At 38.0% G+C, this 210,255-nt stretch overlaps 6 protein-coding genes and 1 long non-coding RNA gene across 10 annotated transcripts; 4 read left to right on the plus strand and 3 right to left on the minus strand.

Annotated features, from left to right (window-relative positions):
* Positions 1-34,293: 34,293 nt before the first annotated feature.
* Positions 34,294-111,664, minus strand: sfmbt2 (Scm like with four mbt domains 2). 2 transcript variants are annotated; one of them, XM_023278459.3, is made up of 21 exons: positions 111,506-111,664; positions 100,773-100,936; positions 97,270-97,358; positions 86,333-86,573; positions 80,957-80,977; positions 63,802-63,890; positions 60,549-60,798; positions 58,301-58,398; positions 57,037-57,138; positions 55,271-55,501; positions 53,264-53,390; positions 53,059-53,172; positions 52,934-52,976; positions 49,977-50,044; positions 44,599-44,738; positions 44,061-44,170; positions 40,443-40,618; positions 40,111-40,280; positions 36,425-36,694; positions 36,052-36,174; positions 34,294-35,245 (listed from the first exon to the last, which is right to left on the minus strand). In XM_023278459.3, exons 2-21 carry the CDS (start codon positions 100,861-100,863, stop codon positions 35,105-35,107), a joined length of 2,694 nt encoding a protein of 897 aa, XP_023134227.2. In that variant the 5' UTR covers positions 100,864-100,936; positions 111,506-111,664; the 3' UTR covers positions 34,294-35,104. The 2 variants fall into 2 exon arrangements, with proteins under 2 accessions (XP_023134227.2, XP_023134228.2); XM_023278460.3 differs by lacking the exon at positions 80,957-80,977.
* Positions 80,625-96,097, plus strand: LOC129347901 (uncharacterized). The gene is made up of 3 exons (XR_008600239.1): positions 80,625-80,868; positions 84,191-84,447; positions 95,279-96,097. It is a non-coding gene; the product is annotated as an uncharacterized LOC129347901 (long non-coding RNA).
* Positions 111,665-119,383: 7,719 nt separating the features above from the next.
* tmem110l (transmembrane protein 110, like) lies at positions 119,384-137,698 on the plus strand. The gene is made up of 8 exons (XM_023278464.3): positions 119,384-119,787; positions 124,751-124,799; positions 125,104-125,199; positions 125,296-125,417; positions 129,726-129,838; positions 133,521-133,604; positions 133,693-133,824; positions 137,398-137,698. Exons 1-8 carry the CDS (start codon positions 119,598-119,600, stop codon positions 137,524-137,526), a joined length of 915 nt encoding a protein of 304 aa, XP_023134232.1. The 5' UTR covers positions 119,384-119,597; the 3' UTR covers positions 137,527-137,698.
* A 2,609-nt stretch (positions 137,699-140,307) lies between these two features.
* itih5 (inter-alpha-trypsin inhibitor heavy chain 5) lies at positions 140,308-163,802 on the minus strand. The gene is made up of 14 exons (XM_023278469.3): positions 163,580-163,802; positions 163,460-163,504; positions 162,587-162,750; positions 160,976-161,077; positions 159,184-159,455; positions 158,474-158,643; positions 158,083-158,199; positions 153,290-153,461; positions 152,619-152,928; positions 147,142-147,824; positions 144,375-144,428; positions 142,367-142,483; positions 141,907-142,284; positions 140,308-140,807 (listed from the first exon to the last, which is right to left on the minus strand). Exons 1-14 carry the CDS (start codon positions 163,709-163,711, stop codon positions 140,548-140,550), a joined length of 2,976 nt encoding a protein of 991 aa, XP_023134237.2. The 5' UTR covers positions 163,712-163,802; the 3' UTR covers positions 140,308-140,547.
* A 1,941-nt stretch (positions 163,803-165,743) lies between these two features.
* On the plus strand, positions 165,744-182,355 carry itih2 (inter-alpha-trypsin inhibitor heavy chain 2). The gene is made up of 21 exons (XM_023278449.3): positions 165,744-165,984; positions 167,306-167,338; positions 167,615-167,653; positions 168,732-168,904; positions 168,978-169,082; positions 170,128-170,290; positions 170,370-170,477; positions 170,772-170,900; positions 171,012-171,128; positions 171,224-171,392; positions 171,485-171,610; positions 173,361-173,542; positions 173,925-174,110; positions 176,198-176,337; positions 176,582-176,754; positions 177,503-177,658; positions 177,750-177,863; positions 179,016-179,208; positions 179,293-179,465; positions 180,371-180,488; positions 181,959-182,355. Exons 1-21 carry the CDS (start codon positions 165,892-165,894, stop codon positions 182,104-182,106), a joined length of 2,838 nt encoding a protein of 945 aa, XP_023134217.2. The 5' UTR covers positions 165,744-165,891; the 3' UTR covers positions 182,107-182,355.
* On the minus strand, positions 181,180-191,401 carry kin (Kin17 DNA and RNA binding protein). The gene is made up of 12 exons (XM_023278450.3): positions 191,149-191,401; positions 190,966-191,060; positions 190,825-190,868; positions 188,808-188,930; positions 184,763-184,947; positions 184,598-184,646; positions 184,465-184,516; positions 184,268-184,385; positions 184,061-184,180; positions 183,237-183,336; positions 183,039-183,139; positions 181,180-182,556 (listed from the first exon to the last, which is right to left on the minus strand). Exons 1-12 carry the CDS (start codon positions 191,260-191,262, stop codon positions 182,497-182,499), a joined length of 1,161 nt encoding a protein of 386 aa, XP_023134218.1. The 5' UTR covers positions 191,263-191,401; the 3' UTR covers positions 181,180-182,496.
* A 1,368-nt stretch (positions 191,402-192,769) lies between these two features.
* On the plus strand, positions 192,770-199,925 carry atp5f1c (ATP synthase F1 subunit gamma). Of its 3 annotated transcripts, none has more exons than XM_023278462.3 (9): positions 192,770-192,896; positions 193,422-193,456; positions 195,593-195,724; positions 195,800-196,007; positions 196,896-197,039; positions 197,139-197,203; positions 197,280-197,435; positions 199,098-199,194; positions 199,726-199,925. In XM_023278462.3, exons 1-9 carry the CDS (start codon positions 192,856-192,858, stop codon positions 199,727-199,729), a joined length of 882 nt encoding a protein of 293 aa, XP_023134230.1. In that variant the 5' UTR covers positions 192,770-192,855; the 3' UTR covers positions 199,730-199,925. The 3 variants fall into 3 exon arrangements, with proteins under 3 accessions (XP_023134230.1, XP_054862833.1, XP_023134231.1); XM_055006858.1 differs by lacking the exon at positions 199,726-199,925 and adding an exon at positions 199,494-199,515; XM_023278463.3 differs by lacking the exon at positions 199,726-199,925 and having other exon boundaries at positions 199,098-199,198.
* The last annotated feature ends 10,330 nt before the right edge of the window (positions 199,926-210,255 follow it).

Consider the following 210,255-nt stretch of genomic DNA (forward strand, 5'->3'; position numbering starts at 1 on the left):
GCAGTTGATGATACACAGAGGAGAATATGGCAGGAAATGAGTCAGATACTTAAAAGCACAAAGATTACCGCAGCATTTAAATGCAGATAAAATCAAAGTGTAGAATTGGATTCAAAGGATGCGGGCAGCAAAAATTGTTATTAATTTTTAACTGACTAGTACACATGTGCACACAAATGGAGCATGATAAATGCATCGCCTTGTGTTAAACATCTGGCACAGTCCTCAATGTGTGCAGTATAGCACTATTCAAGAGAAACCGGTGGAAAAAAGCAACTAAATATGAAATAGATGTCTTGTACACAATATTTTACCAAGGAAAAGTACATCATTTTTATACCTGTCAAAAATATGTGTAAAAAAAACATACACAGCATATTAAATACAATCTTACCTTTGGAATATTACTATTAATAATGAATAAACTGTTGCTGCTGTTGCTGAAATGTATCTAATTTTTAACTATTTTATGGCAGAAATTGCAAAAAATATGTTGTATTAACATAATTTTCATCTGCTAAGTAACTACTGTAACAACTGCAGCTTATAAATAACTAATAATCTTAAAGGTCTCTTAAAGTAAAGTAACATAAAAAGTAAAAACCCAGGTAAAATACTTATTTACAGTGTTGTGTAAATGTACTTTATGCCACTTTCTGTCAAAGTTTACCTTATATTTTGTGTAGGATTAAAAAAATTGTCAAGATAAAGAAAGAAAAATCTGTATTACATTAATCCTCATATAATGATTTTTCTATTTAAACCTATAGTTTAACTTCTGTATATTTTAATGAGAATAACTGAGTAGATAAAATATTTGTATATGAAACAATGTTAAATAATTAGCAATTTTCCTTTAATTTTATTCTGTAAGGTGAAAAATACCCATAGTTACTACAAATGTATGTATTTAGTACAGTATGTCTACTTGATTTACCTTTTCATGCTCTATAGTATCTTTACTAGATGCTCATAATATATAAAATGATCTGGCAGAGCTGAAATAATGAATTAAATGTCAGAAAATTACACCTCGGTTCATTTGATTGATGAATCAATTATGCTATTCATTGTAAAATGTTCAGCAGCTGCAGATTCTCAACTGTGAGGGTTTTTAGTTCATTGCAAATTCAATATCTTTTATCTTTTTTCACTACATTTTATAGATTTTATGATGAACAGATTATTCAAGAATGAAAATAATCACTACTTTTTAGCTTATTCATCTGTATGAGTTTCAGGAACAAACCCAGGGATAGCTAAATCAATCTCTTTTTAAGTTAAAGAAGGTCTGAGCGATATTGCGTCAACATGAAATCTGAAGTCACTGAGAAAATGTGGTGCAAAAAAGGAAAATATCTGCAGACTTTATCGCCTGTTTTACTGCAGTTTTGTGCAGAAAGGAAGTTGCCCTGAAAACACCGACGGTCCCGATATATAATCAGTCCAGCCTCAGTTTGCTATGCATGCTAACGTGTGGTCTGGTGAGGTTTTCAATTTCCCTGATGCAGTGAGAAAGAGGAGAGCTGTATTCCATCGACCTGCCGGAGACGGACCCCTGATCACCCTCACAGGTCTGAGCTCACGTTACTGACGGAGTCTCAAGGCCGAGCTCAGACCCTCCATGGTGCACTTTACTCCGACACAACATCCGGGATAAATCTCCTTTTTCTTTACAAACCGGCAAAGTTCACCTCAGATTCTGTATTGTGTAAAGTGAGTTGAAGTTGTTGGACTTAAAAGCTTCAGGTGGTTTATTTCACCCCAAAATTGTCAGTTTGGGAGGCTGATAAACTCCATCTCTGGCTGCTGTAGCTACCGCTTGTAAAAAAAAAAAAAAAAAGATGCAGTGCACTGTTATCTAAGGAATAGAAGTGGAAAGCAACAGAGGACATTTACTGTATTTATCTGTTGCTTAGTCTAGTATGATTGCACCTAGCTCCTAGAAAATACACATTGTTGACGATTGAACTAATATTTTCAACATTTTTGGCCTGTTACCCTTTACAAAAATATCACATTTGTCGTATTTAAGATGTTTCACAGTGCTGTTAGCAGTTCCTCCAATGGCAATTTCCACTTTTTTAGATTAGGTCGACTGATATGTAATTTTTTTTCAGGGAAAATACCAATTATTATTGATTAGGAAGACCGATAACCAATTTTGGGAACTGATCTTGGTGTCATATTTTAGTATAAGACAAACTTATAGTTGAACTGCCTTTATTTTTGTTTTGCCCATTACATTATTTATCTCAAAATAACTTTTAAACATTTATCTTTGCATATTGCCAGTCTCATCTTCGAGACATGATTTCTTCTGTTGCAAAATAATTTTCTAATATAGGTGTATTTCAACACCCATAAAATGGAAAATTTGAGATTCTATTTACTAAAAGAATTACAACAATAATCCCCACATGATCATTTTCCTGATTCACAAGTGTTAAAACAAAGATTACATGTCATCACCATTGTTTACAATCTGATGATGGAAAGAACTGAACACTATCAGAATAGATAATTAACTCTCAAACAAGCACTGAATGCTGCAAACTGGTTTGATTAATGTGATTTGTCCAAACTACTGTATAAAACATGTGAACATCAACGTTGCTTCTCCATTTCACAGCTACAAGCTACATTTGCAAGTGTTAAAATATCATGATATTAGAAAATTATTTCGATACCAGTCAACTCATTACTAAAAGATGAGCCTGTGGTATCAAAATGTTGGTAAATGCTGGACTTATCATTTGCTGTAACTTGTGTTGACCAGCTACCAGCTATCCCACATGGTGATACGTGCACCTTTTTGTTTTTTTCCCCCTATTGAATTATAAAAAGTAGACATTTTTCTATCAGTTTATATCACTGACGTTAAACGAGTACTGATAGATAGATAGATAGACTATAGATAGATAGATAGATAGATAGATAGATAGACTATAGATAGATAGACTATAGATAGATAGACTATAGATAGATAGATAGATAGATAGAAAGATAGAAAGATAGATAGATAGATAGATAGATAGACTATAGATAGATAGATAGATAGACTATACATAGATAGATAGATAGACTATAGATAGATAGATAGATAGATAGACTATAGATAGATAGATAGATAGACTAGATAGATAGACTATAGATAGAAAGATAGAAAGATAGATAGATAGATAGATAGATAGATAGATAGATACTTTATTAATCCTGAGGGAAATTCAAGAAAATTCAGTTTCACTATTAAAACTGAAGTATGCCATGAAATTGATGCTCAAATTTGGTTATAAAAAAAATTGTGATCAACAGAATTTGATTTGTGAAATAATGAGGGATCAACAATATGAGAATAAATAACACAAAATTGTACCTTAGGGGCGTTTACATCAGTAAGATTTTCATTAAATATACCAACGTTAATGTACAAAAAGCTCAGCTGATTCCGAGGAGGTCAGGAAGGAAGCACTGATTAATTTTTCATGGAATGACCCGGGCAACTGTATCTAGAATTAACTGGGTGTTTGGTTAAAATTGGGTGTCGGTCCATCAATATTATCCGTGTCTAATACGACAGATATGAGACAGATTGATTGATTATATACTCGGTGTATCGTTTAGATCAATATTACACTGGAGCACTAAGGGAAATCTTAACCTACAGGCAAGTCCTGTTAGAAATATCAGTTCAGTTTCCCCATTGTATGCATACATCAGTGTGGGCCTAAGGTGAGATATGCAGATTTTAGATAAAGCAAATACATGTTGGTTTAAAAAGGGCAAATTGAATGTTGGTTAATATGCTTGATCCTCTATAAATGAACAAATCTACAAACAAATATAGGTTCATACAATAGCTCCTCCACTATCTCCATCTCCTGAGTCTTTGGTCTAAAATGTAGTCTTTTTACACACAATATCTGCTCAGAAATGCAGTGAAGTCACAAGAATATGTATCAGCAAAATAGATTTTATAATGTCAGAAGATGATCAGAAGGTCTGTAGTTGAAATTGCATTTACATCCTTAGTAATTTCATACCCAAACTTCCTGTTTAAAGAGGCAAGTCGATCCACGGCGGATTAAGATTTAAATTTTCCCTGAAACTTCCTCTACTCACACTTAAATTTCAGCCATGAAAGCAAAGTGGATTAGTAGCAGAAGTGAGCCAAGAAAAGGGAAATGACAACAAACCAGCTCTTGTTATAATCTGTATTTATATCAGCGTTTGTAAGCCAAAGATGAATCCTACTGTGGCTTCATCTTAACCTTCCATTTTACAGTCCACAGAGGAAGCTTTATTTAATCTTACAGGTTCTATCTCCATCTACTACATATCAGAACTGTAAGAGAGCAAAACGTAGATAATACAGACTATTTAAATGAGGAAAATAAATAATGTGGTGCTGGAAAAGGGTCCTTACAGTGTCATTATCCTCTTTGTTTTCTTTGTCAGGGGTGTGGAAGTCCTCAAAGGATTGTAAAAAACTGACAAAGGGATTTTAATCCATGTAATGTTTATGGCCCCTCTGATTGTGTATTAATTTATCCGTTTTAGGAAGTATAGGTGTCTTTGATTCATCTTGTGAAGCAAAATGGAGAATGCTTGAACCAAGAGAGTTTCATCTTTAACCCTCAAATATCCAAAACTTGGTTGAAGATTAAAAAACATGCAGTCTTTAAAAAATAGCACCATTTATCACAACCAGAAACCATAAATAAGGAAGAATTATTGGGTTTTCTACTTTCCGATGGGCCTTGAATGATCTATGTTTGTCATCTAGTTCTGCTGTTTAAAGCTGTAATATTTCATCCAATTCACTTTGACCTACATATCTCATTTAAAGATTTGCCAAAAGTCAAGCATTCGTACCAGATTTCATTAAAGCAGAAAATTTGCACTGCTTTATGTAACTAAAAAAAACAGTGACTCAAGTTGGACTAAAAGTCGTGACAAAAATTGAGGAATTTTTTCATCTGAACTGCAGGCTGCGTATACACTGATAGTAGACAAGTATGGAAGAAAATGAAAAATTTAAATAGTAAAACATGTAGTCACCATCATTTGTCAGTATTTGTACCTCCTCTGGATGCGTGAAAAAATGTTGTACATGTTTTTACAACTTTTGTAAACTAAATAATCAAAGAAATTGAACTTTCATCATTTCTTTTTTTTTTTTTACAATTTATGACAATATAATATTGTTATACTGCACAAAAAACTGTTTAAGCTCTCTATACTAACAGCCATGGTTGAGCTGTTTCCATTGAGGAAAATTGAGCCAACAGGAGCACAAAAGTGCCCAGAAACTGCTTGTGGTTGAGAGGGTTAAAGGGACAGTGTTCTGGTGTAACTCTTCAGACAACCTTCAGCTGTTTCAGGCCATGTTGAGCACAAAGAGAGGGGATATGACTCCCTGCAGTCATCACTTCCTCCTCGCTCAGGTCATTTCTGACCTCTTATTTATGGTATCAGAGGTTACATCAACCACTCAAGTCACAGCTCTTCGTCAGCATGAAGATTTCTTGTTAATTTGGCACAAACTCTGCAATAGCACTGATGCTCAATGACTGGATTTCTATTTTTTGCATGAATAAATTCACAGCACAACGATGTAGCTGTTCTTTCATTGTTCCATTTTATGTCTTCAGTCTGTTTCTTCCTGAGTAAACTTACATAAGGCTGTTAATAAATGATAAAACCAATGTTGAAACAGCAAAACGAGAAGACTTCTCTCAGTCTTTTTTTAGCATTTCCTGTGTCAAATTATTCAATGTGATTTTCCATGTAGGCAGACTGCTCGGCCAACTCTTAATTATACAGTTCTTTCTTTGCAAATTCCCTCCCACCCACGACACTCCAACACACTTCTTTCTTCCCACACCAGTCCTGTTGTAGCCCAACACTCTGTTTTCTCTGTTCAAAGTGGCAATTTATTTTACATTTTTATCATTTCATCAGTCGCCCCTCAATGATAACATCAGTGAATGCATTACCTTTTGAAAGAGAGATGAAGGGAGCAAAAAGAGCTGAATTTATACCCTCCCTCTGCTCCCTCTTTCCATATCCTTCTCGCTCGGTCGAGCCTCGCGTATGGAAATGGAGCTGTAGCAGATGGGAGGGAGTCCCACAGGCAGTCCAGATGACTAATGAATAATGAACAATAGAGAGGAAACCGTTCTGTCGTATAAGCAGAGGTGTGATGTTCAAGATAGGCCACCGTTCAGTCCCCGCTAAACACTAATCAATATTGAATCGTGTCTCTCCGTCTGAATCACATGAGCGTGGCATCAATTTGCTTCCACTCAGGCATCTATTAGCTTATCAAAAGCTCAGGGAGCGCATAATTTATGAGACATGCCTTGCTGGATTCCGATCTGTTGATGCAGGGAATACATGCATCTCTCGGTGCAATTCATTAGAAGAAGAAGACAGATTATTCCCAGAGGCAGGAATGTGCGCAAGTTTGGATCTTGTCTGCAGTAGTTCGGCTGCTGCTGACGTACTTTAAAATTCTGGGAACATTTTTAAAGCCTGATGTGTTTTTATTTTTTTTCGTATCCTTGTGGATGCTGGCCAAAGTTAGAGGATCATATGAAGAGATTTCCATTTGCAGCTACTGAATTATGCAGCTGTTCACAGTCGACTTTAAAACAAGCAGTAAATGTGAGGTTTTACTGTCAGTCCTCCGGCACGGCAAGAAAACAGCCAGAGATTCCTGCTCAAGCTGCGATTTTGGACGGCGATTTTCAACACATTATGAAAAATGAGGAGAGATTTTAACACTGTGTGGTAATATTACAACTGACCTTCACTGACTTCCGCCACCCACGAAGTCAGAACAGAACACAAAATACCAAAGTGGTACCCAGAATAAAAACTTCTCAGGAAAATGATCAAAAATCAATCTGTTACATTCAGCTCTATTTTCATACATTTGAAATACATTTTAAAAGTTTTGGGACTATCACTAGAGCTGTCTAAGACCAACACACGGCATTGCATCATCTGCTGGCCTTTAAAAAAGTTTAGTTTTACTGCTTATTGCTTCATTTTCAAAGATGGTAATTAGGTTTGAAGAGGCAGAAGGAAAAAGACCACACAAAAATCCCACTGGATGCAGGTTTTTTGGGAAAAACAAATACTAGACTGTAAAGCTAAGAGAAAGATGCCAAACAAAGTGTATAAAACACCGACTGTAACCTCTAAATGTCATTTGACCTGAAGTTCGTAATATTATTGTTGTATTGAAACGACAAGATGTGGCTGAAAACTCTAAAAAACTTAAAAAAAAAAAAAAAAGCAGAAATCTTTGAGATTATTTTATTATTTTGCTATCTCCCATACTCTAAAAAAATTACAAGCTTTAAGCTCTTGTCAACATTTTCTCTTTCTGCAAATCACTTTATGCAAACATATTAAATATAATTTAAATTAATAAATTATATATGTAATAATCTATGTATTAAGAGGGAACTAAGGGCCAGCAGGACAATCCTCCAGATGTAATAATAATGTTTTTTTATCATGCTTAATTGCATCTCTTTTTTTATATATAACTGCTTTTCCACCTCAAATGGACATAAAATCTTTGTTTGCAATATTTTTATTTAGGTTTTGTTTAAACCTGTGGCTTTTTCACTTATTTTTGTTCATGCATGAGCTGAAAATGCACAAAAAAGCAAGCACATTTTGCAAGCATTTTATATTTCCCAATATCTATCTATAGAGGCAATATCAAAGCCAAACTCCAGGAATATGTAGGCTGAGGAAACTGCCATTGAGGGGCCTCTCAACAAGCAAACTAAGAAAGTCTTGTGTTAATTTTTTGTTGTCATAGTAACACTGTCTCATATTTGTACTACTTCTATGTTTGCGCTCTATAAAAAGACTCTATACTGTTTCTATTACTTCTATTTCTGCAACTAAATTTTCACAGATAGTCTTACTTTTAGTGGAAAAATGGAACCTATAGAAATAAGAGGACACCTACTGGTATTCATGTATGTATATTAATGTATTGCACTGAACTGATCAGGGGAGGTTTTCATTTGCAGACACAAACTAAAAGAGGTGACTGCCTTTTTCTCAGTTGGAAAAACTTGCTCACACTTCTAACCCACAGCTCACTGCAACAAGTTCACACATTTTCTCTCTCGTGTTTCAAACCATCACGTCGCACCACAGACAAGGCAGGTTGAGAAAAAGTGGCTACAACAGAGTAGAAGAAGAAAAAAAAACACCTCATCAAGAAACAGCTTCTGAGAGCCTGCGAGCGACGAAACGCTGATGAAATCTAACAGCGTTTTTCTTTTTGGGGAGGGCAGATTTAGCGAGTGGTCTGAAGTCGCTCTGTGGTGAGCTGACAGATCGGGCATCGTCTTCATCACATCTGATTGTTCTGTCTCTCTGCTTTAAACTGTATGTGTGAGTGTGTTCTTGTGTGTGTGTGTGTGTCTGTTAGTGTGACCTAGATTTCAAGTCTGCAGTGCAATGCAAGTGATGGTTTGTGTGTGAAGGAGTGTGTGAAAGAGACAAAGCGCTCAGTCTATGGTTAACCATGCACCTCTCCTTCCCCCACATCCACTCATACCTACACAAACGCAGAATGAAATTACCTTCATGCAACAGTGTCCTCTCACACTCCTTTCAGTGTGTTTTGTGTTTTGTCTCGTCGTGTCCTCGATAGCTTTTAGCTCTAAGTTGTTGTTCACAAACCTTCAATGTTTTTTCTTCTTTACTGTCAGTCATAATTAATTACAGCTTAAACTTCCAAATTTGTTTGCTGACTAATGTAACGATGATTGATAGTTAATTAATTAATCATTTGTGGATTAACGGCGGATCATGACCTGATGTTTTTGTTCTGAAAACCAGAGAGAGTTGACAGTTTGCCAACAAGTCCTTCAACCTAAGTGACTATAGAGGTCATTAGGGGTGTTTCCTGAGTTAACAGCCCTACCGGCAGCAGGCAGTATAACACAGATGTTTAATGTTAACCTCTCTGGTTTAACAGTTTGGTTCGGTTTGGATAAGATTTATGGCACCTCTGTCGTCATAGTTACAGAATTAACCCTCTACACTCCAAGCAGCTTCTGTGCATTTCGTTTTCCTGGCACATTTGATTCACTGTGGGCTCATTTTCCATTACAATATAAAGTCTTGCATTTTGAACCACAACAGGTTTGAAAGGAGAAAGAACTCAGAAATGTGTTTTGTGCAGTGTACCACAGATATGACATCAATCATAAAAGATTTAAAAAAATGAAAATTGCATTTCTTTATGTGCTTTACAAAAACATTTTGAAATTCCTAGAGGTGTTTCCAAAACTGAAAAAAGCCTCTAAATGTGTAGAGGGTTTCTTTGACTTGGCCTTGTTACATTTTTACAAGTTAAATTGGTAGAAATCATTGATACAAGTTGAAATTCTGTGATTATTTACTATATAGAAATGTAAAAAAGAAAAGAAAATGTCAATAACAATCAATATGTACAACATTTATTTTCCAAGTGCCCACAGATGTTACAATATTTGAGGAAAAATGGGAAATCCACATGCCATAAATAAATGATTAGACTCTGTTTACAGCAAACTTGGCTGAAAATTCCCAATACTTTGCACATCAACTCTAGAAAGATTTTTCACCATGCTGATTGTGTCTTTCATTGACTTGCTGACAACTCACCCCTCTGTTTGCTATTTTTGAGTCATGCTGCATGTATTTTATAGCTCTAACAGCCTGCAGTTTAGAGGAAAATTCTCTGGATTTTGGTCATTTCACTGTTGCTCACAGAGTTTTTTTTCTGCAATTGATTCATTTTTGGCAAGTTTTTAAATAAGGCATACAGAATAAATTGATTTTGATAAAATATCACAAGCTGCTTAAACATCTAATACACTCTCAGAGGGTTAAACACACAGTTATGAAGCTGTCACAGTAGAAAGTATTTAGACTATTAGAGCCCATTGTTTTGTTGAGCCATCCATCCACCCCAACCTCCTCCCTCCGTGACCTTCGTAGCTTTGTAAGCTGCTTGCAAATGGTTTTTGTCATATACATATAGATCTAGAGACACAGTTGTCTCATTTGGTGGATGATTCATGTTAAATTATGATGGTGTAGTAATCCGACAGGCATTAAATACTATGTTTTGTATGGTGTATGACTTCATTAACTGAGATTTGCATTGCCAGTGTGTCGATGCTTGAAGTTGTTTAGACTTTAATGACTGTGACAAGTGTTTTGACACGTTTTACTCAGTATGACAAGTTTTTGCTAAACTCTGAAAGGCTCTGGTGGCGTTTAACTGGTTTTATGGAAGCGACAATGCATGATTAGAAAAAAATGGATTATAGGTAATGAAAATGACTACTTTTTCCATTTTTTAAACCTTATTAAACAGTTTTTTTAATTAACTGACCAATTTTAAAGATAAATGTCAGATAAAAGCAAACAGAAAAAAATCGCAGAACTCAGTCTGACACTTTCAGATGTTGGTTTGTTTGACCAAAACTCCCAAACCCAAAGATATTAAAATTTACAATGTTAGAGAAAAAACCCCACATCTGTGAAGCTGGAACTAGACTGTTGAAAGTGTGGATGTGTTTTGGTGTCTTCCGGGATCCATATGATGTTAAAGCTGGTATTGTTTGCATCTTGTCAGTCTATATGTGTGTTTCTGGCATCAAATGTGGTCTTAGATGCAGCTACTGCAACAGGATCTGCCACAAAGGTTGTTTTGAGTAGTTTGGCAGGTGTCTATATGTCTTTCATAACACACAGCGCTATGTCAGAGTGCAGCAAAACATTGAGCCAGAGCTACCTGATATAATTCCATTTCTGTGAGGAGGATAGCAGTAGAATATTCAACAATGCAATGTTTGATATGCTACCCTCTATGAGAGAGAATACTGATACTCCACTAGACCTTCAAGAGGGCAGAAATAAAGTGATGCTCACTAATTTTTCCAAGGTAAACTAGTCAGTGTCAAGTCCTACCTAGTGTGCAGTTTATTTATTATTATTATTCTGCTATAGAGGGAAAAAACGCTCTGGCTTGTTTGTATTTCTTTAAACCAATCACAGTTGCATTGAGCACAGCTCAGTTTAGGATGCAGAGGGAATTGTTTTAGTGGAACATTTGCACACAGAGAGGCGAAAACTGTGATTAAAAAAGTTAATTTACTAACAACAACAACAACAACAAAAACCTAGCAGGGCTGCACAATCTAAATTCTCAGCAAAACTTGAAAATTTTAGTCTGCTAGATTACTAGCTTGGATGTTGTTGTTTTGCGAGTGCAACATGCAAACAGCAGGAGTGATCTACTGAGATTTACTAGGTAAAATATGCGGCCAAGACTTTTACCTGCAACCTAAATTTAACAGAAAGAGGTTCTGCTGGGGCAACTCATGTGGTGGAAACACACAAAAAGGTTTGGACCACACTAAAATGAACCACAAGTTCCTGCAGTAGAAAATGACTCAAAGTGTTGGTGGACATTGCAGCTGTCCTGAACCCATCACAACATGTTTACAATATGTCTGCCTAATTCTTCTGTTTCTCTAAAGTGTCATTTTAACATCTTAATTTCTATCTACTCTGTGTGCATTTAATCTATTGCACTTCTCTCAGTGCTGTATTTCTTTACCCTGTGGTTTCTTCCCTTTTTATTCCTGTCATTTTGTTCCATGTTTACAGATTATGAAGCCAATTAATGTGTGATTTTAGGCGACAGAAATGAGACTGATTTGGTTCAGCTCACTACCTCCATATTGTTGTTGAAATACAGCCACATACATATAGGATAGAAGTAGGTCGGTGTTGTCTGTTGTGACGGTTGTTGTGTGAGGCATAAACATATTGCTGCTATGGTAACCCACAGTTTGATATACCATGCAGGCTGATTCAGAGCCGAGATAAACTGTTGTTCAGGATGTTTGAGGTGTCCTGATACACCTGTATCACTCACTGCTTTCTGTGGCTGCGGTTTAACTGGACTTTTAACACATTTAAGTGGAATTATGATGTTAGAGCAGATAAGTGGTGATTAAAATGTGTCTCAGTATGTGTCATCTCTGCAGTCACAGTTACATTTTAATGTTGATTAATATGCACTGTTCCTAACAAATCGAATAAATAGAAGTGTAGTGTAAATTTATGTTCCCAACGTTTATATATAATTGCCACTGAGCTGTATTAAATGATATAGCAGCATATTTTTCACCTCAACTCTGTCTAGATCTCCGTCTGTATTGATTATCAGATGAAGGCTAGTGACATCATGTCCTGAGTAAACGGTGATGTCGTGGACGTAATAATCTAAGAAATGGAAAATTTATCCTAACAAAACTGAAACCGAAGGGCACTGAAACTGAAAGCTAAGATGGTGATGATAACAGTCATGATTACTTCTCTGGAATCTCTCCAACACTCTGAGTTTTTGATCAGTTCTGCAAAACAACTTCAATCAAAATACTTGATGTGCATCGTATCACAGATGGACACAACTGGAGTGAAATGCAAATGAGCAGCGATGTGCAAAAACAATTTCGGCTTAAGAGCTACTTTGCAAAAAAAGTCTGGTAGTCTTCAGCATTTTTCAGACATCTAGCTTTTCTTCATCTGTCTGTTACATGATCCATGGCTTTTTGTCATTTAGATGCCATGACCGATCTTTATGTTATTGTTTCTTATTTCTATAACTCTTATTTTCTTCTATATAAAATGCATTCATGAAACGATCCCCAGTGCTTCTGGGGGCTTCTGGATGTTTTTCACTCCACCAAGGGATGCAATGGAGTTGTGTGACGATTGGTGTACATTTGTCTGTCTGTTTGTCTGTGTGCAACATTTCTGAAAAACGGAATAGCGGATTTGGATGAAATTTTCAGGGAAGGTCAGAAATGACACAAGGACCAAGTGATTAGATTTTGGCAGTGATGCAGCTTATAGACTGGATCCACGGATTTGTTAAGGATTTCTGTATCATTGCTAGATAGCAGCATGGCGTTACTGTAACCATGACAACAAGTGAACACTACATGATCACATGATTGTGATCCTACAACAAATCCACCGCTGAGGACTTATCAGGACTTATCTGTTGGAAATCATACAAAGACTGAGCATTCTTGGCGGAGTGCTGCGCCCTCTGACTGCTTTTCTTGTTACTTCCGTCACAAAGTTCTGCACCTCTATGTAAACAGCACAAGCATGGCTAGAAGTAGAGATAACTTCAAATGTTGTTTGTGCAGTATAGCAAAGTTCTAATAAATAATAATAAAAAAAGAGTGTTTGTCTTACGAAAGTTGAAAGAACCTGGAGACAACACATATAACATTTTTCAAAATGCCCACAGGTGTAGCCAACACTGGAAATTAAAGGGGACTCTTTATACTATAGATAATTTACTATTTAAATTTTTAATTTGTTTCCATACTTGTCTCTTATCTGCAGTTCATCCCAGTTTAGCTGAAAAGTCCCTGAATTATTTTCACATTATTGTTTTTTGCAGGACCTGAAGGAAGCAATTTATTTAAGACATGTAGAATAATTCAATAAATTCAAAAACAAAATGTCACATTTTCAGTGTAGATTTGCTTTATTTTCCCAGTAACACATGATGAGATCTACTGTATGAAGTCCCGCCTCTCTCTTCTCAAACCTCTCACCATTCACTACAACTCGAGCACACCAGAACTATAAAACTATACTACGCTCCACAAGGCTGTGTTGTAATATTGGAGTAATTTAGCCTCACACATTTTCAAACCAGAAACTGATTGTGAAGAAGAATAATGATACAGAAAGCTCCACACTGCAAGTTGACAGAATTGGTTCTTTAGGTCTGAAATGAAACCTGGGAAGTCTGAATTTGTGTTTTTGAGAATGACATTGACTGGTTTGTGTCTTCTGGCATTTAACGAGAATGTTTGATATGCTTATGTGTTTTTTTTTTTTTTAAGTTCGATTTTTGGCCTTTATTGTGTAGGACAGTGGAGAGAGACGGGAAACATGGGCAGAAGAGTGGTGGAATGATACGCAGTAAATGTCCATGTGCTGGACTCAAACCCAGGACTATAGCTCCTGTTTATGGGTCGCCCACTCAGCCAGCTGAGCTGTCTGGACGACCATGTTTGATAAGTTAACAAGGTAAAAACATTAAGGAGTTGTCTTTCAGTTAGTAGAGCGCGAATTCTGCCACCCGTCTGTAAACTGTTTGGTAGATTGTTGTGTCTTCACCATGCAGCAGGCATGAATAGAAATTCATGATACACAGAGAGAGAGTCAGGTTTTTACTGTAGTTGTGTAAGGGTTGGTAAACCTTTTCTACTGTTGGCACCATGAAGAGAAAATACTTTTTACTAACTCATCTGATGTGAGAAGAATCTCTTCAACAGCCCTTTCTTTCCACCTAAAAAGATAGTGTGATATGTACTACGAGTTGTACATTTCTCTCTTTCTTTATATATTTACCTTAAATTTGGTTAAGTAAAAGTGCCCTGACAATAAAAACAACAAAAAGGCAACCTAATGACACTAATTTAAGAGTCATTTATAAAAGAAATCTTTATAGTCGATCATATTAATTTCGTACAAGAATGTGTGCAAAATAGCAGATATATTTATAATATGGGAATGGTTTCCATGTAAGATTTTTACTTGACTGCGTCATATAAAGCAGAAATCATTAATTAAATATGTTTTCCAGAGTTTGTTTTCAACTGAAAAACAGCATTAATGTTGTGTACAGTGTCTACAAACTGATACCAGTGCAAACATTTTCTGTATCGTTCTCCTTTCCAACCACCAGCCCTCAGCTCGCTCGTCTTCCCTCCCCCTCATTCGTTCTTCTTGAACCTCGGTCTCCCACCTTTTTCCTCTCAGACTCACCCACAGCAGAGTCCTTGAAGCCCTTCACTGAACCGCTCTGGGATAATTACCCAATGGCAGCTCTGCTATGTAGCGTGATGTGGAAAAAGAAGCGGTAAATGCAGATTCACTGAGTGTTTGTGACGTGACAGCACATGACAATACTGAAAGAAAGTTTTGACCCAAGTAAATGTAGAATAAATGGTTGTTTGTGTAGCTTCTCTACAGTGTTTTCGATACAGTTTGTGATTTCCTACATTACCCAGAATGACTCCAGCCCACAGAGAGAGGGGGCCTGAGTTCGTTCCATTCAGCTGTGGGTTTAACATGTAGGAGGAGGGAGCGATGCAAACATTTTTCCAGTGAAGACCAAGAACATTATGTGACATAGACCACATTGCAGACTAAACTGCACTCTGGTCATTCAGCAGACTTAGAGACATTTGTGTATCTGTACGATAAAGGTCCTAGATTAACACTGTGTCATTTTGCTTAATGATTTATTCTTTATTTAAGATTTAATACATTTTTACACTTTTATGAGGGACTGTAAGGCAGAATTAGTATAGAGCTATCAAATAAATGTGCAAGAATGAAAGTGAGTTCCTGTTTAATGAAAGTTCTTAGTGAGGCAAATAACTGAAAAGTTGCTCAAATTGTCATTTAAGCTTCAAATTTGGCAGGCACAATATTTAAATGCACCCAATACCACGTTAGCCACGTGATGTATATATATATTTTTAACCCAGTTGTCCAATTTTAAAGTATATTAACATTGTTTGATACATTTTTGGCACCTTAGAAGTCAATTCTGGAGACAGAAAGCACCCTTGAACCTTCTAAATAGAGTAAAATCTTAATAAATATTAATTAATTATCAGAGTGGAAGAGCAAGTGTCTTTGAATTCATGACATTAGAATGAACAAGAGTTATTTCAAGCTTTTTGATACTGCTGCAACCATAGAAACACTTTGAACTAAGTGGGTACTTATCAGAGTTTAAATGAATAATATTTTACTGTTGTCGGAAACGTACGTATTAACACTGACTGACACATGCTCATTTTTGAAAATTTCATTCTAACTGCATTACATGTTAGGATCAGATTAGAGAATACAGAACATGTTAATGTATGAGGATCTACTTCAAGATTGCGCCCTTGACCAAAAGTTAGCCACATTTCCTGAAGTTTAAGTTCTTGAAGTTGTGAGAAAAGCGATAACCAGAACATCCATGTCTTTGGCTCTGACATGAAGGAAGACTCATGTATCAAAATATGTTGTTAAGGTGTCGTGTTAGAACATGCAAATTGTTGGATTTTACACACTAAATTCCATGGATTTTGACACCAAAAGCAAGAAAATTGCTCTACAAGATCATGTGGTGTGAAAACATTGCATATCAGAAATGGCTGAAAAAGGGCTACAACTTTGAAAATTAGTGTCGCAAATGTTATTTTAGGAAAAATGACCTTATGGAGGTCACACTGGAGTACATTGGTGCTTATAACAAAATGACTGACTCTTCTGATATCCACCGCCCTACTGTTTGCTTCTTCATTGTTACCAAGTGCCTGCGAAATGACAATCATTGGGTTTCTCTCTTTAATATTATAAAGTTTTGACCTTAACATTTAAATCAGGTGCATCTGGAAGGCTAATCTTACATCTCAAATGAAAAGTGATTTAGTAGGATCATTGTTGATGGAACACCTAATTTCACAACAATTCACACCTGGAGGCTGTGAGTCCTGCTCGTTAATGGTCCATTAGCCATGTGACCTGGAGTGACTATATATTCCGGAACTCCCCATTGGTCAGTTAGAACTGAAGTCTCTTTGATGAAGGTGAAACATCTTGAAGAGCCTACAAGAGAAGTCCAGATGACTTCTACTGAAGCTCCTACGTTTAGTATGTGACTTCTCTTTTATTAATTGTGCTATATAAAAAAACACTGACTTGACTTGACTCTTAAAGAGCAAATCCAAACCATAGAAAACAAGAACAGACACAAGGAGGAAAATAATTACTGCTGCTTTAGTAGACATGTATCCACATTTAACAGCTCCTAAGCAGCTGGAAACAGTTCAAATACACTGCCTGTCCAAAAAAAAAAAGTTGCCACCTTGATTCAACTAAGCAAATAGATAAGAGCCTTCCATTGGATAATTACTGCAATGATGAATACGTTTCAACAACTTATTTAAGGAGCTTCTCATTTCTAAACAACCATGGTGGAAGACCTATCCTGTGGTCATGGAAAGGATGTTAATGTGTCTCAGAAGGGTCAAATTATTGGCCTGCATCAAGCAAAGAAAACAACTAAGGAGATTTCTGAAACTACTAAAATCTTATCAAGAACCATCCAACGCATTATTAAAATTTAGTGTTGAACCGTCTTCGAAGAAGAAGAAATGTGGTCGGTCATGTGGTCTGATGAGTCCAGATTCACCCTGTTCCAGAGTGATGGGGGCATCAGGATAAGAGGAGGGGAGGATGAAGTGATGTCCTCATCATGTCTAGTGTCTACCAGCCTGTGGGGGTTAGGGTTATGATCTGGGGTTGGTCAGGTTCACCAACGTTATGCTCCCAAAAAATGAGGTCAGCTGATACCTGAAGATACTGAAGGACCAGGTCTTTCCATCAGTGGAGGTTTTCTTCCCTGATGGCACGGACATGTTCTAAGATGACAATGCCAGGATTCATGGGCTAACATTGAGAATGAGTGGATCAGGGAGCATCAGACGTTATCTTCACACATGGATCGTCCTCCACAGAGTCCAGACCTCAGCAGCATTGAGAATCTTTGGGATGTTCTGGAGAAGACTTTGCCCAGCGGTCTGACTCTCCCATCATCAGTGTAAAATCTTGGCAGAAAATTCATGCAACTCTGGACAGAAATAAATGCTTTGAGTTTACAGAAGCTTATCAAAACAACGCCACTGCCAATACGTGCCTTCTCAAAGCTAAAGGTGGTCCATTAGAATGTGCCCAATTTGCTCAAATATACTCAATTTATTGTATACTATTAAATACTATTTTTAAAAAGTTGCAAAACCTCTCAAATGAAAAGCTGGAACCAGTAATTGTTTGACTTTTGCTGAAAGAAAACGGCAGAGGAAATTAACTAACAATTATGTTGAATTTGAATTATTTTAAATTTCTTTTTGACTGGCACAGTTTTCTTATACTTCTCTGTCATTTCACAGTATTCCCCAGATAATGTTCAGGGACTTTTTGACTTTTTTTTTTTTTGGACAGGCAGTGTATTAACCGGGTTATGATTTCCCCACATATGCAACAATGAGGTCTCAAGTCAAGATTCAAGATTCTCATAGCACAGTTTTTGCCTATTTATCTGTTTACCACTCGTAAACACATGTGTATGTTGTTTATATTGCTTTATAATTTCCCTTATTTATATATATTTATTTCTTGACTTTCAACTGGGTCCCGGGTACTAATTTCGTGCCACCTCATGTGAATATGTGTGCTGGTATGGCAATAAAGAACCTCGAATGCTTGAAGATTCAAGAGTTTTTATTTGTCACATGCTCATACAGACTGTGCAGTGAAAGGCAAAGTGACTGTTCTGCAGGCTGTGTAATAACAATAAAATATTATAAAAGGACAAATTCAGACAAGTTCAGAGACCGTGACTAAAATTTGGCTGCCATCCTCACTGAAGTAGTCGTCTTGTGCAACCATCTACAGCTTCTAGTGGTCCTGCAATGCTTGTAATGCTCTCTGGACAACCATTATTTGAGTGTGTAAGTCAAAATTTCCCATAGCTGTGATTTTGGAAGTGTGGGATGATCGTTAGGCTGTTTAGGAGACACTGTGGTCGACACTTGTAGCTACTGTGTTGTGCTGTTGTGGTTGAAAATAGTACATTTTCTTCATTACTGGCTCACTCAGCTTCTCCCTGTCTGACTTGTGAAACGACCCATTTAGCTGTGACTGTGCTCCATAACGAAGTGTCTGTAGCTTATTATTTTGGCTTACCACAGTTAAATGAACATGATCGACTGCTGTATTGATGTTTAAAATCCACTCTGCTCATAGAAAAAACTTGGAAACTCCATACACAGAAAAATGTCACTTGGTTTCTACTTGGGCAAATCTGACATTGGAGCTCCTTACTGAATTCTTATTGAGTTGTTTTTGGTCACACACCTGTCTGAGTGAGCCACAGCAACCTAGCAGTGTAGACATTAGCCTGCATGTGAGGCGTTTAGGGAACATCGGTAAATTGTAGAGGCTATTGATAGGGGGGAGTTTATAGGACTGATATCAGACAACCTAAAGGAAAAGACTGTCAATCTTTACATTAATGCATAAATAGAGTCTGCATTCATCTGCATGCAGAGTGGAGCAATAGTTGATGAAAAGCATCCGTGTCCTGGTTTGACCAACTAAGAAAATAGTGGAAACATTAGTCTGGAGCTCTGCACAGACTCACCTCTCATCACCAGCAATGATCCTTCAATGAGAGTTGGATCATTCTGCTGCTGACTAACAGAATGTGATTTTTTTCCTTTCTGCTCCAGTTTGAGGTCTGTGGAGAAATTATAAATATGTCCCCAACAGTTTTTACAAAAACGTGTCGACTCTTTTCAATTACTGCTCAGAACTTTTTGATCGCACCTTGTTTATGGATATGTAGTGATATAATTAGGATTTCCTACAGTCTTTAATCTGCTGCTACCTGTCAGCACAGACTTCTTTTTGCTGTATAACATCATAAAGCTGTGAGATAGTAAATACTTAAACATGATGTCAAGCTGTCTCATTGACCACAGGAATAATAGTAATAATAAAATATCAAAGATGGATCCTGTATTATCTGTTGAACTGTGTTTCAGTGATAGGTTGCCTCAAAGATAAAGATGAGCTTTAATCAGTTATTCCGACAACGAGACTGACAAGATATTTGATCTCCTGTCGACACTGTTGAACCGTTACATCTGTCACCAGCTTCGACAGAAACTATTAAAACCGCAGCAGCTCAATATGAAACACAGACTCCCTGTCTGCTCTCATTCAGGGCTTCCCTTTAACTCAAACGTCTGTGGACGCCGCCGCTTAGTTTGTATTCACGTATGACGGGGGGAAAAATCATGCAAAGCGGACGTTTGATATGAGGTTGCCAGGCAACAGTGTAAGGTAGCGGCTGTTTTTTTCAGAGTGACTCAATACAAAGTGTCAGAGTTGGGGAAGCGCTGCGTGTGAAAGAGAAAACCTATTAAATTAATTCAGCTGCAGCCGTTACAGAGAGCTGCTGAATGTGAATCACTGCTTTTCTGAATTTCTATTGGTTGACGTTACGCTGAGAAACGATGCAAATGAATCCGCGTCAGGCCGTGTGCCGCATGCACGACTAACACGGCGTTACCTCCAATTATGTGGCTCCATGAAACAGCCATCATTACCACACAGGGACGATTTGCTTGATTTTGCCGCCACAAACTGTTCTGCCAATAAGTCACTCTGCTAATGCCTCCATCGTCTCACATATAGCTTTAATGCTGCTGTTTCTGATAAACTACAACCACTTTGCCCCATCAAAAAGGATCATTGCAGTAATAACACGTTGTCCTCTATGTTTGAATGAATCTTATGAATTAAATTATCATAATTCATAATTAATGTTCCTTTTAGACTTAGACTGACTTCATTAATCCCTGGAGGGAAATTCAGTGACTTTTCCAGTTTCTGTTGACACTGATTTATAATCATATACCAGATCTCTTTTTCAAAACTAAGTTGTAAGTAGACAATGACTGGATAAATGTAACTGAAAACCAAAACACACAAATTTAGCATGACGTTGATGAAGAAACTGGATTTAATGGTTTGTTTATTAAGGTCAGTATTAGGATTTTACCACAACAAATTCAAATTTTTTTATGACTTCTGATATTTTTGCACTTTTTACACATTTTTTCTAATCTTAGTTTGTCCTCTAATCTCAGTTTAAAGACAGAATATCCTTCTCTTTCTCTTCATAAGATGTCACGTAAACACAGGTATGATTTCTACATATGTAGACACACTCACATGTATGCTAAAGCACATACAACCGCATTACTTCATTTTTGTTGTTGTTAATCCTGCAGTTGCTTCTTTGCTTATTCTTCTAGACTAATGGATTTTATCTTTGCTTTTTAGTCATTCATTTTCCCTGCATTGTAAGTCCTGCATCTCTATGGAAACAGCTCAACACTGGGAAGAAGAACTCAGAAATTTCTTCCATGCAGTTTAATAAAGTTAGAATAATAAATTTGTAATTAGACTTATAGAATGAAGTGATTTTGATGAAGTATCTTTTTTTTTTTTTAGCTGCATTTGATTTCACAATTAATTCAAGAACTGTTGGAAAGTTAAAAATCTGGCAGTTCTTTCTGTTTTTATAGTTTCTTGTTATGATTAATGGTGTCATTCTGTCAATATTAAAAACAATATGCCTCTCAAATCCACCTTGAATTTCCCACGGGATTAATAAAGTATCTGTCTGTCTGTCTGTCTGTCTGTCTGTCTGTCTGTCTGTCTGTCTGTCTGTCTGTCTGTCTGTCTGTCTGTCTGTCTGTCTGTCTGTCTGTCTGTCTGTCTATCTATCTATCTATCTATCTGTAGCTTTGGAAAGGCAAAGTCACTTGCACAGTTGGCTTTTGTTGATGCTGCATTGTTTTATTGCACCAACTTAAAACAAAAAAACAGCAACTTTTAGCTAACTTTTCCAGCCGTCTAACTATTCATTTTAGCATTGTAGTTGAGATGATTACAGCCGATGGGGACAAGCAGCATATTGTGTGGGTTCCAGTCACAGTGTGTTAATTGATCAGCAGATTATTTTGATCATCAAAAAAGCTAACAGTCCCCAATTCCATTGCCTTGATAATAAGGATTTTTTGCTTTTCTTTGTTGAATTTTAGAGAGAGAGAAGCCTTTATTTGTCATTAATGCTTTTTCACAGCACTGTGAAATGTTGTTTTTTGCATATCCCAATTGGGGTCAGAGCGCAGGGTCAGCCACGGTACAGCGCCCCCTGGAGCAGGAAGGGTTAAGGGCACTGTTCCCTCTAAGCTGCACACGCGCACTGCTGACACGGTCTCGGCGCACAGAAAGTATTACAGTATTACAAGTTGTAGTAGCAGTGCCAGTATCAGCAGCAGTGTACTATCACTACTACTAGTAGTTGTCACATTGTTATTACTACCACCAATACTACCAATAGTAATTACTGTATAAAGCCTAACTCATGTATATCCAGATTACCATCTATGTTCCTCCTCCAAACCTATTTTATGATTGGGATTACAGGCAGTTCTTTCGGACTGCTCTCAAATAATTGAAATGTTACTAAACAAAGTTATACTTATCAAATTAAATAGCTCTGGTCTCCAGTATATTGGCGAATTTGGTTCTTTGTACTTAATTTATTAGCATGATTTCTTTTTAATATGTTGTGTACAGACTTAATTACTTCTTTGTCTACTTTTCTTACTCCATGTAGGTTTCCCAGAGACTATGGGTTGAGGAGGAAGTGGAAGTTTGTCGGCTTAGACCTGGTGTCATTCCATCAGTGTTAAACTTCCCGGCTCATCTTGGAAGAGTACGTGCCAGAAAGACCACGACCAAGCAGCCTTGAGATCTTAGACAGCATCTCCCTGAGGTGGGTGTCGACGGTGTTCACGGTCAGGTCTGTGGTAATCCTGTCAAAAAACAAAACAGAAAAAAATCTAGATTATAAATCAACATGTAACCAAAGCACTCTGTGTATAACGTCATAGTATAGGATGTAGTTCAGAAAATGTCAAAGTATAGTATGCTTTACTCAAGAATAACATAGTATGGCCTGTAGTTCATAGTACAGCATGTTGGCAAGAAAAAAAAATAAAACATAGATTATTATGTGGTTCAAAAATTGCAAAGTGATAGGATGTTGCCTAAAATTGTCATGTATGATGTGTGGTTCAAAAAATGTCATAGTGCAGTATATTGTCAAAATAGTATGTAATTCAAGAAAACATCAGAGTGTAATATGTCATCTAAAAAATGCCATAGAATAATATTTCATTGCACAAGTAAAAGTATAGTAAGTTTTAAAACTGTTCAATTTCTTATATGTTGCTAAAAAACAACAAAAAAACTAAAACAAAAAAAAGTTACAGTAATATATCAATTAAAAAAGCCTATAGTATAGCGTGTCGCCCAACAAACATCATAGTATAGCATGTCGCTCTAAAAACGTCACAGTATAGCCTTTAGTCCACAGCTGTCAGTAGGTGAGGAGCAACACAAAAACAGTCCAAACGCTGGTTTCCAGAGGGTTAGACGAGTATTTATTTGAAAGAGGAAGTTTACAACAACACAACATGTGAGGGGGTTAAAAACAAATGGGTGTTAGTAAAATAAAAATAAATAAACAGAACTAAAAGTGAACTTCATGTTGACATTGATGGGCATTCCAACCAGGAACAAAGTAAAAGATAATCAGTACGAAAAAAAACTCTTCCTGTTCACCTCTTAAAACCCAAAAACACACCACAGTAGCAGCCTAAACTAAAACTACCAATGAGTTCCCTGTTTTCCTTTGTGAACAATTCAAAGGTCCCTCTCTATCTCCCCACACATCCACCAACCACTGGAACACATCTCCAAAGTTCTGCTGGACCAGCTCAGCTTCCCCTCAGAAGAAGTGCTGCCACCTGCCAGATGAAGGAGCCTTTTGAGAGGCAGCTGGCATCGTGATTGGACTGTACTTTGGTCTGTTCCAATCCAGCTTCAGCTCCAGAGACGGCAGGCGGGACGAGTCAACGGAGGCCGGATGGACGACAGGCATGCAGCTGAGTACAATCCAGAAAACAACAGAGGGAGGAGTGGCAGCAGCCCAGAGCCAGAACAACCAGAGTAGCATCGTATGTCTCTTAGAAAACATCATAGTATAAGCCTTTGGTATGAAAAAACACCATCATATACATCGTATGTTGTACAAATTACAAGTAAAAGGACAGAGACATACATTGTAGAATTGTAGTAATTGTGGGCTGACTGATTTACTGATTATCAGTATTTTATTTTTTACCTGATTTACGGTAATAAAATACATTTAAAAATGGTGCTACTTTGGCTCTGAACCTTTATCTACCTGTGGTCGCTCTGTCTTCTGGAGTGATTTGATTGGTTATACGTCACGAATAAAACTCCTTTAACTTAACATCTGTAAACAAAACAAAAACGTATCAACAAAGTTTTCTGTTAGAGTTTGTGTTCTTCTAAGTTTAACTCCAAGATTTTAAATACTTTCATTTACTGCAAATGAATATCTACTCCAAATGTCTCACTAATAATCATTATCAGCCTTAAAAACCCACAAAACACCCCTCTATACTCGACCACACTTAGTACAGTCCGGTTCCCCCTTCTATAAATCTGCTTGGAATCTTCCACTTCCTGTTTGTCAAAGTGGCCTTCTACCTGGACAGGTTTTGTTGGAGCTCATGCAACAAACATTTTGGGTAACTGCACTTTAATATGGATGGATGACACTGAATTAGAGTCTGTTTTAATGAGACTGAGTTAAGATGTGTAGCTCTGTCATTAAATAGGAAATTATTTCTCAGAATTCACAGAGAAAAGTCTGAAATGTTTGCTAGGTTAGCGTCCCACATGTTCTTTGGCTCAGCTAAAGCTAACTCTCTCCAACTTCTGGATCTCTTGAGTTGCTTGTTGTTAAAATGTCTTGCTAGAGGTGCTGAAGCTCAGAAAGTCTGAGATGTTTGTTCAAAATAAGCTCATTCTCAAGTCTGATCTGAACTGTCCTCTTTTATTTGAACTTTCCCTAAACTTAGGAGTTAATGACAGAGCAGCACATCCAGACTCAGTCTCATTTATGTAGAGATTAAACTTCAGTGTCATTCATTGATGTTAAAGTGCAGTTTTTCAAATGTTTGTTGCACATGCTCCCGACCAAACCAGTCCAGGTGGAAGACGATGTGAAGAGAAAGCTGCAGAGGATGAATATCACACATTTACATTGGAAATAAATGTCCTTTAATTAGACATTGTCATGCAAAAGTTGGATTTCCCTTCAATGATGTTCAAATCTTTGTTGAGTGTTTTGTTGATGTTGGTTTCTAAATGTTTTTTGACACTCGGCCCCAAAGATTAAAACCTTTTACGGCTCACAAGCTGCAACAATTCACACATTATCAACTATCTTTCTGACTAAACTAAGATAAAAAGTGAAAAACTGCCTGATTCCTGCATCATGAATGTAAATCTTTTTGGTTTTTATGACAGTAAACTGAATATATTTGGGCTTGACATTTTATAAACCAAAACAAGAAATGAATTAATGGAGAAAACAATCAACAGATTAATGGACAAAGAAAATGTGTTTTCCAACATATATGGCTGAATTACTCCAACATTACAAGATACATACAATTTGAATTCAATTTTATTTATATAATGCCAAATACAGGTCCAATTGTCTCAAGACGCTTTATTTTTATATTTTTTGTCATATTTAAAATATGACAAAGTAAGAAATTTAAAGCTCTTGACTAATCCAATTTATATTTGGTTTTTAAGAGAGTAATGGACAACTAAAATAACTTTCTCCACTAAAACCAGTAAACATGAGGTCAAATAGAAGGAACAGTTTTAAATACTGCTGTCCCACGATGACAAGAATAAAGTTTGTCAACAAAAACTAAATCTGCTGGTGAATTCCATGAAAGTCCTAATAAATGATAATAAAGTGTGATACTAAAGGTTTGTGGTGCTAAAAATGTCAAAGTAAAGATATCAAGTTGAACATGTGGATGGAGGTTGATAAAAGTTGACCTTCTTTCATTTCTCTGGAGCGACTCCATGGATTTTATGGATGGTGGTTAAAGACCTGCTCTTCTAGTGGTCTTCCTTCTAGTCTCTGTAAAAAGTCAGTCCATCCTGGCTGACTTCAACACCTCTTCATGACAACTTGTTCTGCCTCTGACCTGGTGGAAACTCCAGAAACTCGGGAAAACCTGTGGAGACTCGAAGAACTCGTGGAGACTCGAAGAACTCGTCGGGCGGGGGAAGGTGTGGTGGGTGGTGGGGGGAGGTGGGGGAGTAGAGGTGGGAGGCCGCCACCCACCTCCCCGCCTACTCTCCGCCCTGACTCCACCCAGACTCCGCCTTGGCTCCGCCCATGTGGTCACTTGAGGAACTACGATGCCAAAGGGACGACGAATTTATTTCTTTGTATCTGATCTGTAGCTCAGTGAGTTAAGGATTTGCATATGGAGCTGCAGGTCGCTGGTTCAAGACCAGACACTTCTTAAATTTTCTCAAAATCCTGACAAAGACAAAGAAAGAAAACTGCCACTGGCGGGTCTCGAACCTGCGACCTTCCACTCTGTAGTCACTCCTCTTATCCCCCTGAGCTACTCGCTCAGATACTAATTCTTCTTTTTTTTGCGCATTTATCATCTATTTTTTGTCGTTTTCGAGTTTTTTTTTTAACTTGAGTCTCGACTCGACCGTTTTTCTCAGGAGGCTGGACTTCAGCCTTTGTGCTGGAGGGTGGAACCCTCAGTTCCAAGACTTTCCAAAGCCTCCACACCTCCCGAGTCCTCAGGACCTGAGCTTTCACACAGTCTGAGGGCTGAAATTTTCTAAGTCCCACAGTAGTTCTCTGTTAGTTTGAACCTTCAGACAGTCTGAGGACTGATATCTTCTAAGTTCCTGAGTAGTTCTCTGTTAGTTTGAACCTTCAGACACTCTGAGGACTGAAATCTTCGAAGTCCCACAGTAGTTCTCTGTTAGTTTGAACCTTCAGACAGTCTGAGGACTGAAATCTTAAAAGTTTCTCAGTACTTCTCTGTTAGTTTGAACTTTGTGGTTAACAGAAGCCTTAAAACTTGTGACCATGAGTCTTGATTTCGCATTTAGATCATCCATCTGAGTTCTTCTCAGACCTTCACCTGTGGGTTTTTTAGAAATCCTCAACAAACTGTGATTCTCTTCACTGAACAGTAAAGTTTGTGGAGATCAGAAGGTAACATTAGTTTGATCCATGCCTTCAACTACTAGTAGACTTTATCTGGAAAGCAGTTTTCTGAAATGAGTTCTTAGTAAATCTGTCCACAATCAAATCAAGAACATAGAAAGAGGAAATGTTTGAAGAAACAACTTGATGTTTTCGTTTCAGACTAGAAAATGCTTTAAGACTTTTATCTGTTTTTGCTCTTTTTGATCGTTTTGTTGTCTCTTCTGTTTAATTTGATCTTCTAAAGTCTAACTGGTGTCTTTTCAAATGTTTTGTCTTTAGTTTGATTCTTCTTCAACGTTTAGTTTTGCTCTTTTCTCACCGTTTATTCTTTTCTAATGTCTGATTTGATTTCCAAATGTTTTGTCTTTTTAATGTTTAATTGTTTTTTCAAATGTTTTATCGGCTTGTTTGAGTTTTTTTTCCTTTCCCAATATTTAATGTTTCGATTAAATCTTTAAGGTTTTTCTTTTTAAATGTTTTACCACCTTTTAATATTTAATTTTCTTTTTAAATGCTTCATTGTATTTTCTGTTTAATTCCTATTTGAAGTTTTATTGTCTTTAAGATGTAAATTTCTAATTAAACATTTAATTTTTTAATTAAATGTTTTGTCTTTTTAAAGGTTTAATAATCTAATTAAATGTTTTGCATTTTTTAAAATGTTTACTATTCTTCTTGTTTAATTGTATTTTTTAAAAATGTTTAATTATGGAAAATATTTTATCTGTAATTTTTAATATTTGTATTTTAAACATTTTGTTTAATTTCATAATGACATGTATTGTATCTTGTATTAAATTTTTTTCCTTTGATTTAATTGCGTTTTGTTATGTAATTTCTTTAATCTTTTTTTTCAGTCAAGATTTTAACCCCAACCTTAAAAATGAAATAAACCCTTAAATCACAATGAAAATACTTCTGTTGTCATAATCATGAGTTAGTCAATTATTCACTTTATCAATCCAACTTTATTTGTTTAGCACCTTTCACACAGATGACAAAACTAAACAAGCAAAGAGAAAAAACTATGCTAAAACTATGATTAAAACTCAAAAACATTTTTAAAAAAGATTTAACATGGTAATAAAAATGTGTTGTGTCCAGGGGATGGAGGGAGTTTATTGAAGTCTTCTTGGGCTCACATGGGGAATCATTTAAAATATAAACTTGATATTCAATCTAAGGAAACTGGAAACTGCAGAGCGACAGAAGAACCAACATCTCCTGTTTTCTCCTTTAATGAGACGACTCTTCTTGTGCTTTCAGACCAAAGAACTACAGACTCTTCACAACCTACTCAAACTCTCGGTACAGGACCTCACCACACGGGTCAAGAAGGTTTCTGTCTCATTTCTACTCTGAAGCTCACCTTCTCCTGCTCAAACTGCTGACAAATGTTTCTGCTGCTCTAAAGTCTGGTCTCCAGAACTTCCTAAAAACTCTCAAACTCTCTTCTGCTGCAGGTTGCTTTGTAGAACTGCTGCAGAAAACCTCACTAAACCACATGGAGGGGCCTCAAGATAGTCGTCCAAATGAAACCGTACAAAAACCAAACTAGCACAACCCAAACGCTAAAGTCTCCTGCAGCCTACCAGAGAACCTCTGAGAACAGAGAATCAGGACAGGAACTCTTACCTTCTGGACAACCAACGTTGGTTCTCAAACAAGAATACAGAATGTGTCTGACCAGAAACCTCTGAAGACTCACTACAGCCAAGATACAGACACAACTCAGCTGCAACAAATCCACTAATCACTGCACACATCAGCACCATGTGCTAACTGTGGCTAAAGAACCACATTTACCAAGACAACTATCCAGTACAAAGCCCTAAAACACACCAAGAAACACATTAAAGATGATTTTACTGCTGGAAGCTGCAAGCCAACGCCTAAAGAACAAACTCAAGCAATGGAACCAAACCCGGTTCACTGGTGAAGAGAAGCAGAGGAAATGTTTGTCTGCAGCTAAATAAAGCAGGAAGACACTGAGCTGCTCAGGTGTTCCTGATAACACCAAGCAGCCACCTGGACAGCCAATAGGAACACAGCTTCCTGGAAGTCCAGAGGGCTGGGTTAGTGAAGGAAATTTAGTTTAAAGTTGAAGCAGAAAGTTAACAAAGAAAGTTGAAAACCACCTTCTGATCACTGAAATCTCTGAGTTTTCACACAAAGAACACCTGAACATGTCAAACTGGTTCCATAGTAGAACCCTCATTGTAAAAACGTCATAGTATGGTGTGTTGCTCAAAAAACATTAGGACCCGGCTGTCAGGGGACAAACATGTAAGAAACATGAGAACAGAGAGAACCCAACCAGTAGGTCACAGTTTATCATCATCTAATCATCTCCTGAAGTCCATATGGTGAGAGACATCAGTATCTGGTTGTTAATTTACCAGAGGATGCTTATAATCATGTTGATGTGGTCTGTACTCTACAGTATTTTAGTGACTCAATAAATGCCTAAGTTGTTTTTTTTTTATGCTTTTTAGTTTTTAATAAACATTTAACAGCCTATATGTAATCAATAAATGGCCTTTGCCTATCTTAAGAAAAATTCACTCAGAACTGTGATATGTTAACAGTACTAAATAAATCAATAAATACATGCATACACACAAAAATAAGTTAATACATTAACTGTGTTTAGATAAGATTTAGATTTTTTAAAAAAGTTGTTTATGTTTTTGCAGAATCCAGTATTGCTCACTGGTTGGTCATTACATTTTGTTAGTTTGATTTCACTGTTTAAAATGATGCCACCTCTTTTCAGACAGAACCTGTGATAATAAAACAATACAAATTTTTTAGTTCTGTGTTAATAAAGCACTTAAAGCTTTAAGTATGGCTAAATGCTTTTTTCAAAATTAAATATATCACTCCTTAGGTGGTAGTGGCCCCAAGTTCAGTAAAGTTGGAAAGATATTCACAGATTGGGACTTCCAGCATCAATAACTCATTAGATATAGGTTGTCAAAACATAAACGGTGCCTCTTTCCCATTGTTGCAAGGCAGACAATGTGCTACAAGCCCAGTTTTATCAAAAGTAGCTGTCTTTCAAGCTACAGGAATAACATTGGTGTCTATGGAGTGAACAGGGTCCGTCTGCAATTTGCAAAACCACTGCAACAGTAAAGAGAGACAAATATTCAATAACTTCACTCTTATACATTGTAGTGTCACTAAAATCACTGCACCCTTCAACTGGCTCCTGTTGACAAAGTGTTTTAACAGAAATGTAAATGCTGTAATTTGATTCTTTTAATGAACCATGTAACTTGAATGGATGTGATGCTGGTGTGACCACAGTGCACACGTCTGATGTTGCTCACAGTGGTCCAAGGAACTACTCAGGGAGTTTGTGTGTTTGCTCAGACTCAGGAAAAATTACAGGGAACATTGGTTAAGGGCCTTCCTCAAGGGCCCGACAGTGGCCACATCGGGGTTTGAACCTCTGACCTTCTGATCAGTAGTTCAGAGACTTGGGCCTTGTTTTTCAGGTGAAGATGAATATTATGGCTTAGACTTTAACAAACTGTGATTTCTGATTTGATTGATCGAAACAAGCCATACCTGAGTTATAAACCCAACAATCATTCAAAGTTTGTAAACAAATAGAGTTGGCTACAACCCAGAAAGTCAACCATCAGCATAGACTGTATGTAAAAGATGGATGTAACCACTGTGATGTCACCCACTGCTCTGTGGATTAGCACCTGAAGTCTTAAGTTTGGAATTTTGATTGTCGTCATCTTGGTCTTTTCAAACCAGACACAACAGATGAAGGGTGAATCTGACTGAGAATTCCCGCACAGAACGCACAACACAACCTGCTTTATCATCTATTTTATTCTAAATGGAGCAATAATTGCCTAAATAAACACCATGCTACATTAAAGACGACTTCAAAATAGCAATTAAGATCATAAAGTGATTAAGAAAATGTTAGCTAAGGTAACAAAGGTAGGGAAAAGAAAGTTCATTTTCTCATAGACTTCTATACAGTTGGACTTCTGTGTGCAGTCAGAGGAGCCGCCTCCTGCTGGCTGTTAGGAATAATGCAGGTTTTAGGCACTCGTTCATTTGCTTTACATTTTAGACGATCTTTCAGTAACGGTCTAGTCTTCAGTGTCCTGTAGCTGTAATGTCCCAAGTTTGGTTTGATCTAAAGCCCTAACTAGTGATCTTACTCTGAACTCACTCTAGTGATGAATGATGCTTAGTACTGTACCCTCAAATTAAGTTCTTTTTGTTTAACTGTTTGAAATGAGTAGAAAGTAGTCTTCACCATTTGATTACTTTTCTATTAGCTTTTTAGTAAGTATACCTTCAAATAAGTTCATTAAATTCATTTTTAAATAGCCTATTATTATTAAAAAAGCTCCCACAGTATTGACTTAAGCCTCTAACTTAAAGATCATTGTCAGTAATGTGCTGTACCTGAATCACCTGTTTTTATCTCGTTCTGTTTGTGCCTGGTCTTGTTGCTTTTATTTATTTAACAGGGTGTTGCAGTAACAGCACGTCTGCTCAGGCAGCCTGCCCTGTTCAAATAAAGCTCAGATAAATGGAGCTCGCTGCAGTTTTTAGACTTTAAAGTGGCTTTTGGATGAAGGATTGTAACTTCATGTCAGGAATGGACAATGTATGAAAACACGTTTTATTTCATGGAAAAGAGATAAATTGCAGCTTTTGCTTAAACACTTCAGTCTTAATTAAAGTCTCTGTCTCATTTCATGTGTAATTGCACCGTCGGGTTTATGTGGAATACATTAGCGCCTGTCAGTGTTTTCTTTTTCCTCTTTTTTTCACCCACAGAATGAGTTACATCAGCTGTTTTGTGTGTAATTTACATTATTTCACATCTTAGTTTTACTCTTGTGGTGTATTCAAATAGAATCCCTTTTTTTGCCTCAGAAGCTTTGATCATGTCATGACTTAGTTTCACCTTCATCGGTCTATAATTTCCAAATATGTTCTTATTAAACCAATAAGGAACGAGTTATATACTGTAGTTTCCTGGGGGTTTTTTTGCACAGCACAAAGATCACGTTGCAAATGTGTTCATTTCAATTGATTGTGAAACGTTTTTGTTTTTTTAACTGCAATCTTTCACCACTTTATATATTACTTTCAGCTGAGTATTTGAACCGTCATCCACTACTTTTGCCTTCTGACCATTTATCCATTACTTGAAGCTAACTTTTATAACCTTTTATTCATCACGTTTCATTTTTGCCTCCATTTATCTAACGTTTCCTGCTGTTTATTCATTACTTTTAGCTAAATAATTGAACCGATATCCATTATTTTAGATTACTCCTTTAACCTTTTGTTCATTACTTTTTGTTCACTGATCTAGACCTTTATTTGTTACTTTTAGCTAAATATTTGAAAATATTTCCATTGCTTTAGATCACTTTTCCTGCCTTTATCCATTACATTCAGCTAAGTATGTGAACTGTTTTCTATTATTATAGAAACTACCATAGTGGCCTTTTATAGATTGCTTCTAGTTGAATATTTCAACTATTTTGCATTACTTTGAGCAAACATTTGCTGCCATTTATTCATTACTTTATGCTAAATATTTAATAACTCTTCCAGCCTTTTGTTTATTACTTTTGCTAATTTTTCTAACCCTTTTTTTGTTACTTTAAACCAAAATATGTCAAATATGTTCCATTATTAGAGATCAATTTTCCTGCATTACTTTCCTTTCATGCATTACTTTTGGCTGAATATTTCAACATTTTTCCATTTTTTTTAGCTAACTTTTGTACCATTTCTTTTAGTTGAATTTTTAAACCATTTTCAGTTATTTTAAATAACTCTTTGTTAATTTCACCTAAATAATGTAACATAATATTTCAGTTAACTTTTCACGTCTTTTATCCATTACATGAGTATTTGAAATGTTTTCCATTGTTAACTTGTATAGACATTTATATTTTACTTTTAGCTGAATATTTAAACCATTTTCCTTTTTTAGTTTATGTTTATAGCCTTTTATCCAATACTTTTAGCTAAATTTTTTTTTTAATATATATATATATATATATATATATATATATATATATATATATATATATATATATATATATATATATATATAAAAAAAATAATTTTAGATAACTCAGCTAACTTTTTCCTTCCGCTACCTACATATTTGAAGCATTTTACTTTATTTTAGATAACTTTTCCTGTCTACTATTCATTATTTTTAGCTAAATATTTTTATCCAATTTCAACTACGTTTAGCTCACATGTGAAACCATTTATTCATTAGTTTTAGTTAAATATTTAAACCATTTTCCATCACTTTCAGCTGACTATTGTAGCCTTTTATTTGAAAGTTTTCCATAATTTTTTTTCGTAATTTAGACTTCTCTGCATATGTCACACACTCATCACAAATTATAGCTTTCAGATGATGCAGCTATCTTTGCAAATGTCTATTTTTTTTTATCTAATCATAATTTGTAATTTTTCCAATCAGTCAAGCTACTCCAGTCTTTGAAGGTCACATTTACACCTGATTCAACGATATGCTGAACTGTTGTTACCTTATTCTATGCACTAGCTGTTTTCTTTATTTACTATACAGTTACTTACAATTCTGTCACTAGATTATTCACACTCCCTCTTATCAGTTAATAGGTAATCAGTAAATAATTCAGTTGGAGGAGGTGTTTCGACAGAGCTGCAGAGAGGACTGTAGTTCCTCTTTAAACTGTGACTTTTTTCTGTTAACCACAGAATAGTCTGACTTCCTTTATCTCGCCATGCATGAAGGAGCGTCTGTTAACCCTTAAACCTCCCTGCAACGACGACAGCTTCATATAGAAAGATCTCTCAAACGTTTTCCTACCAATGTAGGAGTGTTGACCAAAAAAAGAAAATAAAATCATGAATGCTAATAGTGTAAATAATACAAATACTGTTGTTAAATATGAGTGCATTGCTCATTACATATCATTTTAGCAAGTATAGTTAAGGGGTTGCAAAAAGTACTTATAGAAAATGTGAACAACACAAATTTTCTCTGAACTATGAATAAATGAATAAACTTTAAATTTTGACAAATCACTTAAAATTTGTTTTGTTGGTCCAATACGGAATTCAGCTCTACCCATTTCTATTTTAATAATTTGTACCTCATAGTTGATTGTGAGCCACAGTTGGACACAAAAGTTTGATATCATTTTTACAGTTACTTCACCATAAAAGATGTTAAGGGACTCTTACAGCAAAGTTATCCAGAAAATGCTGAAATCCACGTGACTTTTTCTCGAACTACAGCTGGTACTGGCCTTCAGCTGAACCTTAACAGGGAAAAATGTTCCATTAAAATATAGGAGAAAACATACAAATCAATAGAAATTTATTTATTTTTTACTTATCAAAAATATCTGCAACACAATTGCATAGATGGACACAAAATAGCTTACATGATTGTTTCATGTTACTGTAATAATGAGAAGAGAGTGGGATGCTTTTTTAAAAACCTGTAAATCTAAATAAATGTACATCCTGGTTCCTCTTTCGTTTCTGTGGAAAAGGATGCTGACATTGTGATATAACTCTCCAATTCTTTCTCTGCTTCCAAATAAGATTACTCCTTATAAATAAGGACAACAATAAATATTCCAAATATATTAGTTCTTGGTTTGTTAAATAATTTTCAGATATATTTTTCAGAACCAATTATGTCACACAAATAAGGGGAAAACTCTAATGGTTAATAATGTTTATAACTTAAATGCTATGATGCTCCTCTATCACAAAAAAAAATGGAAATGAAAAGTAAGAAATCAACAAGTTTCTTCACAAACGAGTCTGTAGCTTCTCAAAATAACTTCTTCACAGTTCAGTAATGCACACGGATCCACTCCGTGTGTTTTGTTCTGCCGGAGTCGGCAGCGGGGAAGTTTTTTTGTGGTTACTGCATAACATTTTCACAGAAGAGGCATCCCAGAAATGAATCCTTTTCGTAGGGGAACATCCACTCAGTTTGTGCTTCTCCAATGCAACCAAGCCAAAAAAATATTGACTCTTCTTGCAATTTGGAAAAGTTTCCACACGAGGAAGCAGCTAATCCAACAGACATGCACCATCACGACATTCCTCCGGACCGAGTGGGTGTTTAGTGGGCATTTTACTGGTGCTGCTCCTGGATCAGTTGGCGTATTGTCTGTAAAAGGCAACCTTGACGCGCTCGATCTGGTGACACAGTTTGATGGCAGGACCGAGCTTCAGGTCCATACACTCCTGGACTGTAGGCAGCGTCAGCAGCAGCAGAGCCTGGCCGTCGATGTCCTGCACAGGAGGACACACGAACACTTAAACAGACAAAGACAGGAGCTCCGAAGATTCTGGGTTTTTTTTTTTTTAGCTTAAATCTCTGAACCCCAAGCAGTTTCTAGGCATTTTATTTGCTCCTGTTTCATTTTTCCTGCACCTCTCTGGAAACAGCACAACCATGACTAGAAGTAGAGAGAAGTCAGAAATCTATTTTGTGCAGTATAGCACAGTTGTAATGTCAGAAGCTGAATTTATTTGATTATTCATTTTACAAAAATTAAAGAAAAAAAAGGAATGGGTGAATGAGAAACACATTGTAAAGCGCTCTGAGTACCACTAAGGTAGAAAAGTGCTATATAAGTGCAGAGCTTTTATTACCGCAGTTGACTGGTCATTAGTGAAGCCAGATAAGGAAACAAATGTGGGACTTGCTTCATAGTACAGGCCCCTGGTGTGCATTTTATTTTTGTCATATAGTCAGAATATTGTTGTCTTTCGTCCAACAAACAGCTGGTTTTCTGTAGTTTTTTTCATAAAGGTCAGTCTAGGAAAGTAATGAGAACAAGGGGAAAATGCAAATGAGCTTCTTCTAAGTAGGCAAAAAATAATAATGGAAATGCCTTTTTAAAGTGAGTGGGTTATAATAGCATTTCAGAGTCTTTTGTAACAAACCTGAAAATAATGTCTAAGGAAGATGGTCATTACCTGGATGGATATCTAATCAAACCGTGAGGGGCATCTGTCTAATAAGAATCCTTTGCAGTTTTGTGTTTGTATGCACAAATATAAAAGCTCAGATGTGTGTGATGGTGTTTGTGTACCTGCTCCTGGAAGATGTTGGCCAGAGATGCACAGTCAGTGGAGTTAATGAACTGGACCACTTCATCTATGCTCCACTCCAGAGGGTTTCTGTCTAAAACCAGCTGACTTTCCTCCTCCTCCACCTCAACACATAGAATAAAACACACTGTAAATTCACAAACACTGGCTTCATTTGTTCACTTCTATCAAACGTACAAAGTTTATGTGGTGAAAACATCTGTCTTCACTTTGTTTTGAGAAGCTGCTAATGCAAACCGACTTTAAAATGTCCAGTGAAGGTTCAAAATGTTAAATGTGTATCAGGATTATCAGTTCATTAATTTAACAGTACCAGTAAACAGGACACATGATGACTGGATCTCTGTGTTTCACCTGCATGTCCTGTCCTTTGGGTGGCTGGTATTTGTTCTGGTTGTAGGCTGACAGCGATCTAGTCGACCTCCTGCGGCCTCCAGAAGCCTCCTGGCTGCCGGCAGCGTTCCCCATGCTGACCGCCCTGCGCAGCGTCGCGGCCCGGCGAGGTCGACTGCTGGTCACCTCCACTGACGAGGCGTCGGTGTGGTCCTCGCGAGGCTCCGAACTGGTGCCTTCACTGCCCGACTGCAAGGCCATCTCTTCATCCTCCTCTCCCTCATCGCTGTCCTGAAGGAAGCAGAAAGACGGGAGTCAGAGAGGTGAGGTGAGCTTGTTTTGTTTTGGCTACAGCCTGAGAGTTTTACTAAACAGTCAGCCTTTCTTTGTAGAAGATGGCTATATCAAACCTAAAACCTCAAGTAGATGTAATGGATATCATGACGGTGGTTATCAACTTTCTTTGCTGACCAGGTTTTCTTCTGTATGCTCACATAAAAGGGGGTGTTTAACAGTCATATGACTCTTTTTTTTCACACAAAATGACCATGGCATCACGCCTACTTCAGCCAAGAGGTAACTGTTGTTATAATGGAGAGCTATGAGGAATATAAGAATTTATTAAGGTCAAAAGTGCTGCTGCTGCAAACTATACAGAAGAGGAATGCTGGTAGAAAACAGTTAATGATTTAAGTTCAGATTTAAATGCAATGCAGCTGCTTCTTTGTAACATGCCAGCTGCACATTGAAGCTGTTAAACTTTACACTTCCAATACTTACACGACCTTCAAAACGTGCATTTAGATCTAACGCTGTTGAGTTTTTGGAAAGAATAAGAACTAGAATTTCTGTTATTCATGACTGCCAACACATTAGTCAGTTTTCTGCAGCACCAGCAACGTGAAAGGGACTGGACCGAACATACACCCATATGTGTGGATTTTTTTTACTGTGATTGCACAACTTTGTTTAGCAGCATTAGTAACATATAGTTCAACAGATATATCTATAACATTTTCCCTCAGCTGAGAATCTGTATCACTCACAGAGAACTGGTGAAAGGGAGACGCTTCTTACAGCAGATTTAAATTACAAACTTTAAACAGAAGCTCCTCTGGTGCAGGATAGCTGTGCAGCATCAGTTACCATGGTGACCAGGCAGGTTAAAAGACAACCACCTTCATGAAACTGATCACTAATCAGCCACTAATCTCACCTTGTAGCACAACCATCTGGTGTCGTCTACACCTCGACATCAAACACAACCAACTTTTATTTTATTGTTATAAAACGTTTTTTTGGATCTTTTATGAAGTAAAAGCAACTTTCACACACTTTGGTGGGCACTAGACAGGAGTTTTATCAGGGTACTTGTGTCGCCTGGAAGTACTAACAATGGTATCAATATGTAAAATATGTGGCTTTAAACAGTATTTGTCCCACAGCTTATACAGTGTCCCTCAACAGTTCATCCACCAAGTATTTATTTCATATTTTGAAATTACTGTCTTTATTAAATGCTCGAAGTTGCACCTCTACTTAGGGCAAAACACCCAGGTACTACAGGAAGAAAAACTGGGAAAAAAATCCTGCTGATTGTTCAAAGATGCTCCAATATTGACTTTCTTTTCTGACAAGGCTGTTGTTCATACAGGCTCTTAGTGACATTTAGCAAAACCCCTGCAAGTGAGTCAGAGTCGCTCTGAGCAGCTGTGAAAAGCCCCTGAGCACAAACTTTTATTAACACTACAGAGAACTCCTGGTAGTGAGATAACATACTGCATGCATAACACCCCAAGGCCTTTTTTTTAAACCAGACTTCTAGGAAGTACACTCCAAAGCGCTCTTAAGAGGCAACTTTGGATAAAAAAAAATGCCTTGCTAAAAGTCAATAAAAAGAACGACTCCTACTTGTAGCGTAGTGTCCTTTAAGAGCGCCTCTCAAGTGGTCAAATAAATAAATAAATCATTAAACAATCAGAAAAAAGAAGCCAGACACCAAAGCAAAGATGAGAAGGAATGAAAACCAAAGGAAAATCGGTGAAAGAAAGAAATTCTGCTGCTGGTAGATGAGAGAAAACTGATGCTAAGACCATTTATTTCAGTTACAGGTCGAAAGGCTCAGAGGGAAATGATGGACACTAAATGTAATTCTGTAGAATTAAAGCTCGAGTCAGCAGGCAAGAAAATAGAGAATCAGGAGTAAACTTTTGGACTCGTGATGCATTTCATGAAATGTAGCTCAGAAATGTGATACAGAAAGTCTAACGCAGATTTTAAATATCCAGACTGGTAGCTGCTAATGCTCTCCTAATGACAACTGAGCTGCAGACAGAAGAAAAGAAAAGTCCTCCTCATTATTCACCAGATTCAGTAGATTCTACTGTTTACATCTGGACTGTCAGCCAGCTCCTCAGTCTGTAAAGCAGAACATGCTGTACAAATTAAGTTTGAAAATATTAACCCCTAAATATTCGCTGAATTTTTCAGGACTTCTATTTTTTTTAGTAGTCAGTGAAATGTTTGGTTTATGTGACCACAGCAGCTACGATAAGGACAACTTTTACCTTAAACCTAGTTTTAGCTTTTATTTTACATAGCCTATTTGATTAAAGGTTTTAAAATGTACTGATGACTTTTTTTAAAAAGAGCAAAGAATAGAGCCATGAGATGAAAGTGAAATAGAAAGGAAAATGTAACATAGTGAGCAAGAAAAATACCGACATGTGTGATTTTAACTCCTCAAATGTGAAGATTTACTGTTTTTCTCGGTTTTGTAAGATTAGAAATGTAAGTATTTTTATTTTTATTCAATTTTGGATTGTTAGATGAACAAAACAATCAACAGAGATGACCAGAAAAACTGAGATTGCCATTTTTTTGATGTCACATTAATTATTTGAGAAAAGAATCTCCAAATTAACAAATTTAGAAAGCTACAGACCTAGTAGAAACATCTAAACAGATCTGAGCTGATCTGTTTGATGTTAAAAGCACTTATTTATCAGTTTATTCTGAAACTATACTATATATTATATTCAAAATGCTCTCTACCTGCAGAGAGACTCTGAATATAAATTCTTGCCTTTCTTCTTGTTTTCTCACCACAGCTGCTCATTATGATCATGGTGTCTAATGTTGTGTGTGCTTCTGGAGATTCACCTTTAATTAGCTGGCAGCAGTTGCTGGTATAAGCAGTGCATTTTTTCTTGTTGACAAAGCTTAAAAGTGCGCTCGTATGCTGGCTTCATATTTATACGTATTTCTGTGAGCTCTGAAGCTGATGGGTTATGGCATGGTAAGGTAGAGGACATTGGTTTCCTGAGGCTACATTTCTCCCTGCAGTTAAAACAACCTCCTTACGTTGCCTGCCTGGGAAAATGCTCATCCTGAAAGGTTAAACTCAGGGAACTAGTATTTATGCGCAGTAAACACTACAGATTACATGAAACACTGTAATGTGATTGACTGCAACTGAACTGTGCAGGAGTAAGTTTCTATTTTTAGGTAAGTGTACAGTAAATCTCTGCCCAGAGGTTGTATATCTGCTAATACAGTCTGCACTACTACACCCAGCATGTCTTAACTGAGCTCCTCTTCTTCCCTCCTTTGTTATATTTACGGTTGAGTTTGTTTGTATTTATATGTTGATTTTGCTAGAAGAGAGGAAGGCGAGGACAAAACGGAGCAGAGAATTGTTTTCCAACCTGTGGAGAACCAGCAGGAGTGTAGTCTACGGCGGACGAGCGTCTTTTCTTCTGCACAAAGATAGCTTTCCTCTTCTTCCTGCGGCGTGTCGGCTTGGCCAGCTCTCCCTCGGCTGTCTCCTCTCCTCCCATGGGCTTGGACAGCTTCCTCTTCTTCCCATAGTAGTAGGCTGCGGACGCAGAGCAGATGTCGAAAACAATGCGACCAAAACAAAACTCAGCTACTCATCAAAGGCAGTTATACACTTGTGCAGCGTCACATGGCTTTGATTTGGGAATTTTTTTCCATAGCTGTGGCATAAGAAGTGATGCGTGTAATTACAGAGACTCACTGTATTTGGTTTTTGTTTGCAAGGAGCAGTTCTTTGGGCACTTGTCAGCGACGAGGACGGGGCTGAAGAGGTTCGGGCAGCACTGCAGCTTCACGCACACCTTACGGCAGAAATCTGAGATCTGGTCGGCGAGGCGGACGATCCGGATGGTGGAGCGATAGGTTTTCCCTTTATATCTGTGAGGGGAATAAAAAAGAGGGAGCAAGGGAGGGATGTCGTGACATTGTCAGCCAGCGATTACACTTTTATTTATGAGAACAATGGATAATTAAAGGATGCGTAATCCATCAAAGCGCTCCACAAAGAATGATGATTGCCTGCGCAGTAATGATGTGAAAGTGGGCTGTTTTAGGAGGGCAGGCGTGAACTCAGACTGTCTGGTTGATGAGGGCGATTCAGGAGAGAGGAGCTGGATGCACGGTCAATTTTGCAATATCCCACCTAATGGCTAAGATCAGAGAAGGTGAGCTCATCTGTTGGCAACACTGGAGGAAAAGTCTGGCTTGTTTCACTGAACTAAAGTGACCTCTTACAGACGCAAACAGGCACTAATTAAAGCTTTGATTGTATCTTTTAGGGAGCTCATTGTTTCAGGTTTTCGAACACACTGATGAATAAAGAGGACAAAGAATAAAGCAAGAAAATGGAAATGAAATGAATAAGAAAAGGTGTCCCCTAATGTAATGGGCATATTTTTGGTTGTTTTAAGCAAAAATATCACATTTTAACTACCTTTTTTCCCTGTTTTATATCTTCCTGAGATCTGACCCATTCATTCATGTCCTCTGTAGCAGGCTTTTGTTTTTTTATCTATATCTTTTGACTCATCTGAGCTACCCTACTACACCCTGATGTGCTCAGTAGAGGACATCCTGGCCTGCCCAATGATATCTCATGTGATTGGCTAGGATGAGGGGAACTTTGTTTTCAAGTCTTCATGTTTTTTACTAAAGCTCTAAGGATTCCCATGACAAAGATGACAGAATCTACAGCCAATTTGACAGTTATTTCTGAAGAAAAAGCAAAATTGGCATCCATCCATTATCTATACATCACTTGATCCTCATTAGGGTGACGGAGGGCTGGAGTCTATTCCAGCTGACTGAGGGTGAAGACAGGAGACACCTGGACAGGTAACAGTCTGTCACAGGACGACACATAGAGACAAACAATCACACTCACATTCACACCTATGGCCACTTTAGAATCACCAGTTAACCTCAGCATGTTACTGGACTGTGGGAGGAAGCTGGAGAACCTGGAGAAAACCCACACATGTATAGGAGAACATGGAGACTCCATGCAGGAAGATCCCAGGAAGGCCGGGACGCAAACCGGGGATCTTCTAAGATTAGCATTTTCTTCACAAATTAAATAATTAATCGATTATTTTACTAAGAGATTCCCTAAATTAACCAGTTTTGAAAATAACCACAGTTGCAGCCCTGGTAGAAAATAAATTATATGAATTAATTAAATCTGACATTTTAGCACACTAATGAAGAAATGCAGCGTGACTGAGCTAATACTGACATTTTCAAACATCTGAATGAAGCTTTCTTGATCTGTCTGTATAATGAGGAGTATTTACTTAACAGTTTCTTTTGAAGTTGTTAAATGGACGCAGATATGTGTATTAAGAACAACCATGTCCAAAGCTCATTGCTAGCTGTAGGAGAAAATATAGAGGAGGTGTTTAAGGGTCCAAAAAGCTAAAACCAGCGTGATTTAATTAGGAAGCCTCATCCACAAGGGGTCCAAGGACAGCCAAATAAATAAGAAGAAAAGCACTCGGAGAGCGCAGTACTGCACCAAGGCTGCTCGGTTGTTGTATCGTTTCAAACGGATAAAATCTTGAATAACAACATGACTTTGCGCTGAGTACAGGTGTGTGTTCTGCATGTGTACGTTAAGTACGGATACTGAATCATGTGACCTAAATATGTAGCAGGTGGCAGGAATTGATGGGACTCAGAAACACCCCCACAATTTAATCAGTTGTTCCTTGGATCATTTCTGATGGATAAGTTCTGATAAGTCCTCAGTGGTGGATTTGTAGTAGGATCACAATCATGTGATCATCAGCAGGCAGCTGACGTAGTGTTCACTTGTTGTCATGGTTACAGTGATGCCGTGCTGCTATCTGGCAATGATACAGAAATCTTAACTAATTCATGGATCCAGACTATAAGCCGCATCACTGCCACAATCTAATCACTTGGTCCTTGTGACATTTCTGACCTTCCCTGTAAACTTCATCCAAATCTGTTCATCTGTTTATGAGTAACGTTGCTGACAGACAGACAGACAGACAGACAGACAGACAGACAGACAGACAGACAGACAGACAGACAGACAGACAGACAGAGACAGACAGAGACAGACAGACAGACGCTGATCATCACTTAACTCTGCCATGTTCCTTGGCGGAGGATTAAACATGACAAAAGGTCAGAAAATTGTGAAAACTTCACATCTCGAGTCAAAGTTAACAACTTGAAATGTCTTGTTTTTAACTTTACAATGATTTAAATTGGAAAAGTAGTAAATCATCATATTTAACAGCTGAAAACTGCAAATATTAGAGCAGGGAATATTTTAAGGTGGGGCTACTTTGTTATTGAGAAGCATCTGAGCATGTATTGAGTTCTTGAGTCAGTTCCAACGTTTCGCTTACATTCGGTTTCCAAAAATTAAGGTTTCAAAACTGAAGTCCACAAACAAATGGACTGTCCATCTTTTACATACAGTTTATGTTTAAGATTCATGTCTGTTTTTTTCTCCTATGACAATTAAGATGCACAGTGTGAGTTCATTTGCACCCATGTGGTTATTAGCCATGTGAATCTAATGACCAGAGACGGACCCCAACAGGACCCGTACAAACTCAATTTTAAATAAGAATATGAAGAAAATTACAGCCCGTCATAATAAAACCATGAATTAATGGAAAGTGTGCTCTCTATCGACTCGTCTTGCTGTGGCGATACTGACAAATACATTTGTCAGGTTTTTCCCGTTGATTAATTGAACTGTGTACTGAACCTTCTACGCATCACAGTCAGAAATAAATTGGCTCTCTGGGCGGTAGATGCCCCAGAAAATTAAAAGTAGCTCCACTGGCGAGTTGTCAAAACACTCGTGCATGAATGTGATCACTGTGCTCTGCAGGCCATCGGAGGTACTGGAACCTATGACTGGCTGATTCTTCCTGGTTTCAGGCAGGAGAACGGAAGCAGTTTTTGATTAGAAAACACAGAACGCTGCCCGGAGCTGTGGAATAATTTGGTTCCGTGTGGCCAGCAGTGGATGAAAATGCAGACCTGACACAAACCACTGCAATGAAAAAATAACCTAAAAAATTCAGTGGAGGGTCAAAAGTGGACTCGTAGGAACAGAGAGAGGGTGAAAAAACATGGGGTTGTTCTCTGTAGTGATGTCTACCCTTTGAAACGTGATAGAAGATGATTAATTATGATTTAAACATGAAGTCAAATTATTTTTTTTTTGATTTCAGAATTGAATATCTTCTTGAAAATGACCAGAAACAGGAGTGAAATGAGAAAACGTTGTGTTCCTGTGCATGTTCTCCTGCACTTCTTTCTATTTTCTCCTCACTTGGCTTTGAGGGTCTCCTCTTGGCAGTCCCAGCTCTGATCCTCCAGCTCCTGCAGCTCCTTCAGGACTCGTCCAGGCTTGTAGGCGGCGTTGATCAGCATGCTCAGCAGCTGGAGGCGAGAGCAGAGCAAAAGAAATAAACTCCCGGTTCAAGAGAACAGTTCTCAAGAAGTGAGCGTGCAAGCATGATCCAAAACCACAAAGATAAACACTGATCACAAATCGTGGACAAAACTGCATTCTCAGACACACACAGAGAGAAAGTGCATGTACGTGTGCACAGACGGTCTCTGGAGAAATTAAGCGGCTGTTTTGCTGAGCGGCAGTGACGGTGTAAAAGTGTAAACACACTTGACTGACAGCTCCTCACATTAAAATGAAGGCACTGCTGGGAAACTGCAGGTGGTTAACAAGACATCGCTGTCTGGCCCTCCATCTTTCACCTCCTCCCTCCTTCAGTCTCTGTCAGCCCTCCCCTCCCCTGCAAAGTGTGGCTCTTTGATTAAACCTGCTCCCACTGCTCCTGACATCAGCCCACCTCTCTGAGGACCAGCGTGCATTTTCCGGGTCCGACAGCCTGGGGCAGCTCCGCGATGCGCCCCTTGTTGAGGTAGGGTCCTGAGAAACAGCGGTGGTTGACAAAAATCTTGGAGCAGCAGTATCTCCCATTGGCTGAGCCTTGGATAGAAGGAATACCATAAACCACAACATCAGTTATATGCTACATAGAAACTCAGAATAGGTCAATAATCCACTCTGGTAAAAACAGACACATAAAATACTGTAAATATTTCCTTTTTTTTCCTTTATCTATATATCATATACAAAAAATATCTACACTACCGTTCAAAAGTTTGGGGTCACTTTGAAATGTCCTTATATTTGAAAGAAAAGCAGTTTTTTTCAATGAAGATAGCATTAAATGAATGATAAATCCAGTGTAGACATTGTTAATGTGGTAAATGACTATTCTAGCTGGAAACAGCTGATTTTTAATGGAATATCTCCATAGCGGTACAGAGGAACATTTCCAGCAACCATCACTCCTGTGTTCTAATGCTACATTGTGTTAGCTAATGGTGTTGAAAGGCTCACTGATGATTAGAAAACCCTTGTGCAGTTATGTTAGCACATGGATAAAAGCTGGAGTTTTCATGGAGAACATGAAATTGTCTGGGTGACTCCAAACTTTTGAATGGTGGTGTACATGGGATAGCTTGAGATCTATGATCAAGATTTTGTGTTTGAGGCTCTCTTCGATTAAGATTTCGTCTCATCTGTTACAGAAACACAAGACGACTACACCAGCTGAAAAGTAAAGAAGAAAAAGCGTTACTGCTCTATATTAACATCCACAAAGTTTTAAACAGAGTAGTCTTAGTACAGAGTCGGTGTTTAAACTCTAAAACCCGCTGGTTGGTTTTTATTGTACGTTTGCTCTCTTTTTTTCTTTTTTTAATAGGTGCCAAAATGACAAAAGTTGTAAGAACAAGAAACTGATTATCTACTTTCCTATGGGCTGTGAATGCATCATGTGTTGTGTGTGGTTCCATCAGGAAAAAGAAAATGTATATATTCAACCAATATCATTTTATTCTACTTGTCACATTTAAAAATTATTTAAAAATAAACCAAATCCTGTGAAAAACAGAAGGTTTTGTGCTCCCCAGTGTACCTGAGAAGCCATAAGAGACTCAGTGACCTGATAAAACAGACTTTTAGGATGAACTTTAGGCTGTATTTATACAGAGCAGAGAATAAAGTAAATCGTGCTGGATAAATTAAAAACGTGAAACAGAATACAGAGAAGCAAGTTGTCTGTAAGTTGATGGAGGAGACATTCCACATGGTGAAACATCTTTCTAGAGTTGTTGGCTCTTGAAAAAATGCTTCCGTTTAAAAGCTTCTCTCTTTTTTGATACACAAAAAGACATTTGAGTTCTGTCTGCGTCTAGTCATGGTTGTGCTGTTTCCACAGAAGTGCAGGACTTTAGATTGCAGTGAAAAATAAGCTCTGTAAATGTGATAAGATGCTACAAAACACATTTCACAACACACTAAGGACTGCGAACAGTGGATTCAATTCAATTTAAATAATGTGGTGTTTTTAATTAGTGTTTTCTAAAGTTTGGTTGTATATTTAGTGTGTAATTTCTCTGTTCCACAGCACTGCAAAGCATCCCTTTCTCTTCTAAAAGTCTTATTTAAAAAACAACATCCATTATGTAAAATATCTCTGAAAACATGACTCAACATTGTAAATATTTCTGTAACAGTAAAATTATATTACTATTGTAGATATACAACTTTGAAAGTTTGGATCAACCTATTTAGTTATTGCTTACTGACAGTTTAACTGTCAAACACAGAGCTAATCTACTTCAGGTCTTCACTGGTGGTGTCTGTATTTTAAGCATGTAACTCAGAAACTTTCAACAGATATTTCTAAATATTATTAGTACAAAGACCTCCTTTTCCTGCCAGTTCAAACCAGTAAAAACAGCACAGGAAAAATGTGAAGTTGCTAAAAGTTGATGCTTTTATGGTCCAGGATTTGCTCTGCTAGTGTCTATTTTACTGCCCATATGCTTTATTCTTCTCATATTCTTCTAGTTTGTCATTAATGTGTGACTCTGATCATTTCCCCCCGATAGGTAAATATAGAGTCAAACTGGTGGCGACTACATCCTGCTCCTGTGGCTTCCAGAGATGAAGTGAGGCTGGACTGAGCGCCACCCTTCCTGCAGCCGCTGACTACCCCCAGCACCTGGAACTGCACGGCCAGGGGTGAATAGTAATTAGGTGAGTCCATGAATATGCATGAATGAGTGGGTGGTTTTTAAACAGGGGGTTTGGAAAAGAGGACCAGGGTCTCCAGGAAACAGCACACAACTACTCCCACCCCCCCCAGCTTTTCTTGTGTTTGAACATACATGTTGTTTAGAGGCAGAAACTGAACGCTGCATACGTGACGAGGTGAGAGAAGGAAGTGGTATTTTGGTGTGAGAGGCTTCTTCTCTGATGTTTGGCTGCTGAAATGCATCCAGAAATACACCTGACATCGCCTGGCATCCCACCGCTCTTTAAATAATATTTAAGCAGGTTTACCTGGCTGTGTTTTCTACATTTTTGGATCTAATCCCGCTGCCAGCGCTGGCAGTTTGCATTTACTGCAGTGTGGGGAAGCTGCAGCTTTGTAGTGGATTCCATTAGAGCAGAAGCGCTTTAAGAAAAAAATTGCTATTTTAAAGCGACAACCAAGAGAATATGCTCGCATTTATCTGTCAGTTGAGTTGAATTGTTAAATTGCACAACACCCAAAGAAAGCTGAAACTTGAAAGTCACGTTTAACATTCAAAATGTCAACATATACATTCATTTTCATCCCAGAATAAAAGGTTTACATAATATAGAACTATTTCTAGAGTTAAAGGTGAATAATTCATATATTTTCATTCATATTTTCATAAAACTGTCACCTGTTTGGCTTAAATAATACAGAATTATAACTGTAATGCAGTTGCAGATGAGTGTTTAGTGCTCCTGTCACATTTTCACTCACTGTGGGCTTTTTTTCTCTGCAATATAAAATTCTGCACCTGTATAGAAACAGAACAACCATGACTAGATGTAAAGAGAACTCAAAAAATGTCTTTTATGCAGTGAATAAAAGTTATAATGCCATAAATCACAAAAAAGAAAAAAGCAAAAGTTAAATGTTTTGGATTATTTGATTTTCAAATTTGAAAAGCTGGAGTCACCATGCACACAGGTTTGATCAATAAAACACTAAATATACTATATTATAGTGGTTTATTACATTTTTAATTTGTCTCCTTTGTGCTCTGTGTAAGCACAGCCTGCAGTTCAACCCGGTTCAGCCAAAAAGTCCCTCATTTTTTGTCATGTGATTGTTGGTTGCAGCTGAGTGACTAATGGCTTCACAGTTGTGCTAAAAATATATGTATTTTTGTTTTTTACACAATCTAGTATTAGCAAGCTGATTATTTTTGGCAAATCCTTAAATATCTAGAGTAGAAGAAAGTGATTTTAAGCTTAGATTTGTTTAGATTTTCTGACAGAACAGCATGTCACACATGAGTAGTTTAAGGACCATCGGAAAGTTGAAAATCTGATGTTTTTTTCTGTTTAAACAGTTTTACAAGCTCTGATAAATGGTGTGATTGTAGCAATTTTCTTTTATAAAGATAACAAAGTTTTCAAACCAGCTGGCAGGTTTTAAGGTCCAGAGTGGAAATAAAAGATTCAGTTTAATATTTAAAAAAAAAAAAAAAAAGAATGCTTCAATCCTGGCTACAGCTTTTCTGTTGTGGGTGTAGTTTTCTTGTTGCAGCTGATAAAAAGCCAAACAGACACAGAGTCCTGCCTGTGCAGCCACAGTGATACGTGACAGCAGGAAATTATTTAATCTCTCACATGCATCAGTGATAAACAAGTAGTTCCTGTGCAGCAACATTCACTAAGCACAGCAAGTCTTCCCATGTGTAGTAAAAAATACACCTTCACCACTGAGGAAATAAAACTCGATGAGCCACAGTGCAAATCTGGCCACGTTTTCTATCTAGTTGTAGCAGCTATTTTCATTTGTTCTTTGGAACTAAAACAGGAACACTTTCTGTGTAACTTCCCACTTTGCTGTAAGATTAGCGTAAAAACTGAAAGTTGGAATACAGACACAAAATGCTCGTCTCTCTTTATGATTGTTGTAATCAGTTATCATTCTTTCAGGGCAAATTCTGATAAAATTTCACAATTTTAACCTGTGATTTGGGTAATTTAGCCGACGAAACAGCACATCACAGATAAATAGTTCATTTAACATCAGAAAGTCGGACAATTTTTCTTGTTTTCAAAGTTTCTTTTGAAGATAAATGGTGTAATTTTGGTGTTGTTTTTTTAAAAAGATAATCATTTTAAACCCAATGGTTGTTTCTTTAGTTCAAGGGGTTAACCTGGCAGTTTTGTGTTTTCTTTTTATTATATACACTACTGTTCAAAAGTTTGGGGTCACTTACAAATGTCCTTATTTTTGAAAGAAGTAATTTTTTTTTCCCAACGAAGGTCACATTAAATGAATGATAAATCCAGTCTAGACATTGTTAATGTGGTAAATGACTATTGTAGCTGGAAACAGCTGATTTTTAATGGAATATCTCCATAGGGGTACAGAGGAACATTTCCAGCAACCATCACTCCTGTGTTCTAATGCTACATTGTGTTAGCTAATGGTGTTGAAAGGCTCATTGATGATTAGAAAACCCTTGTGCAGTTATGTTAGCACATGGATAAAAGTAGGAGTTTTCATGGAAAACATGAAATTATCTGGGTGACCCCAAACTGTCGAAGAGTAGCGTATTACACATCTGTCTATATGGTACTATAAATAAACAAGCAAAAACAACTTTATATTGACAATACATCAGCCTTCAATCACTCGGTATCGGCAATTGGAAAAACCCATTCTAGTGGAATGTAACTCTGCATACAGCTTGTGAGCAAAGAGGACTTTTTTTGGTTTTAAAAGGCCAGTATTTCATACTTGTGCATCATTACACTTCAGGAACTACGGAGGCAGTGGGGCAGAATACCTAATGAATGATGAAACACAAGAATTTACAAATAGAATTAAGCCTTCAATGGTAAAATTACAGACAACAGTCACAGCTCTGTGACTCTTTCTGTCTGAATAAAGCCGGATCAGCAAAGCCAACAATACAACACATTCCTCTTCTGAAAAGGGCTTTTTCATGTAGAATTATTATGAGGAACTTAAAACACCCAGTAAACATCACAGATTCATGATGTCTACGAGTGAAGGAGCATCTGAAGAGCAGCGTTTCCCCTCAACCCTCATCACTGCAGCTCATTAGCGTTAATTAACAGGCTTTTGATTACCTGAGTCCACGGTGACGGGCAGGCAGTGGTTGACGGGGGTCGTCTCTACCGGCTGGGATGGAGCCAACCTACAGGAAGAGGCAATCAGTCCAGTCAGGCTAATCAATGAAATTATCCGACTCATCTAATCAAACGAGAGAGCAAACAGCCCGTGGATCAATCTGCAGCATTCGGAGGCAGGTGTGCTGAGGGAAGCAGCGGGGGGGAAGGTAGCGTATTGATGAACGGATTCCCCTGAAGGTGAGAAATGGAATCAGTGGTTGGATGAGAGAGCTGACAAAGTGAAGACCTCATATTTCTGCCGGCTCTCTGACCACCGTTCCCCCCTCGTACTCCCGAGGCAAACAGTGCAACATGTCATTTGTCAACAAAATCAATCAGCGCCGCAGGAAAAGCAATTTCTGCTCTAAAAAGTCGCTGTTTCAATTAAAGGCTTTGAGTGACGGAGTGGGACAAAGACAGAAAAAGGCCTTGAAGCGTTTCTGAACAGACCTTTACTGAATTATTTTGGCTCAAGGGTAAAAGGAGAGAGAATAAATGAATGAAACTGTCCTCCCGGCTGTGTTAAAGTTAAACAGATGACAGGTGTGGTTCAGTCACGGAGATATTTCTGTTGACGGATACATGTGGCCACTATTTCAGTTTCATTTTCTGTTTAACTCGTTTAACCCTCTGAACACTGAAAGGTTCCTGGGTGTTTTTTACTCACTGTGGGCTCATTTTTAACTACGATATAAAGTCCTTCATCCCAATGGAAACAGCACAACCATGACTACAAGTAGAGAAAACTCAGAAATAGTGGAAATAAAATGGTGACTTTACGTATTACAGATATTTTACTATGTATATTTTTCATACATGTCTCTTATCTGCTCTGTATTAACACATCCTGCAGTTCAGTTCAATTCAGCCAAAGGAAGATCACAGTTTGGTTTATGTAAACAGTATTTTTTTTTTTAAATTGAGACATGGAGAATAAAGTGATTTTGATTAAATTTCACAGTTTTAAGCTTAATTCGTCACAAATATAGTTCAAGCACCGTCCGAAAGTTGAAATTCCAACTTTGATAAATAATATAATTTTAGTGACATGTCTTTTACACCCTGACAGCAGGTTTTGGGTTTTAGAAGGTTAACATTTATAATAAATGTAAGCATACGAGGAAAGAAAACGCACACTGTTCTTTAGATCAATTTAACATTCAAACTTGAATTCAGATTCTCTCTGCGTTATTTTGTCTTAAAATCTCATTTACTTTATAAACCATTTAATCTATAAAATGACAAAATCGTAAAAAAAAAAAAGACCCATGGTAGTTTGCTCCAGCCTAAGTTTCTAAGTTTATTTCTAACATGACAGCTGTACATTAGAGTCGCTAAACTTTAAACCTTATATTTTGTATGTCAGACACTGTCACATAATGAAGGATTACATGAAAGCCACTTAAGTTTTAGGCCAAATCAAAGTGAAATTATTGTTGTTTAGAGAATGTGTTCAATTTTCTAATCTGTGTTCTAGTAAGAGTAAACCAAGAAGTGTAAAACACCTCCTATTGAATGTAATGAAGTTACTGTGGCAACGCGATGCTTACGGTTTGCCTGCTAGAGCAGCTTCATTCAGTTTGATTACTAACTTACAGGTGTGCAGAAATGTCTTTCCTCAGCTGAGAATCTGTATCGATCACAGAGAATATCCATCCATCCATCCATTATCTATACACCGCTTAATCCTCACTAGGGTCATGGGGGGGCTGGAGTCTATCCCAGCTGACTCAGGTGAAGGCAGGGGACACCCTAGACAGGTCACCAGTCTGTCACAGGGCTACATACAGAGACAAACAAGCACTCACACATTCACACCTACGGGCAATTTAGAGTAATCAATTAACCTCAGCATATTTTTGGACTGTGGGAGGAAGCCGGAGTACCCGGAGAAAACCCACGCATGCACAGGGAGAACATGCAAACTCCATGCAGAAAGATCCCGGGAAAGCCGGGACGCGAACCAGGGATCTTCTAGCTGCAAAGTGAAAGTGCTAACCACTACACCACTGTGCAGCCCACAGAGAATATCATCAGGAAAATAATTAGTGATAGTGACACTCCTTATAGCTGATTTAAATCCACAACTCTGAACAGAACATCCTCTGAAGCAGGTTAGCAGCATCGGTTACCATGGTGACGTAGCTACGTTAAAAAAAGAACCAGCTTCTTGACCTTAGGCCCAGTTGCTAATTAATTAATCTCACTTCATAGAGGCCACATTATACGAACAGCAATTTAATACCATTCTATGATACCTTATGCTGTATATCGGGGTGTCCAACATGCGGCCCGTGGGCCAAGACTGGCCAGCAGGGGATCCAATCTGGCCCACGGGAGTGTAAAAATTACAGAGAAGACATTAACTACAAGTTGTAAATCTGTAAAACTGTAAATTACAAAACAAATTTTAAACCTTGACAAGTTGTTTTTTTTTGATCACAAAGTAAAATCCTGTATTGTTCGGTTCCAGATAGCTGTGACTGACTGTTTTGTGCCTTTCTAGAACTGTAATCTGGAAGTTGTAATGTGGAAATGATAAACTGAGGCAGAATTGAACTTTTTTTTCTTCAGAAATGTCAGTTTGTTCAAAATGTTTTGTAAAAAGATGGTTCCTTAAATGTGAACATTTTCAGAATGTACTTTTTTGCACTAAAACAAACGTAAATATTTATAGTTGTTATTTATTGTTATTATTCTCTGAATTTAGATCAAATTGGATCAAACTGAATGTGGCCCTGGACTAAAATGACACCTCTGCTGTATATGGAGACATCTGCCTTTCTAACGTTCGTACACCTGCTTATTTAGTTGTTTTTTCTTCTTAAAGCTAGTACAAGCAGGCGAGCTACTGAATGTTGATTTATTTCACTGGCAGCGTTTACAGGCGGTAAGCTGTAGGTAAACTCTCTTACGGTTTCTCAGGCTGGACCACCGCTATCTTCTTCTGCTTCTGGCCTGCAGAGAAGAATTAGAGAGACTTAGCGTGAAGCCGTCCCTCCCTGGGAAACATTCACCCGTGTTATTGGTGTGTACGTACAGACGGGTTTGAGTGGAGGGGTCAGAGGGTAAGCGTTGGCCTCGCACCAGCCGACAGGGAAGATGTCCATGGACTCGACGTCCACGATGCACTCTGACAGGGGCTTCGGCACACCTGGAGACAGGTAGACGGCCGAACTGTCACACTCTGAGACACAGCAGGAGTCCTCTGACACTTAATCCACAGCAAACACCGACGACTTTACCTTCCAGTCGGAGCCACAGCAGGCGTCCTCTGACCAGTGTGATCTGAGCCACACACACCTCTGCCGGCCGCCGAGGGTTCACCGCCTCCAGCCACATGTCCTTGGCAAAGCCTCTATTCTGCCATGTCTGAAAACACACACACAACACACACACACACCACACACACACCACACACACAGGCAAAGCAGGAAGCAGGTAGAGGAGAGAGAGAGCGAGAGCTGGAGTTTATTTTACATTCAGGACAGTGATCTGACCTGAGATAACCTGAAGCCAGCCTCAGATTACAAGACGCTGAAACTGATTTAACCCTCATGTTCCCCTTGGAGGCTCTTACCACCAGGTGCTGCAGCTGATTTTACAGGCTCGGTGCATGTTACACTGTCAGCTGGGTCCAAGAAACACGGTGGCGGATTAATATTAGTCTAAAACCATAAAACTTTTTGAGGACATTGAGAAAATGCACAAGATTATGTAGAATACAGTGTGTGGTAGTACTCATGTGCTGGTCAGGTAAAAAAACATTGGCAGCGGCAAACAAAACAAAGATGCATTTTTAAAACATGAATCTGTGTCGTTACTTATATATTTCCTTATTTACATCATATTTAATGTCCATTTCTTATTATCTGTTTCCTAACAGTCGATTAATTGCAGACAGAGAAAATCTGCATGTTGTCTCTTTTATAAAATCCACCTTTATCTTTGTTGTTGGTGTTTTTATCGTCCACTAACCTTAATTGACATATAGGCATTAACTGACTGACAGTAAGAAACTACAGCTGCGGTTTTATATTACTGGAGGCAACTGAAATAACAGCTAAGCAGTTAAACAGAGGAAAAAAAACATATTTCTTAACAGTGCAGTTGGTTTTTTGTGTTTTATTTTTACTTTACCATGAGAAAATTCTATTAAATTCTATCCAAGTTGACTAGCTGATTATTGGTCAGTAGGCTCTCATCAAACCAAAGTCTCTGTTAATAAGTAGAAAAGTGCTCCATCAACAGCCTTTCTGGATTTATCCATTATTTTTTGTGGCAGGAAGAACAGATTATCTGTGAAGATCCCCACATTTTTTAATCTAATAGAGACTGCTAATTCTAACTGATTTAATGTTTACAGAACATCTGCTAAACAATCTGACACCATGTCAAGAAATAGTCTGTGTGGCTGCATTTTGTTCAAATACATGGACAAAAAGTTGAGTGTAAACTTTGCAAACAGCAGCTTTAAAACAACAGCTAAAAACCCCAAATGGAAGATCATTTAAAAACAGCTTCCAACTCGGTTTAGTTTGCAAGAAGTTTCGTCTCGAATGCTTGAGGCTTTCAGTGTGACTCAGATTATCACAGAACTGGCATTTTTCAGTAGGTCTGTTTGATAAGACCACCAGGATGGGAACTGCTGAATTAAATAACAAGGTTAAAATCATTTAATATGCTGCTAATGCTAGCCATTAGCCTATCTATAATTCAGTTAGGCTAATATGGCTGGCTGGTAGATTTCACTTTACTTACTCTAGTAATAATATGCAGATACTTTGTGTGCCTGCATCCAATTAAAATAGCCATTAAGTATGATGTAAATATAAAAATATGTAAGTAGAGACGTGCTCATTGCATTGTTCAATTGCATTTTAAAAATGCAGCAAACTGTAGAACGTTCTAGCAGACACTGCATCATTCTGCACATTTTCTGATTGGTTGGTGAGAATTTCATCATTATTTTGACCATAATTTTGCCACAACTGATAAGCAAGATGTTTTTTTGGTGAACATGTCATGAGTTTGTAGATTCCTCAAGACAACTGCAGCAGAGCTTTGTACCAGTTCTTGCTTAGGTGCTGACCATCAGCACATAATGTCAAGTTACCCAGTTATATTCTGACCTACTGATCTAATTATGGACATGCCAAGCTCTCATTTTAAAGCTGACATGTGGAGCTAAAAGCTGCATGGCTCTTGTGCCTCAGCGACGTGAACAGTCCTTTTAAAGTCGGCCGTCTTACATCAGGAAAGCAGGCATCTGGAGCTGCTTCGGTGCCGCTCTGCTTCAGGTAGTCGGCCCAGTCGAAGTCCTGGCCCTCGTAGCCCGGTGGCCTCTCCAGACCCACTCCGTTCTTTAGACTCCACTGGACGGGCAGGATGCCAGACGAGTTGGTGTGACACACCACAAACCGTGGCTTAGTTTCAACAGAAAAATCATCCAGAGCCACCTGGAAGTAGACCTCATTGTAGACCTGGAGAGGAAACAGAGTGATGGTGTTGGTCATTATTCTAATCAACTTCAGCACATGCGTGTCCACCTTTTTATTGTTAATCCACTGAACTCCAGGCAGTTTATCGCTGTTTATTGCTTCTGTCACATTTTTACTCACTGTGGGTTCATTTTTCAATGCAAAGTAACTTAAACGTAACTTACGTAAACTAAACGTAAACTTAAACTTTATTTTTATTTTTATTTTTTCTGTTAAAAAATGTTTTCACCCTTGTATATATTGTAAATAAAGCTGCTGTAACAATGTAAATTTCCCCTGGAGTGGGGAGAAATAAAGAACTTTATCTTATCTTAAAGTCCTGCACTTCTACAGAAACAGGACCATCATGGCTGACAGTAGAGAAAATCTAAAGAAGTTGTAACACCATAAATCATTAAATAAGACACAAAAAAGTAGATTTGATTTCAGAATTGCATAAGTAAAATAGAGTGATTTTGATTAACTATCCCAACTTTAGGCTTGGATTTGTTTGGAGTTTCCAACTGAATTGTTGTAAAGTTGGCAATCCAACAATTCTTTCTGTTCTCAGTTTGTGACTGATGAATACAGTAATTTTTAGATAGATAACATGCCTCTCAAAGCCACCATTAAACTACAAATTTAAGAAAAATACTGTGGAGGTGCATCATGGGAAATTCACAGCCATTCTTCTTTATCTTATGCTTCATCTGTCTCCCAACAAGTGCAATCCTAAATTACTGGTTTGCCCCTTTAAGTTGGGTATGGAAGCAAACAATAGCTGTATTTTTAAGTGTTAAATCCATTAAACACATAATAGTGAGCTTTAAATATTAGCAAATATTTAATACTGAAATGTAAATATTGTTGAATTTATAGCACCGAAAAACAACAATCTGTAAATTCTTGTTCTGAAAACCTAAGTTGGTAGAACTTCATGCACAATTATTTGAAAACTGGCACAGTATACACTCTCTTCTTCCACTCATTGTTAGACAAAAAAATCCCTTTAATTTCCGCTGGTGCTTAGAAAATGAGAAAGTCACAATGTTTTGAAACATCGACAGTGATCTAAGATGAAATTTCAATATTTTTGGTCCCCATTTTCAGCTTTGAACTAGTGAAAACTGATACAAAATATTGACTTGTAGCAAATTTACTCCAAAAACAGGACCTGACTGAGTTGCAGAAAAAAACTCAAATACAACACAGAGTAGATAGTTTTATGAGTCAAAAATCAATTACAATTTACAGTATGGAACACTGTGAAAATAGTTAAGAAAAGTTTATATCCCCATGTTAAAATCAGAAGAAAAAAATCCTGAGACACATAAGATGAAGCACCAAAGAACACACTGGAAGGTCCATTTTCCAAAACTTTCCAGTCACTGGAATCCAAAACATGAGGAACGAGGCCAGCACCTTGGGAAAAGCATCTTCCAAATCTAATGCCTCTAAAGTAATGGCAGCTGGAGAATGTTCAGGAGGGAGGAGTCTGCTTCTCTTTGAAATTCTCCATGTTTTTGGGTGGGACTCACCTTGGTGACAGAAACAGGGCAGATCTGGAGCTGCTCCCACGGAGAAACCATCTCCAGCTTCATACCCGCCTTGAAGGAGTGCTTGGGCAGGTCTACGTGGTCCTGACACAGTAAAGTCCAGAGTTTCACACAAATGTGCTCCACTTTTGATAAAACACACACACATGCAGGACCATGTAGGTCATAAAAACGCTGCTGGGTGGCCACGTAATGACGGAAGGGAGTTTTTTTGCTTTTTTTTTTGTGGATGTTGTGAGATTTCCATTGGATCTGATGTTGATAAAGCTTAAATTTCTGTTATTTAATTCTTTTGTTTGTGGCTGCTTCTCAGACAAACCACCTGACTCTTTCTCATGTTAAACTGGCTGGAAACGAGAAACATAACTTCCTGCATGACGCAGATTTTTGTTTCAATTCACAAAAAAACAACTTTACCAGAGAGTGTTGACAGTTGGGTCTGTGGAGGAAGAAATTAGCTTGACGAGTTTTCTCCTGTTTTGGATTAACTGCTGTCTGTTGGGAATGAGATTGTGCCATGAGCAGCGTTTTTTATACTGGTAGCTCTGGTGTGACAAACTTTATTTTATCATTTTAGCTGCCTCTACATTTTTTGGCCACAAATAAGGCATTTTAAACTTTTTGTGAGTTCAAAGCACATTGCTAATTCCTTGACAGGAATAAAGAGGCAGATTAATGCAGTAAATTTAGTAAAAGGCAGCTCTGCTTTGGCTCTATTTTACTGGTATTATCTGTAACTCCTCCACTGTTTTGGTTTGCTGCTGCCTGGTGCTGAAACGCTGTGGGAGTTTTTTAACTTTCAGTCTGAAACATTGATGCTCTAACAGCAAAAACACTGTTATCATATCTCAGTGTTTCCCACAGAAACGTAGAAAAAGCATTCAGCTGATACGGTTCCAAATAATTGCCGCTGCGTCCTATTTTGTCTTGTAGTCGGCGCACAGTGGGTCAGCGAAAAAGTTACATTTCCGATAGTAAATGCTTTTCTGTTGAGATTAAATTGAGTTTTTCTTTCAAAGACAGGTCTTTCTGTCCTATAATTGGTACAAAGTGGCAAAGTTCTTTCCTGGAAACTTGGTGGAAAATTACCGAGCCGTACAATGGAGCGTTCCCATTTATTGTCTGGGCTTTATAGCATAAATTAGCTGCAGACAATAGAGGTAATCGCGGCTGAGGCAGGTAGTCCTGCAGTCTGGCTCGACGCCAGCAACACACACTGAGAAAATCAGAAGAGTGTGAGACTCACCTTGAACACCTCCAGAGGAAGTGGACTCTTCTGTGCGTCCAGTCGAGCGTCCTCCAGAGCATGCTGCCAGTCGGGGGCGCTTTTCAGACACCTGAGCTCTGAGAAATGGACACAGAGCTAAAGTTAGCTTTTTAGAATTCAGTTAAATCTAGTTTTTATATTTAAAATACAAAAGTTAGCATAATACATATTTCTTCCTCAACAGTTTGTGTAACATTTGCATTCAGAACCTGTATCAGTGGTTACAGATCAGAAATTATTTGAAGTTTTTCAATCATGACACTTGCTGTACTATCATTGATTTTAACCTCCTGAACCCCAACGACCTCTGATGGATTGTAACGCATGTTATGTTTTTAAAAAATTGCCAAAATGACACCATTTATCAAAGCCACAAAGTGTAAAAACAGCACGAACTTTGGATTTTTTTACTTTCTAAAGGTCAGAATTACAATGTGACATCATTTTCACAGGAGTATTAACCAAAATCTAATCTTTAAATTGTGATATTTCAGCAAAATCATGCTATTCTACATGTCTTATTTTGTTAAAAATGCTGAAAATACACACTTGCAACAGATTGCAGAAAATTTCTGTGACTATTCGGCTGAACTGTAGGCTGTGTTTACACTGAGCACAGAGAACACAAATTTGGGAACTAATTAAGAGGGACTGAGAGTAACATTAAGCAGATTTGAGTAATAGAATAAATGCAGGATGGCTTAAAGACAGTAAACAGAGGAGGAAGTTGTTTGAAGATACATACAGCACAGTGAAACATCTTTCTGGAGCTGATGTCCAGAGCAGTGTGAAAAATGCAGAGTAAGGCGTGTAAACATGTAAACGGTTTCTGACAGAACTTTCTTTTACTGCATAAAATACATTTCTGAGTTCTCTCCTCTTCAATTCATAGTTGTTCTGTTTCCACAGAGGTGCAGCACTTTATATTGGAGTGAAAAATGAGCCCACAGTGAGTCAAAATGTGGAAAAAGCAACAAACAACTCAAAACGTATTGGAGTTCAGAAGGGTAAACAACTTCCAACTTCTTAAAACTTGAGTTTGTCTTTTGGATCCTACCTAATTCTTCATCAAATTACCAAAAAAAGCAAATTGCTTGACTGTTTGAGTATCAAATACATAATCTATAACTGATCGTCTAGCCATTTCACTGCAGCAGTGTGATAACACTGTGTTCAGCTTTCAAAACAACGATGCCGTGTTGTTTTATGGTTTACCACAACATCAGGTTTAATAGAACATGATGCGTTTTTTCATTCATTCGTGTTGACCACAATCTAGCTTGGTACGTTTGTCAACTTCAAATTTCTCCATCTTATTTTTCCAAAGAAGCAACTTTTACTCATTGAAAATTTTTTTAAAGAAAAGTGCCTCTTATGTACTTGCTTTTGCTCCTCAAATGTGATTAATTGTTGGTTTTCTTCCATAACAGTAAATAAGAATTTTAGTTTGTTTTTGTATTTATCAGTCTGATGAAGAGCTTGTTGCATCGGAATTTCAGTCATAGCATGCACCAACTAGTGTATGTTCTGTTTGACAGTAAAGTGGCTGTTCTATTCTATTCTTTTCTATTCTTTTCTGTTCTGTTCTCTTCTCTTCTCTTCTCTTCTCTTCTGTTCTGTTCTGTTCTGTTCTATTCTTTTCTCTTCTCTTCTCTTCTCTTCTCTTCTGTTCTGTTCTGTTCTTTTCTCTTCTCTTCTCTTCTCTTCTCTTCTCTTCTCTTCTCTTCTCTTCTGTTCTGTTCTGTTCTGTTCTGTTCTGTTCTGTTCTGTTCTGTTCTGTTCTTTTCTGTTCTGTTCTGTTCTGTTCTGTTCTGTTCTGTTCTGTTCTGTTCTGTTCTCTTCTATTCTATTCTATTCTATTCTATTCTATTCTAGTTTTGTGCTACTGATAGGACAAACCAAGACTGATTGATGTAATTTTTCTATAGATATTTTATAAAGCAAACTATTAAATGATCAATAATGAAAAGCAGATGAAGTTATAATACTGTGATAATATTATGAGTCTCACTGAAAACTAGACTATGTTTACTTCAGTTAGATCTTCTGCCAAACAAAGCTGGAAGTCTGGGCCAAGATTTCAAACATGAAACAAAGCTCATCAAGTAGAATTATTTTTCTCAAACACGCTGTAATTAGGTTTTGGGAGAATCAAAGTGTCTGCTCGTCACCACAGCAGTTTGAGGCCGACTGTGAATGAAAAGGTGTGAACAGATCAGATTCTCACCTGTTGGTGGTTCTAAGGCGAGGCGGTTCTCCAGGGCCCAGCCGAGGGGCCGAAGCCTGACGTCCAGGTAGAACAGCCAGGTATCCTGAGCCTGGTGGTCCTCAGAGAGGCCAGAATAACGCAGCCGGAGCCTCCCGCCAACGTTCTGGACGACTCGGACGGGCCAGTAAAGGAACGGATCCGAAACATCCTGAAGCTCCAACACAGAGCCCTCGACGACCAGATCCACCGTGTTCTTCCCTCGCAGAGGCTAAAAGGCAGGAACACAGATGTGATGAAAAACTAAACGAAAACAGTGTAAAACTACAAGAGCTGCTGTACAGACAAATCATCTCAGCGACTAATTACTTAAGTTACACTTCAGTGAAAAGAGCAGCAAGAGGCAGCAGCAAAGGGAAGGTGTTGCATTAAAACCTGAGAAAAACAAGCCGTTTCTCTGCAGAGCTGATCATACCAGTATCCAGGACAGATCATTAGCCTGTTCACATGAGCTGCACGAGTTCAAAAGAAAAGGCTTTTTTGCTTTTTGAGCGCTAATTGAGACGGAAATCTCAAAAGAAGAGAAAACGCTTAAATTTATGAGCTCAGAAAAAGTATGAAAGATGGTGGCAGGTTCTTTTATTTTTGCACTCTTTTTTGTTTTTAAAGTGAGGTTTTATTTTTTATGTTTTATCAGTTCATAGCAATAGTCTGAGATTCTGGGAATTAAAGTCAAATAAGGTTAATACCAGTCCTTTATATGCCTGTTATACATACACTTATCTTGAACGCATAACCCCCCAATAAAAAGAAGCCTTTTATTTTGAAAAACCACCATCGTGTTACTAGTATACACAAAAATACCTCAGACAAAGATTGATCTTTTTTCCATGACTGGGTCTTTTTTGTTCACAAAATATGAATCATGAGCTCAAACGACGACTGAATCTGTTGTGGAAAACATAATTACATTCCTGTAGAATTCATAATACTTTGAATTGTCACCTGATGGCTAAATTTGGTGTTTTCTTAAGATGTTTCCACATGAAATAGATGCAAAAAAGCCACAAATTGGTGCATAAAGATTCATCACAATGCAAGAAATTACTATTTTGATGCTCTAAATTTTGCTTGATCCTCCATTTAATGAACTTAAAGTCACTGAGTTTTTTTAACGTTACTGTTGGTCACAGCTGAGACACTAATAGCTTCATGGTTACAGTGAGGAGCACAGAATTTTTTGTTTTCTTACAGAATCAGGTAAAAGCAAATTGTATATTTTTGGTGAATTTTTAAATGAGACACATAGAATAAAGCGATTTTAATGAAATATGACAATTTTATTCTTAGATTTGGCTAAGTTTACAGGTATCACAGGTAAATAGTTCAAAGATGAGTGGAAAATTGGACCATTCTTGTGTTTTTCTGTCTGTTAATAAGGATGTTTAAATCATAAATCAATGCAGAAAAGGCACAAATATGCCCAAGATTCTTTATAGTGCAAGAAAATAATGTTCTGATGCTCCAAAATTTCCTTAACCCTCCATTTAATCAACCCTGATGTCTCCAGTTTCACTCATCTTCTTACTGCTAGCATTTAAATAATGGCACAAAATACCCAAAATGTTTATGACAGCCATTGATTTTGATCAATAGCAGTTATCCTAATGGTCAGTTGTGTTTCTATTATAGCAAACTAAAGAAAATGTCCTCTATTTTCTTGCAACAGCTACCCCAAAACAGTCCCGTAAAGCTTCCTTTTATCTAAAATCCCTCCAGACTTCACTGATAATAAGCCTTGTTAAATTTATTCTTTGTCCTCTACTGCAGGTGTCCCCAAACTTTCAGCCTCTGACCCCCCAAAAATAATGATGCCAGAGACTCACAACCCCTGCTATCTCCAGAGGTGGTTGACACTAATAGTCTTATACAAACACAGGCATCAAATAGCAGCACAAAAGAACACAACAGCCTTGTGACCATAATATTATTTTACAGTAATTCAATCCAATAGCAGAACACTACTAGGGTAGTAACACTGATAAACATAAAGGAGCAGCAGACTCTTAACGTTTGTAACCATAGTGGCTAAAATATGCTATTTCTAAGTGTGTTTTTTCTGAAAATTATCTTACAAACGTCTGCCCTGAAGCATCGTAGTTAGCAGCTACAGTTAACTAGACTGTCATGTGTTCTTGCAGAAAACAGTTTTTTTCTTTTATTCTGTCACAAAGCGTAATTAACCAGAAGAAATCATAACATTAAACAATTAACCCTTACAGTCCAACGCCAAAATCCATATTATGTTACAAATAAATCACAAAAATTATACCATTTATCTGGCCTAGAAACTATAAAACTGGTGAAAATGATTGGATTTTGAACTTTTCTTGAACTACTCATCTATGACGTGTTGTTCATTCAAGAAAATTAACTAAATCTAGGCCTAAAATTGCAATATTTAATCAAATTCACCTTACTCTACATTTTCTCATTTAAAATTGAGCCAAAAATAAACCCTTTGCACTAATCCGATTTAGTAAAAAAAATCTAAAAGTGACCAAACTATATTATTTATCAGCAGCATAAACAGTAAAAATAGAAATAAATGTTCGATTTTCAACTTTTCATGGACTACTCATCTGTGACGTGCTGTTCTGTTAAGAAAATAATAGAAATCTACGCTTAAAATTGTGATATTTCATCACAATTGCTTTATTCTTCATGTTTCATTTTGACAAAATAAACAGTTAATATGAGCTGTTATTGACTGTAAATATAACTGTTAAAGGCCGATACCTGCTAATGGGTTTGAATGTTATCCTTTAAAAAAAAAAAATCACCAATATAACATTTTCCAGGGTAAGAAATTGTGAAAACGACCAAAAAAGGAATTTTTCTAATGGCCCTTGAAATACCCACTCACCTGTGATTGAGGCATTCGGTTGGAAAACTTAACCAAATCTGAGCTTGGTCTCCAATCACATCTAAAATTGTGATATTTCATCAAAGTCACTTTATTCTACATATCTCAGTTTAAATTTTAACCAAATTCTGTCAAATACAAAAAAAATTGCACTCTTTGGTGCAACTGAACAAAGATGGACTCGGCTGAACTGCAGGCAGTGTTTGCACAGAGCAGATTGGAGACAAGTATGGAAACAAAAACACAAGTATCAAGATGTCTTTACTATATATTTATGTATTATTTTAGTACTATAAATCTTGAGTAACTAATACTCTTCCCCTATGAAACATTTGAATGCACACTCACCCCCTCCAGCAGGTTTGCTGGCGCCGTCCTGGAGCCCGTCAGGTCCTGAATGAGGAACTCCGTCCAGTCGTTGTATTTCTCCTTGATGGCTACAAAGAGATAAAACGTGAAGAAAACTCTGAATAACATGCACAGAACCAAAGTGAGGAAAACGAGCAGACTATTGTGTTCTCCTGTTTAATTATTAAATGTGTGCCACTTCAGAGCACCGTTAAGTCCCCAGAGAACAGCATGCACGAGGAAGTGCATGCAAAAACATGCATTTTATACATCTAATGCAGGTGTTTTCAGTTGGATGCAGTTTAAAAAAAAAAAAACAGCAGATGTGCCACTATTTTAATGATAAATGTCTCTGAATTAGATTATTTTTGTGCATAAATGTCGAGTTACTTCCTGGAAAAGCCTCTAAAACGTCAATAGCTTCATTGGCGTTGCAAAAATTAATCCTCCATTCTGATTTATGATTCAGTTGAGACTGTTTGAAGCTTCCGTGTGCAAAAGAAAAGTAAGAAAAGACGTATCTGGCAGGCTTTTGCAGAAGTAAACAGCTAAATGAGCGACGCTGACTAGTGGCGCCTTCACTGGTGTCATTTCTGCATTACTGTGCAAAACAACAGCTGCAAATTTTTGTTGTGGCTTCTTTTGTGGAGCTGAAGTGACAATTTCTGTGCTGAAGTGAGGGAACAGAAACAAGTTTCGTCCAGACTTTCGGATGTCAGAGGTCACCAGGTTACTTGTAACTTCCTCTGCGAGCAAAAAATGGTGACGGAATTCTAAATGATATTTTAAAACTGATCAGAGGGAAGAAAAAAGCACAGAAACCTTGAATAATGATCGAAAAAGCTGATGGAAATGCCAACAAAAATTACAATAAATGATAAAGATGGTGTTGGCTAAACCTTCCCTAAACTGTCCATTGTTGTATTCATAGGATTGCTTTTAAGGCTTGGTTTTCATTGGTCAAACTGAAACCAGATCTGAACTCCTGTTACATTTTTGCTCACTGTGAGCTCATTTTTCACTCATTTTTTCAGGTTATAATGCCATAAACCATAAAGAAATTCAATTGTAGGTTGAATTACTCACTACAATAATTGATAACTTGAAATCTAAGTACCCACAGGCGTTACCAATACTGGGAAAAAAACAGCGGCTCTACGTACTATAGATATTTTACTACTTACATTTTTATTAATTGGTTTACATACTCATCTCCTAGCTGCTCTGTCTAAACACTGCCTACAGTTCAGCCAAAAAGTCCCTGAATTTTTGTCATGTGACTGTTGGTCACAGCTGAGTCACTAATGGCTTCAAAGTTGCGTCGCAGAAAGCAGAATTTTTCTTTTTTTACAGAATCCAGTTAAAGCAAACTGTATATTTTTGGTGATTTTTTTAAAATGAGACACATAGAACAAAGCTATTTTGATAAAATATCACAATTTTAAGCTTAGATTTGAAGAAGGTTTTGACTGAAACGGCACATTACAGTTGAGTAGTTCAAGGAAATGAGGAACATCTGACCATTTTGTCTGTTTTTACAGTTTCTGGTGTTATTAAATGATGTAATTTATCAAAAACAATGCATGTTTTAAACTTTCTGATTGATTTGGGGTTCAGAAGGTTCAACAAACATGAATACGTCAATCTGAGATAGGTGGCGAGCTCTTATTCCCCTATTTCAAAGTACAAGTAAGCTGTAAAGATAAATGCTCAGGTACACATTTCAGGTGCATCTAGCAGACACCAAGTCTGGCACTTTTACTTATAAGGAAACTATTTTAGAGAGGTGTAGATTCATTATTTTCGAGGCAGCACCACCTGAACATTATAACCTTCATGATTTTTTGCAGAGCTGTCGTATTAGACGGCATTCATTTTGACTAATTAACTGGAAACTGAGCACACCGTCCTGAAAAGACGTCAGATCAAGATAAGTGAGAACACCGGTGTAGGTTTACTGTGCTGTGAGTTCTCTGTAGTTTAATCTGCCCATATTCAGTAGTTAAAGGCTTATTTGACATTTCCACTGCATTTCCTTCCTATTTCTCTCTACACTTCTATTACTGGAAGAATTATTTTGAGCCTTCTCACCACAAGCGGCCCTTTTTCAGTAAACTGCAGAGTTTTCTTGTTTTTTCTCGCAGGGGAAAAAGCAAAAAAAAAGAGAAATTGAAGTCCTGCTGAAAGCTTAAATCAATCCCAAAAGAATGGGCCTAAAGAATTCACAAATGCAACAGTAAAATCCATATGAAATCACAGAAATTATTGATGGCAGCAGACAGACTTTAAGTCAGATGTGAGGACGCAGGATTGAACTGGATACACTGCAGAAGCTCAAAATCTTACCAAGTCTATTTGTCTTATTTTTAGTCAAAATGTCTCATCCCACTTGATTTGAGATGAATTCTCTTAACAAGAGACATTTCAGCAGATGGAGGGACTTGTTTTAAGACAATGCATCTTAAATATCTTGTTAAGTCAAACTATCTTGAAATTATCTTGTTTTGAGTTGGATTTTACAAGAAAACTCACTAAGTTTAACCTTCATGTCGTCCTGCAGGTCAAATTAACCCGTTTTAAAGTTTGAAAATGTGGGGAAAAAATATATATATTTTCACAGTGAAACTTCTGATGTCCACATTTTCAACATTCTTGGGAAATCTCTTAACATTTTTTGATGGAAAAAAAGAAATGTTAAAAATGTTTAAGAACATTCACATAAAAATCAACCAAAATCCAGCAAATTTCACTGGATCTTGGTTGATTTTTTGTGAATGTTCTTAAAGAAAATATTAGAAGTTTCACTGATAAATATGTAATCACTTTAGATATTTTTAGGATTTTTTTGGAAGATTTTTACTGATTTTCTGAAAATATTTACAAGAAATTTCTTGCCAAATTTGGGGGATTTTTTTTTATTTTTTTTAAAATAAAACTTTTAAGGGAAACTTTTACGAATTATTGGAATTTTCTTCCTGAAGGTTTTGCAAAATTTCAGAAATTTGGGAAGTTTTTTGGCTGATGTTTTGGATTCATTCAGACAAGGAAAAAATATTTTTTGGTGTCTGTAAATGAAGACAACAGGAGGGTTAATACATCTCAGATTAGGAGGTTAAATGAAAGTGAAACTCTATTTTTGAGTGAAAAACTGTTTTTTTTTTGTTTTTTTTTTAGCCTGTCTGGTTTATTTTAAGACACCCAAACCTGACAATCCTGGTAAAATAGAGCTTAAAATAAGTTTTCCCAGCTAATTTTGAGATCTTAATATTCTAAATATCATATCTTATTTCAAGAAATCTTACCAAGACATTTTTCACTTGTTCTGTTGGCAGATTTTTTCACTTATTTCAGGGTAAAAGTTCCTTGAAATAAGTTGTTTTTTCTTGTTTTGAGAGGGCATTTTTTCCAGTGTGCTGGCACGCTTTCAGGCAAATTAGAGGTGGTTGAACAGAAATTGTTGTGATTGAGATTTAATGAACCTTTTTGTGTTTCTGTGCACAATCAGTCTTCATTTAAATAATAAAAAAACAAAATAAAGACAAGCAAAAAGGCACAAAAACAGCAATAAATCAATCACATCTATGTTGAATTTGTAAGAATCTAACTGCAAAACCTGTTTTACAGTGAATGCTAACCTTATAAGCTGACAATATAAACAGACTCACATGACTTTTAGCTTTACACTCTGATACACCAGGTGGACCAGAGCTCCGTCTCAAAAGCCAAAAAGACATGTTCCAGCAAATTTGCATGGGGACCTGTGGTTTTGGTATACTTCCTGTTTCCCATGGTGCACCAGAGTTACGTAAGATCTGCTTTGCTTTTCGTTTCACTCCTGATATCAGCCTCCATCCACCCTCCTTTTTTTTCCAAAATACTGAGTGTACATTCTAGGGAATTTTGGAGGAAGATGTTTTTCCTGTCAGTGACTGGCACGAAAGAAAAACGAAAAAACAAAACTTGACAAACTGAGACACTTGTTAGAGTCGCTGAGACGTTGCCAAATGAGTCACAGTTGCAGAATGAGTCCGACTCGCCGTGAGAACTGACATTCCCTGCAGCACGGATTAGCATCAAGCCCAAGTGAAAGAGAACTGGAGTCCAGACACTGAAGCGTGCCGCCGCTGATAATGAAAATGGGTTCTGGATTTAGGTTGTTTGGCTCAGTCAAGTATTTTTTCTCAGATCAACATCTTTTTTTTTTGTTGTTGTTTTTTATCTGATTTACTGGTGACGAATGGGTTTATATCTCCAAGCTAAGAGAGAACACTAGTGTGAGCATGTGGATTGTGTTTATCAAGATCTTATCTGTTTTTTTTGGGGGTTTTTTGCATTTTTAAGTCATGAGTAAACAGTAAAATGCATCAACAACACGGGTTTTAGATTCAACAGCAGCATTAAGTGGTGCTAGATAGAAGAATCCACATCAGTGGTGTATATTTCAATAGTTTAGAGTCTGTTAAACCCAAAAAAGTTTATTTTACAGCAGCATTATTTAATAAAGCCAGGAACGCCCATGCTCTTATCTTGAAAGTTTTCTAATTTTCCACTGCAATATAAAGTCCTGCACCTCTATGGAAACAGACCAATCATGACTAGTTTTGAGGAAATAGAAATAGATTTTGAGGAAATATCACAATTTTAGGCTTAGATTTAGATCCAGAGTAGTTCAAGGAGAAGTGGAAAATCTGACCGTTTTCTCAGTTTTTACAGTTTCAGAAACATTTCATTGACTATTTATTCTACTAAACTGCAGAACTTGATATCAGCATGTGCAGTTTCTTTCCCCCCCAAGTCCCCACAGAAAAAAAAATAATCTAAGAAACTCTAAATTCTTGTCTCCTAACTGCTATATGGAAACACTGCCTGCAGTTCAGCCAAAAAGTCCCTGAATATTTAGTAGACAGAAGAAACCACATCAAAAGCTTGTATTTGAATAGTTTATAAAAGGCAACCTGTTAAAATGATTTTTCAAAAAAGTTTATTTTGCAGTAGTATTTTATATGAAAATTGATATTGGCCAGGCTGGAAATGATTTTTTAACGACATTCTCCCCCGTCGATTTGCCGTTATTGAACCGATTTCTCCTTGGTTGGACAATCGTCTGGGTAATTTTTATTAAACAAAAAGCAGCCTTCCAGGTTTAATCGATTATTTTTGGTGGCAGGAGGAACAGACTGTTATCTACCGACTACAATACACATAATTTTAGTCAACTAAGATTTTCTTTGACGCATAGTTTTGTGACTTCGGCCTAAGTCTGGCTGATGTTAGAGACGGCTACAATGGAAGTACAAGCATTCAGTTCAGTCCTTTGTCTTTTTCAGACCTTCCATGCTGAGATCTGGTTTAGTCAGTACTTTACATCTATATATTGGCATCTAACAGGTTAGATTTTGTATGTATTTTACTGTAGGACTTGTTACTGCCTTAAGTTCATTCTTTTCTTATAATCGTCCAACAAGTTTGGGATTTATTTTTCCTCATCAACTGGTTAAACAGTCGGAACGATTTCAGTCAACCAAGATTTTGTGTCTTTGTTCTGAGTCAAAGTCTCTGGTTGATGCTATATGATAAGATAAACTTCATTGATCCCACAGTGGGGAAAGTTCACCGTTACAGCAGCTCCAAAAGAAAAAGTACAAAAGCAGTACAAGAATAAATAAGAAAAAAACAGTGCAAAAGTTGCAGAGAACATTATATCCAGATGATTTTTTTAAAATTTTAATACTATATAGAGGACTAGATAAATCTTACAGTTATACACTCGCTAATGCTTTAGCCTCATTCTTTTCTTCTTATTATCTGTAAAGCTTGGTGTTTGTTGTTCTTGATCGATGACAGCAGGTAATTATCTGTTTGCTGAACCAGTTCTGAACCGCTGACACTTAATGCCGTGTGCAAACCCAGCTCGCTTACATGAGGAATGTGAGGAACACCACAATGTTGAACTGTAAATCAAACAGAAAATTATAATGATTTTAATAAAGACACAACCAGGTGCTGCAGCAAATCTACCAAACATTTTGTGATGTGTTCCTTCTTGTTGGTCAAATCTGAAATTACTAACAGCAGTTAATCGATAACAGCCTTAATCAAAACCAAACGGTAAATTATGATATTAGCAGGTTCAGTAGTGATGTAGGTGGAGTTTCAGTCCTAGTCAAAGACTACAGATTATGATTGAGGATTGGTCCCAAGAAAAAGACTTCATGATATTAAGAAAAAGTCTACATTTTTTCTGTTTAGTGAGAACACTGCATTTCCATTATAATTCTCATGTGTGTGATTAATTCCATCCAGTCCCTCGTTAGAATTCAAGCTCAGAAATGCTCAAACTAACCAATAAACAATAAGTATTAGAGAATAACTTGGTACATGTGACAGTGTTGTGTAATTCAATATGTAATTTAAAATAAATCTAACTGCAATCTGTCCATTATTGGGAAGAAAATATGTAATTTAACTGAAATATTGGTGATTACAGCAGGGTTACATGTAAATATATGCTCAGCAAAAAGCTTATATGTAGTTTAGAGCATTCTTTTTACAGTTTTGGACGCCTTCTTTTAGTATTTTTATGGACAAAGTGGGTCTGGAAAAGAGTTGTGAGTGGATTAGCATCAAGAGAAGGATGGTTTTGCTGTCTTTATTCAGCAGCATGTGTTCACATTTTGAGCTCTGTGACTCCTGTAGCCGCGTTATCGGAAAAAGTGCTGGAATTTTAACAATGTTGTTCTTCTGTAATGAGGAACGACTGCAGTAAACCACGTAGAGATTACGGTTGTCCTTTCTACATCTACATGTTTGTAATTAGTTTTAAAATCAAAAAATTTCAATCTTATTTCAAGTTATTTTGAAGAACTTTTAATGAAATCAAACCTTGTGAGGTTTATACTAGCTGCTTTAAATGTATGTTTCAGGACTTTTCAGCTTTACTGCCCAATTCAAAGCATTTGTTGGAAAAACAATCAAAGTACATTAGTTTGATAAAGCAGTTTAAATGGCTACCTTACATTTTTAACAGGGTAATTTATCAGCTAAACATTAACAGGTTTGTTCAAGTCTTTACAACAAAAAAGCCTTTCAGGGATTCAGCTGTAGCACTTTTTTGCGAGAGTTTCATGCACAAATCAGCTTTTGTTTTCTAAATTAACACATTTACATTTACAGTTTTTATTGCATGTGGGCACCTTTACATTTTATTATAACTTTTTGCTCTTTTTGCAAACAAACCACACACTTAGAAAAGCATGTACTCGAGAAGGCATGTGCTTGTACTCTTTCTTTGTTATGTTTCTGCTTTATTTTTTCAGATATTTTTCTTTGTGTGGCTTCTTACTCTCTTTGTTTCTTTGTTTTTCCGTCCTGCTAATGTTTACTGGACAGTCGTGTGGATGACTTAACCGACAGTGCGAGAAGTTGCGGCTTTTCAGACAAGAAAATAAAGGTTTTTCACACTACACATGCAGTGAAATATATACAAATCCTCTTTGCAAATCACCCACAGGAGCGTCACATTTTGACCTCTAATTGGTAAAACAAACAATGTCAAGCTGTGGAGGCTCAATCCTCCTTCACTTTCTCCTTATTGAACATCAGAAAACCCTGCGCTCCCTTTGGCCGGATTCCAAAACAGACTGCGTTTAAACAACAGCAGAAGTGACAGTTTGCTCCTCAGAGGCTCAGGATTTTAAATACATAATTGACTTATGTGACCAGAATCGATAAAATCCTCTGGTGGCTCGGGACTCCAGAGGTCCTGCCCGAATCAAATCATCAACTGTGGAAATTTTCTGGCCAATAAATCAATGTGTCGACACGGGAGGAGCCGCTTTTCCTGCAACGGTAACATGAACAGCAAACACCCAGACGCTCCAGTAATAATAGTGTTTTTTCCTGCAAGACTGTTTTCTTTCCTCGCTGCTGCTGCTGCTGGATGTTTGCAACACACACACACACACACACACACACACACACACACACACACACACACACACGGAGGCCGTACACACTCCTGCGTTGATCTCTGGTGTGCAGGAATAGATAAACTATTTTTACAGATCCTGCTCAGATTAGTCATGAGGCCGTTTAGAGCTCATCCAAAGCCGCACAAGCTCAAACTTCAACCTCCTTCTGTGCGGATTCATTACACCGAAGCTCTTTTTCTGTTGGGGTGATTCTTTATTTTCCTGACTTTCACATAACAATAAGTGCATAATTAACCTTGAGGGAGGAGATCCTTTAAAACACACTCCTCCTCCCCCCACAGCGCTACATTATTCCTCCTCAGTCCCAGAGGAGCTGCTGCATGGAGTCTCCAAGCAACATAAAGAAAAAGCACAAAGCAAACAGGAATGTGGAGGTATGAAAGCAGCCTCTCTGTAAACACACTTGGCTCTGTGCACAAGCTTTACTTTAGATAATCAATGTTGGAATTAAAGAAGAAAAATCACCTCCGCTTTTCTCCTCCTCTTTTTTTTTCAGTGCAACAGATTCTAATCAGAGTTAATGGGAGCAAATTACGCCTGATTCCCCTCCGTTCCATCCAGTCATTAGGCGCTGGCATGGAGATGAGCGAGGGGTAGGAAGCCAAGTCACTCCCAAACGCCGGCTTCCATCTTAACTGACAGGCTTTCCACATAGGCCACGAGACTGCAGCGTCCAATTTGTGTGCGTGTTTAGCAAGAGAAAAGTTATTGCTGCTGCGTTTCAGTTTCAACGTTTTCAGAGTTCATGAAAGCAGTTTGGGGGTAAAGTGTTTAAAAAAAAGACCCGCATGAACAGAACTGCACAGAAAAGAAGTGTTCTGTTTTCTTTGATCGTCCCCATTCATGAAAAACCTTGGAGTCGCTTCTCTGCTGATGAAAATGAAGCTGAGTGACACAAACAAATGCGCTTCTCTATAAGAGAGACGCACAGCCAATATGAGGAAATGCAAATCTGGAGGTTACAGCAGGGACGTTTAGTGGAAACTACAGCTGTGTGTCTGACTCAGACCACCTTCTTCTACAAGATAAGTGTGTTATTGTAGCAGGCTGCTGGAAGTTTCTGGACGGTTTTTGTTCCTGTCATTTCTACTCACTATACACTCATTTTTTTCACTGCAACATAAACTCCTGCACCTCGATGGAAACGGAGCATCCATAGCTAGAAGCAGAGAGAACTCCAAGTGTCAGAAGAGGGCAAAGATTTTTAGCAGAACTCAATAAAAAAGCACAGCTGAATTCCTTTGATTAGTTGTTTTTGCCGTTTTCAAACTGCTGCTACACTGTTTTAAACCACTGCTATATTGTTTTTTTAAAATTTATATTACATTTTATATTACAATCTATAGTGTTTCAGATTCAGAAATCTTTATTTGTCCCCGGGGGCAATTAAAAAGGCACGTACAGCAGGCAGTGCAACAATGACTGAACATTGAATATTTAAGAAATAGGGATAAATATATATATACAAATCTATAGCAAATAATATAGGAATAAAAATAAAAAAGAAATAAGACAAAAACACAGCTTGGTAACAGTGCAAATATGTCATACATAGTACAAAAGAAAAGTAGGTGCAATGTATGTTATGAATGACGATAAAGTGGCTATTCTATTCTATTCTATACTATTCTATTCTATTCTATAAAAAATTACCATAACTGGAATCAACATGTACAACTTTTTTCCCCAAGTGGCCACAGATGCTACGAACGTTGGAAAAAGATATGACAACTCTACATACCATAAATAGAATGTTTTTTTACATTTTTAATTACGTGTCCTCTCTCTGCTCTGTCAACACAAAGGCTGCATTTCATCCCAAAAGCCCAGATTACTAAAGTCAGATTACTGTTAGTTGCAGCTGAATCAGTTATTGTTTGTCAGTTGCATCAACTAACACAGAATTTTTAATTTTTTGCAGAATTTGTTTAGAGCAAATAGTTTATTTTGGCTATTTTTTAAGTTAAAACGTAGAATAAATGATGGAATATGAAAATTTTAAGCTTGGATTGGATATTTTTTCTAATGGAACGGCACATGACAGATGAGTAGTTTGAGGACCATCAGAAAGTTGAAAATCCAATGATTTTTTCTGTTTTTACAGTTTCTGTCTGATAAATGGTGTAATTTTGATGATTTCTTAAAACAAAACCTGCCTTTCAAAAAAATTTAGGCTCCAGAGTTCCAGTTTTCACATCGGAAAGGGGCAGCATGACTTCAACTATTATATTAGTGATAATTTAATAAGTCAAAGTACAATATGTCACAATATCAGAATTTAATATCAAATAATAAAACTGTCATTCAGTGCTGTGTTAGACTGTTGAGTATCAAACAAGTTTTAAAAATGGAGGATTTTTGCTCAGTTTTTGGAGGAAACTGTCTTGGAATAAGGCAGCATCAGCGCAGACGTTACGAGCTTCCTAATAATAAGTTTAACTGGCAGAGAGACAAATGAATCTTTACGATGGTTGTTCCGGCTGTTAAAAGCTCTACGTTTGCATTTATTCCGACATGAGGACCATGTCAGCTAAGTGAGGCTGTTATCTGCAGGAGTACGTCTCAGATGTGACTCTAAAGTAGTTTAAAAGTCTCTTTGTGAGTTTGTTTTTGACTGCTGATGTTTGATTCCTTGTAGGGTATCTTGAATATTTGAGGTTTGATATGCAGCGTTGTCATTCGTTGGTTAATAGCTGCTGTACATCTGTGCTTTCTTTCCCTTCTCTTCTTCTCGTGACAGCAGTTTTGTCATCTTTCTGGCTGTAATTTTGAGTGATCAAATCAAATCCTTATCTGGTGGACCTTGTACAATTGCTGTAATCTCCTGTTTAGATTTGTCAGGTAGTTGGATAATCAGGCAGCTGTTTTAAAGCAGAAATACCAGCTGCTCTCTAGTTCCAGGAGTTTTGCTGCATTGCTTTCTTTTTTTTGCACAAGTTAACTGAATATTTTCAGACTTTGGACTTTTAGTTTGGTGAAACAAGACAATTTCAAGCCATTATCTTGAGCTTTTTGTCACTGTTTGTCAGGTCAAATACTGTATATAACACTGCTAATCAATAATAGAAATGATTCCCATTTGTAGCTCTAAAACAGGATTAGTGTGTGGTTATGTAATTAAAGTGCAGCCCTTCCCCCACAGTGTGACTGCCTGCTGAACACTTTTACCCACATTGTGCTTTTTAAAGGACTCCATATCTCATAGAGACAGCTGAGCAGCCTGCACTGTTTTTACTGCTGATCACTGTTTAAAATGTTTATACTGTTCTATAATATCCATACCAGGTGGTATATCTCAAAATGTATCACAGTAAAATGTCAACTTTAGTCAATATCAATAAATATTTAGCATTTTTACACAAATATTTTTTAATAAAAACTCAGAGGTAAAGGGTTTATTCTGAATTTAACCATTTTATCCCTTTAAGTACACAAGGTCATAATTGTAATGTTCTATCTAATCTAAAAAATGAAAAACACACCTACACACACATAAATGAATCATCTCACTGTGAAAAACATTGGAAACCCACAAGCAGCTTTAAAACGCATATAGTTTTGAAATAATTACCAAAATGACACCATTTTTGGGAGCCAGAAACTATAAAAACACAAAGAGTCATTGGACTTTATAAACTTATGCTCAGAAGTTTAAATACTCTTGTAAAATCTGTGAAATACTGTCCTCATTTTTTCTTTTTTTAGAAGATATGTTTGATTATGGAAAAGCTTTTCTTTCATTTAGGGTTAGTGGTCAGAGAAAGTTATTTATTATCACTCAATAGTATTTTACAAATTCTGCAATGATATATAAACGTTTGAGCACAACTGTATGTTCCAGAGATCCTTGGATTTTTATGTTATGTCTGACTATTTGTTCAGAAGAACAACCAAATCTACACCTAAAATCTGGACATTTCATCAAACTCACTTCATTCTAAATGTTTCATTTTAAAAATTGCCACGAATATAAAGGCTTGTGCTGGATTCTGTATAAAAGAACAAAAATCCGTGCTTCTTGTTGCAATTGTGAAGCCAATAGTGACTCAGCTGTGATCAACAGTCATGCGACAAAAATTCAGACTTCTCAGCTGAACTGCAGGCAGTGTTTTCACAGAGCAGATAAAAACTAATTTAAAATGTAAGTAGTGAAATATCTGTGGTATGTAGAGACACCATTATTTATTTTTTCAATATTGGGAACACCTTGGGAAAAATGTTAGATTCTATTTTTTTTCAGTTTTTCATATAATGAATAATCAAAGAAAAGAAACTTTTGCTTTAGTCTTTTTATGTTTTATGGCATTCTAACAACATCTTCTATTTCTCTCCACTTCTAGTCATGGTTATTCTGTTTCCATAGAGGTGAAGAACTTTAAGTTGTAGTGAAAAATGAGTGTACAGTGAAGAAAAATGTGACAGAACTAAAAAGGCACAGAAACTGCTGGGAGTTCAGGAGGTTAAATAAAGAAATACAGTAAAATGCAATAAAATGTGAGACTGTGGGCTGAGATTGAGGCAATACTTGTGGTTTGTTCAAACAACTGAACTTTGCGTGTTTGTTTTGCGCTTTAATGGCTGTTAAGTGTAACTATCAATCATTTTATTCAACAATTATTCATTTTCTCTTAGGCCTCATTACTACAAGATGTCCCTAAAGTCTGGACACATTAGAAATCTCATTAACTGTAATTGTTTTGCCTCCACAGATTAAATATGACTTTGTTGAAAGCAGAAAGAGTTGAAGTGGTACTTCTCAGTAGACGTGAAGGGTGGACATATGGAAAGACAGCAGATGAATTTAATGCACGTCATCTAAGGAGGATTCCACTGAAGGTGGTTAAAAAGTTTAAAGAAACAGGCAGCGTCCTGGACAAACCCTGTTCTGGACGATCAAATGGATCAGCTGAAACTAAAGAAGTGGTCACGGCTAAAATTCATGTGAGCCCCTAAAAAATCACTTCCCTAACCTTAGCCCTGTCTTTCTGTATGTCCACCCTTCACTGAGAAGCACCAGTTCAATGCTTTCTTCTTTCAACAAAGTCATATTTAATCTGTGGAGGCAAATATATATATATATATATATATATATATATATATATATATATATATATATATATATATATATATATATATATATATATATATATATATATATATATATATATATATATATATATATATATATATATATATATATATATATATATATATATATATACTTAATGAGATTTCCTGTGTGTCCAGACTTTAGGGACTCCCTGTATATGCACTACATTGGTTCTGCTGATGAATTGGAAATCTGAGCTGTTGCACTATTCAAATTTACTGCTACATACATTTTTATCTTCTATTTTATCTCATTTATTGTTTTAAAGCTCCAAGTAAGAAAGTTAAAGCTTGATTTTTTTGTAGTTTTACAGACAATAAAGATATTTGTTCTATAAAAGGTGAACTCTGACCCCCACTGCAGAGCCAGGTGGAGAAGCATAAATCCTCCTTTAGCATCAACATGTCAAAATATTTCAGGTTTCACAGGTCTCAGCTGTCACACCCAAACCAGCGCAGGCTTTGTCTGTTTTTTCCTCACCACAATGCCACCGTCAGCCTGAACGCAGCCAGACGACAGGTCTATCTTAGAGCGTCATCTTCCAGCCGGCTCTGGCAGGAAGCAGTGTGGTGAATTCATTATGCAAATCGTCTGTCAGGATTTGTTCAGCGAGCAGCTACCTAACCACATGACCAAACTTGTGATGTAGCCTAAAAAAAGCCCTTTACATGAATGGATGGGCAACGCCGAACGCATGCGGACACATACATGCACATGAGAGGCTGAAGGAGATTCACACACAGCAGCAGCAGCAGCAGCAGCAACACAAATTTGTCTGAACAAGCCTCATTTTCTTTTAACTTCCAGAAATATAGCCCATAGTTTGAGTTGTTTTCACTAGAACTGCATTTTTTGGCTCATTTGCAGAGATTTGTTTTAAGCTTTTTCACATTAGAGGCTTAATTTTTTCAATAAATGCAAATTTTTTTCATCAAAAACCTGCACATTTGTAATTTAGCATGACGTAAAAACAACTTTCAGCTAATATTTAGACGGACGGACTAAACTGTCCCTAAACTGTCGCCTGCCATTGGCTTTCTAATTTCTCAAAAATGAGCAAATTACGCAACAGTGCCGCGGGCTCCTCACGAACGGAGACGCTGATTAATGCAGGCGGCGATCTGATGATGATCTGAACGCATCAGTTAGCAGCGTCTGAATCCTGCAAGAGCGTGTGGGTGAAGTTTAATGAGCGAGTTCCACCGGGCATTTAGGTGCGTTTGTTACCTAATTGAACCAGCCCTCCTTCTGGTCAGTCTGCATTCAGGTTCTGCACCTTCTCTGAACAAATAAACTGTTTTCAGAGGGAGTTTTAAATGGCAGCATTAGCAGACACACAGACAAGCGGGAGCCTTTTCAATAAACTCATTGTGAAACTCTGAAGATCGCAGGGCGGAAAAATCACAGGCTGCTTTTAAATCTCCTCCTAAAGCTCAGTTTTCTGTAAAAGCCTCCCACAGATCTTCTATAGTCTTCTGTAAAAATGACACTTCCAAGTCGTGCTTTCATTCAAATCATTTAGAATACTCTATAACTCATTCAGCAGTCGCCACTTCAGACTTCGGCAGTGTTTTTGCTGCTTTCCTAAAGGGTTGCTTCACCCAAAGTGTGAAAAAATGACCTTATTTTTACTCGCAGGTGAATCAAATCTGTTGTTGCACTAAAAAAAGTACGTTTAAAGGTTCATTAGGACCACGCAGTAGCTTTCAAATCTCGCCAAAATCGAAGCAGCGCACTAACAGGAGGCTTCTTGTGGACTTTTTCTTCAGCAGGAAGTTTTTCTGACATGTTCTGATACTGGTGGAGCTGATTTTCTTGTAAAATTGGTGATGTAACGCTTAAAGGAAAAGCACTGAGCCACTGCGTTGCATAAAACCACCAAAAGTGGATTTCTATTTACCAAATGCTGCAGCATATACAGTTCTGAGACGAGGTTTTTAAGTCGAGTACAGACTGGGACTGATGAAGACACAGTAGATCTGGAATGTTTGGACAATTAAATGCTGTGAATTAGTTGGAAATTTACTGAAATTTGTGAAATGCACCTGTTTGGGCTTTACTTTGTGGAAAGTTGTGCAGAAAACGATGTTTCTACAAAAAGTTTTTGACACTAGAAAGCATTAAACTTCTCTCTAGTAGCACATGGTGGACATCTGTCAGGATTTTTGCTATTTCATGTATTTTTTTAGCCATTTTACAACCCCAAAAAGCCGGCATCCATCCTGGCATCCCTGCTTTACATCCACAGAAAAGCAGAAGCAGTTACACATTACAGGGAGGGAAGCAGCACAGTAGCAGGCCTCAACTTATTCTATACATCTATTATTTTCATTTCCCAACAGTATATACACACATTTTTATCTATGTTGTCTCACTTAAGCCTTCCAAATTATGTAGAAAATGTATAAACTTCGCTAGAATTTGTTAAATAGATCGATATATATCATCAAGGAAGGATATTTGCTATTATCCAATATTTTCTGAATCATTTTAGCTGATGTGAGTATATGCACATATTTTTTTCACCTAATTGCAGAGAACATCTGGTCTCTCCTGTTGTGAAATTAATTTATTTACCCTCTGAATCCAAAAACCTGCCAGCACGTTTGAAAGGCGTGTTTTCTTTTAGAAACTGACAAATTTGCCACATTTATTGAGCCAGAAAAGCAGAAACAATTGTCACTTTCTAAACGTTTTTTTGTTCTGTCACATTTTTACTCACTGTTGGCTCATTTCCTTACTGCGTTATAAAGTCCTGCACCTCTGTGGAAACAGAACAATCATGACTGGAAGGAAACAGAACTAAAAAATTTCTTTTGTGCAGCATAACCAAGTTAAGATGTAAAAAAATCTGTTAAAAAAAGGTGAAAGTTGAATTTCTTTGTTTATTTAACAAAAATGGGGGGATCAATCTAAAGCGAAGATGCACAATATGAAAAAGTTGTTTTTCTAAAAAAAAATTCTACAAAAATGAAACAACAGGAATCAACATGTAGAAAATGGTGGCTCTGCATACTTTAGATGTTTTTACAGATGTTTTACAGTTGAATTAGTTTCCAAGCTTTTTCTTATATCTGCTCAGTCACTTAATTTTTTGCCACATTACTGTTAATAACAGCTGAGTCAGTCATGATTCCTCAGTTTTGCTGAGGAGTGCAGGATTTTTTTGTTTTTTACAGAATCTAGTTATTGTAAAATGTTTACTTTTGGCAAAATTTTAAATGAGACGTGTTGAATAAAGTGATTTTGATTAAATGTGTCATTTTTTAGCTTAGATTTGGTTGTTTTTCCCAATAAAACTTAAAGTCAAACGTGATTACGACCTTCAGAAAGGAGAAAAACACTGATCCTGTCAGTTTTACATTTTCTAAATTATGTGATTTTGGTAATTATTTAAAAATAACGTCTTTCAAAGCCACAGGCAGGTTTTTGAAGCTCAGACAGTTCATATCTCTCATTACAGACACTTTAACCGCTAAGAAACTGATGTAACATCAGCAGTCATTACATTACTGCTAATAGTTCTGGTCTAGATTGGCGACACATTGATTTTATCTGCCAGAAACATCTTACAAGCTGCTCTTCTTCAGCTTCTGATCTTTCTGAAGCTCACGTGGACGACTGACCTTCTATTTCTGACCCGGTTCTGGTTGTTGGCCGTGAGCAGAGGAGGCCTCTTTTATCAAAGCGTCGCGTTTCTCACTGAGCGGCTTCGTTTTTGAGCCGCTTATCATTGGAGCACAGCTTGGCCTTAGCAGTGTGTGTGTGTGAGTTTATGTGTGTGTTTGTGTGCGCTATCACTCCGCTAAAACACACTCAGCTAGGAAGGAGTCACAGGCAAGAAGAGGCAAAGCATGACGAGTCGTGAGGTCACTCCCCGTAGAGGAGGAAGAGGAGGAAGAGGAGGAAGAGGAGGAAGCAGCAGCAGCAGCAGCAGCAGCAGCACACTGAACATGCAGCTCTGAGGTCTAACGCTGACACACTGTTGATTTCATGTTAGCCACTAGTGAGCCGGGCAGGCGAGTTAGTCAGAGGCACTGTTAGAGCCGCTTACCTTTTCTTAGGTAAATGTTATCTGAGAGATAAAACACAAACAAAGAATAACACAGGTAACTGTAACACAGGTGTAAGCAGTCAAAAAACGCACACTCTCACACTGCTCTCATATTCCAGCTGACTAAGCAACACACACACACACACACACACTGACATGTCAACACCATGATGCAAATCCTTGAAATGAAGCAACAAAGTTATTTTTTTTCTTTTCTTTTTTTCTGGGGTTCAGATCCACAAATTGACAGCATGTTGCAGAAGCCTGTTTTCAGGAACATCAGACTGCCTCCGTCAGTTACATCAGCTACGTCTCGGCTTGCATCATTTAATGTGCAGCGATGTCAGTTATCCATCATTATTATTTCAAGAAAAAAAGTGGAATTTGAAGTAGAGGCTTTCTGAGGGAAACGGTTAACAGCAGCCAACATCAGCTGGTGGTTAAAACGGGACAGATTCTCCCCCTGAGCTCTTAGGTATATATTGGTGCATGAAAAATATGGATTTATAGTATTATGTTATTGTGAAAGCCAGAGGTATTACTGTTTTTGTAAAATAAGTATTTTCTATATTAAAGGACTCCATATTGTTGGTGCAGGAAGTGTGTCAAAGGTGTACTTCTTTTTTACCTTTTTTTTTTAAACAATTTACCAATTTAGTTAAATTTGCAGACAGCAACTAGTAAAATCATTGAAAAAAAGCATACATTTACATCTTAACTGTAGAAAAACAGGCCAGAGCTGTAAATAATGTCAACATTTGACGATAAACTTGCACCGTTTTATTAATGACACGTAAAATCTGTATCTTTTGATGAAATGTTAGCATGTGTAGCTTAAATTTGGTAAGTTTTTCCCAGCAATCAGAAAATATTACTTGTTGAATTCACAAAGCATTTGCAAGTTGAAAATTCAACTATTCTTTCTATGTTTTCCAGTTTCTGGCTCTGATAAATGGTGTATATTTGATTATTTAATTAAAAACATAACATGCCTTTCAAACAGTAGTGAATTTTGCGGTTTGGAGGTTTAACACAGCTTTAATATATTTTTTGAATGTGTAAAAAATACACCAAAGTGCAGAAAATATGCTTAAATACGTAATTTAGTTGTTTACTGGGTTTTTCAGAGTAGAGGAAATTGGAAATAATCGTGATAGCATTCTGCTTATATGTTTACTCACTGGTGGTGTTATTTTTTTACTCTTTGGAAGTAAAAAGATGTGAAAAAAAGATTTTCACAGCAGCTTTGGTGGAATTTATAACACTTTCTTAATTAACTTCAGCTGCTCCATTTATGATCCGATGCAACATGAAACACTGAATCAGTTTTCACACCTAAAAATTTCTGAAACCGAAAATACTAATTTGTTTTGGAAGAAATCTGCCTGAGTTACATTCAACATTCACTGGCAACAATTTCCCAAAGCGGTAAGTGTGATGCCTTTAAAGCAGGCTCCACAGTGAGGAACCTGCATTGCCATTTGCAGATGTTTGCATGGCTGTTTTTTTGTGAAAACTCGCCTCCTGACATGAGCTGAGTGGACCAATCAGCTCGCTTGATGCTCAGGTGTGCATCAGCCTCTGCAAGCCTGTGGTTATTCTTAACCGCCTTCTGTACAGGAACCAGAGAAATGAAGTCTATTCCAGCCTTGTGCAACACTGAAACTACAGGGAGGAGGTTGGGGTAGATGGCTTGTTGTACCAGATAAACATTCTGGCTTTGGTTTAATATTGAACGTGTGCTTTGTACCAAGAAAAGTTTTTAAATATTTAAACCAAACAATCATGTGTTGACTAAATGTAACCATAAAATGTTAATCGTGTTTTAGTTTCCGTAAGCTGGTATTTTAGAGAAAACAGTGTTCAGTGGAAACGTTTCCTGGTTATGTTTATGGAAATTGTACCTGCAGACCATTTTGTTTCTTATGACTGAGTGTAAATTTAACGTTTATGAAGGGAAATGAAGAGTTTTAGATGAACCCAGAACACTAAATTATGTAAATAAAATGGCTGTGTTTCATCTCACTGTGACAGTTTGATGATTTGCTGCACAAAAGAATTAGAGGAAAGAGAGAAAACACACAGTGAAGCCACAGCTGATGTATTTCCAACTATATTCAGGACTTTCTTTAAAGATATAGAGTGTCCGGCTAGAAGTGCAGGGATCCAGGGGCAAAAATGGCTCATTATTTTTAGATTTTCAGATTTTTCTCAGTGGGAAAATCCTACGTATATTCAAATATTTATGACAATTATTACTCCTGTCCTGCACCTCTAAGGAAACAAACATGTCTAGAAGTAGAGAGAACTACTAGATGTCTTGTGTGCAGCATGACACGGTTATAATGAAATAAGTCTTAAAAAAAAAAGAAAAAACGACCGATGGGCTCTCTGTTCTTTCTTTAAAATTCGTAAGTTCTGCACCTTACTGTGTGAAGCGCTGTGACATGACATTCATATGTCGTGAATTTGCGCTACATAATTAAAACTGAATTGAATTATTTTACTGAAACTGAAAAAAACCCACAAAATAAAAGAGGAAAAGTCCCTGAATTTTTGTCAGGTGAGTGTTGGTTGCACACGAGTCACTAACAGCTTCACAGTTCCACCAACGACCACAGAATTTTTTGTTTTTTACAGAATCTGTTTAGAGCAAAAGGTTTAATTGGGAGATTTTTTTTAATGAGACATGTAGAATAATTAGATTTTGGTGAAAATCATGATCATAAGCTTAGATCTGATCAAGTTCCCCGACCAAACTTAGTTCAAGTCCCTCAAAAAGTTCAAAATCCAACAATTGCTTCTGTTTTTACACTTTGTGCTTCTTATAAATGGTATACGGTAATTTTGGCGATTTTGTAAAATATAAATCTTTTAAATCTGCCGGTGGGCATTGGGGCTTACAGAGTTAAATGAGCCGTCAGCTGTTTGACGTTTATGCAACATATTTTTCTATTATTACTTGCACTATTGAATTCTTCAGACAAAAAGTGTTTGAAAAAGAGACTATTTTTTCATCAAAAATGATTCCGGCTTCTTAAATATTAACATTTACTTGACTTCTTTCTCCTCTATGTTTGTAAACTGCAAGTTCTGATGTTTTAGACTACTGCAGTTGGCCTTTTTTAAACCGTTTTCTGACATTAAATAGGCAAATTATTGTGCAAATCTCTTAAAACACACAAAAAGCTGTCTCACTGCAGTATAAAAACCCAAATGTTTCCTCTTTGATAGATTATCCGCTGGGATGTGAACAAAGCCGCTCGTGAATACGGCCGTTTTATGAACCGCCCGCTGCTACCGAAGACAAACGAGGAAGTTGTTGAAAAGGCCGTCGCTGAGCGAAAAGGACACACGGAGCTGGTGTGAGGGCGAGGACACCCGAGTCAGCTGGAAACGTATCCAGGTCGTCTCCACAACGACGGAGGCTCGAGCCATCCATCAGCCGGGAAGTGTCGAGAAAAATACATGGTCCGGACAAGCCTGGGAGGGTGAGTCATCTATCTGAGCTGCAGGTGGAAATACCTCCACCGCAAAGAAACGGTGGATGAAACCAGATTGGGTAAGAAGTTAAGGATGCTCCTGCAGACTAATGATGGCTGTTTTGTACAATAAGAGGCCTGTTGTGCATTCAACCGGCCGAGGCTGTGAGGGCGTGAGGGCTTCAATGAATAGGAGTTAAGTCTTCTTTAAAATCAGAGCATTTTCAGGAAAACCTGTCTTTCCACTCAGTTTATTTAAAGCCTCCTTTGAAAGGTAAAGATGGGAGGTGTTTGTTTCAGCCTATGTGTTTGTATTAAGGTCACACTGACTGACCAACCCCAAGCACAAACATCTACTGTCTCCTCTAGAGGTCATTTCAGGCCAAAGATTTTCAGAAATGTAAAAATTGGTCTCGTGAAATGGACAAAATCGAGTAAAATACAAACGTATGTGTTGAAAATCCCATGAATTTGAATGAAAACCCTGTTCACAACTCATCTTAACCACATGCATTGAGTTAGAAGACACTAGAGGTGCATCACTGTAGTTTGAAAGAGTTTTACATTGATTTTGCAGAGATTTTATGCTTTTTTTACACATCTAAAGGACACAGTTAACCAATTATTTCAAAAGCAGACAAGCACAGGTCAGGAAAATTGTCAATTTACAGAAACTGAAAAGAAAAATAAGGAAGAAATGCAAATAAGCTCCAATTTTTCTGCCATATTGCATCAGTGAGAAAGAATTTCAGCATTTTTTGCTTTTAACCCTCTGAACCCCAAAATGTTTCTATGTGTTTTTTGCTCCCATTTCATTTTTATTAACTGTGGGTTCATTTAGAAGCAAAGAGAATTTAAAAATGTATTCTGTGCTTGCAGTTATTATGTCTTACATCATACAATTTAGAATTTTTCTATATATTTTACAAAAAACATTTTAAAAAGATGGACTTAACGTCTAAAACATTACTCCAAGTGCCCAGAGGTGCCATCATTAGCAGAAAACATGGAACTCTACATCTTTAATTATTATTCTAATTATGTATTTTTAATGTTTCTATACTTCTCTGTTCAGGGATGCACCAAGGGGTGCAGAATCTGGTTAAAGCAAACCTTTTCTTCTTGCAAAATTATAATCGCGAGGTGTACATTGAAGTTTTTGTGATGAAGTATTGCGATTGTAAGTTTACATTTGGTTAGCTTTTCCAAAACAGAACAGTACGTCAGAGATGAGTGGTTCAAGGACTGTCACAAAGTTCAAAATCACTAGAATTTTTGTTTTTTGTTGTTTCTGGCTCTGATAAATGGTGTAATTTTGGTGATTTTTTGGAAAGCGGCATGTCTTTTAAGTTTATTGAGAGGTTTTGGTGTTCAGAGGGTTGAAATCAAATATTCACTCTTATTTAAGTATTGTTAATTTAAAAAAAATCTGATTTAAAGTCCAAATCCTGGATTATTTCAGTTTTTAAAAATACACAAAAAACTAAAATACATGAGAAATACCGCTAATAAATAATAACCTTTAGATTTTAAAGTGTATTTAAGTTTTCTCAAGTATTCTTCCGATTATACTGCAAAGACAGTTTAAATTAAATCAGCATTTGGTGACTTTATTCATATAAAACAGCATTATGTATCATGATAACTTGATTTCCTAATTATTTCATGACTATACTCAGATAATTAACCGTAATGTAGAATTACAGCCCAGCATGACTCATGACATCTCATTAACGATGTGTTCTAAGTCTGTTCTCTGGGCTTTTTATTTACCTTTACAGTGAACTCTGCTCTTTCTCTGAGATTTCACATGGCACACTGAAATCTAAGCAAACATCTGAACCGTGTAAGTTTACATGACTGGTGTCAGGTGCATCGAGGTGTTTCTTCTTACCTTCGGGGGGCATCAGGGTCTTGTTGTTCTGGGCACACCAGCCCACCGGGTGCAGCTCGGCCGTCATGACGTCGCACCAGAAGTCGGCCTTGCGGTCTTCGCCGTAGCCGCTGAAGCGCAGGAGCAGCAGCTGGCCACATGTGGTGATGATGGTGGCCACCCAGTAGGTGTCCGGGCTGCTCTTGTTGGCCACTTCCAGCTTCATGCCGGGCTGGAAGCTGCTCTGGAGGCTGATCTCCACCTGGGAGGGAAACCACAGGATGTTCAGGAAATAGTCGGACTTCCTTTACAACCTGCGTCTGTGTTTAGACCTCCTGCCCCAAACCCATATTTAGATTCCATCCAGATATATACTATAAAGTCTAGGCTGCAAAGAAACACATGGAATCCAATATTTGCATTCAGGCCTAAACAATTTATTAAATTATTGCATTGCAAATGTAGGATTTGTTGTTGAAAAAACAGGAATTAACATGTGCAGCATTTTGTCCACAGCTGTTACTAAAACTGGAAAAAATGTGGCTCTACATACTGCAAATATTTCACTACTTACTTACATTTTTAATTCGTTTCTATACTAGTCTCATATCTCCTGTGTAAACACTGCCTGCAGTTCAGCTGATAACTCTCTGAATTTTTGTGACATAACTGTTGGTCACAGCTGAGTCACTAACGGCTTCACAGTTCTGCAGAAAATCACAGAATTTTTTTGTTTATTACAGAATCTGGTTAGAACCAAAGAATCTTTAAGCACATTTTTAAATGAGGCATGTAGAATGCAGCAGCTTTTAAACAGTATCACCACTTTGAGTTTAGCTTTGGTTAATTTACTTAAGGGAATGGCACATTACAAATGTGTAGTTAACTGACTGTTGGGCAGCTGAAAATCAGATTCTTTACATTTTTTTACAGTTTGTTGCACTGATAAATGGTAAAAGATTACATTTTATATAATGATACAAAGCTGTGAAAAGCAGAAAAATCCTTGCATTTGATTGATTTTGCAGTAAATGTTGCATGTAAGCCACCCGTTTACTTGAGATTAGTCTTGAGAGCCAGATCTCCGAACCTGAAAATGGCTTGAAATCCATTTTGTCTTTAAAAGATCGCCACAATTACACCAATTATCAGTCAGACACGCAGTTCTGTTTGGAAAAATGAATGAAATCTAAGCAGAAAATCGTGATATTTTATCAAATGACCTCATTCTACGTGTCTAGTTTAAAAATGTGATAAAAATATTCAATGTTGGCAACAGATTTTGGAAAAAAAAAATTGCAGCAGAGAACACACAAGTAGGGAAATAATTTGATTACTGCACACAATTTATTTTGGGGAATTTTTTATGTGAGACATGTAAAATATGTAGAATATCATGATTTTAAGCTTCAATCTGGGCCAGTGCATCAGCGTGTTACAGACAAGTCCTATTAGTTATTGGAATTGTTGTTATTTTTTATTATTTTTACTTCATGTAACTTAACACAGTCATAGGTTTTGTAATACTTTTTCATGTTTGCAAGTTTTAATCCTTAGTTAAAATACTGATAATGCACTGCCACTTGCAGAGTTATGCTGCTACTAACAGAAGTCTGATAAAGACCAACAGTCCGTAGACAGATGGCGAAATGAAACGATGTCCGGATGTAAAACCCTGATCTGATCACTTGGAAATAACAGTGAAGACGGTCTGCCCTGAAGAAACAAATTAGATTTGCCTGCTGTCTGCACAAAGCCTCAGTGCTGCTCCACGTTATTATTACATTTTACTAGAAGTTACCGCTGAGATCTGGGGAGTCCAGCCAGGCAGGAACATAAAAAATCTGCAGTCACAGTTTTTAAACAAATCCAGAGACTGAAAGCGTGTTAGAAACCCTGACTGCAGGACAAACGTGGAGCAGGATTCAGTCTGAAGACTCTAATTGGCAGTTTGGAGTTAAGAAGTCTTTGTTTTCTCTTTCAAATGGTTAAACTTGAGGTTTGTTTACAGCCTGTCTGACCGCCCAAGCTGCTAACTAACTCACACCTCCGGATTAAACTCTTACCATCAAAATTTTAGGAGACGTTTTCTTTTAAGAAACCAAAACGTGCAAATAATATTAACAAAACTGTTTCCACTGTAATTCGACAGTGCAGTCGTGATGATTTTCTATATATTTACATACGTGGAAACGGAGCATTCAGGGGAACTCCACTACTGTTACACCTAAAGGTCAGTTCATGGGAAGTACTCGTTTACTAACGTCTCTGGAGGAAGTTTAATAACACCAGAGAAAAATAACTAACGGTTTTAAGCTTAAAATGTCAAACCAGTAACAGAAAATCTAACAAGAAGATTCCATCAGGTGCATCATAGAAATAGCTGTAATGCAGAATCTGGCGTTTTTGGAATTTCGCCCATTTTAGGAACTAAAGGTCAGAAGACTTCTGCAGTTTTGAGCATTTTTTTAAAAACTCTCTGAACTCCAAGAAATTTCATTTCTTGCTGACATCACATTTTTACTCACTCTGGGCTCATTTTTCACTGCAATATAAAGTCCTGCACCTCCAAGGAAACAGAACAACCATGAATAGTAGTAGAGAAAACTCAGAAATGAGAAGTTATGCCATGAATCACAAAAAAAGAGAAAAGTTTTATTTCTTTGTCTGTTTCACACACATGCAAAAGAACTGAAATCACTACGTACGACACTGAAATGTAGTTATGGCTCTACATATTATAGACATGTTAGTCTATACTCTACATTTTTCACACTGCTCCATGTTTCACCATGCTGAATGTATCTCCAGCAACTTGCTCCTCTGTTCACCGTTTTTGAGTCATGCCGGATTTAATTTATTTATCAAGATTTATTTTCCTCTCAACCTCTCTGATTTATTTCTCTACTTGTGTATTCTCTTCTGCAAGGAGCCAAAAAGTGCAGAATTTTAGGTTTTGTTTTGTTTTTTTTTAATTTTTTTTACAAAATCTGGTGCCGACATTTAATATTTTTATCATATTTTTTAAATTACATGTTTAGAATGAAGTGATTTTGATGAAATATCACAATTTTCAGCTTAGATTTGGTTCATTTTTCCAAACAGAACTGCACATCACACATGATTAGTTTAAGGATTAGTAGAAAGTGTGAAATCTTTCTGTTTTCTCAGTTTGTGATGCTGATAATTAGTGTAATTTTACCAATATTTTAAAGACAAAATACCTTTCATTGGGTTTTCAGGTTCAAAAGGTCGAATCTGTCTCTCAAGACTAATTTCAGGAAAATGGGTTGCTCACAATGCATTTGCTGCAAAAACTTGAATCTTTTTGTTTTAAGACTGAAATGACACCATTCATCCAAGCCAGAAAGTGAAAAAAAAACTTCAAGAACTGTTGGATTTTCATATTACTCTTATGTGATGTGTCGGTCCTTTGGGTAAATTAACCAAATCAATTTTTTTACTATCAAAAAATAGCTTCATTCTACATGTCTCATTTAAAAAGTAGCTTAAAAACAAACTGTTTTAACCAGAAACTGTAAAATACGAAAAATTCTGCACTATTCATTGCAACCATGAAGCCATTAGTGACTCAGCTGTGACCGACAATCATGAGACAAAAATTCTGAGACTTTTCAGCTGAACCACAGGCTGGTAGGAGACAAAAATAAAGACAGAATACAATTTAAGTAGTAAAATATGTTTATATTATGTTGGGAAACCATTTTTTTTCTTCCAATTTTGATAGCAATTGTGGACACTTGGAAAAAGTTTTACATGTTGATTCCATTTTATCATTTTTGTAAAGTAAATAATCAAAGAACATCAACTTCTATTTTAGATCTTTTATTTTCTAATTTATATTATTGGAAATTTGTTGAGTTCTCTCTACTTTTATCCATGATTGTGCTGTTTGTAGACTTTATATTGCAGTGAAAAATGAGCCCGCAGTGAGTAAAAATGTGATGAAAAAATGCCCAGAAACTGCTCAGGGTTGAGAGGATTAATTGACAAATTCTTGTGCTGACAGCAACCAGGAAGAACCTACAAATAGCAGGTGAGCTGAGTGCAGGAGAGCTTTGAATAATCAACAAGTAGAACTGATAAAACTGGTGATTTTCCAAAAAACCAATCATCTGTGCCGAGTTCAGTTTGTCCCTGTGTGCAGAAAAAGCGATAAATCTGTATATGAATGCAGCACTACATAATGCGTTTCCCCCATAGCCACAGGCTGCCATACAATTCTGGAGAACATTACAAGCCCAACAGGATGTTCGCACAAACACACACGCACTCACAAGTGAATGGAAAAGCCAACATCTTAGAAATAAACACAATACAAACGGCCCCGTGACTTCCTGCTCCAACAATGCAAACGTGCTGTATCACTCTGGCTGGCTTACATAAGAGGGCTACGGGCAGCAAACACTGACCGTCACTGTGTGTGGTTGTGTGATTTTGTGTGTGCAGGCCCAAGAGAAATCACACTTTCAATTTGTCCAAGCAGAGATAGAGAGAGAGATGAGGGCTGCACTTTACTGAATCACATTTTTCTGGGGAATTCATGGTCTGTTTCCCAGTGACTCAATCCACTTATCAACGAGGCAGTTCAGCCTCCCGAGAGGCCTCAGCCGCTCCAATCACCAGGCAGACGGTTTGTTCGACATACAACTCACATATTCTAATCCCGCCCCGATTACGCTCATCGCTGCGAGTGATGTAAGGAAATGAAACACTGGCACACTTCGGAGGATGCTGAATTACCGGCGGACTCGTCTCCAACCTCTGCAGCTCGTCCTGCCGCCGGCTCAGAGCGCTGAGGCTCATCGGGGCAGACAGCTGCTCCGTCGGTCAAACTCAGAGTCATCCGAGGTGGATAAAGACCTCACATCCAGGATCAACCGCATCCAGCCATCTGGCCCTCCGCTGTGATGTAACATGTTAATGGAGGAAAAGCCTCGGAATTGTTTGGATGCAGGCTTTTCGATGTTTGGAGGCCGTTTTTTTGGAGGTAAAATTCGTAATTAAAGAGGGAAATGCCAGAAAAGACGCTTCCTGTTGACAATGCTCAAGGACCAGAATGTAAATTTGGTCCAAAGTAACAGACAACTGTTAAAAATTAGTTTAAAACTGACTTAACATTCAGATATTTTACCCAAAATGAAGGAAACATATTAACCCTCTGAACCCCAAAACACATCACTGAGTTCAGAAGGCATGCTGGCTTCAAAATAAAAACATGTTTAAAAATCAACAAAATAACCATTTATGAGGGTAAAAAACTGTAAAATCAGAAAGAATCTGTAGACTTTCAACTTTCTGACGGCCACTGAACTCATCTCCTGTGACGTGTAGTTCTACCAGGCAGGAAAATGAACCAAATCTAAGCTTCAAATCAAAATACTTGATCAAAATCCCTTCATTCTGCGTCTCATTCATAAAATGAACCACTTACACTAGGTCCTGTAACAAAATAAAGACATTTTGAGCTCCTAAGCGTACCTGGGGTCTGCACCCCACCAGCAGGGGCGCCAGAGATCTGAGGGGGGGCGAAGCTTTGTCTGCTCTGAGGCTGTGATGTTATAAAAAATAGATTTTTACATTCTGGATAAAATCAGAGTAACAGACTCACTGTGTCATCACAAGTCTACCTATAAAACATTTTAAAACACATTTATTTGGTCTTTCTTCAGGTTGGCTCTAGTTCATCCCGATTCATTAGTTTGTGTGCAGTTAGAAAATTACTGACGGAAACGATGTCTGAAAAACGCAAAACAGGTGAAGATTCATCAGTACCTTAAAAACTCCGGCTATACTTCGAGAGTTACCTTAAATTTGGTTTTATTAAAGACAGAATTATGTTATTTGTAGTGAAATGCTTGTAAATGACAGCATGAAACCAGCGAATTACGGCGACGTCAGGAAATAAAACACAGTTTGGTAAAGTCAGAAAGATATTCACAAACTCGGACTTCCGGCATCAATAACTCATTAAATATACGTTGTCTAAACATAAACAATGCCTCTTTTCCATCGTTGTAAGGTAGACAATATGCTACAAGCCCAGTTTAATCAAAAGTAGCTGCAGAAATAACATTGGTGTCTATGAGCAGCTGGTTGTGTGACGAGTGAACAGGAACCATCTGCAAAATGCAAAACTACTGCAAACAGCGAAGAGACACAAATATTCAACACATTTACTGCAGCCAGCAAATGACTCCTGCTGGTCATACTACAACTCTTGGTTTGATATTAATTTTTTTTCATAATTTTAAGGATTTTTTTTTAGTTAAAAAAAAATTAATAACATAACTTATGCATTGTAGTGTCACCAGATTTACTGCAGCCATAAACTCTGTCTTCCTCATCATAGTACAACTCTTGGTTTGATATAAAATATAATTTTTTTCATAATTTTGGGGAATTTTCTACTAGTAATACAATTCAATAAATTCCCTCTTATGTTTTTTATTTTGTAGTGTACTTATGGGTTGTTTTTTTGGGGGGGGCAGCTGGGGCTGGGGTGCAGCTTATAGGGGGGGCTCCAAGCCACACAGGCTGGGAACCACTGATCCATGTTATCAGAGTGTGTTTTTTCACTTTGTGTGTTATTTCTGTGCCATAAAATGGAACGCAAAAGCTCAAAATGTGAAGAAATGATGTTGAAATGTACCTGAAGTGGCGTACTATTTACATGCAGTTCTATTATGCCGCATTATTGGGGCAATCCTAACTATATATATATATATATTGTTTTTATATAGTTGCCACTCAAAATCTAAAAAAACTAAAGTCTTGAAAGCTTTAAAAAGTAAACACACCTACTGAAAATGTGGTTTAAAAGCAAAACAAGATTCTGCTCTTTACAGCCAATATATGGACCAAGCTGCACTGATATAGCAACTATCAGACAGTAGAATAGTAAAAATATAGACAGTAAATAAAACCAGCAGTGGAGGCTCATGCACATAAAGGAAGAGGAAGAAGAACCTAAATACAGAAAATCACAGAGCAAAACCAAAATCTATTCCAGTTGTGGCAGAGAAACAAACAAAAAAACCCTTTCAGACCTGAGTTTAGGTACAAAAACAATACTTGGTTTCACAGCTTAGTTCACTTAGTCTAAATCTGTTTTTCTAAGTCCAATTTCTAAAATGCATCTTTCTCCTAAACCCCCATGAAGTCCAGTTTTCCTCTCAAATAGCTTTAAAATTAACTGAAATTACCACCTCGTGGTTTCATGCCTTTGCCAACCGGTTTAGTTTATTTATTTGTCAGCAACCATGAATAAAAACATTAATCTCACAGGATAAGAGAAGCACTGTACCGAATTTAGCTACAAGCTCATTTCCATCTGCAGTCCCTCAGCAGGTAGAACAGTAAATGTAAAAATACGAATTCATATTCGAGGTAGAAGATGTAAATAATAATATGATTAAAGACAACCAGCAGCACACGCACACTCCCCCATTCAATCACATCGGCACATAGATATAATATTTTAGCATCACAAGGAAAAAACATAATAAAATCTGCATGTTTTCAGACTATCAGGGAGTTTGTTCTGTTCTTTAATGGTGTTAAATGAAAAGTTTAGGAAAAACATAACGCCTCCGGCCACAGCTGTTATAATTTAACTCCTCACCATCTGACAGCATCATTTATTTTCTGTATCTTCATGTTCCAACGCTTCAGGCTTTTGTTAAACACTCGTAGCCTCCAAGCCGAAACTGATTTAACTCAAAATGATTCAGGAATGTTCCCAGCTGAAGACACACAGCAGATATTGTACAACTGATTTCATAAGATCACTATTTTATGATATATGAGCTGACTTTGACCCCAAGTGTTTTGTGGGCATTTTTTTTTTTGTTTGTTTTGCTCCTGTCACATTTTATATATAAATCTAAAAATAGAAAGTCGTGCACCTCTATGGAAACAGAACAACCATGAATAGAAGTAGAGAGAACTTAGAAATGTTTTCTATGAAGCATAATTACAGAGCCTTAATTTAAAAAATAATAATAATAAAAAAATAAAATGTTAGTTTTATCTCTTTCATCATTAATTTTATAAAAATTTAACAAACCTGGACTCAACATGTGCAGCATTTTTCCAGGTGTTATCTGTACTGAAAAAAATCATGACTAAATATTACAGATACTTTATTATTTAATGACATTTTTCAGTTTGTTTTAATACTTGTTTCCTATCTGCTCTGTGTAAACACTTCCTGTAGTTCAGCCAAAAAATCCCAGAATTTTTGTCAAGCCACTGTTTTTCGTAGCCAAGTCATGAACATATATCTGGTTGCACCGACGAGCGCAGAATTTTTAGTTTTTTACAGAATCCAGTTAGAATAAACTATTTATTTTTGACAATTTTTTAATGATACATGTAGAAAAAAGTGATTTTTTGATGAAATATCACAATTTTAAGCTTTGATTTGATTCATTTTCTCAAATGATTGGTGTGTCACAGATGGGAAGTTCAAGGACTGTTGGAAAATTGAAAATCCAGCAATTTTATATTTTTGCAGTTGGTAGCTCTGATAAATAATGTTATTTTAATGAAATAAAAAACATGTAATTACAAAAAAAAGAAGGATTTCAAACAAGAAATGTCTACTGAAAGAGGTCAAATCTGAGACTGCATCTGAAACTTGAACGGTCCGTAAAGAGAAACTGCTTCACTATGAGAAAAAACTCTAATTCCCATCTAGTTATTATGAGAACATTCAGGCATATTCAGCTTTGCCTTGGGAAGTAAATCCATCATCAATCTGCTACCACAGCGGTTCTTGTGGAGCTTTGCATTAGCCTGAAGAACATTTAGTGGGAAACTAATTAGCTGATCCAGTGCAGTTTTTGCAAGAGAAAAGAAACATAATTCAGTGAGTCTGCATGCGTACGTCTTGTTAACATCACTTCAGTCTAAAACCAAAATGTAAATGTGTTTTTTCTGCAGGTGTGTGTGAGGTGGACACGAGGCAGCGGAGATGCAGCAGGTGAGTTTGACACGTTCACCAGGCTGCACAGTTGGTGACGGCAGCGTGGAGCTTAACAGACCCCTCAGCTGACCTGGACGCTGACTGTCTGTCTGAACTAACTCCGCCAGGCTTCGCTTCGCTTCGCTCCGCTATCAGATGTGAGTTTCAGCCCAGTGAATCTCAGCAGACACACAGCTGGCCCGGAGAGCCGCTGCCAAAAAAAGCACCGTCCTCCTCCAACCCTCAACCTCCAACTTCCCTGCTCCTCAGTGAGGTGTTTCCACTTCTGGAAAATCCGTGAGTTTAACCGTCTGTGTCTCCTTAACCTTGATTAGGTGGATCTTATTTCCAAACAGGTTTCAAGAAGCGTTGCCAAACTAACCTCATGCCAAATAAGAGGAAGCTTTAAAACCCGTCCTTCATGAAAAAAAAACTGTTATATAGGTTAAAGAGGCTTTCTCTGCACACAAAACAAACTCTGAATACACGGTTTTTCCTACATTTCAATGCCAGTGTTGGTCCCTAAACATCGCACAGAGGAGAAATCACATGGTTTTTGTGTCTTTCGTTGCCAGAGGTGCACACAGTTAGTTTTTCTTTTAAAGTTTGTTAAGTGTGATCTGCAAAAATAGGGCTTATTATTAATTATAAATAAAAATTGGGGTTTTAAAAAATGTTAACCAAAGCTGAAGTTTAGTTTGTTGCTTCTAGTTTTTCCTCTGAGTTTATCAAATACCTGCAGCATCACACTGTGAAAAAAGAGAAAGTTGTGTAAATGAGTTCACATGGAGCAACAATGTTGATCACTTATTTAAAAATAGAGATTAAAATCATAATATTTCTTTGAAATCACTCCATTTTTTTTAATCTCCAAAGAGTTCAGTCAGGAAAGCTTAAAATTGAGTCACTTCTACATCTGATTTAAAAAATTGCCTAAAATAAATCGTTTGTTCTAACCAGATTTGGGGAAAAACTAAATATTCTGTGTCATTTAGCACAACTGTGGAGCCATTAGAGACTCAACTGTGACCAACAGCCGCATTAATAAAAAATGTCTTACATTTTCAGCTGACCTGCAGGCTGTGCATTAACACAAAGCAAAAACATGTAGACATGTAGGCAAATAAATTAAACTGTAAGCAGTAAAATATACATAGCATTCAGAGCCACTGTTCATTTTTTAATCCTGTCTTGGCTCTTCAGAAAATGTTGTGCAAGTTTTTTTTTCTATTTTTTTAAATAAAAATTCAACTTAAATGTTTTCTTTTTAATGATTTTTGGTGCGATTAATGGGTTTCTAACAGTGTCATACCACACAGATGACAAATTAAGTTCTTTTTACCATCTAGTCATGGTTGTTCTGTTTCCACCGACTTTATATCGCAGTGAAAAATGAACCAACAGTAAATAAAAATGAAACCGAAGCAAAAAACACCCAGAAACTGCTTGGAGTTCAGAGTGTTATAATTCGAGTAGTTGTGCTTCTCTGGTTTATAATAAAAGAAGAAAAAAACCACCAGGTAGACAAGATTTTGCTTATGTTTGTCATATTACGGTACTTGTATATATAATTATCTACGATCATTATATTAAAGCATATTTTCACCACTTCTTGAGCACAAGGAAGTAGCAAAATTTAAATATGTGCCTTAGAAAAAGTGTCTTACAGTCTTAGCGGGTTCGTTCCACTTTCACTAAATCATTTTAAATAACCCCCATGGTGATGCTTGTTTGTATCCGCTGTGCTGTTTTCTTTCACGCTTCACGAGTCGCCTACAATAGCGTGTTTAGAAAACCAACAGCGTACGCGTCACGAGGAAACAAAAGCAAACCGAGTGCGCTGGCGGCGCTAACGCGGCGCTGCCCCGGCTAACGTGTCATTAAAGGATCCCTGCATATGCTACTTATCTATGAGGCTGTGTTTAAGGGATCACCCGGGGATGGGACTCCACTGAGATCACACACTCACATGTCTGAAGGTGGTGTGAGGGGCGGCGGTGGTCCCCGTCTCCTCCATGTACTCCTCCCAGCTGAACTCCGCCTCTTCCTCCATGGAATCTGCATCACAACAAACAGGAAAAAATCAACACCAATAACACAAGATGCCTGCAGCTGGAGGCCAAAAGTGCATTTTATTCAGCTGAAAACAGAGCCTCATAAATGAGGCTGATCTCACCAAAGTGCAGAATTCAGATAAATTCTGGTTTGTGTTTGCAGCAGGCTGCAAGTCGTCTTACATAAAGTCACTGATGTTTCTCCTGGAGGTGACAATTGTTCACTTTGCCTGAGGGTGAGGGTGGGAGGCTGATGCATTTCAGGGATTACGTGTCCGTTTTTTCCTCCATCGTGTTTCTGAGTGTGTTGGTGTCTGTGTGTGTGTGTGTGTTTGTGTGTGTGTCTGTGTGTGTGTGCGTGTGTGTGTGTGTGTCTGTGTGTCTGTGTGTGTGTGTGTGTGTGTGTGTGTGTGTGTGTGTGTGTGTGTGTGTGTGTGTGTGTGTGTGTTTGTGTGTGTGTCTGTGTGTGTGTGCGTGTGTGTGTGTGTGTGTCTGTGTGTGTGTGCGCGTGTGTGTGTGTCTGTGTGTGTGTGTGTGTGTGTGTGTGTGTGTGTGTTTGTGTGTTTGTGTGTGTGTGTGTGTGTGTTGGTGTGTCTGTGTGTGTGCGTGTGTGTGTGTGTGTTTGTGTGTGTGTGTGTGTGTGTGTGTGTCTCTGTTTGTGTGTGTGTGTGTGTGTGTGTCTGTCAAAGCACTTTGTAAATGCTGTTCTTAAGGGTGCTAAATAGTTATTATTATTATTATTATTATTATTATTATTATTATTATTATTATTATTATTATTATTATTATTATTATTATTATTAATAATAATTTATTCTCTATGTGGACCATTACATCTAAAATCATCTAATTTCTGCTCAACCATCTCCAATTTGCCTGCTTTTGTTTGGATGTATATTTGTTTGGATATTTGTGAACTTTTAGCTTCAAATATGCAATAATTTGTGTATTCCATGAAAGTTTTCTATAAGTTTTGTATTATTGTAACATGCAGCTACATATAATTCAGAAAATATCACTAGTTGACTTCTGTATTATACATTTTTGTTAATATGTGCTCAAAAATGGGATTTTCCAGGATGGCTTCACTTATTTTTCATATTTTAATTCGCACATAATCAGAATTTGTTAGATTTATTTGTCCGATACTGCAGATTCTGAATCAGGGATGTGATGAGAAAGTGGGTTGACGGGCATTTTCAGACAGATACCGTTTTAAATATTCATAGTTTGTCATATAACGTTTTCAGTGAACCAGTCACTAGTGTGTGCTGCCTTTGATATTCTCCTCACAGATACCTGTTTTGAGTTCAAACATTTTCGGATATACAGGTCAGACTGTTTCCAACGGGGTGAAACATTTTCCAATAGATATACAGAATTACGGGCTGCACAGTGGCGTAGTGGTTAGCACTTTCGCCTTGCAGCGAGAAGGTCCCTGGTTCGCATCCCGGCTTTCCCGGGATCTTTCTGCATGGAGTTTGCATGTTCTCCCTGTGCATGCGTGGGTTCTCTCCGGGTACTCCGGCTTCCTCCCACAGTCCAAAAATATGCTGAGGTTAATTGATTACTCTAAATTGCCCGTAGGTGTGAATGTGTGAGTGCTTGTTTGTCTATATATGTAGCCCTGCGACAGACTGGTGATCTGTCTAGGGTGTCCCCTGCCTTCGCCTGAGTCAGCTGGGATAGGCTCCAGCACCCCCCGCGACCCTAGTGAGGATTAAGCGGTGTATAGATAATGGATGGATGGATACAGAATTACATCCAACATTGAGATATCAATGTTGAAAAACAAGGTTTTAACCCTGTGAACCCCGAGCAGTTTCCTGGTGTTTTTTTCTGCTTCTGTCACATTTTTGCTCACTGTGGGCTAATTTTTCACTACAATATAATATCCTGCACCTCTAGAATGCCATAAATCATACTCAATACTAATCAATACTAAAATAGAATTTCTTTGAGTATTTATTTCACAAAAATGTATTAAAAAAAGGATGTAACATGTACAACATTTCTTCAAATGCCCACAGGTGTTACCAACATTGGAAAAAAACTGTGTGGTGCTACATGCTGTAGATATTTTACCTTCATTCTTATTTTTATGTTTGTTTTGTGTAAACACATCCTGCAGTTCAGCTGAAAATTACCAGAATTTTTGTCATGTGACTCTTGGTCACAGCCGAGTTACAAACATCATCCCGGTTGGACTGTGGAGTGCAGAATTTTTTGTTTTGTACAGAATCTGCTTCAAAAAAATGTAAAATTTTTGGTAATTTTTTAAAAGAGACACGTAGAATAAAGGGATTTTGATAGAATATCACAATTTTCAGATAGATTTGGTGAATTATTCTGGTGGAAGAGGACGTCGCAGTAGTTCAGCCACCATCAGAGAGTTCAAAAATTTATGTTTTTACAGTGTCTTTCTATGATAAATGGTCTCATTTTGGCTATTTTTTGGAAAATATTTAAATGCCTTTCAACTTTGCCAGCAGGTTTTATAGGTTCAGACGGCAGTGTTGCCAACTCGGCGACTTTCTCGCTAAATCTGGCGACTTTCCAAATCCTCCTGGCGACTTTTTTTTTTGTCAAAAGCAACTAGCGACAAATCTAGCGACTTTTCTGGTGTTTTGGAGACTCTGACATGAAAGCTGGGATCATTCTGCAGTTACTGTCCCCAGAGAGCAGCAGGTGGCGCTGTGAGCTCCTCCCCTTCACAAAGCACAGGCGGTCAGTCTAGTGACCTGCAGCATCCCACTGTGTGATCAGAGGAGACCATAGACTGTATATAAAGGAGGAGACCCACATCACTCTGTGGCCTGATGGCAGATGAATCGCACAAAGCTGCTGCAGATTCCGTCCTGCTTACAGAGCGGGATGGAAATGAAAATGCTTCTTTACTGTCACTAAAATAAATCACTGCATTTAGGTTCTAGTTCAGAAACATATTTTCAGTGTTTTATACTCACCTTTTGTCTCTCCCACAATGTTATTCATCTCTCCTACAAAGTTGATTACAACTACATGCAAACGGATAACTATGCAAATTAGTCAATGATGTCATTTAGCGACTTGTAGGATAGCCAGTAGTGACTTTTTCTACTGAAGAGTTGGCAACACTGTCAGAGGAGTAAACCCAAGCAGAAACAGTCTAGGGAGGAAACTTTAATGCAAAAATTAACACTAAAATTAAACCTACAACAGATTGGACAGGATTAAGGCAACGTAGGATTTTCTATAACGTAAATAAAATAAAATCCAAACGTTGGTTATCCATGACCCCTCTATGATGAGTCACATAAGATTCCTCATATGCATTTTCATTCAATCTATATCTGCCATGCCGATCTGTTGATCTGATGCAGGTACCTTGATAAAAACCAGCCCGGCCACATTTAAGATAAATAGAAAAGGGTCTCACCTGTGTTCACCTCTTCTTCTTTCCCATTGGTGGGACAGTGTGACGTCACCACAGTGAGGGCCAATGGCTGCTCCAGAGTACGAGACTGCATCCTGCACCTTTAACCTTTAACCCGAGGCGTTTTTAATCCTCCTTCACTGCATCTCTGGCTTCCCTTGACAACCCTGTGGCACAAGAGACAAATCCAATCACTGCTCTACTTTATCAAATAACGTCCGAACCGAAGCCGGGCTTCCATAAAAACTCACTGATATTTCCAGGAAACGGCAGCCAGCAGCAGAACAATGATTTAAACAAGACACTTCATCAAAGCTTTGACGTTTGCTCAAATAAACACCCACTGTTGCGTAAAAAAAATTTCCTTGGAAAAATCATCTGGCTGACAGGAAATCATGCACTTTGTGTTTTCGGTTTCTTTAGAATAAACAAAAGAAGAAGTGGGCGGTTAGTCTGAACAGTCACCATGGGCAAAAAAAAATAAAATTATGCCACCTCCAGAAACCAAAACTTGATAAAACAGAAGATTCAGGGAAAAGTCAGCTGATCTTTGGGGATTTCCAGAGCATAAACTCTGCGGTGACAAACCCTCGGAGACTCAAACTGCTTCCCAGCATCATTAAAGCTGAAGGTAAAAGCTGTTCTCTGGTCTGCAGGCCGTCCGCTGCCTCTCCAGCCTGCTATATTCTACATTCATACTGTCTGCCGGCGGCCTGCATTTGCATACCACAGCAAAACTCCATCAGATAACCAATCAGAGGCAAACAAAGTAGAAAAACTGGAATGACATGAGTAAGGCAACAGGCCAACAAATTAACTCCGGCTAGAAAACATGCATCCAGGCAGCCATGGAGAGATAATAGTACAGAGCTGCAGCGTAATGACACTGCTGCTTAATATCAGGGCTGAAACCAACTATTATATTCATTGTCAATTGTTTTCTTGGTTAATCAGTTGTTTGGTTTATAAAATGTCAGAAGATGGTCACAAATGTCAATCAGTGGTTGCAAACTCAAGATGATGTCACATTTAAGAAGCTGGAATCATGATTTTGACTTTTACTCTTTAAAAAGTCAATAGATAATCAAAGTAGTTAATGATTAATCATTGCAGCTCTTCTTAATCTGGAGGACAAAAGTGAAAATAGGACTACAAATGTGTTGGCTTGAGCTTTTTTACATTAAAAACACTCAGTTTTACTATAGGTGTCATTCGTAATTATTACATAAACAGTTTCTTTGTGAGAAGAAGTCTTGAAAAGACAAACAGGTAGTAGTTTATTATTGTGGATTCAGGTATTTTATAACACTTAACCCTCTGAACTCCAAGCAGTTTCTGGGTGTTTTTGTTCCTGTCACATTTTCACTCACTGTGGGTTCATGTTTCACTGCAGTCTAAAGTCCTGCATGGAAACAGAACAACCACGAAGAAGTAAAGAGAACTCAGAAATGTATTTAGTGCAGTATGACACAGTTAGAATGCCATCAATCATACATATACAGTTTTTTAAAGTAATGTCTTTGGTTATTTATTTCACAAAAATTCAATGAAAAATGGATTTAACATGTACAACTTTTCTCCAAATGCCCACAGTTGTTACCAACAGTGGAAGGAGAAAAAACCACGGTGGCTGTACATGCTGTAGATGTTTTTACCTTCTTTCTTATTTTAGAAAGTTCAGCCGTTCAGCCATGTGACTGTTGGTCGCAGTAGAGTCATTAACAACGCAGAGTAATTAACGCAGTGCAAAATTTTTTGTTTTTTATAGAATCTGCTTCAAGCACATTTTTATTTTTCACAATTTAAAAAAAAAGAGCGATATGGAAGTGATATTGATGAAATATGACAGTTTTGAGCTGAGGTATTTTTGTTCTGACCACAGACAGAACTCAAAAATGTTGTATGTGTAGAATATCTAAAGGTGTAATACCGTAACAAATGGGGGAAAAAACACAGTTGAGTTTCTTTGATTATTTATTTAACAATAAATGAAAAAAATGAATCAGCTCATAGGTGTTAATACTAAAAAAAAATGGTGACTCTATGCTATAGATACTGTACTACTCTGCACCTTAACTCTAGAAAGATGTTTCACCATGCTGGCTGTATCCTCCAATACGTTTCAGATGGAAATATTCCACTTTCTACTCCGCTAGTTTTATCTGACAGCTTCAGTTACTGTTTAGATGAAAATCTGACACAACAAATAATATAAAAGCTATTAAAATACCAACATAGTTAAAGATTAAACCAGTGGTTTTCAAGTCTGTGTGCAGTCAGAGCCACAATTCAGATGACAGCTCCGCCGCTGAGTGATTTTATTTCCCTCTAAACTTGTCATGTGGTTTCATTTCAACAAAATGGTCCAATAAGTCACCAAAATCAAACATTAGAGACGAGCTGAAAACAGATTTGACTATCAGAACTCTGTTTCCTCTTTCCTCTCCCGTGAATAACCTGACCACACCTCACATTTATCTGCCGTTTCTTCTGTATAAACTGGATGTAAAGTGGTTCAAAGCTGCAGCAGCTTCAACAGTAACAAGCTGCTGACACACTGATGCTTCACTATAATAATATAATGAGCTCTTATATAAATAATGAATCAATCAGAGACACCAGACCAGTTTTCAGTTGCGTTTCCTCTCACAAAACTCAATCTGACTGGATTATTTGTGTTTACTTTTCCCAAACGTTCTGTTGTTTTCTTTATGTATTAACATATTAGCCACGTAGGAAATTAGCTCCAGCTAGACAACTTCCACACTTTACATCTGCTGCACTGTTTATGTCTGAATAATAATGTTAATCTGGAGGGTACACTTTTAGAAGAAAACAAACTAAGAACATCCTAACATTTCACCACCCTGCTCTTTGCAATCAGTCACTGCCAGAACTGAATGAAACAGACCTTAAAGCGTCTCAAAATCAATGTCTAACAGTTAGAAAATGATATTTTAAACAGTCGTCTCACTCATAATGTGTGACTGATTGTTTTTCTTGAAGCTTAACAAGCCACATATCATATTTTCTAAAAGGGTCGTCACTCTTTAAGACGTTAGCAGTGATACAAGTTGAGTGAGTTTCTCCTCTTCTCCGACTCTTAAATATAAATTAACTATATGCAGCATTTCTTTCTTTCCTATTCCATTAGATCTAACATTTACCTGGTAACCCCCTTTAAATACACAGATACTAATGAATCTGTCAGTATGTTTTAGACAGATACTAACAATTATTTTCATTCCTGATTAATCTGCAGACCGTTTTACAACAAACTGATTCAATATTTAAGCTATAAAATGTCTCAAGAATAGTAAGAAATGCCCACTCTGTGCCTAGAGTCCTTGTTGACGTTATTAAATGTCCTGTTTTGTCCAAGCAGCAACCAGAACACAGAAATAGTCAATTTCCAGAGACACAAAACTGAGAGAACAAGCAAATCCTCAAAACAGAGAAGCTGCACATTGTTTGAAAGCGTATAATTAAGCCTAAAAAATTGAGGATAACGCATGGAAAAAGTTTCATAAAGAACTATTTTAATCCCAAAACTTGCTGACAGGTTTGAAAGTCATGTTGTCTTGATAAAAATACTTTTTCAATCTGCACAATTACACCATTTATAAGAGCCCGGATCTGTAAAAACACTAAAAGTCACGGGCTGTTCAACTAATCTGATGTTAGGTGAGCCAAATCTAAGCATGTTATGTTTCATCAAAATCACTTAATCCTACATGTCTCGTTTAAAAATGCATCAAAAACAAACTGTCTGCAGTTGCCAAGTTCTGTAAAAAACTAAAAATTCTGCACTCCTCGGCACGACCCCGAAGCCATTAATGACTCAGCTGCAACCAACAGTCACATGACAATAATTCAGAGATTTGTTTTGTCAGAACTTCATGCTGTGTTTATTCAGAGCTGAGAGGAGACGAAGCAAAGATGTACTTGATCAATGAAACAAATGTAGTGTGGCTCAAAAACTGTAAACACAGGAGCAAGTTGGAAGATACATTCAGCACGGTGAAACATTTCTAGATTTGATGGACAGAATAGTGTGAAAAACTTGGAAAAATGTACATGTTGATTCCAGGTTTTTAAATTGTTGTAAAATAATCAAAGACATTAATTTCTTGGCATCATAACTTTGTCCCGTTGCACACAAGGACAGTTTTATCTCCTTCTTGTTGTTCTGTTTCAACAGAAGTGCAGGACTTTATAATGCAGTTAAAAATTAGCCCATAGTGAGTAAAAATGTGACAGAAGCAAAAAAGCAAGTCTCTGCTTGATAAATTTATTGATAAATAAATTTCAAGCTGCAAACACAAAAAGATGTTCAGTTCAGGGAACTTAACTAAATATGAGCTTGAAATTAGGATATTTCATCAGATTCTATGTGTCTCATTTAAAAATGTACCACAAATACATCATTTTCTCTAACCAGATTCTGTAAAAAATAATAATAATAATGTCGGCTCAGCTGCGACAAACAGTCACATGACAAAAATTCAGGGACTTTTCAGTTGAACTGCAGGTTGTGTTTACACAGAACAGTTAGGAAACAAGCATGGAAGGAAATTATAAACCTAAATAATAAAATATCTATAGTACATAGAGCCTCATTTTTATGACTGATTGAAGTTCTTCAACCCTCTGATCTCCAAAACCCCGCCGGTAAATTTAAAAAGCATGTTGTCTTAAAAAATAACAACAAAACAACACAACATGATAACATTAGTCAGAGTTATAAACTGTACAAACTGAAAGATTAGCCCACAGTGAGTAAAAATGTGACAGAAGCAAAACAAACACCATGTCTCTGCTTGGATTTCTGAAGGTTCGTGAGGAAAAAACAACTAATTTCAAGCTGCAAACACACAAAAAAACATTGGAGGGAAAAGGACAAACATGTATTCAACGCTGCCTTCAAATATTCACCACAGTAAGCTAAAAAATAAATCTACAGATCATGTTTGTCACTTGCCTGGTGGTTGTCCTCAGTCATGCAGTCACATCACCAGTGACTCACTCACCGACTTCCACCCACTTTCATCAAACCGGCAATTAACGCCGAGGCACGCTGTCGTCACACAGCGAGCCCCAATCAAGCCAGAAAACAACTCCGAGCTCAGGTTGTCAGCCTTGGAAAACGGCATCCGAAAGGAAAAAACGCTCATAATCCGTGATTGGGCGAGCCGGACATCCTCATCCACGCAGGAGGAAGAACAATCCACAGACGAAAACCCCCAAAAAAGAAAGTAAAACTGCACAGAAAACACTGGAGCTCCTGTGCTGAGAGGCTCCAGTACAAAGGCTGTGACAGTCTCCACAACATCCCCCAGCAGCCTCGCTAACACTCCCCCCCCACGTCCCACAGTGGCTCCAGCACACATCCATTGCGTAAACAACACGCTGAGCTAATTTGGCTCACATGACGCCGTTCGCTGCCCTTCTTCTCCTCCCTCGGTCGCTACCGAAGTAGCGCCGATGCATCGCTGCCGTCAGCCCTCCACAGCGCTCATTAAAACTCGTCAAAGTGCACTCCAACGCTGCTATCAAGTAGTGGGAGGAGGAGTTTGCAGCAGCTCTTCAACCTGGTTTTTCCCTTAAAGTTCCCCCTAAGTGGCAGCTTTTCCCCCTCTAACTGTACACCACCATCACTTTTACACACACTTTGAAACCTGACTAATTCCACTATTCCTTTATTGACCACAAACAATCAATAGATTAATCACACAGTTCATCAACAGCTGGTCCTTTATCAAGAAAAACAGCCAAATATTACTCAGTCCAGCTTTAAAAATGCTGCCTTTTCCATTTTATATCACCAGAAATTGAAACTTTTGGGGGGGTTTTCCACTACTCGCCACACGAGATAAGAGTATTATTCAATAAACAATTAATTCAATATAAAAACAGGAACAAATTACAGGCCTAATGGAAGTTTTCTAGTGCAGCTTTCATTCTCACTCATACATTTTTTGTGTTTTTTGGCTTTAGAATCCTGCAAATGGAAAAAAACACTATGTGGCTGATTGAAGTGCTTTAACTCTCTGAACTCCAAAAAAACAGATTTGTCTTAAAAAAAAAAAAAAAACTGCCAATATAACACGACATAACGTTTGTTAGAGCTGGAAATTGCAAAAACAGAAAGAATTGTTGGATTTTCTACTTCTCAAGGACTCTTCTCATCTAAGACGTTCAGTTTAATCAGGAAACTTAACCAAATATCAAATCTGTATCAAATCAAATTCTACACGTCTCATTTAAAAATGCATGAAAAATAAACTATTCTCTCAAACCAGATTCTGTAAAAACTAAAAAATTCTGCACTTTTCAGCACAACAGGGAAGCCAATACCGGCTCAGCTGTAACCTACAGTCACATGACAAAAATTCAGGAACTTTTCGGTTGAACTGCAGACAGTGTTTACACAGAGCAGACAGGAAACAAGTATGGAAGCCAATTATAAATGTAAATAGTAAAACATCTATAGCACAAAGAGCCTTGTTTTTTTTCTAGTACTGGTAACGCCTCTGGGTACTTGGGGAAATGTTATACATGCAGATTCCAGGTTTTCTTCCATTTTTGTAAAATAAACTTTAGTTTATTATGACTTTTTGCATCTTATCTTTCCTATACTGCACAAAAGACATGTTTGAGTTTTCCCTACTTCTAGTCATATTTTTTCTGTTTCCATAGAGGTGCATGACTTTATATTGCAGTGAAAAATGAGCCCACCGTGAGCAGAAGTTTGACAGGAGCATAAAGTCGCCCAGAAACTGCTTGGAGTTCAGAGACTTAACAAGCAGTATGTAGAAAAAAAACACCCTGAAAACCCTCAAAGCATTAAAGCTGCAAGTTGTTTTATTCAAAATCCAGTTTGCTGGAAATTGGAGCCAAAAAACAGGATATGTGTCACTGCTCAAGTACTTACAGGCTGCATTGCTCATTTCCCTAAAATTCACCCAGACATTATTTATTATCTTTGCAAACTTTTGGATATCCTCTGGAATTTAAAAGGTCACATATTGGACTGTATCAAGCTAATGCAGCTCCCTGAGGGCTCCAAAAATCTTCTCATTGGACACAAAGCCATATTTACAGCATAAATAGAGCTTTTAAATACATTTCTGCAGCTGTATAGTTCATAAATAGAAACAAGGGTATTGAAACTTTACTGCTAAACCGGCTACAATCAATCGTATCAGGTTGGTCTGAATAAACTTTTCTCCTCCTTGTAAAAGCATGTCGAGTTTTAATTTGGGCTCTCACTAGTTCAACCAGTTTTATAACCCTGAGGGACAGAAAAAACTTCCTCAGGCTTTTGTTCCCAATGTCAACTGTTTGATTTTGCACTTTTTTTTCTGTTTTTTTTGGAAGGGGGAGCAGCAGCTTGCTCTAGATGAAGCTTTACTGGCCTGCAGCGTCCTGGAGGAAACAGCCCAGATTGGGGCACCAGGGGGATTAAACTGGTTAATCTCAAACATTTGTGCCCCTGTTGTCTCAGATTTTTTATTTTTTTTAAATTGATTAGCCCGTGATGGGGAGCTGAGCATCCACGTGTTGTCCTCCTGCCTTTCTCTAAACCCATCCATGCTAAAGATTTAATGGGGGATTTAGGAGATTAACTACTACTGCATGGGCTTTGGTTTTATTGCATTACTCCCTATTAGGATCTCCTCTTTTTAGACCCATCCGAGAGTTGCTGCCTCTACAATTTGTCCTCTGTTTCCAGCTCTTGTTTTAATATAGACACTGCACTCAGTGTGGCCAATTTGAGCAGCCAGATGCTCACTGAGATCAGCTAAAGTGTACGAGTTTAAACAGAAAACTGACAAAAAAAAAAAACAGATCTGCACCCCGGAGCTTTTCTTATTCCAACACACTCACTTAACATGTCCGACAAAACCTGCAGCTCTGGTGTCTCTGATATTTGCGTGAGTCCTCCCCTTATTCAAATACAGGCTTAGAGTTAGTTTGCCAACAACAGAAAGAAAGAAAAAGAATCAATATTCCTGCACAGTGACCTTCCTTCTCTATCTTTGCCTCTTGTTAGCACAAAGCATGTGATTGCCTTTGTGAAGAAACACAAGAGCATTAACATACAATGCCTTATCCAAAAAAAACAACAAGAAAAACACAAGAAATACATGGCTGCTGGGCGGTTCTTGCAAAACAATCAACGTGCCGCTACAGTGAAGAAAAAACAGCAGATATTTGACCTTTATGCCCATTTTTTGCTTTTTTTCCTCACTTGCAGAGATTTTTAGAGCAATAAAAAGTCTAAAACCTTGATTAATTCATATTTCTCATTATGGATTTAACATGGAGAAATAATCCAGTGGAATAATGCAAAGCAGATTATCCAATTATGTACGTAATTGTGCTCCTGATTGTTCAATTGTGAGCAAAACTGCAGGAAAAATGAGGTGGAGACACAAAAGAATCAAAACATGCAGCCACAGTGAAGAAAATACATCAGATATTTTACCTTCAAACCCATTTTTTTTTTGTATTTTTTTTCCTTTAAAAATGCATTTTTCCCCCACTCAAAAAGATCTTTGTAGCTAGAAAAAGTCTAAAACCATGATTAATTCATATTCCTGGTTATGGATTTAACATAGAAGAGGAATCCTGTGGAATACCGCAAAGCAGATTACCCAATTCTATGCATAATTGTTCTCCAGATTGTGGCATTTAGCGCAAAATTATAGAAAAAAACATCTGGGAGACACAAAAGAATCAATAACGTGCAGCTACAGTGGAGAAAATGCATCAGATGTTCAACTTTTATGCCAATTTTGTGCACTTTTTACTTAAAAAGTGAGTGCATTTTTTACCCACTCAAAGAGATTTTTGGCGTAAGACTAAGTCTCAAACCATGATTAATTCATATTCCTGGTTATGGATTAAACATAGAAGAGGAATCCTGTGGAATACTGCAAAGCAGATTACCCAATTCTATCCATAATTGTGCTCCAGAAAATGCCATGTAGCGCAAAATTAAAGGCAAAATGAGAAGGAGATCCAAAGGAATCAACAATGTGCAACCAGGGTGAAGAAAAACCATCAGATATTTAACCTTTACATCAAATTTTTGCTTTTTTTTTCCTTTAAGGGGGCATTTTTCCCCACTCAAAAAGATTTTTGGTGCAAGAAAAAGTCTGAAACCATGATTAATTCATAATTCTTGTTATGGATTTAACACAGAAGAGGAATAATCCAGTGGATTACTCAATCATGTGCTTAATTGTACTGCAGATTGTACAGTTTTTCACAAAATTAAAGAAAAAACAAGCAGGAGGTGCAAAAGAATCAATAAAGTGCAGCCACTGTGAAGAAAACACATCAGATATTTACTTTCATGCCCACTTTTTCCTTAAAAAGTGCAATTTCCCCCCCCCTACTTGCAGCCTCCTTTGGAATCAGAGGAAGTCTAAAACCCTGATATATGAATATTCTTCAGAATCTTATAGAATACCGCAAAGCAGATTACCCAAGTATGCGCCTACTTGTGCGCCAGATTGTTAGAATTGTGCGCAAAATTAAAGGAAAACCAGGAGAAGACGCAAAGGAATCAATAACGTGCAGCCACGGTGACGAAAAAGCATCAGATGTTTTACCTTTACGCCCATTTTTTTTCAAGTAAAAGTCTAAAAATCTTGGTTAATTCATATTCCTCTTTATGTATTTAACGTGGAGGAGGAATCATGTGGAATAACGCAGAGCAGATAACCCAATTATGCGCGTAATTGTGCTCCAGATTGTGCCATGAGGGACATTTTACGCAAAATTAAAGGGAAAACGTGGAGCGGAATCGTGCGTAATTGGAAAAGCGGTACTAATGTGATCGAATGAGGCTCGGCGTGTGTTGATAAAAGTGAAAGAGGAAACGTTAAGTGCACATAAGGAAGATGAAGCAGTGAGGGGTGTAGCCGAGCAGCAGCAGCAGCAGCAGCAGGCTGCCACTCCGGTCATGTAGTACTTTGCACACTCAAAACTGCAGCGGAAAAAAACTCCCACGGAATCGCCAAATGCACACTTTGGATTTAATTGATTGCACCTCTCGTGTGTCCATCAAAAGAAACCGAACCGGGCGCGTTAGGTGCCGGCGTTTTATTTTTTCCTCGTTCAAAGATTTTTAAGGCGCAGTTTCCCTCAGCTTTCTTGCGAACCACCGCCATGTTGAAAGTGCTTTGACATTTTGGCAGTGTCCGGTATTTTCCCATTTTTTTTATCTGTTATTTTTTACGCACCTAAAACGAGAGACGACGGGATTTTTTTCTTTAAATCCCAACATGAGTCACGTAGCGACAAAAGGTGAATTTGACAGAAGTTCGCATCAAACAGAAACAAAAACGACGTTCGGAAACGGCGTTTAAAATCTGCGTTTTTCCCGTGAAATGCGCGTCAATATCAAACGTGACTAACGGAAAACAACAAAATAAACGTTTTCTTATTGTATTTTTATATTTTTTTTAACCGGCAGCGCCACGAGACAGCAGCGTCCCCTCCGCGAGACACACTTCTTTCTCAGCAAGTTGGAGCTCGCGAGCGTGACCGATTTTTCTCCACGGAAACCGCCTCGCGAGCACTTCGTGGGAAAAATAAATAAACTCTCCGGTTGTTTATTCCGTCGACAACAAATAACGACGCGCAGCCCGACGCGTAAAAAAACCCAACAGAAAGCTTCCTCCGGTCAGAGCTGCTCTACCGGGAACCGTCACCTGTCTTACCTGGACAAGTTTTTTTCCTCCTCCGGTGGGTCTCCGTCTCTCTCCGTCTCCAGACCCCCCTCCGGTGTCTTTCTTTCCCTCCGCCTCCTCCTCGTTCGCGTGAGCCCGAGCAGAGCAGCGCGAGCGACGTCGTTCAGCTGCTGCCCCCGTTCCAATATGGCATCTCCCGTCTGCGCATGTCCAAAAAAACATCTACAGATATTTCCAAGCCAACTCCTTCATTGACCTTTCAGCGCAGCGGCGGCAACAAATATTTCCTCAGCGCTGTTATAAATAGGGGAGGAGGGGGGAAGCGAAGTTTAGCACAGCAGAAAAAAAGCTGCACGCAGCGGCACGGCGCGTTTAAAATTAATTAAATAAACATGCAAATGTTCCAACAAAAGAGTCTTTTGTTGTCGTGTGCGGCGGTAAACAAGTTACAGGATGCGCTTCATCACTCTGACCGTACATACAAACACCGAATAGACAAAGAAGAACGCAAAAATGTGAAAAATGTATGACACAAATGGTCAATATGTGCAAAACAGCGCAATTTGGAGCGAATAATCAAGATTCAAGAGATTTTGTTTGTTGCTAAGCAAATGCAAAGTGACCAGAGATTCACAAGGCTGTGCATAAACAAGACATGATTAAAAACAATCTTTAAAACAAAGTCAGAAATAATGATGAAATAATGAAACTACTGCTGGACAAAACTGAATTTAAACAGGCAGTTATTTGATCTTGCAGCACTCAGTTTTTGGAATATGATAAGAAGAGTGCAAAAAAACTTAAACATGTGCAGTATTTATGGTGCAAAAGGTCAAAATGTGCAAAAAAATGTGCAGTTTTATGGTGCAAAAAGTCAAAATGTGCAATATTTATAACGCTAAAGGTCAAAAATGTGCAAAAACAGTTTTAATGTGTGCAAAATCTATGGCGCAAAAGCTCAAAATGTGCAAAAACAGCCCAATATAGAGCAAATAATCAAGATTCAAGAGGTTTCATTTGTTGCGAAGCAAATGTAAAATGATCAGATATCCTGTGCCATAACTACAAGACACGATAAAAAGACTGTTCTTCATAAACTACAGAAAATACAGAGGAGTTAAAGAGATACTGTGAAAATTTGTAGAACTGTTGTTCCTTGACTTGATAAAACTGAAGTAAAACTGTTGTTTCTAAAGTCTTTACAGACAGTTATTTGATCCTGCAGCTCTCCATTTTGGGATTACGCAAAGAAGAGTGCAAAAAAACTTAAGTATGTGCAATATTTACGGTGCAAAACCAGTACAAAATTGCAATACAGAACAAATAATCAAGATTCAAGATGTTTTATTTGTTGCTAAGCAAATGTAAAATGACCAGAGATCCAGATGACTGTGCAAAAACAGTAAGACATGATTTAAAGCAAAATCTGTAAAAGAAAAATAGATTTATTTTTAACAGACTGTGAAATTGCTGTGGCCAGGCTGCATAAAACTCCTAATCTTTTGAGTGTTTATATGCAGTTATTTGATCCTGCAGCTCCCAATATTTGGTATATGCTAAGAAGAGTGCAAAACAGCATAAATGTACAAATTTTATGGTGCAAAGGGTCCAAATGTGCAAAAACAGTGATCCATAAGGCTGTGCAAAAACAAGAAGACATGATCAAAAGTAAACATTTCCTAAAAGAAAGTTGTTTGATGCTGCAGCTCCCAACTTTGAAAATACAAAATGACTTTTTTTCCTCTAAAAACATCCCTTAAGCAACAGAAAAACTCATAAATAAGGAGAAGCAAAGATGTTGTGAAGCAACTGGATAAAAGTCTAGCCTACTAAAAAGCTTAAACGTGCAATATTTATGGTGCAAAAGGTCAAGATGTGCAAAAACGGCGCAAGATTTCATTGCATATTTACGTCAAAATGGTGCAATTAACCAAGATTCAGGATAATTTTTTGTCACTTTGCAAATGTAAATAACTTTTTCACAGAAAGACTGGACAAAAACATTGTCATAAATATCATAAACAACGAGGAATAAATAGACTGTGGAAACTACAGTTCATGACTTGATAAAAGTGAATCAAAACTGTTGTTTTTTTAGTGTTTGCAGACACTTATTTGACGTTGTAGCTCCCAGTTTTTTGAATATGCAAAGAAAAGTTAAAAGGTGCCCAACATTTATTGTGCAAAAGGTCAAGATGTGCAAAAACAGAGCAAGATTTCATCCCATTTTTACTTCAATATGGTGCAATAAACCAAGATTCAAGAGGTCTTATTTGTTCCATTTTACAGTATGGGCAATAAAATGCCAACTTCTACAAAAAGACATGATGAAAACCTTCCTTAAAATCAGAAAAAACATAAATATGGAGGAGTTATGAGGCTGTTAAAATCTAAAACTGGATTAAAACTCATTTTCAGGTGTTTACAGGCAGTTATTTGATGCTGCAGCTCCCAGTTTTTCTCTATTTGTAGGTACAGTTTTGTGATTTATGACCAGAAAGATAAACTATCTCTTCTTCTATCATCTATAAAAGTTTTTATAATTTCCAGGAAGGGTAAACAACAAACTGTCCCTTCTTCCTTGTTTAAATCAGCCCCATATGTGCGTAAATACGCCCAAAAGGTCAATCATTTATCACCTTTTAGGCTTTTTTTAGGCAGTTTTTTCTTATTTTTTTCTCCTCCAAACAGCTCTTGTGAAATGTTCTTTACGTGTCATTAATCCAGATTTGAACTCTTATCAAAGTCAACACTATCCTCTAGTGGTCGGAGCGCATCGCGTCGCTTTTCTCTGGCAGGCGTTCATGCGTTTAGCTCAAAGGTTGGCGCATATTTCCATAAAGTTCTCCAGACAGTCAGATATTAACACCGCAGACAAACCGAGCAGGTCAAGGTGACACAGAAAGACAGACAGACGTTAGTTTGGTGAAGGTTTTATTGCGCTGAACTTTCAGACAGGCTGTTTTTAGCGACAGAAAGCGAAAGTTGCGCAGCTCCGAGATTATAAAACGATGTTGTTTCCAAAACAGGCTTCAGTGAAATGAAAGCAGCTTCCTGTTTAAGTGTGGAGCTTCACTGTCGGCCTTTAGGAGAAGAAAAGTAGCAAACAAATAGCTGAGTGAAAGTGGCTCGATTAATTACGCAGCACATTTTGGGAATCCCCTGAAATAAAAACGATAAAAAGTCCCCTGATTTTTGTCCAAAACTTCATAAAACGAAAATACAACAAAGTTCTCACTGGGAACATGTGAATTTAACACATTTAACAGGGTGTTTGTGCAGTTTTAGCAAGAAAAAAAAACAACAAATGTGATTGTTATTAATATTTGTGCCATGTTTCTTACCTCAGACTGCTTGGACGTCAAGATTTAAAGACTCTTTAATACGGTGGCCGAGAGGTGCAAACCAAATTTACATAATGCAAAACACTTTTACAACCTCCAAGACAAATTTACAAGCGACAAAACACTTTTACAAGTCCAAAAACACTTTTACAAATCCAAATCCAAAATTTACATAATGCAAAACACTTTTACAACCTCCAAGACAAATTTACAAGCGACAAAACACTTTTACAAGTCCAAATGTAACCGGAAAGGGAATGTCCCAACTCCGGGGTTGAAGCGGAAGTGACGACGAGGAGCGGCTAATGCACTCTGTCGGTCTGATCTGCGCCATTTAAACACTCTAAAGACCGACCACACGAAAAACAAAACCGCGTCAATCGGTTCATATGTTCCCCACAAAACGGGCAAAACATCACCCGCTCGCTGTCCGTTGCATTAGCCGCTCCTCGTCGTCACTTCCGCTTCAACCCCGGAGTTGGGACATTCCCTTTCCGGTTACATTTGGACTTGTAAAAGTGTTTTCCATTATGTAAATCTGGTTTGCACCTCTCGGCCACCGTACTTAACCTTCAGTTGATATTTCTGAACTGAGTTCTTTGAAAACAGAACAGGATCTTTGATAAAGTGCATCTTTAAAATGGGAAGAGTTAAACTTCTGCAAATAATGTGATTAAAATGTGAGTAACCTAAAACTTTCCTGCTTCAACAACTAAAAACCATGAGCTGCAAAGTGTAGAAGGATGTGAGCTTTTTAGAAAGAACTTATTTCACTCAATTTTGTACATTTTTGTGTTCTTTTCATGTGATATCATACTTACTTTCACACATCTACATCTCAGAAAACCTTAAAATTAAACAATAAACTTAGGATAGATTCCTCTTCAGCTACGAGAAACTATGAGAAATGCAAAATAAATAAATCCATTTAAAAATAAAATCATAGAATGCTGAAAAACTGTAAAAACTGTGGAAATATCTGTAAAAATAATTAGTTTTTTTCTAGATTTAAATATGTAAAACTCAGTATTTTTAGTTTATTAATATTATTTTATAAGTAAATTTGTATTTTTTTATAATCAACATGTAAATTAATACTTTTTTCCTGTGATTTCACCAGATATTATCTGTAGTTAAATCAAACGGAAGAAAATCTGTCAACTAACAGTTAAATTAAAGTTCTTCACCATCTCCCAATATTTAATATGCAGCATTTTCCTTTCAAAAAACATCAAATATCTGTAAAATACTCATTTTTGTTGCTTTAAATAAAGTTAATAATGTGTAATTTTGCAGTCAAACGTTGTAAAAGAGTCCATCAGTGTTTGGGAAAATACAGACTTTTGGCATTACAGTTTTGACCTGCTTTTTAAGGGATAACATGTAAATTAATACCTTTTCATTGTGATTTGAGTGATTCTTATCTGCAATTGAACAAAACTGGGTAAAAAAAACTGTAATACGACAGTAAATTGTTTAAAAAAATGACAGTTTAAAAGTGTTAAAGTGTTTTTTTTTTCAGTACATAAAGATAAATGAGATTCTAGTAACTTCACCTACAGCTTAAATACACGTTTACAGTATACACCGGTAATGCTGAGCTCCAGTAAAAAGCAAATAAACTGCTATTTTGGGAAGATAAGTTAAAAAAAAAATCTCCCAAAAAGGAGAAGTTTTATTGCTTTTTACTGGAGCTCTTGGGATTCCAATGACCAGGATGAGTGAGAAACTCAACAAAAATCTTTAATGTGCTTAATTTTACCAAAACACAACAGAAATTTCCTTCGTGCGTTCACAGATTTCTGACAAATTTACGCATTATAACAAATAGCGACAAGATCGGGCGTAATCGTGATAACCACTTTACTCTGAAACGTGTGGCGGTGCACGTTGTGTGTGTTTACATGCGGCGGATCTGATTCATGAAGACACAAAGGACTCGTGAAGAGACGCAGGAGAGGCGGCGGCTCTCTGCTTCTGCGACTGGAGCCGCTCGTAGAACAGATGGTTGAAGCTGCGCCATTAATCTGCCACAGAAGAAGCTTTTCCAAGCGCGCGGGAGAAAGGATTATGCCTTTACACCAAAATACACACACACACGCACACACACACACACACACACACACACACACACACACACACACACACACACACACACACACACACACACACACACACACACGTATTGACACGTGCGACTCGTACATGAATCGGCAGCAGCAGACCGTTTTTGTTTCGTTTTGGCGACACTTAAAATTCTCCAAATCACCAAACGGCAATCAGGCCTTTATGTGCGGTTATTGTTTGTAAAATAAAGCTTTTATTTGCTTAATTATGCTACTATGGTTGCTTTACTATGTCTAGCCAGCCACACCTGAGAGGAATCACCTGGTGGTAGATATTTGGCAAAAAATCTACCAAAATTGATGCGTAAAACAGTCTCCGAGGAGAATGAGTGGACAAGAAGGTGCAGCAGATTTTTTACTAATTGGGTCAGTTTAGCAGTAAAAAAAAAAAAAAAAAAAAAAGATATGTAATGAACAAGTCTGTTGGTTTATTAACAATCTCATGCCGCAATATGAATAAATATAAGGATTTGCAGTGTTTAGCTCACATTCTTATAAAAAATGTTATGTTTTATGTAAATCTGTTGATATTCTTTGCGTAAAATCCACATTTTTACCTTATTATGTGCATTCTATTGACAGGGGGACTCATTCTTCACGGTTTTTGTCCACTTTGTCTGTTAACTCAATAGTCTTCTAAGCTAATTAACAGGCTGGTCTGTCTGTGTTGGTTCTGTGTCCACCTGAGGCTACAGGTAAGGATGTAAACTGGCACGCAGCTGCTGTATTTATAATCAGGAATCCCACAACCTCCCTGCCTCTCATTATTGTGATTATATGCGAATATCATCTCGCATCTTTGCTCAGAATGACTTAAATCTCTTTAAAAGTGTTTAATTCAAGATTTTCTTTGTTACAGACACAATAAACACTGATTTGCCTCTTGGGCTCGTTGCGCGTCACCTGGTGTCATTTGGCTCAAAGCGGAAAACGTCTGGAGCGGCCTCGTGCACGTTCAAGGAATTTGCTGCGGACCCGCATCCAATTAGCCGCACAACAACAGGAAGTGTACACACAACCCTCTCCAAAATAAAAGAAATGTGGCGTAAGCAAAAGCTGTAACTAAATGCGCAACCTGGCATCTTCAAAACAAAATGAGAAACTTTCAGAAAACCTCTTTCATGCTTTTATTACCTGTAGAGAGACTCACTATAATGCACTCAGTAGACATTTACAACTCATACAAAATGCTGCTGCTAGTCTGTAAGTCTGTGAATAATCTGGAACCAAAATATATCAGATTTGTTAGTGGAGCCCGGAGTTCAGAGCAGCTGAAGGTCAGAGGGCGTTCAGTCATAATGCTGCTCAGCTTGGAGCTTAGATTTGCCCCAAATACAGGACGAAGATAGGTGGTTTCTCTGCTGCTTGTAGCTGATCAGTGTTGTTATAAAGTCTGGCATAAACTGCCTGTACTTCTATTAAACTAGTTTGCAATTTGTTCACCTAATTACCTATTTTTTTATTTCATTTTGTACTGTTACATGCTTTACAAAAAATGTTTTACTGAATTACTTGCTAAAATTATGACCTTTGTTTAACTTGTCTGTACAGTTTTTAAGTAATCTAATTTTATAATATTTTATTCTGCTCTACTTTGTATTTTACCTATGTTTTTATTATTATTATTATTATTATTATTATTATTATTATTATTATTATTATTATTATTATTATTATTATTATTATTATTATTATCATTATTATTTGCATTGAACTGAAAAGCCTTTTGAATAACCTCACTGCATGATAAGGTGTTATATAAATAAACTTGCTTGCATTCAGGGATTTTTAAAAAAATCTTTTTCTATAATTTTAGTAAATCTTTTTTACTAAAATTTGCTTGCACTTTATTCTACTCTGCTTATTCTTTTGCATTTTACCTAATTTTATTTTATTTTATTCACCACTTTGTATGATCAGCTGCTGTATAAATAAACTGGTTGGCTTTCAGGTATTTTTATTTTATTTTATGCTTTATCTTTTTTTTACTGTTTTAGTAAATTATTTGATCAAATTTGCACCTTATTTAACTTTTCCTGCACAGTTTTTGATTTATCTAATTTTATAATATTTGATCCTGGTGTATTTTGGATTTTCTCTAATGTTTCACCTCTTTTTTCCTCTACATTTGCCTGTAAAGTCCTTTGAATAACCTCCTTTTATGAAAAGATCTTATATAAATAAACTTGCTGACTTACAGGGATTTGCAGAAACAAATAATGAGACACTGTGCCATCCTTTGCAAACAAAAAAAGAGTCCCAAATGTAGGGCTTAAATGACATCAAACTGTGTAATGTTTACAGGACGTGATGTGAATTAAATCGGGTCACAGGGCAGTTTGCTGAAGGTTAATCCTTCTGTAAGTCTGCCAAGCTGATCTAAACGGAAACGGAAGAAGGCTTTTATTTTGAAGCGTCACCAGAGGACGTTTTGCTGTGTGTTTGTGCGCTTCCCGTTTCTTGTTTTCGTTGTTAAAAACATGGATGTGAGTCAGAAAATCGATGCTGCTGTTTGCCTGAACACCCAGAGATGTAAAACGAGCTGCTGGAAACACTGAAGCGGAACTTTAGTCGAATATATCCGCTGGTTTTCTTTAAAAACTGCTTCTTTTTCCAGGCGGAGATCCTCCAGCTGCTTTTGTTTTTGCAGCCATGGACATGTACGGATACAGCGGCGTGTTTCTGGTGAAGAGGTTCCTGGATGACCCTCCGTTTGCGGTGATCAACATGACCGACATCAACAAGGCGAACCCTCACGGCTGTGATAACGGAGCTCTGACCGACCGGTTCGGCGTCCTGATCCAGGGGCTGCTGGCCATCGTCGCCTTCAGCACGCTGATGTGTGAGTAACGGAACAAAACACGACCCACAAACCACATTTAATACGCGTATTTTAATGTTTATTTATCAGGCAATTGAGAGAGACACCAATTTGCATTTTAAAGGGTTTCGCTAATCCACGTGGCGTTTTGTTGACGTTTGTTATCGCGGAGCTTCATTAGCATCGCACCGAACTCCGTTGAAAAATGAGCTATTTTAAGGTTAGCTTCCTTTCGGCACGAAAAAAACCATCTATTAAACTTTTTCAAACGTATCCCCACTATTAACTACTCTCTTTCCATTTCTGCAAACATCAAAAGTTACCCATTTTACCCATTTTAACGAACTATGATGTTTTTTGTTGATCCCAACCGCCGTAAACACCGTCTACGTCCGCAAAGTAGACAGCTGTCGTGAGCGTTAGCTAGCAGCGTGAACCACGTTTTCAGCTTGGTTATTAATGAAATTACGCATATTCCTTGTCTGTCTACACGCCGAATTTACAATTAACTCCCAAATTACCAATAAATAACAAAAGTAGACCTTAAAACAGAGATAGATGTAACCACAAGGGGAGCTGCATCAAAAAATTGCGATGTTTTTAAACGAAGTGTGGTCAGTGTCACAGAATGGCACATTTGGGGTCCAGGACTTCATTTTGTTGCTCCTAGCCCACCAAAAATGCCTCCTAGTAGCACAATAACAAACTATACATTCGTGCATTCGGTGTAATTTATTATTTAAACCTAACACTTGTTGTTGCACAATGAAAATACAGTATTATAATTGATTTAAAGTGACAGGAAGTTGATGTCTGACTTTGTGTCACAGTTTTGTGTTGGACGTAATTTGAGATCTTCGGCTACCTCCACATTGTTTTTCCATATTTGCTTCACCAACTAAACAAGATGCTCATTGTGAACCACACTGTGCATGTATTCAGCCTGAACAATACCCACTGGCAGCTCACAAACTTGTGATTCTGTGGCAGCTGACTGGGAGAATGTGGAGCATCTCACCATCTCTGACACCACAGGCAATATTTCCTATTTCTGCAGAAGGAGGTGCAACTGGCACTGAAAAATGCACCATTTTTTTCAACTTAAGGCCATTTTTTAACTTGTTTTTGCTTGCTGTAATGCACGATTTCCTCTGTGACTTCTGCGATTATAGATTTGAACTTTTAACCAGTTTTCTTGGTCGCTGCGTCGTGTTGATTTCTTCAGCTAATCAGTGTTGTGAGATCAGCGACGTGTTGCAGAATTAGGCCAAACCTTCAGGGGAAGTGAAATCGATGAGCTTCATCCTCCACTCAGTTACTTATTAGCAGAGGAATCAATACCTCCCTCCTCTCTCTCCCTTCTTTTTTCCTCTGTCCGGTTCTCAGAGTGCTTGCAGATGTCATTCCTGATCAGAGCTTATGCTTCTGTTAATACTGACGCTGCATTATTAATGTGTGGAAGAGCATTAAAAGCTCTTCACCTGTGATTACAGCGATCAGATGCCAGTTTGCAGCCTCTACCGTGCATCCTTCCACTGATGTGTCTTCCTCAAAAACTATTTTTGGGAGTTTCCTTCCACTGAGTCGCCATTATGCCTGCACTTATACAAGTCAGATAAGAGCCGGAGCTTCAGTTTGCTGCAGTTCTTTGATACAAAACAGGAAATTTTTGTGAGCAGAAAAGGTTGTCAGCGAACTTTCACAGCTTCTGTTAAGAATTTTCCCCTAATTTGTGCAATGCCTGTTTGATTTTTTTCAGTTATTAGAGAACTTTGGCACACTTTATGCATGCCTACTAGCAAATTTTTTCTGTTTAACATCCTTTAACCTTGTTTTTTTGACAAATATAGATTTAAAACAATCTAGGGTTGCAGCTGATGATTAATTTATTTATTACAGGTACTATAGTAACTATTTAGCTGAAAAATGTAAGAAAAAAATGAAACTTGCTTGTGACATTTTACCCAAAAGCCAGTGTGGTTCCTTCCAAGAACTATTCTGACTCACAACTAGAGGGAGACGTGCTGAGAGGGCAGTGACTAAAATAATATTTCATTAAACCAAATTAAATATCTGTGAAGTCAGTGGTGTCTGTGAGTGAACGATGTGGCTGCTGGTATTTGTAAAGTCCAAAAAAAACATAAAAATAAAGTGTGTCAGACTGCAGGCAGGGTTTGAAAAAGCAAGAAACATACTGGGAGCTGCAGGTTTTTCATATCACACTAATCAACCACCTGCAGAACAGACATGAATACAGATTAGTGCCAGATTAAACCCCGTATTAAATACTGAAATATTCAGTTTGCAAAGATATAAAACAGCAAACCGTCAGTTTTTGAGAAGCTGGACTGGGCAAGAATTAGTGTCAGCACCATGCGTGACTGAAACGATTCATCAATTATCAAAACTGTTGATAAATAATCGACTAATCATTTGGGGAAATATGATAAAGCTGCTTAAATTTGTTTAAAAAGGTTTGAAATGAGCAGACAGAAGTTTAGAAAGTAGGAATAATGTTGTGTAGTTGACATAAATCTCTACACTGGGTTGTATTTATTCATGCTTCATAGCAAAGCAGATAGAGGCCTAGTCCACACTTACTCGTTTTATTTTTTAAAACAGGTTTTTTCCTCCTTTTGTTCCTACAACAGAAGGTGTCTGTTCACATGAAAATGCAAAAACACAACAGAAGCACTGCCAAGAGGATGCCAAAACAATAGATGGTAATATAACCCGAACCCTAGAGCCATGTTGGACAATCAGCAGCTTGAAAACAATGTAGGATGGAGGGAATCATGTGTGAACTCATTCTATCACCTCTGTTCCTCAGTATAGTGGACCAGTAGCTGTGTATTTAAGCGTAAATGAACGATGGTGCACAATCTGACGCTATAAGCTGATAAACTGTGATCTCTCTGTCCACAAGTCAACACTGGAGACACGGTTTGTTCAAAACTTTACCCTCTAAGGAGTTTTCAGTGACCTAAAACTGTATTTCTAAGCAGAATAAAGGCCAAAATGCACAGAATGTAGCTTTTATTTACGTGTTTTGGCTTTTTTTTCTAAATTTAAATGCAGTCTCAGGTCAAAGTAAACTTCACCAGATGTTGGCTGCAGTTATAAGTCTGTTATAAGTCTGCAATTGGTTGCTAATTTCACACAGATTTCTCCTCTTCTTCCACTCTGTGTTGCCGGTTTCAAAATCCAAGGACCGACCACACAGAGAATTTCAAGTTTTGCAGAAGATTTGGTGCTGTAAAGTTCCATATATATATATATATATATATATATATATATATATATATATATATATATATATATATATATATATATATATATATATATAAATAAAAAAAAATATTCTATTTTATGTTATATTGAGATTTTGGTATGAAAGTCATTTTGCATAGTGGTTAGCCATTTTGTGCACTGTGTTTTTTACATTCTAGATTTTCACTATTATTATTTATTTTTTGCATATTGTGTATTACAGACATTTTTATTTCTTTGCTCAGAATCATCAATGTGTTTTCACTTCTGTGAATAGGTGTTGTGCCGGAAATGTTTTCTGCTTTTGGGGTAGATGTTGATTATTGACTGTGATTGTAGCGGCTGTAACAGATCAATACAGTATCTATTTATCCATCAGTTAATGGATGCATATCTCAAAATAAGCCAAAGTACAGCTAAAAGAACAACTTGTGTTTGGCTGGTTTGGCAAATTCAAGCTGCGGAAGGCTTAAAATACCAACTTTAAACAGCTTTCATATTAACTAGGGATTCATGTTTAACCCTTCTGTTTTGTTGCAGGTCAAATTGGGCCATTTTAAAGTAAAAAAAAAATATTTTGAAAAATAGTTCCAAGTATTTTTTCGGTATGAAACTTCCTCTGCTTGATTTAATGAGTGTAATGAACCTCTAAAATGAAAATTGTTCCTTTCAAATAACTGCACCCTGAACAGAAGAGAAGTATCGTCTTAATTTATCAACTCCATTAAAAGAAGAAAATTCAAAATGTGAAATAAAATTTTAAAAAAATCAATATCATTTACAACTATTGTATTTTATATATAGGTGTTTAAAATGTACATTTAAAAAAAAAAATTTAACCTCTATTTTTTTTCCTGAAAAACAAAGGAATTATCCTCATTAAACCATGATCTGTGAGAAGTAAAGAACATTATTACACTAAATATTGACTGGAATGGTTAGTGATGGAGTTAATAATACTATATAAAGATTTTGGGCCAGATTTTGTTGGTTTCTGCCACTTTTGGATAATTAAACACGCCCCAGGAACATCGTTGCTGTTCCTGAGAAACTAACCTAACAGGAGGGTTAAGGCTGAAATAACTCATTTTGCTGTATCGTCACCACACGGCTAGGCTAACTAGCTACTATCCATGTTTACATGTAAATTTACAGTTACTTTTCCACTACATGAAGGAACATGATTCACTCCATCCTTGATGTACCGTATTTGGTAGCCTCCTGGAATCAGTGGCCACTTTTCCACGCTCTTATTGGCCGATGTGGCTTCAGACTCAGAGTTATATCGCCCCCTGTTGGTTTGGCATGCTCCTGTTGGTGCTTCACTTGTATTTTTGTGCTTTTCATGTGGACGGAGACTTTTTTGAGAACAACAGAGAAAACAGTCCTCCTAAAAACTGAGTCAGGAACAACTGCTAAAACAGGCGACAGAGAGGAATGCAGCGTACACGTGTAGAACACATCTGCAGGAAGCCGCCGTCCTGTTTTCACATGAACGGTCACATTCTCTGACCTTGGGAGAGGACGGGATAAACAAACAGAAGGCGTGTGTTCAGCATGAAACCACAACGTTTCATCTGTCCTCTCCCCCTGCAGGGACATGAGGCTAAATGTGGAGATAAAAAGAAGCTGTTTTTGTATGTTGTTGTTGTTCTGCAGGACAAGCTCTTTGTGTTGTTATTGATTCACTGACTGACTTCTGTTTGATCTGCAGTGAAGAGATTCCGGGAACCTGTAGGGATCAGACGGCCGTGGAGGATCTGGTGAGAAATTTATCCTTTCTCTTCTTTTTTCACACTTTACTGCCTTAAATCTCTACATTCCTACAAAGAAAATGTTGACTTTCCTCTCAGGAACTATGCAGATAAACTAATCTGCACCTTTGCCATCATATTTATTTAAAAAATCTTCTCAAAGAGTGGAATTTTGTCAAGTCTGTGAATGTTGTTTTGTAGTTTCCTGATATTAAAATGTTTGGAAACACACTCCTAGACATGCAAAAGCATAGAATTCTATTTCCTGGCTTTGACTTTCTTGTTCTAACTGGGTGTGTTGTGTCTTTTCCAGGTTTTTTGACACATCCAAACAGGCCATCGGTGCTCTTTTCATCCACTTTGCCAACGTCTTCCTGTCCACTCTCACCAAAGAGGACCCATGTTCCCTGTGAGCCGTTTATTCACACAAACCAGGTCGTGATCATTTCAGATACAGCCAGCGGGGGTGTATCAACAGTAATGGAATTTCCCATTTTTACTGAAGGTATCTGATGAACTTCCTCCTGGACGCCACGCTGGGGATGCTGGTCATCTGGCTCGCTGTCAAACTGGTGTCCAAACTGGTGGAGTACAAGCAGTGGACGCTGCTCATGTTTGGAGAATACGGTGAGAGGAAAAACATCTCTGTACACTTCTAGAACAATTTCTGAAAATTTTATAGCGTAGAATAGGGATATTTATAAAGATATTTTATGAAATTCTGGCTTGTCGCCCGTAGACCCACTTTCAGCTTCTTCTTTCTATTTTTCATACATTAAAGTTTGAGGCTGTTTAAATGACAATATCTCAGGAACTGTTAAATAACCTGAAATATTCTCTGTTATTTCTCATCATGTCATTGATTCAGAATCTGCAATTCTAGACAAATAGATCAAATAATCTCTGATTATTGGGGAGTTGAAATATGAAGGAAAAACAAAAGCGGTTGTGAAAGTTCTATCTTTGAGCTTTAACAAAACCTTTGCTTAAACAGCTGTTTTCTCAACCATGTCACAGTGATAGAAACAAAGCCTATAGAATACTTTATTATATGAAATACTTAATCTTGAAAATGAAAAAAAAAATTACAATGTTGATTCAGAATCTGCAAGTCAAAAAAGCTCTGATCACAGGTGAGTTGAAATCTGAAAAACACCGAAGCATCACAAGAATGAAAAATATACTAATTTATTTCTAAAAGAACAAAGCATTTCTTAGTTATTTTTGCAGAACTCTTAAAACTCTACTTGAATTAGGGAATCTAGCAGTTTTTTTTTCCTGTGGTAAAACTTATCATCCCTGCTTAGTAAGTTAAGAAAATTAAACAAAACTAACTTTCTTTTCATTTTTGTGACCAGTTATTTCACATTAAAAAGTTTTCAGTATATTTTGTTTTGTGTTACTGTGCCATGCAGCTACTATTCAGAAAATACAGCTAGGTGACTTCTGTTTTATCTGTTGTTTTGTGAATCTGAGCTCAAAGATGAGACTTTTCATGGCAACTTCAACTTTTCTTCATGTTTTAACTACACTAGACAAGTAGATTAAATAGAACAAAGGTTAGGTGCTATAAAATGGTCGAGGTCTGGAAATGAAGACAGGGTTGTAAATGCTGACAGGGCTTAAGAGTCACTCTAATTACTGGGTAGGTTTGCTGTGGATCAGACGAGGAACAATCTGTTTTGCCATTGAAATCACAATGTGAGGGATAACCCCCATAAACGGCGTTCATTTTTGACAGTTTGGTCAATATTGATACAATACTTCTGTCACTGAAATAGGAAATGCTCTTAAGATGCATTTTTACATTGAAATTTTTTTGCACAAAATTACTTTTCTAATGTCAAATTTTCCCCTATGGTTGTTGTCTAAATTAGTCAAGTAGAGTAAATGGAATGTTTATTCTACTGGTGTAATTTTGCAGATTCAGAATCAATGATATCATGAGAAATAACAGTGAAATTTTCAGGCTTTTTTTATTTAATAGTGCCTGAGATATTGTTGCTCAAACATAACCTCAAACACCCTGAAAGGAAGTAAACAGGCATTTTTTTTTTTAAGTCTTGGAATCAGTTTAATGTATCAATGTAAAATTTCACAAATTCTATTTTAAATTTTCAGAGTTTCTGATAAAAAATCATGAAATCAAAAGGGCCATGATGATTTCAGAAGGAATAATCCATTTATGAATACAGGGAGCTTAGATCTTGTTAAGGAAGAGAACATTAAGCTGCAGCTCTGGTTTTGGCCACTAGAGGACGCTGTAGATCCACCAGAGTTGGTCAGGGAGGTGTGCCAGCATCTCCAGCTGCAGCCGAGTCTGGAAAACATTCCCAGTGTCTTCACTGGGAGATTAACTCCACCTCAATTACAACACTCTCTCTCTGCTGGAGTTTTTCTTTCTTGTGTGATGGAAAGTTTGACTGAAACAAGCTGTAGGACTCATTCTGACGTTTGTGTTTGAGGGAAATAACTCCACACAGGTGTGTTCCACAAACACTTGTGTCTTCAGGTGAAGTCAGTGAGTCCAGGAACAGCCTGAAACGATGATGAGTGGTTGGTTGGTTTCTTTGTCTTTCCCTCCGTCTCCTCCTTTCTCCCAGTCTGGCTGATAATCTTCCTTCCTCCTTCCTGTCTTAATGACAGACTCGTCCTCTTTTGTGTCTGTTCTGGCGAGACACCTGCTGCAGACCTTTTTGGAAAGGTTGAGACCAGGAGGAGAAACGTTTAATTCTGCTCAAAAAGCTGCACGGTTGTTTCTCTGAGATTCTGAAACAAGAGGAGAATGAAACTGCATGCATTCTTTATCATGGAACTTGGAACTGAGAGTAGTTTTAACTGTCTGAACCCACTGGCGGGGTTGTTAAGCATGTTGTCTTTTTTAAAAAAATGACAAAATTACACCATTTATCCAAGCCAGAAACAGTGAAAATGCAAGTTTCCGACAGTCCTTGAACTAGTCCTGTGTGACATGCAGCTCTGTTAGGAAGATATTTCATAGAAATCAGTTTATTCTACATGTCGTATTTAAAAAAATTGCCCAAAGTACTGTTTGCACCAGGTCCTAGCTAAGTTTGTCTTTGGGGACCAGTCAAACTATAAAGCTTAAAATTTATGGCCAGATTTGAATTCTTTTATTAAATGTTTTCTAATTGAAATGATGGGGTTTTTGTAATTTTTATACGTTATTTCAACTATTTAAAATTTTTAATGTCATCTTTGGGTGTTGTCTCAACAAAAAATGTATTAATAAATCACCAAATTACACTGTTACCACCTGAAACTGTTAAAACAGAGAGAATCACTGAATTTCCAACCATATGTCACACAATGAGTAGTTCAAGGACTGTCTTTCTGACAGTCTTTGAATTGTTCATTGTGTGAAATATGGTTCTGTCTGGGAAACTTAACCAAATCTAAGCTTATTATTGTGATGTCTCATCATAATCCAGTTATTCTACATATCCAGTTAGAAATAAACCATTTGCAGTAACCAGGTTCGGTGAAAAACAATAAACTGGTGAAGCCATCAGTGACACTGTGTGCACCTGGTTCTAGCTAAGGTTCTCTTTGAGGATCTGCCAAAACATGAAGTTTAAAATTCACTGTCAGATTTTAAGTCTTTGATTAGATGTTTTCTAATTGAAATTTTAATTTTTATACTTCATCTCAACCACTTGAAGTTTTTTATGTCATTTTTGGGTGTTTGAGACCCATGTTGTCTCACCCAAAAATAAATAAATTAAGTTACACTATTACCCCCAGAAACTGAACAGGTAAGATAAGATCAACTTTAAGGAAATTTCCTGAGGAAATTGTTTTGCCAGAGTACAATAAAGAAAGGTTGGTGAAATATACACAATTACTGAGCGGTTATTAATAAATAGAAATCAGAAAATAATAATAAATAAATACTAGGTACAAAACGCAACGTGTCTGAGTGTGTAAAGCTAATAGTGTCTAAAAAATAAAATAAGTACAAAATGTAAATTGTGAACTAAACAACAAGAAATGGATAGATCAACAGAAAATGAATTAGAAGTAAACAAATGTATTGCACAGAAATACTAGACTTGGCAATGATGATATTTAGAGTGAGACTATTGCATCTGATAAAAACAGAGAATCATTGAATTTTCAACTTTCTGACAGTCCTTGAACTGCTCATTGTGACATAATGGTTCTGTCCAGGAAAATTAGCCAAATCTAACCGTATTATTATGACATTTCATCAAAATCTAATTATTCTACGTATCGATTTAGAAATGAACCATTTGCAGTAACCAGTTTCGGTGAAAAGAATTTACACTCTTTGGTGCAACTGTGAAGCCATCAGTTACTCAGCTGCATCCAACAGTCACATGACAAAAATTCTGGGTCTATTTGGCTGAACTGCAGGCAGAGTTTTAACAGAGCAGAGAGAAGACAAGCATGGAAGCAAATTATAGAGAAAGAGAGGAAAATACAACTTACTCGTGCAACAGAATAAATGCAGCATGGCTCAGAAAAAGGAATACAGAAGAGCAAGTTGTTGGAAGATACATTCAGCATGGTGAAACATCTTTCCAGAGTTAATGTGCAGAGTCTACATAATTTGAAGAGGTTGTAAAACTGTAGCGTACAATATCTGTGCTGTCTAAATCTGGATACTAATATAGGTAACACCTTTTGGCACTTGATTCTAGTATTTTCAGTTTTCATACCAATAAATCAAAGAAATTCAACCTTCATTTTATTTACAGTATGCAAAAGACATTTTTTAGTTCTCTTTGCTTGTAGTTATGGTTGTGCTGTTTCCATAGAGGTGCAAGTCTTTATTTTACAGAGAAAAATGAGTCCACAGTGAGTTAAAATGGTTAAAATGAAGCTTGATTGCAGTGAAATCCAGATGAACCAGCTGATCGGTCCTATTCTTTGTTCTCGTTGCTCCTCCAGGTGACCCTCCTCAGGCAGCAGCTTGGCTCGGTCAGTGTGGAATCTACCTGCTCATCATGGTGCTGGAGAAAGGTGTGATCAGCCTGGTGCTGCTCGTCCCCGGATGGTCCAAAGTAAGAACCCTTTACAGCTCAGTGTGCACTGATGCTGTGACATTTTTGTCCTCTTTTCTCATTGTTTGGCTCAAAAGTGAGAAATCAGCATCTGTGCTGTGGTTTCATCCCAAAAAAATAATACCTAAATTCAATTGGGAGCTGAAAACCCAAATTTTCTGTCTTTTATTTTGAAACTTCAATATCTTTGGCCAGCATTGAAACTTGATCTTGGTCGTCTCAGCCAGACTTCATGAAGAAAAAAAATCTAATTTTATCAATCTTCTGTCATTTCCATTTCAGTTCTGTTTGATGTTTGAAATTCTCTGGCAGCATCCAGACATGAAGGTCATCAAGAAGTAAAAAGGGAATAAACAAGATGAAGAATGACTTGTCTTTTGATTCCAATGAAAACACTGAATGTTAATGCATTTAAAGGACACAGAAGTTTGTTTGTAGAAGGAGTTTTGTTTGGTAAAGATCCCTCTGCTTTTTGTTAGTGACCCCACTTCCTGTGTTTAAAGACCGTCTCCAACAATTTAAATATTATTCATAGTAACTAAACTGGTTCTGGTCTGTTGTAGTTAGAAGTCACCATCCTTCAGTCTACAGCTTCCTGTTTGCTGTCCATATGGTCACGGCCCATTGCATAAACTAATTCTATAGCAGCCGTGCTACTGTTATTAAAGCATTAATATAATAGTAACATACACAGATCAGCCGCAACATTGAAGACACCTGCCTTATATTGTGTAGATCCCCTTTGTGTCACCAAAACAGTTTTGATCCTTCCACAGACTTCTCAAGGTGTCCTGTTAAATCAGGCACCAAGAAGTTGGCAGCAGATCCTTTCAGTCCTATAACTGATGAGGTGGAGTCTCCAAGGATCGAACTTGTTCTTCTGTTACATCCCAGAGATGCTCGAGGGAGTTTGGAGGCCAAGGCCATTTCTAAACTGTGTTTGCAGTGTGTTTGGAAGCATTTTACTGCTGGGAAAGACAATGCTGCAGTCATGAAGAGTTGTGCGTGGTCTGCAGTAATGTTTAGAGCATCACAGTCCTTTCCATAGAGCATCCAGCTGCCATCCCACATTCATGACAAACCCGGCCGTCCACGTGAAAAATGTGAAAGACAAGAAAAGCACTCAGACAGTGCAGTACTCTACCAAGGTTGTTCTGAAGTTGTGTTATTTCCGACGGATAACATCTTGAAAAAATTCTTGGCAGAAATTATAGAATGTGTACATTTAATATAGATGTACTCACAAACAAAATGACCTTGCACTGAGGAGAGGTGTCTTATGCCTCGTGTATGTTATGTAAGGATATCGAATCCGGTGACCTAAATATGTAGTCAATGGTTCCTTGTATGATTTACGACACATAAGTCCCGATAACTCTGCAGCGGTGGATTTGTAGTAGGATCACAATCGTGATCGTCAGCAGGCAGCTGACGTAGTGTTCACTTGTGGTCATAGAGTGCCGCTATCTCGCAATGATACAGAAATCTTTTTTTTTTTTTTTTTTTTATTTATTTATTTATTTTTGGCCTTTTTTGTTGGCTTTATTGGATAGGCACAGTGAGAGAGAGAGACAGGAAACAGGGGAGAAGAGTCAGGGGAAGACATGCAGCAAAGTGCCGCGAGCGGGAATCGAACCCGGGCCAGCTGCGTCGGGGACCAGCCCTGTACATGGGTCACCCACTCAACGCGTTGAGCTATACGGGCGCCCAATGATACAGAAATCTTTAACCAATCCATGGATCCAGACTATAAGCCCCATCACTGCCAGAATCTAATCACTTGGTCCTTGAGTCATTTCGGAGCTTCCCTGAAAATTTCATCCAAATCCATTAGTCTGTTTTTGAGTAATGTTGCTGACAGACAGACAGACTGACACACAGACAGACAAACGGACACTGATCGTCACAATACAGTAAAAATACCTTCTTCCTTTGCTCCGTGACTCATTTCTGATGCTAACGTGCGCATTGTAAGAGGTTCCAGTGGTGGACAGGGCTTAGCATGGAAACTCTACCCTCAGTTCAGCTTCATTTAATTTACTAAAGAGTCACTACTTGTAACTTGTTATTCAGCTCGTCACTGGCTACTGTATGCAAAACTTGATTGGCCATCTCCGGCAGTAACACGTGGCAGATGATGGTTTCTTTTCATTTATGCCGCACTGAACAGCAAGATGCTTCCAAACGTAACTTCTCTGTTAAACCGGTGGCAGTCATTATTCAACTTGTTCAAGCTATTACCTAATGCTTGAAGTCCCATGTTGTGCATCAAACTTGTCAAAACTGCTCCTTGTGCTGCAAACACTAACAGGCCTTGGGAAATTTGTGCAGAAAAACATTAAAACTTAACCGAACTGTACCTGCAAGTCAATTTAAAGCCAGGATTACAGACTACACACCTTTTTAATGAAACAGTTTTAGCTGTATTCTTGTTGATTATTACTTTAGTTTTTGTCTTTGTGCTCTCAACATCATTAAAAGTCCACCATGCCCTCATTGGTTGCTCGATATTTAAATAAAGATCAAATGAATACACAGCAAGCAGTGGTTAGCAAAAGTAGTCCAAAGAAAGACAACAGGGTCTAGAGACCCAAACATATTGATGTGAGTAGTGAGCAAAACATTGGCCCATGCTGTGTGATACCACAGAAGATCTAGAGCAGCATAAACAGCTGAAAAACTTATTGTTGCTGTTACAGAAAAGTGTCAGAACACGCGGAGCATTGCAGAATAGCGGGGCCAGCTAAAAAAATCTGGTATTTGTGAGGTGTTCTGATCACTATTTGGTCCTTGTTAAGCCTTTCAAATCCTCACGCTGCCATTTTTTCCTGCTTCAACAATTCAAATTAAAGAATTTACTGTTTACTTGCTGCTTGCTATATCCCACCTACTCACAGATGCCACTATAACGAGATAATCAGTGTTTTAACTTCACCTGTCAGCGATTCAGTGTTGTGACTGATTAAAATATAATGTGGCTGGAAAGTATAAAACTACAAAATGCTAAATTTTATAGTGAATACTAACAAAGACATGCATAATCTACAAAATGTTTATCCTAGAGTAAATAAATCCAACAGAACTATGAAAAGTGATACAATATACTGTATGCATGTGGCTTACATCCTGTTTTCAATACAAAACAAAGTAGAAGTGTAATATTACAATAAATAAGAAGTGCTTATAACCATATGAGGCTAAATGTAATTTACATTTGCATCATAAAACTATAAAATTGTTATGTTTCTACACAAATGTTTGATTGAACACTGTTTTTATAGCAGAAGTAGAAGCACTACATGCATTTTTATTGTGATAAGTAGCATTAATGTCAACTACAAACCTTCAATAAATGAGAAGATTACTGAAGTTATGCTTTTTGTAATGGAAATTATGCAGGTTGAAGGTAATGGTTGAAAGCATTTACAGTTTGTTTCTACTTCTCCCCTCGTTTGTTGATTTATTTTCATATTGTTTGTGTTTCCAGTAAATATTTTTGTTGTACAAAACCTTCGTAAAAGCCTCCGAATCACTGCATATGCATGAAGTCCTGTGTGCTTCTATTATACCACTTATTAAGTGATGTTATGCAGTAATTAATTTAGACTGGAGGCTTTTCCTCTCTCGACAACATGTCCCTCAAAGCATCTATTATACGTCTGTTTCCATCTTCCTGTTCCAGTTGCAGGAGGTGTTGCTAAGCTACATCGCTAACCCTCAGCTGGAGCTGGTGCTGGTCATGCTCATCGTGCCCTTCATCGTCAACGTAAGTGTAGCTTTAATGCTGGAACAACAGTTTAATGTGAACCCTGCAGCTTCTATAACCTCGGCCCTGCATCTGTTTCCTCCTGCAGTCCATCATGTTCTGGGTGGTCGACAGCCTGACGATGAGGAAGTACAAGACGATGAAGAGCCTGGACGACTCCTGCGACAGCTCTGTGAAGAAGACCGACTCTCTGCCGTGGGTCAACAGCGAGGAGTCGCGGGTGAGAATAACTGGTGTTGAATTAGTCGATGAGTTCACAGAGAAAACACAGCAAAGTGAGCTTCTTTACATCATGATTATTAATATCAGCTAATAATAATGGATGAATTGGAGGAAAATGACTGAAATGTTACTATTAACACTGGAAATGATGCAGGCATACAGTAATAGTTGAAAGCAAAAGGCTCATACAAATACATGCACACGTCATTGATGTGTGTTGACATTTGTTATGTTTCCGGGGAAAGTTTCTGTTGTCCAAAACTGTCTAAAAACCCCCCGACTCACTGAGTTGACATCAAGTCTTGTGAACTTCTACTATAATAAATAATCCATGATGTTATGCAGTGTTTAGTTTAGATTGGGGACAACGTGTTGCTCAAGGCATCCATTATTTGTCTTTTTTCTCCTTAAGTCTGAAATTCCTCCATTTTGCAGGTTTGTTTTAAATTATCTTCTATTTTTATATGAATAAACTGAAACAATGTTGGTTACAAGTCCAAAAATCTGCAGTAAAGTTTTGACTGCTAAGTTCAAAATGAACATATTCTCTAAACTTTTACACCTTTTCTGGTTTTCATGTCTGCAGTACTTCCATTTTTAGTCCAGGTAGCATTAAATTCTCTACATGTTTTAATACAGCCCTGAAACACGTTAAATCCTCACTTAAATTCCACAAACCAATCTGCTCTGGAAGTGACTCATCAGTCTGCAAAGGGATCAGTTTTGATGTTATAAAAAAAATCTGTTCCCACCAAACATCCAAAAATGATGCAAATGCCAAAGTGACAGTTTAATGTTTTGGATTTTTGCTGAAGAAAAGCAGTTAAAGTGTGTGAAAATGGACGTCGCTGCGCCGACACAGTCACGCTGGGTGTCGACTGCACCTGTTGTTTTGGGGGATGATTGCAGCATTTGCACTCAAGCCACGCTGATTTTCTCTCTCTGCATGATTCAATGAGGAAACACATGAAGTCGGTCCAAGAAACACTGAGTCAGACTGTCCTTCCTCATTACCGCTGGAGATTCTAGCTGTCTGCTGGGCTTTCAGACTCACTTCACAGTGAAAATAGGAAGTTTTGCAATTCTTTTCAAGATTAAATTTCTGTTTCCCCCCTCTGTGATGACAACAGAAAATGTGCAATTATCCAGAGTTCTTGCAGAAGCACACACTGTAAATTTGTGGTGTAGAGTTTAGATTTGTTTACGTAGCACAGAATTCAATTCAGCTTTATTTATCTAGAGCAGATTCACAACATAAGTTTGTGTGGTAAAGCCAGGACTTTATAATATTATATTCCAGAGAGCAACCCAACAAATCCAGCGATTAGCAGCCAGTTTCCATCATCTAGTAGAACCAGAACATTGGTTGAGGTTTCTGGTGCCCATATGACCGGTTCCTGTGTGAGTTTTGTGTTGGATTCTGGTTCAGGCCTCTTGTTGTAATCTGCCTAATATCTGCCTCCACACAGCACAGAAGCTGCTGTCATTTCTTCCCTCCCTCTCTCAGGAAACCTTGAACTCACAGACTTCTCAGTGCGAATCACTGCCGAGGTCCGTGACCCCTGTGTGCGATGGGATGAGAGTGTTTATCCCTCCCTCCTCTTTCCTTTTCCCTGCCAAGCGGCCATAAATCACGCCTTCATGGGCAGAATAAAAGTGACATTTAGGCTCCGTTTCCATGCGCTGATGTTATGGAAAGCAGAGTGGAGTGGAGGAGGATGGCAGATAGAGAGGCTTTGACTTGGAAGAGGTCTTAGTGGGAGTGGCGGCTGAAGACTGTTGTTGTGTTTGGTGCTGCTGAATCTGATGTCAGAGTTCTGGTTTAACATCAGAATCATCCAGAACTCCTGAGCCATAGACACCTAACATTCATCAGAAACTCATTATCACCAGTTAACGTGCTCAGACGGGATGCAGTCTGCTGAATCGCTGTAATTTCACAGATGAACTTTACAGACAAAATGGCAAAATTTTTTCAACTTGCATGCAAATTGAAACTCTTCAGTTGAATTTCTGCTCTAACCTCTCCAAAACAAGTGGCATTCTGACACAGACATGCCACTGCTAGCTTTAAAGTTAGAAAGTTTCTCTGTAATATGCTTTCAAACTATAAAACAGCCAACACCCGTTTCCTTTGATTGTCACAAATTGTTCAGAAATTCACTTAAAGTTGGATTTCAAAGTCCCTCTAGAGTTAGTCTGATTCACCGGATGCAGGACGCAGGTTGAAGCGACCGTGACAACGACCTCCAGACATCAACCTACCACACAGAACTGTTATTTTTGTAAAGGATATGGATCGTACAGTGAGGCTGCCCTATTTTTTTTACTCTCAGTTATCCATTTTCATCATCTTGCATGCAAATCTTCCACCAAAACAAATCCAGCCGTCTCTATTTTTGAGGAACACCGATGCCTCTTCTTTTGCTTAGCCCCGCCCACGATGACTGTGATTGGTTCAAAGAAATACAAACGTGCCAGAGAGTGCTTTTTTGGAGCTATAAAATATATATATTGAGGTGCAGCCAGACCATAACCAGCTCTATACATTGTTTTTAGATTTTTCTTCCTATGTTATATTGAGATTTTCGATAAGCAAGTCATTTTTTATACAGAGCCAGACCAAACCCCTAAAAACTCTTCTCTGTGCACAAAAGTTGCATATTTAGATGCTTTTTTAAATCATGTAAATAATCCTTTTGTGTCTTAAAATGGTTTATATGCAACTCTACACCTTTTCCTCCTCTGAAATGTGCACATTGGTGCAGCTCAGGCACACCAGCTCGCCTACAACAGCTCAAACTCTAAAACTACTCTACGCTTCTGAATGGCAAGTTGTCATTTTGGAGTAATTTTGTTGTAAATGTTCAAACCAGAAACCAATTCTGAGGAATAATAATACAGAAAGCTACACCCTGCAAGCTGACAAATTGGTTCCTTAGATTTTGTGTTCAAAATAAACCCTGAAAGATTTAATTTATGTTTCTGAGACTATCATCTGTATGCTGCATGTTTTGAGGTGGAAAATGCTCAGCTGTGGCTTTGTCTGCTCATTTCACTCATTAGGTGTTTTCTATGATATAAAAACTACCGTATGAACATGTTACCAAAGTTAAAAAAAACAGATTTTTTTACCAGAAGTGGTCTTTAACTTTGGCTGTTCAAAATCTGTGGACAGTTCTCAGTTCATAGATTGTCAGAATTAAAAAAAAAAACCACCGTAGAAGTCAGACACCTGTACTGTACACGTGCTCCCAGCTCTCTTTATCCCAATATCTAAATCTGTAATGGCCTTTAAAGCCGTCTCCGTATCACATTTCCCACATGTCACGCTCTAACGTAAAGCAACATATGGAAATTTATAATGCTGTTAAATGTCTAATAGTTGTGGAATTCGGCTCCTAGGAGATTTGAATCCCTGCTGCTGCTGCTGGAGAGAGTTTTCAAAGCTGCAACAACACGCAGGATATTTTCCACTTTAGGTTGGGAATGCAGAACCGAGATACATCCCAGCTTTTTGTGCTTTTTGCTGCTCAATCTGGTATTCATCTACGTGATGGTCTTCTCTCAGGTCCTGTTGACAGCGGAGACCGACACCGAGGAGGCCTCAGAGGGGGAGGAGGATCCAGGCGATGCCGGACCGGTCCCCCATGTGCAGTACTCAGGTGGACCTCTGAGGCCGAGCTGGGTGATGGTCTGAGCCCAGGTGACCTCCTTCCTACTCCTCCGTCCACCCTTTCAGCACACAAAACACTCCCACAAACCGAAATAAAAACAACCCTGCATCCTTATCTCCTCAATTTAAAGGTCTAAATATCAGCTTCTCCGCAAGCAAAGGCACAATTAAAGGTCATAGAACCTGTGAATGTGAACACTACAGCCTCAGCTGCCTTCTTCTGCATCAAAGGTTCGAATATTTACAAGTGGAGCTCGACTCACTATATGCATGCACATCAAATAGCATTTTGGGAATCCGAAGGTCTTTATCTTGTCACCTTGTTGCCTCCGTTTGAACATCAGAGTAACCACAACTGAGCAAAACGTGTGATGAGAGATCCTTAAGGACCGCTGATCTACGGGTGGTGATGACAGAAATGTAATAAATCCGTCTTTTCTCCTCACTGGGGGCTTTTGGGAATGATGTTGCTCTAAAAAGAGTCATTTATCATGTATCTTATTCCAAAGAGGAGCGAGACAGTAAAAGTATACACTATAAAAAACATATAAATGCTCTGTCAGATATAATCACTGCGAATCCACCTTTTTAATTAAGGTGAAATTATAGTCATTCCTGCACGTTCTCCCTCTGAACGCTCACTTTAAGGTAGAGGGATGATCAGTGTTTTTTTGTTTTTTTAAACCACACCTATGTTGATGTTTTGGCTGCTGTAGCCTCACCAGATGAATCTAATGTGACTAAAAAGATAAAAATTTAGTTTTGTGCACGAGGTTGCATTTTAAAAAAGCATTTAATGTCATGGTTGAGAGAAGTGGACCATTCTTTGTTTCTGAAATGACGGTGTGCGGTATTAGAGCCTCTGTTAGGGCATAAATGCAGGATTGTAAGAGAAATGTTGGAAAATTTTGAGGGAAAAGTGCCAATTTTACAGGACAATAAAGTTTTTATTCATTAAAGTCGTAATATTTTCAGAAAATAAAGTCCAAGAGACAAATTAAGTTGCACTAAACTGATTTTTGGAAACGCACAGCAGCAAAGTAAATACCACTTTCATCACATGTATGGCAAATCTGAAGCTGCAGCTAACAGCCAGTTAGGTTAGCGTAGCATTAAGATGAGTAATTAGCATTTAGATGAGTGTAGCTTAGCATTTAGATTGTTATTGTTAATGAAAGTTATATTTTCAGCTGTGCTGAATTAACTTTTGGAAACACTTTTGCTTTCTTACCTTAGGATTAAGATGAACATCCCCAATGTTACAGAACAATGAAAATATCATTAATACAAGTTATGTTTTCAGAAAATAAAGTCCAAGAGTCTAATGAGGTTGTGCTTGACAATTTAAAAATATTTATTTTCTAGTTTTTTTTTGCCAAGAAACCAAAACAATAAATGCCCATCTTATTATCTGTACTGTAAATCTGAAGCAACAGTTAGCTTAGCATTAAAATGAGCATGGAAGCTAGACTTGCCGGAAGTGCAATGAAATATTCTATCAGCGTTGCTAAAGCTCCCTGATTAAAACTCCAGGTATAGAAATGAAATGTTGTTCTTGGTGCTTTTTTTGGTGATAACGTTAGTTTTCTGAATTTTTTAGTTTCTCTGGTTTGAGTACAAGCTGCTTCTATCATTTGCTCTCCTCTTGTTTCTTTAAAAATAAAGCCAAATAAATGTCTAGTAATATGCCCTTAAAAGAAGAAAATCAAAATTTCTCAACAATATGATTTCTTTTAGCCAACATATCGCTTCTCAAACTAGTTTGTCTCCTAAAAGAGGCTCTAAAACTGGGACATTACAGTAGCTGTACATTACACTTTTGTAAATTATGGCACATTTCTTTTATTTATTCTGTTTATATGCATATATATATATATATATATATATATATATATATATATATATATATATATATATATATATATATATATATATATATATATATATATATATATATATATATATATATATACTTGACTTTAAATATTGTGGTCCAGTCTGTGGTATATGTGTTGGAATAGATGGTTTTGTGAGTACAGTCTGAGAATCTTGAGAGTTTTTTTGTTTAGTTGCCAAATTAAAGGTGGTGAATCAGATGTGAAATAAAGTGAAGCAGGTGATTTACGTAGTTTATACAGTCATCAGAACATTCCATTTACCTGCTTTAATGTCATGATTTAAAGGTCAACACTTTGACACTTTCCGTCTGTGATGTTTTATTTTGTATTTCAGTGTACTCTGTGTATTTTCTTTTTTAATAAATGGAACGTTTAACAAAAAACGGTGCTTCTTACCGAATGCATCTCTTCAATCTGTGCCACGAAAAAAGAAAAAAGATGATTGACACACATGAAGCCGTGTTTGCTGCTGAATTCCTGCAGCAGCCGGGGCCACGGCAGCACGATGACAGAACACCTGAGCGTTACCTGGTCGCAGCACACCTGTGTGGGCGTGGCCTGCAGCCCTGTGACCTACACCTGATGACAGGGGAGCTGTGTGTCGAGCTGTATAGGTGTGTGTGTGTGTGTGTGTGTGTGTGTGTGTGTGTGTGTGTGTGTGTGTGTGTGTGTGTGTGTGTGTGTGTGTGTGTGTGTGTGTGTGTGTGTGTGTGTGTGTGTGTGTGTGTGTGTGTGTGTGTGTGTCAGGTGTGCGTATTGTCATTGGCACTGGGACAAGGGGGTTAGTTACCTGTGCTGGTTTCCGTGGCAACCAGGTGTGACCTATTTACATCAGGTGTGAGAAAAACACTCATGCAATCCCAAATTAGGTTAAAAGTTGTGTTTTTTTCAGCCTCAGGAAGCAGCCTGGGTTTAAATGTTTTATTTACAATTTAAAAATTACTGTAAAAAATACAAGATCATATAATAAACATATTTAATTTTCATTAGAAATAATAAAAAAATATATTCAGGAGGGACCGGAAAATGGAAAGAAGCTTGAAATGTGAAGACTTGTTGTGCTGTGAACTAATAAGTGGATTGAGGCGTGCTAATTATTTATACCAGGTAAAAGGAGTTAATAATGAGGTGTTTAGGAGTTCGTGGTTCACACTCTGTTCGTTCCGTGGTGCCAGTCTCCCGTGTCGAACATGTGCGACATCAGATAGTCCTCGTACTGTCCGTCTATCAGCTTGGCGGCGTTGTTGCGGGCGAACCAGCAGTCCACGCTCTGCGTCCCGCTGTAGATCCTCCGGCTCTTCTTCACCACCGGCACCGAGCGATCCTTCACCTTCAGGACCTCCGACGGCTTCACCTCTCCGTCTGCTGGAAGCTCTGCCAGTCCGACCTCCTCATACAGGAACTGACCTGAAGGGAAAAACAGGATTCAAGTTGTTTTAGTATCAGATTTCAGCTGATACAAGTCTTTAATTTCCTGCTGTGGATGCTTGCTCTCACTAAAATACAAGAATTCTGCATTTCAGGTCAAGAAAATTCACAGATAAAGCCAAGTTTCTGTAAGTAAATCCTCATCAGGGGAAATTTACTTGTGCAAAAGTAACCAAATTCTTGCCTTTATCGTTTAAGACTCAGTTAAACTTAAGACTCTTCACAATATTTCATATATGTACCTGCAAGTTATCATTGAGCCGGCAGCATTAGACTATTTATTGGTGCATCTGTAGTATCTTGATGCAGAGTTGCCATTTAAACTGATGAGTAAAGTCCTTTCACACCACATCCCAGGTTCTTTACACCTTATACTATGTAATTTTGCAAATAACTTGCACATTCCTGCACACTAGAAATGTTTCTTTTACTTTTTTTTTTTTTACCTAAAATCTCCTATATTTGCTGTACTTGCTGGGTATTTGACTTATTGTACTTCCTTTTTTTAATAACCTTCCTTTAATGTTATACACCGACACACCACATCAAATTCCTTGTATGTGACGACCTACTTAGCAGTGTAACTGATTCTGATTCTGCTTTCAGGGGGTGTTTTTTTGCAGTTATGTGAAATATTGAAAACATTTGAGAGACCATCAGTGGTGAGGGACCTTTATTCTAAGGTCTACAGGTTAGATTTGGATATTTTCGCTCCTCAGAGGATGGTTGCTGATGATTTTGTTGAAGTTTTGATCTTTTGGTGAGCACAGCTGTAAACCAAAATGTCCTCCTGTCATCATTGTTGATGACACAACATATTAGGAATGGCAAAAGCATGGATTTCCTTGAAACTGAACCAATATTCAAGCAATTTAGTCATGCATGAGATTGACCATTGCAGTCTCTAGTGGTTAGGAGCAGCCCTTCGGTTACCATTACTGATGACATGACATGGTAAAAATGGCAAATATTCCAGTAGTTCAGTCATGCACTTGAGTGGTTGCTGCAGCCTGTAGCGGTTGAGAACAGTGCTTTTGGTTTTATGATTGCATTTTTTAATATACCCTTGTGCACCTACCCAGCAGTCCGTGGCAGTTGTGCGACAGCCCCTTGCTGTTCCCGATGTAGAAGCCCAGGTGGTCTCTCTGGTAGGGGGCCGGGTTCTTGTACTGGTGCAGCAGAATCACAAAGCCAATGTTCCCTCCGACCGTCACCGTCACGTTAGACTTTCCCACGATGGCCACCGACAGCTCGCCGCTGTCCACGGTCACAGTGGAGTGGCAGGGCAGGACCATGCGGTCGCGTCCGTCCAGGATGACCTTCTTAGGCGTCACCTCGATGTAGGAGCGTCTGGGTCGGTCCACCACGATGGTGATGGAGCTGAAGTAGGTGCGCTGCTGCTTGTGGCTGCCGGGTGGAGCCGGAGCGCCGATTAGTTTACCGTTAACTGTCACACCTGAGGAGACACAGCGTAGATGTTCCACCAGCAGCATAGATGATGAAGATCTTGATGAGAAGTGAGAGTTTTGGTGCCTTACCAGAGTACTTGTGGTCAGAGACGAGGCGAAGAACGTGTCCAGGCTCACCGTTGATGTTAAAGCACACGGTCAGTTTACTGAGGGGGAACTCCACCACAAAGTGAGGGTCACCATCCGCTGAAGTAATAAAAGTACAGTAGAGAGGGAAATATAATAATAAGCAGTGGAAAATTAACAAGTAGGCATTTAAAAACATGGTCCACTTAGCAATAAAGCTGCTTAATTTTATTTATTTCTGGTAGAAACTTGGACAAAATGCAAGTGGCTGATTTAACAGGGCAATTTTATTTGATAGCACAAAGAGAACAATAAATCTGCTGGAAAGATTTTTTTTATACAATTTTATCTTTAACTCTGCTGCTGTCATGGTTTTATCAAAATATGATAATCATTTTTACTGTACACAGTCATGTCTTTGATAATATTTCTGTAAATTTGGGTCCATAATAGAGTTTGCAGTCTTTTAGTACTCCTATATCAGAACTGTTGGGTTTTAAATTGTATGCTACAAAAAATAATTAAATAAATGTACTCCTAATAAAAGGTTTTTTGTATTTTCGAATGATACCTTCAATTGGATAGCTAATGCAATAGCACGCTACAACCAGCACTGGTCCTTATAGACAACACACACTAGTCGAAAAAAATGTCAGATTTCTCATGCAGCAATAACAACCTTTTAAACCTGTGTATTATGAATATTTTGTTCGTTTAAAACACAAAGTTTTTTTCCACATTTAGAATAACCCTGTGCATTATCATTATTCTGTACGATCAGAGTAATCTATATAATATCTAAATTTCTATATATAGAAGAATCTGTACAATATCTACACTAGTTATGGTCTATTTCTTGTTTAATTTTCAATTTTTTGACTCATGTCCCTGTATTTTTCACCCCCTTTCTGTTGTAGCACTTCAGCTATTTCTTGCTATGAGATTCATAATGGCTTATTTTATTTCCTTTTATCATATTTAAAGATAAAATGTACAGAAAAGGAGTAACAGGTAAATGAATGATTCAAATTTGAGATGATGTTTTTCTTTTAAAAAGTGAGAAGATTTCAATACGTTTGGTTGGTATTCCGTTGTTTGCAAGTGAACTCACAGCTTTAGTATTAACAAATCCTGGCTACAGCTCTGCTATCCAGTGGTACTTATTTAACTTGGAAACAAACAGAAAACCTCAGGAAAATGCTTCAAAGAGGAGGGGGCAGGACTTTAGCTCAAGAAATGGCAATGAAACTAGTTAATTTGGCACTATAAATCATCATCCATAAAAAAAGTACAGAAAAAAGAAAATAAAACATCTCAAGTTGTCCTTGAGCTTCAGTCTCTGACATCTATGCATAAGAAAACTTGTATATAGCAGCAATAACAGAAGGCATGTCTTAATTACATACCAATGTTTACAGAAATACTGTTCGGATTTATATTGCTGTGTGTTCACCAGCTCAGTTTCTGTTCTAGAGAGTCTCCTCAGGCTCATGAGAACCAGCTGAGATGAACAGAGCAGCAATGAGATGATAGAGCAACACTAATGACAGGGTCATTAGTCCTCACTAACTGCTTCTGATGGTTCCCACTCTTTACTGTACCACACGAACAAACATCCAGCTCCCAGCGCCTCTTTTACCTCCGTCACATTAACCCACAGTACCTGCACTCACGAACACGCACTTGCATGTTTAAAGTGCCACGTAGTGCCGGTGTTGGTATTTCAATTAGACCCTTCTTTCCTGCTCTGTTCAGAGGAATCCCTAAACCTCTCAGTGCCTGTGTGATCACTGCTGACTGTCTGACGAAGGTCCAAATTACAGGCCGCCCACACAGAGAGTGCAGAGAGAGTCTACTGTACATTCCCCCTCTCCCGTCTTTCAAGTTTTACTTTGGAGATGTATAACCACTGCGTTTACACTCAGAGCATATAGAGTTCAAATGCTATCCGATGACACAAACAGGAGAAAACATTACGACTGTTTACATGAGAGAGAACATGTGGAGTCACCTGATGTTTTGGAGATGGTGATGGATTTCTTGGCCGGTCTCCTCTCAGCTTTACCTACAAGGAAAAGAATATTCACCTCCAGTGATGAGCCACAACTTTTGTTTAATGCTTCATCTCAAAACCCTCCTTATAAGGATATTACTGATATTAGTACTGTGCGTGAAGAGAGGCAGTCTGCATATTCTCACCTTAAAGGATAGAAATATGTCTCTGAAAAGTTTAAAGTTTGCACCTTTGCAGAGGGCGATAGCTTTAGTTTGCTCGGATTCACAACAGTTCCAACAGTTCAGTTTTCAAAGGTGACGCCAGTCAAAAGCCATTAATAGGCGACTTTTCACCACAGTAACTCAGGGTAAGGGTGGTACGAAAATGTACAGGAATGTCCCCTATTTGCCCTTTCAGCCTTCCAGTTTCAGTTACGTTAACTCTGAGTGCTATGAGTACTGAAGGAGATGGACCCATGAAGGGTTCATTACGTTAGCCTACATGGTAAATTTTACATTGTTAAATTGAAAACATGGTGCTTGTTGTCTTCTTTAAGTTTACAATTAGTGTTGAGACCCACACAGTAGTTTTTCAGGGCCACGTAAAAGTTTGCACCCCAGATTAAGTACTTTAATCTCCTGAAAAACTAGCCCTGAAAAAGGTTCTAAATGGATGGTTCTGCTGTGGAAACATGCATAAAGGTGCAGTTCACCTGAAAACTGCCTGCAAGTTTCTGCAGTGGAAAACCGGCTAACGACTAATGCTAAAAACATCTAAAATGACATTTAAAAACTATGGAAACTTCTCAAAGTGTCTTGGAAATACTCCTATTTTTGTCTCTGTTTGTGACAATGTCAAATGTATACTGTAGCTGCAAAAAGCTAAACATGCTCACAGCAAATGGAAGCTAATCATTTTGTCCCTTGCTAAGCTAGCTTGACTGTTAGGAACAAATGGTTTTCGCTTCACTGTATTTACTGAAGACCTGAAAAGCCAAAAATTATCACAGATTTTGTTTGGCACATAATGGATTAGCTGTTTTTTGTTTGTTTTTAGCTGTGATTGCTTCTATTTCCTGCTAACACATTTAGCTAGCAGCAAATAGAAGTTTAGGTACCTTTTGTGCTGCTTTAACTTGTATTTCAAACTGACCACAGCAGCTAACTGCTGCAAAGGCACAACTTTTTAGAATCACAGTATTTGATACTTTAAATAAAGGTATCCATTGTTTTACATTCGTCAGTTTATTAGCTGGTAGCGGACTTTTTAGACTACCTGGGTGTTTTTTGTTAGGCTAACGTGTCATTTTTTAAATGTCTCTAATGTCTGATTCTGAGGATGTGAGAGAAACATGCAAGGAAGAAATGGGAGGACAGAATAGCCAAAGCTGCCAAATAAGAGATTTTTTGTTCCATATGGCCACTTTGAAGTGTTACCATTTACTTATGATGTGCTGCACAGCAGTATCAGCTGTCAAATCAAAACAATACCCAGAAGATGCAGCATTTATAAGTCATGCTACCTGATAAAAGACTTCTGTGAAGGATCTTAGCTCCTCATCTCCTTGCGGTGCATAGAAATAAGCATTAATCAGAATAATGAAAAGCATTTCTTCTACAATCCAGACTAAGTCACTTTTAGTTTCTGATTCTTTTGTTCAGACATTAGGTGGTGTCTGAACCTAATGTCTGAACAAAAGAATCAGAAACTAAAATATCAACAAGAAGACATGATGAACGTTGTTGAACAGACTAAGTCACACACTGCAAACACCCAAAATCTGACCAAGTCTAATTGTCCCATTTTTAGTCAAAATGTCTCATCCCACTTGATTTAAGATAAATTCACTGAACAAGAGACATTTCAGCAGATGGAGGGACTTGTTTTAAGACAATGCATCTTAAATATCTTGTTAAGTCAAACAATCTTGAAATTATCTTGTTTTGAATTGAATTTTACAAGAAACCTCAAAATAAGTTTAACCCTTGTGTTGTCCTGCGGGTCAAACTGACCCGTTTTAAAGTTTGAAAATGTGGGAAAAAAAATCTATTTTCACAGGGAAACATCTGATGTCCACATTTTCAACATTTTTGGGAAATCTTTGAACATTTTTTTGTTGGAACAAAAGAAATGTTAAAAATGTTTCTTAAGAACATTCACAAAAATTCAACATCAATATTAAAGAAAATATTAGAAGTTTTGCTGATATATATATGGAATCACTTTAGATGTTTTTAGGATTTTTTTGGAAGATTTTTACTCATTTTTTGAAAATATTTACAAGAATTTTCTTGCCAAATTTGGGGAATTTTTTTTTAAATAAAACTTTTAAGGAATTATTGGAATTTTCTTCCTTAAGGTTTTGCAAATTTTCAGAAGTTTGAGGAATTTTTTGGCTGATTTTTTTGATTGGACAAGGAAACAATAATTTTTGGTGCCCGTTAATGAGGACAACAGGAGGATTAAAACATCTCAAATTAGGAGGTTACATGAAAGCGAAAATCTATTTTTGAGTGAAAAACTACTATTTTTTTAGCATGTCTGGCTTATTTTAAGACACCTAAGCTTGAAAATCCTGGTTAAATAGAGCTAATAAGCTGGGAAATAAGTTTTCCCAGCTAATTTTAAGATCTCAATATTCTAAATATTTTATCTTATTTCAAGAAATCTTACCAAGACATTTTTCGTTTGTTCTATTGGCAGATTTTTTTCCACTTATTTCAAGGTAAATTTTTTTTTCTTTTTTTGAGAGGAGCATTTTTTTTCCAGTGCATAGCCTCACCTATTGTGTTCCTCAGAGATGAAGTCTGGCTGCTGAGCATCCCGTCGGGTTTCTGTGGTTTTTTGTCATCTGGGTCACCTGGCAGCTCGTTGGCAGGTGAAGCAGCCTCCTCAGCTGCTGGCAGGACAGTCGGCGCCGGTGCCATGGTGCCGTCAGCCAGGACCTCCGGCTTCTCCACCACCATGTTGGTGAGGGGGGTGAGGAAGTGGTAGGTCAGAGACAGGTTGGTGGCCTGCTGGATGTGATCTTCTCTCTCCTTGCTGGTTTGGCTGCGAAGCCTCGAACGAAGACCCTCCTTGACGCTCAAGAAACCCCAAACACGTTCCACAAAGTCTTCAGCTATTGAACCCATAGCAGCCCCTAAACCCTGTGCGACCTCCGACCCCACAGTTCTGGCTCCGGACACCATCGCTGCTGTAGCTGCCTTCACATGCTTCTCAGTCTCGAGCTGTCGATGTCGAAGTGGAACGTTGGTCTCCAGGACGATGCTCTTGTCGTTGTTGCTGGCGGTAACCTGGACGTGAAGGGATTCTGCACTTTGGTTTGTGAGTTTTCCGGCGATGACGATCTCAGAGCCGTTGAAGTAGTTGGTGAAGAGATGCTGAGTGACGTACTGGACCGAGTCCTCTGTGTAGTTGATCCTTATGTCAGACAGTAAAGGGGTTCCTATCTCATCATAGAACCTAGACAGGAACACAAAGACATGTTGAGTTGCAGGTGAACAGTTGCAATAAAGAAACGTAATAGTCACTTTAAGCACAAAACTAATGTTATTCTTCTGGCCAGTAGATGTCTACCTGTAGCATTACACTAATTTTACTATTTATTCCATAAGCGCTGAGTTGGCAGATGTATAAAATCCAGTCTTGAAGGATCAGACTATAAATTGTTGTGGTTTTGATGAGCATTAAATCAGGACTTTTTGCACTGTTTTGTTTGCATAAAAGCATTCTAAAGCAACACTCAGTTTAATTGCTAATGTTGTTCCTGGGGATGCAATTTTAAAACAGTTCTTTTTAAGCCACATTATCAATAATCAGTTAGTCATTAAACCAGAAGAAGTACAGTGGCTGTATTTCAAGTGCTAATCAAGCCGTATTTAACCATTTGTACTTGATGCTAATTGCTAAATCAGCTTGTCCTTATCAGCTGCTCTACCTCAAGAATGTTGTCCCAGTAAGCTTGAACTTGTTTTCTACACACAAAGAAGACCTTAACTGCTACAGAAGTCTCTGTCATGGTGGTCTTTTGCTAGTTAAACTCCCACAATTCTTTCGGCCACGCAAACACCAGAAGCCACCTCACCTATCCACAGCAATCAAAATTCATATACAACACAACCATCACAAACTACCAATTTACTAAACTGGATTTAAACATTAGCATTCCAATAGTTCTTTGTGATTGCCAACACAGAAGAGCCCATAGTCTGAGCTATGGCCTCCTCTGGTCGCTACAGCGTTAAACACAGCTCACAAGCTGCATTATTCCATCTCAATAAATAGTAACCAGCTGCTACAGTAAATTCACATTGCATTTACACACCGCTTATTGTTGTGTATGTAGTCTAAATCAAATCATGGTTTCTGCATCCACATGCACTGAGTGATGCAGACTTTGAAAGCAGACTCTACATATTACCAAAAATATGCATCACCTTCTGCACTGACAGTAGCATTGTTTCTCATACTGAAACACAGAAAATCACATGGTTACTGTGGATGTTTCTGAAAGACTGGCTGTAACTTTGCACTTTTAGCAGGACATAGAAGCTGGTTGCAGATTGTGCAGTAGCACTTTGCTAATGTGACTGGGTTATTCCACAGTGGGTGGACGTAGCACAGGATATCTGGAGAATTTAAAACCTTCCACTGTGTTTGGGCATCACTGACTGACAGCATAGATAGCTACAAAATCAGAAATCTACCAAGTCAGAGTACAAATATTTTACTAATCAATCATAAATGAACTAAAATCTCATTTATTTTTCAGAATAGGTTATTCTGTGATATTCAGGAGATGAGGAGTAATATGTTTCTTAGGTTTAGAGAAAAATGGTTTGTTGTTTGGTATAAACCAAAATTACAAACTTATTGTCTTACAGAGGATACAGGCAGTGTGGAACCTTTTGTCAAGTATAATGTATAAAAAACACAGAGATCCCTGTGTGCATAGTTGCACTCAGGAACATTACCATCAGCTTTAGAGACTGGGAGGTTTAATGCTGCTCCAGAGAAGGACAGACTTTGTTGTGTAATTTAGGTGAAGTTGAGAATGAGGTTCATTTTATGTTTTACTGTCCTGTATGTGAAGATGTCAGGAACATACTTTTCAGTAAGATGTCATCTCCTTATACTGATTTCTTTTGGTTGGATGACCATGAAAAACTTGAGTTATGTTTTAGAAGAGAAACCTTTTTCATGGCAGAATTTCCTTTTCAGGCCTGGGATAAAAGGCAATATATTTATTCTGAGAACTGAGCAGCAGAATAATGTGTGTTTTGGATGTGTTGCTGCAATGCTAGTATATTGGTATTTTGTAAACCCTGAGGGTTGGGCACGCTTGTGTGCATGGCAGGAAAATAAAGAAATCAATCAATCATAAAGGCGTGGATGATGGAAATCCTCCTCGTACCATGTCAGGTACTTATTCTTAGAATTGTTCTTATTTTCTTGCACATGAACACTCGGTGCATACGTCCATGTGGTCACAAGGTTTGGCCGCCTCATGCACATCTGCAGAAGGGTGAGCATGGACCCTTGCAGAATATGGGTAGATAACAAATTTTATACAATGCATCCCCTTGTGGACACGTAGATGTAGAAACCAGCAGCATGAATAGTGAGGTTCCAATAAGGTCCATTTGATGGAAATCTCAACATCGCTGCTAATCTGCATGGATCCCTTCTTGTGAAGTGCAAAATTTGTGGACAGTGTGCACGGATTTACAACTACACTATAAGGGCAATAGTATTCAGCAGTATTCTGTATGACTTACTGCACATGTATGGATCAGATGAAGACTAGAATACAGTATAACAGCAATGACTAGGTGTTGGTAGTGTCTACAGCAAGGGAGTATAGTTGCTTTGAGCTTATTTGTTATTGCTCATTTTTATACATTATGCATACTCGGATCGGACCAATCAGACACATGTTCAGCACTTTGTATTAGTCCTTTGAGGCAGAGAAAGAAAGATGCTGTTGTAGATTTCATCAAAAGTCTTGTTTATCCAAAGAAACCACCTTTCCGGCCATAAACCTGCTTGTCTAACCCCTTAAGCTACTGTCACCCCACTTAGGAGTTTGTGCACACATTCGTAGATGAGTGTGCATAAAGCTGAACCCGTGCACGTCTGTCCCGTCCTTGTTGTCACACGGCGGTAAACCTCCTCACCTCTTAACCAGCGTGTTTGTTCAAGCAGGACAGCCGCTATTATCTTGGGAGTCTATCTGTTAACCCCACGTACATACTCAGACGCAGGTTTCACAACACATACACATTCCTGCTCGGCTGAACAAACACCTCATGTGTCCGAGTGCGGAAGGGAGAAGGTGGGCGAAGGGCTGTGTTTAAAGTATAGGAGGAAAAAAAGTCTGAGGGAGAAAGAGAGTAGCTGTTGTGGAGTTGATTAAAGAGGACTGTTGTCAGCACCGTCACATTTTCGGTCTTCGTTCCAGTATGGCTTGATGAGAGATGGAAGGACGTGTCAGAGGGGGAGAAGGGAGGAAATATGGAGAGCTAATTGCCTAATAAGAAGCAGATTATACATATATGAAGGGCACAAGGCAGCAACTACCAATTTAAAGTTATAATAAATTACATATTCGTATAAACTATTCTTTTCTCAGTCTTTGTTTTTACCTTCCACTGTTCTGTCTTTTGTCATATAATAAGTGATTCCTAAGAAGTGTTTTGTAGAAACAGGACAGCATGTACCAAATGTGGAGACAAAGAAGAAAAGGAGAATTTTGCATGGAATTTTTGGAAGCTACATAGATGCAACTTTCCCATATGTGAATTTGAAGGTCAGATCTTAAAGAAAACGGTTACCTCACTATGGGGATTTCTCAATACTTAAGCTTATAGATCACCTGCATCAGAAAAGAATCTTTGGGGCCAGGTTTCACAAAGACAAGCTTTTACTATGGTTGCTCAAACTAATAGACAAAGTTTAGATAGACGTCTCAATTCATCCACTGTACAAAGTCACCTATGTCTTTACTGTCAAATGTGGGACTAGTTGGCCTAAAATTCTGGATAAATGAAGTCTTTTCAAGCTAAACTGCCTAATGGCTCTGAAAATGTTGAGTCTAACTATACAGTCCAGACCAAAATGTGTTTCTGGAAGACCACTAGTTTTAGGACAGTTAAAGTAGAAAAGGTAAGATGGAAAATATACTTATCCATTGTGTCCATGGCCAGAAACAGGTGACATGGTCATCCAGTCTTGGACCATTTTTGGCCAGTTATGGAAAACTTTAACTCTCACGTCAATCCAGATCTGAACAGTGTCACTCCAGTTTTAGACCACCTCCAAACCATACTTACAAATCAGCCTTAGATCAGTTTCATAAAGATTTTTCCATTGTAGATCAATTTTAGACCAATTGTAGTATACTTTCACTGTAGTGTCAAGCCAGATTTAAGACCAGTTTGTTTCACACCACATCTAGACGACATTTCTAAACCAGTCTTAGATCAGTTTCATATTTCACAAAAACTTAGACAATGTGCAGATCAAATTTTAAAACCAGTTTCAGACCATTTTCAACTAAATTTAGACCTATATAGTGGCCTAAATTTACACTTTGATCTTTGATGTGGGTGTCAAGCCAGATTTCAAACCAGTCGTAGAAAACAGATGAATATCTCAGATGGTATACTTTCTCGCAAATGCCAAGCTGGATTTCAAATCAGTTTGGTTCACACCTATTTTGGGCCATATGTAGATTTTCAAACCACTCTTCAGCCAGTTTCATGAAATTTTAGATCTCATTAAGATCAAATTTTCAAACCAGTTTCAGACTAATTTCAGGCCAATTATAGTATACTTTCTTGCAAATGTCAAGCCAGATTTCAGACCAGTTTCACACCAGTTTTAGACCACAGTATCAAGTCAGTTATACTCCCATTTTCAGGCAAGATTTAGACCAGTTTAACACCAGCTTCAGAACATTTACAAACCAATTTTAGAGAGAAATGTTTATTCTCTCATCTAAATTAGCACTATGACCCCATTCGCTGTGAGGCAAGTGAAGGCCATATAGAAACTGGGATAGTGATGAGTCCCCTTTCCTGGTATTCTTTTGCTAATTCAGGATGGCTGCCATATTTATGTCTACAAAATATCTACAAAAATGTACAGATTTGGAAAACACAGAATCTAAAGCTTTAAATGTTTCATTGTGAGCAAAGGATGGTTGGTGATATATCTACTGAATTTCCAGGATACAGCGCAGAAACATAGTCGTACCCTTTGAGCATTGCGCTGGCGTCGGCCTCCTCGTTGATGCGTCTCATCATCCCACAGTTGTCCAGAGCCATGCGCTCCAGCAACCGGTAATCCACATCATTCCCGATCCCAATCGTGAAGACGCAGAACTTCTCCTGCACGGCTGAGCGAGTGTTTCCCAGGATGGCCGTGGACTGGATCTCCCCAACAGTAGGCCGCCCGTCAGTCAGGAAAATAATGAGCGAGACGCTGTTAGGGCTGGCGTCAGGACCCTGGAGGTAATCACGGAGCAGAGAGGAACCGGTCTGGATGGCACCGTCGATGTTTGTTCCTGCAGTGGACGGACGTCAGTGGAGATTGTAAGTCACTGGAAAAAGTCAAGGTTGTGGAAATACAGTGACTAAGACTAACTTTAAACTTTTTATTGCCCTGACGCAAAATGAAAGCTTGTTAAACAAAAGAGTTTTACGTCTTGAACCAGCAAACTGTTATGAGTTTTTCAAGATGACTTTTCTGCGCAGATCTTCACATTTTCAAGATACATACCAGAAAACCTTTATTTACCGTCTGAGAAAGTCCTGAAGGAGTCATACATACAACATTAATATGCATGCATGTTGCACAAGAGGCAATTCAAGATTCTATATGCTGGAATCTAAAGAAGACGAACTAGAAATACAGTATTGTCTCACCGCCAGTGGGCATCAACATGTAGATAAACTTCTTGGCGTCTCTGATATTAAGGGGAGTCACTGGCACCAGGCCTTTGGGCTGCCAGACTTTGATCCTGTTGGAGAAGCTGATGAAGTTGAAGCGATCTCCGGGTCGTAGATCCCTCACAATGGTGAACAGAGCATCCTTAGTCTGAGAGAGAGTCACATATAAAGGGGATTCACTGACTGTAAAATATTACATGCAACAGATCCAAGTATAAAAAAAGAGTGAGTCTGTTTTGTTTTGTGGAGAGGCTTGATTGATGTACTTCAGTGTCAAAGATGGCAGCATATCAAGACATTTAAAAAAAAATTGAGTACAGTGCTGGGACTGTTCGAAAGAATATGGTAAAAGAAAAATCAAAAGCCTTTATCCATACTGTTGCCTTTATGCAGAGTTTTTTAATATCCCGGCGTTTCATATCCATTTTATACAATATGGACTATACAACTGCTGTTCTCTTTCAGGTCAGGCATTAAATGTAGCTTCCAGTACTTAACTTAAAAACACCTTAAAAGGAGCTAAAACAAAACATGAAATAAAAATTAAAAACACTAATAAATGAGGAATAAGAAATGATAGTTAAACTACAAGTCACAATTGGCAGTCTGGATAAAAAGCCAACCTAAATAGATGAGTTTTCATTTTTGTTTTTAAGATATTCACACTCTGTCTCTCTCATGCATCTTAATTTTACAATATATGTATGACAGCATCTAATTTATATGTCTTTATGGTGTTCCTCATCTTTTTTGAATCAAACTCTCGCCGGTATTAAGATAAATATTCCAACTCAAGAAGCCATTTCTGTTTGTTTTATCTTTTGAATTTGAATACTTTGAATGTCACTTAAAGCGACCATGCCATTAATTATGCTTACCTTGAAGCCTTAATACAATTTGAATAGGTGAGATATTTAAAAATTTGCCCACCATACAGTTTGTGTCAATGAAGACATTTGCTATAGAGACCAAAATAGTGTTTTGTACTTGTCTGTAATCATGTAAATTTGCGCTGTAAAGTTGAGCATTTTAACATGGGGGTCTATGGGGACTGACTGACTTTCGGAGGCAGCCTCAAGCGGTGACTTTAGGAACTGCATTGTTTTTAATCATTTGTGCTGGCTGAATTTATCAGCCACGGAAGTTGGTGCTTCATCTTGACATGGGTTTATGATGCTGTCTGCTATAATTGGTGCTGTTTTTTCTACTTTTGGTTATGTTAGGTAAATGCAAATTGAGCCTGGGTATGGTGTCCAAGAGTTGGAATCAAGGATCTTCCAGTCAAATTTTTTTTTTGTATTTTTGCCCTGATCTGATTTGAGTCATTAAATATTTAATATATCCTAATACCTGATACCATTTTCCTAGATGACACACATTTCAAGTTTGTAGATTAGTTATTAGTACCTAGTTGCACCACCAAGTGAAGTGTCTGAAGAATTAATACTGTAGTGACCAGATGAGATGAGCAAAGCAGTGAGCATTGTGGTGGTTTAGTTCGTAGAGGGGCACCATGACAAAGTCCTCTGTGAGGCTTAATAACCCTCGGCCAGCGCACATGTATTAAATGAATTCAGGATTTATTAAGACGTTCCTATGTAACCAGTAGCTTATGTAATGGCCACTTTTGCAACCTGTATCGTGTCTGTGGTTTTGCCAACAAGATCAAGGCACAACTGATCAATTGTTGATTGATATTGCTGCACATATTCATTAAATTATTCACATTTACAACACATTTGCGACAGCCGACATAAACAAAGGATGGAGCTTGGGTTCTTGCCAACATCCATCAGTTAAAAATTGCCTTGATCGGCATGTAGACCAGTGCTTAGAAGCAAGAGTACCATCAGTCAACAACCACCCAATACCATCCCTTGAATAGTCAGTGATGTTGAAAACTTGCAAGCTCGTTCTTCTGAATGTGTCTTTTCATTGTATCTTGCAAAAGAAAAAGGTTTGTTTAGGTCTCATGAGCAAAAGAAAACCAGCCTTGTTTTCTGCCTGACTTTCACAAAGCATCCGTCAGCGTATTCTGTGGGTTTTGAATGGGCTCAAAAGGCCGCTGTCAAAATAAAACTATTATGTAACTGATACAGACATCAGCAAATTAATAATTATCTGAGAAAAAAGAGCTCTTTCTTCTGTGGAAATTATGTGAGACTGTCTTTCTGTCAGCTCAGAGTCCGAACATGTCATAAAATGTTCTCCGCATGCAAACTTCAATTACTTAACAATGACGTCTGACCCTACATTTTTAATTCTACCAATTTTCACAAACAATTTCCAGTGCTGGTCGAGTTTTGACATTTCAGCACAAAGACAGAGCATGTAGACTTCAAGACTTCTCTGTAATTTTCTGTCTTGGAAGTTTCCTAATCTCTGCAGATGTGCCTCCCTGAGCGTGGGTGAGATATATAATTTGCTGCTGGGGGGGTTTATAGAAGTCCATATGGGCTGTATACAGCAGAGGTCAGAACCACTCTGACCTACACTGAAGCCCTCTATTGTGAAGCCACATCAAAACACACTTGTTGTTCTGTTCGTGAAGCCCACTGGGGGCTGCCGATGGATGGGGGGTTAGATCAAGGGGTCGAGGGTGCTGTTGTCTAAAACGTTCCATTACCCAATAGACCCTGACCTTCCTCCCTCACAGCTCGGCCTTGTCCTGTGTGTTTCCACTTTTCTTTCTCTCCGAAAATCTGTTTTTCAGTTTCTCCACTCTCTTTCTGTTTCTATACTCTGGCGGCAGCTGCAAAGATCAGCTCCGAGTCTGGACTGCGGGGATTATCGGGCCGTTGCAGATGCAGGAAAAAGGACTGATATTGATATTCCAGTGTGGGTGTGAGGAGGTGGAGTGTCACGTTTCCTATCCAGAGCAGCTATTGAAATTGAAGTTGAAAGAAAAAAAAAAAACAGGAAGAAATTGGTTTGCATTGGAAGCAGGACTGTCAGAAAATATGCCAGATTTCCTCCAAGTCTCCTGGGAAAAAGAGTTGAGAGTGAGTTCATATCTGGTGCTTCTACTTCCAGGTGGAACTTTTCTGCATGAAGTGAAACTTTAATGTGAAAATACAGCAGATAATCAGAGTAAATCCTAAAGGTTTTTGTTGCAGCAGATGAGCGCTCCTCAGTCTGGCTCAGATTCAGCTCCCGAGTCAGACATAGTAGTAGCAAAAATACTACTCACTGGTTGCAGGAAGATAAAGTGATAAAATTAAATTATATAGCTCTACACCTATGATGTTGTACTGTCAGCATTGTACCTAATACAGTTAAATGAGCAAGTTGCCAGTGATTTTGCAGATTTAATCACATTTGCTGTCAGTATTTTCTACCAAGAATACAATCTTCAAACCAGTTAACAAAAGTTAGCTCAGCTTTCCATCCACTGATGAAGATCATGAGATGTAGTCAAAAGCTCTAAAAAGAATTGCAAATGGACCTTTGTTGAGAATAAACTTTAATGCTTAACATCTCACTTATAAGCAGTTGCTAACTGGAGAGTCTGACGTTTGATAGATTTAATGATAAAGATTCTGCCCAGTTCACTTTCTGCTTGCTTGTCTTTCCTCTGCTGTTGCATTTTTAGAGCATATTTATGTCAGTTCCAAATGTCTTTATATAATATACAATTAGCATTACTACTAGTAGTAAAGTACTTGTGGTATTTTGCCTCCTTAACCCATAATTAACACCATTGTGTTCACCACTCTAAGGTCTGATTTACAATATGGGTTTCGGTGATGACTGGAAGTAGGTCTGGTTTTTTTGGGCTTCTACAGGAAAGAAAAAAAAAAACTGTATCCTGCATATACATTTCCTAGCTAGAAACTTTGCAATATATGAAATAAAGTTTAATTGATCAGAGCAGTTGTGTAACTTGCACATTAAAACACTGAACATGAGTAATTGAGTAAAGTATTTATTATGAAAGTAAGCTTAGTTGGTGCAAATGACAGACAAGACCTAGTATTTAATTTCTAGACTTGCATTAAATACTAATGTTATAATTTGTGTTTCTTAACTTCATTTTAAAGTAAGTGTACAGTCTTTATTTGTTCTGCAATCATGTTGGTTTGGGTGACTTTTGTTGATACAGGATTACTACTATGATGCAATGAGTCATTACTGGGCTCTTTTTTTCCCGAATATATCTGTTAATATATACATAATAAAGGAAATTCTGTTTTTGTACTCTTGATAATAAAGGATTTTCGATACTCTTCGGAAATTAATCCCCAAGTCTCAGCTGTTGGAACTCACCATAATGCACCTGGGACATTTTTAAATTAACTTCAACAGTATTATCAAGCTGTCATAATAGGGCTGAAAGTTACCATTATTACCATCATCGCTTAATTACTTCTTCTTATAAAATGTCAGAAAGTGTGAAAGATGTGGATCAGTGCTTGTAAAAGCCCAAAATTATGTCCTTAAGTGTCTTGTTTTGTCCAAAAGATATTCAGTTTAATGTCACAGAAGAAAGCAGAAAATATTCATATTTAAGAAGCTCTAATCTGAGAATTTTGACTCCCTTTTCCTTAAAAAAAAATAAATAAATAAAACTGATTGACTGCCAAATAGTTGCCGATTAATAGTTGACAACTAATTGATTAATCGCTGCAGTTCCACAAGGTAACATATTGAATAGAGTATTAAAGGCTGCTGTGGGAGATTTGCATTAATCGAAAAGCTGTACAGAAACCTGAAACCTTAAGCCTGTTGATTCCAGCTGGGTTTTTTTCCACTGAGTATTTTGACTTTACCTGCTTGATCTTGGTCCCCAACATGGAGGCGCTGGTGTCGATCACAAACACCACGTTCTTGGGCACCACAGGGAGATCTTTGGGGGCGAAGTAGTGGACAAAATGTCCATTTAAAACCTGAGAAATAAAAAAGAAAAAATCCTTACAGACATACACCATCAGCCTGAGAGATTGTTTGCAGTTGTAGCTCTGAAGACAGACACCAGAGTTTGGCAGCAGAGTGACGCCGGCGGCAGGAATCCAGGGAAGTGAATGACTAACAGGTGGGTGGAGGAGCGTGGAGCTGGACGGGAAACTTGTGCATCCAAACTATTTTCACAGACAGCTTTACTTCATCCGAACCTTCACTCACATCTGTGTTTCCTCTCCTGTAATTCTTGTCCAGACTCACCTGGATGTCTCCGATGCCCATGTCTCTCTGGACGTCGTAGCGGATCACGAAGTCTCCCAGGTTGCCGTTGGTGGTGATCTTGGCCTGCTGGACGATGTTGGGGCTGAAGGTGATCTTGCAGACGTTCTTTTCGTTTTTGATCATAGTGGTGATGGGAAGCTCTGGCTTGGCTGGAGAACAAAGACAGGAAGTGTGTTTTTGGTTTAACCGGATCAAGAAACAAAGCCTTGGAATAAATAAGGTTGCTGTGACCTGAAAGATGGGTGTAAATTGATGCTAATCTCTGCACATTTTACAGAGAAATACAACTTTAACCTGAGGATAAGGATAATTATTCTTTAAATTCAGTATCTGTGGAGAGTACTTTATGAGTTTAAGAGTTAATAAAGGGGTTAGCATGGTGCTAATGGTGCCATTTTGGTTCTGTAGCATGACAGTGACCCCACACATAAAGTCAGAGTCAGAAACAGTTTCCAGCAATAAGAAAAAAAGAAGGAATCCTGCTATAGGCTGATGCATCAAGGCCTGATTTTAGCATTAATGGAGACAATGTGGATTTATATGAAGAGACAGAAGCAACTTAGACAGTGACAAGAGGGTTTTTTTCTGGTCAATACGCTTTCTGTGAAGCTAATTTTAATTAACTATTAACTGCATTATTTTTAATTGAATTCTAACTTTAGTGCATCCAGCGCTACACATCTACCGACCTGGTGTCTTGGGTCCGGTTCCGGTGCTGCCAGCAGTGTTGCTTTTGCCGTTTCTCAGCGGCAGCACCTCCAGGTCAGTGACGGGCGAGTGGTCGACGATGGTGACGTCCAGACTGAGCCGGCTGACCAGCTGCAGCGGTCTCAGGCTGGTAACGTGTTCGTAGCGTCCCAGCCGGCGCTGCAGCAGCTCCTCATAGGTCAGCAGGAACACGGCCCGGTTTCTACCAGGTATGTTGGCCGCCATCCTGAACACCTCCACCTCCAGCTCTGGACTGGAGAAAAGAAACTGGTGATACAGGATGACATTTGGCAGCCAATGTTTTCCAAATATTGTGTGATTTACCAGCTATAATGCCAAAGAAATGAATATTTTCCAAACCCTATCATGGCGTTTTAGTTTTTCTAACAGGCTGCCATTGATTTCCTTTCATTTGTGTTGGATACTGAAGGAATAACAAGTATAATGTGCGTAACAAATCATTTTGAGACCACACAGGTTGAATTACTTTCTCCATATAAATGCAGTTATATACAGACAGGTGACAAATTAAAGGAAAAACCAACATATAGTGCCTTATTGAGGTGTTGGACCACTTGGTGTTGCCAGAACAGCTTCATTGTACCTTCTTATTGATTCTACAAGTCTCTATAGCTTCACTGGAAGGACAGAGGACCATTTATCCAAAATATATTCCCTCATCAACAACTTTGCATTGATTTTTAGTGACCATTCCCCCTAATGGGGCAAACCAAGCCACCAAAATACCCACCAAATCCACTAAATTTGGGGGGTAATAGCTTCAGTTTTCCTTTAATTTGCTGCCCTTCTGTGTATTTTGTATGTGTAGGAGGTTAGACGTGAATTTGGTGAAAGATGTTGCTTCAAAATTAAGCTTATTGCACATTTTATAAGGTTGTAGCTTCTCTCAAATTTCCTAATTTCAAGAGTTTTGTTTGTGGGGAAATTGGACGGGGAAATTCTGTGCAGTTTTGGTTTCGCTTTCAGTCCTTCAGACTCAATGTCCTCAAGTTGGATTTCACGTTATTGTCACCAGATGGTTAAAATTGTCAAATTCTGCACATAGTAGCTTTAATATTGCAAATTTAAACCACATTGGAACTGCTGCACTTACATTTCCTGCATTTTCCTTTTTCCTAAGCACTTACAACTTATTTTATCAATCGTCATTCCCAAGATTTTGCCTTAACAACTGTATCATGCAGCTTTTCTGTGCATGTGAAGATGCAGCTTTCTTAATCTAAAGCTGTAAAGTTGCCAGACTGACTGAACAATGAAGGCTGATTCATTGAAACTGATCAAGCAGCTGTAAATAGAACATCTAAATTGGGAAAGTGCAGAAACGCTGGATGAATTCTGAAAGGTGGAGTGCTGTAGGAGGAGGTGGAGCAGAGCAGTGACCAGTCCGAGTGGTGATATCATAAATATTACAGCTTCTGTCTAATCTCTCATCTATTACTTCCTTCTTCCTCTGCTCGGTGACCAGCGGAGTCTGTGAATCACTAAATCACATTTAATTAAATGTCACATTCCGCCTGGCAGCTGGAAACGGCATGATGTCACTTCTTCCACTTGTCTGGTCGCAGATTTATGTTTTTTTTTGTGACAGTTTTTGCTGGTTGGTCGTGCAGCCTGTGTGCTCTGTGGTCGTCCTAAACAGGTTTTAAATGTGAAACTATTTGTACAGTAAGACGTTAGTGCTGCTGTGGTTTAGCTGGTAAACCAGAGAAAAGGCCACACACATACCAATACGTGCACTCTGCTTTTTCTTACCTTGCATCACCTTCCTGTTTGTTCTTGGGTTTGCCGTTCTCCTGTTTGACCCTCTTCTGCTTCGGCCTGACCTCGCTCTGGTAGACTCGCCCTCCAATGATCCTGGTTCAGGAGGTCAGAGGTCGAGGATTAGAGCAGCACTCGCATTCAGCTCCATCTATTGTTGTAGCTCCACTCGCTTTTCTCGCACAAAAGGCCAGAATTCGTCGACAAAGCCCGGTTGTGGCCTGTTTATGGGCACCGGTGCTGCACATGAATGAACTTGTCTGCCTGTGGTCGTGTTAACAGCAGTATAAAAGTTGTCGCCATAGCAACTGAAGCATCATAAATCCTGCCGGCCTCTAAATCCTGTATTTTCAGTCATAAAATACCTTCAAAAACAATTAAATCTGAATAGAAAGTCCAATTTCTGACAGCGAACCAGAACAAACCGTGACATGGAGGAGATTTATGTTTGTTTTTTTAGTTCTGAAGTGGCATCTCAAGGAATTGTTGCATTTATTACTTCATCTCTGCTTTCCATTTCAATGTTTAGGTACTAAGCAATTACAATTTTTTGCTAAAGAACTTACTGATAACCTTTATCATGGCTTACATCTACAAGAATTTGAATGAGTATCTCCATAGAAACCCATTTAAATAGTGACTGGTTCTCAACCTGTGGGTCGAGGCCCTTCTAGTGACCCACAAGATGAATCTGAAGGGTCACAATATGATTCAATAAGAAGAACCAAAGCAAATATTCAGATTTTTCTCTATTTTTTGACCATTTTCTTGTGAAATGCTGATTTCCTTCACCCCTCCTGTTTCTTAGAATCCCTCAAAAATCCAAGACGGCACAATCAGTGTTTGAAGAACTGCAATGGTTATGAATTCAGTCCCCAGAGCTGTAGATTTATAATTTATTTTATCAGATGCAGCCTCACAGATTTTGTCCTTGAACTGACTCTGGTCAACAATGTCTTCAATAATGCTGTAAAATATCAGTGTTAAAATAAAAAAGAAACCTTTTAGAGTCAAAAAATGTAAAAGGAAAACAAGACTGTAACCTTAGTCTATGTGGCTGATTGATTCAACTTAATATCTTGAGTTTATTGAACTTATTTTCTCAAATTCAGTTAATTTAACTCGGCTAGTTTTACACTTTAACACCTCATAAGAGACACCGAATAAATAATCAACAAAATGCAGTTAACTCACATTCTTGTTCTGTTTTACATTGTTTCAGAGCTGTGATGATGGATCGCAAGTTGGCTTTGTTTAATTTCTGAGAGAAGTTTCTCAAAAAGTTGAGATCCAGTGATAAAAAAAAAGTGTACTGTCAAGTCAACGTATTGTGTTCACTTTATTGTCAGTTTTATAGTTGCACTTCAGCGGGTTCAGATCGTTTTTGCAGCTCATCATAAAACTCTTCACTGCACCTTGCATTATTTAGAAGTGACGGTTTCACTGAGCTTATAAGAAAGCAGTTCTTAACTAAGCTTCAGTTTTGCAGCTATTGTGTAAAATCCCAGCTTTTATCCAAATTATGCTGTCATTATATCATTAGAACTTTAGGGTCCACAATCAGCGCGTTATTGTTGCTGTTCTAGTGACCCGTGTGGCTCTTACATGGTGAAGTTGGAGACGTAAGCGTCAGCGGGGATGTGAAACTGGAAGACGCCTTCAGTGGCTGCCGTGTGCCGGTTGATCATGGCGCAGTAGACCGCGGTGAAGGCGTAGCGGGAGATGATGGTGGTTTTGATGGAGAGTTCTTGGATGTGAGGTTTGGTCTCCTGCAAACGAAAACGTTAAAGTACAGACCTGTAGAAACGCTAAAATCTAACCTGGATTTGCATCGCTGGTGCGTAATTTGGCATGATTTTACGCATCGCTTTCGTGCGCATTGCCTATTCTTAATTTTTATTCTGTCAGCACAGATAGCTCATAATAATGAAAGCTGGATTTCCCCGCAGTCACAATAACAAAACATTCAGAGGAATCCGTTCCCAGGAGCCTCCATCCAGAGCATTACAGATACTCTGGCACATCTGCGCGCTTGGCGGATCTCCTGCGCGTCACGCCCAAAAGCGCACAACTTCAATGACAACATCCATTTCTAAACAGCTGAAATTAGGTCATGCATTCCGGGCCAATATTCAAGATATAAAATTCATTATTAATCAGATGTTTTCTTTGTGCCAGAAAGGTCAGTTCACCAAAATCTACAATACACATTTAAACTCATAAACTCTGAGGAAAAATGATCCATTCAATGTGCCAAAATGATCAGATCTGGACATGAAGTCACGATAAGACCTCACTTCTTATCTGTTACTCAAATAAAACTCCTAAAATTATGATTTCTCTTTGTTTTTCATTAAAATTAGACTTTGTATATACAAGTTCTTGCTCTCCAACTTCACTAGCCTAATAATATAACGAGCAAAAGTGCGTAAAGACGCAAAAGCTCTGCAGTAAATCGGAATATTTGTATTTTCTTACCTTAGATAAAATAGTTTTCAGCTGCCGGGGGACCCTGCGGGGCGCCTGCAGACACAAACATGGTCAGAAAACGAAACCTCAACACCAAAATGCGCAAAACTTAATTGAGAAATCTCTTACAATGTCCAAATTAAAGTCTGTCAAGTCCAAATCGACTTCATCCTCAGACTGGGATTGCTCCAGTTGTCCCAGTACACTCAGGCTGAAGCAGAGCAGCAGAGTCCACAGCAGCATCTTTCTCTTCGTCTCCATTAAATCTCATTAACAAGATGTTTGGGACATTATTTCCAGGGTGCAGCGTCTCCAAGTCCGAGTCTGAATCTGCGTCCAGATCAGACTGAGGGGACTCAGAGTGGGACTCTGCGTGGAGCAGAAAAACCCGCCCACCGACCCACCGGAGGAGAGATGCTGCTGCTGCTGCTGCATTCAGGGACAGTCGGAGTTTTCATGAGCAAAGCATCGTCCAAAAACTTTTCACCAGGTGGAGACACAACTTTGAGGAATTCATGTATTTCACTCACAGTTTCCATGATGAAGGTGGCTGAGTTATATATTCTGTTGTTTTCTTCATTAGTTCCTAAATATTTTTGCCATTTTGGCACCAAACAAGCAACATGAGTTTAAAAAAAACATAAAACTCCACTAACGACACGTGTTTTTTCCACTGCATGTGGTTGATTAAAACTCCATTAATCCAGGAGGAACTGAAATGGAGCAAAATGATGGGAAAGAAATAATGATTGTTGTATTGGACTCTTGTTCAGTACCAGTAAATTCACTGAATTAAAAAACTAATTTACATGTTGACTGTAAAAAATAAACACAAACAAAAACAGGCTAAAACTGTAGGTATTGTCCACATCAAAAATACATATTTTTATTTACAAACAATGATTTGTTCTTTTATGTTTGACTGTAGAATTACACTTTCTTTAAGCTGTATTTGAATCAATAAAATAAAGAAATAAAAGTATTAGTAACAATAATTTGGAGGTTAATACATTTTATTTTCATAATAATTATTTTTTTCACAGTGGGTGACCATAAAGTCACTGTCTTGAATCAGCAAAAAAAATTAACTTTTTATCAAAAATTATGTAATTAAGAATTTTAAAATGATAAATAATTTTTTCAGTGTTATAGTATAGATTTTACCTGAACTATTAATAGATTCAATTTGAGAAAAGTGACCTGTTCTTTCACAACACTCTACTGTAAAATTACACTATTTTTCTCACATTTAAATCAGCAAAGTCATTATTTTATAATATATAATAAAATCACAGAAAAGAAATTCTTATTTTACATTTTAGCAATTAACAAACTGTAAAACTAAATAATATTCACAACAAAAATGCGTATTTTTACAAATAGCAAGTCGTTGTCATAATGTGTGGTTCTAAAATTAAACATTTTTTCTGCATTTAAGTCAGCTACAGAAATCTTATTTTACATCTTTGTCACCTCTGATAGTTTCATTGGCAGTGGTGGTGAAGACAGCAACTCCCATGAGTCAACGCTGCTTCAAGTCATCATCAAACTACATCTTTTGTTGGTGTTTGGATTGAGAGACCCCTAGTGGCAGACATTACCTGCTGCACCTTTAATATGTTTTCAATTAATTTACAGTGCAGAGGTCGCGGCAGTGTAAAGAGGCTCTTTCACAATAAAATCAAGGTTTGATATGATATGATTTGATTATAAAACTGCAAAGGAGCTGCAGTTTACAAGGAGCCTTGAAGGCAATGAGCCAAAACCTTCCATCAGCTGCCTGAACTGACCTCATCATGACTAAGAAGTATTTGCACATTTCCTCTTCCTTTATAAATATTCTTTTAAACTATGAATGATGTATCCTCATAAGTAGAGGCTTATTTTATGAGTGTATTTTTGCTTAAATGGAATTTAAAAAATGCACTTTAGCTGAATATTCAGTCTCTCTGTGACTCTTTCATTGTTTCGTTTTTGATTTTACATGTTTGCATTTTAATTTATGTTATTGTGTTTAAATTACAGTGTATAAACGTGTAATTTCCCTCTCAAAAAATCAAGCGTAATTTCAAAATTAGGAGCCATTTTTGGCATTAAACTGTGGAAAACAAGACTTAAAAGATCAGCAGTTTGGTTGACTTTGGTGCCATCTTGTGGATAAAGTCCAAAATGATATGCTTTTCTTGTAAACTCAAATGTGTCCTATTTATCTGCCCACTCTGCAGGTCAAGTTTCAAAGTTTCCTTCTGCTCTGTGGGTGACATGAAGCACAACAAATATTGACTGGAGCAGGGAGTCGATCAGTTCAGTGGATTTTAACCTTCAGCTCTGCTCTGTTTCCACCAGGTTCCCTGCAGACGGACCGACTCTCTCCAGAGTGTTGTTTTTTTTATTAATGTGTGTGTGAGGACATGAGTGTGTGAGCTTCAGGCCTGTAAATCATGAGGCATCTGCTGCTGCTTCTGGGGCTCCTGATGCTCCATCAGGGAAGCTGCTTTGAGTTTGTGATAGACGGCGAATGGGAGGACGAGACGGTGAGTGGGAGGGTGAAAAAAACACTTTTTATCTACAGAACAGAGTAAAAATCAAACTGTCTGTGAAGAAAGCTGAAAGCTTCATTTATATTCTGATATATGTGGGTAGATTTTGTTTATTGAGAGTTGTTGGGCTTATTTTGAAGACAAAACTTCACTTTAAATTTAATGTGTGAATTTTATGATTCTCTCATTAATTTTAATACAGAGACACATTAAGAAACAAACTCTGAGAGGCAAATCTTGCAAAAGAATTGAATTTTATATAATTTAAAAGCCTTTGTTGTTTTGTTTTTTCAGTGTAATCTTAACGCTTACCCCAACTTTAGATCTACAAAACGTGCTTTAAAATTCACTGAAGTGTGTCTAGATGTAAAAAATACAAGCAACTATTCCCAGAGGTGTTGCAGAAAAAAGGACAAAATTCATGTTTGTTTTGCATTTTAGTCAAATCCGATTTTCTTCTTATATTGGTACAAAATTTTCTTGTGAAGATGTTAGTGTTTTTTTTTTTTTTAAATGAAATGGAAATGCTTGCTCAGACCTTTGACTGTTAAAATTTGCTTTAAAATTCACTTAAGTTTATCTAAGTGTCAAAAAATCCAAGCAACTACTGACTTATTGCAAAAAAATACAAAATTTACATCTTGTTAATTTTCTTTTTTATTTAAAAGTTGCATCTTTTATTAAGTTAGTACAAAAATTGTCTTGTGTATGTATTTAAATGAAATTTAAATCCTTGCCTTGGCCCTTGGCCTTTAAAACTCACTTAAAATTTTGTCTAAATGTGAAAGAGTACAAGCAACTAATCCATAAATTGTTGCAGAAAACATGGAAAATTCATGTCTTATTTATTTTTGTGTTAAACCTTTTGTGTCTGCAGAAAAACCTTCCTGTGTGGATAGTTTTTTGAAATGAAATTTAAATACTTTTCTATACCTTTGATAGCTTTAAAACTCAATTAAAAATCCAGCAGTTTGTCTAAATGTGAAAAAAATACAAGCAACTATTCATTGATTTGTTGCAGGAAAAAATAAAAATGTATGTCTAAGTTATCTTGTTTTACTTAAAAATTAAAGTTGTCTTTATTGTGTTTGTTAGTTTTTCAGAATAAAATGTAATTCTTGTCTTGATTAGTGGCTCTTATTTTGGAATGCAAAGCAATCTGTGCGTTTTTTGGTGCATTTTTTTCATCTAAATTAGATACAAATCAAAAAAATTTGCAACTTTTTCTTGAATTGTTGGAGAAAATTACAAAAAAATGTGTTATTCACTTCACCATCATATCAGATTTTCATACTAATTCTCTTTCTTTTTCCAGTCGCATATTCAGGATCATCATGAGAGACACAAGGTGAGAATTTCCTCCAAACTACCAGACTTTTATTTCACGTACATACATAACACACAGCTTGAAATGTGGGTCTTGTTGATGTTGTAACTCCTGAAATCATCGATCGGTGGGAAACATCTCACTGATTACACAGAAAAAACTCACAAAGCATCAACAAACAAACCTGATCTGACCCTGATTTAAATCCTGCTTCAAGTTTTAATTAAACAGCAGCACTTTGTGATGAATAATCTGCTCTAAGAGGAGATAAAAAATGTGATGACTGGTTTGTTTCAGAGAGCGATATTGACCAGCGAGGAGCAGGAAGACTTTGAGGTAGGACTCTCTGCTTGTTGTTGGAGCTCTTCTGCACTGTGACACAGTTGAAGCTTATCTGATAATCAATGTTCTGCTGTTTGAAGAGCTTCTCCTGACTGGCAGGTTATTGACTTTAGTCCATGTTGAAGCTGCTCTGCTTCCCCTTTCTGTTTCCACCCAAGAAATCAAATCAGCGGTATCAAGTCAGCTGTATTGTAATGTTGTTTTTATCAGGTTTTACATTTTATTTCAGCTTGTATGTAATCTCAAACTGCAATTGGGGGACTTATTTATGATGAATTGCTTTTAGAAGAATAATGATACAGGAAATTCCAACCTGTGAGTTCACAGGACTGGTTCTTAAGGTTTGTTACCTGTGAAAGCCCAAAAATGTGAATCTGTGTTTTTGAAACTGACATAATTATGCTGCAGTTTCAAGGTGGAAATACTCAGCTATGGTGTGAAGTGCTTATTTCGCTCATAGCATATAAACAGCACCAAATGTTAACTAGGTAGAAAAACTTGATTATCACTGGAGAGGATCTTTAAAAAATGTCAACATAGCCGAAGGGAAAATCAAATTAGGTCAACAAAGGAAACAAAGTCCAAAATAAAATGTCATTCTGTTGAGAAACTTGAGTAATTCTATGAGAAATGAGTTTATAAAGGCAGAAAAGCATCCCAGAAACATACACTATCACTCAAAAGTTTGGGGTCATTTAGAAATGTCCTTATTTTTGAAAGAAAAGCATTTTTTTTCTAACAAAGATAACATTAAATGAATGATAAATCCAGTGTAGACATTGTTAATGTGGTAAATGACTATTCTAGCTGGAAACAGCTGATTTTTAATGGAATATCTCCATAGAGGTACAGAGGAACATTTCCAGCAACCATCACTCCTGTGTTCTAATGCTACATTGTGTTAGCTAATGGTGTTGAAAGGCTAATTGATGATTAGAAAACCCTTGTGCAGTTATGTTAGCACATGGAGAAAAGTGGGAGTTTTCATGGAAAACATGAAATTGTCTGGATGACCCCAAACTTTTGACCGGTAGTGTAGATTCTTCTTGATATTCCTCTGCTTTCTCCTCAGGCCATCCGTGGAGATGACATCACCGTTAAGAGCTACAAGGTGGAGAGTCGCATCACGTCTCGTTTCGCTCACACCACCGTCAGGAGCTCGGTGGTCAACTCGGGCTCCAAAGCTCAGAGCATCGGCTTCAACGTCCAGATCCCCAAACGGGCTTTCATCACCAACTTCACCATGTGAGCCCAGATCCACAGTCTGATTGTTCTACTGCACAGAGCCGCTTTAAATCTTATCTTCTTTGTGATGCAGGAATGTGAACGGGATCACATTCGTGGGCTCGGTGAAGGAGAAGACTGTAGCCAGGAACCTGTACGCTCAGGCCAGAGCCAGAGGAAAGGCAGCCGGCATCATCAGGTATTTATTTAATTATTTATTTGATAAAGATGGTGCACAATAATGAATGTCTATTTAGACAGCAATAGATGTAAATATACCAGATTAATTTACATCCAGAGTCCAAAAAACAGAAAAAACAGAACAGTGAAACATAGGACAGTAGGTCACAATAAAAGCATATTACAAAAAGTACACAAAGAAGTTAAAGGTCAATGGTCACAAGACTGTTTAAGGTGAGTTTTGAAGGTTGGTAATGTGGGACACTCCTTTATGGAGAGTGGAAGACTGTTCCAGATCTTACTGGCTTTCTCTAAATCTGTGTTTTTCTGTGTGGGACCTCACAGCCCCCTCTAAAGGAGGCCCTGGTCCTGAGATGTGCTGTGAGCTCTTCTTTTTAGAAAGTCAGACATACGGGTGGGGCGAGTCCACCTGGTAGATCAGACAAGCACATTTAAAATTTTTAAAATTGTCAAAGCTCAATGAGTTGTACTTCTCTAAGATATTACAAATATGACATGACATTGGTTTTCTATTGAAGACCTTTAACAGTTTTCTATAGAGTGATTCCATGACTTTGCACGTATTTACACCTGTCAGCGACCAGCATGTTCTGCAGTATTTAATGTGTGATAAGATCATGGAATGTAGAAACATTCTAGCAGCACCAAGTGTTATGAAAGGTCTAATCTGTCTAAAGTTGTTCAGGCTGAATTTCACTGTATTAGACATTCTTTTAATGTTGCTCTTGAAACTGCGTGGAATCAAGTGTCACGCCAAGATATTTGAATTCAGAGACAATTTCTAGTTCCTGTCCTCCCAAAAAGACTTTTGAATGTTTGGTGTCTGATGGTAGCTTTGTGAGCATCATACATTGATTGAGATTTAAAAAGCCACTCATTGAACCAGAGCTGAAGTAAATATAGAGGATGCTTCTTGAGTAATTTTGGCACTAGTGAAGATGACAGCATCGTCAGCGTATGTTTGAAATTAGGTCCCGAAGCGGCATCCTGGAGCATCTGTGCAGCTTTAAACTGAATAAAAAAAACGTTTTGCTGCTCCACAGAGCCAACTCCCAGGACATGGAGACCTTCAAAACAGAGGTCCACGTCCCACCAGGCAGCAACATCGAGTTTGAGCTCCACTACCAGGAGATGATGCACAGGAAGCTGGGTTTCTACGAGCACTCGCTGTACCTGCAGCCCGGCAGGCTGGTGCCGCAGTTCCAGGTGAGAATACTCAGATTATTACACTCTTTGAGCATAAATGTGTGATCCAGCAATCATCTTTAACCCCGTCTGTTCTCAGGTGGATGTCTACATCTATGAGCCAAAGGGAATTTCCTCGGTTCAAACTCCAAACACCCTCGGAGTTCAGTTCTCAGATCTGATTAAAGTTACATCCACTAAAGACAAGGTAACACCGGAAACAACCACAAGTATTACCCCAACAAAATGTAATAAATTAGTGATTTTAGTCATAGAAATGTATAAATATATGTGTTCTCATGTTGTTGGGTCCACTTTTAAGTGAAATAGAACCACATCTTGTAAGATAATGTAGAATTTAAATTCATGTGTCACTGAAACTTGGTTCACTGAGTTCAAGATTTGTGGATATTTATGGCAAATTTGGAGATTTAGACACTTTGAAGTCCAAAAAAGTTCAAACTTATCACAGTTACATTTCTTTCTTTCTCTTCATCCTTAGGCTCATGTTGTCTTCAAGCCCAACTTACAGCAGCAGAGAAAGTGTGACAACTGCACAGGAAGCGCTATAGATGGTGTCTTTACTGTCAAATATGACGTGAACAGAGACAGTAACGCTGGAGAACTGCAGGTATCACTCATTAAATCACATAACAACTCTGATTTCTCAACTCCATTACTGAAAACAGCTAAAAAACTGTTTGGAGACAACTGTTGCTGAAGCTCACACTGTTTCCTGCAGGTTTCAGACGGTCACTTTGTCCATTTCTTCGCCCCGTCCAACCTCTCTCCTCTGCCCAAAAACATTGTGTTTGTCATCGACGTCAGCGGCTCCATGTGGGGCGTCAAAATGAAGCAAGTGAGTGACAACCGGAGGGAGTTGTTCTGCACTCATTGATCTGTTAGAAAACACTGCCTCCATGTGGTGCATCTAAGTCCTAACTTCTCTCCCAGACAGTTGAGGCCATGCAGGCGATTCTGGACGACCTGACCATCGACGACAACTTCAGCGTCATCGACTTCAACCACAACGTTCGCTGCTGGAGCGAGGAGCTGGTTCCTGGATCTTCTATTCAGGTCGCAGACGCCAAGAAATACATCCAGAATATCAAACCCAATGGAGGTATGACTGAGTACGATCCTCTAACCAAGCAGGGCTGCTCTGATAACCTGATAAACTTCAAGATGTGTTGATAATGGTGTCACTGATTCCAGGCACCAACATCAACGAGGCCCTGATGAGAGCAGTTCAGATGCTGGTGAAGGCGTCCAACCAGGGGCTCATCGACTCTCGATCCGTCTCCATGATCATCCTGGTGTCTGACGGAGACCCCACCGTTGGTAAGAAAGAAAAATTTCAGCAAAATCACTCAAATTCTGTTTTTCGTCCAAAGATTTTGAGTTTTAATTGTTTAAAGTTGGCAGTTGAATCCCAGAGTGGTTAAAATGTGCGTTGAAGGACCATACATGCAAGTCTATGTCATATTTTAACTATTTTGTAAAGACTGCAGTACATTTTTGCATGTAATTTCCATATCTAATTGTATTAAGTATACATGATATGCAGGGCCAGTTTGCTATGTTAGGGTGCACTTGAAGGAAAAAGTAGGTGAACATCTTCCAGAAGTTTAGAAAAGCATACTAGAGTACTGCATTTTTCTTCAAACCTGCAAAATACAGGTAAGAATTCAGTATTTTGCAGGTTTCAAGCAGGAGGGTGGCATTTCTTCATCTTATATAAACAAAACAAACAAAAACTGTACAGAAGTTAAACTAACATTTAGAGCACTGAATGATCTGGCAGTGCAAGACTATCGATACACCTCATTATCTTTCTGCTATGAGGGAGAAAACACTCTGACTTGTTTGTATTTCGTATAGTGTTGGGGGAAGTTGTTTTAGTTTTACACGTTGGAGCGTGAGCAATGCTGTTAAAATTCACCTAAAAAGCTTGAGATTTTCAGTGTGGTAGGTTGCTAGCCACAAGATCATAGTTGTTGTTTCCCGTAATGAAGGGGATTTTAAAAGTGGTAACACACGGATAATGGAAGGAGAGGGAAAAGGTATGTGAAATGTGCAACCAATAAGTCAGACTAGAACTCCTTTAATCCATGCATGAGTTATAGCAGGTGAAAAAAAATCCATATTAAAAAACGTACTACTTGTGTTATATTTGAGAACTATTTTGAAATTCTGTTCTACTTGGATCAGACTATCTATCAATATTTTTGTTTTTGTGGTACGACTTGTCAAACCCACTCTGTCAGTAATGAAAGTTCAGTGAAAATAACCTTATTTTCATTTTTGTAACCAAGTATTTCATATTATAAAGTATTCTATGTGCTGTGTTTTGTATTATTCTGACATGCAGCTACATGTGGTTCAGTAAATGTCGTTAGTTGACTTCTGCTTTATCAGTTTTCTGTTAATGTGAGCTCAGAGATGGGACTGTTCATGACGATTTACATTTTTCTTCATGTTTCAACACACCCATAATTTAAAGATTATTTGATCTACTTATACAATATTACAGATTCTGAATCAAAGACGTGATGAGAAATAATGTTGAAAATTTCAGGATTTTATCTTTAATAGTTGCGGAGATGTTGTCATTCAAACATAACCTCAAATTTCAGTGTGTGAAAAAGTGCAATTTTTAAAAATGTCTATCTTGGGAAGTATTTGATAAATGAATTTAAACTTTTACAGATATCATTTTAAATATTCATAGTTTATGATGCAAACATTTCCATGAAATCAGAGATGATCTGAGATGGAGTAACTTTGGTGCTTTTATGTACTTTACATGATCAAAGAGACGTTTTTTTGGTGGTCTCTAGTCTGCTAACCCAATCAGAAGTCAGAAATTGTAATAACTAAACAAAAAAAATAAAGAAAATGTCACTTTTGATTGACTGAGCTCCTCTTTGCTCTTAGGAGAAATAGACAAAAACACAGATATGGTCCTTTAAGGCCAATATTTTAGATATTAAAGATGAATAGTTAGTGAATTCAGCTCTTTAGAATATATAATGATTCTAAAATGGATGTTAAAGGACACATCTGACCTGACGTGGTTTCTTCTCTGCAGGAGAGATAAAGCTGAGCACCATCCAGAAGAACGTGAAGCGAGTGATGAGGGAGGAGTTCTCTCTCTTCTCGCTGGGCATCGGCTTCGACGTGGACTACGACTTCCTGGAGCGAATCGCCAACGAGAACAGGGGGATGGCTCAGAGGATCTACGCCAACCACGACGCCGCAGAGCAGCTTCGGGTACGAAAACAGCACATTTTTCTCCTCATTTCACCTCAAACAAGGAAAATCTGATACATTCTTTAATGACAGAAGAATAAACTCCAGCTTTGTGCCTTTTAGTCTTAGTTCTTCTGTTGGACATTCTTAAAAACTGTAATCTTTGCATTTTAATCCTGTTTTAAATAAGCACAGTTTCTAAAGTTAAACTGTCTGACTGTTATTATTTGGCAAGTAAGTGCTCATTATTTCTTTTAGACGTTTTTGCAAATCCAAATCTAGCAATAACTCCTTGAAATGAATCTAAATCCTTCCAAATTCCTAATCAAATGTATTTAGAATTAATGCTGTTAACCCTTGTAGCTCCTGATCATCACACAGAATCTCCTTTCTCTCTCTGCAGACGTTTTACAGCCAGGTTTCCTCTCCCCTGCTGAGGAGAATCACCATCCAGTTCCCAGAGGACTCGGTGTCTGAAGTCACCCAGAACCGCTTCGATAAATACTTCAGCGGCTCGGAGCTGGTGGTTGCTGGAAGAGTTCTGCCGTCAGACACCAACACTCTGACCAGCATCACTACTGCTGCTGCCGTGAGTGAAAAACACAATCATCCACTCATTTAACATGGTGGCATGACATCACTTACTTTAAAGCCCAAAGATCTTGTTCACTAGTTTCCTGTCTGTAATCCCCTGAACTGCAAGCAGTTTCTTGGCAATTTTGTCACATTTTACTCACTGGGGGCTCATTTTTCACTGCAATATAAAGCCCTGCACCTAAAAAAAGACACAAAAGAACCAAAAGACAATTAAAATGTTCAAAATAAAACACACAATGTTCAAAAAGACGCTAAAAATGTGTAAAATAAGACCCAAAAGAACCAAAAAGACACTTCAAATTGATAAATCTGTGGCTTAAATAACAGAGAACTCAAAAATGTTCAACGATCAAAATACACTGTCTAAAATAAGACACAAAAAGAACCAAAAAGAGACTTTAAATGTCCCAAATAAGATTTAAAATTATCTAAAAGACACCAAAAATTTTTAAAAAGACAAAAAAAACCACCAAATTTAATCAAGACACTTAAGTTTTTTAAAAAAGACACACTGATCAAAATACACTCACAATGTCTAAAATAAGACACAAAATAACCAAAATGACACTTAAAATGGTAAAAAAAAAAGAAACAAAAGACAAATTTAATCAAAAAGACACTTTAAAAGTTCAAAACAAGATGCAAAATGACCCCAAGACAAGAGAGAACTCAAAAATTGTCTGCAGTATAACAAAGTAATAAGACCACAAATAATAAAAAATAAAAAACAGAAATGGTTTTGTTTTTTCTTCCAATTTTACAAACTTTGAAAAACCTGAAATCAACTTGTAGAACATCTTCCAAGCTGTGATCAATACTATATAAAAAAAAGTGACTCTACATATAGATATTTTACTGTTTGTTTTCATACTCGTCTCTTATGTGCTCTGTATAAACAGAGTCTGCTGGTTTTAAAAAAAAAAAAATCACATGACAGTTTGTCTCAGCTGAGTCACTAATAGTTGTTTAGTTGCATCAAGCTGAACTGAATCTTTATTTATTTATTTATTTATTTTTTACAGAATTTGATCAGTGTAAACTGTATATTTTTAGTGTATTTCTAAATGATACATGTGGAATAAAGCGACTGTCGAAATATCACAATCTATAAGCTTAGATTTGCTTGTTTTTCCTGATGAAACTGCACTTTACAGTTAATTAGTTAAAAGACCATTTGAAAGTTGTAAAAATCTGATGATTATTTCTGATTTCACAGATAAATGGTGTCATTTTGCTATTTTTTAAAAAAGATATACCGTGCTTTTAAAACCTGCTCGCAGGTTTTGAGGTTCAGGAGGTTTTAATACATTTAATATTTGTTAGTTTTGGCTCTTAAGACCAAAAACTATTATTCAAATGAAGCAATCTTGGATGTTTTGAGAAAAAAAATCAATTACAGTTCTTCACTATATGCAGGCAATAAGTGGAACAATCACAAAAATTCACTTAACTTCAATGTAAGTAGTTTCTTTGCATTTTTTTGGTCACATTTTTATTCACCGCAAAAAAGTCCTGCATCTCTGTGGAAACAGCCAAACTGCTATTAAAATCACCACACAGGGATGAGAGTGAGCAAAAAGGCACTTAAGATGTCCCAAATAAGACACAAAATTATCCAAAAGACACTAAATTGTCCAAAAAAAGACAGAATAAAGACAAATGTAATCAAAAAGACACTTAAAATTTTCAAAATTAGACACACGATGATCAAAATACACCTAAAATGTGCAAAATAAGACACACGATGATCAAAAGACACCTAACATGCAAAATAAGACACTAAAGAACCAAAAAGACACTTTATATGTTAAACTTAAAAGGTTAAAGCTTGGGAACCATCGGTTATAAAAAATTAGTATCATCTATTAGTGACACCTTAGCACGAAGCAAAATCAGTTTCAAATTAAAATGGAGCAAGTAAAACACACTCACACACACTATTTTATCACCATCTTCCATCTTTTATGTCGCTTTGGGAGACCTATCAAATGTCCATCCTCCCAGAGGCGTGCAAACCAAAGGTCACAGGTGAACAAAGATGAGGAAAACGTGTGTTGACAGCAGCGTGTCGTCCTTTAGGCCCGTCTGGACCTCACCTTGGAGACGGATGCTGACACCACGGAGCTGGACATGGAGCTGGCCAAGCAGCAGCACTCCTTCACCGGGTTCGCCAGACAGATGTGGGCTTATCTGACCATCAAACAGCTGATCAGCGAGAGGTGAGAGGCTGCAGACTGAACCTGGTGATGAAAAACTCTCCAGATTTAATACAGGAAACATGTCAGGTGGATAAATTCAGAATACAGTAAAGAAACCAGATCCATAAGTAGAAATAAATGCAAATAAATGTGTTTCAGCATGTCAAAATTGCATACAATAGTCAGAAAACATTCTATTTTTAAAATGAAGAGTGAATCTGTGGTTTTGTCAGTGTGTAACAGTTGCAGTGTGAATCCCCTCCAGGTCTTTGGCTCCGACAGCAGTTAAAAAGAGGAAGATCACCCAGCGGATCATGGCTCTGGCCGTGGAGCATCAGTTCGTCACTCCGCTCACCGCCCTGCTGGTGGAGAGCGAGGACGCCAAGGAGAGGCTGCTGGCCGACTCCCCGAAGGACCCCAAGCAAGGCTGCTGCTCAGGTGCCTGACAGAAAGCAGCACAGTCATATTATAGCGGATCGTTCCATCTCAAAGCATCACATTTCTGCTCCACTGTTTCTGATTAGCCACACTTTTTATAGTGTAAAATACAGATATTCATAAAGAGTCCTGTAAAAAATTTTATCTTGATATATCGAATGCTTTCCACAATACTTTTCTGCTTTGTCAATATTTTTGTTAATGTGTGCTCAAAACTGGAGCTTTTCATGACCATAATTACAGACTATTTGATCTAGTATATGGAAGTATTTCTTTCTGTATTATTGTGACATTTGACAATATAGTTTAAAATATCACTAGTTGATTTCTACAGCATCAATATTGTTGTTAATGTGAGCTCAAAAAATTGAACTTTTAATCATAGTTTCACCTCATATTTCATATTTTAACTAGGTAAATAAATACAGATATGATGAGAAATAACAGTGAAAATGTCAGGCTTTTATCTGTAATAGTTTCTGAGATATTATTGTTCGAACATTAGCAAAAGCATGTCAAATGTCAAAATGGACTGAAAAAGTGGGTCAGTGGATAATTTAAAAAAAAATTAAAATTTTGAAAAATATTTGATATATTAAGCTAAAATTTCAAAGATATTCAAATATACAGAGTTTACGATTCAAAAAAAGTTTCAAGCAAACCAAAGATGGTCGAGCAGAAAGGCCCTGATGATCTGAGATGAAATGAATCTAAATAAATATAATTTTACCGTCTCTCATGGATGCAGGAGGAGGGTTAAGTGGAGGTTCGGCGTCCAGCGGTCTGGCTCCGGTGCGGGTCGTCTACCAGCCTCCACCCTGGGTCCAGATGACAACTCCAGCTCCCCCCAGTCAGGCCAACAAGGGTCCAGAGGACTGGACTCTGCCTCAGCAGGTCAACTTAGGTAACACATTTAGACTTTTTTTTTTTTTTTTCCAGCTGCAGGGTTAACGTGTAAACTCAGTGTTTCACCAGCTTCAGGGTTTCTCTTCTAGTGGATAATGACCCTCACTTCATCGTCCACCTGCCTGGAAGCGACACGGATGTCTGCTTCAACATCGACTCCAAACCTGGTCACATTCTCAACCTGGTGTCCGACAGTGGAGCAGGTACTTTACTCATCGCTGCTACATGGTAAAGCTGTGGTGGGCAGAAATCTGTTCTCCATAGTGAAATTCCTCCTTCAATCTCATTGCACCACATCCTACTATAAATGTGGGTTTTCTTCATACTACTACTTTATCTCACATTCTTGCAGTGAAAAGACATGTTGTTGGTCTTCGTTATAGGCTAGATTTGCTAAAATCTAAAAAAACAGAGCCAGGAAGAGGTGTAGAAGTCTCTCAGACCACTTCAATTGCAATATGCCAGAAGGTTTATTTCGATTTTTGCAAAGTAGTACCAAAAAAGTACTGCCTACCCCAGCTTTAATGGAGACGCATGACACATTATATTATCTATAGATCGTTTATAACCACATCTGGTTACCACTGCAAACAAACTCTGCTCTAAATCATCTGCTGCATCTGTAGGACTCAGGAAAAGACAGTTTTATTGATAAAAAGCAAAATCATAATCACGGTAAGGGCTTTGCTAGCTGTGCAGCATTAGCACAAACAAAGTGAAGGTCCCCAACCTCATCCAAAACCACAGACTGTTTAAACGAAATGTTTAAATCAGCATTGGTAAGGGAGATCAAGCCTTTGCAGTAGCATCTCAAAAACTTTGGAATAGAATGTTCATCCTCCAGGAAAAAAACTCAAATTGTACACATTTTCAGTAAGTTCTAATTGCTCTTTATGGTGTTCATGTTTTAGTATCACAAGTTGTTATCATTTTTTTCTTGTTTTTTAGGATTTTATAATCAAGTATAGCACTTTGGTCAACTCAGGTTATATTAAAACATGCTGTATAAATGAACTTTATTTGCTAAGCTAAGCTATGCTAAGCTAAGACAAGCATCTCTTGGCTGTAGCTTCACATTAACTTGACACATATACGACTGAGGTATCGATCTTCTTGTCTGACTCTGGAAAAAAATGTTACAGGGTGCATTTCCTGAAATTTCTAGCTATTCCTTCAATCAAAAATATTAAGTGTACATATCAGATAAACCTTAGCAAGAAAACATGCTCAACTTCTAATGATATTTATAGAATGTTTCAGATTTGCAGCTTGATGCTTATAGAACAGTAAAATACAGTGTGACGTTAGATTTCAGGTGCTAACCCTCCTTTCTGACCATCTCTCCTGTCCTGAAGGTGTCGTGGTAAACGGACAGTTAATCAGATCTAAGCACAAAAACAAAATCAACACCTACTTCGGCACCATCTCCATCTACTACCAGCCGGAGGGAGTCAGCGTGACGGTCAGCACCGACAGCATCGACATGAGCGACGGCAGAAACAACCACTCCTTCACCTGGGGGGCCACGGCCGATATTTCACAGGACGGGTACCCGAAGCACCTTTAACTCCGTCATCGGCCTTTCTTGTCCTGACGTCAGGCTCAGTTTCTGTTGCCGTGTTTCCGTTTCAGGGTGAGGATCTCCACTGTGAGGAACTCTCAGGTCACCATCACAATAAATAATAACATCCAGGTGATGGTGCTGCTTCACCGCGTGTGGAAGAAACATCCGGTTAATGTGGACTTCCTGGGTGTTTACATCCCCAACAACAACCAGTATTCCCCTCTGGTCCACGGACTCATAGGTACGTTTACCTGAAGGGTGTTACTCTGATGCTGTAAGTCAATCCTCATGCTTTAGACTGCAGAAAAATATGGATGAGTTCTCTCAAAGATTCCCTAAAGAAGGCTGTCATTGTAAATTATCAGGCCTAGAAAAAAACTAGACTTTGGGGAAAAGGGTTGAAGCCTGTAATGAGCTGATAACTTTTGTTTGTTTAGGCTTTAATATCTGATGACTTTCAGAAATGCAAACAAAACACATATTAGATAAAGTGAAAATATCTATTGAGATTAGAACTAATGTTCAAAAAAGTACAGATTTTGATGTAAAGACTTGAAAACTTTGGGAAAATGTTGCTGTAGCTTAATTTATTTGGAGCCAGCATCTAGTGGCCGGTATCAGTACTGCACCATAAATCTCTTTAACTTAGATCATCAGCATCTAGTGGCCAGTATCAGTACTGCACCATAAATCACTTTAACTTAGATCGTCAGGGGCCTCCTGCTCTACCACCTCTCATTTGTTTGAAACTTTTCTATCAAAAACTACGGATATTTAAATATATATTTGAGAAATTTTAGACTGATTTATCAAGTACTTTCTGACATAATTGGAGATCATTTCATTTTTAGTTATATCTGACACTCAAGTTTATTGTTTAATGAACGTTTAAGAGCTTCCAGGTAAAAGTTCTTACGTCATTACATTTAAATTAAATCGTAAGGAATGTCTTCTTAATTGTTGATTTGACTGGAATTTAGTTCTCTAGAGACTATTTTATTCTTGCACTGGTAGGAAAGCCTCTACAACAGGTTTAAAATCAATACACATATAGATTAAAATAGATTAACCCCAACAATTCTACATTGTTTACCTCTGTACAATGGTTTATTTAATGTGTTTAAGTTAAAAAATGTGACTTCACAGGGCAGTTTTCCAGAGAACCTTTTCCTGAGGTGAGTGTGTACGACATCCATGAAGGACCCGACCCTCTGAAGAAGGAGGCCACCATGGAGGTGAAGGGCAACAAGCTGCTGGTCACCAGGTAAAGTTTACCCTTGTTTACATACACCTGTAAAGACCTTGCATATCATGGCCGTCTTGAGTTTCCAATGACGCCTATAACTCTGAATGTTCTATGATGGACTCATTGAAACACATGAATCTTTGTCACAATCCTCGTTTTGGGTCTTTTATAGATTTATTAAAGGTCCTCTGGAAAAATTACAAAACCTGCTGGATCAAAAATATACATACAGCAACTTGAATTATCAGTTTTGGTAATTTAGAAAGCTGTGCTAATCACTTTTCTTAGTGACCTCTTACCTTCTACTGAGTGATTATGGTTGACTACAGCTGATGACTCCTCTGACCCAATTAAATAGGACCCCACTGATACAGTCATCAGACTGAAATAACTTCAATGCTGATCACATGGACAAAGAAATGGTCTTCTGGAGGAAAGCTCTGTGGTCAGATGAAACAAAAAGTGAGCTATTTGGTCAGAATGTCCAGCAGTATGTTTGAAGGAGAGAAGGTGAGGCTTTTAAACTCAAGAACACCAAACCAACTATCAAGCATGGTGGTGGCAGTATTATGCTCTGTGTAACTGATGCTGTACAATAAAGGAGGAGGTTGACCTCCACGAGCTTCATGAAGACCTAAAATTATCAGCCAGAAAGTTGGATTTTGGACATAGTTGGATGTTTTAAAAAGACAATGAACCCAAACACACATTAAAAATGGTAAAGAAATGGTTTAATAAGGCTAGAAGTTATAGACAGGTTTCCCCAAAGTCCTGACTTAAGCCCATCAAGAACCTGTGGACTGATGAAGAAACAAGTCTGAGTCAGAAAGACAAGAGATTTAGCTGAACTGAACCAGTTCTGTCAAGAGGTATGGTCAAAGATACAACCAGAAGCACCTAGTTGAGGTGAAAATGTTGAAAATATTAGCATTGCTGTATGTATATTTTTGACCCAACAGATTTTTTGATAGTTTCATAAGATCTGTAATAAATTATTGAAAAAGCAAAAATGCATGTTTGTTCTTTGTGACAAAGATGCATGGGAAAAGGGAAATTTAAGGCTACCATGATATACACTACCGTTCAAAAGTTTGGGGTCACTTAGAAATGTCCTTATTGTTGAAGAAAAGCAGACAACATTAAATGAATCAGAAATAGTATAGACATTGTTAATGTGGTAAATGACTATTGTAGCTAGAAACAGCTGATTTTTACAGAGGAACATTTCCAGCAACCATCACTCCTATGTTCTAATGCTACATTGTGTTAGTTAATGGTGTTGAAAGGCTCATTGATGATTAGAAAACCCTTGTGCAGTTATGTTAGCACATGGAGAAAAGTGGGAGTTTTCATGGAAAACATGGAATTGTCTGGATGACCTCAAACTTTTGAATGGTAGTGTACATGGTCTTTACAAGTGGATGTAAACTTTCAATCATGGCTGTACAGCCACATTGTAGACTAATAAACTTCATGTTTGTGTATCAGGGGCTGGCAGAAGGACTACAGAAGCGATACAAGACGTGGCTCCAGCGTCTACTGCTGGTTCATTCATAACAGTGGGAAGGGCTTAATCGATGGCCACTACACCGACTACATCGTCCCAGATCTAAACAGCTTCCTCCAGATGCCCTGAGCAGCTGCTATCATTACTATCAGCAATGTTACATAGAAAACTACAACCGTTCAAAAGGTGCCAGATGAGAAAAGAGGAAAAGAACGTGTAACTTTTTTGTCACAAGTGTAACTACATTTCTTAATCATTTTCTTATAGAAACAATTTTCTACATTAGTTCCTTTTATCAGATTTATTTGGACAAAATTTACATCTGCAATGTTGAGATCGACTTGAATATTAATACAAAATAAAAGGAAACAAACCAAACATATTGCTCCAAGTCTCCTTAAACAGGTGCATTGTGGGATATGAGTATGTACAGGTGAGTCTTGGGGAATTAACTCTGACACAGTAGAGTCTCTCAGCAAAAAAAAGCTACCTGAGGTTTTAACCTGGAAGTCTGTTTGTTCAGGCCAGTTTGGAGAAATCCTCGTAGGCGACGTCCACTCTCTTCCCCTTCTGCTGACCCTGAGAAAGAAGTAAGTGGCATTTTACTTCTAGAGCACATTTAAAAACATGTGCTGCACAAGTTAGAAATACAGAACATTTAATAACATACAGAGTACATAAAAATAAAATACATTATGTTTATAGTAAGTTTAAAATACATTATATTTATAATAAGTTTAAATAACACAAGGACCACCTTTCATGAGGTGGTCCTTGTGTTATTTCTGACCTTCCCTGGAAATTTCATCTAAATCCTTTGGTCCAGTTTTGAATAATATTGCACACAGACAGAATAACAGACGGACAGACAAACATACGCCGATTGTCACACTACTCCGCCACGTTCCTTGGCAGAGTAATGGGCTTACATAATAGTCATCCATTTGTTTTCTGTGTCCACAGTAGAGCATTTCTTTATACAGACACTAAAACATTGACTAACACGACATTCAACTGTTTTAGATGAAAAACAGTCATAAGTGTAAAAAACAACAGCTTACTGAGTCGAGTGTGAGTGTAGCGCTGAAGTTCTTCTCATCGATCCCCTCCAGCAGAGCCTCCGTGTCTCTGTACTGATCGTTCAGGATCAAAACACGTTTACCTGCAGGAAGTTTCACAATCATTTTCATATTACTGCTCCTAATAATGTGTAGAAGGCTTTAGTGGGGTGTACGGGTTGAAGGGTTTGGGTTGTTTACCTGGTGCAGGTATCACCGTCTCCAAGTGATTCTGGTCCAGTTTCAGTTTGTCTCCGGAGTCGATCATTCTCACCACAGCGCCGTATTTGTCTCGCACCTCCTACAGCAAAATAGAATAATGATAATAACTTTATTTAAAAATAATACAACTCATACATATAGAAAATGCAGAATAAAGTGTTTTATATCAATTAAAAAAAAGAGAATTAAGTCAAAATGATGATAAAATGTATGCCAATAAAAGACAAAAGTCCATAGTAAAGCTAATAAACAGGTCTAGTAGTAAATAAATGACATGAAACTACATAAAAATTACATAAGCATGGACCTAAAAAGATACGTTATGAGGTTTGGTTTAAAGCTGTGTACTGAAATGGATGCTCCACTGGAAGGTTATTCCAAAAATGAGGACTGATGACACATAATGCAGCATCACAGTAGCTCTTAATTATAGCCTAGAAAACATTAAAGACACCAGAGTTAGAAGATCTTATGGATGTAAGAGGGGAATATCGAACGACATGTCAGATAAATAGTAAGGAGCTAGTCGTCCATTACAAGATTTAAGATTAAAACAAACATCTTAAAATCAACAGGGGGCAAATGAAGAGGCTTTAAAACCAAGATAAGGTAAGTTAATTCTAAGTTGAGTCAGGTTAAGTTTATTAATCTTGAAATTCTGGAGCTAGAATTTACTCAGAATAAAACATAAAAAATCTTATAATAATATATACTAATAAATCTATAATAATGTGCTCTCTGGGTTTAGTTTTGGTGGGAAGATGTGCAGTTAGCGACCCAAAGTAAAAACAAAGCATCGTTACCATGACGACGGCCTTCTTCTTGTGGTATTTCTCTCCCAGTTTCTTGGTGACGACTTTGACTATGATGTTGGGCTGCAGCCAGTAATCAGTTCTAACCGACTTCTTCTTCTTCTCCTCCATCTAAATGAAAAAAGGCATCAAACTTCCGATCAGAACATCCAGCAGCAGCAGCTTCTAACTAAACACAAACACATCCAGAATCACCACCTCGATGATCTCCTCCAGAGCAGATTTCTTCTTCTTCTCCCCTCTGGTGTCGGAGGATGTGTCTTTTCTTTTCACTGAGGTTGAAGCTGCTTTCAGAGCGCTGGCACCGAGAGCTGAACTGTAAAGAGACACAAAAACTCAGTTAGAGACACAAAGTTTAGATTAGATAATATAAAACCTGCTCTGAGACTCTGTACCTTGATCTGGACGGACCAGCGACAGAGGAAGAGGCTCCCAGGTTGAAAGCAACTGTAAGGGGAAACCATAAAGAGGTGATTGGAAGGTAAAGTTTCTTGCAAATCTATTGCTCACAATAGAAAAAACCCAAACCTTTCTCTTCTTCACTCTCACGTTTGAGCTCTGTGAAAACCGGAGTTTCCTGCAGGATACAATAGAGGAAAAAAGCATGACTTTTATTGCAAAAACAAACATCTTCAGGTGTATTTAGATAACCGAGAGCACTAATAGGTTGAAGTCTGTCCCTCCAGAACTCACTTCAGTCTCCTTTCCATCGCGGCCCCGTCGGACCTGCTCCTCGATGAACTTGGCGGTCCGCTCCTCATCGTCCAGATCCTGCTTCTTCTTCCTGGCCTGCTCCTCCTGGCGCCGGATGGTCTCCGGGTCGCGGTCGATGTACTGGATGTACCAGCCTTTAGGGGTCTCGTCAACTTTGCACAAACCTGCAAGTGATATTCAACACATTAGTGCAAATATTTTATACAGTTGTGTCTGGTTTCTGCACTCATGCATCCAAAAATATGTGATCCGACACACAGCGTCAAGGAAATTTTCATAACCTCGCTCAATACGCTTCCTGGAAGAACCTTTAACAGCTCGATTCAGAGAAAAAGTTTTTGGAAGAACCTCTAATAACTCAAAAATGGAGTTATGTGCCTAACTTACATGTGACTCTTCTTTTGCACATAATGAATCGATCATGTGTCGCCTACTACAGTCAGAGGAAGAGGTTGTTGTCAGAATCAGAATCAGAATCAGAATGAGTTTTATTGCCATTGTTCATGAGGTTCACAAACGAGGAATTTGACTCGGTGCAATGCTGCTACATTAAACATTTAACAAATAGTAGAGATAAAAATAAAGATAAAAATAAAGATAAAGATAAAGTAAATACTATAATAAAAGCTAACATCTACTATAATAAAAACTAACAACTAAGTACACTGTACAACAAAAAAGTGACTAAGTGAATAAAGTGACCAGTAGCAGCAGGTGGTGGGGGCCACCACGTAGTGCAAATATTGTAGTGCAAAAAACAGTGGTAATTGTTGATGAGTCGGTGCTGAGCTGCTGAACATAGGCACGTGTGTGTGACGTAGAGTCATCTAGTGTTCATCAGTCTGATGGCAGAGGGGAAGAAGCTGTTCATGTAGCGGGAGGTTCTGGTCCGGATGGACCTTAGTCTCCTGCCTGAGGGGAGGGGGGTGAACAGTCTGTGTCCAGGGTGAGAGGGGTCGGCAATGATCCGACCTGCACGCCTCCGGGTCCTCGAGACGTACAGATCCTGCATAGATGGAAGTCTGCAGCCGATCACCTTCTCAGCAGTGCGCACAATGCGCTGCAGTCTGAATCTGTCCCTGATGGTGGCTCCAGCGTACCACACAGTGATGGAGGAGGTGAGGATGGACTCGATGATGGCCGTGTAGAACTGCACCAACATCTTGGTGGGCAGCTTGAGTTTCCTCAGCTGCCGCAGGAAGAACATCCTCTGCTGGGCCTTCTTGAGGAGGGAACTGATGGTCAGCTCCCACTTGAGGTCCCGGGTGATGGTGGTGCCCAGGAAGCGGAAGGAGTCCACGGTGGAGATGGGAGAGTCAGTGAGGGTGAGGGGGGGTGGTGGGGCTGTGACTTTCCTAAAGTCCACGATCATCTCCACTGTCTTCTGGGCGTTCAGGTCCAGGTTGTTGTGGCTGCACCAGGACACCAGCCGGGCCACCTCCCTCCTGTAGAAGGACTCATCACCGTCTGAGATGAGCCCGATGAGGGTGGTGTCATCTGCGAACTTCAGCAGCTTCACAGACTGGTGGCTGGAGGTGCAGCAGTTGGTGTACAGGGAGAAGAGCAGGGGGGAAAGTACACAGCCCTGGGGGGAACCGATGCTGATGCTCACCGAGTCCGAGACAGTCTTCCCCAGCCGCACGTGTTGCCTACGGTCCGTCAGGAAGTCGATGATCCACCTGCAGAGGGAGTCGGGCACGTTGAGCTGGGACAGCTTGTCCTGGAGCAGAGCAGGGCGGATGGTGTTGAAAGCAGAGCTGAAGTCCACAAACAGGATCCTGGCGTAGGTTCCTGGGGAGTCCAGGTGCTGCAGGATGGAGTGGAGGGCCAGGTTGACTGCGTCGTCCACAGACCTGTTGGCTCTGTAGGCGAACTGCAGTGGGTCCAGGAGAGGGGTGGTGATGGTCTTGAGGTGGGACAGGACCAGGCGCTCAAAGGACTTCATGACTACAGAGGTGAGCGCCACAGGTCTGTAGTCGTTGAGTCCTGTGATCCGTGGCTTCTTGGGGACGGGGACAATGGTAGAAGATTTGAAGCAGGCCGGCACGTGGCATGACGCCAGAGAGGTGTTAAAAATGTCCGTGAAGACAGGAGCCAGCTCCTCCGCGCAGTGTCTCAGAGTGGAGGGAGAAACACCATCAGGACCTGGGGCCTTGCGCGGGTTCAGTCTGCTGAATTGTCTGTGCACATCCTGCTTACAGAGGGAAAAGGCATGGGGGGATGGGGGGGGGGGGTCTGCCTTTGATAAAGTGACAGTGGCAGCAGTGGAGGTGCTGGGGGGAGGGGAGGTGCTGGGCACAGCTGACGAGGTGTCAAAGCGGGCGTAGTGCTGGGACAGTTTCTGACAAAGGGCTTTGTCGTCCTGTCCTTTAGGAGCCTGAGGCCGGTAGTTGGTGATCTGCCTCAGTCCTCTCCACACAGAAGCAGAGTCATTAGCAGTGAACTGCTGCTGGAGTCTCTCTGAATACACAGTCTTAGCTCTCCTCAGCTCCCTGCTAAAACGGTATTTAGCCTCCTTGTAGCAGTCTCTGTCTCCGCTCCTGAACGCTGCTTCTTTCTCCTTCCTAATCTGTCTGAGTCTGGGTGTGAACCACGGCTTGTCATTGGCATAACTCACCCTGGTGCGCGTTGTCAGAATGCGCTCCTCACAAAAGTGGATGTATGAGGTCACAGTGTCCGTGTACTCGTCCAGATTGACTGTGGCTCCTTTAAACACGTCCCAGTCAGTTGTCTCCAAGCATGTGCGCAGCTCCTCCACAGCCTCACCAGTCCACTTCTTTGCTTTGCTCACAACAGGCTTTGTGAGCTTCAGTCTCTGTGTGTAAGTGGGGATGAGGTGGACCATCACGTGGTCTGACAGTCCCAGTGCAGCGCGGGGAATCGCGCGAAAAGCGTCCTTCACTGTAGTGTAACAGTGATCCAGCGTGTTCTCCTCTCTGGTGGGGCATTTAATAAACTGTTTATACTTGGGTAGTTCGTGGCTCAGGTTCGCCTGGTTAAAGTCGCCAAGTACAATAACCAGGGAGTCCGGAAGGGCCCCCTCCACTTGTTGAATCTGATCCGCCAGAGCGCGTTGAGCCTCACGCACGTCTGCCTGTGGCGGGATGTAAACTGCGGCCAGAACAAAGGAGGAAAACTCTCGTGGGGAGTAAAAGGGCTTGCAGTGAATGAAGAGATATTCCAGAGCAGGAGAACAGTGTTTTGAGATCACAGTCACATCCGTGCACCAGCTGTTGTTGATGTAGAAGCACACTCCTCCACCTTTGCTTTTCCCCGAGAGCGCATCGCGGTCGCCTCGCAGCAGCTGAAACCCCTCGAGTTGGAGCGCGCTGTCCGGTGTGCTCCCGTTGAACCACGTCTCCGTGAAGCACAGGACACACGAGGAGGAGAAGTCTTTGTTCTTCATCAGCAAAAGCAGCTCGTCCACCTTATTGCAGAGTGAGTTGGCGTTGGTCAGGAAGATCCCAGGTAAAGCCGTGCGCGAGCCTCTCCGCCGAAGTCGTGCAAGCACACCCGCTCTCTTCCCTCTCCTTCGTCTTCTCACTCTTTTGACTAAAAAGTGAACCAAATCGGCAGCGGAAGCTAAAAAAACTGGAAGTAGGTCCGTGGGGGTGATAGTCCTGATGTTCAGTAGCTCCTCGCGAGTGTAAGGGCAGGCGGACACACAATTTACGCACAAAAACAGACAAAACAAGGCGCAGCGAAACACCAAGGCGGCCGCTCGGGGCGCCATCTTGTTGCACAAGTGTTGTAATGGAAAGCTATTAAAAACTTAAAAATGCATTACAGTAGTATTACAACAGCTACTGCAAACGATTCAAGACAGGAATGGTGGTAGAAAACTGCTAATCGTCCAGGTTAATATACTGATTTTACCTCCCAGTGAGCTCTCAATGCAGCTGCTTATTTCTAACATGACAGCTGCACAGTGGAGCTTTCAACTTCTTTCTTTTAAACATGATAGTCTATTATAAACTATTGTTCATGATATGTGACACTGTAAAGTGTTTTTCCGTCAGCTTACCCTCTCTGCCGAGCCATTTGGTGAAGTCGGTGAGCGTCTCCCACTGTGTGGAGTTCATATGGACGTGCTCGCGGTGGCTGATGTACTCGTTGTACACGATGTTGTTGTGCACTCGCTTGGTCCCTGTGGAAGAGAAAAATAAGTCAATAAATGCACATTTAGTGGAGAATAAATGCTGAAAGTGTTCTCTGCAACTAAAGAGATGGAAAATATAAGTAAACAAAGACATTTTAGTGAAGTTTTGTGTCGGAATTTGTGCTATTCCATGTTTATTTTTACTTCTAATGTACAGTTTATTGGTTATCGGTCTCCTTGATTACTAATTACTGATAATAAGCTCAGACTAGATAAACCAGGCCTTCACAGAATTGATCACAGATCGATACACAATGCATGCTGGCTCAGTTTCTGTTTGACTTCATGCAAATGTAAGCAACAATAACATCGTCAGATTGAGGCAGGTGCAGTTTTTAGAGGCAGATGCTGCAGTTGATCTCCAGTAACTGCACAACCTCAAGGCATGATGGGAATTACTTGCTTGTCAAACAGACAATCGGTTTAGATGTCGATTAAAAAAATATGGTATTTGATAGAAGCTTTGATTTTATTGTGTGTCACTCTGCGTCAATTCAGACAGAATTCAGGATGTGTGTTACGGTGGAAGTTGTATTTTTGGAGACACTGAAGACTTAAGAGACATTTTTTGAGTGAGAAAATGTAAAAAAAACCCCAAAAAACAAGAAATTTTAAAATTCAGCTTAAATATTTTTTAGAGTTTAGTTTTGGTTCGTAAATTACAAATAAGTAGACTTTGAACAATATCTGGGACTGTCTAATCTTTAAAGGCTTATTCTGGGATGAGTCAGAGAGACTAAACAACATGTAGATCTACTTTAATGTATATTAACATCAGACTGACTTCATTCTTTAAGTTTTTAGCAACACAGAAACTGCTGGTTAGGAACCTGAGGATTCAGTTAAATGAAATGTACAGATGTTTCAACCCTGAAAGCCTAAACATCTGACAGATGAGTAATAAAAGCTGTTTGTGCGTATTTCTTTCTACTGTATTTGAATACTTTTTAATGTTTTCAGTTTATGTGTGTAGTTTGAGAGAGACAGACCTTGGTAGCTGATTTATATACACAAGCTGAACGGGCTGTTGTGCCACAATTAAATCTATTAACTTACAAGCATTACATCAGTAGTATACAAGCTGATTGATGGATTCGATAACATTTTTAAAAAGTCTTTTTCAGGGTTTCTGCGGAAATCGGCCAGTCAAATTTAATGGTTTTTAATGCCATTTTAATGCTATACTGTAAAAATTTTAATGCCTTGACCGTGAACTCAACAAATTACATGGTTTTGTTTTTTGTAAAAGATGATTTTTATATGAAAACTGTCCCCTCATTTCACTATTTCTGAATCCAGAAACCACCCCTGACCTCCAAAAGGCTGCAGTCATTCTCTGAAATCCACGTTTTCCAGCCATTTTTGAAGGAATTTGCATTTCCCCATTTCCCAGCTCTCCTCCTCCTGGTCCAGCCTGCCGGCCACTTTAAAAACAAGCAGTTTTTGGCAACTGTACCCAACCGGCCAGGACAATTATCACAATGCTTCAGAATGTTTACGCAGATGCACATATCTGACGAATCGCAGTCTATAACTATATATTATTATTATCAAATATTTACTTGAAAACCGCAGAAAGAATTTTTAATGCCTTTGAGAACCAAATTTAATGATTTTAATGCCATTTAAGGCCTTAATTTTCGCTAAATCAATTTAATGACTATTAATGCTTTTTAATGCCCTGCAGAAACCCTGTTTTTTTTTTTTTTAAATTAACACTCAACCTGCTCTAGTCTGCTTTTCTGGCACAGTTCATCTCGAATAGCTCTTTATTAAGTTTTCTATTAATCAAATCTATGTTAACTGTACTTTTGGAATGGTGTTATTCTACATTTTGACAACAAGGTTTTCATTTTTTTTATACAAATCAATCATTTCTCACCAAATCGTCGACTGAGCAGCTCCAGAAAGTCGCTTTTGAACTCACTGCGAGAAAGGAAACGGGAGTGAACTCCGTTATTTAAAGAGAACACCATTAACGTGTTTTTGTTTAGATTACAGCTGATCACAGACTGGGACTCACTCAGAGAAGTAGTCCATGAACTTGGTAGGATTCTCGGAGGCCAGCAGCAGCTGCCTCTGGTGGGACTCGGACATGCAGTGACACTTGAAGCCATTCTGACAACAAACAGCAAACACACGTAAGTTTAAAACGCCATCAGCGACAATAAACACTCTAAAAAGGCCGATTTGAGTCTCATCTCACCTCATCTCGACACTGTTTCTGACACATCTGACAATACCACCTCAACTTCTGCAGACCTTTGGATTTTATCCGGTTGCTTATCGCTTTGGGAGAAAGAAAATCTGCTTTCCCCATTTTGAGAAACTAAAAAAAAATAAAAATATTCGATTTGAAGCAAAAACTAACACAACACTGGTTGATTCTGTTCTCGATTATCGGCTAAAACGCGATCAGCCGCTACCAAGGTAAACAGTTTCCGCGTGTCTGGCGTCATTTTCTCGCGCATGAGCTAAAATCTCGCGATTTGTGGTGCTGAGTTCAGGAGCTCCTCTTAAGGTTCGTGTTTTACTAAAATGGGTTTTAAAATAAACTATCAACAGAACATGATAGATAGATAGATAGATAGATAGATAGATAGATAGATAGATAGATAGATAGATAGATAGATAGACAGATAGACAGATAGACAGATAGACAGATAGACAGATAGATAGATAGATTTAACCTTTATTGATCCCACAGCGGGGAAATGTACAGTGCAACAGCAGCAAATAGAAGAATAGTTTGAATAAAAAAAGAGAGCAGCACACAACGCACACAGTGCGTAGATATAAATATTTTCTCCTTCTAGAAGAAAAAATACAATATTTACAGCAAAATTCCTATGAAATTGCACAGCATCTTTATTTGCATTGTAAACATTACATGTTATAGTATAAACACTGCAGGGAGTAGCAGGAATGGAAAAATTCAAGTGCCTACAATAAAAATACAAGCAGAAATGCAACTGTACAATGTATAATATGACATATTGAAATTAAGGGGACAAAATTGAATGAAATAATAGATTACATTATAAACATGAATTAATAATATTTCTAATCAACAAAATTCATCTGTTAATGTTGTACAAAATGTTTCTTTAGAGAAATTTATAATGTTTTTGTTTGTTTCTAACCCTATAAGCCCAAAAAACTGAATTTGAGAATGTGTTAAGATCAACAAAAACACATATTATGTTAGAAAAAAACTGGAGAATATGATATTTTCCCAGGAGACAGAAGATTTTATTTTGTATCAGTTGCTTCATTGTTACTGTCCACATTCAAAAATAAGACCAAACCTTTGAGGCTTCCAGACTGATAAGGAAGCTTGAGTTCAAAAGTCACTTAAATGAACACAAGCATAAAAATAAATGAGAATATGAATGAATGAATGAATGAATGGTTTATTTTCATTACAATATTACAGTACATTAATTTCATTTTGTGCATTCAAATAACAAAGAATTATTATACATTCTTACAGTAAAAATTCTTTTTTCTTTTTCCTCCTTTTCTTCCCTTCCCTTCTCCTTTCCTTTCTTCTCTTCCTTTTCCTTCCCCCTTTCCCTCTCTTTTCCCTTTTTTCTTTCCTCCTTTCTCCTTTCTTCCCCTTTCCCTTTCTTTTTCCATTTCTTCTCTTCCTCTCCTCTTCTCACAAAAAGAAAAAAAAATTTTTACATGCTTTGTAACCGAAAAAGGAATAGGCTGAAGCCGTGGCTTATTTTGCTTATCCTGTAAAATGACTCAACCATCTTTTGGCAGAAAACAGAAAACATAAAGGAGACACATTGGGTGTAAATGGTATTTAACGATATTTGTGTCAGTCCGTGAATGCAGCGTTCGTCCATTTTGCTTTTAACTTGCGCCTGCGCAGTCGTGCGTGTCTGACCTTCATAGAGTGAGGATGTTCTCCAGGAGCAGCGCGTTGGTGTTCTCCCCACAATGGTGAGGTCAAAACGGTTAAAATACTTCACAACCATCTTTTTCTGTGTCTTTAATGCATTTACGAACTGTTGATATGTGATAGGAGCACGTGTGTAACTCTTAGACTATAATATTTGCAGTTTTTGAATGCAAGGACGAGCTAACGTGCAGGCCGCGGCTAATGAATGACGGCGGTGTGCTGCCGGCTAGCAGCTAATGCTAACTGACATTTACAGGCTAAAACCGAATGACATTGGTCAAAGAGGCAGAGAAAAGAGTTAAAATTTTATAAATCAATTTCTCTGCAAATTATCTTAATGTATTTAGTACTACTTTCTGGCAGCTGCGACACAGTTGGCTAGCGTTAGCTGGAAAACTTCTTCTTTGCTAGCTTATTTGCAGCGTTAGCACACAAGAAACGTCTCGTTCAAGTTTCAGCTGAAATAAGTTCATGATAACAGTAGCTAGAAGCCAGTGGTTTGTTACTGTTGTTAAATGATTGTAAGACCTGCAGCAGACGCTAACATGCACTATTTCTGTTCACAGTGGGCAGGTCAGGAACATGGCAACCTTGAAGGACAGTAAGTACTACTGTAAACTATTCACTTAATGAGTAAAAACAACTGCAGAACAGCATATAACAGACTGTAATCACATGGCAATAACATCCCAGACTCAAAATCTGAATAAGATCTGCCTGAAATGTCAATGTCACAGTGAACTCTTGAGGACAGGGTTTCTGCAGGGCATTAATAGTCATTAAGTTGATTTTGTGAAAATTAAGGCCTTTAATGAAATTAAAAATTATTAAGTTTGATTGTCAGTGGCATTAAAAATTCTTTCTGCAGTTTTCAAGAAAAATATTTAACAATAATAATATATAACCATAGACTGCAATTCGTCAGATATGTGCATCTGCATAAACATGCCGAAGCATTGTGATAATTGTTCCGGCCGGTTGGGTACAGTTGCCAAAAACTGCATGTTTTTAAAGTGTCCAGGAGGAGGAGAGCTGGGAAATGGGGAAATGCAAATTCCAGCAAAAATGGCTGGAAAATGTGGAATTCAGAGAATGACTGCAGCCTGTTGGTGGTCAGGGTTATTTATTTATTTATTTACTTTTTTGTCATTTTGTGTCTCATTTTTGTCACTTTGCTTCTAGTTTTTGTCATTTCATATCTTGTTTTTGTCACTTGCATCTCATTTTTGTCATTTTGTGTCTTGTTTTTGTCATTTTGTGTCTCGTTTTTGTCACTTTGTGTCTATTTTTTGTCATTTCGTGTCTTGTTTTTTTCACTTGGCATCTTGTTTTTGTCATTTTGTGTCTCGTTTTGTATCTCATTTTTGTCATTTTCTGTCTCGTTTTTGTCGCTTTGCATCTCATTTTTGTCATTTTCTGTCTCGTCTACCTAATTCCAGCAATAATGGCTCAAAAAGGTGGATTTCAGAGAATGACTGCAGCCTGTTGGTGGTCAGGGGCGGTTTCTGGATTCAGAAATAGTGAATTGTAGGGACAGTTTTCATATAAAAATCATCTTTTACAAAATAAAAAACAGACCCGTGTAATTTATTGAGTTTGTGGTTGTGGCATTAAAATTTTTACAGTATAGCATTCAAATGGCATTAAAAAGCATTAAATTTGACTGATTTCTGCAGAAACCCTGGAGGAGCCCTTCCGGTATCTGCAGGAATTCACTTGTTGCAATACAGAATGAGCTGCAAAACAAAGTTTTTCTGCATACAAGGATATTTTTGCATCCCCCAAAGAGGTTTTAGCATGTACCACATTAAAATCGCCAGCAACAAGTTGATAAGAACTGAGAATTAAACAAGTTGATATGTTTTCAAATTGATTTTGTTTGTTGGGTTTCATTGCTTCAAGCATAATAGACAATTATGTTTGAATTTGGTTAGAAATAAAAGGAAAATGCATAGATTTGTCAGAAATAGTAACATAGATCGATCATGCATACTGTCCTGCGTGGTGACCCCTCAAAGGCACATTCTGATCCAGCAAACATCCCTGACATAGTTTTAACATCAGAGTCTACAGATTTAAAGATCCTAAGTTGATAATAGCAACACAGGTTTGGTGAAGGGTGATGATGCAGGCAACTAGAAAACAAATTACTTAAAGAGCAAATGTTAGAATAGTGATGAATTTGCTGGAGATTCAGACAATTGTTCTGGTAGAGTGAGTGGATCTAGATTCATGAAAGGAGCTGGAAAAGTTAATGTCATGTTAGTAAGTGTGTTGATTATGTTCTTCATTAATGTGGTTACTTGTCTGGTTCAAAAATTAACAAAAAACTGTGAAAAATGTTGATCAGTGTTTCCCAAAGCCCAAGATGACGATGATATTCAGCTTACTGTCACAGAGGAGTCCATAAACTAGAAAATATTCAAATTTGAGAAGCTCAAATCAGACAATTTTTCCCTTAAAATATTTAGCTATTTATTAAGTAAGTAATTGAGTTATTGTTGCAGCTGTACTTTGGGCTAAATTTGTGCATTGAATGCCCCAATGAAAAGCAAGTTTTGTTTTTTTTCCAAGGTGTTCTTACACTCATTGAGGATTAAAAAAAAATAACTGTACTCTCTGAAGGCAGTATTGTTAGTTTACTTGCAGCCTGTTGTCAGACATGTTGTCTACTGATGTATATTCTCATCCTGTTGCCCAGCTCTAACATTTAGAGTGATGTTCTTTCTTCTTCTAGTCACCATCAGGTTGAAGTCCATCAAGAACATCCAGAAAATCACAAAGTCCATGAAGATGGTGGCCGCTGCCAAGTACGCCCGCGCTGAGAGGCAGCTGAAGCCGGCACGTATCTATGGCAACGGTGCTCTGGGTGAGTCCACCTTTCCTCCATGTTGACTCTCAGGTGATGTAAGAAATCAGATTAATTTCCTCCCTCTTTCTCCAGCTCTGTACGAGAAGGCTGAAATCCAAGCTCCCGAGGACAAGGCCGCCAAGCATCTGATCATTGGTGTGACTTCCGACCGTGGACTCTGCGGCGCCATCCACTCCGGCGTGGCCAAGACCATCAAGAGCGAGGTGAACAACCTGACCGGAGCTGGCAAGGAGGTGATGGTGGTCAATGTGGGAGACAAGCTGAGAGGTCTGCTGCACAGGTACCAATCCTCCTCCTCACAACACCGATGAAGGAGCCTGGTCCCGTGTTTGTTCTGTGATATATTTAGCTGGGGTTTTTTAACTTAATCCTAATCTTGTGAATGACTTTTAGTGTCTCTGTTCTCGGTGCTGGGAAAGAAGCTCTTTATAATACTATTAGTCATATTATTTTGCTCAAGTTTCTGTAAAAAAAAAAATAAGGATTTGTTTACTGTGATCACCTGCTGGCTCTGGTAGTGTAAAAATACTGACAGCAGGGAAGCTCAGCATGCAGTTGAACACTAATCGATTTGTTTTTGATGTTTGAAGATTTACAAGTTGAAATTTATGCATCCAGAGTTTCCATAATATTCCAATTTTTCAAATTTTTTTCCCCTGTAAGCTAATTCTCTGCAAAATTAAATGGTATTTATTTAGTTTTGGACCTTGAAAGTCAGAGAAAATCAGTAAACCTTCATATTTGAGAAACTAAACCATTGATCCAAATTGATAATGATATTCTTTTTATCTTTTTAACCAACTAATATACTAACTGTTTGACAATTAACATAATAAAAAAATGCATCATGTAGAAGCAAAACCATCACTGTTGCATTTATAGAAACTGGAAATATCAACCACTTATGCACTTTGTATTAATATACTGAATCTACATGTTTTTACTTATGTTTACATATAACTACAGCTTGTATGCACTTTCTGCACTGCTTCAAGTTAGTAAGCTAATTCTCTGCAAAGCTAAATGGCATTTAGGCCAAGATTTTATTACGTTTCTTTCATGGGAACAGTTGGATTTTCTTTATGATCCTTCTAAACATGAATCATAAATCATAATTAACATGTACAGACTGCTTATTTTGCTCTAATGCTGACTGTTAACCCACCAGAACTCATGGAAAGCACATCATGCTGAACTGCAAGGAAGTCGGCCGTAAGCCCCCCAACTTCGGTGATGCCTCCATCATCGCCACCGAGCTGCTCAACTCTGGATACGAGTTCGACCAGGGCTCCGTCATCTTCAATAGATTCAGGTTCTCTCTTCATTTGGATTATAGATGCCTATAGGAATAACTTGTACGCTCGAATATGAAGATGTTTTAACCGCAAAAATAACTGTTGTCGTCATGCAGGTCTGTCATCTCCTACAAGACGGACCAGAAGCCTCTGTTCTCCACAGACACAGTGGCTAACGCAGGTATTTCTGTTGAAAACAGTTGAACTCAGAGCCTCAGGAGTCTCAGATGTTGATCATTTGTCTTTCCCTTCAACAGAGACCATGGGAGTCTATGATGACATCGACGCTGATGTGCTGAGGAACTACCAGGAGTTTGCTCTGGTCAATGTCATCTACTTGGCTCTGAAGGAGTCGTCCACCAGCGAGCAGAGCGCCAGGATGACCGCTATGGACAGCGCCAGCAAGAACGCCTGTAAGACTCACAAACACACTGTACAGCTGTTTGAAGAGCTCTGTGGAAAGAATGTGCAGATATGTAGCATCTCCTTTTTTATATTTGACGATTTTCTCAATTATGTGAAGCATTGAAGTGTTTTTAAAACATTATCTAGAGAGAAAAGTGGCATAGGGCTGCACAGTGGCGTAGTGGTTAGCACTTTCGCCTTGCAGCGAGAAGGTCCCTGGTTCGCGTCCCGGCTTTCCCGGGATCTTTCTGCATGGAGTTTGCATGTTCTCCCTGTGCATGCGTGGGTTTTCTCCGGGTACTCCGGCTTCCTCCCACAGTCCAAAAATATGCTGAGGTTAATTGATCATTCTAAATTGCCCATAGGTGTGAATGTGAGAGTGATTGTTTGTCTCTGTATGTAGCCCTGTGACAGACTGGTGACCTGTCTAGGGTGTCCCCTGCCTTCACCTGAGTCAGCTGGGATAGACTCCAGCCCCCCCCGCGACCCTAATGAGGATTAAGCGGTGTATAGATAATGGATGGATGGAAAAGTGGCATCTAAAATGGAGTTATTGAAACAGTCATATTTAAGAAAATGCCTGAGAAACTGAATCTCTTTCTCTAAAACCTTTTTAGAGAGAATTTGAAGAAACAAATAATAAATCAAATAGTTTCTAGATGACATTTTGTTGTGAAAAGTCATTTATCAAGCAAAAAAAAATGCTGAATATTTGTTTAATTTCAGCCTTTTAATGTGGATGATTTGGTTTTTCACTTTTCTTTCTTTGTGGACTGAGTTCTATCTGAATTTTGTACTGACAAGACATCAGATCGGATCTTGAAGTAGATTTTTTTAAATGTTTGATTAATAATGAAAGTAATAGTTGCAACCAACTGATGCTGCAGATACTTATTTTATTCATTACTGATCTAGCTCTCAATTATATTCTCTATAAATAAATTAAGAAAATGTCAAAACTGTGAAAAATGTCTGTAATAATTCCTCAAACCAAGATTACATTTTCAGGTTGTTTTGTTAACAGCAGTGAATCTTTTTAAATTTCGGACGATCAAAGTCAGAAAAAAAGCAGTCTAACCTCACATTTAAGGAGCTAAACCAGTAGGTGGTTTTTCAAATCAGCAGTTTTCTTCTTTACCAACTAATCTATTGACTCATTTTCTGACAGATGACGTAAGAAAAAATTGCATCATGTAGAAAACAAGCTAGTCACAGCAATCCAATGTAACTTAATCTACTAATTATTTATTCTCTGTTGCACTTACAGAATGTAGAAAGTATCTACACCTTTTACCTTCTCCACTTGTATTTCTATACTGAACCTACACATGCTTACATACAGCTGCACCTTGTATGTAGTTTTTGCATCACGTTAAGTCAGTACATTTTTATATATGTGCAATATCCAGAAGTACAGCATCAGCCACACTTCTTCTTTATTATCCTTACTACAGTAAATAAAATATATCACCGTTTTTGTACACTCATACAATTTTTCTACTAGATTTCTCTTAATGTTTGCTCTTTTCCTACTGTACTTTTAAAATGTTGTGTGATTTTGTTGTGCAATGACCATAAAGGAATCCTATTCTATCTAGTTTGATTGCAAATTGTAGGAAACTTCCACAGTAAGGATTTGATTAAATACTGCCTGATTTGTTTTCCTTCAGCTGAGATGATCGACAAGCTGACCCTCACCTTCAACCGGACCAGACAGGCCGTCATCACCAAGGAGCTCATTGAGATCATCTCTGGAGCTGCTGCTCTGTAAGTTTCTCCGTCTCTAATACTCGTTCGTCATCTGCTTTCTGTTCAGACACTTCTTCCATCTCCCTCCATCCATTTGTGAATTTTCCTCTGTGACTCATTGTGATCCTCCTTCACTCCGTTAACTTTTCTGACCTCTGAGACCTCCTTTTTTTTCTCTCTCTCTCTCTCGTCTCCTCCCAAAAGATTCCCTCTTAGCTATGCATGTCTTTAAAATTTCCAAAAGCTGTCACATTCTCTCATGACTAATTCTCCTCTCTGACCTAATCTGCTCCTCCTCAACCCTCCGCTGAACTCAGGAACTGAAGCTTGTCTTTACTGAGGAGGTAACGCTGTACAGTAGACTGTAGCCTCTGGTCTGCTTTGATGAAGACTGGCTGTAGCAGTGTGTCGTAAATTCTCCGATATAATAGACTAGATGCCCTTTAGCTTTACAGAGTAGTTTAAACAGAGTCCCCGCTGGCAGGTCTGAAGGTGTGTTTTTTTTTTCTTCAGTGTTCTTACCTTTTTTCTATTCATCTTTCTTTGCAGATAAACTGGTGAGATCTTCGTTCCCATCGCTTATAGCTCTTCAAAGTACTTTGGACACGTTGCTGTCGAGGGTCTGATGAACATTTGTGCTTCTATTTGTAAAATATATGGAGAAAATAAACCTCTTACACAGAACAGTCACCCTTTCATCAGTCCCTATATCTATCTATCGTTCCTCACAATAAATTCTGGTGAATGTGGACGTGTTCCTCGTGAAATTCATTAACTCATTTTTAAAGGGAGTCAGTTTGGACTGGTTTTTGTTGTCTCGGATTGTGCTACAGAGTTGTATGAATAGACAAAGGGTGGATTAAATAGCAGAAAGACGTTACAGTTAATTCTATAACAAAAGAACTCCAAAAAATGCAACCCTTGTGAAGGCATTTAGGCTTAAAGGTAGGCATTTTCAGGAGTTCAACTGGATTTTACTACCTAAGTTTAAAGGTTTAGCTGTTATTACAAATGCCCTAATTCTTGGCTTTCTTTTTCTTTTAATAAATTTCTAATTGGACTGCCAATTTACAGTACAGAGCTGCAATGAAAGGCATCAAAATTAGCAAAATGAAAGGCTGTCGGACAGAAAAAAGACAACAAAAACAAGTGTAATTCATTAGAAATAAAGGCAATAAATTCAGTTAAAAAGTCTAAAACTGTTGAATACGTTCATACTATTGTTTTTTAAGAAGGAAATCAACATGTATTTCTCCATTTTTGCCCATAAATGCAAAGTACTTATTTTTGTCACTTATAAATTTACAGCTATGAATGTGGAATTTGGCCAAAAGTGAAATATGTTACACAAAAATTTGGCTGTGCTGAATCAGTCCACCTTAAATACGCTTTCTTTATCAGCGTTAATACAAATGTTTGTGTATTCAGTCACAACAGCCCACTGACCCACTATTGCCATAATATCCACATTTGGTATAAAAACTGAAGCAGTAATTAAGCTACCACTAAAAGCAGAATTGTTTTTGATAAACCAGAAACTGAAGTCAGATTTTTGTTTTGAAGTTCCTCTTTGGTCATTGATTAAACCCTTTAAAACTCATGTTATTTTTGGAGGTTTTTCCCAATGAAAATATTCCCTGCTTTAAAATGATTCAGAGAAGACGGATAATGACACAGGAAGTTCCACCCTGCAAGTGTGAGTCCTTGCTTTAGAGACTCCTCATCATTGGTACTCTGCTGTTTAACGATGGAAATGCTCTGCCGTGGTGCTGACCGCTATTTTTACTGCTCATGTTTCTTCCAGCGACTACAAATCACCACATGGACGTATTAAAAAGGTAAAAACTGACTCGATTGTCACCTTTCACCTGGGTTACTGGCCATGATGTCACATGTGCACCTTAAAAACAGTTTCTGCACCGGTGTTTGTGGTGTTGGTTTCCTTCACTCAGGCTTCATACAGAATGTTTAGTGCTGTAGCATCTATACTTACCGGAAGAAAAAAAAAAAAAAAAAAGGCTGCTACCAAACTCAAAATTTTGTTAAAAAAAATAAAAAATCTACCGAGACTGATACTACAAACTAAAGTTTTAATTTGAATTTTTTCTAAATTCTTCTGTAGGTGCCAAATTAATTCTGGAATTTTGGATTTGTTTCTCAAATTTATGAGTTTATCTAATTTTTTTTCTAGTTTTATACATGCAATAGTCGAAAGTTTGCATCTTTTTTTACTGCCCCATGATTTGCTTTATTGGGATTTATTTAAAGAATTAGAATATAAATCAGTTTTTATCGTCCAAAGCAACCATCAGGAATAAAGGTGAACAAGTGACTGAAACATTATTGTAATTGCAGTATGGTAAAGTGGGATATCTGAATCACAGGAGCTGCCTTTCTTTTTTCTTTTCTTTTGATGAAGGTAAGATACTTCACAAAACACCATTTTAAATGAAGCGTTGTAATGATTCAGAGAAGCCCCAGCTGACAAATTATATTCTTTAGACAAAAGGAAACATGATTATTTTTTTTCAGTACAGCAAAAATCTAATTTTTCAAAATTAAAAATGACTATTCATCAGAATACTACAACTTATGTTGTAATATCTGTCAAAATAATTGCAAATTAATCAATTTTTGACCTTCCCTCGCAAATGCAAACTTTGCATGAAGTTTTCTGAGTATCAATAATTTTTAGACATAATTTTCATTAACAATATATTGTCCCTAACCCTTATATTTTAGACAAAAGGGAAGCTTTTTTTTTTTTTTTTTTTTTTTTTTTTTATTAGTACAAATGGCAGCAAAAATCTAAATTTTAAGTTTTTCTCAGTAGAAAATAAAGATGATTATTCACAAAAAAAAATTGGGACTTATATTGTCATGAATTTGCTGATGTGTATCAATAATTTTTACACCTAATTCTCCACTAACAAATTATTTTGTTTGGACGAAAAAGATGAAAAAAAAAAAACAAAAAAAAAAACAAGCAGCAGCAAAAATGAATTTTTCTATTATTTTTTGTAGAAAAGAAATTTTAAATGATTATTTGCCAAAGAAAATGGACTTCAATTCTAATATTTGTCAAAATAATTGCAATCGAATCAACTTTTGACCTTCTGGTGCAAATACAAAGATTTTACATGAATTATCTGGTAATTATTGATCATCTTTACACATTATTTTCACTCCATGTCAGAGTACCTCTCCATTCACCTATTTCTGCTCTCAACACACTTGCAGTTCCCCAAGAGTCCACCAGGCTGTGCTGTCTGATAAGAAATGTGAGGTTTATAGTCTTAAAAAGCAACAACCTGCATGTCGTTAAAAGCTCTAAAGTGGCCCTTTCTGAGTGTGTTCTCACACTGTATGTTCCTGGTTAACTGTATATGACAATAGATTTAGTTCTGGTACATTTACTTCAACACTACATTCAGATTTAATCCCTGATGTGAGACCTCAGATGTTGTGGTTTCTCATGTTGATACAGACTGAAGTTGGGTCCCTGGCAACAGTCGCTGCCAAATATAGACGGAAAACAGAAGGTTCTTGGTTTGCATTTATTATAGTTTGTGCGTTGTGTGTTGCTGTGTGTGCATGCTGATGTGTGTGTGTGTGTGTGTGTGTGCGTGCGTGCGTGCATACATGTCCTGCAGACCTTGTTTGTCTATTGTATTTGGGCTTGTTATTGTTTACTCCTGAGGGGAGTAGGGAGCGATTGCATCTGAACACTGAAATTACAGCGATGCCAGACTGTGATAAACGCAGTCAGAGAGCAGCAGCCTCCTCATCCTCCCCCCGACTCTCCCTCTCTCTCTCTGGTGATCCACCATCACATGGATGTGGGTGAGGAAGGGTGAGGGAACAGGGGAGGTGGAGGTAGTATGGAAATGAGGAGTCCTGTTGGTAAATTTGAGAATTTTCCCACATGACGGACATATTGCGACAGCTGTGTGGTTTTCTTTTCGGATTTTGTGGTGTTTATTTCGTGAAAAAAGTCAAAGCAGGTTCCTGAATCCAGTTTAAAGACTCACTGACTCAATCATTTTCTGTCTCGATGACTGCAAAGAAAACAGTACAATTAGCAAAATAAGATATTCTACCTGGTGTCAGAGGTGGTGGATGCAAGTATTTTAGGTCTGAATACTGAGCAGTAAATTGATTGAGAAAATATTTTGTTCATCACATTCTAATAAATAAATATTAGAACTTATGTGAGTGAGATTTTGACACTTAAATCTTTTGTGCTTGTTGTAAATGAAATCATGTTGGTTCAAAGTACAAACCTAATGACTGAAAATGACTAGAATAATATTATATACTCAGATACATATAGATTTGTGTTGTCCTCAACCCAGTGAAATCCCTAATTTTACCTGCAGCAACCACAGAAACAGGGTAAACACTGAATTACACATCAGAAAGTGCAAAAGAAAGAAGAAGAAGACGTCACGATGTCTCACCGTTACTATATATTGATTGTTTTGACTACAGATAACAGTGCTGGGCTTCCCCATGATTGAATCCACCACACAGTGTTAGTTACAGTGGTATTCTGACTCACCAGATGTTGACATCAGGTATTAGTCTGCTATCTCCTTCCTCTATCTGCATGTTACTGTTTTTGAAATCCCTCTTCACTACAGGAAACAACATCTTCAAAGCAGCAAACAACACCCTAAAAACGGCCACCTGGAGATCTGGATCGTGCAGTAAGGTAGGTCTGCTTTGTTTTTTCAGGAAAGTGGCAATTTTGTTGACAATCGTGCCTCTTTGGTGCGTGAAAATTCTCAAAACAGTTTAATTATTATGTAGAGGCACCATCACTGCATCCTGGGCTGAGTACTGCCCAGGACAGCAGTGTCAGAATGATGCAGTCAGACCGTTCTGTAGAGCTGTGGAGAATAGTCTGATTACCAAAACTGAGTAGTTGATTTAGTTAATGCTAAGTTTGGAATTAAAAATGCTTGAAGAATTTGGCATTTTTGCCTTTCTAAGATTGTGACAGTGGAGAAAGACAGAAAATGTAAGGAAATAAAACACAGGAATGATGCCACAAATGTCCAAATCAGGCAGAAATGGATTCAAGGACTCAACATATTTGCTGATGTTGTACGCTCCTCAACATTCCCTACCTGCATCCACTAGTTAGCAATCAGCATAATGTTAGCTAGTGATTTTTGCTGCCGATTCATTAGAATGAATGTGTTTCATGGCTCTTGTCCAGTTTGTTTTGTCCTGACTAGGTCCTTGTTTGTGTTGGCTCTACTCTCAGATGTACGTGGCTTTGGATAAAAGCGTCTGCTAAATGAAGCTGTAGGATTGTAGAAATGATGTAATGTGAATATAAGGAACTAAACACATCAAGCATAGTTAAACTATAACATATGATCTCATGTGAACATGATTTCCACCTGAGTCACCTCTCAGTGATTCATTTTCATCAGCAACAAAGACAAAGTTAACGCCCATGATCTCACACTCCTTCACAATCCCTTCAGACTGGGTCTTCTGTTGCTGTCTTCATGGAGAGACTCGTAAAGGCAGAAATGACAAACTCTGCCTTTAAAAATTCAAGATGTGTTCTTATGTAAGACTGTTCAATCACTGTGTTATTGCTTATAAAGTCATGATTCAATCACAGTCTGATCTGAGACAAGTCATTTCAAGTGTTTAATTCTCAGAGCAGTGACCCTCAGACTCTAATTTTCCTGGTTAACTTGTCCGTACAGCTACAACACAGACCAGTGCAACCATGGCAACCATAACCTGGGCTTTAAATGCATTGAAACCTCAGTTTTGTTTAGGTTTGATCACATTATGCGTCAGTTTTACAGCTGTGGTTTAACCCAGTGAGATATTTATTATATTTCTTCGTTTCTTACAGGTCAGCCCTCCGGTGGACGGCTGACCTGTTCAGGATGAACTTCACCTTTCATCCATATCCAGCTGGGATAATCTGCAGGCCTCCACGAGCCTCGACAGGATGATGCAGGTACAGCTGATGGATGAATAGATGTTTCTGACTTCTTCACTCCCTTCAACACCCACAGCAAGGTACCGTTTCTATGCATCACAGTAGATCAATGTGCCTACTAAGCTGTTGTATGCTGCTGCAGCAAACTAACATGACCACACTGCAAAAACTCAAAGTCTTACCAAGTCTATTTATCTCATTTTTAGTCAAAATGTCTCATCCCACTCAATTTAAGATAAATTCACTTAACAAGAGACATTTCAGCAGATGGAGGGACTTGTTTTAAGACAATGCATCTTAAATATCTTGTTAAGTCAAACAATCTTGAAATTATCTTGTTTTGAGTTGAATTTTACAAGAAAACTCAAAATAAGTTTAACCCTCCTGTTGTCCTCATGTACAGGCTCCAAAAAATATTGTTTCCTTGTTTGACAAAAATCCCAAAAAATTCCCCAAATTTCTGAAAATTTGCAAAACCTTCAGGAAGAAAATTCCAATAATTCCTTAAAAATTTCCTTAAAAGTTTTGTCTTTAAAAAATCCCCCAAATTTGGCAAGAAAATTCTTGTAAATATTTTCAAATAATGAGTAAAAATCTTCCAAAAAATCCTAAAAATATTTAAAGTGATTCCATATATATCAGTAAAACTTCAAATATTTCCTTTAAGAACATTCACAAAAAAAATTCAACCAAAATCCAGCAAAATTCGCTGGATTTTGGTTGAATTTTTTTGTGAATGTTCTTAAGAAATATTTTTAACATTTCTTTGTTTCCACCAAAAAATGTTCAAAGATTTCTCAAAAATATTGAAAATGTGCACATCAGAAGTTTCACTGTGAAAATCTATTTTTTTCCCACATTTTTGAACTTTAAAACGGGTCAATTTTGACCCACAGGACAACAGGAGGGTTAAAACATCTCAAATTAGGAGGTTACATGAAAGCAAAAATCTATTTTGAGTGAAAAACTTTTTTTTTTTTTTGCATGTCTGGCTTATTTTAAGACGCCTAAGTTTGACAATCCTGGTAAAATAGAGCTTAAAATAAGTTTTCCCAGCTAATTTTAAGATCTCAATATTCTAAATATCATATCTTATTTCAAGAAATCTTACCAAGACATTTTTCACTTGTTCTATTGGCAGATTTTTCACTTATTTCAGGGTAAAACTTCCTTGAAATAAGTTTTTTTTGTTTGTTTTGAGAGGGGCATTTTTTCCAGTGTGAACTGCAAAAACTTTGAGAAATTGTCCTAATGTGAGGGTAACAGTGGCTATTTTTTGTTTGGTCTCCAACAACTTTGAAGAGGTTCTGAAGAGGCTGGAGGCCCTGACCTGAAAATGAGTCTGAGGAATTTAGAGCAAGGTGTCTTTTCTAGAATAAAACAGGGAAATAAAACAGAGCAGTGCAACAATTAGAAAAGTTAAAGTTCAATTTAGCCACATGAAACTGTTCTATTCTGGTTGGTAGAAGTCCCTCATTCCACAGGAAAACCCGGTGCGCAAAACTAAGGCAAGGCAACACTGAATCAACCGTTGGTTTGTTCAGATTCTTCACAAAGGTTTAGGTAATGCATTTACTCTTGGATTTAGGCTTTTCTTCAGAATAAGTTTGGCTTCTTGTTTCTGTCTGATTTCTTCCCTCTATTTCAAAATAGTGCCATATTTATAAACCACATAGAAAAATGTTAACCACAGGATTGATGGCCAAAATTGCAAGAGTAAGAACCAAAAAAAAGCGCAGTTTGAGCAAAGAGAGGAGACTTTCTATCAGTTCTGACTAGGATTCATTCATTCATTCATTGTTTTTGTTTTTTTTTTGCTGATGTCACATTTTTATTCACTGTGCCGTCATTTTTCATTGCAAAATAAAGTCCTGCATCTCTATGGAAACAGAACAACCGTAGTTAGAAGTAGAGAGAATTTTAAAAATCTGTGCAGTATGAAACGGTTATAATGCCATAAATCAGAATAAATGAAAAGTGAAAGTTGTCCACGGGCACTAATACTGGAGACAACAACATGCTATGGATATCTAACTATTTCTATCTTTACAACTGTTGCATACAAGAGGTTTTTCTCACTACTCTGCTCATCAGCTGTAGAAAGACGTTTCACCATGCTGAATGCATCTTCCAACAACTCGCTCCTCTATGTACAGTTTTTGAGCCATGCTGCATTTATTTTACTGGTCAAATGTGTTTTGTTTCCCTCTTAGCCTTTCTTGTCATCTCCTTTCTGCTCTGTGTAAACAGAGTTCAACTGAACAGACCTGAGTTTTTGTCTCATGACTGTTTTAGTTCACTTGTTCATGGTTACTTCATTGTGGTTTTCAGCTTCTCCGAGCACAGAATTAACATTTTTTCACAGAATCTGATGTAAATAGTTTATATTAGAGCAAATTTCTAAATGAGACCTGTAGAATAAAGTGATTTTGATGAAATACCAAGATTTTAAGTTTAGATTTTCCCGAATGATCCACATTTAACACATGATGAGTAGTTCAGGGACTGTCGGAAAATTGATAATCTTTCTGTTTTTACAGCTTCTGGCTCTGATAAATGATGTAAATGTTGACATTGTTTTGACAGGTTTTAGCATTCAGAGGGTTAAAGGCTGCCATTAGAGTCCCTCCAACAAATCACAGAAATAACCTCATTCTTCAGTGACTATTTAGTTGTACGATAAAGTGTGTAACTGTGTTAACGTGAGGGTGATGTGACAGCATAATGAAACGAGTCAAACAAGCGAGTGACTGAAGGAAAAAAGTGTTTCAGCAAGTGAGCGTGTAGCTGGGGGCTATAAATATTTAACTATTTGCATTTTTACAGTCGTTGCTCTGCACATCAACTCTAGAAAGATGTTTCCCCATATAGAATGTATCTTCCAGCAACTCTGTGTATGTTTTTTTAATCATGCTGCATTTATTTTATTGATCAAATATGTTCTGTTTTGCTGTCTGCTCTGTGTAAACACTGCCTGCAGTTCAGCCGAAGAGACCCTGAAACAGAACGAATCTTTTTTTCCTACCAAATATGATTCAAATTGTTTATTTTTTTGAAAGTTCCTAATTGGGACATATAGAATAAAATGACTGATGAATTATCCTGATTTTAAGAGTAGATTTGGTGAATGGTTTGGTTAAATGTTGGTGGGTTTTGGGGTTCAGCGGGTTAAAGGCTGCCATTAGAGTCCCTCCAACAAAGCACAGAAATAGCCTCATTCTTCAGTTCTTATTTAGTTTTAGGAAAACGTGTGTAACTGTGTTAACGCGAGGGTGATTTGACAGCATAATGAAACGAGTCAAACAAGCGAGCAACTGACAGAAAAAAATAGAAGATGTGTGTCAGCAAGTGAGCGTGTCGCTGCGTTGAGGAGTGTATAACGGTGTGTGTATAACGGTGTGTGTATAACGATGTGTGTATAACGGTGTGTGTATAACGGTGTGTGTATAACGATGTGTGTATAACGGTGTGTGTATAACGGTGTGTGTGCGAGTGAAGACATCTGAACATTGTGTTCCGGGGCCTCGCCGCCACCACCGCTCTGTATTAGCTTCACCTCGTTATCGTTATCGCCCTCCTCCATTGTGGCATGACGGGCGGAAAATGATTAGAGGAACAGGTGACAATGGAGGCAAGAGATTTCTGCCTTTACCCAGGGCAGCGCCACTGTCAGGTACAGCAGCATTACACTCAAAAGAAAAAGCCGCACAAAAGGGGCTCCTTTCTTACTTTAAAACACTCCTTCTTCTTCTTCAGGAGGAGCCAGCTGACTCCGTCCATCTGCTCCTCTCAGGTAATCACAGAAAGATGGATGAGAGCATCGAGAGGAGACACCTTTTTATTTTTTTTCTTTCTCCTGTCTTTCTGATCTGAGGAGGCAACATGGTGGAGATCCGGTGAAGTCAGGAAGTGAGGCTGTTTCCCACGGCAACGTCTGATGTAGTAACGCCAGGGCATTATCTCATTCACCCCCCTCCTCCCTCCGTCTTATCTCAATGCGTTACCCTCCCTCCCCCCCCAGCCTTACACAAAGCTATCTGCTCTGTGGACTTTTCTGACTATTTATGTCGGACAAGGTCAGGATCGTTTAAACCGCTCTGCCTCTCTCAGCCCCTGCAGATGAGATAGCGCGGGAAAGGAGGAGGAGGGACGATCGATTCCCGCCGCCACGCAGATTTATCCCCACCCCCCCACAGCCTCTTCCCAATGGGAGCGAGTTGGGATTGGAGGGAGGGAGTCGGTGGCCGTCACCGCCTCATCAGTCTCCTTAACGCCGGTTTTAAAATACAGTAGGAGCCCCTTAAACTGGCCACTTTTCTCCCTGGTTCCAAATGAGAGGCGTCCTGCCATCAATCTGGGGTTCCAGAGGTGGGGAGGCCCGCTGGGGAGGAAGAGATTTAGACGGAGGAAGTGGCGCTCGGCATCATTCACAGGGCGGTTTTACAAATGAAGCGGGGCTCTCGCTCAGGCTGAAGGTTTGATGGTGAAGGCGGCTGTCTGGGATGCAAATAGTCCGAGGCCTGCTGAGGCCACGCTGAAGGTAGTTTCAGATCAAAGCGCTCCACGGCTCACATCTTAGGGACTTTTACAGTTTAAATCCTCAATCAAGTGGCTTCTATTCGGTACTATTTTGGTTCCGGGTGTTTTTATCTCTGCACTGCCAGATGTCAGTCAACTGAGTATTTGCAGTTTCATTCTTTTACTTCAGATCTTTACTTTAAATATCTCTAGATTGGCACTTCTACAATAAAGTGAGTGCACAAATTAACTACATGTATGTTCACTACACTGTAAAAAAAAGTTATGTAGGAATAGAAACAGGTAAAACATAAAATATGCAAGTAGAATTTGGAGTCCAAATACTTTACTGCTTGTCAGATGATTTAATAACTGTTTTGATAGAAATGTTTATTTTCGTCTATTTATTTAACCACACCTAAAAATCTGTAAAAATAAATGTTACAAATCTTGCAACAAGGGTGCCAAAATGTAGAATACAATGATTCTGATGAAGTACCAAGATTTTAAGTTCAGGTTTTCCTCATGGAACAATGTGTGACGCATGATGAGTCGTTCAAGTGCTGTTGGAAAGTTGAAAACTTGAC

Source organism: Amphiprion ocellaris, chromosome 21, assembly GCF_022539595.1.
Source record: "Amphiprion ocellaris isolate individual 3 ecotype Okinawa chromosome 21, ASM2253959v1, whole genome shotgun sequence".
NCBI classification, from domain to species: domain Eukaryota; kingdom Metazoa; phylum Chordata; class Actinopteri; family Pomacentridae; genus Amphiprion; species Amphiprion ocellaris.

Excerpts from the sequence above, each read along its gene's own strand:
- sfmbt2 (XM_023278459.3), bottom strand. The coding sequence starts at position 100,863 with ATGCAGTCTCGTACTCTGGAGCAGCCATTGGCCCTCACTGTGGTGACG. Across the intron at positions 60,799-63,801 it reads CAGCAAACCTGCTGGAGGGG|CCTCTGCGAGGGAAGAACAC; the intron begins GTGAGTGTGCAT and ends CCTGCCTTTTAG. Across the intron at positions 53,391-55,270 it reads CAGATGCCTGCTTTCCTGAT|ACATGGCAGAATAGAGGCTT; the intron begins GTAAGACGGCCG and ends GTGTGTTTTCAG.
- tmem110l (XM_023278464.3), top strand. The coding sequence starts at position 119,598 with ATGGACATGTACGGATACAGCGGCGTGTTTCTGGTGAAGAGGTTCCTG. Across the intron at positions 125,418-129,725 it reads GCTCATGTTTGGAGAATACG|GTGACCCTCCTCAGGCAGCA; the intron begins GTGAGAGGAAAA and ends TTGCTCCTCCAG. Across the intron at positions 133,825-137,397 it reads TCAACAGCGAGGAGTCGCGG|GTCCTGTTGACAGCGGAGAC; the intron begins GTGAGAATAACT and ends GTCTTCTCTCAG.
- itih5 (XM_023278469.3), bottom strand. The coding sequence starts at position 163,711 with ATGGAGACGAAGAGAAAGATGCTGCTGTGGACTCTGCTGCTCTGCTTC. Across the intron at positions 163,505-163,579 it reads CAGACTTTAATTTGGACATT|GCGCCCCGCAGGGTCCCCCG; the intron begins GTAAGAGATTTC and ends TTGTGTCTGCAG. Across the intron at positions 140,808-141,906 it reads CAACTGCCACGGACTGCTGG|GTCAGTTCCTGTATGAGGAG; the intron begins GTAGGTGCACAA and ends TTTTCCCTTCAG.
- itih2 (XM_023278449.3), top strand. The coding sequence starts at position 165,892 with ATGAGGCATCTGCTGCTGCTTCTGGGGCTCCTGATGCTCCATCAGGGA. Across the intron at positions 167,339-167,614 it reads ATCATCATGAGAGACACAAG|AGAGCGATATTGACCAGCGA; the intron begins GTGAGAATTTCC and ends GGTTTGTTTCAG. Across the intron at positions 177,864-179,015 it reads GGTGTCCGACAGTGGAGCAG|GTGTCGTGGTAAACGGACAG; the intron begins GTACTTTACTCA and ends CCTGTCCTGAAG.
- kin (XM_023278450.3), bottom strand. The coding sequence starts at position 191,262 with ATGGGGAAAGCAGATTTTCTTTCTCCCAAAGCGATAAGCAACCGGATA. Across the intron at positions 184,948-188,807 it reads CAAATGGCTCGGCAGAGAGG|GTTTGTGCAAAGTTGACGAG; the intron begins GTAAGCTGACGG and ends TATCACTTGCAG. Across the intron at positions 184,181-184,267 it reads CTCTGGAGGAGATCATCGAG|ATGGAGGAGAAGAAGAAGAA; the intron begins GTGGTGATTCTG and ends TTTTTCATTTAG.
- atp5f1c (XM_055006858.1), top strand. The coding sequence starts at position 192,856 with ATGTTCTCCAGGAGCAGCGCGTTGGTGTTCTCCCCACAATG. Across the intron at positions 193,457-195,592 it reads CATGGCAACCTTGAAGGACA|TCACCATCAGGTTGAAGTCC; the intron begins GTAAGTACTACT and ends TTCTTCTTCTAG. Across the intron at positions 197,040-197,138 it reads GTCATCTTCAATAGATTCAG|GTCTGTCATCTCCTACAAGA; the intron begins GTTCTCTCTTCA and ends GTCGTCATGCAG.